The 282,764-nt window shown below is 29.1% G+C and overlaps 1 protein-coding gene and 1 long non-coding RNA gene across 9 annotated transcripts in view; both read left to right on the top strand.

Moving 5' to 3' along the window:
* The first annotated feature begins 42,033 nt into the window (after positions 1 to 42,033).
* LOC127287967 (uncharacterized) lies at positions 42,034 to 182,503 on the top strand. 8 transcript variants are annotated; one of them, XM_051315132.1, is made up of 6 exons: positions 42,034 to 42,633; positions 48,450 to 48,584; positions 127,562 to 127,660; positions 140,935 to 141,000; positions 156,940 to 157,321; positions 179,467 to 182,503. In XM_051315132.1, the coding sequence occupies exons 5-6, from the start codon at positions 157,277 to 157,279 to the stop codon at positions 180,517 to 180,519; spliced, it is 1,098 nt and encodes a 365-aa protein (XP_051171089.1). In that variant the 5' UTR covers positions 42,034 to 42,633; positions 48,450 to 48,584; positions 127,562 to 127,660; positions 140,935 to 141,000; positions 156,940 to 157,276; the 3' UTR covers positions 180,520 to 182,503. The 8 variants fall into 8 exon arrangements, with proteins under 8 accessions (XP_051171089.1, XP_051171090.1, XP_051171088.1 ...); XM_051315133.1 differs by lacking the exon at positions 140,935 to 141,000 and adding an exon at positions 60,727 to 60,808; XM_051315137.1 differs by lacking the exon at positions 140,935 to 141,000 and adding an exon at positions 60,727 to 60,808 and having other exon boundaries at positions 42,631 to 42,775.
* An 88,121-nt stretch (positions 182,504 to 270,624) lies between these two features.
* The window catches only part of LOC127287969 (uncharacterized), a 50,091-nt gene continuing 37,951 nt past the window's right edge, over positions 270,625 to 282,764 (top strand). Inside the window, exon 1 of the long non-coding RNA XR_007843971.1 lies at positions 270,625 to 270,755. This is a non-coding gene — a long non-coding RNA (uncharacterized LOC127287969). The remainder of the gene's footprint in view (positions 270,756 to 282,764) is intronic.

Raw genomic sequence — 282,764 nt, 5'->3', positions numbered from 1 at the left:
TAAAAAAATAAAAAAATTGCAAAAAATTGCAAAAAATTTTTTTGGCAAAAAATCGCGCAAAAAAAAATTTGGCATTTTTTTTTGAATAGACATGTATGTAAGGCATGTGATTTCAAATTTTGAAGGAAAACTGTAAATAATTTCAAAAAGAAAACGAAAAAGTTGTTTTTGGTGTCGGTCGGTGTCGGTCGTTTTAGAACTTAATATAATAAGAAAGATATGTATGAGGGAAATTGAATATCGCCATAACTTTGTGAAAAAAATTTTTTTTTAGCTGAGATTTAAAATAGTGACGTATTTTCTGTGTTATTATCGTAAAAAAATAAAAAAATTGCAAAAAATTGCAAAAAATTTTTTTGGCAAAAAATCGCGCAAAAAAAAATTTGGCATTTTTTTTTGAATAGACATGTATGTAAGGCATGTGATTTCAAATTTTGAAGGAAAACTGTAAATAATTTCAAAAAGAAAACGAAAAAGTTGTTTTTGGTGTCGGTCGGTGTCGGTCGTTTTAGAACTTAATATAATAAGAAAGATATGTATGAGGGAAATTGAATATCGCCATAACTTTGTGAAAAAAATTTTTTTTTAGCTGAGATTTAAAATAGTGACGTATTTTCTGTGTTATTATCGTAAAAAAATAAAAAAATTGCAAAAAATTGCAAAAAATTTTTTTGGCAAAAAATCGCGCAAAAAAAAATTTGGCATTTTTTTTTGAATAGACATGTATGTAAGGCATGTGATTTCAAATTTTGAAGGAAAACTGTAAATAATTTCAAAAAGAAAACGAAAAAGTTGTTTTTGGTGTCGGTCGGTGTCGGTCGTTTTAGAACTTAATATAATAAGAAAGATATGTATGAGGGAAATTGAATATCGCCATAACTTTGTGAAAAAAATTTTTTTTTAGCTGAGATTTAAAATAGTGACGTATTTTCTGTGTTATTATCGTAAAAAAATAAAAAAATTGCAAAAAATTGCAAAAAATTTTTTTGGCAAAAAATCGCGCAAAAAAAAATTTGGCATTTTTTTTTGAATAGACATGTATGTAAGGCATGTGATTTCAAATTTTGAAGGAAAACTGTAAATAATTTCAAAAAGAAAACGAAAAAGTTGTTTTTGGTGTCGGTCGGTGTCGGTCGTTTTAGAACTTAATATAATAAGAAAGATATGTATGAGGGAAATTGAATATCGCCATAACTTTGTGAAAAAAATTTTTTTTTAGCTGAGATTTAAAATAGTGACGTATTTTCTGTGTTATTATCGTAAAAAAATAAAAAAATTGCAAAAAATTGCAAAAAATTTTTTTGGCAAAAAATCGCGCAAAAAAAAATTTGGCATTTTTTTTTGAATAGACATGTATGTAAGGCATGTGATTTCAAATTTTGAAGGAAAACTGTAAATAATTTCAAAAAGAAAACGAAAAAGTTGTTTTTGGTGTCGGTCGGTGTCGGTCGTTTTAGAACTTAATATAATAAGAAAGATATGTATGAGGGAAATTGAATATCGCCATAACTTTGTGAAAAAAATTTTTTTTTAGCTGAGATTTAAAATAGTGACGTATTTTCTGTGTTATTATCGTAAAAAAATAAAAAAATTGCAAAAAATTGCAAAAAATTTTTTTGGCAAAAAATCGCGCAAAAAAAAATTTGGCATTTTTTTTTGAATAGACATGTATGTAAGGCATGTGATTTCAAATTTTGAAGGAAAACTGTAAATAATTTCAAAAAGAAAACGAAAAAGTTGTTTTTGGTGTCGGTCGGTGTCGGTCGTTTTAGAACTTAATATAATAAGAAAGATATGTATGAGGGAAATTGAATATCGCCATAACTTTGTGAAAAAAATTTTTTTTTAGCTGAGATTTAAAATAGTGACGTATTTTCTGTGTTATTATCGTAAAAAAATAAAAAAATTGCAAAAAATTGCAAAAAATTTTTTTGGCAAAAAATCGCGCAAAAAAAAATTTGGCATTTTTTTTTGAATAGACATGTATGTAAGGCATGTGATTTCAAATTTTGAAGGAAAACTGTAAATAATTTCAAAAAGAAAACGAAAAAGTTGTTTTTGGTGTCGGTCGGTGTCGGTCGTTTTAGAACTTAATATAATAAGAAAGATATGTATGAGGGAAATTGAATATCGCCATAACTTTGTGAAAAAAATTTTTTTTTAGCTGAGATTTAAAATAGTGACGTATTTTCTGTGTTATTATCGTAAAAAAATAAAAAAATTGCAAAAAATTGCAAAAAATTTTTTTGGCAAAAAATCGCGCAAAAAAAAATTTGGCATTTTTTTTTGAATAGACATGTATGTAAGGCATGTGATTTCAAATTTTGAAGGAAAACTGTAAATAATTTCAAAAAGAAAACGAAAAAGTTGTTTTTGGTGTCGGTCGGTGTCGGTCGTTTTAGAACTTAATATAATAAGAAAGATATGTATGAGGGAAATTGAATATCGCCATAACTTTGTGAAAAAAATTTTTTTTTAGCTGAGATTTAAAATAGTGACGTATTTTCTGTGTTATTATCGTAAAAAAATAAAAAAATTGCAAAAAATTGCAAAAAATTTTTTTGGCAAAAAATCGCGCAAAAAAAAATTTGGCATTTTTTTTTGAATAGACATGTATGTAAGGCATGTGATTTCAAATTTTGAAGGAAAACTGTAAATAATTTCAAAAAGAAAACGAAAAAGTTGTTTTTGGTGTCGGTCGGTGTCGGTCGTTTTAGAACTTAATATAATAAGAAAGATATGTATGAGGGAAATTGAATATCGCCATAACTTTGTGAAAAAAATTTTTTTTTAGCTGAGATTTAAAATAGTGACGTATTTTCTGTGTTATTATCGTAAAAAAATAAAAAAATTGCAAAAAATTGCAAAAAATTTTTTTGGCAAAAAATCGCGCAAAAAAAAATTTGGCATTTTTTTTTGAATAGACATGTATGTAAGGCATGTGATTTCAAATTTTGAAGGAAAACTGTAAATAATTTCAAAAAGAAAACGAAAAAGTTGTTTTTGGTGTCGGTCGGTGTCGGTCGTTTTAGAACTTAATATAATAAGAAAGATATGTATGAGGGAAATTGAATATCGCCATAACTTTGTGAAAAAAATTTTTTTTTAGCTGAGATTTAAAATAGTGACGTATTTTCTGTGTTATTATCGTAAAAAAATAAAAAAATTGCAAAAAATTGCAAAAAATTTTTTTGGCAAAAAATCGCGCAAAAAAAAATTTGGCATTTTTTTTTGAATAGACATGTATGTAAGGCATGTGATTTCAAATTTTGAAGGAAAACTGTAAATAATTTCAAAAAGAAAACGAAAAAGTTGTTTTTGGTGTCGGTCGGTGTCGGTCGTTTTAGAACTTAATATAATAAGAAAGATATGTATGAGGGAAATTGAATATCGCCATAACTTTGTGAAAAAAATTTTTTTTTAGCTGAGATTTAAAATAGTGACGTATTTTCTGTGTTATTATCGTAAAAAAATAAAAAAATTGCAAAAAATTGCAAAAAATTTTTTTGGCAAAAAATCGCGCAAAAAAAAATTTGGCATTTTTTTTTGAATAGACATGTATGTAAGGCATGTGATTTCAAATTTTGAAGGAAAACTGTAAATAATTTCAAAAAGAAAACGAAAAAGTTGTTTTTGGTGTCGGTCGGTGTCGGTCGTTTTAGAACTTAATATAATAAGAAAGATATGTATGAGGGAAATTGAATATCGCCATAACTTTGTGAAAAAAATTTTTTTTTAGCTGAGATTTAAAATAGTGACGTATTTTCTGTGTTATTATCGTAAAAAAATAAAAAAATTGCAAAAAATTGCAAAAAATTTTTTTGGCAAAAAATCGCGCAAAAAAAAATTTGGCATTTTTTTTTGAATAGACATGTATGTAAGGCATGTGATTTCAAATTTTGAAGGAAAACTGTAAATAATTTCAAAAAGAAAACGAAAAAGTTGTTTTTGGTGTCGGTCGGTGTCGGTCGTTTTAGAACTTAATATAATAAGAAAGATATGTATGAGGGAAATTGAATATCGCCATAACTTTGTGAAAAAAATTTTTTTTTAGCTGAGATTTAAAATAGTGACGTATTTTCTGTGTTATTATCGTAAAAAAATAAAAAAATTGCAAAAAATTGCAAAAAATTTTTTTGGCAAAAAATCGCGCAAAAAAAAATTTGGCATTTTTTTTTGAATAGACATGTATGTAAGGCATGTGATTTCAAATTTTGAAGGAAAACTGTAAATAATTTCAAAAAGAAAACGAAAAAGTTGTTTTTGGTGTCGGTCGGTGTCGGTCGTTTTAGAACTTAATATAATAAGAAAGATATGTATGAGGGAAATTGAATATCGCCATAACTTTGTGAAAAAAATTTTTTTTTAGCTGAGATTTAAAATAGTGACGTATTTTCTGTGTTATTATCGTAAAAAAATAAAAAAATTGCAAAAAATTGCAAAAAATTTTTTTGGCAAAAAATCGCGCAAAAAAAAATTTGGCATTTTTTTTTGAATAGACATGTATGTAAGGCATGTGATTTCAAATTTTGAAGGAAAACTGTAAATAATTTCAAAAAGAAAACGAAAAAGTTGTTTTTGGTGTCGGTCGGTGTCGGTCGTTTTAGAACTTAATATAATAAGAAAGATATGTATGAGGGAAATTGAATATCGCCATAACTTTGTGAAAAAAATTTTTTTTTAGCTGAGATTTAAAATAGTGACGTATTTTCTGTGTTATTATCGTAAAAAAATAAAAAAATTGCAAAAAATTGCAAAAAATTTTTTGGCAAAAAATCGCGCAAAAAAAAATTTGGCATTTTTTTTTGAATAGACATGTATGTAAGGCATGTGATTTCAAATTTTGAAGGAAAACTGTAAATAATTTCAAAAAGAAAACGAAAAAGTTGTTTTTGGTGTCGGTCGGTGTCGGTCGTTTTAGAACTTAATATAATAAGAAAGATATGTATGAGGGAAATTGAATATCGCCATAACTTTGTGAAAAAAATTTTTTTTTAGCTGAGATTTAAAATAGTGACGTATTTTCTGTGTTATTATCGTAAAAAAATAAAAAAATTGCAAAAAATTGCAAAAAATTTTTTTGGCAAAAAATCGCGCAAAAAAAAATTTGGCATTTTTTTTTGAATAGACATGTATGTAAGGCATGTGATTTCAAATTTTGAAGGAAAACTGTAAATAATTTCAAAAAGAAAACGAAAAAGTTGTTTTTGGTGTCGGTCGGTGTCGGTCGTTTTAGAACTTAATATAATAAGAAAGATATGTATGAGGGAAATTGAATATCGCCATAACTTTGTGAAAAAAATTTTTTTTTAGCTGAGATTTAAAATAGTGACGTATTTTCTGTGTTATTATCGTAAAAAAATAAAAAAATTGCAAAAAATTGCAAAAAATTTTTTTGGCAAAAAATCGCGCAAAAAAAAATTTGGCATTTTTTTTTGAATAGACATGTATGTAAGGCATGTGATTTCAAATTTTGAAGGAAAACTGTAAATAATTTCAAAAAGAAAACGAAAAAGTTGTTTTTGGTGTCGGTCGGTGTCGGTCGTTTTAGAACTTAATATAATAAGAAAGATATGTATGAGGGAAATTGAATATCGCCATAACTTTGTGAAAAAAATTTTTTTTTAGCTGAGATTTAAAATAGTGACGTATTTTCTGTGTTATTATCGTAAAAAAATAAAAAAATTGCAAAAAATTGCAAAAAATTTTTTTGGCAAAAAATCGCGCAAAAAAAAATTTGGCATTTTTTTTTGAATAGACATGTATGTAAGGCATGTGATTTCAAATTTTGAAGGAAAACTGTAAATAATTTCAAAAAGAAAACGAAAAAGTTGTTTTTGGTGTCGGTCGGTGTCGGTCGTTTTAGAACTTAATATAATAAGAAAGATATGTATGAGGGAAATTGAATATCGCCATAACTTTGTGAAAAAAATTTTTTTTTAGCTGAGATTTAAAATAGTGACGTATTTTCTGTGTTATTATCGTAAAAAAATAAAAAAATTGCAAAAAATTGCAAAAAATTTTTTTGGCAAAAAATCGCGCAAAAAAAAATTTGGCATTTTTTTTTGAATAGACATGTATGTAAGGCATGTGATTTCAAATTTTGAAGGAAAACTGTAAATAATTTCAAAAAGAAAACGAAAAAGTTGTTTTTGGTGTCGGTCGGTGTCGGTCGTTTTAGAACTTAATATAATAAGAAAGATATGTATGAGGGAAATTGAATATCGCCATAACTTTGTGAAAAAAATTTTTTTTTAGCTGAGATTTAAAATAGTGACGTATTTTCTGTGTTATTATCGTAAAAAAATAAAAAAATTGCAAAAAATTGCAAAAAATTTTTTTGGCAAAAAATCGCGCAAAAAAAAATTTGGCATTTTTTTTTGAATAGACATGTATGTAAGGCATGTGATTTCAAATTTTGAAGGAAAACTGTAAATAATTTCAAAAAGAAAACGAAAAAGTTGTTTTTGGTGTCGGTCGGTGTCGGTCGTTTTAGAACTTAATATAATAAGAAAGATATGTATGAGGGAAATTGAATATCGCCATAACTTTGTGAAAAAAATTTTTTTTTAGCTGAGATTTAAAATAGTGACGTATTTTCTGTGTTATTATCGTAAAAAAATAAAAAAATTGCAAAAAATTGCAAAAAATTTTTTTGGCAAAAAATCGCGCAAAAAAAAATTTGGCATTTTTTTTTGAATAGACATGTATGTAAGGCATGTGATTTCAAATTTTGAAGGAAAACTGTAAATAATTTCAAAAAGAAAACGAAAAAGTTGTTTTTGGTGTCGGTCGGTGTCGGTCGTTTTAGAACTTAATATAATAAGAAAGATATGTATGAGGGAAATTGAATATCGCCATAACTTTGTGAAAAAAATTTTTTTTTAGCTGAGATTTAAAATAGTGACGTATTTTCTGTGTTATTATCGTAAAAAAATAAAAAAATTGCAAAAAATTGCAAAAAATTTTTTTGGCAAAAAATCGCGCAAAAAAAAATTTGGCATTTTTTTTTGAATAGACATGTATGTAAGGCATGTGATTTCAAATTTTGAAGGAAAACTGTAAATAATTTCAAAAAGAAAACGAAAAAGTTGTTTTTGGTGTCGGTCGGTGTCGGTCGTTTTAGAACTTAATATAATAAGAAAGATATGTATGAGGGAAATTGAATATCGCCATAACTTTGTGAAAAAAATTTTTTTTTAGCTGAGATTTAAAATAGTGACGTATTTTCTGTGTTATTATCGTAAAAAAATAAAAAAATTGCAAAAAATTGCAAAAAATTTTTTTGGCAAAAAATCGCGCAAAAAAAAATTTGGCATTTTTTTTTGAATAGACATGTATGTAAGGCATGTGATTTCAAATTTTGAAGGAAAACTGTAAATAATTTCAAAAAGAAAACGAAAAAGTTGTTTTTGGTGTCGGTCGGTGTCGGTCGTTTTAGAACTTAATATAATAAGAAAGATATGTATGAGGGAAATTGAATATCGCCATAACTTTGTGAAAAAAATTTTTTTTTAGCTGAGATTTAAAATAGTGACGTATTTTCTGTGTTATTATCGTAAAAAAATAAAAAAATTGCAAAAAATTGCAAAAAATTTTTTTGGCAAAAAATCGCGCAAAAAAAAATTTGGCATTTTTTTTTGAATAGACATGTATGTAAGGCATGTGATTTCAAATTTTGAAGGAAAACTGTAAATAATTTCAAAAAGAAAACGAAAAAGTTGTTTTTGGTGTCGGTCGGTGTCGGTCGTTTTAGAACTTAATATAATAAGAAAGATATGTATGAGGGAAATTGAATATCGCCATAACTTTGTGAAAAAAATTTTTTTTTAGCTGAGATTTAAAATAGTGACGTATTTTCTGTGTTATTATCGTAAAAAAATAAAAAAATTGCAAAAAATTGCAAAAAATTTTTTTGGCAAAAAATCGCGCAAAAAAAAATTTGGCATTTTTTTTTGAATAGACATGTATGTAAGGCATGTGATTTCAAATTTTGAAGGAAAACTGTAAATAATTTCAAAAAGAAAACGAAAAAGTTGTTTTTGGTGTCGGTCGGTGTCGGTCGTTTTAGAACTTAATATAATAAGAAAGATATGTATGAGGGAAATTGAATATCGCCATAACTTTGTGAAAAAAATTTTTTTTTAGCTGAGATTTAAAATAGTGACGTATTTTCTGTGTTATTATCGTAAAAAAATAAAAAAATTGCAAAAAATTGCAAAAAATTTTTTTGGCAAAAAATCGCGCAAAAAAAAATTTGGCATTTTTTTTTGAATAGACATGTATGTAAGGCATGTGATTTCAAATTTTGAAGGAAAACTGTAAATAATTTCAAAAAGAAAACGAAAAAGTTGTTTTTGGTGTCGGTCGGTGTCGGTCGTTTTAGAACTTAATATAATAAGAAAGATATGTATGAGGGAAATTGAATATCGCCATAACTTTGTGAAAAAAATTTTTTTTTAGCTGAGATTTAAAATAGTGACGTATTTTCTGTGTTATTATCGTAAAAAAATAAAAAAATTGCAAAAAATTGCAAAAAATTTTTTTGGCAAAAAATCGCGCAAAAAAAAATTTGGCATTTTTTTTTGAATAGACATGTATGTAAGGCATGTGATTTCAAATTTTGAAGGAAAACTGTAAATAATTTCAAAAAGAAAACGAAAAAGTTGTTTTTGGTGTCGGTCGGTGTCGGTCGTTTTAGAACTTAATATAATAAGAAAGATATGTATGAGGGAAATTGAATATCGCCATAACTTTGTGAAAAAAATTTTTTTTTAGCTGAGATTTAAAATAGTGACGTATTTTCTGTGTTATTATCGTAAAAAAATAAAAAAATTGCAAAAAATTGCAAAAAATTTTTTTGGCAAAAAATCGCGCAAAAAAAAATTTGGCATTTTTTTTTGAATAGACATGTATGTAAGGCATGTGATTTCAAATTTTGAAGGAAAACTGTAAATAATTTCAAAAAGAAAACGAAAAAGTTGTTTTTGGTGTCGGTCGGTGTCGGTCGTTTTAGAACTTAATATAATAAGAAAGATATGTATGAGGGAAATTGAATATCGCCATAACTTTGTGAAAAAAATTTTTTTTTAGCTGAGATTTAAAATAGTGACGTATTTTCTGTGTTATTATCGTAAAAAAATAAAAAAATTGCAAAAAATTGCAAAAAATTTTTTTGGCAAAAAATCGCGCAAAAAAAAATTTGGCATTTTTTTTTGAATAGACATGTATGTAAGGCATGTGATTTCAAATTTTGAAGGAAAACTGTAAATAATTTCAAAAAGAAAACGAAAAAGTTGTTTTTGGTGTCGGTCGGTGTCGGTCGTTTTAGAACTTAATATAATAAGAAAGATATCGTAAAAAAATAAAAAAATTGCAAAAAATTGCAAAAAATTTTTTTGGCAAAAAATCGCGCAAAAAAAAATTTGGCATTTTTTTTTGAATAGACATGTATGTAAGGCATGTGATTTCAAATTTTGAAGGAAAACTGTAAATAATTTCAAAAAGAAAACGAAAAAGTTGTTTTTGGTGTCGGTCGGTGTCGGTCGTTTTAGAACTTAATATAATAAGAAAGATATGTATGAGGGAAATTGAATATCGCCATAACTTTGTGAAAAAAATTTTTTTTTAGCTGAGATTTAAAATAGTGACGTATTTTCTGTGTTATTATCGTAAAAAAATAAAAAAATTGCAAAAAATTGCAAAAAATTTTTTTGGCAAAAAATCGCGCAAAAAAAAATTTGGCATTTTTTTTTGAATAGACATGTATGTAAGGCATGTGATTTCAAATTTTGAAGGAAAACTGTAAATAATTTCAAAAAGAAAACGAAAAAGTTGTTTTTGGTGTCGGTCGGTGTCGGTCGTTTTAGAACTTAATATAATAAGAAAGATATGTATGAGGGAAATTGAATATCGCCATAACTTTGTGAAAAAAATTTTTTTTTAGCTGAGATTTAAAATAGTGACGTATTTTCTGTGTTATTATCGTAAAAAAATAAAAAAATTGCAAAAAATTGCAAAAAAATTTTTTGGCAAAAAATCGCGCAAAAAAAAATTTGGCATTTTTTTTTGAATAGACATGTATGTAAGGCATGTGATTTCAAATTTTGAAGGAAAACTGTAAATAATTTCAAAAAGAAAACGAAAAAGTTGTTTTTGGTGTCGGTCGGTGTCGGTCGTTTTAGAACTTAATATAATAAGAAAGATATGTATGAGGGAAATTGAATATCGCCATAACTTTGTGAAAAAAATTTTTTTTTAGCTGAGATTTAAAATAGTGACGTATTTTCTGTGTTATTATCGTAAAAAAATAAAAAAATTGCAAAAAATTGCAAAAAATTTTTTTGGCAAAAAATCGCGCAAAAAAAAATTTGGCATTTTTTTTGAATAGACATGTATGTAAGGCATGTGATTTCAAATTTTGAAGGAAAACTGTAAATAATTTCAAAAAGAAAACGAAAAAGTTGTTTTTGGTGTCGGTCGGTGTCGGTCGTTTTAGAACTTAATATAATAAGAAAGATATGTATGAGGGAAATTGAATATCGCCATAACTTTGTGAAAAAAATTTTTTTTTAGCTGAGATTTAAAACAGTGACGTATTTTCTGTGTTATTATCGTAAAAAAATAAAAAAATTGCAAAAAATTGCAAAAAATTTTTTGGCAAAAAATCGCGCAAAAAAAAATTTGGCATTTTTTTTTGAATAGACATGTATGTAAGGCATGTGATTTCAAATTTTGAAGGAAAACTGTAAATAATTTCAAAAAGAAAACGAAAAAGTTGTTTTTGGTGTCGGTCGGTGTCGGTCGTTTTAGAACTTAATATAATAAGAAAGATATGTATGAGGGAAATTGAATATCGCCATAACTTTGTGAAAAAAATTTTTTTTTAGCTGAGATTTAAAATAGTGACGTATTTTCTGTGTTATTATCGTAAAAAAATAAAAAAATTGCAAAAAATTGCAAAAAATTTTTTTGGCAAAAAATCGCGCAAAAAAAAATTTGGCATTTTTTTTTGAATAGACATGTATGTAAGGCATGTGATTTCAAATTTTGAAGGAAAACTGTAAATAATTTCAAAAAGAAAACGAAAAAGTTGTTTTTGGTGTCGGTCGGTGTCGGTCGTTTTAGAACTTAATATAATAAGAAAGATATGTATGAGGGAAATTGAATATCGCCATAACTTTGTGAAAAAAATTTTTTTTTAGCTGAGATTTAAAATAGTGACGTATTTTCTGTGTTATTATCGTAAAAAAATAAAAAAATTGCAAAAAATTGCAAAAAAATTTTTTGGCAAAAAATCGCGCAAAAAAAAATTTGGCATTTTTTTTTGAATAGACATGTATGTAAGGCATGTGATTTCAAATTTTGAAGGAAAACTGTAAATAATTTCAAAAAGAAAACGAAAAAGTTGTTTTTGGTGTTGGTCGGTGTCGGTCGTTTTAGAACTTAATATAATAAGAAAGATATGTATGAGGGAAATTGAATATCGCCATAACTTTGTGAAAACAATTTTTTTTTAGCTGAGATTTAAAATAGTGACGTATTTTCTGTGTTATTATCGTAAAAAAATAAAAAAATTGCAAAAAATTGCAAAAAATTTTTTTGGCAAAAAATCGCGCAAAAAAAAATTTGGCATTTTTTTTTGAATAGACATGTATGTAAGGCATGTGATTTCAAATTTTGAAGGAAAACTGTAAATAATTTCAAAAAGAAAACGAAAAAGTTGTTTTTGGTGTCGGTCGGTGTCGGTCGTTTTAGAACTTAATATAATAAGAAAGATATGTATGAGGGAAATTGAATATCGCCATAACTTTGTGAAAAAAATTTTTTTTTAGCTGAGATTTAAAATAGTGACGTATTTTCTGTGTTATTATCGTAAAAAAATAAAAAAATTGCAAAAAATTGCAAAAAATTTTTTTGGCAAAAAATCGCGCAAAAAAAAATTTGGCATTTTTTTTTGAATAGACATGTATGTAAGGCATGTGATTTCAAATTTTGAAGGAAAACTGTAAATAATTTCAAAAAGAAAACGAAAAAGTTGTTTTTGGTGTCGGTCGGTGTCGGTCGTTTTAGAACTTAATATAATAAGAAAGATATGTATGAGGGAAATTGAATATCGCCATAACTTTGTGAAAAAAATTTTTTTTTAGCTGAGATTTAAAATAGTGACGTATTTTCTGTGTTATTATCGTAAAAAAATAAAAAAATTGCAAAAAATTGCAAAAAATTTTTTTGGCAAAAAATCGCGCAAAAAAAAATTTGGCATTTTTTTTTGAATAGACATGTATGTAAGGCATGTGATTTCAAATTTTGAAGGAAAACTGTAAATAATTTCAAAAAGAAAACGAAAAAGTTGTTTTTGGTGTCGGTCGGTGTCGGTCGTTTTAGAACTTAATATAATAAGAAAGATATGTATGAGGGAAATTGAATATCGCCATAACTTTGTGAAAAAAATTTTTTTTTAGCTGAGATTTAAAATAGTGACGTATTTTCTGTGTTATTATCGTAAAAAAATAAAAAAATTGCAAAAAATTGCAAAAAATTTTTTTGGCAAAAAATCGCGCAAAAAAAAATTTGGCATTTTTTTTTGAATAGACATGTATGTAAGGCATGTGATTTCAAATTTTGAAGGAAAACTGTAAATAATTTCAAAAAGAAAACGAAAAAGTTGTTTTTGGTGTCGGTCGGTGTCGGTCGTTTTAGAACTTAATATAATAAGAAAGATATGTATGAGGGAAATTGAATATCGCCATAACTTTGTGAAAAAAATTTTTTTTTAGCTGAGATTTAAAATAGTGACGTATTTTCTGTGTTATTATCGTAAAAAAATAAAAAAATTGCAAAAAATTGCAAAAAATTTTTTTGGCAAAAAATCGCGCAAAAAAAAATTTGGCATTTTTTTTTGAATAGACATGTATGTAAGGCATGTGATTTCAAATTTTGAAGGAAAACTGTAAATAATTTCAAAAAGAAAACGAAAAAGTTGTTTTTGGTGTCGGTCGGTGTCGGTCGTTTTAGAACTTAATATAATAAGAAAGATATGTATGAGGGAAATTGAATATCGCCATAACTTTGTGAAAAAAATTTTTTTTTAGCTGAGATTTAAAATAGTGACGTATTTTCTGTGTTATTATCGTAAAAAAATAAAAAAATTGCAAAAAATTGCAAAAAATTTTTTTGGCAAAAAATCGCGCAAAAAAAAATTTGGCATTTTTTTTTGAATAGACATGTATGTAAGGCATGTGATTTCAAATTTTGAAGGAAAACTGTAAATAATTTCAAAAAGAAAACGAAAAAGTTGTTTTTGGTGTCGGTCGGTGTCGGTCGTTTTAGAACTTAATATAATAAGAAAGATATGTATGAGGGAAATTGAATATCGCCATAACTTTGTGAAAAAAATTTTTTTTTAGCTGAGATTTAAAATAGTGACGTATTTTCTGTGTTATTATCGTAAAAAAATAAAAAAATTGCAAAAAATTGCAAAAAATTTTTTTGGCAAAAAATCGCGCAAAAAAAAATTTGGCATTTTTTTTTGAATAGACATGTATGTAAGGCATGTGATTTCAAATTTTGAAGGAAAACTGTAAATAATTTCAAAAAGAAAACGAAAAAGTTGTTTTTGGTGTCGGTCGGTGTCGGTCGTTTTAGAACTTAATATAATAAGAAAGATATGTATGAGGGAAATTGAATATCGCCATAACTTTGTGAAAAAAATTTTTTTTTAGCTGAGATTTAAAATAGTGACGTATTTTCTGTGTTATTATCGTAAAAAAATAAAAAAATTGCAAAAAATTGCAAAAAAATTTTTTGGCAAAAAATCGCGCAAAAAAAAATTTGGCATTTTTTTTTGAATAGACATGTATGTAAGGCATGTGATTTCAAATTTTGAAGGAAAACTGTAAATAATTTCAAAAAGAAAACGAAAAAGTTGTTTTTGGTGTCGGTCGGTGTCGGTCGTTTTAGAACTTAATATAATAAGAAAGATATGTATGAGGGAAATTGAATATCGCCATAACTTTGTGAAAAAAATTTTTTTTTAGCTGAGATTTAAAATAGTGACGTATTTTCTGTGTTATTATCGTAAAAAAATAAAAAAATTGCAAAAAATTGCAAAAAATTTTTTTGGCAAAAAATCGCGCAAAAAAAAATTTGGCATTTTTTTTTGAATAGACATGTATGTAAGGCATGTGATTTCAAATTTTGAAGGAAAACTGTAAATAATTTCAAAAAGAAAACGAAAAAGTTGTTTTTGGTGTCGGTCGGTGTCGGTCGTTTTAGAACTTAATATAATAAGAAAGATATGTATGAGGGAAATTGAATATCGCCATAACTTTGTGAAAAAAATTTTTTTTTAGCTGAGATTTAAAATAGTGACGTATTTTCTGTGTTATTATCGTAAAAAAATAAAAAAATTGCAAAAAATTGCAAAAAATTTTTTGGCAAAAAATCGCGCAAAAAAAAATTTGGCATTTTTTTTTGAATAGACATGTATGTAAGGCATGTGATTTCAAATTTTGAAGGAAAACTGTAAATAATTTCAAAAAGAAAACGAAAAAGTTGTTTTTGGTGTCGGTCGGTGTCGGTCGTTTTAGAACTTAATATAATAAGAAAGATATGTATGAGGGAAATTGAATATCGCCATAACTTTGTGAAAAAAATTTTTTTTTAGCTGAGATTTAAAATAGTGACGTATTTTCTGTGTTATTATCGTAAAAAAATAAAAAAATTGCAAAAAATTGCAAAAAATTTTTTGGCAAAAAATCGCGCAAAAAAAAATTTGGCATTTTTTTTTGAATAGACATGTATGTAAGGCATGTGATTTCAAATTTTGAAGGAAAACTGTAAATAATTTCAAAAAGAAAACGAAAAAGTTGTTTTTGGTGTCGGTCGGTGTCGGTCGTTTTAGAACTTAATATAATAAGAAAGATATGTATGAGGGAAATTGAATATCGCCATAACTTTGTGAAAAAAATTTTTTTTTAGCTGAGATTTAAAATAGTGACGTATTTTCTGTGTTATTATCGTAAAAAAATAAAAAAATTGCAAAAAATTGCAAAAAATTTTTTTGGCAAAAAATCGCGCAAAAAAAAATTTGGCATTTTTTTTTGAATAGACATGTATGTAAGGCATGTGATTTCAAATTTTGAAGGAAAACTGTAAATAATTTCAAAAAGAAAACGAAAAAGTTGTTTTTGGTGTCGGTCGGTGTCGGTCGTTTTAGAACTTAATATAATAAGAAAGATATGTATGAGGGAAATTGAATATCGCCATAACTTTGTGAAAAAAATTTTTTTTTAGCTGAGATTTAAAATAGTGACGTATTTTCTGTGTTATTATCGTAAAAAAATAAAAAAATTGCAAAAAATTGCAAAAAATTTTTTTGGCAAAAAATCGCGCAAAAAAAAATTTGGCATTTTTTTTTGAATAGACATGTATGTAAGGCATGTGATTTCAAATTTTGAAGGAAAACTGTAAATAATTTCAAAAAGAAAACGAAAAAGTTGTTTTTGGTGTCGGTCGGTGTCGGTCGTTTTAGAACTTAATATAATAAGAAAGATATGTATGAGGGAAATTGAATATCGCCATAACTTTGTGAAAAAAATTTTTTTTTAGCTGAGATTTAAAATAGTGACGTATTTTCTGTGTTATTATCGTAAAAAAATAAAAAAATTGCAAAAAATTGCAAAAAATTTTTTTGGCAAAAAATCGCGCAAAAAAAAATTTGGCATTTTTTTTTGAATAGACATGTATGTAAGGCATGTGATTTCAAATTTTGAAGGAAAACTGTAAATAATTTCAAAAAGAAAACGAAAAAGTTGTTTTTGGTGTCGGTCGGTGTCGGTCGTTTTAGAACTTAATATAATAAGAAAGATATGTATGAGGGAAATTGAATATCGCCATAACTTTGTGAAAAAAATTTTTTTTTAGCTGAGATTTAAAATAGTGACGTATTTTCTGTGTTATTATCGTAAAAAAATAAAAAAATTGCAAAAAATTGCAAAAAATTTTTTTGGCAAAAAATCGCGCAAAAAAAAATTTGGCATTTTTTTTTGAATAGACATGTATGTAAGGCATGTGATTTCAAATTTTGAAGGAAAACTGTAAATAATTTCAAAAAGAAAACGAAAAAGTTGTTTTTGGTGTCGGTCGGTGTCGGTCGTTTTAGAACTTAATATAATAAGAAAGATATGTATGAGGGAAATTGAATATCGCCATAACTTTGTGAAAAAAATTTTTTTTTAGCTGAGATTTAAAATAGTGACGTATTTTCTGTGTTATTATCGTAAAAAAATAAAAAAATTGCAAAAAATTGCAAAAAATTTTTTTGGCAAAAAATCGCGCAAAAAAAAATTTGGCATTTTTTTTTGAATAGACATGTATGTAAGGCATGTGATTTCAAATTTTGAAGGAAAACTGTAAATAATTTCAAAAAGAAAACGAAAAAGTTGTTTTTGGTGTCGGTCGGTGTCGGTCGTTTTAGAACTTAATATAATAAGAAAGATATGTATGAGGGAAATTGAATATCGCCATAACTTTGTGAAAAAAATTTTTTTTTAGCTGAGATTTAAAATAGTGACGTATTTTCTGTGTTATTATCGTAAAAAAATAAAAAAATTGCAAAAAATTGCAAAAAATTTTTTTGGCAAAAAATCGCGCAAAAAAAAATTTGGCATTTTTTTTTGAATAGACATGTATGTAAGGCATGTGATTTCAAATTTTGAAGGAAAACTGTAAATAATTTCAAAAAGAAAACGAAAAAGTTGTTTTTGGTGTCGGTCGGTGTCGGTCGTTTTAGAACTTAATATAATAAGAAAGATATGTATGAGGGAAATTGAATATCGCCATAACTTTGTGAAAAAAATTTTTTTTTAGCTGAGATTTAAAATAGTGACGTATTTTCTGTGTTATTATCGTAAAAAAATAAAAAAATTGCAAAAAATTGCAAAAAAATTTTTTGGCAAAAAATCGCGCAAAAAAAAATTTGGCATTTTTTTTTGAATAGACATGTATGTAAGGCATGTGATTTCAAATTTTGAAGGAAAACTGTAAATAATTTCAAAAAGAAAACGAAAAAGTTGTTTTTGGTGTCGGTCGGTGTCGGTCGTTTTAGAACTTAATATAATAAGAAAGATATGTATGAGGGAAATTGAATATCGCCATAACTTTGTGAAAAAAATTTTTTTTTAGCTGAGATTTAAAATAGTGACGTATTTTCTGTGTTATTATCGTAAAAAAATAAAAAAATTGCAAAAAATTGCAAAAAATTTTTTTGGCAAAAAATCGCGCAAAAAAAAATTTGGCATTTTTTTTTGAATAGACATGTATGTAAGGCATGTGATTTCAAATTTTGAAGGAAAACTGTAAATAATTTCAAAAAGAAAACGAAAAAGTTGTTTTTGGTGTCGGTCGGTGTCGGTCGTTTTAGAACTTAATATAATAAGAAAGATATGTATGAGGGAAATTGAATATCGCCATAACTTTGTGAAAAAAATTTTTTTTTAGCTGAGATTTAAAATAGTGACGTATTTTCTGTGTTATTATCGTAAAAAAATAAAAAAATTGCAAAAAATTGCAAAAAATTTTTTTGGCAAAAAATCGCGCAAAAAAAAATTTGGCATTTTTTTTTGAATAGACATGTATGTAAGGCATGTGATTTCAAATTTTGAAGGAAAACTGTAAATAATTTCAAAAAGAAAACGAAAAAGTTGTTTTTGGTGTCGGTCGGTGTCGGTCGTTTTAGAACTTAATATAATAAGAAAGATATGTATGAGGGAAATTGAATATCGCCATAACTTTGTGAAAAAAATTTTTTTTTAGCTGAGATTTAAAATAGTGACGTATTTTCTGTGTTATTATCGTAAAAAAATAAAAAAATTGCAAAAAATTGCAAAAAATTTTTTGGCAAAAAATCGCGCAAAAAAAAATTTGGCATTTTTTTTTGAATAGACATGTATGTAAGGCATGTGATTTCAAATTTTGAAGGAAAACTGTAAATAATTTCAAAAAGAAAACGAAAAAGTTGTTTTTGGTGTCGGTCGGTGTCGGTCGTTTTAGAACTTAATATAATAAGAAAGATATGTATGAGGGAAATTGAATATCGCCATAACTTTGTGAAAAAAATTTTTTTTTAGCTGAGATTTAAAATAGTGACGTATTTTCTGTGTTATTATCGTAAAAAAATAAAAAAATTGCAAAAAATTGCAAAAAATTTTTTTGGCAAAAAATCGCGCAAAAAAAAATTTGGCATTTTTTTTTGAATAGACATGTATGTAAGGCATGTGATTTCAAATTTTGAAGGAAAACTGTAAATAATTTCAAAAAGAAAACGAAAAAGTTGTTTTTGGTGTCGGTCGGTGTCGGTCGTTTTAGAACTTAATATAATAAGAAAGATATGTATGAGGGAAATTGAATATCGCCATAACTTTGTGAAAAAAATTTTTTTTTAGCTGAGATTTAAAATAGTGACGTATTTTCTGTGTTATTATCGTAAAAAAATAAAAAAATTGCAAAAAATTGCAAAAAATTTTTTTGGCAAAAAATCGCGCAAAAAAAAATTTGGCATTTTTTTTTGAATAGACATGTATGTAAGGCATGTGATTTCAAATTTTGAAGGAAAACTGTAAATAATTTCAAAAAGAAAACGAAAAAGTTGTTTTTGGTGTCGGTCGGTGTCGGTCGTTTTAGAACTTAATATAATAAGAAAGATATGTATGAGGGAAATTGAATATCGCCATAACTTTGTGAAAAAAATTTTTTTTTAGCTGAGATTTAAAATAGTGACGTATTTTCTGTGTTATTATCGTAAAAAAATAAAAAAATTGCAAAAAATTGCAAAAAATTTTTTTGGCAAAAAATCGCGCAAAAAAAAATTTGGCATTTTTTTTTGAATAGACATGTATGTAAGGCATGTGATTTCAAATTTTGAAGGAAAACTGTAAATAATTTCAAAAAGAAAACGAAAAAGTTGTTTTTGGTGTCGGTCGGTGTCGGTCGTTTTAGAACTTAATATAATAAGAAAGATATGTATGAGGGAAATTGAATATCGCCATAACTTTGTGAAAAAAATTTTTTTTTAGCTGAGATTTAAAATAGTGACGTATTTTCTGTGTTATTATCGTAAAAAAATAAAAAAATTGCAAAAAATTGCAAAAAATTTTTTTGGCAAAAAATCGCGCAAAAAAAAATTTGGCATTTTTTTTTGAATAGACATGTATGTAAGGCATGTGATTTCAAATTTTGAAGGAAAACTGTAAATAATTTCAAAAAGAAAACGAAAAAGTTGTTTTTGGTGTCGGTCGGTGTCGGTCGTTTTAGAACTTAATATAATAAGAAAGATATGTATGAGGGAAATTGAATATCGCCATAACTTTGTGAAAAAAATTTTTTTTTAGCTGAGATTTAAAATAGTGACGTATTTTCTGTGTTATTATCGTAAAAAAATAAAAAAATTGCAAAAAATTGCAAAAAATTTTTTTGGCAAAAAATCGCGCAAAAAAAAATTTGGCATTTTTTTTTGAATAGACATGTATGTAAGGCATGTGATTTCAAATTTTGAAGGAAAACTGTAAATAATTTCAAAAAGAAAACGAAAAAGTTGTTTTTGGTGTCGGTCGGTGTCGGTCGTTTTAGAACTTAATATAATAAGAAAGATATGTATGAGGGAAATTGAATATCGCCATAACTTTGTGAAAAAAATTTTTTTTTAGCTGAGATTTAAAATAGTGACGTATTTTCTGTGTTATTATCGTAAAAAAATAAAAAAATTGCAAAAAATTGCAAAAAATTTTTTTGGCAAAAAATCGCGCAAAAAAAAATTTGGCATTTTTTTTTGAATAGACATGTATGTAAGGCATGTGATTTCAAATTTTGAAGGAAAACTGTAAATAATTTCAAAAAGAAAACGAAAAAGTTGTTTTTGGTGTCGGTCGGTGTCGGTCGTTTTAGAACTTAATATAATAAGAAAGATATGTATGAGGGAAATTGAATATCGCCATAACTTTGTGAAAAAAATTTTTTTTTAGCTGAGATTTAAAATAGTGACGTATTTTCTGTGTTATTATCGTAAAAAAATAAAAAAATTGCAAAAAATTGCAAAAAATTTTTTTGGCAAAAAATCGCGCAAAAAAAAATTTGGCATTTTTTTTTGAATAGACATGTATGTAAGGCATGTGATTTCAAATTTTGAAGGAAAACTGTAAATAATTTCAAAAAGAAAACGAAAAAGTTGTTTTTGGTGTCGGTCGGTGTCGGTCGTTTTAGAACTTAATATAATAAGAAAGATATGTATGAGGGAAATTGAATATCGCCATAACTTTGTGAAAAAAATTTTTTTTTAGCTGAGATTTAAAATAGTGACGTATTTTCTGTGTTATTATCGTAAAAAAATAAAAAAATTGCAAAAAATTGCAAAAAATTTTTTTGGCAAAAAATCGCGCAAAAAAAAATTTGGCATTTTTTTTTGAATAGACATGTATGTAAGGCATGTGATTTCAAATTTTGAAGGAAAACTGTAAATAATTTCAAAAAGAAAACGAAAAAGTTGTTTTTGGTGTCGGTCGGTGTCGGTCGTTTTAGAACTTAATATAATAAGAAAGATATGTATGAGGGAAATTGAATATCGCCATAACTTTGTGAAAAAAATTTTTTTTTAGCTGAGATTTAAAATAGTGACGTATTTTCTGTGTTATTATCGTAAAAAAATAAAAAAATTGCAAAAAATTGCAAAAAATTTTTTTGGCAAAAAATCGCGCAAAAAAAAATTTGGCATTTTTTTTTGAATAGACATGTATGTAAGGCATGTGATTTCAAATTTTGAAGGAAAACTGTAAATAATTTCAAAAAGAAAACGAAAAAGTTGTTTTTGGTGTCGGTCGGTGTCGGTCGTTTTAGAACTTAATATAATAAGAAAGATATGTATGAGGGAAATTGAATATCGCCATAACTTTGTGAAAAAAATTTTTTTTTAGCTGAGATTTAAAATAGTGACGTATTTTCTGTGTTATTATCGTAAAAAAATAAAAAAATTGCAAAAAATTGCAAAAAATTTTTTTGGCAAAAAATCGCGCAAAAAAAAATTTGGCATTTTTTTTTGAATAGACATGTATGTAAGGCATGTGATTTCAAATTTTGAAGGAAAACTGTAAATAATTTCAAAAAGAAAACGAAAAAGTTGTTTTTGGTGTCGGTCGGTGTCGGTCGTTTTAGAACTTAATATAATAAGAAAGATATGTATGAGGGAAATTGAATATCGCCATAACTTTGTGAAAAAAATTTTTTTTTAGCTGAGATTTAAAATAGTGACGTATTTTCTGTGTTATTATCGTAAAAAAATAAAAAAATTGCAAAAAATTGCAAAAAATTTTTTTGGCAAAAAATCGCGCAAAAAAAAATTTGGCATTTTTTTTTGAATAGACATGTATGTAAGGCATGTGATTTCAAATTTTGAAGGAAAACTGTAAATAATTTCAAAAAGAAAACGAAAAAGTTGTTTTTGGTGTCGGTCGGTGTCGGTCGTTTTAGAACTTAATATAATAAGAAAGATATGTATGAGGGAAATTGAATATCGCCATAACTTTGTGAAAAAAATTTTTTTTTAGCTGAGATTTAAAATAGTGACGTATTTTCTGTGTTATTATCGTAAAAAAATAAAAAAATTGCAAAAAATTGCAAAAAATTTTTTTGGCAAAAAATCGCGCAAAAAAAAATTTGGCATTTTTTTTTGAATAGACATGTATGTAAGGCATGTGATTTCAAATTTTGAAGGAAAACTGTAAATAATTTCAAAAAGAAAACGAAAAAGTTGTTTTTGGTGTCGGTCGGTGTCGGTCGTTTTAGAACTTAATATAATAAGAAAGATATGTATGAGGGAAATTGAATATCGCCATAACTTTGTGAAAAAAATTTTTTTTTAGCTGAGATTTAAAATAGTGACGTATTTTCTGTGTTATTATCGTAAAAAAATAAAAAAATTGCAAAAAATTGCAAAAAATTTTTTTGGCAAAAAATCGCGCAAAAAAAAATTTGGCATTTTTTTTTGAATAGACATGTATGTAAGGCATGTGATTTCAAATTTTGAAGGAAAACTGTAAATAATTTCAAAAAGAAAACGAAAAAGTTGTTTTTGGTGTCGGTCGGTGTCGGTCGTTTTAGAACTTAATATAATAAGAAAGATATGTATGAGGGAAATTGAATATCGCCATAACTTTGTGAAAAAAATTTTTTTTTAGCTGAGATTTAAAATAGTGACGTATTTTCTGTGTTATTATCGTAAAAAAATAAAAAAATTGCAAAAAATTGCAAAAAATTTTTTTGGCAAAAAATCGCGCAAAAAAAAATTTGGCATTTTTTTTTGAATAGACATGTATGTAAGGCATGTGATTTCAAATTTTGAAGGAAAACTGTAAATAATTTCAAAAAGAAAACGAAAAAGTTGTTTTTGGTGTCGGTCGGTGTCGGTCGTTTTAGAACTTAATATAATAAGAAAGATATGTATGAGGGAAATTGAATATCGCCATAACTTTGTGAAAAAAATTTTTTTTTAGCTGAGATTTAAAATAGTGACGTATTTTCTGTGTTATTATCGTAAAAAAATAAAAAAATTGCAAAAAATTGCAAAAAATTTTTTTGGCAAAAAATCGCGCAAAAAAAAATTTGGCATTTTTTTTTGAATAGACATGTATGTAAGGCATGTGATTTCAAATTTTGAAGGAAAACTGTAAATAATTTCAAAAAGAAAACGAAAAAGTTGTTTTTGGTGTCGGTCGGTGTCGGTCGTTTTAGAACTTAATATAATAAGAAAGATATGTATGAGGGAAATTGAATATCGCCATAACTTTGTGAAAAAAATTTTTTTTTAGCTGAGATTTAAAATAGTGACGTATTTTCTGTGTTATTATCGTAAAAAAATAAAAAAATTGCAAAAAATTGCAAAAAATTTTTTTGGCAAAAAATCGCGCAAAAAAAAATTTGGCATTTTTTTTTGAATAGACATGTATGTAAGGCATGTGATTTCAAATTTTGAAGGAAAACTGTAAATAATTTCAAAAAGAAAACGAAAAAGTTGTTTTTGGTGTCGGTCGGTGTCGGTCGTTTTAGAACTTAATATAATAAGAAAGATATGTATGAGGGAAATTGAATATCGCCATAACTTTGTGAAAAAAATTTTTTTTTAGCTGAGATTTAAAATAGTGACGTATTTTCTGTGTTATTATCGTAAAAAAATAAAAAAATTGCAAAAAATTGCAAAAAATTTTTTTGGCAAAAAATCGCGCAAAAAAAAATTTGGCATTTTTTTTTGAATAGACATGTATGTAAGGCATGTGATTTCAAATTTTGAAGGAAAACTGTAAATAATTTCAAAAAGAAAACGAAAAAGTTGTTTTTGGTGTCGGTCGGTGTCGGTCGTTTTAGAACTTAATATAATAAGAAAGATTTTTTTGAATAGACATGTATGTAAGGCATGTGATTTCAAATTTTGAAGGAAAACTGTAAATAATTTCAAAAAGAAAACGAAAAAGTTGTTTTTGGTGTCGGTCGGTGTCGGTCGTTTTAGAACTTAATATAATAAGAAAGATTATAATTGTTTGAGTGTTGTTAATATTTCAGTCAAGATGTGGATGTGTTGCTTGAATCGTTTTACTTATGTAATTTTTTTTTTAAATCCAGTTTAATTGTGAATGAAAAATTACATTTTTTAAAGCATTACTGTATTTAGTGCATTATATTTTCATATAATAATTTTTCTTGATAATTGGAAATTTTTTTAATTACATAAAGTAAACGTGTTTACTACATTAAATCTTATTATTAAGTGAATTTCGAAATATTTAAAAGAATTAATTTGACTAGTTTTTTAAAAGTCCTATTGATAAATAATTATCAAGTTGTACTGGATAATAACTTGATGAAAAAAGCGTGACATGACATTGGAGTTTTTAGCGAGCTGGCTAGTAAAATAACTAGACAAATTCAAGCACGACTGGCCAGTTCTTTTATTATAGGTCACTGCAAACTTCAAATGTCCACCTGACCCAAGTTTGCATGGTAAGCTGACAGAAAGATTGCAGCGTAAGGTTACTGCAAGATTACACAATATAATTTTCGCAAGATTGCTCAGTAAGCTTGCACGGTAAGTTTGTATCAAATAAGCTTTAAACCTTAAATGTTTCGTCAAATTTATATAATCTTGTTATATAAATTTCATTACATAAATTAGAAAAAACATTTTTTTAAAAAATTTTTTTAGGTTTAAAGAAAGTTTATTTGTCAACCTTGCTATAAGCTTATCGTGCAAGCTTACTGAGCACTCTTCCGAGAATCTTAATGTGCAATCTTGCAGCAACCTTACTTTGCAATCTTTCGTTCAAATTACAGGCAAGCTTGGGTCAGGTGAGACAATTGAAGTTTGCAGTAAGCTGCAAGCTGTGATAATTTTCTATAAAAAGAAAATTAAATCTGAATAAAGGGCTTCAAATTTATACAATTTTACGTATTTTTACGCGTAGATTATAAAAAATAGGAAGCACAATTGGCATTGACGATCATAACGTTGTCAAAAAAACATAATTTTCGATAAAAAATGTAATTTTCCCCACACGGAAAGAAATCTTGTTAGAATATTTAATATTTTGACACTCATATTTAGTATATTAAGTTACAATTGCGGAAGATTTTGCAGATTTTGGGGTGTTTATTGATTTCATTACTATTTTTTAAGAATGCCTAAAATAAAAATAATAAAGTTTAATATATTTAGAAAAAAAAATTAGAATAGTTTTTGCGAAATTCATAATTGTATTATAAAAACTCCAAACGTTAAATTCTAATACGCCCTACTGTAACAAGTATTAGAATAAAATATTTCATTTTCTGTATTTAGAATTTCGTTAACTGGTATAATCATTTTACATTTTGATATAGTCGATAAGAAAGTGGATTGGTGTTAAATCCTTATATTTACATATAATACTAATAGAAACTTTTTCTTTCAAAAAATGATAGAAAAATATCAAAAATCACCCAAGTTTGACGAAGTTAAGCGAGTGAGTCCGACCGGGTTTGACCGATCACTAACGAGCAGTCACGAAAAAAAAATGTCAATTTTTTTCTTTAAGCCTTGCTGGACATCCTGATTTTAAAATAATTTTTAATACTGCAATATGAATTAAAAATAATTTTAATTAATATTTAATAGGTAATAAAATACTTTATTTGTTTGCTCATAATTTTTATATAATTTTTATTTCTGCAATATAGACTAGAAAAAGTCTTGATAAATAATTGTTTTTGATTATTCTATATTTCTTCTTCTAAATATAATTATAGATTCTTTGTTATAAGTTTGCTTCTATAATTTAATTAAATGATTTTATGATAAAAATTGTTCTTTGAAAGGTAATAAAGTATTTTATTATTTCTTAATAAATAATTATTTTTATTTTTAAATATTTAACAATGTAATATTAAGTTTCTCACAAGTGCAGAAAAATCTGTCTATTTAGTATATAAAGAAGTTCAGAATTTCTCATTTCAGCGTGAATTATGTATCTATATGCGTTGCGTTATTCTGCGTTTATGTATGCGTATTGTAGTTAAGATTTGAATTAAAAAATAATAATTTCAGTTTTCGTAAAATGTTTCCAGTTAAATGAATTCTTAAAATTACACCAACTTTTATTATCAAACCAGAATGTTACGCAATTGAAAAACAAAAATATCAAAATTTCTATTCAGATTTATTAAATATTATAACAAGATTTCTTTCCGTGCATAAAACGAAGAAAATTAAATCTGAAAAAAGAGCTTCCAATTTATACATTTTTAAGTATTTTAACGTATGGATTCCAAAAAAACGAGCTCGATTGCAGTTGATAATCATAATGTTATCGAGAAAAAATTAATAATTTTAGAAAAAATATGTATTTTTCCACCAAATTCGAAAAAAAATTTATGTGAAAAAAGGCTTCAAATTTAAACATTTTTACGTGTAGATTGCAAAAAATAGCAAACGCAATTAAGGTCCCTCCTTTCTGTAATCAGGCAATTGTTTTTTGGTAACTAAAGTTTTTAAAGTGAAAATAATATATATATATATACATATATATATATTATATAATGTAATAACTTTTGTAAAAAAATAAATTTTCTAAAATTTGTCAAATAGATAATTTTAGATTTAAAATTGTAATTGTAGTATTATCCCTCTATTTAGGCAACCAGTCGCGTAAATTCCATTTTCTATGACAAGCTGTCAATTTTTATCACGAAAATAATATTGGCGCCAGAAAAAACATCGTATCCTACCAATTAAATTTTTTTTAAATTCCTTATTTGATATAGTTTTTTTGTAAAAAGCCTTTTTGAGATAGTGTCTAGATCTTTGGGATATACTTCCGAAGTAGGGGTACCTCCGATTTTAATAAAACTTGGTATACTAACGTATTTTGGTGCGCTGATTACGAAAATGATAGTGAAAATTGGCGCAAATTTGATTATCATGGTAAAAACCATAAAAAACACCATAAAATAATGGTTTTTTACGATTATCTCGTAAAAAACAAAAAATTTCGAAAAAAGTTTTAGACAAAAGTTGTAGATCTCAAAAAAACACACATTTTATGTTTTATGCATTTTTTACCAAAAGTCATTATTTTTCGAGAAAAATCCAAAAAACGAAAAACACCATGATAATGAAAACATATACAGCAGTCATGGTTAGACATATTATTTGACTCGTATATAGTATGGGGTACCTTCGATCTTAATGAAACTTGATATACTAACGTATTTTGGTACGCTGATTACGAAAATGATAGTAAAAATTGGCGCAAATTTGATTATCATGGTAAAAACCATAAAAAACACCATAAAATCATGGTTTTTTACGATTATCTCGTAAAAAACAAAAAATTTCGAAAAAAGTTTTAGACAAAAGTTGTAGATATCAAAAAAACACACATTTCATGTTTTATGCATTTTTTACCAAAAGTCATTATTTTTCGAGAAAAATGGTCCGAAAGTAATTTGCGGAAATTGTGGGGTGGAGTCTACAGCAGCGGTAAATGCAAAATATTAAACACGGCCTTCGGCCGCGTAAGGTACTGCTCGCTTCTCTTTTTAAGAAATCTTGGCGAGAGGGGGTGGATGTGTCCGAAAGTAATTTGCGGAAATTGTGGGGTGGAGTCCACAGCAGCGGTAAACGCAAAATAGTAAACACGGCCTTCGGCCGCGTAAGGTACTGCTCGCTTTTCTTTTTAAAAAAAACCTTGGCGAGAGGGGGTGGATATGGCCGAAAGTATTTTGCGGAATTCGTTAGATTCTGACTAATGGTGAATATGATACTGTATACGAGTCAAATAATATGTCTAACCATGACTGCTGTATATGTTTTCATTATCATGGTGTTTTTCGTTTTTTGGATTTTTCTCGAAAAATAATGACTTTTGGTAAAAAATGCATAAAACATAAAATGTGTGTTTTTTTGAGATCTACAACTTTTGTCTAAAACTTTTTTCGAAATTTTTTGTTTTTTACGAGATAATCGTAAAAAACCATTATTTTATGGTGTTTTTTATGGTTTTTACCATGATAATCAAATTTGCGCCAATTTTCACTATCATTTTCGTAATCAGCGCACCAAAATACGTTAGTATACCAAGTTTTATTAAAATCGGAGGTACCCCTACTTCGGAAGTACACCCGATCTTTGTTTTAAATTTTTAAAGTAAAAATTTTCAGAAAAAAAGAGAAAGTCTTTATTAATTTTTTTTTTACAAAATCCAGACACATTAGCAAAAAAGAGCTCTTTTTCAAAAATCTATACTAAATAAATATTTTGTTGAAAAAAGTTTGACAAGATTCAGTGTTTTTACAAACGTCAATATTATTTCCGCTATAAAAATTAACAACTTGCCCTTGGAAATAGACAAACACTAAAAGTTGCCTATTGAAAGGGATATAATAAATTCTTTTAAAAGCAAAAACTGTCGATGTGATATTATCTTTTACTATCTTATAATGTAATTTTTTAATACAAAAAAGTATAAACTGTTAAAACATTTAAAATTTTTTTTTAAATAATTAAGAATAATATATAAATTTAAAAAATTATTATTAATATAAATTAAACATTTTTCTATTAATGTGTTAGAACTGGTATTTTTAAAAATGTTTATTTACAAAAATATTTTTGTTTATATTATAAAATTTTGATACACGATAAACATTAAAAAAGAAAATATTACATTCATCATTTTTGATGCTTAAAAATTCATTACTGTATTGCAGTATTATCCCTTTCTATAGACAACCTGTCATGATACTGCCATTTTTTACGAAAAGCTGTCAACTTTTATCGCGGAAATAATATTGACGCTCCTACAAATATTTTATGAAGCTAAACAAATTTTTTCTTAAATATCGTTAGTTGCTATTTTTTTTAAAGAGCATTTTTCCCACAAAAGTTTTATAGACTTCTTTTTATTGAAAATATCTCATTTTCATAATAAATTTTTTTCAACATCTCCTCTGTCGCCATCTACGTTCTTCCTTAGAAAACTCGTTTAGAACAAGATTCTCGACTAAAATTCTCACGTGGCAATACGTCCCTCAAGATAATCGTGAGACATGTGACGGCCATTTTCTGTAGCGTGTCAGTTTTAATATCAGAATTAATTTTCTTGCTCGTCGAAACATCGAATCCTGACAAACAAATATATATTGAAATCCTTATTCCCTATATTTTTTTGGTAAAGACCCCTTTTCCCAGGTGCCAATTACGGTCGCCCGCCAGAGAGACAAGAGTCGGCCACCTTAGTTGGGCCGATTATGGTAAATATTGTCACCCAAAGGTGGCCCGACTATGACTGCCAACGTCGGCAGCCCTAGTTGGGCCAACCATGGTTCCCATAGTTGGGCCGACTGTGGGGGATAATGGTCGGCATGACTTGGGCAGCCACAGTTGGGCCGACCATCTGGCACAACGGTCGGCAGCTACACTTGGGCCAACCTTGGTCGCCCTAGTTGGGCCGACTATGGAGAACAATGGCCGGCATGACTAGGGCACCCACCCACAGTTGGGTCGACTATGGGGCCATAGTCTCCTCATCACTTCGCTTTCTCGCACTGGTACCGCGTTAGCATAACTTCGGTGCGGGCGCTGTCTAGGAATTCTATCCTTTTGTGTAGTCGGAAACTTACTTTTTTTTTTCTTTTTTTAAATTATCTTCTTAAACAGTATTTTCAACTTGTTTTCTATAGTCTTTAAAATTTATTGCTTATTTTTAGTTTCCAAGGTTTTATTTTTTACTTCTTATTTGTCTATACTCCTCTTCTTTATTTGATATAATAGAACGGATTACTTTATACGCGCTTTCCCAGCCTTTCTCATTTGACAATAAAAATTTCATCATATTTACTTCATTAAAATCATTTTGTGTTTCTCTAAAAAATTTATTTCGATAGTCTGACCACCTTGGGCATTTAAAAAGTGTGTGTTCTACGTTGTCTCGTTGGCCACAGTAATAACATAAACCAGTGTCATGCCTTCTTCTGACGTAAAGATAGTGCATAAAGCAGCCGTGTCCTGAAAGCGCCTGGGTGAGATAGTAATCTACTTCGCCATATTTTCTATTTCTCCAAGTTTCTATAACTGGGATGAGTTTCCATTAATTTTTAAAAAATTTTATTTCAACTTTAAAAATCATTTTGTAAAGGCCACAATCTTTTACAAAAAATAAAATATTTAAAAATTAATTTTTCATTAATTAATACATTTTTAATTATAATAAATAATTTTTGAATAATAATTTTGATTTAAATGTTTAAAAAATAGAATTTTTGTGTTCACTTTAATTTCTTATTTTAATATATTGAAGTTATTTTCCTAATTATTTTTAAAACGCTTTTTCTTGTCATTAACAATACTAATATAATTGTTTATTAATAAATAAAAAATTTTAAAATTAATTTTCGCAAATTTGTGAATTTTTAATTAATAGATAATATTTAAAAAAATAATTAATTTTATTATAACCTTTTCACATGACCTTCAATCATGGTTTTACAGCATTATTTCGATACACTTTTAATTTTTATATTCACCTGCAATGTGAATATTCAGAATATTCAACCCTACTGAAAATCCCTGTATAAGATCTTGTACAACTTCCTGTACAGGATCAGCAACTGAACTTGTACAAGTTCTGACCAGTTCCTGTACAGGAAAATGCATACGAATTTGGAACAAGTTCATGTGTGAGATCTTGTACAAGATCTGGTGCAAGATCTTGTACAAGAAAGATACTTGTACAAGAAAATGTACATGATCTTGTACAATTTTATGTATAAGTACTTGTACATGAACACGTTCATGTTCTTGCACATGAAATAGTTGTAAAATTTTTTTTTTAATAAAATTTGAGATTTTGATAATTTTTAACCACTAAGATTCGTAACTCATGCATGCTAAAAACTATTGCGCAGCTGTAAAGGTTAAAGTAAACTATTGCGCAGCCTTTGAAGTTTTTAATTTTTAGTAAAGAAAAACATGAATTAACATGTGCAAGAACATGGACGTGTTCATGTACAAGTACTTATACATGAAATTGTACATAAACATTTTCTTGTGCAAGCATCTTTCTTGTACAAGATCTTGCACCAGATCTTGTACAAGATCTCACACATGAACTTGTTCCAAATTCGTATGCATTTTCCTGTACAGGAACTGGTCAGAACTTGTACAAGTTCAGTTGCTGATCCTGTACAGGAAGTTGTACAAGATCTTATACAGGGATTTTCAGTAGGGAAATATCTCCGTGAAAAACATTTTCAAATGAGCCCGCCCTTTTAGGTCGATAAGTAGGATTACTTGTCTATCAGCAAGTTGTAGAGCCTGTGGAAGATTTTTTTTTTTCTGCCAGATATCTGTAGTGTAGTGGTTAGGGTCTTTAGCTAGCGCGCGGCGAACGTATGTTCAATCCCCAGCACCCCAAAATTTGTTTTGAAAATTTCTTGCTCAATCAAGCATGCAGTGCTTGATTCAATGTGAATCAAAGCATTAAAGCAGAGCAACAATGTTTGTATATTATTTATTTTATTTTTATTCCCAGATAGTAAATTTTTTTTATAGATAATAATAATAAAGATCTATCTATCTATCTATTATTAGTATTATTATTATTATTATTAATAATAATAATAATATTAATACTTCTTAAATATTATTTTTGTATTTTTTACAGATATTTCGGTCCAACATTTCCTGAAAATTTCATTTAAATTTTTACTCAATTTTCGCGACGAACATTTTCTGAAAATTTTATTGAAACTTTTACTCAATTTTTGTGACAAACATTTCCTAAAAATTTCATTTAAATTTTTACTCTTTTTTCGCGACGAACATTTCCTCAAAATTTCATTTAAATTTTTAGTCAACTTTTACGCCAAATATTTATTTTGGTGGGACATTTAAATCTTTATGCAATTTTCATTAAACTTTTCAATTTAATATTCCCAAGATTTCAAGGAAATCTTTACGAAATTTTTAGTAAAGATTGGCTGCTGTGGGGGTAATAAAATTAAAAATTTGAAGAAAAGAGGGGAAAGTGTATGAGAACCACTGCCAGCTTCTCCGTCCAGCACCCTTAAAGTTTTCGAAAAATTTTTTTTTTTTTAATATTAATTTTTAAACAATTTGTTTATAACTTTTAAACATGTTCTCCCTCATTTTAAAGCGCGAAAAAATCATGAATATTGTTTAAGTAATAATAAAGCGATGGTTAAATTTCTGAGATGGCATTATTTTTTGTTTTTGAGATATTAATTAATTAACTAACAAAAGTTAATAAAAAATAAAATATTTTACAAACAAATTTAGAGTAATTTTAAAAACATCCCAAGAAGCACGTAATATATCCTCAATATCAAGGTAATATTACACGTGAGATTCGTAATATAACGCTGTAATATTACAGTAATCTTACAGTGATCTTAAAATGTCCGCCTCAAGGTAATATTACCGGGAATATTACTGTAATATTAACGGTAATATTACAGTAATATTAACAGTAATATTACAGACTGATTTGAGTTATTCATAAAGCATAAAAAACGTAAATATATTATAAGTCAATTTGGCTTGTTGGTAAAACTCTGGACTCGTGTGCTTTGAGTTCGGGGTTCGATTCCCTGGATGGGTAGATTTTTTTCGTAAAGAAATGTTCCCATAATATTACTGTAATATTCTCTTGTAATATTACCTTAATATTACGGTATAATATTACTGCAATATTACTGTAATATTACCTTAATATTAGCGCGTAATATTACAGTAACATTACCGGTAATATTACCTTGAGGCGGACATTTTAAGATCACTGTAAGATTACTGTAATATTACAACGTTATATTACGAATCTTACATGTAATATTACCTTGATATTGAGGTTATATTACGTGCTTCTTGGGATCATTCCAATGCTTATTGAAATCCGCATCCAACGAGCCCTATATGAACTATTTTGGATAAACGGGTGTTAAATTAATAATTAATAATAAAAATTATTTAAATAATTAATAACATTTGAAGAAATGAAGATCAACCGTCAATTCATTTTTTATTTGGAAGATCATTTAATTCTGTGTCAAATAAAACCAGTGTAAATAGCATTTTTAACAATCCAAATTATTAACAGATGATTATTGAAAATCATGGAATTCCCGCCGAAAATGACATTAATTTAGAGGTTATGTTTGTTTCAAGACTCTAAATATAGCTGCAATTCCCCCTCTCCCTTCGTTGAGGGGAGGTGGTGGATTTCCCACCAAAGATGACCAGAATTTAGAGGTTATATTATTTTGGCGTGAACCGACCAAGAAACAAACATAGCCTCAGAAATTAGGTCAAATTTTGGCGGAAAATGAGCACAAAACGAACATGGCCTTAAATGCAGGTCAAATTTTGTCAGGAAATCTCCCTTACCCAAGTAACGTATAAGTAATAATTTTAAGTAGTAAATAAAAAATTAGACAAAGTTTGAACTAAAAAATTTTTTATGGAATGAGATACTTGAAGAAAATGTTTCAAAATTATTATTTATATTAAGAAACAGTCTTAAAACTTACAATTTTTAATATCTCCATTAACATTTCAGTAAGAATTTCTGAAACGTGCCACCTAAAACTGAAAAAATTTATTTTTTGTTGAAATGTTATTGTTATTAACAATTTAATATTTTTGACTCTTTTTTTAAAATAATTAATTTCAAAGAAATTTATTGATCGATTTTAGTGATCTAAACGGCATTCTTCTTGTCTTGAACCATAGTTTTATTGATATTTTTTTGGTGCAAAAAAAATTCTTTATTTATAAACAAATAATAAAAAACCATGAAAACAATCGAATTTCAAAATAAAAAGAATGTAGGTATTCTATTCTACAAAGTCTGTGGAAAAATTAATTTTATTATTAAATTATAATTTTCAAATTTTGTTTTAAAAAGAATGTTTCAAATTTGAGTTTACATATTATTATTATTATTATTATTATTAATTTTATTATTAGGTAAGAGCTCCCTAGCGGATTGGGTAAACCGAGATGTAACCGTATTGGGTTACGATTCGGTTACGTTTCGGTTACTTGTGAAAAATTGTCGTTAATCGACGAAATATGTTGTAAATAACTATTAGGAATGGTTAATAGACATTTAGGGGTCTCATTTATACAACAATAACAATAAATTAAGATATAATTACTCAATAATAACTGTTTTAAGTGTACAATGCATACAGTTGTTGAGTTACCATATATGTATATTACCATCAGCGGCAGCTGTGATACGCGCGTTAAACACTAGATGGCGTTGAACATTACTTTGTGAATGAATTTCTAAAACACTTAATATTATATTATAATATTTTAATATAAAAATTATATACAATAATTATTATTATTATATAGGATTAATTTTCTTAAAGTTCTTCGACTTTAAAGAGAAAATTCTCATCATGGCACTCGCGTTTCACGCTCGAATGTATGATGCGGAATTAGAAGTGTTTTTGAGTATTTGGATTTTTTATTATTTAAATATATGAAACATTTAAGCAAATGAATACATTTAAGGGGTTAGTATCTCATCTCCATTATTTTTTTCAAATAGTTTTTTTAATTAAACAATTTATTTTATTTACTTCGAACTTGTTATACATAAAAGTAAGGGTTATATATACTATTTCCAGTTGAAAAATCTTGTACAATATCATGTACATTTTCTTGTTCAAGTTCAAGTACTTGCACATTCGCGTGATCTTGTACAAGAGCAGAAAACGAACCTGTAAAAAGAATTGGAACAAAGTACATGAACCTGTACAGGTACATGCAAGTGTATTTGTTTGCGACTTTGTGACTTTTGTGTGTGCAAAATTGCAAATCAATTTGTTTCGATTTATAAAAGTTATTTTGTCAACAACATTTTATGTCTATATACGTACGTACATACATACATACATACATACAGACACACAGACAGACACTTTTGCCGGACAATTAAACCACTGTAACTTTTACAATTTTATTTTAATCAAAAAATTTTATTTAAAAAAATTGTTTTCTTTTTCCTCGACTATAATGCTGTGTAGTGAAAATTTTTTTTTTTTTTTAAATTAAATTTCAAAATTTTGAAAATCCCGCAGTTTTTGCATTTTTTGATGAAAATGGCTGGCTAACGAACTTAACCTGTATTTTGATACTAACTTTGTGTATGCAAAATTGCAAAACGATTTGTTTCGATTTACAAAAGTTATTGTGTCAACAACATTTTGTGTCTACATACGTACATACGTACATACATACATACAGACACACAGACAGACACTTTCGCCGGACCATGATTTTTCGACTCAGGGCACCTCAAAACGTAAAGATTTCATGGATATAGTAAAAGTCAATTTTCGACCAATTATAATACCTTCTCATGTGATGAGAATGTAATAGATCGATTTATTAAAACAACTTTTTTCATTTCTACAAATATAAAAAAAAATTTTTCTCAATAAAAATTTTTATTTTCTCAATGACATGAGAAAAATTAATTGTGACACAAAGAAATCTATTTTTCCCTAAAAAAATTTTTTTCTTAATAATAATTTTTTTTTCACAATAAAATGAAAAGATTAATTTTTACACAAGCAAATTTTTTCTTAATAAAAAATTTTATTTTTTCAATGAAATGAGAAAAAGTAATTGTGACACAAAAGAAACTTTTTTCCTCAATAAAATAAGAAATATTAATTTTGAAAAAAAAAAATTTTTTCTGAATAAAAAAATTTCTTTTCTCAATGAAAGGAGAAAGATTAATTTTGACAGAAAAAAAAATTTTTGTTCCTAATAAAATTTTGTTTTTATTTGTACAAATGAAAAAAGTTGTATTAATAAATCGATCTATTTTTTTAAAACTTATATTCACTTACACATTTGACACTCAAGTGTTTGATTTTAGAAATTCATTCACAAAGTAATGTTCAACGCCATCTAGTGTTTAACGCGCGTATCACAGCTGCCGCTGATGGTAATATACATATATGGTAACTCAACAACTGTATGCATTGTACACTTAAAACAGTTATTATTGAGTAATTATATCTTAATTTATTGTTATTGTTGTATAAATAAGACCCCTAAATGTCTATTAACCATTCCTAATAGTTATTTACAACATATTTCGTCGATTAACGACAATTTTTCACAAGTAACCGAAACGTAACCGAATCGTAACCCAATTCGGTTACAACTCGGTTTACCCAATCCGCCAGGGATAGTCCGTCAGAAATATCACGATTTGCAAGGGGTCTTTGGATTCGTCTGTAATTTTGTAAAATTGTAGTATGGATATAAGAAATAAAAGTCCCAAAGGATTTTTGAAAATTTTTAAAATTGTAAATGTTACGCCATATTGAAATTTTTGACAATGATTTTTTAAACATTAATATTTCTGAAACAATTAATTGGATCTCAATAAAATTTTAATGTTATTTTTCAAAAAAATATATCTTTTCGAAGTGTTATATAGTTGAAAAAAATTTTGAAAGACCCAAAAAAAGTCGAAAATTTTTTTTAATCGTTATTATACTTGAACGGGACCAATTTTTGAGTTTCTTGTAAAAAAGTAATATATTCCTTCTAATTTAACCTTTATTTTTACAACTAAAATTGGACTAAAATCATTATAAATATATGCACCAAAAAACAATACATTCAGCTAAAATGTTTATAAGTTTTTTTTGTACATAATAATAATATGTAAACTCAAATTTGAAACATTCTTTTTAAAACAACATTTGAAAATTATAATTTAATAATAAAATTAATTTTTCCACAGACTTTGTAGAATAGAATAGAACCAAAAAAATATCAATAAAACTATGATTCAAGACAAGAAGAGTGCAGTTTAGTGCACTAAAATCGATCAATAAATTTCTTTGAAATTAATTTTTTTTAAAAAAAGGGTCAAAAATATTAAATTGTTAATAACAAAAAATTTTTTTTTACAAAATCGTTTTAGGGGGTGATTGTGCATATAAAACATTATAAGAAAAATAACATTTCAACGAAAAATAAATTTTTTCAGTTTTAGGTGCCACGTTTCAGAAATTCATACTCATTTACATTTCTTCTCTCTTCTTTAAATAATTATATTTGTAAAATAAATTATATAGAATTTAAAATAAAATATGAAATAATATTTTATTGATACCTATATATTTAAAAAAACATAAATTTTTAATTAATTTAAACAAATTTTATTTATCACATTTAAAAACAATTTATATGATTTTTTATTTTAGGTGAAATGTCAAATTGGTTTGTAACCCGTGCAGAAATTTCCCTACTTAGTTCTATTTTAAGTAAGGCTCTCTCATGGCCCTTGCCAGTTTTTCCACAAGTCTGGCGTTTCCCAGATTAAACGAGAGTTACTTGGTTATGCTATGTTTGCAATAATAGCTAGAAAACTACATATCAAGGCAGTGGAATGGCCCTTGTCAGTTTTTCCACAAGTCTGGCATTCCCTAAAGTAACTCGGTCTTGCTATGGCCCTGGCGGATTCGATTTGCGTAATGTCTACTTAACTAAGTGGACTTTAGGTAGACATTAGGTAAACATGTAAAAAAACGTATAAAAAAGCTATTAATCGACTTATTATGATAAAAAAAAGTTGATAAAAGGGTAAATGAATGTTTATAGAGTAAATTCGTACAAAATTTGTAATTAATAAAGCATTAAATAATTAATAATGAATGGAAAGGTGCGCGAGGTACCTGATCAGTTCAGCTGCACGGAGAGAAAAAACGAGCCTTTACAGCATGGACCTATGTATGCTCTCTTCGTACGCGCCTCTATCGTCCATCTTCGGTACCATCTCTTGCTATAGTAGCTCGGCTCCTTACTATTTTAGTACGGGCAAGTGAAAATATAGTATAAGGTCGTACCGAAGATGGACGGTAGAGGCGCGTACGAAGAGAGCATATATAGGTCCATGCTGTAAAGGCTCGTTTTTTCTCTCCGTGTGTACAATTATTTTCGTGCTATTTTCATGAAAAGAATATAAATTAACGGCAAAAACAATTGATATTTATAAAAAAGTGTAAAATTGATTTAATTTGAGTGTTTGCAATACGAATTATTAAATAATAATTAAGGTTTTATCAAATGTGAATAGTGTTGTGAAAACCTGTGAAAACTAATGAGTTACTACATTACCGATCGCATATGATAATAAAAAGTTCTCGATGAGTGTAACAAAAAAGCTGCAATTTAACCAAGTACATAATTTCCGAGATTGCCAGAGATGGCGCCACCAGTTTTTACAATACAGTGCGAGCATGTTTTCTTCCAAGCTTTTGCTTTGAAAGAAAATAAAAAGTGAATTTTAAAATGCAGAATAAAGTTATACAAATAATTATTGATTTCATAATTGTTTCTCGTCCAAAATTACGGACATGATTGCAGATTTTTTGTTACACTCATCGAGAACTTTTTATTATCATATGCGATCGGTAATGTAGTAACTCATTAGTTTTCACAGGTTTTCACAACACTATTCACATTTGATAAAAAATTAATTATTATTTAATAATTCGTATTGCAAACACTCAAATTAAATCAATTTTACACTTTTTTATAAATATCAATTGTTTTTGCCGTTAATTTATATTCTTTTTATGAAAATAGCACGAAAATAATTGTACAGCTGAACTGATCAGGTACCTCGCGCACATTTCCATTCATTATTAATTATTTAATGCTTTATTAATTACAAATTTTGTACGAATTTACTCTATAAACATTCATTTACCCTTTTATCAACTTTTTTTTATCATAATAAGTCGATTAATAGCTTTTCTATACGTTTTTTTACATGTTTACCTAATGTCTACCTAAAGTCCACTTAGTCAAGTAGACATTACGTAAATCGAATCCGCCAGGGGGTTTTATGACATAACCTCAAAGTAAAAAGTAATTTTTAACACTAAATAAAACTACAGTAGGACTCCTATTATCCGAGCTAATGTGGACCGGACCTACCTCGGATAAGGCGAAAACTCGGATAATCCGAATTGTTATTACAATTTAACATTATTATTGTTTAAACAATTATTATTTATTACAAACGGGAAAATAATATTGTGTATATTTCATAATAATTTAAACAATTTGAATTTATTAAAAATAAACTCATATTTATAAAAAACTAAAATTAAATATAACTCGGATGAAGTAGACTAGACTCAGATAATACAGAATTTCCTACTGGGACACAACCTCGGATAAAGCGAGCTCGGATAAACGGGGTTTTTGCTGTAAGTGATTTTTTGTTTACAGAAACTAAAATTTATTTGTCTTTTTTTACTATATTATCTATATTTTAGATAATAAGAAAACTTATGTTCCTAAGTTTTAATAAAATAAAAAAAAATGAAAATATTGACTTATATGTGAAATAAATTAATTAACTTTAAAAATAAATTATAATTTATATATAATTATTGTTTCTTTATTGTTCTGCTCCTTAAGTCTTCATTTTCCTCAGTCGCAACTTATCAAATCAATATTTTTTATAAGAATTACACACATAATCTCTATACAGAATTGCACAAAATTTTTGTTAGAATTTCGCAACTGTACACTGAAAAAAATTTAACCGAAATCCTCAACTACCTTTAGTTAACTGACTTGAAAGTAGTAAAAAAAACTACTTTTTTGGTTATTTTAACTATGTGCATGTAGTCAATTTAACTATTTTTTATGGAGTTAAGAATTAGTAGTTAATTATACTTAACAAAAGTATAGTTAAATCGACTTCAAAAATTAGAACAATTACAAAATCTCCTTGACCCAACTAAATTCTTAGTTCTTTTAACTATATACTTTTTAATAGTCCTTACAACTTTTTAAATTCAGTTAAAGACCTATTGAACTATGCAGGGTAGTTAGAAAGTTGTCAAATCTATTAGTTTTTTTATTGAGTGTATTTTTTACTGATTTTTTTGTAATTTTAAAATAATTGCTGGTAGATACACTGAAAAAAATTAGTCGAGAAATTCAACTACCGTTATAGTTAGTTGACTGAAAAATAGTAAATTTCTTTTGGAAAACGTTTTATTGACCTCTCAAATAAGTTCGACTAGATATTAATTAATCTATCATAAATTCTATATTATATCCACCAGGAACAATATCGTCGACTAGTTTTCGTTATAGTAGCAGCAGTTATTTTAAAATCACAAAAAAATCAGCAAAAAATAAAGTTGTGGAATTTTATTGAAAATTTTGTGCAAATTTGTATGGAATTCTTCCAAAAAAATTCGCAAAATTACGAAAGGAATACTTTCAAAATTTTGCGGAATTCCCTATAGAATTTTTGCGGAATTCCGTATAGAATTTCCGTGGAGTGATTTCCGTAGAATCGTTTCACCTGGGAGTTTCCCAGCGAGCGTTAAATATTTTTCAAAATTTATGTAAGCGATTGCGTTAAATAATAATAGGTAGGGGTAAAATATAAGGACACCAATAATAAATAATGTGTTAATTGTATAATTGATTTCATATTTAATTTTTTTAGTGTTGGTGTTACTACCTATTTGAAGTTGGGTCGACTTTGGGATCTTTATTTGTCGGACAGGAATTGTGCATTCTTCTGATTGTATCAGTATATAAGTTTTGTTGTTTACTAATTCAAGCAATTACTTTTTACAACTGATTACACAGGAAAAATAAGTATTGTTTCAAACCCGAAAAGAAGCTAGTTTCAATATGGGACACAAACTAGACCGATATAGTTTCTAACTCGCTCATGGAATAAGTCTTACTTTAAGCCTACTGTAGAGGCTAACAATAAGCTGCCTTTCGAAATAGAAAGTAGCCACAAGCTCGAACCTGGGCTTAAATCAAACCACTGCCGCAGTAGGTCGCAGAGACCTATTTTACCAAACGGTGTTTATTTCCTTGATATTGAAAATTTACTTTAAATTGAAATAGCATTGCGTAATTGTTTAATTAATATGTTGTTTGTGTCCAAATAATGTTTCATAAGGGAAAATTTTTTCAAAAAATCATTCTAAATACCAGAATTTTAATGCTCATATGTGACATTTAGGTTAACTACTCTAAATGTCGAATTATATGCATTTTTACAATGTAAATTGATTTAAACTTGAATTTATATGAAAAAAATTATTTTGCTTTATTAATAAAAATCTTATTTTTTACACAAGAACATGTATAAATTGAGTAAAATATTTCACAAATTAATACTTATTGCAATCCTGAAGGTACCAATAATTGAAAGTTGACGTAATTTCGCATCCAACGAGCCCTATATAAACTATTTTGGATTAGGGGATTTTTTATAAAAAATTGCAATGTTAGCCAATTGTTTATTAACAATCCACTAATCCCCTTTTTTAAGAAAAATTTTTTTTTTAACTTTTTCTATAAGTTTGGTCTTTTTTTATTTATTTATGTATTTTTTAAAAGTTAAAAATGTGTATTTTCATGACAAACAAAAAAATGGGGTGTCCTTTTTTGTTATTTTCGAGATATTAATTAATTAATTAATGTTAATAAAAAATGAAATATTTCACAAATAAATAAAACTGATTAAAATAATACGACATTTTTAATTTTATCATATAAATGTTCTTTACATCGACTAAAGAAGCAAATTTTTAAAAATATAAGTATACGCATTTGTTTGAAATAAAATTTTTCCCTGCGTACGTATTGTAGCGCTATCTACCTTTTGACATTGTAATAAAATTACGTAAATTTACGTTCATTCAAAGAAATTTATCAAGTCTGCTGTTGAAAAGAAATTAAATTTCGATTTTTTATTTTTCAAAATCAGTAATAATAAAAATAATATTAATAACTAGCTTAATAATCCTTAATAATAATCATATTCAATATGATAGTTACTATATTTTTAATATGATGATCGAATGTAAAACTTTCCAGAAGTAAAATCCAGGACACAAAAGTTCCTACACAATTTTATACTACATACTTATATTTTTTTATTTTTGAAGAAGTTAAAAAAGGACAAATAATTCAATTATTTAAAAAAAATTTGATATAATCGAGAAGAAATTTAAAAAATTTGTGTTATATTATTATATAAATTTTATTATATTACTTCTTTTTATTAAATTTTTTATACTTTTATTTTTTTCATATCACACAATGAAAATTTACCTTCTTAAAAAGCGATTTTTGAGGAAAATGAGTTACAGGTTTCAAATTATACAAATATTGTTGTGCATAAATAGATTTTTAAAAAGTTATATTAATAACTCTTAGTTTAAAAGTAGAATATAACATATGAAATGTTTAGAATACAAAAGCCCCAGCTAGTACGGGTACCATTTTGTTCAAATTACGGTCCTGTATGCTGTTTTCATCCTGCTTTCCACTATCATGCCAGAGAGTGCAGGTGGACCGAGAGGTTACGAAAATATCCGAACGTCGGTTAGTAGAAAACCGAACTGAACTGAACGTCGCGGCACGACGGTTCTTCGTAAAGACTGTTGTCGAACTATACTCAGTAATGCTCTGTATGGTGAGCTAGTCTGTAGCAACTGTATATATTTATATATACTCGGAATTTTTAGACAAATTTTTTTAGTGCGAATCGTTTTCTTTGGTTCATGTAATGCGGAGTGTGTAATGAAGTGTATTGTGTTTGAAATAAATTGAGAAGAAGGGCAAAAAATACGCTCCTCCTCTTTTCTCCACCAACAAAAATCAACACGAACCTGTTTACCAATCAGGCGGATTTCTATTACACTTCGAGGACCTTGTTTCCTAACAATCAGTAACGACTAATCTTTAGCTCTGGAAATCTGATTATCCAAGATGCTGTTACTGGAGAAATAATAGTGGAATATTCCTCAGGTGAATTTAACATTTGGATTACTACACATGATTTTGGAAACCCAAAAATTGTACTGACACTTGTGACCTAAAGTAGTTGATTAGAAAAGTGTTTTCCCAAAAAGGGTAAAGTAAAGAAAAATTTCTTATACAGAATTGTGAAAGTGTTAGACTCTCGCGTCTTGTTCAGTTTCATCAAACAGCCAGTGACGGTACGTGACAAAAAATTCCATCCTGAAAATTTAAAAAATTCTCAATATATCCTCTCTACTTGCAATTTTGCTTTGTTCATGATGTGAAGTATTTAAAACTTTACTATTATAACAGAAAAATTGCAACTTAAAACTTCCTAAGGTAAAGTCGCACTTACAAGTCTAATATTGTTTCCTCCTAAGGAAAATGAGAGAAATTTTAATTTTTTAAGCGATATTTTTGTATCATTCATTAAATGTTGTTCATGTGAAATTGGTGGCATGTTTGGAATGACAGATTTGACGCGTGGTAACCTCGTGTTCGGTAGTTTGAATTCGAAGCAATCCCGCGTTTCCTTGGCCTGTGTTAGGTGTTGGAGGGGTTAGTGAGGTGCGGTACAGAGAGGAGCGTTGTAATGTTAGTGAGAGGGCAAGAACGCAACCGAGGGGTAACGGGAATGAGTCGTCGCTTGATTGTGTCAGAATGTTGGTAAGGGGCCAGAGGGGTGCGACGGACGAATAAGTAGAATAGAGGCAACCTCTCTTCTTTTACTTGGCCAGTTGGAGAGGAAACCTAGCGTCTGACGTAGTGGGAATAGGGTAGGGGTTTTTCATAAACGGAGTGGGGCTTTGATTATGACCAACTGTCAAGGGGGCAGCGTTACCATAGTTACCACGACGACAACAAGCTGCTGAGGGGATGTTTTGTAGAAAGACTATCCTTTTTTACAGTTTTTCTTCCCCTCAAACCCGCTATTTTTCTCCATCTCTCTCTCCACATTTATATATATATATATTCTATTTTATATTTATCCCTCTCCGGAATCAAAAAAATGTTTAATATTAAATTTACCTTGTCCTTAGAATTAATTTTTGTATTTAGAATTATTGCTGATGAATCGACCAATACGAAATTTTCAAGCAATCAATAAAAACTGCTACTCATATTTTCTATATAAATATTTTTTAACTCTGATTTTATTTATATTTTTTATTGAATAAAAAGTTCGTTTTATGTAGAAAAAAAAATTAATTAAACTTTTTGACATGTTCTTTCTTACACGAAACGAAGTAGAAAATTGGGCAAAAAATGAAACAATAGAAAGGTTAAAATTAGATAAATGTAATTCTACGGTTAACAATTGAACATCATTAGTTTTATTCTATTTTATGAAATATTTTAATTATTTTGTACTAGAAATTAAATCGTAGTATATAGACTGCATTATTTCACGTATCTTTTCGATTGTTAAGGCGCTTTTTAAAATATTTCATAGAATTCTAAAGTTACATTATGAAATTACGAAAATATTAAAATTTATTTGGAACTTTAAACGAAAGTTTCAAAATTTCTATATTAAAAATAAAAAACATTTTGTTCTGAAAAATAAACCAGAAACAACTTTTGTTATAATCAAACTTCTGTTCTCATATTTACCGAAAACAAAATATCTAGTAAATGATATTTCCCAAACAGCAAGGTATATCACCTGAATATCACCGTGGAATATTTTTATGATCTTCTAGGAAAATCAAAATGTCCGCATCATGGGAATATTCTACGATTATATCCAATTTTTTTTAATGAAAAAATCATTTAAATGATGAAAATGATTTAATCATGAAAATGTGTTATCAAGGGGGGAATTTACTCGTTAAAAACGTGTACACTTGACTACCGGTATTACACCTCTTATTACTAAGTATTACACGTTATTCCAGAATATTACACGTTATTACAGAGTTTTTTGCGTTATTATAGCACCGTAATAACGCATTATTACACGGTATTACACAAGTATTACAAGAAGAGTGTACACTTGATTACCTGAGTAAATTCCCCTCGGTTATAAATTATTATTTGAACACATTTCCATGATTTCAACAAATTAAAAAAAAATTCAATGTAATCGTAGAATATTTCCATGAGGTGGACATTTTGATTTTTCTAGAAGATCATGGGAATAGTCCTCGGTGATATTTAGGAAATATACCGTGTTTCTTGGGTTTATGATTAAATTTGTCAAATCACACATTTCCCCAAAATTTTTTTGCATTCTAAGGGACACATAAAGATGCGAAAACAACAATAAAATCTTTGGTTCAGCATTTAGAATCGAAATGTTGTATTTTTTTCGATTTTTTCGAACTTTAGGGATCAAAAAATCGGGGTTGCGTATCATCAAATTCGCTCACAATTTTTTTACAATCCAAAGGATATATAAAGATGTGAAAACAACAATAAAATTTTTGGTCCCGCATTTAGATTTGAAATAATATAATATTTTCTATTTTTTTCGATTTTTAAATTTTATGGGGATGTTTGGGATGTAATTTGTGTAATTTTTTTTTCTAAACTTTATTTTTGGTAGTTTTTCATTAGTTTGTACCTATTTTAAGGACTTTTATATAATTATTAAAAAAATCCACTAAATATATCAACACAGTAAAAACCCGGATTCAAAACGATCCAGCCAGCAGGATCATTTTGATCCGTAGCAAAAATGAGTCAAGTAGGTGGCGCCACGTTCTATGTCGTTTAGCATTGGAAAATTTTTTTTTTGGGGGGTATTTTTTAAAATCCTTGTCTCCATTTTGAGATATTAATGGGATAAATAAGCTTACCAAATTTTACCTAAATCCATTAAAACCTGTTAAAGTTATCGTGTTAACAAAAAAGGATCCACACATACATACATTTACTATACCTATAGTAGAATGTTTCGGTTCAAGAATAATATTCAAAAATTCATTTCCTAAACATCCACTTATTAGTGCTCTCCACTGCAAAATGGATATTAAACCAAATTTTTTAAATATTTTTTCTTCTTTTAGAAAAAACTACTATCATAACTTTAAATAAATTAAATAATTTTATATTTATTTGAATAAAAAATTTAAAAATTTTAGTTAACTTCCCAGGCGAGAAAAACCAATGCTGACGATGGATTGAGGCTTGATTTTAAATTTAACGCCCAGCGTAGATAACCCAGACTGGAAGCATCCTGTATACCACTGTCGATCAAAATTGGTTCAAGATTGATTACCAATGCTCATCTCATGCTCGATTCAAGACTAGTTGAATCCTCATGAGCAAAGCCTGGAAATCCATTCTAGATTCAATCTTGAATCAACTGTCGACTTAATATTCGCAGCTTAATTCAATATTAATTATTATTTTGTATAAAAATATAATTATATTGAGTTATTAATTATATACCTACTTTCAATACAAATTTTTAAATAATATATTTTTTACAATTTTTGCTAATTACAATTTAATATATTTTATAATTATTAATTAATATATTGCTGTTAATTTCAATAAAAGTATTCTTTATTTTTTTTATAAATTTTTGAAATTTATTTTTAATCGAAGCAAAAACTTCGTCACGAATTTATCAACTTATTATGTTTATTTATTTTTATTGTATATATATATATATATATATATATATATAAGTTATTAATTAAATAAAAATAAAAGTTTATAAATTCGTGACAAAGTTTTTTTGTTCCATTAGTAAAAAAAATTTAAACATCTATAATAATGCAAAGAATACATTTATTTAAATTAACAGCAATATATAAATTAAAATAATTTTATAATTATATTAAAAATATATAAGTTATTTATTGATAAAAACATTTTAAATTTAGCATAAAGGCCAGCGTGGCCCCGTGGTCAGCGTAGTAGGTTTGCGAGCGTTAGCGTTAGGTCGTGGGTTCGGTGTCAAGTGCGAGCGAGATTTTTCAAATTAGATTAGGTATTATTTCGACAGGTGTTGTTAATTAATCTTAAGTGATGAAACAAAAATAGTAAAAGAACTTCGGATTAAATTAATTAAAAAATATTAATTTTTTTTTGAATTCCTAATAATAATTAAAGGAGTATTAAAAGAGTATGTATTATGACTTAAGATTCCAATACAACACAGAAAAAACTTAATCTCAAATTGAGTACAAAATTTATACTCAATTTGATACGCATCAAAAATGAGACAGGCAGATGGCGCCACGTTCTATGTCATTTAACATGAACTCATTTTGAGATGCAACAAATATGAATCCAACGTTTTTCTGTGAACTTATCTCCTTATTATTAATAAATTAAAATCATATTTTTAATGAATACTAATGTTGCTTTAATTTTATCTATAAATATAATAATACGTAATATTAATAGGATTATTATTATTACTATTATCATTAAGAATTATTGAACGCGAGAATAGTAAGTAACAGTGGGAGCAGTCTTGACCGAGCCTGAATCAGAATTCGGCAAGATTGATTCAGTCTTGGACGCCAATGCTCAACCGACTCAATGTTTAGATCGGTGTTACATTCTAGACTGGAGCAGCCTTACTTCCGCTGTCTCACGAAGGCTCAGTCAATATTGACCAATGCTCAACCAATCTTTATAAAGCCTCAACTCATCGTCACTTTGCGCCTGGGTTGGTTACTTAAAAAAAATGAATTTTTTTTACTGTTGGTTTCTCTCTTAATTTGAATCAGTGAAAATTCACTGGTGAAATATCTAGAAGTCGGTTACTGAATCATTTAGTGAAATTTTCACTGAAAATCATATATCAGTCATATATCACTGATTTCCAGTGAAAATTTTACTAAATGAATCAGTCAATCTGTTTTACCCATTACCGATAATACGGATTGACTGATTCATTTAGTGAAATTTTCACTGGAAATCAGTGATATATGACTGATTTTAAGTGAAAATTTCACTAAATGATTCAGTAACCGACTTCTAGCTATTTCACCAGTGAAATTTCACTGATTCAAATTAAGAGAGTTATTATTGTCAGTCACTGATGCGCCAATGATAAAAACCAATTATTGTAATGTCGTGATCATCGCAACATTTCTGAAAGCTTATGCCATTAGTGGTTGACAATATTGCACAATCAGTGACTCCCAATATTGGCCCATTAAAATACCAATCGTTTATTTCCCACTAAGATATTTAAAAACATTGTTAATTATTATCGGATATTGTAGTTAAGAACCTAAGGAAAAGAAGTAATAACTAAACTTTTATTTAACACTACTCAAGTGTTTTTGGGGTCGACAATTACGAACATGATATCAGTTATTAAAAATTTTAAATGACGGATCTAATATGGCAGACGAAAAAATTAAAAATCTCCAAAAACCCTCGGGTAAGTAGTGTTAAATAAAAGTTTACTTTAGTATTAATCTATTTTTTCATCAAAATAGAGTTTCTGAATATATACGACTTAACCCAGGACACCATCACTATATATATATATATGTTTTCCCCCATCATCCCCCTACTCTTTTGATATGAAGGAATGAAGGTAAACCGGTTTGCAAGTCGCAGAGAATGAGTAGTTTACAAATATTTAATAATTTATTTTTTCATTGATTCAAATACAGTAATTTAATAAATTATGTATGTAATATTTATCTAGTTATAAAATTAATAAAAATCTATAAAAACTTATATTACGTTATACATACTAGAACCCCATTCGATAATACTTCTTGGGAGCTAATAAAGCCAAAAACGTTCAGGGCCGTATGAAACATCTCGACACTGAAACAATATTTATTGAAAATTTGATTAAAATTTGAAGCGAGTTTACGAGTAGATTGTAATTACATTTTACTTCCCTTGTAAACAAAAATTTTAGCTAATTGTGAAAATCTAACCTCTATTGAAAATCTTTGTACAAGATCTTGTACTAAAAACTGTACTTGATCGTTCAATTCACCTTTATATTTTAATTAAGGCAACCGAGTAATAAATTAAATTATTTATTTAGGTACATTAAATAACGTTTTGTTTAATATTTTAGGTAAATTGTCTGGATATACACTAACTCTGCACTCTGTTCTTTGGCGCTATTCTTCATTCCTTCAGCCAGTCCAAATTTTATTCTGGCTCAACCAGTTAAACCCTCCAAGATGCAATAGTAGTGAGAAATGTATTGGTGAGTCCTGTATTATTTTTAATAAAATAATTTTTAAAACGCATTCGTTGTATGTACTGAATATATTTTTTTAATGTCCAGAGAACTTTTTAAATTGCTTATTTAATTAATTTATTAAGTGTTTACATATTTTTTATTATTAATTTACATTGTATATAAAATTATTGACAAATACTGTAAATAAAACAAGAATTAAAAATCTCTAAAGCCAGGGAGATTGAACCATGGATTATAATTGTGTTTGTTAAAAATGTAGTTATTTTTATTGAGGGGTTACGCCACCCTCACTGAGAAAAATATGCTATTGAATCAATGAAATATTAGTTTATTAAAATATATTTCTTAAAGCGTGTTCAAACAGTAGCGTATATACATTGATAATTAGCGCACGGAGAAACTTTGAGTATTACTGTTTCTTAAACTCACTATGTATTTTTAGTAAATTGACTAATAAAGTGGGGAAAAACTGCAACGATATCAATTTTTCTTAGTCTGACCACTGAAATTTGGCATTTGATCGAAAATTAAATTTCACGAATAAACATTTCGTCGAATGTCAATTCAAGCAGTCACCCATCCAAGTACTAACCTCGTCCAACGTTGCTTAACTTCCGTGATCTGATGAGAACTTGTTCCTTCGCCTTGGTGTTTCCGCTGTCTTGTCTTGATTAATAACTTTGTCGTATAAGTATTGTATCGCACCTAACCTCACTTTTAATGACACGAAGTAACACAAATACACTTCAACTTTACAAAAAAAGAAAAAACAAAAATAGTGTTCATTTGAAACCGATTCTCAATAATTAAAAGAATTATAAACTTGGATAAGAGATGTACATGACATGATATATTTTTTTGGGGGGTTTCATAGACAAGCTCACATGTGCTCAGGAGAGTACTGTATGTTTTAAGCGCCCCTAACTTCATAAAAACAGTATTTTCGATGTATAATCTAACCGGATTGTGAAATTTTAAACACAGAAAAAGAAAAATAACCTAAAATAAAGCCTCATTAATATTATTTATGATTCAATTAAAAGTTAATTTATAATTGTTGCGATTAAGTCGGGGTTTCATCTAACCCTTTTTAGTTACGACACTGTCCACGTCGAATTTTTCTTAACTTGACTACTAAATATTCAAAAAAAGAAGTCATATATTATTAAAGAGACTTCTATTAAATAAGAAATTTCGTCTTTTTCCCGTTTTTTCCCCACTTTAGTAGTCAATTTACTAAAAATACATAGTGAGTTTAAGAAGAAGTGATACACAAAGTTTCTCCGTGCGCATATAAACTATTTCATCAGTGTAAATACGCTGTTTGAATCAGCTGCATACTTATAGCTGTAAATTAGCGACGTTTCGCTGATTCAAATTTAGAGAGTAGTAGCATTTACTTTTAATAAAGCAGTTCAAAAAGATAAAAGTTAATAATTAGCAACAATTATAGATTATAAAACCATATATATTTTAACAGGGTGCCAATTTTTTTTATTTCGTACCTGAACCTATCACACTAAAAAATGGGATTTCATAATAAGTCTTTTCATTTAATGTTAAATATTTGATATATTTTATTATTATTAGTTTATTATTGTTTATTTGAAAATTGAAAAAAATTTATTTTAAAACTTTGCTTTTACGTTTGTTTTATTCACATGAAAAAATCTGTTATTCTACAAATTCCAATATAATTTATATTCTATTTAGTTATTTATTACAGTATAAAATAAATTACTATTTCTTCTGCTAAATAATTTTTAACTTTATTTTTATTCTGTTTTTTTAAATAAATTAATATTTTTTCATATTTTTTTTTATTTTAAATTAAAAACTTGAATGCAATTTTTAATTTCTAAACCATAATTAATTGACCGCAATATATATTATTCTATTACGAGTCAAGAATATAATTATAAAAGTAAAATAAATCATTTATTCACTTTACAAGCCTTTCTCACAAGTTGTGAATTTTTCTGCCACTTGATATATAAGGACAGTTCAAATCATTCCGTTCAATGTAACTGCGAGCGAAATTAGTATTGCGTTGTATGTGTGTTAGGTTAGGTTAGGTTATATGTAAGCGTATTATATGTATTGTGCGTATTATAAGGTGTGTGAGTGTAAAAGCGGTAATGTGTATGTACTGCAGAAATTCGTGCTAAGTATGAAAATCAACCATCGACAATTAAAAATAATTTTTTGACAGTTTTCATAGTGTAGATAATACAGGAATCAATGCTAGAACCAACTGTCGATAAGTAAGAATGATTTTTTGTCCGTATCCCCCCACCAATAATATTTTACCTGACACATTCACATTTAAGGGGTTAAACCACTCTAGAATTTTCAAAAAATCAAAAAAATTTTTTTTGCTTTAAAAGGCGCCTAAGTTAGGCCTAAGTTAGGCCTTTTTTTGACGCTCTAGAGTGGTTTAACCCCTTAAAGTTCACATTTTACCCAACTCTTGACTGAAATTTAAGCTTTAAAAGGTGAAACTCTGCAATGTGTTGAATACGTTCTCCCTCATTTGTAGACTACATTTTATTCAAATGTGGTTTGATAATTAACTCACAGTTTTATATTCTTTTCAAAGTGTTGCTGAAATTTTATGAAGTTTATTTTAAAAATTCATCAATTTTATTTTCACCTATTGAAAATTTATTTTGAACTACAGTTGGTGAAACTTTGTTCAAAAGCGCATGTGTAGCCATTTTACCCAACTTTTTGAGTAAACTTTATACAAAACATTTTCTCAATGTATAAGCGATTAGACGCTGGCCAGACGGGCTACTCAGACGGTCTGACCTAGCGCTGGACAGATGACCAGCATTTTCTATTGAATTTAATTGATTTAACTTATAAGAACAATTCGTTATATTTCTGAACTTGAAAAAATTGCGCCTACAATACAAATTAGTATTATCCACAATTCTTATTAAGTCAGTACACTTGCACGTCTACCATAAAATTTCAAGAATTAAATTAAAATTTACCACCCACGGGGATCGAACGCACAACCCTATACCTAAGCTAAGACCTAAACTAATTTTTTTTTTTAATTAATTTTATAAACAGCAAATATACATATAAAAGAAATAACGTAATAAGTTGAATAAAGAACGTTGTATAATCATTAATTAATAATTTCAATTTATCGAAACGGGTCAGAATGACCACTCGCCGAATTCTACATTTAACATACATACAGTACAATAGCGAATTATGAAAAAAAATTTAATTATATTAATTAAATTCCACATATTACATCTCTCAATTTATTCCCAAAAAGCACACAAGGTGAAAAAAGCGTAATTGAATTTATTTATAAATACAAACTGAGGCAGATAAATTTAATGACATTATTAATTAAAAATTTTTTTTTAAATTAAGATGCCTTATCGATAGAATAATCCTTATACCCTGCAGATCAAAATGAGAAACATGAAACGATGCCCTAGACAGTGAAAAATCATTTACCTATCGGCTTGGTAATGATTCTCAGAATCCGTGCCATACGCCCATAGTTTCACATTTTTTATTCTTTTTGTGTATCATCGACTTGAGGATATTCGCAAAGTTATAATAATGAATCTGTATACGATAAGACCTAAACTAACGCTTTAACGACCGCGGCTAAATCGACTGGAATTTTTTTTCTCAAATTGTCTATATGAACTGCAATTGTAAAAATTTTAATTTATGTTATTAATTTTACTTAATTTAACTATTTAATAATAGTTATACTCTTTTCACTATTAAAAAAGTTAGAAGGTTTATTCTATTATTATTATTATTATATTTTTAATAATATTGTATTTGAATTGTTTAATATAAAATTTTCATTTTTAAAAAAGTAAATAAAATGTAAGCTTAAATTAAACGAAAAAAATTTGAAAAATCCGATTAATCTCAATTATGTTGTCATATCAACAAATAAAAAATTTTAGTTATCTATTACTTCTGGCCAGCACCAGAGCTGTGTCTGGCTAGACCTTCCAGACCAGCATCGCTAGACACAGTCTATAAAATTCCAAATTAAAAAATTTTAATTTTAAACCATCATCGTTAGACATTGTCTAGAAATTACAAAATAAAAATTTTAGTTATCTAGACCTTCTGTCCAGCACCAGATCTGGGTCTAGCTAGACCTTCCAGAACAGCATCGCTAGACATAGTCTAGAAATTACAAAATAAAAATTTTTTGTTATCTATTACTTCTGCCCATTACTTCTGCCCAGCACCAGACCTGGGTCTGGCTAGACCTTCCATACCAGCATCGCTAGACACAGTCTAGAAATTACAAAATAAAATTTTTTAGTTATCTAGACTTCCTGTCTAGCATCAGATATGGGTCTGTCTAGACTTTCCAGACTAGCTACGCTATTCAGGGTCTAACTAGTGTCTGAGTAGCACCAGAAGTGGGCCAAGCTAGATCTTCCAGACTAGCGATGCTAGACGCTTTCTATATTAGGCCAGGCTTGACTCAAGGCGTTTCAGAACATTTTTCTATACGGTATTTGAAGTGAAGAAGCCATGCTATTTGTACAGACTGGGGATCAAACCCGGGTTTGCCGGACGCTAGCGCAAGAGCCTAACCACTATGATACACAACCATTTGTAAAAAGAAAAAAAAATATCTTCCTTATACGATGTAGGCAAAATTTTCTTGTGTTTAAGCGATCTTATTGTCTGACGCAAATGGCGGATTAATTTAAAAAGTTTTTCATCGAAATTTTTGAATTATAGTTTTCAGCATTAACATAATACGACTTGCACCCCCTATCCCAAACTTTATAAGCAAGAATTATCATATTACAGAATTTCATTTTTTATAATTTATTTTTTTCGAATATTGTTAGAAGGTTATTGTATTTTATAATAATGTTGATTTGTTTTAATTATGAATTGAAGAAAAAACTATTTAAGATAAATACATTTTACTACCCGTGTTGAAAAAGCCACGATCTTGCCCTCAAGAGTTCGGGGCCCATGAGGGCTGATCCATATGGCGAATCCATGAGGGGCAACGTAGGGGCCCCGCATGGATCGCCCTCATGATCGATTAGCAAAATTTTCTAAGTCCAAAAATCAAATATTTTTTTATCACCAAAAAATTAATGTTTATAATGATTCAGAACAACGAAAAACGCGTTTTAAATAAAAATATATTTACACTTTTTTGAAAATAACACTCACACTTATGGCGAATCCATGAGGGGCAACGTAGGGGCCCCGCATGGATCGCCCTCATGATCGATTAGCAAAATTTTCTAAGTCCAAAAATCAAATATTTTTTTATCACCAAAAAATTAATGTTTATAATGATTCAGAACAACGAAAAACGCGTTTTAAATAAAAATATATTTACACTTTTTTGAAAATTTACCTGAGATGATTCATGATAATAATCATAAAGCATATAATTAATTATATTTTATAAATTGCATTTGATTGGAAAATATAATTTAATATCTTAACTTTAACTAAATGATGTTAAGCACTTTTCTTTGTTAGGTATTTTTTAAGTTTAAATAGCATCAAGAAGTTAGCATTCATTTTAAAGTAGCGTGCGTAGCGTAGTTGGTAAAGCGTTAGACTCATAGTCCGTAGGTCGTAGGTTCGATTCCCCCCATGCGTTAGATTTATTTATTTCTCAGGTTTGCGTTTAATCATTAATTCTATGTATGAATTAATTGAAAAATGAAAATATCCGTTAATAGTATGCATAAATTACATATTTTTTAATTAATTAATTTATTATTACTTTTAATTATATCCGACAGTTAATTAATTAGAACGTTAATTAATAAATTCAATTTGAGTAAGAATTTAATTTAAAATTGAATAATTATTAAATAAATATGTTATTTATTCATAACTTAAGCTTATTTATTATTAATTAACTTTTATTATTAATATTATTGATTAAAAAACATTATGGCAAACTTGAGGGCAAGATGAGGGCAAACGTGAGGGCACATAAGGGCGCCCTCATCGATGAGCATGTCGTTTCCATGAGGGGCCCCTATGGATCATCCATATGCGCCCCTCATGGCATGAGGGCGATCCATAAGGGCCCCCACTGGGGGCCCACATCACTTTTCCACACGGGTAGCTAAATAATAATTAATAATTTTCACTTTGCTGAATGCTAAAATTGTAGAAGTTTAAATTTTTGAAATGTTTATTAATAATATTTTCGAAGGTACAGTAAAATGGAACGAAGAATTTTTTTTATTGATGGAATTTTTTAGTATGGATTTTTATTTACATACTTCTTTATTTATTAGAATTGTAATATATTATTTTATTTTATTATTTTATTGAATTTACAATTAATATTTTGTAATTTTTGTTCCATTTATTTATCGGTGGTTAAATTTTTCATAATATTTAATAATTATTATACGCAAATTTGATTACTTTTAATTTCTATAATACTAAATTTTTATTTATCTAAATTAATTTTATGATTGAATTCGAATTGAATTTGAATTTTTTCATAATTTTTAAAATCGTATCGACTTAAGGTTTTTTTGACATCTCAAATTTATCCATACAAAGTGTTTTAATATTATTTATAATGTACCTTTATTATTTATTTATTCAGAAATAATAAATAAAGTTTCTTCACCCTTAAAAAGCGGACAAGGTACCCGGGTACCTCTATACATTTCATGCAAATAAATGTAGAAATTTCTATTAAAAAATTATGAAAAATTACATTAAATAATTTTTATTAATTTTTATAGTAATGCACATAATTTTCTTTTCTAAAATATATGTAATTTAGTTACTATAGTTAAATAGTAATATTCATAAGAAATCCTCAGTTTTTAACTTAAAAATTACCATAAAAATGAAGTTTGAATAGAATTAATTTGTATTAAAAATGTATTTTGAATAATAAAAAATAAATTTCTTACATTTTTATATTTGATTTCATAAATAAACTGCCTAAATATGTACCTGTTTTGCAATCTAACAAATAGTATATAAACGGAACTAAAAATGATAATTTTTTATTAGCAAAAAGAAAATCTTATTTTAAGATGAGTCTTAAAATCAGCGCTAGTAGTTATAATGGAAATTGCATTGCGTAAATTCAGCAAAGCTGCCTTAAAAATGTTGCCTCTTAAAATAAGACCTATTTTCGGCCTTAAAATAAGACTTCTTTTTAATGTGTATTCATATTATGTGATTACTACTATCATTGAAACGTCCACTACACTTAAAATTAATTGAACTGCATTAAACATTTGAAAATTTGTAACGCTCGCGGGAATCGAACTCGCAACCTAACGCACCAAAGTCTAACACGCTAACCACTACACTATACGCGGATATGGGAAACTCAACACAAAAATGTTTTAATAAGCTGCATTTGAGGAACATTTCAGCCGTTAATGCGCCATTACTGGGCCAAGATTCGTTCCAACTTTGGAAAAAATAACTTTTCAAAATAAATTCAACATTTCAGCCGTCAATGAGCCAATAATGACCCAGTAATGGGACAGAGTTCGACCCAATTATGGCAAATTGGAGTAACTGAGACACATTGCCAATATTGGCCCAGGAATGGGACAGAGTTCGGCCCAATAATGTCAAATTAGAGTAACCGAGAATTGGTGCCAATATTGGCCCAATAATGGGACGAATTGATCGCCAGTACTGGTTAAGTAACGTTTGCCATACTTCGGCAGACATTACTGGGCCAATGTTGGGCCGTATTGTCAGTCTTGGCATTTCGCACATGGGCATAGGTACCCGGGTACCTCGTCCGCCCTTAGAAGGTATTTTTTTCCTCAGTCCAATAAAGGTTAATAGTTTAAAATTTTAATATTTATCTATTTTTTTTACTTTATTTATTATGTAAGATAAATTTACTTTTAATGAATTATGATATTACTTAATGTTCATTTTTCATCATTTTTATAAGCGACAATTTTTTTAAACATAAACTAATGTAGTTATGAATACATGTTTAATTGAAATCTAAGAATACAGAATTTTCATATTACAAAATTTTCTCTGTAGGTAAGAAAATTTTTCGTTTGAGCTTCCTCTCTGTTCTGTACATATACGAGAATTAAGATAAATGAAAATTTAGTAATACACGGAGAAACTTTGTGTATCACTTTTTGTTAAACTCATATGTATTTTTAGTAAATTGACTACTAAAGTGGGGAAAAAACGAAAAAAAGACGAAATTTCTTATTTAATAGAAGTCTCTTTAACAATATATGACTTCTTTTTTTCAATATTTAGTAGTCAAGTTAAGAAAAATTCGAAGTAGACAGTGTCCTAACTAAAAAGGGTTAGATGAAGCCCCGACTTAATCGCAACAATTATTAATTAACTTTTAATTGAATCATAAATAATATTAATGAGGCTTTACTTTAGGTTATTTTTCTTTTTCTGTGTTTAAAATTTCACAATCCGGTTAGATTATACATCGAAAATACTGTTTTTATGAAGTTAGGGGCGCTTAAAACATACAGTACTCTCCTGAGCACATGTGAGCTTGTTTATGAAACCCCCCCAAAAAAATATATCATGTCATGTACATCTCTTATCCAAGTTTATAATTCTTTTAATTATTGAGAATCGGTTTCAAATGAACACTATTTTTGTTTTTTCTTTTTTTGTAAAGTTGAAGTGTATTTGTGTTACTTCGTGTCATTAAAAGTGAGGTTAGGTGCGATACAATACTTATACGACAAAGTTATTAATCAAGACAAGACAGCGGAAACACCAAGGCGAAGACGATATGTTTTTTCGTGAAATTTAATTTTCGATCAAATGCTAAATTTTAGTAGTCAGACTAAGAATAGTTATTTATGTGGCAAGGGCGCAATAAGCAGGGGAATCGAGACTCGTGTGAGTGACAATCACGCGAGTCTCGATTCCCCTATTTGCGCCTATGTTCCATACATAATTTTTTATAACATTTTGCGTCAAAAACTCGACTAAATTGCTGTGATGGAAGGGGAAAGTGTACGTAAAAGTACGATTTCCCCTCCTTTTAAGCACTAGTGCGTAAAAGACGGCGATTTAGTCGAGTTTTGGACGCAAGGTGTTATAAAAAAATTAATATCGTTACAGTTTTTCCCCACTTTAGTAGTAAATTTACTAAAAATACATAGTGAGTTTAAGAAAAAGTAATACTCAAAGTTTCTCCGTGTATAGAAATTAAATGTAATAAAATTTGCGTATAATAATTATTAAATATTATAAAAAATTTAACCATCGATAAATAAAGGGAACAAAAATTACAAAATATTAATTGTAAATTCAATACAAATTAATTTAAAAAAAATTAATTATAGAAAGATATCGAAGAATAAAAATGTTAATAATTACATAAAATAATATATTAGAATTCTAATAAATAAAGAAGTATGTAAATAAAAATCCATACTAAAAACATTCCATCAATAAAAAAATTCTTCATTCCATTTTACTGTACCTTCGAGAATATTATTAATAAACATTTCAAAAATTTAAACTTCTACAATTTTAGCATTCAGCAAAGTGAAAATTATTAATTATTATTTAGCTAGTAAAATGTACTTATCTTAAATAGTTTTTTCTTCAATTCATAATTAAAACAAATCAATCAATCATCATCAAATTATAAAAAATGAAATTCTGTAATATGATAATTCTTGCTTATAAAGTTTGGGATAGGGGGTGCAAGTCCATAATACTCAAAAAAAATCATCAAAATAATATTGTAAGACATTATTAAAAAGTAGACTCAAAAAAAGTTTATTATTAAAATTAATTGAATTATTAATCTAATTTACATTAAAATAAATCGTAGAAATGTTTACCTTAATCTTACTGTAAGTTTACATTGAGGCCAAAATCAACACACATTTTGACAACTTTTTGCGGGGAACGGTTATGACTTAGTAATTTTTTTTAAGGGGATGTTCCACTGGTTTTGATGTTTTTTTTCAAAGATTTTTTTTTTATAGTAAAAAAAATATTTGTTACTTAAAATTTTTTTATCTCAAAATACATGTCTTAAGATAATCGAAAATTATTATTATTTTTTTTTCGAAATGGCGTCTTATAAAAAGGCTGCCAAAAGTGGTCCTCTCTAAAAGTGGTTCACACTTTTTCTCTGGAACGGTTAATCTAAAATGAAAAAAGTAAATAGTTTCTTAATCTGTACCATTTTGGCTATCGTGTTGACTAGAATCAGAATTTTTTATTAAAAAATAACCGAAGGACAGACTTTTGAATTTTTTTATCATAATTTTGCAACTTAAATTGTTTATAACTTTTTTAAATATTAATGAATTTTCAAAATCCTAGTCCACACGAAAACTACACATTCAAGGAACATGCTGTCCAAAAATCAAGTTAATTGGTTAAGTATTGTTAAAATGAGAGTGTGAACCAGTTGAAAATATGTGGTTTCGAGAAAAACGCGTTTAAAGTTTTTATATCAAAATTTTGGATAATATTTTTCAAGTTGACAAAAACTCAATGAATTCACTTGAATTTTGTTACTCGGGGGTTTTTGGGGTCGCTGATCACGAATTTAATGTTACTTTTTAAAAATTTTAAATAGCGGATCCAATATGGTGGACGAGTTTTACAAAAATTTATCGGATTTACTTTAAACTCGTCACTCGGGTGTTTTTGGGGTCGCTGATTATGAATTTAATGTTACTTTTTAGAAATTCAAAATGGCGGATCCAATATGGCGGACGAGTTTTACAAAAATTCATCGGATTTACTTGAAAGTCGTCAATTGGGGGTTTTTGGGGTCGCTGATCACGAATTTAATGTTACTTTTTAAAAATTGTCTAATTCATCTGAAACATGGTATTTAGGAGTTTTTATGGTCACTGATTAGGAATTTGAAGTCATATTATCAAGATTTATGAAAATAAAAATGGAGGATCGACTATGGTGAAAGAATTCTTGAAAAATGGCTTCAGATTCGTAATCAGCGACCCCAGAAACCCCTAGATACCATGATTCAGATAAATTCGACAATTTTTAAAAACATTTGTCCGCCATTTTGAATTATTTAAATCTGTCTTCAGATTCGTAATCAGCGACCCCAAAAACCCCCGAGTAACAAGTTGGGCCAGTTTGCCCATTCTTGAATTTTTTTAATTTATCCGCCATATTGGAACTGCCATTTTGAATTTTGAAAATCTAATGTCAAATTCTTATTTAACGACCCTAAAAACCCCCAAATAAAAATTTTCCACCGTAATTGGTAACTTTAAACTTTTTTTAAAAACATTTTAACGTCATATTGGATCCGCCATTTTGTAATTTCATAGTCGCGGCAGCTTATTTTAAAAAGAAATTCTTCATGATAGTTTTGCAAAAAGATGCATTAAAATCGGTTAACATTTGCCGCTTCGATAGAATTTCAAAACAAAAATTGCACTTTTATTCTACTGTACCTCGCTTCGCATGAAGGGGGTAGCGTTTTCGCTGTCATAAGTACTCTTAAGGGCGAGTTTTGTGCATTAGACTATTTTTACCGTATTCTTAGGTATGTATACTATAACCAAAAATGAAAAAAAAAAATTTTTGATTTTTAAAAAAAAACCAGTGGAACCTCCCCTTAAATGAAGGTACATCTTTGAACTTTTAAAACATATATTTCATTTTCAAAAAAATTCGAAATGTCGACCAATATGGCGCATCTAGTAAATAATGTTTTTTTAAATAGGGAAAACGGTGGGCATTTTACACTGCGAAATTTTGAGTCTAAAACAACTCAAAAAATTTTAGAAAGGTGACATCCTAAAGAATAGGTTATACTTTACTAAATACAGTGGAACTTCTGAAGGTGAGAATGGAAAAGACTTGGTTCTCACCTTCAGAATTCGTCCTTCATGCCGTTTGGCGGTCAAATATTGTAAACACTCAGGGCCGTACGTAGTATAGTATAGAGGAATATAAGGTGTCATTGGCATTTGTAGTACTTATGTACACAAAAATTGATAAATGTTGTATTTTGATTATAATTAATATTTATTTTCAATTATAATGAGTACCTACATACTCTAAAATTTTGACTGTTACATTCTTCATTTAGTTATTAAATTGCGACTACGGGGGATTATGGAACACTAAAATCAAACGCTCCTGTTTTCAGAGTGCTGCTGTCCGTCCCGCCTATCCACTTAACCTCCCGTCTCGTTCTCACCTTCAGAGAACTCACCTTCGGCAGCTCCAGTGTATGTAATAATTTGTAAAAAATTTGTATTATAATATATAGTTTAATATAATTATATTTTATTATATTTGAATAATAATTCTAACCTCACAGTTAGCTTACAATATTAACTTACCATTATACCTTACCGCGTAAGTTTATCACAATCTTACCGAGTAAGCTAAATACAACCTTTACATGTAACATTACTATAACCTTAACATGTAACATTACTATAACCTGTACATGTAACCTTCCTATCAGGACGGATCTTTAAAGTCCACCGTAAGTTTATTACTGGCTTACGATGTAACCTTAAAATCCATAAAATTAATAATGCCATAACCTTACAGCAATATGTTGTGCTGTGAGGGTAATAACTGTTCGGCGTACAAAACAAATTTTGCAAAAACATTGGATGTATCAATGATTCTGTGACTATTTTGAAAATGTATAAAATGGGGAGTTATGCATCAGCGTTAGTGCGGAATTGTGCATCACATCATATTTAACAGTTTTTAATTCTAGTACGCACTCTCTATTTTTATTTCGCATTATTTATAAAAAATTCGAGTGCTTTATGCAATTTAAATATTGTTCTTTAGTGAGATAAGACTTTTTACATCTGTATTACCAGCAAATGAAACTATTTACCTAGTCTACTTCAAGTATTTTTAAAATAATTTAATTTTATCTAAGTGATCTGTAATTAATCTTTTATTATCTTATCTATTATTTTATTTTATGTAAATTATCTTAATTTTTCACATTTTCTAATTTAAATAAAGAATATTCTAAAAAAATCAAACAAGAGCGAGTTGTACTTGCTCTAAAACCGAGGGTTCCATACACCAATAAAAACTCGATAATTTGTTAGGGAGGACTAAAGGGCTTTTATTCTGCATTTAAAAAAAATTCTTTCTTTCCTTATTAACTTATAACCGTAACCTCCAATCAAGTCCGCTATATTTTTCCTATAATCTACACGTAAAAATACACATGTATACTAATTTGTATTTTCTCAGGTCTAAATTTGTAGTATTAGTATTTGGTGCTCCGAGGTTATGTGGGGATGGCCGTTCTTGTTCTGGTAGACCCACTAAAAACCACACCCTTTGGCTGGACTAATCCTCACACTACGGAACTGTTGTCAAGCTTTAAACTTCGTAGGTGAAGGTCCCTGGGATCTCGCTATCGCGACTCTTGCCGTTGCCGATCTTACTGGCCTATTTGGCTTCGGTTCTTGCGAGAGTCTTCTTGGCTTCCTCGAGGGCTGACCTAAAAACTCTACATGCTCCACTTCCAGCGACGTGGTTGAGAGGATCCTTGTCTCCAGTTTGGCAGCCTCTTCTTGGTCGGTGACAACAACTGCGAGCTTCATCCCTCGCTTGTTGGGTCCTAAGACGGTCACCTTCCTGCTTCCTGGCTTTCCGAGCTCTCGTTCCAGCGCTTTCTGGACTTCTGCTTCATGGGTAAGGAAATCCAGGTCGCGGATCTCGAGTGTAACCTTCCGATCCATCGTCTGCACCTTACCCATACTGACAACAGCCTTGATCACGTTGGCGGTAAAAGCTACCTTGTCCGAGTCACCTTCGACCTTGATCAAGAGGGCTCTCTTTTTAGTGGGCCTTGCCACCAAACCTCTCGTGTGGCTAATGTGAGGATTAACTTCCTTGCGGAGCTTTCCCAACACATCAGCATACGTCTTACCTGATGCGACTAGGACGACCTCTGTTGATCCTCTCGAATCCTTCGTCTAGTTAGACTGCTTCGGCTTCGGTGCTTCCGTCACCTTGACATCCTTCCTCAATGGAGGTGCTTCCTCCTTTTTCTTTTTTACTTCGTCTTTTGTCTCTTCCGGACTGATCGTACATTGTTTCTTCTTTTGCGCCTCTAGGACCGCGCTTTGAATACGTTTCTCATGAATACGCTCTCTTCTGTAGGTCCGGTTCTCCCTGTTGCAAGGTCCATTTACAAGGTCCTGAAAAACCTTTAATCCATCCTTGATCGTTCTATTAACGGTCTTCTGGATGTCGCAAGATTTCACCATCTTGACGACCTCCTCTTCGATCTTCAGAAGGAACTTAGATTCTTCCTTCCTCAAACTGACGCATATTTCGCGTTCCTCGTTTATGGCCTCGTTGTCTAGGTCAGACAGTACAAACTTCTTCCGCTGCTGCCACCAGAAACACTTGAAGTACTTCCTCTTCTACTTCCAAGTCTTTCCAAACGAACCTGGGAAACCTTAAGAAACTGGGTGCCTCCATGGTCCATCCTCTTTGTGGCATTAAATGCGTCAGCACCCAAGGTATCCAATATTGCAGCACTGTTGTTACTTGATTTCGACGCTGGGAAGTCAACTTGCTCACCTCCAACAGCGCCGGCACTGGGGTATCCCTCCCCTGCACCGTAAACCTCCTTATTCAATTTTTTATTTTCCATATATATTTAGCAGGTAAAAATTTATGAAAATCCATTCTGCTTTTACAATATATATGGGGTAAACTTCTTGTAGCGTACTAAGTGAAAAAAAAGTTGATCGGATCGGGCTGTAACTTGCACATAGTGCAAGAGACCTATGGGTGAGTACTTTAACCACGAAGTATTGTTAGGTTTTTTCAAAAACTGTAGGAGGAGGAGGATATTGGATTTTTTTGAAAAATTTAAGCAGAGAATTTTTGAAGACATAACTTTTAAACAGAAAAATGAAAAAAAATTGACCTATAAATTTGACACTTTTTTGAGAATTAAACATTTTTTTTACTTTTTTTAATCGTAATTCTGACGTTACCAAATCAAAGTTGACATAATTCCGCATCCAACAAGCTCTATATGAAGTACTTTGGATTAGTGGATTGTTAATGAACATTTGGCTAACATTGCAATTGTTTATAAAAAATCCCCTAATCCAAAATAGTTCATATAGGTCTTGTTGGATGCGGAATTACGTCAGTTTTCAATTGGTAGATTCAGAATTGCAATTACTTTATTTATTTGTGAAATATTTTATTTTATATTAACATTACAATTACAATTTAAATAGTAAATATCATTTACAGTACAATTTCGGTAAGTGTCGGGTGGTCGGGACCACAACATTTGATAAGTGTCGGATTGCCCCTTGAGTAGTGGTGGGGTGGCAGACAGTGTCGTATTATGGTGTCTTCCAATGCTTATTAATGTATAATGTATAATTCTTCTCGGATATGAAAGATTAAATAATAATTTAATATATAATTAGATTAAAATTCAATTTTTTGATGAGCACGCAAAAAGTAGGAGAAAGGCACCCGACACTTGCCAAGATTATAGGCGTGGAAGAAATCCGACACTTATCAAACCCAACACTTACCGAAATTGTACTGTATTTTGTGTTAAGATGATCACGACATAACGAATGTGTCCCTGACAGTTTAGACCCCTGATTTTTCACGATACAGCGTATGTGTCGCTGTCAGTGAAGGGGATAACATAACCTCAATTGTCAACATTTATTACATTGTTTTCTTTGGTTGATTTCTATGTATTATTTACTTAAAGAACGTAAAATCCTGTAATATACACTGCAGTAATTTGTTTACGTATATTTTAATTTGCTAAAATACATCCGGCATGATAAACAAATATACACACTAACGCAGGACCGCATGTCGTGACACGAAAATTGCATGTGTTAGTGAACAGAAGTGTCGACCCCCGTGAACTTAGCACCTTTTTTCAAAGATATTCAATTTTTCTATAGAGTTCTCCATTCCTTAACCACAGTTCTACAGTTCTGTTACTGTACTTTCAATAGTTTCGTCAATTAAATAAGAAAAAATCGAAAGAACGAAAATCAGGTGCTAAGTTCACACAGCACCTTTTATATCGCTAAAAAGAGTTCTGACACGATAAAAAAACTTCTCAATAAATAGTTCTATAGATCTATAAAAAAAAATTTTTTCAAAATTTTTTTTTTTCAAAAAATTTTTAAAATTCAGATTCAGTATTTTTAAATTAATAATTTTTATCATCAAACATCCGTACATGCACTTATTACAAAAATCTATAAATTACCAAAAACTACTAAAAAATGCTAATCAACGTACGAAAAAATTTTCTCATTTTAAAATTTAACAAAGTTCCAAAAGTTCTGACCAGACTTCTGATAGCACTTTAAAGAGTTCTTTAACTTTTTCTATTGCCATTTTTTAAAAAACTCAAAATCAGAAAAGTTACAGCTTATCAAAGTTCCAAAAGTTCTGATCAGAGTTCTGATAGCACTTTAAAGAGTTCTTTAACTTTTTCTACTGCCATTTTTTAAAAAAATCAAAAAAGTTACAGCTTATCAAAGTCCACTAAAAATTTTTTGATTTTAAAATTTATCACAGATCCAACAGTTCTTACCAGAGTTCTGATAGCACTTTTAAAAGTTAGTTATCTTTTTCTACTGCAATTTCTTGAAAAACTCAAAATCAAAAAAGTTGCAGCTTATCAAAATCCGCTAAAATCTTTTGTGATATTAAAATTCATCAAAGTTTCAACAGTTCTGACCAGAGTTCTGATATCACTTTTAAGAGTTCTTTACCTTTTTCTACTGCAATTTTTTTGAAAAACTCAAAATCAAAAAAGTTACAGCTTATCAAAGTTCACTAAAAATTTTTTCATTTTATTTCTCTTTACACAACTTTTTATTTAAAAGAATTCTAATTTAACCAAATTTTAATTTTGGAGAATGTTAATTATGCAATATTTTTAAAAGTTTAAGAGATAAGATATTTAAAAAAAATATGTGAGGCTATTTGTTCCTTTCCTACTTCCATGTAAGTGTATAAAATATTCAAAATTTTGAACAATCCAGTTGTAGAGCTAAGACGTATATGTCATATTTTAAGTGAATTATTGTATATTACTTGCTTCAGAACACGCGCTTGTACGAATAACAGTTGTGTAACTAGTTCCTAATAGTATATACTATATAGTGTAAAAAATAAAAAAAATTTACATTTTGAAATAGTAAAATTACATTTTAAAATTTATGTAATTTTACTATTTTCAGTGAGATATTTATACACTTTTTAATTTTAGGAATACAATCGAACTTGTAACTTTACAATTTTCGTAGTGGTAAGAGAACAAAACGTTGTAATAGTACAAGATTAAATTGCTTTTGTGTGAGTTTCCAAGTAGGTAAAAAAATGGACCCTCTTTGAAAGCGACAAAAGTACTCTATAATGTACAAGTACACAAAATTGTGATGTTATATTTTTTTGTGCAAATTTACATTTTTAAAAATAAATAAACGCACTCAAAATAGTAAATTTAAAAAACTCTGTAGTTTTTCAACTTTGAAAATGAAACAAATATAATTTTTCTCACTTTTGTATATAAAAGTAAATATACCTCATTTGTCACTTTAAAAGTAATAGTTATGATAATACTTAGGTGTTGTGAATTACTTTTCGTTTTATAATAATATTATTAATATAATATACATATGTGACCCAATATAAAACGCAATGTAACCTAAAATTTTTTGCTCAATATATTCCTTTTTATTCATATCTCGTTATACACATATTAATATACTATTATATATTGTGACTAAAATAATAATAATTTCTATCAAATAAATGTTTATATAAATTTGATTATTTGTATCACATATTTTTCATTGCAATGAAGAAAAATAATAATCTTATAATATAAAAATAAATTTCAATTAAAATATGTTTAATACGGCTGCACACAAAAAAATAGCATTGGTAAAAATGACTGAAAATGAGTATGATTAAAAAAAGCAGTTAAAAGTACCATATTCAGTTGTTGGTACTAAATTTTATTAGTCAATTTCACCTGGTTAAAATTACTAATATTTGTAGTTGAAATAAATGTCATGTGATTTTAAATGGCTTTACAACATTTTAATAGTTAAAACTACTGTTAAAAATTGTTATTCTTAGGATTTGTGTAGATGAAAGAAACATTTCTTATTATTTGCAGAAAAAATTTGATTTACTGTTTTCATGTAGTTAAAATAAGTGTTGATAATAGTTATTTTTATGGTTTATGAAGTTAAAGAAACCATTTCTTCCTAGATGCAGTAAAACCATTAGACTTACTGTTTTATGTAATTAACATAAGTATTAAAAATAGTTATTTTTATTTGTGTAGTTGAAAGAATATCCTCAAATATCATGCAAGCCATCTTAGCGTGCGTGCGTGGTTAGATGGTTAAGTATTCGGCTTGCGAATGTTAGGGTCGTGCGTTCAATCCCCAGCGTTTAGGGATTTTTCTCTGCATACGAAAAAAAAGTAGAATTTTTACCTCAAAATCGGTATAAAAATTACCTGCAACAAATTTTATCCTAGTTGAGGGTGCCACCGTCTATGTGAATTAGCATTGGTGAAAATTACCCGCAACAAAATTTACCCAGCGTTTTTTCTGTGTGTTAGGTATACAAAAATTAAATATTATAAGTCATACATAAACGAAAGTAGTAGGGGAGAGGGTAAAAAATGGATCTCAATACTAATATTAATAATAATTTTACTACTTTGAATAGTTTTTTTTTACTAAATTTTACAGTTGATTTTACCGTTTTTACATAGTTGTCTCAACTACTTTTTGTTAATAGGTGCCTCCTGGAACTAGGAGAAATAGTTAAAATTTAGTAAAATTTACCATGCATTTTTTTAAGTGTATGTATAATCTTTAAAATTACCATGTGATGTACTTTTACACAACGAGATGTAAATTTATAAATTCTAAAAATAAAATTCCCCATTCTAGATGCTGTTATACTGTTTTATGTACTTATGCCACATTCACAGTAGGTAACATTTTTGACCTACGTATGTAGAAAGTGGTAATATTACAAGAAACATTTTTTACAGTGTAGCCCTGGCGGATTTGATTTACCTAAGTTCGACCCAGCTGGGGCATCTTACTTTTTAAGGCAAAAAAACTACACTTTTTATTTAGGTGGTGGGACTAAATAGTGTCAAAATAAAAAATTTAATTTTTTCTCCATTTTTTATTTTTGACCACACGAATAAAATTCTTTTTTTCTGTAAAGGAGAGGAGTTTAAATCTTAATTTTTATTGGAAAAAATCTTCATTTTTTATTGAGAAGATGGAACTAAATATTGTAAAAACTAAAATAAATTTTTTTCTTTTATGGTTAATCAAATAAATTTAATTAATGACATTAAGATAATAATGTGATAGTTGTAATTAACAATTTGAATTTTCCCGCCAGAAGATCATGCGCATTTATATTCACGCACTTTTACCGTGTGTGTTGGGTATAATCGAGGGGGAATTTACTAGTTAAAAACGTGTACACTTGACTACCGGTATTACACCTCATATTACCCTTATTACTAAGTTATTACACGTTATTACAGAGTATTACACATTATTACAGAGATATTACAGATTTTTTTGCGTTATTACAGCACCGTAATAACGCATTATTACACGGTATTACACGTTATCACACAAGTATTACAGGAAGAGTGTACACTTGACTACCTGAGTAAATTCCCCCTCGGGTATAATAGAGTTTTTATTACTTTTAAGAAAACTGTTATTTTTTTAATTAAATTGCAATTATTATGAACTGTGCTCGTTAAATAATAAAATAATTTAATAAAATTTGCAATTTCAATTAAATATAAATAATTTTTTACACAGTTTACACTAATTTCTTGAAAATATGGTGAAAACTGACGAGTTAAAATCTACAGATACGTACCACTTGCACATATCAAGTGATTATTTATCTCTTTAATAATTAAAATTCTTGAAAAAATTAACTCTATAAATGTTCATTTACCCTCCCAATACTTATTTTTAAAAATTTTTATCAATTAAAAGCATATTTTGATAATTAACCAAATTCGACTTAGATTCTCCCCAGCTGGGTCGAACTTAGGTAAATCAAATCCGCCAGGGAGGTTAGAAACCAGTGTCATACACAAACTACGATCGTATTAAAACTGATGATAATTATTAGCTTAATAATCGTTAGGTGTAATTTCTAATCCCTATTCAATATTTTCCCATTCAGGGGTGTTAATGACACACAGACATAATTAGGCAGGCATATAAACAATCAATTTAACTATAGGTATAAATGTATGCAAAATAGAATTCCGATATAATCCCTCTTAAGATGCCGATCATTATATTGCGAATGCTGAATGGCACGCGGCGTGGTCTCTCAGCACTTATTGAAAAGATGAATCACCTCGGCGCACGTGAGCAGTGATCTGTATACGACTGTTGTTGTGGCTTATGTAGAAACGAATAAACGAGTCAACAAGGGCGACACCACACACAACGTACAGAGTTGACCATGAATGAAACCTATTTATTTACGAGTAACAACAGGTGACAATCGCAATGTTTACATTCTCCATCAACATAAACCGGCTGACAATAGGAGTAGGGTGACTGAGGAAAGACAATAAATATAAAGTAGGCGAAAAGAAGAAGACAGACAGAAACCACAATAAGTCTACAATTTGAACCAGTTCATCGCTCTGTCTGATATGTATGCGGAAATAAACTGTGTATCAAAATTTTTCTTTTTTATTACATTGATTTTAAAAAATGTCAAAATAGAAACATAAATTTATCCAATTATTAACCTAAAATTTTGTATTGTAAAAATTTAAAAAAATAATAATAATAATAATAATAATAATAATATACATATATATATATATATATATATATACGTGAGATTTATAGTCGAGGTTTAAAATTCTAGTAAATATATTTTTACCTTATTCTTTATGAAAAAAAAGAGACACCTATTTTTTTTTTTTTTTTTTTTATGGTCAAATTTTTGAGTTACGAATTTTCAAAATTTTGTTCAGTCAAAAGCAGACCTATTTTCAATTAAGAATAGCTCAAAAACTATTGTATTTAGAAAAATTTTGTAAAGACATAAAAAATTTATTTTTTCTTCGACTTTTTAAAAATGTTAACAAAAAAAAATCTAATTTTTTATAAACAAATTAATGTTTTTTACATTTGGGCCCGATTTTTTTTTCGTATACCTACCTGGAAGTGTTAAGAAGACTTTAGAATAGGTTTCAGAGTGGGCCTGATAAGTTTAATAAGTTTAAATAAATATTTAAACTCGGATTGCAAGCTTAATGCGCGCGCGGTGCTTTGTGAGTCTATCTAGTTTGAAAAGAATTTTTCTTTAAGAGGCATTTTATATTTTTTTAACTTGTTACATCTGTTTATTACAAAACGGATTTGTTAAAACTTTAAATATAAACATATTTAAACATTTCAATTGTTTATACGATTAATTAAATAGTTAGATTAATGAATTTTTGTTTTATTCAATTTTTACATACCACAATATTCGAAAAGAATTGTTTTTCAAATATTGTCACAAAAACACATATAATAATAATCACAAAAAGTAAAAAAAAGTTATAATTATTTTTAAAATATAATAGGTATTTTAAAAAAACATTTTGAATCTACAGTATAGAACGGTTAATCGGATAAATGATAAAATAAACGAATTTTTGATTTATAAAGTAATTATTTCAGTATTTATTTTTAATTATTTGATACTATAAATTGACGTAATTTCGTATTTTACATTCCTCAGAAATATTGTCGTTCTACGTATTTGAGGATTTTGAAAAAATGTTTATATGAATCATTTTAATTATTTTTAAACAGAAAATTTATTTATATTGACTTTAAGAGTTTTAATTTTGTATAAGTCTGTTTTATATAAATAAATACTTAAATCATTACTTTATAAATCGAAAATTCGTTTATTTTATCATTTATCCGATTAACCGTTCTATACTGTAGATTCAAAATGTTTTTTTAAAATACCTATTATATTTTAAAAATAATTATAACTTTTTTTTACTTTTTGTGATTATTATTATATGTGTTTTTGTGACAATATTTGAAAAACAATTCTTTTCGAATATTGTGGTATGTAAAAATTGAATAAAACAAAAATTCATTAATCTAACTATTTAATTAATCGTATAAACAATTGAAATGTTTAAATATGTTTATATTTAAAGTTTTAACAAATCCGTTTTGTAATAAACAGATGTAACAAGTTAAAAAAATATAAAATGCCTCTTAAAGAAAAATTCTTTTCAAACTAGATAGACTCACAAAGCACCGCGCGCGCATTAAGCTTGCAATCCGAGTTTAAATATTTATTTAAACTTATTAAACTTATCAGGCCCACTCTGAAACCTATTCTAAAGTCTTCTTAACACTTCCAGGTAGGTATACGAAAAAAAAATCGGGCCCAAATGTAAAAAACATTAATTTGTTTATAAAAAACTAATATTTTTTTATAAAAATTCAAAATTTTTTTGTTTGTTTAAATTATTTAAAAGTCGTGAAAAAACTAAACTTTTTTTCTCTTAGCAAAATTTTTCTAAAGTTGATAGTTTTAAAGATACATGTGATTGAAAATAAGTCTACTTTTGAAAATCTAAAATTTCAAAAATTCATAGTGAGAAAATGTTTTTGGCCGAATTAAAAATTTGATTGTAAATTTGACGTGGAATCGCCCATATATATATAAGAGAACTTTTTAAGTTGTCTGAATGATTTATTTAAGTTCTAGAATTAGTTTAAAATTTAAAGTTGAGCTTTTATAAAATGTATCAACTCTTAAGTTGGCTTGATTAATTTTGTTCATATTTTTTTAGAAATAATAATAATAATTAATAATAATAATTCTACCTAAATAATAGATAGAAAAAAACATTTTAAATGTTGTGTATAAAACTTTTATTTCATATTTTAAGTCAAAACGACACTTTAAATTGTTTCTAATAATCTTATTTTGTTGGTTTTATTTTCTGATGGAGTCTTGTTTTCCAAAACAGAATAAAAAATGATAAATAGTTGAAAACTAACAAATAGCGGATGATTATTTTATTTTTTTGGATTTAGACATGTGTGTTTGGTTTAAAATTCTCTGGATATTTTAAATTTAAATAATATAATACATATATATTCTGTTTCAGGAGAGATCGATATTTTTCAGGACAAATTTGGGCCCTTTACGCGCAGAAAACTATAAAAGGAGGCGTATATTATTTTCTGTTTCAGCAAATAAGCTTTCTCTTTCAATTTCTTTTAAATTTGATTGATTTTTGTCACAGGAAAAACAACACATGTTACAATCCTATTCATATCATTGGTTGTATTTTTTAGAAAAAAAATCTAGAAAACGCCTTTTTCATTTAAAAATACACCTTTTTACAACAAGATGCGCAGAAAAATATCGATTTCTCCTGGAACAGAGTATAGATATATTTTTTTACTGTAAGGCTACTGCATGCTTATTTGAATGTCTTGTAACGTTGCATCGTTAGTCTACAGTAGACTTAAGGGGGGTTTCTTATGAAAAAATCGATTTTATTTTTTTTGCATAAATTTATTCCTTAAGGTATCACATCGGTAAAACCGTTTTCTATAGATTTTCTTGAAAATTTTACCATATGTTCTTATTATCATTCTTGACAAATTTGCAAAATATGAAGAATTTTCGCCGTACGAAACCAGAGATATTAGCAATCAAAGTTGCTTATTTTGCATGGGAGACGGGACTAATGTATGGGGGAGAATTACATTTTCATAAATATCATCAGAAGTTTTCTATAAATTTTTTTCAAAAACTAATGTTGAATTCACGAATAAATTTGGAACTAAAATATACAAAGAAATTTATAATTTACCGTGCCGTTTATTTGTAATTATAAATTAAAAATTCTATTTCATGACGTCATTTGCAATATATAGCACACCCGCCACTGCTAGTGCTAGCGTGGGGTATACGTGTACGAGTGTATTTGTAGAAGTAGGTACAGTATGGGCTGAGAGTATAGGGAGTTGAGGGCGAAAGTATAGTGCGGGAAGTAGTAATGCGAGCTACAAACTTTTGACTCCGATTAGTGCCGATGTGATACCTTAATATATCAAAAATGCCCTTCTCAAAATTTTAAGTTGATCCGAGTGATAGTTTTCGAGATAGATCAGTTATAGTGGGTGGCGCAATCACTGTAACGTATAGCGCAAGAAGACTAGAACCAGGAGGTGAAACTTCCACGCTTTACCGCAGTGAGTAGTGGCATGGTAAGCGTGCACACGGTGGGCGTGTCGTTTAAGTTCGTGCACTGCTAATAGAACGAATTTACGAATTCTGCGCATACTATCCATGTAGGTTTTGAAGGGGAAATTTCGTAGCAAGCAGCTGCAAATGTTTGCGTCTGCTTGGTTAGGTAAATTATATAATAATAAAATGCTTGGTCTGTCCTTCTGTCCTAACTTGAAGTTGGCCTTTTCTGATTTCACGTGTTTTTTTGAATAGTAATCTTATGACGTGTCAAATTTTGACAATTCTTTTTCTTATTTTTGCCAAAGTTGTATAATTGTGTTTCCAAATTTCGGAATAAGTTTCTTTAAAATTCCAAATTCGAAAATTCAATTCACGAAGCTGAAGTACACAACGTTTACCAACGAAATTCTTTTTAAAGTTGTATATTGATTCAAAAATTGTACAAAAAATGTATGATGAGAAAAAAGATGCGCTAGGAAATTTCGTATAAGATAGTAATTTGAAAAACATTTATTTTTAAAAATTAATTTTTAAGGTACCAGGTGCCAACGAATACCTATTAAATATTAATTATAAAAACACAGGCCTCGAATCAACTTAAAGACACAAAAAAGTCGTTTTAGTCGATTTATATTCCAAAAAAAAGTGGATTTGTTTTTTATTTTAACAAAAATATTTTACAGATTTTTAAATAAAATTTTTTTTTTTTTTAATAATAATCCTTTTCGAAGGGTTAAAATTGAAATTTTTAGAAATAATTAAATTTCAAAGATATTGTTAATTTTCAAACAATTATTAAATTTTCCAGAACTGAAAATAATTTATCAAACAATTTTTGGAAAACATTTTTTAAATTTAATTGAATTTTCAAAGATTTAAAATTGAGATTTTTGAAATTAATTGAAACTTTAAGTGTTTTGTAATTGAAATTTTAGATGATTTCACTAAAAATTTATTAGAAAATGCGGACAAAATACAATAATTTGAAAAATGGTTTCAGATAGTTGAATTTTCAAAGAATATTATTAAAATAGTTAAAAATAATTGAATTTCCTTAGAGTTATAATTGAAATTATTAAATTTCAAAAAAAAAAAAATTTCGATGTAAAATTTTAGAAATAATTAAATTTTAGATGCTTTTAAATTCAAATTATTGAAAATTCAATTAATTTTGAATTCCAATTTTTGAGAATAATGAAATTATATTTGATTTTAAATTGAAAATTTTTGGGAAATAATTGAATTTTAATTGAAATTTTGGAGAATAATTTAATTGAAGTTCATTTTTGATTGAAAATTTGGATAATTAATTTTGAATAGAAATTTTAGAAAATAATTGAACTTTATTTCATTTTAAATTGAAAACTTGGTAAATAATTAAATTTTAATTGAAATTTTGGATAATAATTTAATTTAAGTTCATTTTTGATTGAAAATTTGGTTAATTAATTTTGAATAGAAATTTTAGAAAATAATTGAATTTTATTTCATTTTAAATTGAAAACTTGGTAAATAATTAAATTTTAAATTGAAAATTTTGTATAATTATTGGATTTTTAATTGATTTTGAATTAAAATTTTGGGTAATAATTGAATTTTAGTTTATTTTGAATTGAAATTTTTAAAAAATAATTAAATTTTATTGTGATATTTTTTTTTAAAAATTATAAACAATTGTTAAATTTCATAAAAATTTTAATTGAAAAATAATTTTGATATAATTGAATTTGTGATGTATTTCATTAAAATTATTAAAATTAATTAATGTAGTGAAGAATCATTTTAGTTTAAAATTTGTTAAATAATTTAATTGAAGAAGATATGATGAAGATCTACATTTTATACTAGAAAAATGTATTTTATTTACATTTTTTTCAAATGTTAAAAAAAATGTCGCATTTTATTAAAAGAAGTCGATAAAAGTCTTATTTTTGAAAAAAGTCAGAAAAAGTCGTATAATCCGAGGCTTGTAAACATATAATTTTCATTATTATCATTTAATATGTAATAATATTCTAATAAATTAAATTATTATTGATAATATTAATCTTTAATTTCTTTATAACAAACAATTAAACACTCAATTTGGCGCGCTTGCGCGCGTTTAATTTTGCTAGTTACATATAATTAATTAAATATAATCGCATCAAAAAATTTATGGGTAAACCATTTGCCATAACCGCATAAACAGAAACTTAAAAACAGCGTCTGCTACATTTCAAATATCAGTGTCAAGAAAGTATGCGCAGAACACTGAAATTCGTCTGAATAGCAATGCACGAACGATAAGCCACGCCTTCTAGTGTCTTGTTTGTCACGCCGCATCTTTACAACGGAGTTTCCCCTCCTGGTTCTAGTCTTCTTGGTATAGCGCTATCGTGGCTTTCAACGTTTTTTCTCAAAATTATGTTTTTTTTACGGTATACACGCTTCAGAAAAAACGAAAAAAGATATTGCCTTAAATCTTTTTGCATATTGTTTGGCACACGTTTCCGCAGTTACTGAACTAGGATGAACTGAATCAGTAACTTCGCCTCCTCCCCCCGCTAGATTTAAGTACGAAAAAACGTCGTTTTGAATTTTTGATTCAAAAGCCCGCCATTATTTTATTTTATGGTTTTCAGTAAACCCCCTAGTATAGAAAGTCACCACATATGTCGAGGGGGAATTTACTCAGGTAGTCAAGTGTACACTTTTCCTGTAATACTTGTGTAATATCGTGTAATACCGTGTAATAATGCGTTATTACGGTACTGTAATAACGCAAAAAAGTCTGTAATATCTTTGTAATAATGTGTAATACTCTGTAATAACGTGTAATACTTAGTAATAAGGGTAATATGAGGTGTATTACTGGTAGTCAAGTGTACACGTTTTTAACTAGTAAATTCCCCCTCGACATATGTATATTTTAAGAATCTTTTTGATTTTTTAATTTCCACTTATTCGAAATGGCGAAAATCGTGTCTACCGCAAAACGCTTTTCTTTTTTGGAGTTAACTTCACCACACTATAACAAACGTTTAATTCAATAATTTAAATGTAAGCAAATTTTTTTTGTTATAAAAATACTTTAATTTTAATACACTGAAAAATTTCCTAACCCCCGTATACCAGGAATTGACTAATTTGCCTGGTCACGAGAGGAACCCACTCACAGAAAAAACTTGGACTCATTTTTGTTGCAACTCATTTTCTTTTGGGTATCGAAATGAGTATGGGACAAACTTCATGTTATTCAAAATGATATTGGCTGGAATTTCAGATTTCTAAGTTGGCATCATAAGCAGAGTAATTTTGTATTTCAATTATTGTTTCTAATATTTCAACAACACCAGAAAGATTATTTTGACCAGTACGAATATTTAGAAGTTTTTAAATAAAAATTATTTATTATTATTTACGTAGATAATAATTAATTTCATAAGTTTTTAAATTTACCGCTATTATTTAAGTTGGCAGTACCGTTCCTGTTGTCAAAACACATGTTTTCATTTTTCTAACCTAAAAACATATTTCCTTTATTATTTTATTACGCGATTACAAGCAATTTTTAATCAAATATATTAAGTCTAGCGTGTTATTTACTTCTTTGTAATTATTATATTTCATGTTTTTGTGCAAAATTATTCGTTATTTCACAATATTTTTCCATTTTTCTTTTTCTCAAAATGAAACTTGCCTGTTTCATTTTGATACTTTTACCTTAGAACTCGAAATGAAACAACCAGTTTCATTTTTGTTGCGAATCAAATTGAGTATAGAATCTATACTCAATTTGAATTCAGGTTTTTTCTGTGCTAGGCAATCTTGGTCAAAGTTGATTTCGACAATTAGTCGGAATGACTAGGGAAGCTTATCAGAATAACCAGGTATCTTAGTTACATTGGCTAGAATCACTTTGACTAATTAAACTTGAGCAAAATAGACTATAGATACATGCGATATTAACCAAACACCTTAGTTAATATAACTACTAAACAAGGGGTCAATTCTACTAAAATCGACTTTGACAATAATAACCAGGCTTCATAACTGAATTTACTAGGATGCTTGGTTACGCTGACTAGATTTAAAGTTGCTATGGTTAATAGTCATTAATGCGAAGCAAATTTTTTTCAGTGTATGTAAAAAGATTTAGACCGATATTTTAAAAAATAAAAAAAAATATTGCAAAAAAACTTGTGTGTGTATATATGTGTAAACTCCTTTTTTGTGAACACACTAACTTTAACAGGTTTTAATGGATTTGGGTAAAATTTGGTAGGCTTATTTATTACATTAATATCTCAAAATGGACGATAGGATTTTAAAAAATACCAAAAAAAAAAAAATTTATCGTCTTTTTTCCAAAAATTTTTTTGAATCGAAAAAATTTTTAAAGAGCAAAACTTAAGGAGATATATAATAAAATCGTATTCCTCACGTCAAGACAAATCGATTGGTATATATAAAGTAATTTCCTGAAAATTTCATTTAAATTTTTACTTAATTTTCGCGACGAACATTTCCTGAAAATTTCATTTAAATTTTTAGTCAACTTTTACGCCAAACATTTATTTTAGTGGGACATTTAAATCTTTATGCAATTTTTATTAAACTTTGCAATTAAATATCCCCAAGATTTCAAGGAAATCTTTACGAAATTTTTAGTAATGTTTGGCTGTTGTGAGGGGTATTATATGTATTGTGCGTATTATAAGGTGTGTGAGTGTAAAAGCGGTAATGTGTATGTGTAAAAATGTGTATGTACTGCAGAAATTCGTGCTAAGTATGAAAATCAACCATCGACAATTAAAAATAATTTTTTTTGACAATTTTCATAGTGTAGATAATACAGGAATTAATGCTAGAACCAACTGTCGATAAGTAAGAATGATTTTCTGCCCGTATCCCCCCACCAATAATATTTTACCTGACTCATTTACATTTAAAGTTCACATTTTACCCAACTCTTGACTGAAATTTAAGCTTTAAAAGGTGAAACTCTGCAATGTGTTGAATACGTTCTCCCACATATTTAGACTACATTTTATTCAAATGTAGTTTGATAATTAACTCACAGTTTTATATTCTTTTCAAAGTGTTGCTGAAATTTTATGAAGTTTTTTTTTTTAAAAATTCATCAATTTTATTTTCACCTACTAAAAATTTATTTCGAACTACAGTTGGTGAAACTTTGTTCAAAAGCGCATGTGTAGCCATTTTACCCAACTTTTTGAGTAAACTTTATACAAAACATTTTCTCAGTGTATTAAAATATATTTTATCTTGTAATTTTGTATAGAGAACGATATATGGGATGAAGTAGTTAAGGTTTATTAAATAACATTGGCCTCATAGAAAACAAGTTGTAAATTCAAATGTTCATTACATGAACAATTTGCTTCCTCTTTACGATCAGCAAAAAAAATTTTTTTATAATCTATAATTGTTGCTAATTATTAACTTTTATCTTTTTGAACTGCTTTATTAAAAGTAAATGCTACTAGTAAACTTATTTACAAATTTTTAAAAAGTTTTATATACAATGTTTAAGTAAAAAATATTTACGGGTGCCTAGAATTTCACATTCAGTCCTGGCAGAGGTTGCTTGGTGGGGACATACGTTTTACTCAACTTTTGAACGAACTGTCGCACTCGCAGATGAATAAGTACTCAAGGAAAGCATAAAGTACTAGCAAAAGTAAATCAGTTTATGATCAAATGCATTCTATAGTTTAGTCTAACATTTGTTTTAATCTTTACACTACTGTTTGAACATACTTTAAGAAATATATTTTAATAAACATACAAGAGAATTTTAAATATTTGAAAAATGCCCATGTGTAGACATTTTTCCCAACTTTTGACTATACTTTAAATATATCGTTTTCTCAATGTACAATTATCCTCAATTTATTTTTATGTTTTCTTTTGATTACATTAACCTTACAGCCAGTTGACAGTACTTTTACAGTAACCTTTACAGTAACCTTTAGGCTGCTCGCACAAGAAAAGACGGAGCAGTGTACAGGATGTGTTTCAAATGAGTTAGAAAAGGAAAGAGCGATATTCCTGTCTTTTTCTAACTCATTTGAAACACATCCTGTACACTGCTCCGTCTTTTCTTGTGCGAGCAGCCTAACAGTAACCTTTACAGTAACTCTTACAGTAACCTTTACAGTATCCTTTACAGTATCTCTTACAGTAACCTTTACACTAACCTTTACAGTAACCTTTACACTAACCTTTACAGTAACCTTTACAGTAACCTTTACAGTAACCTTTACAGTAACCTTTACAGTAACCTTTACAGTAACCTTTACAGTAACCTTTACAGTAACCTTTACAGTAACCTTTACAGTAATCTTTACAGTAACCTTTACAGTAACCTTTACAGTAACCTTTACAGTAACCTTTACAGTAACCTTTACAGTAACCTTTACAGTAACCTTTACAGTAACCTTTACAGTAACCTTTACAGTAACCTTTACAGTAACCTTTACAGTAACCTTTACAGTAACCTTTACAGTAACCTTTACAGTAACCTTTACAGTAACCTTTACAGTAACCTTTACAGTAACCTTTACAGTAACCTTTACAGTAACCTTTACAGTAACCTTTACAGTAACCTTTACAGTAACCTTTACAGTAACTCTTACAGTAACCTCTACAGTAACCTTTAAAGTAATCTCACCGTGTAAGCTTACGTAAGTCGAAAATTTTAAGTTTATGCCTTAAGTTTACTTAAAAGTGTAGTTATATCTGGCCACGTGCTTCTGATTTTCTTTAAATTTTTAACTCTTTCGAACAGTCCGCTCAACTGGCGCTCTAGGGTAGTGATCATTATTTAAACAAATTTTATACACTTGATAATTATTAATTTTTTGCACAATGAGTACATACAAAGATGCTATTGGCCACAAATTTTGCAGTTTATTGATCTCTCCATATAATAATAGAAGAATATAACCTACACCGAGAGAAATTCCTGGTTTATACAATCAGACTTTTGTGGTGAAATTTTTCTTTGACCATACATGTATGTTATACTAACAAAAAAATTAGTTGTATTTTGTGTACTTAGTAATTACATTTCATGCAAACATTCTTTTCTGGTCTTATATTATTCAATATAATCGATATAAGTTTAACCGGGTTCTAAAATAGGTCTTTCTATGAGTTAGTAGGTCTAATGATAACTGAAATGTGACTTTGGAAATTAACTGTGCTTACAGGAGGTACAACAAGGACTAAGTGAGTCTTAAGTAGATGCTAAATTTCGACTTGGTTCATTTCTAAAGTATATATATAATACGAATATACTCTTTTTAAAACCAACATATAATATAATTAATTATAATTAATTATATTATAATTTTGGTTTTAAAAAGAGTATATTCGTGTTATAATTATAATTTTATTATAATTAATTATATTATAATTTTGGTTTTAAAAAGAGTATATTCGTGTTATAATTATAATTTTATTATAATTAATTATATTATAATTTTGGTTTTAAAAAGAGTATATTCGTGTTATATAGACTTTAGAAATCGAAAAATCAGCACAGATTTATTGCAATAAACGTTTCGGTCTCAATGTTATTCTTATATTTACAAAAAATTCTAACTTCGGTTATTTATTGTTGAATAAAAATGTCAAGAAAATAATACAATTTCGAGCTGATGTTTTTGGAATGTATATCTATTGCATCCATTGATTCTATATACTATACTAATATTTTCTCCCAGTAAAAATGAAAAAAACAATTTTTTTACATCTTTACATTCAAAAATAGTAAAACAATTTATGACTTTTATTTATAAATTTTGTATACTTTTTAGACTTTGAAGTTTAATACTTTCGCAAGAGAAAGAACTTTTCCATTTTTCATTAATTAGGAGAGGAATCGCCCTATTTGCTGCGTTAACATTATTTTTCTATTTTTATTGAACATTTACCATGGTAACCATCAGTTATCTCTTATTTCATACATTCTATTATTTCTTTGAATAACTAAATAATTATTTTGTGAACCAAGTGATGGAATTGATATTTTAGGAATATATTAGAGGCTTTAGGGTCAGACATAAAAAGAAATGCTTTTCTTTAAAAAAATATGATTAAAATATTTATTCTATATTAATAATACAACCTATTTAATATTTCCATACCTCTAAAGGATTGTTTAAAAACTGAGTTATTCTATTCATCAAAATCAGTCTAAGATATTAGTACATAACCTTAAATTTAACTACATATGTATTTATACATAAGAAATTGGTAAATAATTATCGCAAGTATAATATTTAATACTAAATTACTACTATATTAATAATAAAAATTATAACCGAATTTTAAAATAATTGCGATAGTGCATAATGAATTGAAACAATTGTTTTTAATTAATGACACCTACAAACTTTAATTTGAAGTGTAGACTTAAAAATTTGTAGGTAAAAGTGAATACAGTATCCAAATCAGGACTGTAAAGTCTAGGTATGACGATATACGTAAGCGCATAAAAACCTCTCTGCGCAAGCGCCAGTATGGACGAGAATACTTGGCAGGCAACGACAGCAACACTAATGCAATACTCTCCCTTCTTCTCTTTCTCTCTCATCCTCGTTCTCCCTTCCTCACGCTCTTTCTCTTCCTCGCTCTCCCTCTCTGACGCTCTCTTCCATCCTCCCTCGCTTCTCCTCTCTCTTCTACCAACACTCGAATGCGCAATGGTTCCGAACGTGGTTTCATGTATAACCAAGTAAAGCCTCAGCAGTGAATTTCGTGTTTTTAATACTATGTTCTTTCCTCTTGTATTTTAATATTATATCAAGAAAATTAAAATTTATTTATTTAAAAATGTATTATTTTGCTTTAATATAATTAACTTTAATTTCTATTTTTAAATATTTGCAATTCCTTTTATTTTTTCTTTGATAATAATTATTAAAATCTTTTTTGAATAATAATAAATTTCTTTATTACATTATTGAAGGTCCCGATGTATTAAAGGGACGTTATCTTCTTTAAAAAAAGTCTTGTTCGTCTCTTTACTTTTTTTTAATTTTTTCAAAGTTCAGAAAATTAATATTTCAAAAATATTTAGACTACTTCTGAATTTATAATAATACCCGAACTATTTTACATACACAATTAATACGATATGGCAGAATTATGGTTCATATACATTTAAAATCATCTTTCACTATAAAGAAATAAATTATAATTATTATTTATTTTTATTTTCAATATTCATTTAATTAGTATAATAATTAATATCTAAGGCGTTATACACAGCCTTGGTGCTATCTCATACTTCTAAGAGTGCCGTGGAGTCTCGACTCAGGTGCGAAACTCCGAAAGAACAACAGCGCGGTATTCTATTCCAAGTGTATATACCAATTTTTATGCCGACTTTCTGACGACGTTGTGTTAGTACTAAAAATTGCTTGGACATGCTGCAGCAGTATTCTACTAATATTGTTCTTTTCCGTTTGCTAATTTGTTTAAGAGCTTAGTGAGGTTAGGTGTCCCTCGCTTCCGACGAAGTCCTAAAAATTTTTATTTAAACAATTTTTTTCAAAAATAAAATTCAAAATATGATTTCTCACAATATTTATATATACATATTATATTTTGAAAAAAATTGGGGATATTTTCAAGAAGTAGAAAACATCAAACATTAAAAACGTTAAATTTTAAATTCATTTCAAAAACTTAAAACATGGTAAATCTATTTCTGAATTATTATTTTTTTAAATCTAAAAGGTCATAAATAAAATATAAAAGAATGTCTCTAGTAATATAAATAAACATTACCCTCACAGCACCGGATATTTAAGGATATCCCTAGGACATCCTGGGGATATCCATTGCCTTGCGGCGGTTTGGATATCCCTGGGATATCCCAGGGATGTCCCAGGATATCCTCAGGATGTCCGAGGGATATCCAAACCGCCACAAGCAAATGGATATCCCCAGGATGTCCCAGGGATATCCTTAAATATCCGGTGCTGTGGGGGTACTAAATCTGATACCCTTAGATTTAATATCAAATAGAGCGCCATGTTTAATTAGTAAAAAAAATTTAGTGTAATTTAAAAAATCACTCATACATCCCGTCGCTTTTCAATACACGTAACTCATTCTAAAAGCAGAAGCAGCTTCCAGTATATGTTCATATGCTAGTGATGGTTGATTATGGTATGTGTGTGTATAGAGGTTAGCGTAGGTTGGATGGTGACGCGGCATGAAACTAAACGTATATAGAAATGGAACAGGGGACCAGCATAGAGCAAGCAGGATAGGAAAAAGGGGGTGGGTTAAGAAATGAGAAAGAAGGAGAGAGATAGAGCGAGAGAGAGAGAATTCTGAATTAGGACGGCTAAGGGAGGAATGAAATGAAAGGGGTTGGAACGGGTGGGGTGGTCTGTGCAAGATCGGGGATGGCGTCCGTTCAATAGCAAACGCACGTGGCCAAGCTTCCCAAAGCTGCCACGGTGGCGCCAATGTTTTCTGATAATTTATTGTTGAAGCTATCCCCCACCATATAATTGTGAAATTTCCAACATCGTCGCGCGCACACAACTAACATACTTAAAGGACACTGACATGATGCTCCCTTCGTTTTTCATGAAGAGCATACTGTAAGAGAAACATTGCTAAAATCATATAAAGTTTTTTGCAAAAATAAAGAATAAAATAATAAAGGAAAATTTAAATTAAAACTTGTTTACACTGAACATTAATACTGACTGAAGCAGTCATATCTCATGTCAGCTCCGACTTTAGAATTTTCAGTCACCTATAAGCTTTCTTTATTAATTTTTTTATTTCATTATTTTCCTTTTCTGCATGACTCAATATCTATGGAAATATTGGAATACAGACACAATTCAGCTCCTTACAATTTTTTGCGTTGATCAATATGTTTAAATTAAATAATAGGAATGTTACATTTACAAAGATTTTAAATATTTTTTATAAAATATTTAATCAGGCATTTAAATAAACCCAACATCTGTTAATTTCATTAAGTTTGTGAGTATTATCCATAATTGACGTGATTTTTGTTTCTAATTTATCTAAAACTAATTAAGAACATATCTTAATTTATTATAAGCATGATTGTTTAATTTAATTATATATATATAAAATATATATTGTATAGTTGTTAAAACTGTACAAACCTAAAAAACGTACGAGCCTAATATCTTTGGAACATAAGTATTTATGTACATTTTTTAAAGAAGTTAAAGTTATTTTATGGAAAATAATCATTACTTGTATTGTTAACCTCACATATTATATTTCTTAATATTTTCGAGCTTTTTCTTTTCTAATCAGTTGCTGCAATCATATTAATAATAAACTGTAAACGAAAATTGTAATAAATTAGAAAGAAGAGACATTTTGAAAAACCCCACTGCCCCGCATAGCGGCTTTGCCCCATTCTCCCCTACATATTTTAATGTTTTTGTTTATTGTCGTTTAAGGCAGATAACATAAGTCAACATGAAATTTGTCTTTTAATTTAAGGTATTGCTTATGGTAACTTTATTGACATATATGAGAAAGAAAATTTTTTGACATCAAAAAGTTTGCTTTTGTAGCGAGGAGAATGCTTTTATGATATTTTAAAAATTTACGATTTTAAATAGTTTTCTTTAGAAAAAATAAAACAACTTTTTCTTGACTACAACTGTGATATTCGCTGACAAAACTATGAAATGCTATATTGTAACCATTATTGCAATTCTCCCTCGGCAAAATATTTTTTATTTTTAATAAAAATATTAACATTTTATGTAATACAAAAAGGAAACTCTAAAATAAACATAGTTAGAACAGTGTCAAATTTCAACTATTTTATAACAATATCGAATAGGTATCAATGGCAACGCTAAAAAAAATAAAAAAGGAATTAGTTATACAATTATCATATTACACAGCCCCACAAAAAAAAAAGTGTCATGTACTTTTGACCGGAATACCCTAACCCTATGTATTTTGACGCGCTGAACACGAATCCGAAGTCCGTTTTGCTCCATCACGTCAGGATTTTTTTCTAACCTCAAAAAACATGTCGGATTTTGAGAAGTAGGCGATTTTTTTAAAAATTGATGTATTAACTTCAAACTTGGTATATGGGGGTTTTTTGTGTCGCTGATTACGAATCTGAAGTTAGATTTTCAAAATCCAAAATGGCGAATCCAATATGGCGGACGAATTTTGAAAAAATTTTAAGATTTACTTCAAACTTGGTATCTAGGGGTTTTTTGGGTCGCCGATTACGAATCTGATGTCAGATTTGCGAAATTTGATATGTCTGATTCAATATCAAGGAATTATTTTTAAAAAATTGTCAGATTATTATGAAATTTGGTATCTACAGGTTTTCTAAGTTGCTGACAAGTAACACTAGGGAAGTGCCATACGCCGATTTTTCTGAAACTTGGCAGTTTTGTAGTTTTTTGAAAACAATTTGACACGTATGTTTTGTTTTTCCCCAAAAGCTGATTTATGGGGGGGGGGAAATACCCCTTGAATTTTTTTTGGTAGGGGGATATTATTTTACGAAATTTTTTAAAAATTAATGTGCAATAGTGTATCTGGGGGTTTTTTGGGTAACTGATTACGAATCTGATGTCAGATTTCAAAAATTCAAAATGGCATATCCAACATGGACTTCTATCGGCCACATTAGATACGCCATTATCAATTTTTGAAAACTGACATCAGATTCGTAATCAGCGACCCAAAAAACCCCTAGATACCAAGTTTGAAGTAAATCTTAAAATTTTTTCAAAATTCGTCCGCCATATTGGATCCGCCATTTTGGATTTTGAAAATCTAACTTCAGTTTCGTAATCAGCAACATATTTTTTGAGGTTAGAAAAAAATCCTGACGTGATGGAGCAAAACGGACTTCGGATTCGTGTTTAGCGCGTCAAAATACATAGGGTTAGGGTATTCCGGTCAAAAGTACATGACACTTTTTTTTTTGTGGGGCTGTGTTATTTATTATTGGAGACCTTATATATACCTATTATTATTTAATGCAATCGCTTAGATACATTTAAGAAAATATTTAACTCTCGCTGGGATCGAATCCCCTAACCTAACGATGCGCAGACTAATACGCTATTCTAACATTGAAATATAAATACAAAATTGATTTAATAAGTTGCGACTGAGGAAAATTAAGACTTGAGGAGCAGAACAATAAAGAAACAGTAATTATATATAAATTATAACTTATTTTTAATGTTAAATAATTTATTTAACACATAAATTAACGTTTTTTATTTTTTGTATTACTTACTGTATTACTTATATGAAGAAGAAATAATAAAACTACACGGAGAGAAATATATGGTAAGAACATTATGATTTTAAGATGGTAAAAAGTGGATGTTATCCGGTACCATCATTATGCTACTCGGTACTATATGTTACAAAAAGTATGGTTATGTTACCCACTAAAATCTAGATGTTACTCCGTACAATCTGGATAGTAACTGATAGAATCTCAATAGCTGTCCGTATATGTAAGATCAAATATGGTACCTGGTACTATCTAGATAGTACCCCGTATCATCTATTTATCTCCGTGTAGGTGATATATAAAAATTTTAGAGTTTTTGAAATTTAACTAATACATATTTAAGTAAAGTCAACTATTAATTAATTCCATAGAAAATAGTTAAGGTACTCACTTATGAATACTTAAAATTTTTAATCTCAGTTACAAATATATTCCAGAACTAATCTGCAACAGAATTTTAGAACAGCTACATAACATTATTCACACACAGTTCTAGAACAACGTTGGCACGTCCGATAGAGACTATTTGTAACGATTAGCTTACAGAAATGTTACATAACATTGTTACAGAACTGTCAAGTTCGCATAATGTAGAACGGTTCGGTAACTACTTTGTCACAATGTTCTAAAATTCTTTTACAACGAGGTTATATAACAGATTCATAATCAGCTTGTAACAAACGTTCTATAAAATGTGTTCTTACTGTTATAGAACATTTATAGAACGTGTTTGCTGTGTATGGATCCCAACCGCAATATCTACTTCAAGTTGCACAGTAGAAACTAGACCGAGCCAATAAGAAGACTAGATTCTATCCCCCTCTATGCAACGCGAAGTAGATATTGCGGTTAATGGAGCGTCTCCAATAGGAACCTAAGGCTGGTTCCACAATGGGCTCGACGCAAGGCAAACGCAGCGTTGAAGCGACGCATCCCAATGCTAATCAAATGGGGATGCGTCGCGTCAACGCTGCATTTGCCTTGCGTCGAGCCCATTGTGGAACCAACCTTAAAGAAACCTTGGCGGAGGGTGAGGGTCGGATATGGCCTTAAGTATTTTGCGAACAAAGTTGAGTGGAATCATTAGCACCAGTTCAGGTAACATGATGACGCGGCCTTCGACCGCGTAAGGTACTGTTCTGGGATATAGTTCCGAATAGCACATACCTCCGATTTCAATAAAACTTAGTATCCCTACGTAATTTGGTGCGCTGATTACGAAAATCATAGTGAAAATTGGCGGAAATTTAATTATCATGGTGAAAACCATAAAAAACACCATAAAATCATGGTTTTTTTCGATTATCTCGTAAAAAACAAAAAACTTCGAAAAAAGTTTTAGACGAAAGTTGTAGATCTCTAAAAAACACACATTTCATGTTTTATGCATTTTTTACCAAAAGTCATTATTTTTCGAGAAAAACGCAAAATAGTAAACACGGCCTTCGGCCGCGTAAGGTACTGCTCGCTTCTCTTTTTAAGAAATCTTGGCGAGAGGGGGTGGATGTGTCCGAAAGTAATTTGCAGAAATTGTGGGGTGGAGTCTACAGCAGCGGTAAACGCAAAATAGTAAACACGGCCTTCGGCCGCGTAAGGTACTGCTCGCTTTTCTTTTTAAAAAAACCTTGGCGAGAGGGGGTGGATATGGCCGAAAGTATTTTGCGGAATTCGTTGGATCCTGAGTAATGGTGAATATGATAATTTCTGCAAATTACTTTCGGACACATCCACCCCCTCTCGCCAAGATTTCTTAAAAAGAGAAGCGAGCAGTACCTTACGCGGCCGAAGGCCGTGTTTACTATTTTGCGTTTTTCTCGAAAAATAATGACTTTTGGTAAAAAATGCATAAAACATGAAATGTGTGTTTTTTAGAGATCTACAACTTTCGTCTAAAACTTTTTTCGAAGTTTTTTGTTTTTTACGAGATAATCGAAAAAAACCATGATTTTATGGTGTTTTTTATGGTTTTTACCATGATAATTAAATTTCCGCCAATTTTCACTATGATTTTCGTAATCAGCGCACCAAATTACGTAGGGATACCAAGTTTTATCGAAATCAGAGGTATGTGCTATTCGGAACTGCACCCCTGTTCTGTTCATATTTTAAAGAAACCTTGGCGGGGGGGGGGGGTGTCAGATATGGCCGAAAGTATTCTACGGACAAATTTGGGTGGGATCCAAAGCAGCAGTTCACGCAACACGATGTACGCGGCCTTAAGCTGCGACAAGTTCTACTCTGCGTTTTAAAGAAACTTTGGCGGGGGGATCACATAGAATGACTGTGATTGGTATATTATGTATTAGTTTTCATGGTTTTTTTTGGATTTTTCTCGAAAAATTATCACTTTTTGTAAAAAATGTATAGGAGATAAAATGTGTTTTTTTAGACCTCCAACTTTTGTATAAAACATTAGTACACCAAGTTTTATTAAAATCAGAGGTACCCCTACTTCGGAAGTACACCCAAAAAGGTTCGTGAATCATTAAGAGACTAGTTTGTCACTTTGAGTATGTATGTAGTCGGTTTCCCAATTCCACTTCGGATTTGTTAAGTTAGCGATACTATTTTATTAATTTGTACTATAAATATGGTTAATACTCATTTTTTAAATAAAAACAATTTTGTAGCAAAATTACATAACAAAGTTATGTCACACTATAGCAACTTTTATCTTTATTTTCGTTAAATAAACACGTTTTTGTTATTAAAACGTCACAAAACTTTACAAAACTCTTTGATCATAAACGTACGTTGCGTACTTCAGCATCGTCATATATTATAAGGGGAAGTTACCGTTTTCGATGGTGAAAAATGCATAAACTTTGGGAATTTTTTTTTCATATAAGAAAATAGTTCTGGAACTGGGTTTTTTTATTTGTCTATAAAAATACATAAAAAAAAATTTTTTTAAAAAGGAAAACGATAAGGCCCCTAAATTTATTCTAATTTAATAATTTTCAAACTTTTTTTTGAATCAGATGACTTGGCTGATCTGGAGGAGGTACCGCGCAAAGTAAAACATGGCGCGCAAGGCCTTACATAATGGAAGCTACAGCCGCTATTTTGAATTATTATTTTAAGAAAAATATGAATTTTTTTTATTTATTTATAGACAAATAAAATAAAAAAAACCCAGTTCTAGAACTATTTTCTTATATGAAAAATAAATTCCCAAAGTTTATGCATTTTTCACCATCGAGAACGGTAACCTCCCCTTAATTAATTTAATTAATAATTTAAATAATAATTTAATTATTCTTGTTCCATTCCTTTACTTTTTAAATAATTGCCATTGTAACGGTAAATGTTTTCATACTATTTTCATACTAGTTCTCAATTTCTCCATAGTGGTACTCTGCGAAAGCATTTTTGGCTCTAAAGGATAGGTTCTACAATAAATGCTAAAGCCAAGTGTAAGTCCAAGTCCTAGTGCCAATCTCATAAGTGCAAAAGAGATAGGTAGTTTATCTATCTCTCTTGCACTCATAGGATTTGCATTTGGACTTGTACTTACACTTGCTTTTTGCACATATTGTAGAACCTCCTGAAAGAAAATCCAAGTAGTGGAACCACTTTTATTTTTTACTTCTCATTATACTACTCTGTGAATTAAATATAAGTTTGTAGGTTAGGGATGTTCTTTTACTTTAATCTTTTACTGCTGCGGTAAATATTAAAATGTAAAATGAGCTTAGTAAACAAACAAACCTAACCTCAAAATTTATATTTAATATCGAATTCAGAAAATCTACACCAATGCAATTTAATCAAATATATAACAAAGTTAATTATTATCAACAAATATTTTATTTTTATTATATGTCAACAACCGTTTTCCATGTTTAAAAAAAAAGTGTAAAATTGATAAAAGTGGAAACAAATTTTTTTACCCATAAGGATAACATTGTGTAAACTTTGTAAAGGAATTTATCTGTCTCCGATGGCTCAGACGATTAAGGCGAAGAGTTTCAACCTAACGTATCACGGGTTCGATCCCAGGTCCGGGAAGATTTTTTCATTCTTGATTTCTGTATAAGCGTGTAGAAAAAAAACAAAAAAAAGTTAAAATTTAAATAAGGTAATACTTAATGTGTTAAACGTAGAAAAAAAACTTAGAAAATATTCTGAAGGAAATATATGTAAGTCCTAAAGACGTCTAAAAGACATTTAGAAAGACGTCCCGGTGGCCACTGGGAAATTGTTGAAGAATAATTTATTTTTTAACATTTATATTTATTCTACATTTTCATATAACTTTAAAATACAGCAATTATTAAAACACGTTTAAAATAAATTCCTTTACTTATTATTAATTTTTACCAAAGTTAATTTTAAAAACTCAGTTTAATATTCGAAGTGGTGGCTCTAATAGACGATCGATTTTTAAAAATTTGATCAAATCCGTTTGAATTTATTACCTGAGGTTACCAGCAACCCTGATAATATCATATTCAATGCTGGATTCTCAAAATTCAAACTAATGGATTCAATATGGCGGATAAAAATTTTAAAAATTGTTCAGATTCGCTTGAAACACGTCACTCTGGGTTACTTATTACCAATTAAATGTCATATTTGTATTCAGCGACCTAGAATAAGCCTTGGTGCAGGGGTTGAGACAGCAGACACACCAGTTTTCCCTATCTCAAGAGTAACCTATGTCAGAGAAACTGACCAGCGCCCTATATGAAGGTGACGCTATTCCCGTCTAAGTTTTCCCAGAAAGTACTTTATTTTGTAAAAAAATTTAATTTTTAAAAAATGATAATTCAACTATTAAAATTTTTTAATTATTTATTTATTTAGAACGAAGTTAATACATTTTAACGTATTGAAAAGCAATTATCTCTAGTAAATATTCTATTGGAGATTTAAGACGGGAATTCTGGTCTAATCCCTGTAAAAATTAATTATTTAATAACACAGTTTTCCTAAAAGTATCAAATTGAGACCAAAAATTGCATCAAATCTTTGCAACGTTTTGATGCACATAAGTTATATCAAAAAGAGATCGTTTTGTGTATCATTTTTAGAAATGATACACGAAACGGTCTCATTTTTTGATGCAAAAAATTTAATCAATTTATATCAATCATGGCCGAATTGAATCGACTCAAAATTAAACGAATTTTTTTCAGATATTTTGGTAATAGTACAATTGCGGAGACCATTTCACTATTTAATTTGAAAATGAAAATAACAGAAAATCAAAGACAATGTGCAATTCGATAATTAAAAAGTGACAGCTTATAAACATAACCTGAAATGCATGAGAAAAAATTTGTCGATAAAATCAATATAGCCGAGCTTTTTAGAAGGTAGATGGCAGTTTTGCTTTTTATAAAAACGATTCAGAAAAAATTTAAAGAAAGAAAATAGATGAGTGCTGCCATCTACCTTCTAAAAAGCTCGGCTATATTGATTTTATCGACAAATTTTTTCTCATGCATTTTAGGTTATGTTTATAAGCTGTCACTTTTTAATTATCGAAATGCACATTATCTTTGATTTTCTGTTATTTTCATTTTCAAATTAAATAGTGAAATGGTCTCCGCAATTGTACTATTACCAAAATATCTGAAAAAAATTCGTTTAATTTTGAGTCGATTCAATTCGGCCATGATTGATATAAATTGATTAAATTTTTTGCATCAAAAAATGAGACCGTTTCGTGTATCATTTCTAAAAATGATACACAAAACGATCTCTTTTTGATATAACTTATGTGCATCAAAACGTTGCAATAGAAAAAGATACAACCAAGTTTACTGTGAACTTTTTTACAAACGGAATCTTAAAAACTTAATTTATTAAAAAAATTTAAACAGGGAAAACTTTTGAGGCCTTGATCAGAGCCCTATTTGAAAAGTAGTGAATTTTTTTCCGGCCGTGTAGCGGCCGGGAATTCTGGTCAGGACCCACTATAAAAAAATATTAAAACACTAGTATAAAGGATCCCTTTTATTGATAATAACTTTTTTATAAAAAGTAGGGGAGAGTCCCATGTTATGCAGCAGCCCCGGTTGTGCAGCACTTGTTATTTTGTTCATGTTTCATATCTATTGATATAAAACTTATGTCAACTTTTTGTCACGTTATAAGAATGTTTATGAGCAAACACCGATCCGCCAAATATTATTTAACTGATTTTTATACATGTTTATCAAGCAAAACTAATGTGCTTGAAAAATATGTACAACATGTAGAAACTCAACTTTAGTCCTCTACTTCATGATGCAAAAGGCATTTTTGTAAAATAATTAAATCGAAAAAATTATGAGGTCATTTGCAAAATTGTCCCAGACCCGGTTATGCAGTACTTTCTTTTTCCGGTTATGCAGCACCCCCAAAAATATGTTTTATGTAGTTTTATAATCAAATATCGACTTTAATTTTATATTTAAGTAATTTAAAAAGCATCTGATTGAATTTTACAGATATTAAACTAATAATCAAATTATTAAAATAACGTCAGTATAGAGAATTTCATGTCCAATTTTATGTGCCTTTAAAGCTTTATATAGACTAAACCCTTATAAAATATAATATATACATAAATATTTATAAAATTTGTAAATGTTAAAGACTTTTATAATAATTAAATAATATAAAAATTTACTTTCATATTTGTATTTCTTCATATTTTTACATTTTTAAGTAATTTTTGGAAGTGTTGCACAACCGGTGTCAAATTCTATTTGGTCCGAAAACACTACCTTTTAAAATTCTTTCATAATTCTTCTGTTTTAAAATAAAAAAATCCAGTTTCTTAAGCAAAAGTTATTCATTTACGCTAGCTTTAAAACAGAACCTCAGCAATCAAAATTGGATGCTCCAATTAAAAGTTATGGATAAAAAACGAAACCTACTGTACTACCGGGGACATTCCCCAAATCTTATAAAACTTAGTTTATTTACAATTTCTTCAAACATTTCTTCAAACAGTATCAAGTGATTTTGATCATTTTTTAAAAAATTATCCCGCCTTATTGGATATGCTATTTTGGATTTCAAAAAGTATTTCATTTGAAAGTTGGAAAAGTTATAAATTGAAAATTAATAAATTGCTGTCAATTAAACTTAAACAGATTGGCCTATTTTTTGGTTCTTTTCGCTACAAATGTATGTCGTAGCTATTTTGTGAAATTCTGCATTTCATGAAATGCCTAGACGTTTCATGAAGTACAGCCACATTGTGAAAGAAATATTTACTTCACAATGAGTACAAAATTTTTGGACATTTCATGAAATGCTAAAGCCAATTATGCACTTTGTGAATCGAAACGAAATTTCACAATAAGTCCAAATATAAAATGCATTTCATGAAATGTCCAAGTCATTTTAGTAAACCAAACATTTTTTACTTATTTTTACAAGACACACTATTATGACATTTGCACAATATACTCTACATTTGGTATATCGTCACTTTTTTGAATCAAATGTGATTTACTGCCAATAGTCAGAATGTCGTATTTACTTAGATGATAATCACGTCTAGTTTTCGATTTACGGTAACACAATGAGAAATAAAAAACTAAGAAAAATAAAATACATAATAAATAATATTTTATATGAAAACTATTTAAAAAGTCAATAAATAAATTAATGATAAATTTTATTTTCATTTAATTTTAATTTTGTTCACTGTTATATTTTTAACAATGTGTTCATTGGAAATGAAAACAAAAATTATTTATGTACGTAATAACAACTTATTGAAAAGTAAATGGCAATAATATTTACAACTGTAATTCCTTAATTTGAAATTTTTTGATTTATTATAATTGTTTTAATTATACTAAATTAATTCCTTTGATTTATATTTAAATGCTGGTTTTATGATTACTTACGTTTTATTCTTTGCTGACACTATTTGACTAATCAGGTTATTTACTTCGGCACGAGTATAAGGTTTTTTTTGGTTTTTGCAGGTAATGTTCTTCTAATTTTTCGAGAAAATCGCTCTCATTAAGAGGGGAAACTCGTGTAAAAGCACGTTTTTTCAGGAATTTTTGTTTAAAAACTGGTAAAGTTTATTGAATTAAAGTAAAGCATACCTTAAAGTACATAATATAAGCTTTATAAAAAAAACTTTTTATTAAAAAATATTACAAAATGGCGGCTTTACGGGCGTTTGAAGTTGCATCTTTAATTTTGCGCTGTGCAGCCTACAGGTCACAAAAGTTACAACTAAAATTAAAAATCAAAATTTTTACCGTTAAAATACGCAAGTACGCATGACGAAAAGAAAACTAAAAAAATTTTTTTTTGAAAATTTGGGACGTTTTTGAAAAAAATCACTTTTTTTTCTTATAAACAATGTTCAAAAACAATTGTTAAAAAAATTTTCTTTTAAAAAAAGGAGCTCGTCATGCAATAGCCAGTAAGATAAAGAAGATTTGTGGTAAGTTTGATTAAAATCGCTTAAAAATTGGCTGAGTTACATTGCACGGCGCGCGAAAAAACGCGTTTCGAGAAAACCGCGTATAAAGTTTTCGATACATAAAAGTAGTGTTTAACTATTGCCTTGAAAAGTTATGTATTCGAAAACAACTATTGCACTAAGACAAAGATTTACTATCACTTGCTTATGGTGCTTTCTAATGACAATTAATAAAATTATATTGACAAGAAACCGAAAGAATAGTGGAATCTCGTGCTCATAGTTAACTGCATTTGGTTGCATCTGAAGTGCTAAACTTATGCTTACTAAAGACATTCATACATCTAATTATAGATTAGTAATGTAGAATCATAATCTACAGATAGTAAACTTATTTTTAAAGCAAAAAAAAAAAATTGTAAAAAAATTTTGTTTTACACGAGTTTCCCCCCTTAACTACCGCGCGCGACATAAATCCGTTTTCCATCTTTTTCAATTATTAAATATAATAACAGTCTTCCTTTGTCAAATGTACTAATAACGACACTACATTAATAGACAGATATTGATGACTAATGAATGACTAATTGATTTTAATTAGAGAATAGACTTACCGTGGAAATAATAATATGAAATTAACTGTTAAGACGATTTCTTCATTATCGGCATTGAACGACATGGACATTTCATGAAATGCATTTTATATTTGGACTTATTGTGAAATTTCATTTCGATTCACAAAGTGCATAATTGGCTTTAGCATTTCATGAAATGTCCAAAAATTTTGTACTCATTGTGAAGTAAATATTTCTTTCACAATGTGGCTGCACTTCATGAAACGTCTAGGCATTTCATGAAATGCAGAATTTCACAAAATAGCTACGTCATGTATATATCTGCTACATTTCTGTACTAAAATTTAATCGATCTTAGTAATATTTTACCAAAATATTCGATATTTTAAGATTTTCTTCTAATCAAATCTCTGTTTCATATAGTTATAAACAAAAAATTGTAATAGATCTAAAGCCATATATAGTAAATATAGAGATAAGACTAAAGTAAAATCAGTTTAATTTTTTTGCAAGAAAAAGTGTAAAGGAAAGAGGGTGTTTTGTTTTTATTATTGTATACATATATAAAATTTAGATACACGGTCAATTAAATGCTATTTCAACTTTTCTCCTACTCTTACACACGTTGTCCTTTCTCTCTTCCTTATTTCCCCTTCTTCATTTCTCTAACATCTGTGGAATTTTCAAGGCATATAGTTGTAGTAGTATGTGAGCAAATGCATGCTCGTATCACATCCTTCCAAACCAGTTTTACATGGACGCAGTAACTGATACCTTCTTGCCCTTCTCAAGATTTAACAGGGTCGGATTTTACTGAGGAATAAAAAAAGTTTCTTTTCTAATTTTATATTTATCTTTAATTATCAATATTATTACATCACCGGCAAGAATTGAGCGACTTCTGCTTTTTCGATGACTATGAAACGGCTGAAATCTTAAAAAAATAAAACTAAAAACTAATAAAATTAGTAAATAAATTTCTAAAAACTAAAGAAATGGCACCTTGACAAGGAGAGTACGTTAATTTTTCCATTATATATCTAAGTAAAACATAATTTTCAATGTTTTTACTATTTTCTTTACTTTTCTAGCAAAAATAATATTTTTTAACATTCTTGGGCTCATTGGAATGGTATTTTGTTATACAGTTCAAATTATTTAAAACAATTTATATACACGTTCTTCCTTTGCCTATATGCAAGCTGTGAAACTGACGGAAAGAAGTCAAAAAATTATGATTAATATTTAAATGTAAAAAAATAATCAGTAAAATGTGTAAATCTTAATTCACTTAGATTAATCAAAGAAGTTTAAGATTATTTATTTACTTGATTTTTAAACATTATATTTTGTTGTTGAATTTTAATTTTTTGATTTTTTTTACCCAACTTTCACGGATTACATACATTAAGAAAGAATGTGCACTTGATTTTTTAAAGTTATATAAATCGTATAACAAAATACAAACGTATTCTCTTTGTCAAGGTGCAAATTCTCTCAAAAATGTATTAGTTTTTAGAAAATAAAAAGGAACACATTTTAGTTTTAGTTTTTTAAGATTTAAGGATTCTCCCTGGCAATATAAGGAAATGACACAGACTTACCAAATTTTGACAGTTTGTTCATTAGATTGATTTAGGAAGTTATGATTTTTTCAGAATTTTTTACCACGTAGTTTTTTAGAAAAAAAATAAAATATATGACCAATTTAACATGGGCTCTTAGAGGAACGTGTATAAACCATAGAAAAAAAATTGTGATGGAAATGACACAAAAATCTGAAAGTTGGTATACAAGAAGAAAATATGATAAATTTGTTAACTGCACAATATAAAGAAAGTTTACTAAATAGTTTTTGAGTAAATAAATAATAAAGTTTGATTTTTTGTCATAATAATAATAGTAAGTGTAGAACACATGAAAACGTGGCAACGTCGCAACACGTGTTTGGCATGTTTGCGCAGCAACTCGCCGCGAATTTCAAATGCAAATATACAAGTCGACAAATTGATATTTATACTGAGATATTTTTTTTATATTATTTTTAGAAAATAATGGATTAAACTGCAATTTTAATAGAATATTGTATGTTATGTTTAATTTGAAAGTTTATATAAATTTAATTCTGATTAATTATTGGAAAACAAAAAGAGTGATAAAAATACACGTACATAACCTCAAATTATAATTAAATATTTTTGTCAAAATAAAATATAGTTCAAAACTACTACAATCACAGTTTTATTTAATTGGATATTTGTTTACTAATTCTCATGCAAATTGAAATAAAGTATAATAAATAAACTATTTATATGCTTCTATAAGGTTAAAGAAAATTCCATTTTATTTTCAAATTTTGAGGTGAACGATTTATATTACAAATTTCTTATAAGTAAATAATCTTATTTTCATTTTCATTTTAAGTGTTTTATGGAAGTTCAAGAATTATATAATAACATATAACAAAAAATTTGAGGTTAGCTGTTAGATCAGGTGTAGGCTCAATCTGTGTTACATATATACATATATACATACAAAGACCAGTTTTACCAACCTTACATAAACTACGCGACGAGAATGCGACGTTGCCCTGATTTCAAGCACTTTTTAAAAAATTTAATTAAATAGAATTTATAATATTTTAGTAACGAGGAAAGCTTATTATTAATTTACACATCTTTTTCTAAACAATTCTCCTATCAATAAGGACAAGAACCTTACTTATCAAATAAAAATTTATTTTTTCTAAGATTGCAAACTTGTGAGCCTTCACACGGGAAGAATAGAAACTATCCCCTTACTCTGCACCACCCCCTGGAGAATCCTTAAGCTGTTTCATAGTCATCAAAAAAACAGAGGTCGCACAATTCCTATCGGTAGTGTAGTTGGATCCTTTATAGGCAGATTGAATTGTAGTTTTTAAATATATAATTTTTTTCGGAAATTAATTTAATATACATACATGCTTTCTTTATATGCATTTAGAGGAAGATAAGTTTTACTTATTTGCTCGTACAAAGAATTGAGATATTAACATTTAAGGTTTATGTTTAACCATAACATTTGTAAAAGTATGGGTAAACAAAAACAACTAGCAATCATAGAAAAACCGTTATCTTCCATTATGTATTATTTTATCAATTCCACTAAAAGCACTTGCATTTGTAAAAAAAATTGTTAAAGTTATAAGAAAGATATGCATATTGAACAAAATGTATAGTAAATAAACCGGATTTGAAAAACTATTTCCAGAGCAGTCTGTCGCTCTGAGAGAGGACGATTGTTTAACAGAGGAACGGAGAGATGACAGCGCGCGCAAAATTTGAAAGTGCATTGCAATTTTATGTTGTCAAAAGTGTTGTAGATGAAAAATGTACAGTGTAATCTATAAATTATAATCATCAATTTTGTTATTATTGTCATAATTGTGTGTGTGATACAAATGTATACTGTTGACCTTGAGTTTGCAATATTCTTTGAAAAAATATCTATTACAAATCTAATTGGGAATTTTTTGTTTTTTTCTTATTTCTCTTTTTTTAATATTAAAGGATAAACACGAGTATAATTTCAAACAGTACTAATATAGTCGGTCTCTTATAAATTTCGTGGTTAATAAATAAGAATTTGTTGTCATAATTACTTTCGTTTAAGGGGCCGTCCATAAATTACATAAGGCATTTTTCTTAAATTTTTACCCACGTCTATAAGACTCCGAAAGTTTTTGACCCACCCATCTCCCTATCTTACGTAACTTTTTCCTCCTCCTACTATAGAATTTATTTCTAAAATTTCAAAAATTTATTTAATTAAATATTTGGTTTAAAATATTAATAATTAATAATAAAAAAGTAATAAGGTAGAAGTATTATTTGTGTCCACTTGAAGAGATTTGTCTTTTATTAAAAAATAAATACATTAACGTATACATTTAATTATAATTTCTTTTTTATTAAGTCTAATATATATTATTAATTTGATTACGATAATCAAAAGTATTTTTAAACTTTGTTTACTATTTTAAAAAAATTAAATTACATCAGAAGTCTTGTTTCACCACAGCACCATTTGTGGCCACTTTTTGTTCCACTTTTGGTCAAGAGCTTTGTTTAAATATTTAAATGAGACGCATGATTTTGCTCCAAAATCCATTACATCGAATTGTCAAAGCATCGAGTTTCATTACATCGACTCTTCAAAGCATAGACTTTTTAATACATCATCTTATCAAAACATTGACTTGCCAAAGCATCGACACGTCAGAACCTCGATTTGTCAAAACATCGCCTTTCAAATTCACCGATATTAGAAAACGTCTCCTAACCTAAACATCAACCTTCCAATGCATTATCATACCAAAACAGTGAATTGACATAACATTAACTTTCTAATTCACTGGTTTTCCAAAACGTCGATTTTTCGTCGATGTAATCAAACTCGATACTTTGACAATTCGATGTAATGGATTTTGGGGCAAAATCATGCGTCTCATTTAAAGTTATTATTTCAAAATTAATATTTTTATAAATATTATTTATATATATATTTATTTTATTCATATATATTTTATATATATATATATATATATATATATTTATCCTCTATATATAATATAAAGGAGATGAATTACACTGAGAAAAATGTTTAGTATCATCTACCAAAGTTTGGTTCTCTCGCTACCAAATTTTTTATTTGATACAGATCCTTATTAAAAAAAAACCCTACACAAGATCTTATACAAGAAAATGTACATGTTCAGCAGCTAAACTTGTACCTGTCCTAGTGAGAACATGTACAAGATCTTCTACAATTTCGGCACCAGAATTTGGAACAAGTTCTTGTACGAGAACTTGTACAAGATCATGCACAAGATCTTGTACAAGTAAATATATTTAATATTTGTATACAAGAAAATGTACATGTTCTTGTACATATTTTTGTGCAGGTTCATGTACAAGTACTTACACATGAAACCGTTCATGCTCTTGTACAAGTTCATAAAAAAATTTTTTTTTTAAATTTGAGATTTTAATAATTTAGAATCATTAAAACTCTTTACTTATGCATGCTAAAAATTATTGCGCAGCTGTAAAGTCCTAAGAAAACTACTGCGCAGACTTTAAAGTTTTTAATTTTTACTAAACGAAGACATAAATGAACCTGTACAAGAACATGTACATTTTCTTGTGTACAAATATTAAATATATTTACTTGTACAAGATCTTGTACAAGATCTTGTACAAGTTCTCGTACGAGAACTTGTTCCAAATTCTGGTTCCGAAATTGTACAAGATCTTGTACATGTTCTCGCCAGAACATGTACATTTTCTTGTACAAGATCTTGTACTAGGATTTTCAATAGATAGGGATGCGACTAGACCGTTCTGTTGGCAGAACTAAATTTGGTTGTTGAATCGTTTTGTTTGGTCTACTAAATTTTTTGTTTTGCACAACTAAATTATTGTTTTTAAGCAATCAAAAAATTTTGTTAAATGAAATTTTTTTTTGTTTTCTCAACCAAATTATTTTTTGGCTCTCCCTTTTCGCTTTATATAATCTTAAATTAATCTTAAAATAATTAAATTAATATAATCTTAAATAAAATAAATAAATAAAATAAACACTTAAATTAATTTCTATCGCGGAAAAACCTAACACTGCTGGATCTTGAACCCTCAGACTATACGCAACGCAAGTCGAGAACGCTGATCACTACTCTACGAATCCTACTAACAATTTGAGATTAAATCATTTTCACAAAGTATAAAAGCTGGAAAAAAACTTTCGTTCTTTTAACAAGTTTTATCCTCTCAATTGATTTGTTTTTAAATATTCTCCAAATTGTACACAATACTTTTAAAAATGCATAAATATTTTTTAATAAATCAGGCAAAAGAGGCAGGTTTTTCAAAATATTTCAATTTCAAAATGTTAATAACTCTGGACAAAATAACAGTAGGATATTCGTTAATAGATCAATAACTTTGGATAGAATACCAGTAGAATTTTCGCTAACATCTCAAAAGATGCGTCTTAAAAACTCTACAAAATTAAAGAAAAATAATTGGTATCCTATCATTTTTTTAAAGTTATGGGCAAAAAACAATTTTTCAAAAAGTTTTAAGTGAAAAAAAATAATAGTTAATCTTTATTAATATTTCTCAAAGTACTCTCATTATTTGTCCGCCAGTCAGACCTACAATATTTTAAAAAAATTTACCCCATTAGCTCTTAAAGTATTCGAGGTATTTAAGAAAATGTAGCGTATATAATACACTCACACACACACGGAACGACATTTTTAAAAAAAGGGATTTTTGGATACCTGAGGTGGAAAAACCTAAAGATACATCAAAAAATAGGAAAAGAACTATGCGCAATTGCGCCTACATCTAGGGTTTCGTGGCGCTTTAAATTTTAATTAAAAAAAAAATAAATCAAAAATAAATAATTTAAAAATAAATAATAAAATTTATTTTATAAATTTTATGTACTATTAACTATAGGGACATGTCAACTATATGGACATGTCAACTATTGGGACATGTCAACTATTGGTACATGTCAATTACTGAGACAGGTCAACTACTGGGACATGTCAATTATAGGGGCATGTTAACTAATGGGACATGTAATGTCCATTCATGTAATGTCCATTCGGGAAAATGTCCATTCAGTAAATAGAGATTTGGGATCTGTGGGGCCCCAAAATTTGAATTTGGGATCTGTGGGGCCCAAAAATTCGAATTTGGGATCTCTGGTGCCCACAAAATTCAAATTTGGGATCTGTGGTGCCCCAAAAGTTTAATTTGGGATCTGTGGGGCCCCAAAATTTGAATTTGGGATCTGTGGTGCCCCAAAATTTTAATTTGGGATCTGTGGGGCCCCAAAATTTGAATTTGGGATCTGTGCCCTAAAATTTGATTTTGGGAGCTGTGGTGCCCCAAAATATACTACGGACAGACGGACGCTAAAGTGAAACTATAAGGCTTTCGGCCATGGGCCACGAAACCCTAAAAATCAAGTTCGAAAATTTTGGGTATTACATTGCTACCTCCATGAGGGACTATACACTGCAATGAGAAGAGAAACATTGTCATGCGAAAGTGAGAAACTTTTCTCATCGATGAGTGAGTGAAATCAAGGTTTCCAACCTAGAAGACGTGTTGGTAAAGTAGGTATTGAATAGTTTCTTCAGAAAAAATTCAATACCTACCTTACCATCACGTCTTCTAGGTTGGAAACCTTGATTTCACTCACTCATCGATGAGAAAAGTTTCTCACTTTCGCATGACAATGTTTCTCTTCTCACTGCGGTGTATAGTCACTCCATGAGGAAGCAGTACATACAATTTGTTTTTTCAGTGTACCCTAAATTTTATTATACACAATTAATTTCTTATATTATATTTAACATTAAAATAAAAAAGGAGGAGGGCGCAAAAATGTATTTTGCCCGGATAGAAAATGTACCTCGGTCCGCCCCTGTAAATGAACATATTTTCCGTGTACCTGTTAATTTCTTTATCAGATTGCTCGACATGCATTACACAAACATTTTTAAAAAAAATATGTGAAAAACTTTAACACTGAAACTTCAGGACGCGAACGAGGTATGGTTAATGTTGACATCCCGTGATGTGAATGAAAAGCGACGCCATATTTACGAGAACAGCGCGTGCGCAATTCAGCATGCTAGCGACTTAGTACTGGGAACCAAACTATTTAGTTCGTAAACATGAAAGCGTCAAATATATTTTTTGGTAGAGCCATCTAAATTTCCCGATTGGTTGCCACTTTCTATTCTGTTGTGACAACCATATTTTAGTAACGTCAACTAAAAAAGCTTAACTAAATTACTTTCTTATTACGAAATTATTTTCCTCAGTGTATAAAAATATTATTGTTATTAATTTTAAATAATAATTATTTATAATTAAAATAACAATTAATTAATTATTTATATAACAATAAATACGAAAAAATGGTTTAATACACAAAAGTGTTTTCATATAGCTTTAAATTGAGAAAAATTTTGATGAATGTTTTACCCAAGTAATTAATATATAAATTTAAAAACATTAAATCACCTTTTGAATCTACCATTTTGAATTTTTAAAATTAAACATTAGATTTGTTTTTAGGGATCACAAAAACCTCTGAATAGCAAGTTTCAGGTAAATCCTGTAAATTTGTCAAAAATCTTTGTCATATTATATCTTAAATTTTGGATATTTATGGATTTAATTGATTTCTAAAGATAATAGAATGTTCTCTTATGTTAGTGTGTTTAGATTGATTCTGGTCAGAATGAGTTGTCAGTCACAGATTGAGAGTATGGAAGAGAAAGACTTATGTTATCATAATGCTATATCACAAACTGTTTCTATACATATAGACGTATCCGTAAAATAAATATCTAATTACCACTTGGCAGGCATGATGTCGGTATAATTTTTACTGTTCGAAGTTCTCAGGATTTAAATCAAATTTGTATCGCATTTTACTTAGAATATTAAGAGCCATTTATAGCAAAGGAAGAAAAAATAAAATCAATGTTTTTAGATATCTTTTTTTCATCCTATAAATAGATAATTAAAAATTTTTTAAAGTCGAACTTTGCACGCCTTGTACTTCACGCCTGGTGATCGACAAAGGCGTCCATTGCTGTATCCTCGCGCAGATACCTTGAGTATTCTACTTTTGTATCATCATGTTTTTTTTACTACTTTTGAAAATAAATTTATAACCCGACGATATATTAATTCCGTAAGAAATATAATTTTCCCCAAATCTGGAACAAATTTAAAAAAGGAATTTAACCAACGTATGTCATTATAATTTTAAAATTCTGTCTGTCTATCAAAATTAAAATTTTTTCACTACACACTCTAATCGCGGTACAAAACAATTGATCGAAGACCCTTTTTCATCTTTCGAAGAAAGATGGAATCGTAGAAAATGAATCATCCTGTAAGCAGCCAGCACTGGGTTTTGGTGGGAGAGTTAACGGAGAGAAAGAGAATGTTTTAGACAGAGAAGGATGTATTATTCGAGCATGGGGCGTTACCATGACAACCCCTACCGTTTCTACCTCTCACTCGACATCTAGAAAAAGACAGTATGATAAAATGAAAGGGACAAAGGAAAAAAGAGAGAGGAAATAAAGACAGTGAGATGAAAACAATAGATATGAGAGAGAGATATACATAGTTATCGATGTAGGTAGAGAGGATAGCTACAGAGAAAGAAGAAACTACACTAGAGAGAGATGGAATGAAACGTGGGCCAAGAGTGAATCGCCAGTGTAATCAACCCGCTGATCGTTTGTGAGGATAGAACCATCCCAAAGTCAGAAGACACATGCAGTAGTATTTTTTACTATTTTGAAAAAGATAGGGAGGAAAGAAAAAACAGATGGACAGAAAAAATTGCCTAATGCCTTTTTCAAATTCAAAAATATCAAATCACGTAAACCTCTTGACTATTATAGTACATCAATTTCTAATAATGAATAAGTTATTAAATGTTAAAATACAAAACACAGAATACAGTTTTACTAGGTATAACTTAGAAATCCAAATATTATTGATTTATTCACTGCACTACCACCAATTTCGGCTTCAACTGGGCGTCCAAACTTGAGCTGTGATTGGATTTATAGTTACAAGTTAATTCAACGCTTGGTATGGCGTAAATAGGGCTTTGGACCTTATAGACTCCAAGTAAAAACCTACTATGGGCATAATACTGGGATAAAACTGGCCTTTATTTTTACTTTACGTCAGTAATAATCTACAGTAGAGCCGCCAACGTGCACGTTTGCCTGAAATTGCCCACTCCCCGAAACTGGAACGTGCACGGTGCTTAAGTCACACCTACTTTCCAAATTTCACTGCCGCGTCTCTGTGCGTATTTTGTGTGGAACTATATCTATATGCACATTGCGGAAAACAATTTTTCTTCTTAAAGATAAACAAATATATTTTATTATTTAAGATTCGGATTGTAAGAATTTTTATGTTTTTTTAAATGAGATTTTTTTCGTCTTCTTTTTAAAAAAAATTGCGAATTTTTTAACTTATTTTACAAAATATTAAAATAAAAATTAATTAATTTATTAAATGAAAAGAAAAATACCTAAAAATTTTTGTAATATAAAGTGTCTCACCAACACAACAAGTCTACAAGGTACTTTTTTTGAGATATCAGAGTGGTTTCCAATTTATTTTTGTGTCCTGAACACGATCCCGGGTTACAAAATTGCCTATCACGTCAGGATTTTGAGTAAAGTGGGGGTAAAGTCTCCAAAATCCGTGTTTTTGAGAGTTTTCAGTATTTTTTTTCTCCTTAACCTGACGTGCTAGAGACTTCTATCTAGACTTAAATTAAAGTTTAAAACGTACATTTTAAGACCCATATGCGCATAATAAAAAAAACTTTGAAATTTTGATAAAATGGGGGTAATGACCCCAAAAATCTTTTTAAGTGACTTGAACCTAATTTTTTTCAAAATTTCAATGTTTTTTATCTTGCGCATATCTATGTGTCTTAAAAAAACTGAAAACCCTCAAAAACACGGGTTTTGAAGACTTTACCCCCAATTTACTCAAAATCCAGACGTGATACGCAATTTTGGAACACGGAATAATCGCGGCGATCATCGATTGCGTCCTGTAAGGGGAAGTTTCATACCCCCACTCTACCTGCCGGGCCATAAACACGGAGCTCGAGGGACGCATGCACCGCGGGGGGCCTGAGCGGTGTTCTCGGGCCTAATGACATTTTCTATTTATGGCCCTTAATGAGTTTTTCCAAAAAAAAATAAAATTTTTAAATATCAACAATTTTTAATTTTTTTTATCATATTCTTATTCCTCAGAATTTCACGATTACGAGCATATGTTGTTTGAATTAAAAATGTCAATATTTAAAAATTTTATAATTTTCATTGAATTCACTTAAAGTCATGTGACCGTTATGTGTGTAATGTTAATTTGTCCGTTACTTTTCTCTTAAAATGCTAAATGGATTCAGCTGAAATTTTTTAGGGGAATTTAAAACATGATAAAGAATGGTTGTGAAAAGTGCGAAAATGTTGATATGTTGTTAAATAAATATAATGAAAGGCATAAAAATTGTTAGAAAATCCGATACTTTTAACCCTACATTTTCTAACTATTTTGAAGTATTTTATAATAATTATTTTACAATATATCAATATTTTTGCACTTGAAAATATTTTTACAAAATTTGAAAATGCTTTTATAAAATTTGATATTTCTTTTTCTTTCCGTGCACCTAACTTTAAGAGTGAAAATTATAAGATTTTTAAACATTGACATTTTTAATTCAAACAACATATGCTCGTAATCGTAAAATTCTGAGGAATAAGAATATGTTAAAAAAAATTAAAAATTTTATTTTTTTTTGGAACAACTCATTAAGGGCCATAAATAGAAAATGTCATTAGGCCCGAGAACGCCGCTCAGGCCCCCCGCGGTGCATGCGTCCCTCGAGCTCCGTGTTTATGGCCCGGCAGGTAGAGTGGGGGTATGTAACTTCCCCTTACAGGACGCAATCGATGACTGCCCCGGAATCGTGTTCAGGACACAAAAATAAATTGGAAACCACTCTGATATCTCAAAAAAATTCCTTGTAGCCTTGTTGTGTATTGATGAGACAAACAGACAGAGAGCGCTTATGAAAATTGCACTGAATTTAATCATAAATGTTCGAAATGTAGTCAGAACAAGAAAGAAATACTTTAATTCCTTTAAATTAAAAATTTTGATAAAGCGAAAAATTGATTTTAAAGTATTGGGCCTCCCGTACGCCTATGGCCATCTCTCCCGTACATTCCGGGAGAGATGGCCAAACGCGTTTTTTAAGAAATTAATATTCATTTTAAAGATTGTTTGCATTTAAAAAATTTCTCATTTCTATTATTTTTTGTAAGTTAAATGTTCAATGTTTAATTAGCAATAAAAGTTAATACATAAATCACTTTCCTTTTATTTTTACAGACCTTTACAAAAACTATATGGCCAACTCCCCCGGACTTACCCTATATCAAAGTCTCGGTCTCGTCTTGTCTCGAGCCGAACAATAGACAAAATAATTGATTCCTTTTAAACTATAGAATATTTATTTAACCTTTATGGGACTGAGGAAAAAAACACCTTCTATGGGCGGACGAGGTACCCGGGTACTTACGTTTAATTATTGAAGATTTTCTATCAAAATTTGCAGATCCATTAACTTTAAGTGTAGTGGACGTTTCAATGAAAGTAGTAATCACATAATATAAATGACCGAAAATAGATCTTATTTTAAGAGGCAACATTTTTAAGGCAGCTTTGCTGAATTTACGCAATGCAATTTCCATTAATACTACTAGCGCTGATTTTAAGATTCATCTTAGAATAAGATTTTTTTCTAATAAAACATTATCATTATTAGTTGATTATTAAAAAACTGTCCATTACGTATTAAGTATTGTGTATATATTCACAATTTCATTGATCTTTCATTAAATAGTATCCGAGTATATACCATTTTCTAGATTGCAAAACAGGTACATATCTAGGCAGATTTCTTTATGAAATCAAATGTAAAAATGTAAGAAATTGATTTTTTATTATTTAAAATACATTTTTAATAGAAATTAATTCTGTTCAAACTTAATTTTTATGGCAATTGTTAAGTTAAAAACTGACGATTTCTTATGAATATTATTATTTAACTATAGTAACTAAATTACATATTTTATAAAAAAAATTATGCGCATTACTATAAAAATTAATAAAAATTGTTGAATATAATTTTTCATAATTTTTTAATAGAAATTTCCACATTTATCTGCGTAAAAAGTATAGAAGTACCCGGGTGCCTTGTCCGCCTTTTAAGGGTGAAGAAACTTTATTTATTATTTCTGAATAAATAAATAAAAAAAGTACATTATAAATAATGTTAAAGCACTTTGTATGGATAAATTTAAGATGTCAAAAAACCTTAGGTCGATACGATTTTAAAAATTATGAAAAAAATTAATTTGAAAATACATAAGGTACCCGGGTACCTTGTCAGTCTCATAAAGGTTAAATTTAAATACTTACATAAATTAAAAAGAAGACAATAGTAATCATTTATAACATAAAAAAGACAGGCTATAGGAGAGTCTTTGTAAATATTATAATGTATTGCAATTTTAGCGCGCTGTTGAAAAAAATTTAGAAATTAGAGATAAAATAAATTTTTTAAAGAATTGATTGGAAAACAAAAGATTCACAGATCGTTCTCTATTTATATTAAATTATGTTTAACAATACAAAAATTATGATTAAAATTAAAAATATTGTATTATAAAAAAATATTTTTACAAAATTATGTAAGAAAATCCATTCAGCCGAAACTCTCGACGAGAATTCGAGACTTTTACTAGTCTCGTCTTGGTTTAGTCTCGAATTTTTTTGTTTTGTCTCGTCTCGTGAGTAGCCCTAGAGTTTGAAAAAATTTAAAAAAACTTAGTTTTTAAGATTACTTTTTATATAAAGTTATTATCAGTGAAAGGAATCCTTTATACTACTGTTTTAACTTTTTTTTATAGGGTGTTTCACTAGAATTCCTGGCCTAGATTTAAAATAGAGCTCTGATCAAGGCTTCGATCATTTTCCCTGTTTAAAATTTTGTTAATAAAGTAAGTTCTTAATTTTACCGTTTGTAAAATAGTAATTAATAATTAAAAAATTTCACATTCGTGTTTTAATCATTTTTTTATTATAGGAGCTTGACCAGAATTAGTGTCTGAAGTCTAAAATTGGGTGTTTACTGTAGAGATACTTATAAATGACATGAAATGTTATTCTTGAATACACTTTAGATATATAAAATTTGTTTATTTTATCAGAAAATGTTGCCCTGTTAAATCAGCTGATTTCCTAACCTTAAAGAAGGTATTAAAATTTCGTCGGAAAGTAAAAATGGATAAAAAAAGAGCTTAAAAGAAATAGAATAAAATAGAACAAGAAGGGAGTAGATTTTATTTTTTTTTATCATAAGTTAGTCAAAGTGATAATATTTATAAAATTACATATTTCAATACGTTAAAAGAAATAGATAAACATTTAAAATTTTTGATAGTTAAATTGGAATTTTTAAAAATTAAAAATTATTTTACAAAATAGGGTATTTTCAAAGAAAACTGCCCTAATCAGTTTTCCCTAAGTAGGGCATTAATCGGGAACAGCGTCACCGCCATATCGGGCGCTGGACAGTTTCTCTGACATGGGTTACACTTCAGATAGGGAAAACTGGTGTGGACCCCATCTCCATCCCTGCACTTCAGGGTCGCTGAATACGAATATGACATTAAATTGGTAATTAGTAACCCTGAGTGACGTGTTTCAAGCGAATCTGAACAATTTTTAAAATTTTTATCCGCTATATTGAATCCGTTAGTTTGAATTTTGAGAATCCAGCATTGGATATGATATTATCAGAGGGTTCCTGATAACCTCAGGTAATAAATTCAAACGGATTTGATCAAATTTTTAAAAATCGATCGTCTATTAGAGCCACCACTTTGAATATTAAACTGAGTTTTTAAAATTAACTTTGGTAAAAATTAATAATAAGTAAAGGAATTTATTTTATAGATCGCTTTGACTGTAATAAACAATTTAACCTGTAAACCTAATTTATGAAATGAGAAAAAATCTAAAGATTTATTTTAAATTTATAGTGTCAATGAATGTGATGCTGTATAAAAATCATTAAATAAATTTGACCTTTTCTTGTTATATCTTATTTTTTGTATTTGTAGTGACACTACGACATGCTTATTAAACAATATTATTTAATTTTGCGTTTCGTTTTAACACTATGTGTGACACTTTATTTTCTTTATTATAATAAAGATCTTATTTTCCATAAATATTTTTCGCATTAATTTTATTGTCAAAATATATGAGTGTATTTAATAATTTAAAAAATATATTGTATTTAAATTTAACACAAAATATAACGTATAAAATTACAATTATTTATTTATTATTATTTGCATCATCCAAAGATGTGTTTACTATAAGATTTATATCTCACTTATGCTACATCAGCAATGTCAATTCGAAAACTATATGCCTCTGCTTAATTATTTTAAATTAACTAATAAATTAATTAATTTAATTTATATTATGATTAAATAATTAATTAATCTTCTCAATTAAATGCGGCAATTGGTTTATTATCTGGCTGTGCTAACAAGTAGGTTATATTTACCATATAATAAACATATTTTTTTGAATGCGAATAATATATTAAATAAATAATTGACGTTATAAATATTTTGTTTATACATACCTATTTTTATTAGTACTACATAAGCTTACCAAAATTTTGTTAGCAAGATTAACTAAGTAAATGTTTTGTAAGCTACAATATGTATTAATTGTTGGTACTAAATAATAAGTTCCCTTTACTAATAAATTGATAACGACAACTATCTACACAGGAAAAAAAATGTCTTACTCCGAGCATAGTCTAATTTTTAATTTTGATTAGAATGTAGTTGATAACTAATATCAATCACAAATAATGGTTTAAAAATAAGCCGTTAAGGTCTTAATGAAAAACGAGATATTAATATGACAAATATTTAGTTCTATTAGATTCGAAACAAGCCTTTGTGGTCTTGGACTCAATACAAAATTTTATTCGCTAGAAATGAGACGTTAAAAGTCCTCAATCAAGCCCTTGAGGTCTAGATACTATTGAGTTGTAACTAGACGGACTCTCTAAATTTGAATCAGCTAAAATCCGCTGATTGGCAGCGAATAGTCGCTGATTGAAAAAGCTATAAGTATGCAGCTGTGAATCAGCGACTAACAACTATTTCAATCAGCGGAATACTCCATTTTAAAATAAATTTATCTTCCGACGAAAATGACCGACGTTCGCCGATTCGTGTTTCGCTATTTTATTAGCTGTATCCCCTGATTTGCAGTGAAAACTTTATTCGCTGATTCAAACAGTGAAATTTTAGCTAATTCAAATTTAGAGAGTACAACGAAAGTGCCCGAGTGCAAAGTGTGATGGACGCCTTTCCAAAAATGTGACGCATAGTTAATCGGAACTAAAAGAATTAATTCAAAAGACTCACATCTTCATTCCTGTATAAAAAAATTAAAAACTATGTTTATAAAACATTTTCATATCATGAATTGTTTGTGTCCTATAAATTCAGCTTTAATTGTTATGAGTGTGAAAATAATGTTATATATACAAAATAATTTTATTACAATTTTCTCACAAATATAAAAATATATAAATTACCCAGATAGCACGGAAACTTGCAGCAAGCTTGCGGCAATCTTACCATGAAAGCTTGTCTGAGCTAGCGAAATGTCCCAACTCGACCAACTATCAGAGAATAAATAAATCTTGCTCTTAACCCTCGACTGTTTTTATGAGTTGAAAAACAGTTGAACAACGGCGGGCTTTTTCAAAATGCTTTTAAATAGAAATTTTGTGTTTTCTATTTTATTTGTTAATTAATCAATGTTTTTTTAAATATTTTTAATTTATTTTTTGGTATTATTTTGTATATAATAAAATATTATAATAAAAATATAATAAATAATTAATAATAAATAAAATAAAAAAACCAAAAATATAAAATTCAAAAATTAATTACAAAAAAAAATTAAAAATATTTAAAAAAATATAAAAAATTAATTTAATTAGTTAAAAATTATGGTATATTGAAAAAATAACGGCAATTAATACTAGAAATTAAAATGATAAATAAAGTAAGTATATAATAAGATATATAAATATTATTATTAAATTAACAAATATTTAATACATTTAAAAAAATTTATTTATCTTTTCAATAAGTATTTTGATATTTTAAATAAATTTCATAAAATATAACAATAATAACATTGATTAATTAACAAATAAAATAGAAAACACAAAATTTCTATTTAAAAGCATTTTGAAAAAGCCCGCCGTTGTTCAACTGTTTTTCAACTCATAAAAACAGTCGAGGGTTAAGAGCAAGATTTATTTATTCTCTGATAGTTGGTCGAGTAGGTTCTCGGTTAGGGTCTTTGGTTAGTGTCTGTCGAACCCGGGTTCAATTCCCAGTCCCCTCAAATTTGTTTCGAAAATTTTCTCGTTAAGTTTCCAAATGAAAATAAACAGGACATAATTAAATAATAAACGGCACAAGGATTTTCAAATTTAGAATACAAATAAATTTTTTTTAAATTTAAAATGTATATTTTAAAAATTGCAGCAAGCTTGCAGCAACCTTTCCAGAAGCTTGTTGAAATTCTCCTGCAACCTTACGTAGCAAGCTTACAGCAATCTTTCACGGCAAGCTTGCCGCAATCATTCTTAGTATGCTTGCAGCAATCTTGTAACAATCTTTCATGGCAAGATTGCAGCAACCTTTCCTGGAAAGCTTACAGCATTTCGCTAGCTCAGATAAGCTTGCCGCAAGCTTGCTGCAAGTTTCCGTGCTATCTGGGTATATACTCTCTAAATTTGAATCAGCGAAATCTCGCTGATTCTCAGCTATAAGTATACCACTGATTCCAATCAACGTATATGCTCTGATAAATTAGTGAAAATTCACTGATTTTTCAGCGTATATACCCTAATTGGTAATAGCGGTATACTCATCGCTGATTCAAATTTAGAGAGTACAAAAATAAATTGGTCTCTTTATGTTTTATATATATATATATAAAGTATGATTTATATCAATAAAATGTTGTTTGATGTTTCAAAACTTGTGTAAAATTTCAATAATATAGTGTTGACAGGTTTCATAAAAGTTTAGGTTATGTTAGCTAATTTTTATACGGCGCAGTGGCTTGATTTAAGCCTAGGTTCGGGCTTGTGGCTACTTTCTATTTGAAAAGGCAGCTTATTGTTAGCCCCTACAATAGGCTTAAAGTAAGACTTATGCTATGAGCGAGTTAGAAACTATATTCGGTCTAGTTTGTGTCCCATATTGAAACTAGCTTCTTTTCGGGTTTGCAACAAAAGTTATTTATTCCTGTGTAACTTTCTACTATTATAAATGGTATCCCTGATTATCGAATTAGCAACAGTATAGTTTACTAACCAAAATGGCATTCGTAACTACTTTGTTCTCTCAGTGTTCACTACGTATTTTGTGAAAAAAAAATGCGGTTGGAAATTTCAGGATGAAACACTGTCTATAGATAAAACGCCTATACCTACTCTCTAAATCTGAATTAGTAGTTTTCTACTCATGAAAAAGTGCGTATTCGTTTACCAATTGAATTAGTAACACTTTTGACTAATTTTTATTAAAAAACTACTAATTGCTAGTAGAAAACTACTAATTCATGGAGTAAATCGGCTTACTAATTTGAAATAGTAAAACATACGACTTACTAATGAATTAGTAGTTTCCAACTAGTAATTAGTAGTTTTTTACTAAAAATTAGTCAAAACTGTTACTAATTCAATTGGTAAGCGAATACGCACTCTTTCATTAGTAGAAAATTATTAATTCAGATTTAGAGAGTATAATCTACCCTCTAAATCTAAATAAGTAAAATTTTCACTTTTTCCATGTTTGAATTTATTTTTCACTTATTAAAAAATGAAATTTATTTATAAGGTATTCTCTGAAAAGAAGTCACCTAAAATAATTTTGTTGTCAGTGAAATATCATTTTGAAGTGCAACAAAAAAGAGCCAGGTTGGTGGCGCCACTGTCTATGTCGTTCAGCATTGGCTCATTTTGAGTTGAAACAAAAATGAGACTAGGTTTTTTCTGTGATGTTAAAGTAGGGGAGACCAGGGCTGAAAGTGACGATTTTGAGAAAACTAACTAAAATGCTAGTAAAATGAGAACTTTTTGTTTTAATCTATAGTCTATCTATTGTAAAATTTAATGTAGTTTTAAAATCCATTATTATGGTTATCAGAGACTTCAATTTTTTGCAGCATAATTTTCAAATGGCAATAACTTTTACCAGGATCAATGAATTTGAATTTCTAATTTCATAAGTTCTTTACTATCTAAATTTTATTTTGGGACAGCAAAGTGTGTACGAGCTACAAATGAATATGTAATGCAGAGCATTTCACTGATTGTGAATTGCGTCTAATTTTCACCTGTGTTTTTTAATTATTTTTCTTCTTTAATTTGTGATCAAAAGATAAAAAAAGAATTGAAAAATAGTAATAATTTCTTTGATTTAGTTTATGAAATAAGGAACATTTTAGGGTAGTTTTAAAAAAATTTAATAGAGGACAGAAGTGTAAAAATTAAAAAAAAGTTTTTCGTTCCTTTTTTTTGGGAAAACTACATTTTTGAAAAAAATCAATTATTTTATACGAATACGTGAACGATAACGATATACTATCTTACTTACGTACTGTTGGATACCACATAGGTAATATTTTAAATTTTCAGCATGGTCAACAGTTGTGAAATTTTCATTTTTCCATATGTGAACTTATTTTCATTAATCAATAAGTGGAATCTACTTATATATATAAATGAAATGTAATTTTTTCTAAGCCACCTACAATACAAAATTTTAAATATTTTATGTTAGAACTTTGTTTAAAAATGGAATAAGTTTAATTGTAAAATTATAAAAAATTGTTCTAAAAGGGATTTATTCCTCTCATTTTCCTTGATATTTTAAAAAAAAGGTAGAACTCCCCTATCCCTAGTAGAAATTTGTCATGGCACCACTAGAATATAGTACAATATTATTTTTCTGTTTGAGTATATTATAATAATATAATAATAATAATATTAATAATATTATATTATATTATATTAGAAAATAATAAAAATAATATGCACAAATTCATAATATTATTAGGTACAGTGAAACACGTCAAGCATTTATTCTAATATCACTGATCAGAACGGCCGAGTTCCGTTAAGTGTGTGTTTCTTTTGTTCCCGCCCAGCAGACCCACTTGGAAAAATTCCCCGTAAAGTGCCCCCTGAAGGTTCTATCAGAATTCCGCCGGAGTTCCGATTAATTTTTTCAAAATTTTTAGAGTCCTAATTCCGTCAGAATTCCGTAGGAACTCCGTCGGAATCCCATCGGAAATTCTTTGGAACCCCGATGGAATTCCGACGGAATTACGTTGGAAGTTCCGGCGGAATTCTGATAGAACCTCCAAGGGGCACTTTCCGGGGAATCTTTCCAAGTGGGGACCCGTGTTCGCTCCCCGGTACCCCAAGATTTTTTCGTTGAAACTGCGAGAAGTGTTTTAAGGTTTATGTTATGACATTCATATTAATATAATAATTAAAATTGTTTCAGTGTTGTTAATAGTTCAGTCAAGTTGCTGTGTTGCTTTAATCGTTTTACTTATGTAATTTTTTTTTAAATACAGTTTAATTGTGAATGAAAAATTACATTTTTATAACGAATTACTATATTTAGTGCTTTATATTTTCGTATAAAAATTTTTGTTGATAATTGGAATTTTTTTTAATTACATAAAATAAACGTGTTTACTACATTAAATCTTATTATTAAATGAATTTCGAAATATTTAAAAGAATTAATTTGATTAGTTTTTCAAAAGTCTTATTGATAAATAATTATCAAGTTGTGCTGGATAATAACTTGATGAAAAAAGCGTGACATGACATTCGAGTTTTTAGCGAGCTGGCTAGTAAAGTAACTAGACAAATTCAAGCACGACTGGACAGTTCTTTTATTATAGCTAAGACAAATTTCTACTAGGGATTGAAAATTCCTACAAAGTTTTCCACGTGTGATCCTTTAAAACGAATCTATTAGGAATCCTCATAAGATCCTTCGTAAGATCTTACGTGGGATGCGTTTAAGGAAGCTCCTAGACAACACGACATTACTGTACGAATTTGATTCAGGCAATGTTACATGAAACTATATAGTTTTCCCTACATAGAAAACTATATAGTTTCCTGTAATGCTGACTCTACATTGGCTGCGCAAACGTGTACGTGAACGTGAACGTTTACGCAGCCAATGTAGAGTCAGCATAACATTGCCTTAAACAAATTCGTACAGTAATGTCGTATCTTGTCTGGAAGCTTCCTTAAACGCATCCCACGTAAGATATACGAAGGATCTTATGAGGATTTACTACTTTGTAGGAATTTTCAATAGGGTCAATCCGATTAATAGAATTAAAGTGCAGTAAACATAAATATACATATAATATAATACATATAATATACTACCTTCGGCAGGTCTCGACTTCTAGTAGCGTGTGACCGATAGTATTTTCGTATAAAAATTGACTGCAACAAATTTGATCCCAGTTGGGGGCACGACCGTCTATGTGAATTAGCATTAGTTAAAATTATCCGCAACAAAATTTATCCAGCGTTCTTTCTAAAAATCAATGTCAATGAAAACTTATATCTTCCGTAAACTTAAACTCTGATTTATAAACTTAATTTTACAAAATTAAATTTTTTATTAAATTTAAACATTTCAATGATACTGTTTCCAAGTTGCACCACGTAGCAATTATCCCAGCAAACACGCATACGTAATGGTTATATATTTGTTATATAACAAGATGTAACACGTTCTGTCACAAGCTTGTAACATGTTACAAGCAGGTTACGATAAATATCAGCTCTGATCTCTGTAACAGATATGTAACAAATACATAACACTGTTACTAGTGATTTATAACAGATATGTAACGATTATATAAATCAATTACAAATTTTTTAAATCCAGTAACAACATCTTATATAACACATATGTAACAAATGTAGAACTTTGTTACAAAAAAATACAGTTAAAATTAATATAATTAATTAAGAGAGTGTCATATTTTGTCTTAATTTGATGTTGATAATGTTAATAAAATAAAAAAAATTAGTAATCCTAACACATTCTCGAAATGTTTTAACCGGCTGACTCCCGGGATTCGAGCTCTGGACCATCACTAGTATACCTACACTGCTGGGCTCAATTATTAATTGTGGAAAAATTAATTTTTTAATTATTTATTATTAAACTTGGACCTAGTTAATAATAGGGCAAAATTGATTGGACCAAGGTAGGACCTGTTTTCATTTCCTACACGCACGGAGAAAAATGGGATTCTGCTGAAAACCATTTTTGGATTGTTGTCAGCAGTTTTGTTGATATTAAAGTTGGAAATGTTGATATTACAATTCGGATTGTTGTTAATACAAATGTATCTTGTTTTGACAACAATACGAATTTGCTGTTAACAGTTTTTTTCAATTTACAATTCCGTACAGTTCCAGAAGGAAACTCTCTGTCGATTGCTGATGGAACAATCTGGATTTGTTCTGCTGACAAAGTTTATAGTTCCGTGTCCCGTGGTCATCTTGAATTCTCGCAAGTTGTTCGCGTCGTTTACTTCTAACACATGTTGGCACATGTGAAATTCTTATTTTTATTATTATTTTTTAAAGTGTTATTAAATAATGGCAATGATAAATTTATTGCAAAAGTGGGGAATGGATGACGAGACCATTTCTTCTTTTCTCGGTAAGTGATACACGTTATAGTTGCAGTTACTGTTGAACATAACCTCACTTCATCGTATATACGATGAAGTTGGTTTTTATATAATATAATGTAATAAATTATATTATTTTAAGTGTAATTAATAATATTATAATATAATGTAATTTTTAGACTTAATTTATAAAATTTCTAGACAATTCAATGGATTTACTCTTCAGCACGTAGATGCTGAAACAATTAAAATTTTGATACCCCGTCTTTGGCAGAGGATACGATTTGAACAACAGTGGAAAGAGTGGGTATGTAAAAATTTCCTTTACTACATATTAAAAAGATAAGCAAAACATTATAGTTTTTTTTAATTTTCGAGATATAATATAATTTTAAGTATGAAAAAGTATGAAAAATTACAATTTTTTAAATAATTAGTTAATTTTTTTTTAATGTCTACAATTATATTATATAAACAAATTTTATTTAATTTTAAATATATATACAAATAATTATTATTTAACAAATTTAAAAAACTGTTATTCCAATTTAAACGATAAATTTAAAAAAATTTATATAAATTGAAAATCATCGTCAGTCGTCATTTTTAATTAATCATAAGTGATGTATTTTTTTCATCCCGAATTCTAGTAATTTTTTCTTTTTTTTGAAATAAACAAATGTCAATTTTTTTACGTCAAATGAGAGAAAACAACTGTTTTTTCACATAAAAAGATTTCAATTGCAGAACAAAAGAAATCTTTCTTTATTATTAAAACTTTTTTCGTTTTATCAATAAACTACTAACCTTTTTTTATTCAAAAGATTCTTTTTATATTAAAATTAATTCTGTTGTTTAGAAAAATTGTATGAAAATTACAATTGTTTACTCATTTTTAAGAAAAAATATAAAATGTTTATTAATTATTATTTATCAACAAATTTCAACTGAAAATAATTTTCTGGTTTCAGGTCAAAGAATTTAATTTAGGATCATATGTCACAGATTTTAATGCCAATGAAACTATAAACCTGCCATCAATTATTTTAGAAAGGGAAGAAACTCAAATTGTATTAGGTGAATTGTCGGGTGCTGATCCATCGTCAAACATTATGCAGGGAACAATTGCCAAAAATGTCGAAATTATTGTAAAAGATGACGGGCTGAAATGTTCTGAAACTGAGCAATCAGAATTTAATCCACTAAAGAAAATCAAGCTATATGTAAGTAGTACAAATGTAATTAATATAGTGAATCAAATCTCATTTTTCGTCTAATTTAAATAAATAATAAATATGAATTTTGAAAATATCTATAATTTACATGCAAATACAAAAAAAGATCATTGCTGAATCTTTTTATTTTGCCATAGGTTTATTGCTAATTTCTCCATTCTGTCAGAAATTCAAATTGGTGCAAGTGATTCTCTTGTATCTTGTTTAAGTGAATTAAATAATCAAATGACAGAGTCTTTGAAAACATTTTTTCCTGACCTCAGTTCTGTATTTGTTCCTCATTGGATTAATTACAAGGGATCTCATTTCGATAATTGTGGTACCGTAATAGTAGACATTGATGACTATTTTGGTTGGCCTCTTTTTGGTGAGATAAAAAATATTTTTATCTCAAACAAAACTGTCGTAATCTTATGTCGCTTATTTGAAACAATTGGATTTAAACAACATTTTGAAGTAAACCGAAGGGAAAAAGAAGTCTTTTACAATATAACAGATTTATCTGACCCACTTCCTCTAAATTTTTTATGTTCACCAAAACGAGGTCTTTTTATTATATTGCGATATCAACCTTGATGCAACTACATTCATTAAGAAGAAATTTTTCAAAAGCTGACAAATACACTTTTTACAAAATTAAATATTAGAAAAAATTAAATAGAAATTAAAAATATTTCTTTACCAAAGAATTTTCAATTTTCAAAATATTTGGGCTTAAACTAAATAATTCATAATTTTTATTTTTTTATTACAAAAATTTCTTCTCAATTTATAGTTTATTATAATATGCGTGATATTAACTAAAAATTTTGTACTAAATACATTATTGTAAAACAAAATTTTAAATAAATTTTATATCAATTTATAAATTAATTTAATTATTTTTCCAAAATTATTTCTTAATTTAACAGTAATTCAATTGATCAAAGTTTCGTTAATATACAACAAATTGTATTGCCGATTTAGCAATCTAGTTTTGTTATTTCAACTATTCTCTAACAATTTTCTTTGTTCATCGAAAAATTCGAATAGTTTTAATAACAATCCCATTTTAACAATTTTTTTTGTCCCAAAAACAAATAGAACTGCTGGTTCTATATATTGACAATCCGGAATTGTTGTGTGGACTTAATTTTTAGTAGACATAACAATTCTTTTTTCTCCGTGCGGGCATCTACACTGAGAAAAATGTTTAGTCAGAGCAACCAAAATTTGATTGGGCCAACAAAAAAATTTTGTTGGTATTTAAGCAACCAAACTATTTGTTTGAGTCAACCAAAAAATTTGGTTGAGTGTTTTTTGTTGGCTTAACAAAAATGTTTGGTTAGCTCAACCAATTTTTTTTTGTTAGGTCAACCTTATTTCTTTTTATCTTTTTTATTTCTTTCATTATTTATTTATTATCAATTAAACATTGAATTTATATTTATCCAATAGAAATATTTGTAGACTTTGAAAAATCTCATCTTCGCCTGGGATCGAACTTCTGTTTTAAAACTGAAGATCGGGAGCTCTTGACTCCTAGACCCATCTTTGTGAGAGATTTAATCTAACTGTTCTCTTAAGCTATGAACTGAGAGCGAATCAAATTATTTGGTTGTCGCAACCAAATTTTGGTAGGGACAACAAACGATTGTTTGGTTTTTTAGACCAAACTATTTTGTTGTTTTAACCAAATTATTTTGTTGTCGTAACCGAATTTTGGTTGGAATTTAAAAATGTTCAACCAAATAATTTTGTTGGCCTAACCAAATGTTTGGTTAAGATAACTCTGCGACTTTGTTTTAGCCAACCAAAATTTGGTTACAAGAACCAAAATTGCCTAATCAAACAATTTTGTTGCAAACACTAAATTTTTTTTCTCAGTGTGATACCAGTCACAAGGGTAAAAGGCTCAAAGGAGGGTAAAAACGTAAACAAATTACCAAAATTACGTTTGTGCAGGCGCGAAAGAGTTTGTGTTGTATTAGAGTAAGAGAGAGTGACGTCACGTGAAGTGCTTTCTATCTCTGTCGCATGGAGTGAACCGAGAGTGTGTGAGATGACGTCACCTGGTGGTTCCGACATCCGTAACATAACCGATTCGCTGAGAGTGACTCCAGGTATCGGTGTAGGTGGGCCGTAAACGCTTTGCGGCTCTTTACGTAATGTAAAACGCTCGATAAGAGTGACTCCCCGTACGTTTACGTTAGTGAGGCGGCACCTGGTGGTCACGTCACGTGATGACGACGTTAAGAAGCGTAGCTTTCCGTATTTACGGATTGCTTGGCGAATATTGCTGGAGGGTTTACCCGTAGCCTAACGACTCACTAAGAGAGACTCCCCGTATCGTTAGGCAGGTATGCGCGTTCTCTGGGCTCGTACCGTAATCCGACTCGTAAAGAGTGACTCCCCGTATCGGATAGGTAGGCCAGAGACTCTGCACATAACAGCGGTTCCACATGTATGCGAAGTCGTATAGTCGTTGCGAGCCCCGTATCCCCACTGCGCCATCTACTCAATACACTCCCCTTCTGACGTCACGGAGGGGAGTGCATTGAGTAGATGGCGCAGTGGGGATACGGGGCTCGCAACGACTATTGGGATCTGAAATACTGCGATACGCCAACTGGTGAGAGCCTTGTTGTGGTGGCCATGTTTTCATTCCGTGTTTCTCTAACATATACAAAAGAAAGAGATAAAAAACCAAGATGGTTGTCACAAGAAGGCTCAGGGGTGGGTCAGTTTCGCGTGATTTCTGATCCCAATACGACTTCGCATACATGTGGAACCACTGTAACATAAACGCTCGTTAAGAGAGACTCCCCGTACGTTCACGTCAGTGAGAGTGTAAGAGAGGGGTGGGGCCTGAAAATAGAAATTTATTAGTGCGCCTACGGTATTAGGGTGAAAGAAAAATAGAAAAGTTCAGTTGAACGAACCTTTATTTAAAAGTGCGCAAGAGACCTACACGCCGCTAGGCGGCAAATCTCTGCTGGCTGGTGCTTTAACACTCAGATCTTATATACACTTAGCAAGTCATCTTGACTGCGAGTGAAATAGTAACTATATATTTACTACAGAACAGCGCTCGTAGCGTTAAACAATACGAACTAAATTGAAAACTTATAAGTAATATACACACATACACACACACATATAGGTATATATATGGGGCATTCTATTTTAAAATTATACCCCTAGTAAACAATTGACAATATAAGACATTTTTTAAATAATTATTTCTCCCATTTAAGTAAATCAAATTACTTTTGCAATGAGTGGTTTCGAAAGAGAAATTTCTAAACTTTACAATTGTAAAAAAAATTTTTCAAAAAAACATTTAAATAGTATAAAAAATTTAGTTTGAAGGTTAAACTTGTAAATATCTCAAAACACGTTGTCTCCGATTTTGACAAAATCTATGTCAAAAGAAAGCTTAAATATTCTATTTTTTATTTCCGTAAAGTTTATAATGGACATTTTCGAGAATTTCCAGAAACTAATTAAAATTCTCATAAGTTTCAGAGGTTAAAAAGGATTGAAATTTGTATGAATGGAGAACCATTTCTTTAAGAGCGGATTTTGTTTTTTAAATTTAATTTCCATTAACCTTACATTATTACATCACTTGACATTAGAGAAAAAAAATATTGTAAACAATAAATATATTGATCTTTAGCTATTTGCTATTAAAAATTTTTCAAATTTAAAAAAATTATTAAGATTAAAATTGAAGTTTTAAAATTTATTTATTTAAAAATTTCGTTAAAACAAATGCCGCTGTATTTGAACAGAGGTTCTCTATTCATGCAAATTTCAACCCTTTTTAACCTTTGAAACAAAATATTGCGGATATATGTACATGGGTGATTCACGATTCGCCGCCAACTCATCCCCGTGTACCTGCTCAGCGGCAAATTTTCGTCCCCGTATGTTCCCCCACTACCGGCCGTACTGTACTCCTCCGTTCAGTCTGACTGCATGTGTTTTCCACTTCCCCCTTCTCCTGCACAATGAATTTTTTATTTAATTTTTAATTTAATTTTCTTAGATTTCGAATTGAAATTTTTAATAATAATTTAATTTGGATATACTTCCGAAGTAGGGGTACCTCCGATTTTAATAAAACTTGGTATACTAACGTATTTTGGTGCGCTGATTACGAAAATGATAGTGAAAATTGGCGCAAATTTGATTATCATGGTAAAAACCATAAAAAACACCATAAAATAATGGTTTTTTACGATTATCTCGTAAAAAACAAAAAATTTCGAAAAAAGTTTTAGACAAAAGTTGTAGATCTCAAAAAAACACACATTTTATGTTTTATGCATTTTTTACCAAAAGTCATTATTTTTCGAGAAAAATCCAAAAACGAAAAACACCATGATAATGAAAACATATACAGCAGTCATGGTTAGACATATTATTTGACTCGTATATAGTATGGGGTACCTTCGATCTTAATGAAACTTGATATACTAACGTATTTTGGTACGCTGATTACGAAAATGATAGTGAAAATTGCCGCAAATTTGATTATCATGGTAAAAACCATAAAAAACACCATAAAATCATGGTTTTTTACGATTATCTCGTAAAAAACAAAAAATTTCGAAAAAAGTTTTAGACAAAAGTTGTAGATCTCAAAAAAACACACATTTCATGTTTTATGCATTTTTTACCAAAAGTCATTATTTTTCGAGAAAAATGGTCCGAAAGTAATTTGCGGAAATTGTGGGGTGGAGTCTACAGCAGCGGTAAATGCAAAATATTAAACACGGCCTTCGGCCGCGTAAGGTACTGCTCGCTTCTCTTTTTAAGAAATCTTGGCGAGAGGGGGTGGATGTGTCCGAAAGTAATTTGCGGAAATTGTGGGGTGGAGTCCACAGCAGCGGTAAACGCAAAATAGTAAACACGGCCTTCGGCCGCGTAAGGTACTGCTCGCTTTTCTTTTTAAAAAAAACCTTGGCGAGAGGGGGTGGATATGGCCGAAAGTATTTTGCGGAATTCGTTAGATCCTGACTAATGGTGAATATGATACTGTATACGAGACAAATAATATGTCTAACCATGACTGCTGTATATGTTTTCATTATCATGGTGTTTTTCGTTTTTTGGATTTTCTCGAAAAATAATGACTTTTGGTAAAAAATGCATAAAACATAAAATGTGTGTTTTTTTGAGATCTACAACTTTTGTCCAAAACTTTTTTCGAAATTTTTTGTTTTTTACGAGATAATCGTAAAAAACCATTATTTTATGGGGTTTTTTATGGTTTTTACCATGATAATCAAATTTGCGCCAATTTTCACTATCATTTTCGTAATCAGCGCACCAAAATACGTTAGTATACCAAGTTTCATTAAGATCGGAGGTACCCCTACTTCGGAAGTACACCCTTTAATTTTAGTTGATTGAAAATTTTGATAATAATTAATTTTGACTCGAAATTTTGAAAAATAATTGAATTTTAGTTGATTTTGAATTGAAATTTTGGGTAACAATTGAATTTTATTTGATTTTAAATTAAAAATTTTTGAAAATAATTGAATTTTCTTTGATTTTGAATTGAAATTTTGGATAACAATTAAATTTTAATTGATTTTTAATTGAAATTTTGGGTAATAATTAAATTTTAGTTTATTTTGAATTGGAATTTTTGAAAATAATTCAATTTTATTGCGATATTTTTTTAAAATTATAAACAATTGTTAAATTTTATAAAAATTTTATTTCAAAAATAATTTTGAAATAATTGAATTTGTGATGTATTTTATTAAAATTATTAAAAATAATTAATTTAGTGAAGAATCATTTTAGTTCAAAATTTGTTAAATAATTGAATTGAAGAAGATCTGAAGAAGATCTTCATTTTGTACTAAAAAAATGTATTTTATTAAAATTTTTTTTTTTAATGTAAAAAAAAGTCGAAAAAGTTGCCATCTGACTGAACGGAGGGGTACAGAACGGCCGGTAGTGGGGGAACATACGGGGACGAAAATTTATTAATACATATTAAATAAATTTAATGTTAACAATAATTCATTGTTGTCTGTCTTAAGTTTCTATTTTTTCTTGTTATATTTTTGAAATTCCTTAGCAGTTTCTCGTATTACGCGTATTAACAATTATATTAAAAATTTATTATTTAATGAAATCTAATCTTAATATTCAATTATTTTTTTAAAATTCTTTCCTTTGCCTACTCTCTTAATTTGAATCACTGAAATTTCACTGGTGAAATAGCTAGAAGTCGGTTACTGAATCATTTAGTGAAATTTTCACTGAAAATCAGTCATATATCACTGATTTCCAGTAAAAATTTTACTAAATGAATCAGTCATATGGAAAACAAAGTTTTCATTATTAAACATAGTAAAAATATTCATATAATTCGTATCATAAAAAATTATATAAATTAATTTAATTTATTAACTAAATAAATAAAAACACAACCCCCTTTACCCTCCTTATCAATGAGGATTTATTTCTATTCTATTAATATAATTTTCACAAAATTTAATAGTTTTTATTTTTATTCAAAATAAAAATCTTTGTTAAAAACCTTAAAGAAATAATTTTTTTAAATAAGAGAACGTTTTACAAATATATTAATTTCACAAATTTTTTAAGCTGAAAAATTAATTTTTCAATTCTTTTAAATTTACTACAGGTATCAATGGTTTTTTCTTAAGTAATAATTAAATAATTATTTATTATTTTGAACTAATAAACAATAAAAAATAACGAAGTTTTTTTTTAATTTAGACCAGAATTTGTTGGACATTTTGGGACCACAGTATTAACTTTTTCTCTAACAGTGAAGGGGTTAAGTGGAAAAACTAGTGTAAATGCACGTTTTTCAAGACTTTTTTGACAAATAAGTAGTAAAGTTTATTGAATTGAAATAAAGTATACCTTAAAGTGTATGATATAAGCATATGTATAATAATTTTTCAAATAAAAAATATTGCAAAATGTCGGCGTTACAGATGTTTAAAGTTGGATCTTTGTTTTTGCGCCGTGCAGCCTACAGGTCTCAAATCTCAACTAAAATCAAAAAATAAAATTTTTATCGTTAAAAGACTCAAATACGCTTTGCAAGACGAAGAGAAAATTAAAAAAAATTTTTTTTGTAAATTTGGGACCATTTTGAAAAAAATCAATTTTTTTTATAAACAATCTACAAAAAAATTGTACATATGGTGTTTGCTAATGACAATTAATAAAATTGTATTGTCAAGAATTGAGAGAAAGGTAAGTAAAATTAAGTTAAAATGTGACTTAGTGACACTAAAAATAAAAACACAATTACAAAAAAGTTAGCAGCAATTTAAAAAAAATTGAATAATTTGAAATGTTTCGATTTTTTGAATTTTTCGAAAAAGTCACATATCTTTTGTTCGAATTAAATTTTTCAAATCTGTACGTTTATAAACCTAACTTGGGTTAATACCTAATAGAGTGCCAAATTTCATGCAAATCGATTAAGCCATTTGTATGGTTTGTATTTTAACGATAAAAATTTTATTTTTTGATTTTGGTTGAAATTTGAGACCTGTTGGCTGCACGGCGCAAAAACAAAGATCCAACTTTAAACATCTGTAACGTCGACATTTTGCAATATTTTTTATTTGAAAAATTATTATACATAGCTTATATCATACACTTTAAGGTATACTTTATTTCAATTCAATAAACTTTCCTACTTTTTTGCAAAAAAATCTTGAAAAAACGTGCATTTATACTACGAGTTTTTCCCTTTAAGGGATTGCACCACTTTGACCCGACCAAAAAAATACGCTTTTTTAACAATTTTTATTGAAGAATAGAATTTTTTTTAAGACAATTAAAATACAGTAGGATATTATACTACTCTTGAACTACAAACAAAATTTATTATTTTTCAAAAATGTCGGTCTGACAGATGACATGGTGGAGTGCTTCAAAAATGTATCGCCGTGCGGTAGACACTATAACTCGGTCCAGATTTGAGCTAGATCAAAATAAAAAATAGCATTAGTTTCTGCAGCTCAAAGTCTATCAAAATACGTATCCGTTTTAAAAAAATGCATTTTTCGCAAAATGGCATCGGTTTGAAGGAAAAAGTGCTTATTTTTGCCTAAATTTTCTTTACTTAAAGTTGTCTAGAAAATTTAAAAATTAATATTTTAAAAAATCCGTACGTATTTCGCTAGATAATTATATCACAAACAAAATAAAAAAAACTAAGAGGATCGATTGAAATTTGTGGCAGCTAGAGTGGCCACCGATTTTTCAAATGTAGTTTTAAGAAAAACGCGTTTAAAGTTTTCTGAACAGTTTGGTCGTGATTAACAATGATTAAATTAAAAATTACCTCTAATCAGCTGCACCGGGTTCATATAGCATATCATTTCTATGCCTATAAGGTGTACTTTAATCAAAAAAAATTTTTCTGATTTTTTTAAAATTTCAAAGTGGTGTAACCCCTTAAACTGTTTACACCTTAAATTAAACCCATGTATTTTGCACTGTTTTTTGTCTAACTTGACTGGAACTGGAATAAATCTTTATTAGGCATATAAGAATCTGTTAAAAGAGTTTAGACGACAATTTGGTTATAAGGAAATCAATTTAATAAATTATTCTTATATATTCTAGGTTCCTGTGTAACGTTATTCAAAAGGAATAAGAGTGTCTGATATATGTTGATCTCTGTATGCTGTGGCCACTGAATCTTTCTGAAGCTTCTCTTACTTTGTAAGTATTAATAAAGAAAAATTTATTTCTTTTATTGCTTCCTCGTGGAGGAAGCTATGTAGTCCTTTCGTTTATAAACTTTTTAAAAATGGTGAAAACAAATTTTCCTCTATATAGAAACATGTTATATGACATCCTGATCAATTGTCCGGATGTATGTATGTGTGTGTGTATGTGTGTGTGGATAGTTTTTGTGAACACGATATCTTTAACAGATTTTAATGGATTTGGGTAAAATTTGATAGGCTTATTTAACACATTAATCTCTCAAAAATGACGAGAGGATTTTTAAAAATACCCCAAAAAAAAAATTTTATCGTCTTTTTTCCAAAAATTTTTTTGTAATTGAAAAAATTTTTAAATCGAAAAATTTAAGGTAATATATAATAAAATCGTCTTCTTTATGTCAAGATGAATCGATTGATATATATAAAGTATAGATTTGATTGAAATTTAAAGAATTAATGAAAGTTAAAAAATCAAAAATTCTCATTTTAGCTAAAAAATGATGTGTTTATTTAAATTCATGTTTATATATGAAATAATTTTATTCCCTGCATTGAAACGAATTGGTTGGTATATATAAAGTATAGATTTGATTTAAAATTTGAGAATTAATAAAAATTGAAAAATCGAAAATTCATATTTTAGCTAAAAAATGTTGTGTTTTTTTAAAATTCAAGTTCATGAATAAAATAATTGTATTCCTTGCATTAAAACGAATCGATTCGTATATATAAAGTTTATGTTACACTCAAAATTAATTAAAATTTTCTTTATTTTTCAAAAAATTTAATTAATTTAAAACATTTTTAACTCGAAATTTTTTAAATCAATCAATTGAATTAGACAAATTCATTGCTTCCTTCACGAGGAAGCGAATTTTTTGCTTCACAAAATGAGGAAGCATAATGTTTATGAAATAAACATAAAGGACCCCCTCCTTGTTTATTGTATATAATTCTACTTCTAATTAACACATTTAGTATAGATTCTATATAGAATCTATATTATATATTTAAAAAAAATAAAAGTTAAAAACCTGGGCTCATTTTAGCAACCTCTTAGCAATGTCAGCTAACTTTTCATATGTGTTGCAGTGAAGTGTGCGAAAAATAAAGACGTATTATGCGAGTCAGTGCTATATGCTCAACAAAGAAGTTTTTTAAATTGAAAATCATTATTTTTATACTAGAAAGTGCTTGTAAAATATATAAATGTTGCTATTATTCAGACTTTTCAAGACAATTTAAAAATATAAATTTGTTTCAATTTTAAAAATTTATTTCAAAAATTTTTGAAAATGTTTTTGGTTCAACTTTGGTGGCTTCATTCAGTGAGAAAATTATTTTTAACTCCCGGAGCACACACCTCTTTTTTCAAGCAAGAAGCCCAATTTGGTTCTGTGAAACCCCAATAAGTAGGTTTCAAAGTTTTATTATTTCTAAAGTATTCATTCCTTTAACTTAATAGTACATTATGCACCAAGTACCGAAAGAAGCTGTTTTCTGACAAGTGCAAAATTTGCTGCTCCAAGCAAAGCGAGGGCAGCAATTTGCACGAAGTCGGAAAATGTTCTTTCGTACGTGGTGAACACAGTACTTTGTGTAACACCAATTTAGAGAAAATGCTTTTTATTAATTGAATAACAAGCTACAATTAATGTTTATATTTATAATAAAAAAATATTTATTAAATTCATAAAATATGTAATAATTTCAATATAATTAGTTTTATACACAAATTCAACTGACAATAGCGTGCAAAAGTCAAAGTTCTACAAAAATAAAGTCATAACGCTCGACACCGTTTGCGAACATACTCACAGTAAAAACCCGGGCTCCAAATGATCCAGCTGACACCTTTAGACAAAAAGTCGCATTACGCAAAGTCGATTCGTTCGCTCAGAAAGGCAAAAGATTCACCCAAAAGTGACAGTGAACGACTTGCTTTTATTTAACGTGACAGTTCTATGCTGTGAGCAACCCTGTCCACTAACGTTTTTTCAGTGTAGGGGAAACCGGGGTTACTTGACACACTTTTTACTCTTTGATGTGTAACTTACTCATTTTGGCTTTTTTTAAAAAGTTATTGTATGGAAAACTTGTTGCAATATCTCAGCTTTAATTTGAAGAAAAGAAAGTTGCAATATATTTAATACTTTTCTTTTTATACTACTTTATTTGAAGTTGTGCAAAGTGCGCCAAGCAACCCCGGCCTGGGGTTATCGGGCGCACTATCCGGGGTTGCGTGGCGCATGAGTGAAATTAATTAAATTGTATGATTTAAAGTTTAAACACTACAAGATTACAAAATAAGTCTTATTATTATTAAAATTATCAATATATATATATATTTTTTGATAATTATGCTGTGAATATTTAAAAACCTATTATTCGATTAAATTTTTGAAAAGGATTGTTACTAGTGCTTATTAATGTGTAAATTTCATATAATCAACTTCATTTAATCATTTTATTAATATTTAACGAAATTTTCAGATAACCGCCGCCTAACCCCGAATGTACATTTGATATATTTACTAATTTTTTATAAAAATTGTTAATATAAATCAAAAATTTTTTTCTTGTTTCTTAATAACAAATGTTATTAAGAATAACTCAAAACTCAATATTTGAGCTCTTCTAAAATTCATCTTTTAAAGAGATATCACAAAAAAATGAAGAGGTTAAAAAATTACTTTGGAGTGCTAAAATCAGTTATTTTAATCTATACTCCACAATAATAAATGAATATTAACTAAATTTTGTACAAACTTACAGTTCATCAAGTACTTTAACTTGAATGAAGAGAAAAATTAATTTAACTTAACACTTTTGAATAAACTCAAGTGCGCGAAGCAACCCCTGTGCCAAACAGCCCCGGTCTCCATAGCTACTAGAAGAATATGCAGTTTTTAGAAAATCAATTTTTTTGAAAAAAGATGTGGTACTAACCCGTTAATTACAGAAAATCAAAGCCAAAATTAAAAAACTTAAAAAAACAAAATTTTTTAACCTATAAGAACTATTTTAATAGTGGGGGAGAGTGACAAACAGTGGGACAGTTTAAACAGTAGGACAATTTATTTATCTGAAAAACTACTTAAAGAAACTCAAACAAAATATAAATGAAAACCATGATTATGACAACACACTATCTTCAAAAATTTTAGCCAAACCGAAAAATGAAATTTTGCTTGATTTTGAAAATACTGGTTTTCTGACTTTTCAAAAACAGTAGGGAGTTGCGACTTACCGTTGAAAATTGAAGAAAAAGACATATTTTTTAGAATATTCTTTATCTAAATTATGAAATGTGAAAAAGTAAGATAACTTACATAAAAAAAGTAATAGATAAGATAGTAAAAGATTAATTTTAGATAATTTAGGTAAAATTAAATTATTTTAAAAATAATTAAATTGAACTAGGTAATTAATTTCATTTACAGTGAATACAGAATTAAAAAGTCTCATTTTACTAAAGTAAATTTTTTTTACTATTATTTAAATTGCATAAAACATTTTAATTATTCATAAATAATGCGAAATAAAAATAAAGAGTGCGTATTAGAATTAAAAACTGTTAAATATGGTGTGAGACACAACTCCCCATTTTCTACATTTTCAAAATAGTCATATAATTAATACATCGAATGTTTATGCGAATTTTTTTTGTACGTCAAAAAGTTTTTAATGACAGATAATTTTTATGCATTAAATTAATAACAGTGGAACTTGGTACAAACTTACTCACGGAAAGCTGTACATAAAGTGCCACTTTTTTTAAAAGTGTGTAAAAAATTTCATATGTATTTTGACCTATGTGTTATTTTTGTGTTAGATTTCCAAAAAAAATTTTGTAACTCTAGTTTTTTCAAGTTTTTTTTGTGAAAAAAGTTGTTTGAAATATTATAGAAAGTTGAAATTTTTTTTCATTATCTTAAAAAAGAAATTAATAAAATTTTATGTAATTGGAATTTTAGCGAATTTTCCAATCAGAATTTCCTAGGAATCTTTACACATGGGGTTTTACAGAATATTTCACACTTATACAAAATTTGCTGAACAAAAATTAATTCAGTAGATTTTACAGAACTATCACGGAGTAGCGGATACAGCTCTTTACGAAACTGAGTGTTGTAAAATGTCACGAAATATTCAGGATAAACTCCAGAAATATTCAGTATAAAAAACGAAATTTCTGTAGTTTATCCGAAAATATCCATCACATTTTACAAAACTCAGTTTCGTAAAGAGCTGTATCCTCTACTCCGTCACAGTTTTGTAAAATATACTGAATTAATTTTTTCCCTATAGGGAATTTTCTATACAGGAAATTTTTTTATGCATGACCTAACGGTTTATCTTGTGATCAAACGGTATATATACATATATGAATTAAAAAAATGTATTAATTTTGATTTTTTACATAAAATTAAAGAATAATCAATACCTAACATTTAATTAGAGGTTTTCAATATAAATGTGTTTAATAACTTTTCTAAAGTTTTTGTTCTCGATTTTGTGCGTCGATCCATAAGAACAAACTTGTCAATTACAATTTTTTATTTCTACATAGATGGATTGCAAAATTTTGGAAAAGCGAAAACTAATATAATTGTTTATTTAAATATTATAGGTTTAGTGCAATTTTCGACTCAGTATAAAGTTGTGTTCAGGCATTCGTTTTGAGCTGCGTTGTTTGTAAAACGCAGTTTCTCTATTATCCTGGAACCTGTTTTCCTTCACAAGTCTGTACTTTTATAGGAAAGAGAGGGAGAGAGGCGCAATAGTGGGGAGAGAGGTAAACGTGAAAGGGAGAGAAGTTAACAGGAACAGAAACAACCATACATTGAAGTTTCTTTTCTTTTTCTTTTATAGCCAATGCTATATTGCTACCGCTACTTTCAACCTAGCGCGCTAGCGCCTCATGTCAAACTAGAAAGTTGTCGCAGTCAACTCTGAAGAAACAGTACGGTTTTACATCTTAAGAAACCTTTCAAATTTTCACTAGGAATTCAAGTTTTAAGCTTTCTTAAAAATAACTTAAAAATAACTTTAAAAAATTGTATATTATATTTTTACATTATATTTATACACAAAGATTTCTTTATTTGTTATTTTGTATATTTTACTTTAGAAAGAAAAGTCATCGAGTAATATTTTTTTTCTATTAAATAATTTTTAGGCACCACAATTAATTTATTTTGTAATAATAGATCCCTATTTTTTACAAGAAGAAAGTACCTAGAGGTATTTGGTACCTTTATGGCAACGAGTTTTCAACTGGTGAATGGAATGTACCACATTGAAAGTGGTTGAACATCGTTGTACAGATTCAAGAGAGGCAAAATCGCCAGAGAGCGTGGGTATCAGCACGGAACCGAGTCTACAATACATCGACATTCGACGCTCTGTTGCCACATTTCGAGGCCTTCTGTTATTCGCTGCCCCCCCCTCTCTTTCTTTCTCATTTCTTTTACAATTATTTTTAAATGAGTAGCAACGTTACAAATTTTAATTTTTACGGAAAAACTATCGCTTAAAGAGACATTTTTTTATTATTGAAGCTAGATTGTTTTCAAAAATCAAAAATTCTCATTGTTCAGTTATGAATGTATAATATTATACCAAAAATAATTATGCATTATTATTAATGCATAGTAGCAAAATGAAATGAAGATAAAATTATCATATTTAATATATTAAATTAATTAATTAATAGATTAAATTATTTAAAAATAAAAAAAGTACGTTCAGATCAGGCAGTAACTTGCACATACAGTACAATTTCGGTAAGGGTCGGGTTTGATAAGTGTTGGATCTCGATATGTGTCGGATTTTTTCCACGCCTATAATCTTGGCAAGTGTCGGGTGCCTTTCTCCTACTTTTTGCGTGCGCATCAAAAACCAGCGCCGTATAAAAACGTTTTAAATATGTACGTTAATAAAATGAAAATAATATTTTTAATTATGAATTTGAAGTGGACAAATTGAATTTTAATCTAATTATATATTAAATTATTATTTAATCTTTTATATCCGAGAAGAATTATACATTAATAAGCATTGGAAGACACCATGATACGACACTTTTTGCCACCCCACCACTACTCAAGGGGCAATCCGACACTTATCAAATGTTGTGGTCCCGACCACCCGACACTTATCGAAATTGTACTGTAGTTCAGTCCTATTAGTGAGTACTTTAACCACGAAATATTGTTAAGTTTAATCTAAAACATCATAGAGTTTCGTTGCTTCTAATCATCCTTTTTGGCGGAAAATACGGAGAGAGATGAGGGAAGGAGGAAGAACTTGATGCTCTATTCAGAGTCTTGAAACAAACATAACCTCAAAATTTAGGTCACTTTTGGCGGGAAATACGGAGAGAGGGGAAGGGAGGGGGGGGAGGACATGCGGCCATATTCAGATTCTTGAAACGAACATAACCTTAAAATTTAGTTCATTTTTTGCGTGGGTGGGGAGAGGAGGGAGAAGGGGGGAATATTTTTATAATATAGAGTGATATATATATATATATATTTATTTATAAATTATAAATGATTTACAAATTAATTATTAATTAATTTAATTTTTAAATTAAACTTTAAATTGTTTTGTAGTAAAGTTAGCTTTAACAATTATGTCAAATATATAATTAATTGAGGTTTATATTTACAGTCTATTTATTTTACATTAGTTTAAAGAACCTAATTTTGGTTAATTATATATTAATTCTAGTTTTTGAAAATTGTTATACAATATAAAATTCATACTAAAATTATTGAATAAAATAAATATTAAAAATATTATGTATTAAAAAAATAGAATGATAAAAATATAACAAACTTTTTTTAGGCAAAATATTAAATTATTCATAAATTTACATTCAATAAAATATTTAAAATATACCTGTAACATCAGTTCGTATTTAAAAAATGTTCATTACCGCGTAAGAATTTTTGAATTTTCATTTAAGCTAGTAACACTTCAAGAATGCATTTACAATCCGAAAGTTCCATGCGAGTTTAGTGTTGTGGTTAGGGTACGTGATTTCGGTACGTAAATATTCGATTATAAGCGAACCCTCAAGCGATAGGATTTTTCAAATGTGTACATAATAAAAAATATCAATAAGTGTGTTTAATAATGTGTAAAGTGAACTATTGATAAATTCTCATTAAGATGTATCTTTTGCAATTAATTAATATTTTTTTATTCATATTTTTTGAAAATATCATTTAAATAATGTTTGATCCAAGATGGTTGTCAGCCAGTAAAATGCCAGCACCCAGCCGGTTGAATTATAGTACCCAGCCCGTTTCAAATCTGTAGAACGAAAATCCTCAGTCGGAGCAATGCCAGTTCCCAGACGGTTGCATTCTAAATACATCGACTCCTTACTCCCGGTTCCCGGGCGGTAGGAATGCCTGTACCGAGCCGGTTGCCAGCGCGCTCCTGGCCAAGTCACTTTTCGGTATAATGCCCGTTCGAGTCCGGTTGGCAAGCGGTTCCCAGCCAGTACAGTCATTCCGACGTCGGTACGGGCTGGGATCCGCGCCGGTTGAAAATTTCCGCCTGGGATGGTACACTTAATGTATATAGGGGAGACCAGGGCTGAAAGTGCCGGGGGTAAATTGTGCTGGTAGGAATATCTCAAGAACAAAATTTTTTTTTGAAAAGTGGAAGTGAGAGAAGTATTGTTTTACTTATGCGCATCTTTGACAACTATTTTTATTTTGTTTGCTTCACGGAATAATTAGCTGTCAGTAATTTGATGCTATGGCGTCACTTACGTGCAAGTTTTCATGTTTACACTTTTTGGTCTATTTTTTGCATTTTTAGAGATATCGATACGTATTTTTTTTTAAATGATCCAAATATATCGAGGGATTTAATAGTGTATTGATCTTAAAATTTAATTTATCTAGTTTTTTAATATTTGATAAAAAGTGAGCGTCGACGCAACGAGGTTAATTTATTGTGCCTTTCGCTTGGGGGTCAATTGGTTCAACTATTATATATCTATTACAAATTTTTTTTCAAGTTTTTTCATCCCTTAATACAGTAATATACTTAAGGAAACTTTTTTCTTAAAACTTTCTTAGAAACTATGCTGTCCCCATTTACCCCAAATTTTATGAAATTTTCTAAATTTTGGGGTAAATGGGGACAGTCAGTTTAATGCGTTTAAAGCTTATCTAAATTTTTTTCTGCTGCATAAAATTAATTCTGGGAACGTAAATAACAACTTAAAAAAATATAAACCCGCAAATATTACTTTTTAAAGGGAGAAACTTACGTAATTTGTGAAAAATAGCGACTTTGTCCCCATTTACCCAACTGACCCTAATTGTTGAAATTTAAAATAATTTAATAAACAAAATTATTTTTGAATCAATAAAATTAAGGAACAATCAAAATATAAAAAATTCTTATTCTTAAATATTTTTTATTGTTTTAACAAAAGTAGTAATAATAGTAAATCATAGATTGGCAATAATTATTTTATTTCTTACGCGTAAAATCATTTGCGTCAATTGAAACAACTAAAAAATCTGAGCGGCACAACTCTCCACAGCGCGGAGCGCGATGTGCCGCGTCGCCTTACTGCACAAAATCATTTTTTACAAAAAAACTGTTCAAAATTATTAAAAAATAATAATGGATTAAAAAACTACATTAAATTTTAAAATAGATAGACTATAGATTTTATTTTTATTAGAGTTTATTTTATAGATTTATTTTGTTAGGAACATTTTTTGACATTTTGCGTTTTTTACGAGATAATCGCAAAAAACCATGATTTTATGGTGTTTTTACCATGATAATCACATTTGCGCCAATTTTCATTATCATTTTCTTAATCAGGGCATAAAAATTAGTTAGTATACCTAGTTTCATTAAGATCGGAGGTGAGACGCTTTCGGAACTATATCTTTACATTTCCAAATAAAAATTAATTTTATTAATACAAATAAATTTTTTTTATTTTGTAAATACTTTGGTATATATTTTGGGAAATGATAAATAACTGTTATATGTATATTTATTAACATATCAATACCTTTTTTTAAAAAATAAGCTTGCTAAATACACACATTGATTAAATTATTTAATACGTTATCTAAAATAATTAATTGAAAATAAATATTAAATTTTTAATTTGCCCAATGATAAATCAAACATAAATTCGAAATCAATTTTACGGTAAAATAATTATCAAAATAACAACAAAAATGTGTATTAAATTGCGATAATTTCTTACGTTACTTTAATATTAATATAGCTTTAATTTAATATTCATTAGTTCCTTAAATGCTTCCAAGTATGTTTTCTACAAAGAAACATAAGTACACATACACTTCACGTAAGTCAAATATCAATTACTTTAAAGTTGAATAAAATATGTAAATTTGCCTAAAGTTAAAAAAAATTACAAAGTTATAAAAAAATCAACATTTTTTAATCATATAAAAATATTTACTTGTTTCAATACATTGAAAAGAAAAAAAATTTTCAGTTTAAAAATATTAAAATATTTATTAATTAATAAATTTATTTATGCTTCAATAACTCTGACAATCTTAGTCAATTTTTAGGGTTCGGTACTCGGTTCGGAACCCTATTAATATCGGTTTTTTTGAAATCGTGTACCCCCCCCCCTAGCGGCCACATAAATTTATCTGGAGGGCTGAAAATTAGTACACATATGTATTTTCGCGTGTAGATTACAGGAAAATTATAGCGAACTTGATTGGAATTGATTAACATAGCGTTGTCAAGGAAAAACCATGAATTTTTACGAAAAATGCCTAAAAATGACTATGTACCCCCCCCCCCCTAGCGGCCACATCTTTTGACATAAAGAGCTCAAATTTGACACACTTACGTATTTTTACGTGAAAATTACAGGAAAATTATAGCGAACTTGATTCGGATCAATTTACATAGCATTGTCAAGGAAAAATCAAAAATTTCGAAAAAAATAATTTATTCTCCCTAGCGCACACAATATTCAACCCAGACAGATCATATTTAGTATACAAATGTATTTTTACGGGAAAAATACAGGGGAAAAAAAGCGGTCACGATTAGAGTTGATGATTAACTTTTTATCAAGTTTTTCAAGAAAAAATGACAATTTTAGGAAAAAAATGTATTTTTCCACCAAAAACGAACAAAATTTTATTTAAAGGAAATTAAATTTATATATTTTAACGTATTTTTACGTGTAGATTACAAAAAAAATATAGCGAGCATGATTAGAGTTGATTATCATAGCGTTGTCAAGGAAAAACCATGAATTTTTACGAAAAATACCTAAAAATGAGTATGTACCCCCCCCCCCCCTAGCGGCCACATCTTTTGACATAAAGAGCTCAAATTTGACACACTTACGTATTTTTACGTGAAAATTACAGGAAAATTATAGCGAACTTGATTCAGATTAATTTACATAGCGTTGTCAAGGAAAAATCAAAAATTTCGAAAAAAATGATTTATTCTCCCTAGCGCACACAATATTCAATCCAGACTGTTCATACTTGCTGTAAAACTCAATTTTTGCGTGAAAAATACAGGGAAAAAATGTAAGCGCGATTGGAGTTGATGATCAATTTTTATCAAATTTTTGAAGAAAAATGATAAATTTCAGAAAAAAATGTATTTTTCCGCAAAAAACGAAAAAAGTTTTTCTACAGTGATTCAAATTTATATATTTTGACGTATTTTTACGTGTAGATTACAAAAAAATATAGCGAGGATGATTGGAGTTGATTTTTCTGGAATTAATAAACAAATTTTATTTTTTAGATAACTTTCGATTTTTCCTTGACAAGCAGCTACTAGCCTTATATCAATATCTTAAGTTTTATCTCTTTTTGACTTAGAAAGATAAAATTTAATATTCAATATATTTTTAAAATGTAAATACAATAAATATATTGCGAGTTGAAATAAAATTATGTTTCTTATATTTTTTTAGTAAAATATTTTTTAAAAAATAAAATCGGACAAGTGCGAGTTACACTCGCACTGAAATCGAGGGTTCCGTACTAGAAGCGAACTTATTTGGTATAAAAACAAATGTTTAAAAAATATGTGTTGTATGACAACTAATATAAGTGATACGAAAAGGAACAATTTTCTTGAATTTTACAAAATTGTTCCTTTTTGTATCACTTATATTAGTTGTCATACAACACATATTTTTTAAACATTTGTTTTTATACCAAATAAGTTCGCTTCGAGTACGGAACCCTCGATTTCAGTGCGAGTGTAACTCGCACTTGTCCGATTTTTATTAATGATTTCTCAATGGGTACATCTTTTAACTATTTACTATATTTATAAAATATCAACAAATAAATAATTATTATTAACTTATTTGTAAAAAATAATTTCCTTTACTTACCAATATTAGTCTATTTTTATTATCCAGCATAAAAATATACCTAAATTCAGGTTATGTTTTTCAAAACAATATGTCAGCTAACAGATCAAAACAGATATTTCTTGACATGCGTACGTTGATGGTATCTGTTTTTTTGCCACCTATGGGCTAGCTGAGTACTTGTCAAATTTTCTCGGTATAAAAATTATTTGTAGCTCAAAACAAATATCACGATGAGAAAATAATTTTTTTTCAAATTTTCTCTGTAAAAAAATTATTTGTAGCCAAAAAAAATATCACGATGAGAAAACAAATTTTTTATCAAATTTTCTCTGTAAAAAAATAATTTGTAGCCAAAAAAATATCACGATGAGAAAACAAATTTTTTGTCAAATTTTCTCTGTAAAAAAATTAATTAAGGGGAGATTACGTTGATTTTTTTTAAAAAAATCGGAATTATTCTTTTTTTTATTTTTGGTCAGTATAACTATTTAAGATCACAGAAAAATTAGTCTAAAGTATTTCTAAGATCTAGAACTGATATAAATTGAGTAGCAACATGCAACAACTCACCGAGCGCGCGAACGCACGCGTTTATACTGATCGGGTAGCATAGTAAATGCCCCAGAGGCACTCACTGCTACTTGACTGTCATAAGATTAATTGAAAATGATCTTTTAGAAGCGAAAGAAGGATCTATGTATGCGAAGTCGGTATCGCCGATTGTTTAATTTCTGCTTAAAAAACTTTAAACGCGTTTTTCTCAAAACTGCATATTTTTAACTTTGTTACACTCTCATTTTAAAACTATTCAATCAGTTAACTTCAAATTTGGACAGTATGTTCCTTGCATGTGTAGTTTTCGTGTAAATTTCACCGAAATTGATACACCGAAATTAGTATTATTAGTTTTTTTTTATTAGTAGTATTAGTTTTAATTTCTCATATTTGTTTAAATAATCAATTTTTATAAAGTTAAATTTTTTTTTAACATCTAAATAACATAAGCTTTTAGTTTAATAAGTCTTCAATTCAATTTATACAATATAAATGTCGAATTTTCTATTTCAAAGGTATTTTTACTCGAACTGCGCCGTAATTAGTGCATTTACCCTATTGGCTTCCAATAGTGGACCACGTTTTATTAAATTTTGGGATGGTATTGTCATTATTAGGTCTCCAATATTGTTTTTTCATTGTCTGCCAAGACATATAACGAATATTCGAATGTTTGGTTAATAATTGGCTACTAAGATTGGACCATTGTTGATAACCAATGATTGGCTTCCAATACTGTCCCAATCTTTGTAGGCAATTAATAACCAAGCTTTTGAGAATCCGTTTTTCTGTCTTGGTAGCCAATGATGAAACAATATTGGCTACCAATGATTGGTAACGGCGTGATCATCCCAAGATTTTATCAATCGTAGTCCAATATTGGGTGCCATCATTGCACCAATATTGGAACGACTGGCTCACAATGTTGGTCCATTTTATTTCCCATTGGGAATAGAGCGATCTCATGCGCATCCTTAACTACATTTGGTAGCATTGGAAGTGCTACACTTATGTACACTATAGACATTTATATTTCGAATTATCGATTAATAATGTACGATCATATTCTACAGATAATAAACTAATTTTTAAAGCAAGAAAAAAATTGTAAAAAAATTTTTTTTACACGAGTTTACCCCCTTAATACTACTTTTTAAATTTAGTTGAGGATATTTTGTACTGGGCAGAGTAGTTAAAAAGTAGTCAAATTTACTAGTTTTTTAGTGTATTAATTCATATTCATTAAATTTATATTTATGAAACTGTTGTACTATTAATATATATATATATATATATATATATATTTATTGTTTCAGGTCAGATGCAAAAGAAGAAATATCAAAACTTGATAATTCTGACACTTCTTTTTTTTAAAAAAACATGTAAGTTATAAATCGTGGTCATGACTAGAAGTTTTTTTTAAATGAATTAAAAGATTTTTTAAAGTAATACACTGAAAGTTAACTATTATTATAAAATAATATAAGTTTATTTATACTTTATTATTAAAGCTTATTTAGAAAGTTTTCGTTTAAAGATGAAACTTATCGATTACTTTTGAATGATCTTAATGATAAATAATTTTAGAACATATATACTGGTAAAAAAAAGCTTTAAGGGATGCTTTAAAATTTTTTGATTAATTTTGGAGGACACTACGCCATATCAATGTAGTAAGTCGCAACTTTGAAACTATAAAACCATAGTTAGCTTCCCCTTGCTTTGAAAATAGTCTTCTAAATTAGTATACCTCTTTTGCACTCTTACAAAACTACTATAATACTATGGAGTCTTAGTTGCTTCTAAGAGCATAATGGATCATGTTCTTAGAGTATATAGTTGAGTTTAAGAAGAAGGGAATAGAGGAAAGGACTTAGCGATTGCCAGCGCTGCCAGCAGCGAATACAATTTTACTTTAGACTTCGAACGACGCGTCAACATCCAAGTTAAAAATAACAGTTCAGTCTGTGAACTAGTCGACATCGTCGTCGTTGTGGTTCTTCTTTGCAACCTATAATCTCGTCGACAATGAATATAAATAATTTAATTGATTTATGATATGTTGCATACACTTGACGTAAAATAATAATTTTTTCACCAATTCATTTCGAAGATAATGATGAGGCCTAAATTAAAAAAAAAGAATTGATTGTATTTAATTAAAAATTTTTATGTATTTGTATAAATTTCTAAAACATTTTTAATGTATTTGATGGACTATGTTACACCTCAGATAATACAATATTTTGTTTTGAACAACAAATTTACAGCAGTTAGAAAATTCCTCACCACATGGGAGAATTTGCTTTGTAATTTAAGTGCAATTTACTTGCCAGTCTTTAAAGTTTAATAACATTTTACTTACAGTATTTTTCAATGTCAGTTGTAACTGCGCAATAATTTTTAAAGATAATGATAAAAGTTCTAAAACAATTAAAAACATTTTTGGGCTTAAGTGATTTTAAAAAAATAGAATTAATTTTATATACAAAGGACTTATAAATATAAATTCCCGGTTTTTTTTATTTTTTATCCAATTTCTATTTATCACAATATTATCAGAATGTCTATATAGCGAACCTGGAATTCGGGCAAACCCCGGAAATTTCGTTCAACCGGGAAAAAACCAGAAAAAATCCAGGGGATATTTTTTCATGTCCTGGATTTTTTCATAAAAAATAAAATACTTTTTTCGGGATTTTTGACATTCGATAATTTAGATTTCGGGAAACTGGACATTCAGGAAAAAGATATTCTGGAATTTTGACGTACAGGGAATTGGATTTCGGGAATTTGACAAAATTGGGTGGAAAAACTGACAAGGCGCTGATCAGTTTTCCTTAAGTAGGACATTAATCTGGAACAGCGTCACGAACATATAAGGGGCTGGTCGGTTTCTCTGACATAGGCCACACTAGAGATAGGAAAAATTCCAAATAATTAATAACAATGAGTGTAAATTATGAATAAATAGCATATTTGTAGAGTATTTTGAATTCTTTCTATTTTGAATTGAATGGTAACCTACACGAAAATTATTAATTCATGCAGTACTGATGGGTAAAGCCAAAATATAATATGTATATAATACCTTAATTAGAAAATATAGAAAAATGTAATAATAATTTGAAATTTCCAAATTTTAATAGAATACATTCATAGAACTTAAAATAAACGCAAATGTATGAAATAAATACATCTGACGCATGAGGGGAATCGAACGTATGATTTCTAACGCTTTACCACTACGTTATTATCGTTCGCTAGATTATAAGATATTTTTTTAATTGAATTTATAAATTAAACTAATAATTATTACTTACATAAAAAATGAATAAATATCGAAATGTAAAAAAAAAATTTGTTTAACCCATGCGTGTCTGAGCTGGGACCCTCCGACCCAGTCAATTTGCTTTTTCATCTACTTCTATTTAAGAAAATATTTTTTCAAAATCGTTATCAAATTGGATAAGCTGATGCTATAACGTACATTTAAAAAAGGAAAAGAATTTTCTTTTCTTTTCTTCTCTTTCTAATACATTATTTTATAGCTCTTATTTACTAGGTACTAGGTAACTAGCTGAGCTGGGTCCCTCGGACCCAGACAACTTTTTTTTCACGTACTTCAACCTATTCGCTTGAAAATCGTTACTTGGGGGTTTTCGAGGTTGCTGATTATGAATCCGGTGTCCGTTTTTCAAAATTCAAAATGGCGGATCCAATGTGGCCGACAACTTTTGAAAAAACTTAACGTATTCATCTGAAAATAGTTACTCGGGGGTTTTCTGGGTCGCTCATTGCGAATCCGGTGTCCATTTTTCAAAATGCAATATATCTGATCCAATATGGCACAAGAATTTTAAAAAATTGTTCTGTATCGCTTGAAAATCCTTACTCGGGGGTTTGTGGGGTCGCTGGTTACAAATCTGATGTTACTTTTTTAAAATTCAAAATGGCGGAACCAATATGGCGGATAAATATTTTTTTAAATTTGACGGTCTTGCTTAAAACTCGTTATTCAGAAGTTTTCAAGTTCGCTGATTACGAATCTGATACTAGTAAATTATATTGCCCACACAGCACAATATCCTGTTGTAAGCTTACCTTGAGTTTAAACCTAAGATTCGTTAGCTTACAGCGTAAACTTCAGGTGAGGATAAGGACAAGCTGCAAATCTCCTCTTTACCGTAAGCTGTAGTGTTAGATTGTAGTCAGCTTACAGTTAAGCTTACTATAACCTTACTGTAAGCTTCCCGTAAAGTTTCTGTAAACTTTGTGTAAGCTTACATTATTATTAATAAATGTTAATAAATTAATTAAACAATTATTTATGCGCAGTAGTTTATTATAGCTTTTACGGCTGCGCAGTAGATTTTAATCAACTATTCCCGTTAGAGTTGTATATCCTACATCACAATATATATCATCTGGTGTGAAAAAAAGTTAAATATTAATAAATAATATTAATAATATTAATTAACAATAGTGTAAGCTTAAAGGAAGTTTACATGAGGCTTACAGTAATCTTACATGGAAGCTTACACAGAAAAAAACTGAACTCAGAAGGAGCCGTATAGACGGCTCATTTTGATGTGCAACAAAAATAAACCAGGTTGTTGGCGCCACTGTCTATGTCGTTTAGCATTGGCCTTAACTTCACATGAAGTTTACGCTGTAAGCTAATGAATCTTTACAGGAAAAAATAAGTTTTGTTTCAAACCCGAAAAGAAGCTAGTTTCAATATGGGACACAAACTAGACTGATATAGTTTCTAACTCGCTCATAGAATAAGTCTTACTTATTATTACTTTTTAGGCCTATTGTGGGGGCTAACAATAAGCTGCCTTTTGAAATAGAAAGTAGCCACAAGCCCGAACCTACGCTTAAATCAAGCCACTGTGCGGTATAAAAATTAGCTAACATAACCTAAACTTTTATGAAACCTGTCAACCCATATTATTGAAATTTTACACAAGTTTTGAAACATCAAACAACATCTTATTGATATAAATCATACTTTATATCCTTAATAAGAAATCTCTAAAGAGTAACGTAACGCCTATCCCATTGGTCGATTGTCGCCGTGGCGTCTATTCCATTGGTCGAATTCTTATTTGTCATCTTCGTCTCGCAAGAGCGTAAAACAGACACGATCTGACCGCGTACAGATTTACCGACACACAGAAATAAAAGTGGTGTGTGCGTCAGTTATCTTTGTCAAGCAACGACATTCAACTGACAGAACTTATATTTGATCGAATTTTCATATGCTCGATTTTTTGTTAAATAGAATAGCCATTTAGACGAATTCTTATTAGACAGAATTTTAATATAAAGAATTTACTTTTATCCGAAGTTTCATTTTTTAGAATTATTATTTCACAGAATTTCTCTTTCATCGTTTTTTCACATTATAAAATTATTACTTAACCAAATATTCATTTAACAGAATTTCCATTTCATCGATTTTTTATGTGTCAGAATTTTCATCTTTTTGAATGTTCATTAAACAGAATATTCATTTAAACGAATTTTTATTAGGTAGAATTTTAATAGGAAGAATTTACTTTTAGCGGATGTTTTATTTCTTAGAATTTAGTCGAAATTTTATTTAAAGAATTTCTATTTGATCGAATTTGCATTTGTCCGAATTTTTATTAACTCGAATTTCTATTAAACAGAATATTTATTTAGACGAATGTTTGTAAGACAGAATTTCCATTTCACCGAATTTTTATTTGTTCGAATTCTTATATTTGAACGTATTGTCATTTGAAAAAATTCTTAAAACGTCGAATTTGCATTTGACCGAATTTGCAAATGTCCGAATAAGCATCCGGCAAAAACGATTCAACCATTTGCAAATTCGACGTTTTAAGAATTTATTCAAATGACAATACGTTCAAATAAGAATTCGAACAAATAAAAATTCGGTGAAATGGAAATTCTGTCTTACAAACATTCGTCTAAATAAATATTCTGTTTAATAGAAATTCGAGTTAATAAAAATTCGGACAAATGCAAATTCGATCAAATAGAAATTCTTTAAATAAAATTTCGACTAAATAAAAGTTCTGCAATGCTAAAAATTGATTAAATTAAAATTCTGCTAAATTATAATTCTAAGAAATAAAACTTCCGCTAAAAGTAAATTCTTTCTATTAAAATTGTACCTAATAAAAATTCATTTAAATGAATATTCTGTTTAATGAACATTCTAAAAAATGAAAATTCTGACACATAAAAATTCGATCAAATGGAAATTCTGTTAAATGAATATTTGGTTAAGTAACAATTCTGTAATGTGAAAAAACGATGAAATAGAAATTCTGTGAAATAATAATTATAAAAAATGAAACTCAGGATAAAAGTAAATTCTTTATATTAAAATTCTGTCTAATAAGAATTTGTCTAAATAGCTATTCTGTTTAACAAAAAATCGAGTATTATGAAAATTGTGAGAAATAAAAATGCGATCAAATAGAAGTTCTGTCAATTGAATGTTCGGTTATATAAAAATTCTGTCATATAGAAAATCGGATGAACAGAAATTCTGTAAAATAATAATTCGGTCAAGTAAAAATTCGGTTAAAAGAAAATTCTATCTAATGTAATTCTAACAAATGGGAATTCTAACAAATTAATTTTAGAACTTATTCATGCGCCCCAGTTAAACAAATTAAAGTAAACAAATTTTTTTTAATAGGAATGCTATTGTTATGGCGGCCTAAAAAGTGATAAATAAAAGATAGAAGTATAACTGTTGAAAGTTGCAATAAAAGAATAAATGTTTTCAAAATAATTAAAATTATTGCGAGTAGGTATTATTTATGCCAGATTGAATCAAAATGAATCATGAAAGTTTTGAATATATTTTCGAATTGATTGAAGGTTCAAGAAGAAGTAATTCGTAAAAGCATTCAAAATTGGAAAATTTTTTTTCATTAAATATGGTTTAAAGAATGTTTTCAATGATTTAAAATATTTTAGACAACTTTGAATGTTTTTACGAATTATTTCTTCTTGGACCTTTAATCAATTCGACAAACTATTTAAAACTGTCATGTTTCATTTTGATGTAATCTGCCATAATGAATATTTGCAATAAATTGAAATATTTTATCGGACATTTATTCTTTTATTAAAATTTTTATAGTTCTACTTTTCTACGCCATAATAAAAGCATTCTAATTAAAAAAAATTGTTTGTGATTTTAATTTTTTATTTATTACTTTTTGGTTCATAAAGAAAAGTTGCTTAGGTTTGATGGTTTTCAAAATGTGTATATTTAGGTAAATATTTTTTTAGCAAATATTCTACTTCATAAACAAAGATCTTAAGAGATTCCATGAAATATTTAAAAAATTCTATAAAGTTTCTAAAAGGTGAAATATAATTTCTAAATATTTCTTTAGGTTTCTAAAAAGTTTCATCAAGTTTCTAAAAGGATCTATGAAGATTTCAGAAGATTTCTTGAAATTTTTAGTTGCTTTCCTGAATTTTCTAGATATTTTCATGAAGTTTTAAAAATTTTGATGAAGATTTCCTAGATTTTTCCATTATGTTTCCAAAAAGTTCTACGAAGTTTATACATAGAAAGTTCCATAAAGATTCTAAAAGGTTATTCATTCAGTTTCTTCAAAAGTTCTACGAACTTTATAGGTATAAAGTTCTATGAAATTTCAAGAAAGTACCATTAAGTTCCTAGAAGGTTTTATGAAGTTTCTGAAAAGTTCCATGAAGTTTTTAGGAAGTTTCATGAAAACTCTGAAAAGTTCTATGAACAGAAAGTTCCATGAAGTTTCTAGAAATTTCCGTGAATATTTTAGAAGTTTTCATGAAGTTACTATAAAGTTCCATGCACATTGTAGAAGGTTTTATGAAATTACTAAAAGGCTTCATAAAACGTTCTAGAAAGTTTCATAAAGACTCTCTACAAGGTTTCATGAATGAAAAGTTCCATGAATTGTCTAGAAAGTTCTGTAAAGATTCTAGAAGGTTTCATTAAGTTTCTATGAAGTTCCATGAAGGCAATAAAAAGTTTCATTAAATTTTTTTTTAAATTCCACGACGTTTCTAGAAAATTCCACAAAAATTCTAGAAGGCTTCATGAAGTTTCTACGAAGTTTCATTAAGTTCCTAGAAAGTTCCATGAAGTTCTTAGAAAGTTTCATGAAAACTCTGAAAAGTTCTATGAACAGAAAGTTCCATGAAGTTTCTAGAAAATTCCAATGAAAACCCTAAAAAGTTTTATGAGGTTTCTAGAAGGTTCCATAAAGTATATAGATAATTCCATGAAGATAGTACAAGGTATTGTGAATATAATGTTCCACAAAGTTTCTCAAAAATTTCAAGAAATTTCTAGAAAATTCTACGGAATTTCTATAAGTTTTTATAAATTTACTAGAACGTTCTATGAAGATTCTAAAAGTCTTCATTAAGTTTCTAGACAGTTTCATTAAGTTTCAAGATGGTTCTATGTCCTTTCTAGAAAATGACAAACCAATTTCATATAAAAGCATTCTAATAAAATGTCGACTTTTAAGAGTGTTGACATCATAAATTCCGGTCAAATAAATTATTATCGACAAAAGATTGAACTTTTGATTAATTTTCAATCATAACACATTTTGACATTTGCAATATGAATATTCTTTACTTATTTCTGGTCAAGCACGAAATACCAACTTAAAAGGCGCGCGCTTGCGCGCGCAGTCTACGTCTAGTATATATATATATAAAACAAACAATTCATGATATGAAAATGTTTTATAAACATAGTTTTTAAATTTTTTATACAGGAATGAAGATGTGAGTCTTTTGAATTAATTCTTTTAGTTCCGATTAACTATAGACGCGTTACATTTTTGGAAAGGCGTCCATGACACTTTTAAGTTATGTTTAAACTCAAGGAAAGCCATATTGGATCCGCTATTTTGAATTTTGAAAAACGGATACTGGATTGTTCATCAGCGACCATAAAAACTCCCGAGTAACGGTTTTCAAGCAAATATGTTTAATTTTTGAAAATTCGTCCGCTATATTGGATCCGCCATTTTGAATTTTCCAAATCTGACGTCTGATTTGTAATCAGCGACCCCAAAAACCTAAGAATACCCAGTAATACTTAAATTAAATTAATTATTTTTTTTGTACTGTACACTCAAATTCGCTCTGTCGAAAAAGGTGTCACGACACGACTTTTTGAAGGCTATTTATGTACCCTAGAGTATCAAAAGATTAAATATTTTTTGCAATTATATTTGCAAAGTTTTACAATTATAATTTAGAATTGAAATATTCAATATTCTGCTATTAAATCTTGTTTTTATGGAATTGAAGCAGCTGGGTCCCTCGGACCGAGCTCAGGCACATGAGGGTTAAATAATATGTTATAAACTAATTTAAAAAAATATTATTATTATATTATTATAATAAATTAAAATAAAGTAATTAAAAAGTTAATAAATTTAGTTAAAAATTTATATTTAAATCAAGTAAATTTTGCAAATTAATTTTTATTTACTTTTTAATTTCTTAATTTCATTCTAATTACTTTATAATAAAGACTTAGCTAAACATTGGCTAAGCAAATGGCTCATTGTCAGTACTGTACTGCCCTATTGAAAATCCCCTCGTGGGATCCTATATATGTTCCCATATCGGTTCCTCTATAATAACCCTTATGAAATCCTAGGTCCCACATGGGTATCCACATGGGATATGATTTTATGTAGGCATTTATAATTTTGTTTCTTCATTGAAACCTATGTGAATTCTTACATTATTTCCTATAATTTTTCTGGCATATTATTTTTGTCAATTCCCTACGTCAATTTTTGCAAAAATAATTATATTGATATAAATGAACAAATAAAAAGTACTTTTTGCTTCCTCGTGGAGAAAGCTTTCTGGTCCTTTCGTTTATAAAAAATTTTCAAAGTGGTGGAAACAAATTTTTCTCTATATAGCAACATGTTATATAATATCCTGATCAATTGTCCGGATGTATGTATGTGTGTGTGGATTCCTTTTTTGTTTATACGATAACTTTAACAGGTTTTAATGGATTTAGATAAAATTTAGTAGGCTTATTTATCATATTAATATCTCAAAATTGACCAAAGGATTTTAAAAAATAACCAAAAAAAAAATGTTAACGTCTTTTTTCTAAAAATTTTTTTTAATTGAAAACATTTTTAAATAGCAAAATTTAAGGTGATATATAATAATAAAATCGCCTTCCTTACGTCAAGACAAATCGATTGGTATATATAAAGTATAGTTTTGATTTAAATTTACACAATTAATGAAAATTAAAAAATCTATAATTCACATTTTGGCTATAAAATTTTGTGATTATTTAAATTTAAGTTTATTTATGAAATAATTGTATTCCTTGAATTAAAACGAATCGATTTGGTATATATAAAGTATACATTTGAGTTAAATTTAATAAATTAATAAAAGTTAAAAAATCAAAAATTCACATTTTAGCTGAAAAATTTTGTATTTATTTAAATTCAAGTTTAAATATAAAATAATTGTGTTCCTTGCATTGAAACAAATCGATTGGCATATATAAAGTATACATTTAAGTAAAATTTAAAAAAGTAATAAAAGTTAAAAAATCAAAAATTCACATTTTGGCTATAAAATATTGAGTTTTAATTCAATTTTAATCATTTAAATCACCTAAATGAGTTGAAGAAATTTATTGCTTTCTCTGCGAGAAAGCAAATTTTTTGCTTCACACATACATAAGGAAGTAAAATGTTCATTTTGAAACAAGTAGGGGTTCTTTATGTTCATAAAGGACCCTTTACTTGTTTCTTATGAGTCGAATGAATATTGCAATAAAATCAAAGTAGTTTTTTATTATTAGACACTTAAAGTACTCCTACAGATTTGTGATTTGTAAAATTGTGTTCTAGTAGTTCACACGTAATTTGTTATAAAGAAATTATTAATTACAGCAATACCATAATTATATTGATCCACTGAAAAATCTTGTTTCGAGAAAAACGCGTTTAAAGTTTTGGGAAAAGTTACCACATGGGAGTTTTTGTTACTGCAAAGAAAGGATTCATATTTGTTGCATCTTAAAATGAATTCATGTTAAATGACATAGAACGTGGCGCCATCTGCCTTTCTCATTTTTGATGCGTATCAAATTGAGTAAAAAATTTGTACTCAATTTGAGATTTTTTAGTTGACTTAAACTTATAGTTTGGTTGCTTAAATACCAACAAAATTTTTTTTGTCTCAACCAAATTTTGGTTGCTCTAACTAAACATTTTTCTCATTGTACCTTAACCTTAATGCAATTTATGTTGTGCTATATGGAAAGAACACTGTTACTATTAGCTCATGAGCCATGGAGTAGTATAAGGAGACCGAACGACCATGTTAAATCCTCGTTAAAAGTGGACCACTTTTAAGTACCCGATAAACCTCATAGGAAAACACGGAATGAAACAATAGCGCCATTGGTTGTGTCAAACTCAGCCGGTGAGTCAGCCATTGTGAAAGTTTTGAAAGATAAGGAGGGAGTTATGTTTTTGTTTTTGGGTTATGTTCAACGTACTTCCGATTTTTACCACTGTTTATATACTTTCCACAAGAGCGCTTGTGTTCCATTCCGTATTTTCCATGAGACTTAGAGGGAACCAAAAAGTGGTCCACTTACTGTGTACCCAGCAAACACTGTTATATATCTGTTCTAGAACTGTTACAAATTTCTTGAGAACATGTTCTGTAACTGGTTAAGAACGTGTGAGTCACTGGTTACGCAAAACGTCGTACTCAGCAGGTATGTTCAGATATGTAACAAATCTAGAACGCGGTTACAAAGTCATTTGTAACAGTTCTAGAACTGTGTTGTAACAACTATGAAAAGAGGAATGTAACCAGTAAGGAACAGAGTTCTGTATTTGTTACGTAACTAAATTACGTAACAGGGATAAAAAAATATTATATATGTGTTACGTAAAAGTATCACAGTGTAGGAACAAAAATCTATATTTGTGACATAACATTGTTTCAGTATGAATATGTATCATAGTTCTTTAAATGAGAAGAACAGTAACACAGAAAATTGAAAGGTATTAAAATAAGCTGCAACGCTTCTTATTTTAATCCATTTTTACTTATTTTAATACCAAAGTGGATTAAAATAAGAAACATTTGATTAAAATAAGAAGTGTTGCAGCTTATTTTAATACCTTTTAGTTTTCTGTGAATGTAACAACGATCAAGTGTTGTTATACATGTTGTCCCGAAATTTCCAAGACATTTGGGTATTTTGTAACGATCTTATTTTTGAGAAAAAGAAACTTAAATGAAAGATTGTTCAACAAAATCAAATTGCATATTTTAACATATTTTGCTATTCTGAACAAATTTTTAATTTTTTTGTCAAAAAGGCTATTATTACGCGATATCCAGACATCCCTAAAATTTTAGGACACCCTGTACTATTGTGGTGCATAATAAAGTTGTTATTAAGTTATTTAATTTATATTTAACACATTCTTATGTCATTAAAAAATTAAATGTAAATGTTTATATCGAGTTAATTTGCTTTGACATACTGCTTTTTTCTTACAAATGTATGCACAAATGCTTTATGCTTGTTAATATAATAGAATTTTATTACTATTGTTACTCACAAAGTTAATATTCAAATAACTATATATCAAATACACAAAACATGTCTTATTATGAAATTAATAATTTTTTTTATTACAAATTTACATCAGGGCGAAATATATATGTGACACGGACAGTTAAAAGGGACTTACGATCCGAAAAAAAGATTTCGAGAAAAACGACTTTGAAGTTTAGCAAGTTGGTTTTGATGCTTGTGAACGTTTTAATGAATTGAAACTTGTTACTCGGAGGTTTTGGGGGTCGCTGATGACGATTATGATGTTATTTTTTGAAAATTCAAAATGGCGGATTCAATATGGCGGATGACTTTTTTAAAAATTGATCAGATTCGCTTGAAATTCGTCACTCGGGGATTTTCGGGGTCGCTGATTACGAATATGGTGTTAGTTTTTAAAAATTTAAAATGGCGGATCCAATATGGCTGAAGACTTTTTTAAAAATTGATCTGATTCGCTTGAAATTCGTTACTCGGGGGTTTTTGGGGTCAGTGATTACGAATATGATGTTAGTTTTTAAAAATTCAAAATGGCGGATCCAATATGGCGGATGACTTTTTTAAAAATTGATCGGATTTGCTTGAAAATCGTTACTCAGGGGTTTTTGGGGCCGCTGATTACAAATATGATGTTAGTTTTTAAAAATTTTAAATGGCGGATCCAATATGGAGGACAACATTTAAAATTTGTTCGAATTTGTGTAAAACTCAAAAATTTCGTTGGATCCGCCATTTTGAACTTTTAAAAACTAACATCGGATTCGTAATCAGCGACCCCAAAAACCCCCGAGTAACGAATTTCAAGCGAATCAGATCAATTTTTAAAAACGTCATCCGCCATATTGGATCCGCCATTTTGAACTTTTAAAAACTAACATCGTATTCGTAATCAGCGGGCCCAAAAACCCCCGAGTAACGAATTTCAAGCGAATCCGATCAATTTTTAAAAAAGCCATCCGCCATACTGAATCCGCCATTTTGAATTTTCAAAAACTAACAGCGGATTCGTAATCAGCGACCCCGAAAACCCCTGAGTAACGAGTTTCAAGCGAATTTGACTAATTTTAGAAAAGTTTGTCAAATTTGATTTTGTTGTACTTTTTTTTGTCAAAGTACCTAACTTTGATGTGAAATTGTTAAAAAACTAATGCAGCTAGAAAGTTGCGGTTTAATGCGTTGGAAAGAGCGGCTTATTTACTATAAGAATCAATAAAAAAATGAAAATCGATTTTTTCGGACCGTAGGTCTCTTTTAACTGTCTGTGTCACATATATTTACAAGTATAAAATATGCATCACACATTCAACATCAAATTAATTATTTACGTGCAGAAGTGGAATAACAATGAAGCTATCATTTTGATTAATTTTGAGTCACTTTCTTTTAATGGCATTAACATGAATTATTTGGTTCGAAGAAAGTGTTTCAGAATTTTTAATGTAAATTAATAGAAAAAGAAAAAAGCTAAGATAAGCAACTACTATCTTGGATATAAAACCACATATACGGCACTGTCAAATTTAAACTGTTCAAATTTAACTTTATATTTAAGACAAAGGACAGCTACATAACATTGTTCCGACACAGTTCTAGAACTACGTTGGAACATCACTTGCAGATTATTTGTGACTAACGTGTTACAGAAATGTTACGTAACATTGTTACAGAATTGTTCCGAATTGTAGTAACAAATGTCTTCCAGAACTTAACAGCAACAGAATTTCAGAACAGCTACATAACATTGTTCTGGCACAGTTCTAGAACTACGTTAGAACGTCAGTTACAGGTCACTTGTGACTATTGTGTTATAGAACTGTGACGTAACATAGTTACAGAATTGTTCCATTTTGTAATAACAAATGTTTTCTAGAACTTAACTGCAACAAAATTTCAGAACAGATACATAACATTCTTCTAGCACAGTTCTAGAACTACCTTGGAACGTCAGTTACAGATCATTTGTGACTTTCGTGTTATAGACATGTTACATAACATTGTTATAGAACTGTGACGTTATCATAATATAGAACAGTTCTGTCACTCTTTTGTAACAACTGTTCTGTAAAACTGTGACATCACTGTTATAGAACATTTATAGAACGTGTTTGCTGGGTACGTTGTTCGGTCCATGGCATGAGCAGTCCATTCATATATAGCATAGATATAACCTAGCGTAAATTGCAAGAAATCCATGCTGATTTATAATGGATTTCGAGCAAATTGTGTATAAGCCATGCAATATTAGTATAAGCCTTTGTGATATTAGCAAACGAAGCTCTTGAGAAAAGCGCACGAGTAATTCTTGTGAGCTAATAGGTACAGATTTCTCTCTGTGTGGTATTTCGAAATATTTTAATAATTTTATATAAATCAATGAAGAATTTAATTTTTATTTAAAAAGAACTATGTAATTACTTAAATTCTATTATTTGTACGTCTAACACAGGTCTACAAGGTATTTTTTTTGAGATATCAAAGTGGTTCCCAATGTAATTTTGTATCTTGAACACGATCCCTAGTTCCAAAGTTGCGTATCGCGTCAGGATTTTGAGTAAAGTGGGGGTAAAGTCTCCAAAAACCGTGTTTTTTAGGGTTTTCAGTATTTGTTTTCTCCTTAAGGGGAAAGTCAAAAAATGTGTAAATTTCAGAAATTTTTTTCTCAAACGCATTGAAATAAATTAATACGAGTGTTTGTGGATGTTTTCTTATATATTTAAACCTTCGAAATATAATTTTTTTATTGAAAAAAATAAAATTTAATAATAAAATAAACGTCATATACTCGCTGCTAAAATTTTCCCATTGCATCCAATCTAGGTTCAACAATTCTTATCAAAAACAAAAAAACAAAATTTTTTCTTCTATCGTACACAAGTGCCTTCTGCATAAATAAATTTTTTTTTTAATGTCGAATTTAACATTTTGGTTTAAGAAAAAGTAAGTTTTTTTTGTCGAAAATTAAAATTTTTTTTCTAAATCGTGTAAAATTTTTAATTTTCACTTTTTATCGAAATCTTTTAATTCATATAGAAGGTTATAATGTACGATCAAAGAAAAAATTTTGTTTTTTTGTTTTTAATAAGAATTGTGGAACCGAGATTGGACGCAATGGGGAAATTTCAGCAGCGAGGCGTTATATATATGACATTTATTTTATTATTAAATTAAATTTTTTTTCATGAAAAAATTATATTTCAAAAACTTAAATATATAAGAAAACATTCACAAAATCTCGCATCAATTTATTTCAATGTGTTTGAGAAAAAAAATTCCTGAAATTTACTTATTTTTTGACCTTTTATATAATTATGTAGGCACCCCCCTTAACTTGACGTGATAGAAACTTCTATATAGGCTTAAATTAAAGCTTATATCTTGCACTTTAAGATTCATATGCGCAAAATAAAAAAAAATTAGGTACAAGTCACCCAAGAAGATTATTATGGTCATTATCTCCATTTTTCAAAAAAAAAGTCTCTAGCACGTCAGGTTAAGGAGAAAGAAAATACTGAAAACCCTCAAACATACATTTTTGGTGGTTTTAACCCCAATTTTTTTCCATTTTTTTTGTCTTGCATATATGGGACTTAAAGTGTAACATATAAGCTTTAATTTAAGCCTATATAGAAGTGTCTAACACGTTGGGTTAAAGAGAGAAAAAATTAAACCGTCAAAAACACAATTTTTGGAGACTTTATCCCCTCTTTACTCAAAATCCTGAGGTGATACGCAACTTTGAAATCCGGGATCGTGTTCAGCACACAAAAATACATTGGAAACCACTCTGATAACTAAAAAAAGAAGTCTTATTTTGTAGATCTGTGTAATTAATTAATAATAATAATTAAAATTGTTTTAAAGAAACCGAAAGTTAACCGAACTGGGTTAACTTTCAGAATATCCAATCCCCAGGGGAGTTGATACTCTGTGTGTATTTTCACTTAAAAATTTTAAAACATAATCTATAATTTTTTTCTATTTAGGTCCGTTTCTAGAAAATCAATTTTCAAAAAAATCTAAAGACTATATCCCAGATAGCACCGAATTTTGCAGGAAGTTAACTACCATAAGTTTAGAAGTTAACACTGTTAACTTCTCAGAAGTTTTAAATGTCCTCAGAGTTTAAGTTAACACTGTTAATTTGCTGGAATTTATAAAGCTAAATTTGCCGAAAGTTTTTTTAGTAAGTTTGCGTAAATTTTGAAAGAAGTTTTTTCTGATAAATTCAAAATTAAAAAAAAAATTCTTTTTCAAGATGTATGTATTTTTAGTACATCCATAGCTTGTCGTTATAGGTAAATGTGATTAAAAAGTATTGCGCAGCCCTAGTTGCCATAGAAAACATCTGCGCATGAAAATAGATTTTTAAGTTTACCATAAAAATTTTGTGTAAAATTACAAAGCAAAACTTTTAGCAAATTTACTTTTCTAACTTTTAACAAGTTGACAGTCTTAACTTAAACTCTGAGGACATTTAAAACTTCTGGTAAGTTAACGGGAAGTTAACAACGTTAACTTCCAAACTTATCGCCATTAACTTCCTGTTAACTTTCTGTAAAGTTCGGTGCTATCTGGGATATGAGAGCATTGGTTTTTTAGTTTTATTGAAAAGCTTGTAATATTTGTAAAATAAATATTTATTTATTGTTTCCAGTCATAAAAGAAGCCGTGCAACACCTATGCACTAATCGTCACTAGATGGAGAATTTTATACAACTTTAAAGCAATTTTGAAAAAAAATATAAGAGCAATTCTATCCAAGTCTAAAACTGGTTCCACACATACTGTATGATGATGTTAAGAGCGATAACAAAGGAGACTTCTCTCTTTTTACTTGCCTACGTACTTTGGTGTGCTAAAATCTTCATTAAAAGAAATAATCATATACAACAGGCATAATTATGAATAATACTGCCCGACCGTGTAACTAGGAATCAAACATACGATATTGATCATTCAACCATTATATATTGAAGTTCCACAAAAACTGTATGATTGGAACAAAAGTTAAATTGCTGTTAAAGGATTGTGCATGGGTAAGATTACAAATATTGCATTTTTATTGTAAACCCCTGCTGTAAATTTCCATACCCGTGCAGAAATTGTCCCATTTTGCCGTATTTAAGGTAGGGCTTTAATCAGAGCCTCACCACTTTCCCTGTTTGAAGAAAATACAAATGTAAAATATAAAGTTTTTAGGATTCCTTTTTATAAAAAAGTTATTATCAATTAAAGGAATCCTTTATACTACTGTTTTAATAGTTTTTATATTTTTGGGGTTTCAACAGAATTCCCGGACGATACCCCAAATAGGATATATTCACTATCTCTAAATTTGAATCAGTGGAATTTCACTGGTGAACCAGTTATAAGTATACCACTGGTTTCATTCAGTGAAAATTTCACTGGAAACCAGTGTGTTTTCACTGATTGACAGTGAAAACTTCACTGATTGAATCAGTAGACTCTGTCGATAAAACAGATTTCACTAATTCAATGTCAATCAGTGGTATACTTATAACTGGTTCACCAGTGAAATTCCACTGATTCAAATTTAGAAAGAAAGATTTAATACTAAAACCATCGAAGATTCTGCATACCTAGAACTACCACCGGTACATTTTGTCCCATTATTCATTTATGTTTTTTTATTAACATTTACTAGTTAGAAAAATAAAATGATACATGATTTTCATAGGTTTTTTCACGTAGATTACGAATCCGAAGTCGGAAATACTCCAGCATTTTAATTTTTCACTAAAAAATATAGGTTTGAGTGATAAAAAACAGCGTTTTTTATGTTAACTTTAAAACAATATAGAAAATTATCCCGAAAAGTTGCAAACTTCCGGTAGGCCTTAAAATAATAATATAAACCTTCAACAATAAATTATGTGTATGAAAAACCCAAAACTTTAAATGAGATTTTGCCAAAAACGGATTTTTTTATAAGCGCGTTTCACCAGCAGTTTCGTACACTAATCGTCCGCTGCGATGCTTCCCATGTTGATTTGAATCAAAAACGCTTGTCTTGTAAATATTAATATAGGCAATTACAATACAAAAAAAGCATAATTTCACATATATTATCATTGTTTATACTTTCTATTAACTGTATAAAATGATTATTTTTCAATTTTGTAATAATAATTGTTTTTAACAATATTAATAACCATGGTACAAAATGTCCCGTCGGTAGTTCTAGGTATGCCGGTTCAAATCTCAGGTTCTAATAATTATAAAATTCTGAAATTTGGTATACTGATTAAACTCAACAAAAAAATAAAAGTCAGACAATTTCAGCCCTCTAGCTAGTCATTAACGAAAGATAAACAAGAAAAATCGTGTGCCGCGGGACAAAATGTACCGTCGGTAGTTCTAGTGTTAAAATAGGGCTCTGATCAGGACTTCGATAATTTTTCTTGTTTACAAAAATTCAAATAAAGTAAGTTCTTAATTTTACCGTTTTTAAAAAAGTTATTAATAATAATTAAAATATTTCATATATACATGTTTTACTACATTTTTTTACACAGGTCTACTTTTTTTTTAGATATTGGATTGGTTTCCAATGTAATTTTATGTGCTAAATACGATCTCGGGTTCCAAAATTGCGTATCACGTCAGAATTTTGAGTAAAGTGGGGGTAAAGACCCTAAAAACCATTTTTTTGACGGTTTTCAGTTTTTTTTCTCCTTAACCCGATCCGAAGATTTCAAAAACATGCCATCTCAGATGTCAAATTTTTGTTGATTGTTTTAGGTTGGTAACACTTTCTTGAGAATGTTATATTATAGTTAACAAAATTTTATTCTTGAAATCAATATTAAAAATTAAGAAAAGTATAATTATTAATAATAAAATTATTAAAGGTTCTACCGACTTAACCATCAATATTCAACAAAATATTAATTATTTTGACTCATCAATTTTTCGTTTACAGTGTTACCAACCTAAAACAATCAACAAAAATTTGACATCTGAAATGGCATGTTTTTGAAATCTTCACTGGAATGGCAGGTTTCCCTAATATTTTTTAGATTGTCATGTTCCTCAACATTCGCCTGAATTGGCGTGTTTCTGCCCTCAATCGAAGATATAGGCTTAAAGCTTAAATCGTTTACTTTAAGACTCATATACGCAAGATAAAAAAAATTTTTAATTTTGAAAAAAATAGGGGTAAAGACCCAAAAACCGTGTTTTTAAGGTTAGGGTTTTCAGTATTTTTTTCTCCTTAGCCTGACGTACTAAAGACTTCTAGATAGGCATAAATTAAATTTTAAATCCATTCCATTGGTTTTTTTAAAAATATTTTCAATAAATTAATGTAAAATGACGTATAACTTTACACATAATTTTAAAAAATTGTTAAATTCATCAAATTGATGTATTTTTGAGGTTAATTAATTAATAATAATAAAAATTATATTTAATTTCAATAGTGTTGTGAAATACAATAGAAACTGAATTACCGACCACATGTGATAATAAAAATTTCCCTTTCACGGTAAGTAAAGTTATAGTTATGCATAAATACTTACATGTCACTATAGTCACCTTGAATATGCTTTTGCTGGAATATAGATTTTGAATTGAATATGACATCCCAGATAGCACGGAAACTTGCAGCAAGTTTGCGGCAAGTTCATCGCGCAAGCTTGCTGCAAGCTTGTCTGAGCTAGCGAAATGTCCCACCCAGGGCAAGCTTGCCGTGAAAGCTTTCCAGGAAAGGTTGCTGCAATCTTGCCATGAAAGATTACTACAAGATTGCTGCAAGCATACTAAAAATGATTGCGGCAAGCTTGCCGTGAAAGATTGCTGTAAGCTTGCTACGTAAAGTTGCAGGAGAATTTCAACAAGCTTCTGGAAAGCAATTTTTAAAAAATACATTTTAAATTAAAAAAAAATTTATTTGTTTTTTTTAAATTTGAAAATCCTTGTGACGTTTATTATTATTAATTATGTCCTGTTTATTTTTATTTGGAAACTTAACGAGAAAATTTTCGAAACAAATTTGAGGGGACTGGGAATTGAACCCGGGTTCGACAGACACTAACCAAAGACCCTAACCAAGAACCTACTCGACCAACTATCAGAGAATAAAAAAATCTTGCTCTTAACCCTCGTTTTTCAACTGTTTTTGAACTCATAAAAACAGTCGAGGGTTAAGAGCAAGATTTTTTTATTCTCTCATAGTTGGTCGAGTAGGTTCTCGGTTAGGGTCTTTGGTTAGTGTCTGTCGAACCCGGGTTCAATTCCCAGTCCTCTCAAATTTGTTTCGAAAATTTTCTCGTTAAGTTTCCAAATGAAAATAAACAGGACATAATTAATAATAATAAACGTCACAAGGATTTTCAAATTTAAAAAAAAAATAAATAAATTTTTTTTAAATTTAAAATGTATTTTTTAAAAATTGCAGCAGGCTTGCAGCAACCTTTCCAGAAGCTTGTTGAAATTCTCCTGCAACTTTAAGTAGCAAGCTTACAGCAATCTTTCACGGCAAGCTTGCCGCAATCATTCTTAGTATGCTTGCAGCAATCTTGTAGCAATCTTTCATGGCAAGATTGCAGCAACCTTTCCTGGAAAGCTTACAGCAAGCTTTCACGGCAAGCTTGCCCTGGGTGGGACATTTCGCTAGCTCAGACAAGCTTGCAGCAAGCTTGCGCGGCAAGGTTGACAAGCTTGCACGGTGAACTTGCCGCAAGCTTGCTGCAAGTTTCCGTGCTATCTGGGATGATGATCGTTATTTTAAGTTGATGCCAGGACGCGACTATATATTATAAATTAGGTAAAATTCCTGTAGTGAACTAAGTGAAAAAAAAGTTGATCGGATCGGGCTGTAATTTGCACATAGTTTAGCCCTAGGAATGAGTTATTTAACCACGTATTTATGCATAACTATAACTTTACTTACCGTGGAAGAGAAATTTTTATTATCACATGTGGTTAGTAATTCAGTTTCTATAGTATTTCACAATACTATTGAAATTAAATATAATTTTTATTATTATTAATTAATTAACCTCAAAAATACATTAATTTGATGAATTTAACAATTTTTTAAATTTATGTGTAAAGTTATACGTCATTTTACATTAATTTATTGGAAATATTAAAAAAAACCAATGGAATGTAAGCATGACAAGTTACTTTGCACAATTTATATTATTATTTAATGCTATTTAATGCTTTATTTAACGCAATTATTACTAGAATTGAGTCTCTGCATATTTATTTACCTTTTGCAACACAAATTTTTTCATATTTTGTCATTTTAACCTTTTTTTGCAAACTACCAAGTTTCTACCCAATATCCACTCCATGTCTACTTTATAAAGTGGACGTTGAGTGATTTTATTCTGCCAGGGTTTCAAGTAAATACTGTGGAAATTTTTACGAAATTTTAGTTTCGATATAGATGGTGCTGCCATTCTAGGACCTACCCATAAGATTATAAGATCTTACCATCTATTTCTCTCCGTGCACCCTTAAAAATCATAAACGATTTAATCTAGTAAAACGGCCAGACACGGGTATTTTTTTCTTAGTTCTCGTTTCCGAAAATGTTTGGTTTTTTTGTGGGTCAAAAAAAGTTGAATTTTGTCGAGCGGTGTAATACAAGACTCGAAAAAGTGACGCAACGCTATCTTTTTTCAGTCTATTAAATTTTCTCACTATGCAGTGTGTTTTGCCGGTGAAAATTATTTTTTAAAAATAGTTCTTTGTTTCTTTTCGACTTAAAACTAATGGAATATTATTTTTAACACCCTAAGGGACCATTTAAGCAAAAGAATTCGATTTTTTAAAAGTGTTTGGGTTATGTTACGTCTTAAAGACACCAACAAACTTTTTGGGTAAAAAAATATAAAAATAATTTTTTTGACAGTTTTCATAGTGTAGATAATACAGGAATCAATGCTAGAACCAACTGTCGATAAGTAAGAATGATTTTTTGCCCGTATCCCCCCGCCAATAATATTTTACCTGACTCATTCACATTTAAAGTTCACATTTTACCCAACTCTTGACTGAAATTTAAGCTTTAAAAGGTGAAACTCTGCACTGTGTTGAGTACGATCTCCTACATTTTTAGACTACATTTTATTCAGATGTGGTATGATAATAAACTCGCAGTTTTATATTCTTTTCAAAGTGTTGCTGAAATTTTATGAAGATTATTTTAAAAATTCATCAATTTTATTTTCACCTACTAAATATTTATTTTGAACTACAGTTGGTGAAACTTTGTTCAAAAGCGCATGTGTAGCCATTTTACCCAACTTTTTGAGTAAACTTTATAGAAAACATTTTCTCAGTGTAGTTCTCTGGTTTATAATTACGTCTTATAGTATATGATGTTTATTTTTTTATTTTTTAAATTAATCCACTTTTTATTATTAAAAATCTCTTATTGTTAGTACATAAGCTTTCGCCCAACGACGTCGGGCCTCTTCAGATGAGAATAAACTACAAAAAATATAAAAAATGAGGTTCTCTTTTCTATAAGTAATTTTTCTGTTAAGAATACAAAATAATAAAAAATTATGAACTTCATTTGAAAGTTAAAACCTTTTGTAGAAAAAATGTTAGAGTTTTTTTAGAAAATGAAAGAACAAAAGGGCATGTATTTTATAAACATAACCTCAAACTCACCAAAGTGGATTATTTCCTTCTCGTAATATGTGAAATCAAAAATTAAATATTATAATGAAAGCGCATTTTTGGCGCGAAGATAATTTTATTAAAAAAGAGTAAAAATTCACGTTGCCACATAAAAATCGCATGTTGACGGCGGAACATAATCAAAAACCTCGTGATGTTTGTTTGATATGTAGCAACTACTGATTTCATAAGATGGAGAATCGAATTTTTACCAATATAGGTTGATAAAGTAGAATATTATTATATCATTAAATTTAAAGGCATTTAAATTACGTCTTATACTTGGCATATCGAATTAATTTTTAAGTAGATTTTATTATCTTTCCTAAAAGTTTCTTCCATAAAATGAAATAATAATCTCCCCTATATAATATAGAGGAGAGGGCCCAAATATGGACATAGACATATACAGTAAATAAGGTATCTTTCGGCTATAAAGAAAAAATTTTAATTTTCAAACATTTTTTAAAGAATTTTTTCATATTGTTGTAAATTTCGATTTGAGAAAAGTAGCCCCAAGATGGATACCTTCATAGAATGCGGGTAAAAATGAAAATTAAACATCATGTAATTTAATTAAATTTATTTAATCTAATTTATTTTATCTAATTTATTTAATTAAAGATTACTTATTCTGATAATTAATTAAAACAAATTAACAATAAATCCGACTTTAAGCTGAATTGTCTGAATCCATCTTAGGACCATCTTAGGATAATACCATTTTTAACTATATTTTTTAAACATTTGTTTTTATACTAAATAAGTTCGCTTCGTTTACGGAACCCTCGTTTTCAGTGCGAGTGTAACTCGCATTTGTCCGATTTTATTTTCAATTAAAATTAACATTTTCTTTAAAAAAAATATGAAAAGAATATCGAATTAAAAAGAATAGAATAGGAGGAAGAGAAAAAAATTAGAAAAAATTAAATAGAACAGAGAAACGCATAAAAAACTTATGGAAAAAGTTCACTTTTTTCAAAAAATTTTCTTTTTCGAAAAAAAATTAATTAAAACAACTTCTTATGTTTGTTAAATTATTTCTATAATCTACACATAAAAATACGTGAAAATGAATAAATTTGAAGCTCGGACCCAGACAACTTTTTTTTCCATGTACTTCAACATATTCGCTTGAAAATCGTTACTCGAGGGTTTTCAGGGTCGCTGGTGCAAAATATTACAATTATAATTTAGAATTAAAATATTCAATATCCTGCTATTAAATCTTGTTTTTTATGGAACTTAAGCAGCTGGGTCCCTCGGACCCAGCTCTGGCACGCACGTCAAAAAATGAACTCAGGCACCTGAGGGTTAAAGTTGTCTAGAAAATTTAAATATTAATATTTCAAAAAATCCGTACGTATTTCGTTAGATATTATATCTCAAACAAAATAAAAAAAAATAAGAGGATCGATTGAAATTTGTGGCAGCTAGAGTGCCCACCGATTTTTCAAATATAGTTTTGAGAAAAACGCGTTGAAAGTTTTCTTAAGTTTGGTCGTGATTAACAATGATTCAATTAAAAATTACCTGTAATTAGCTACGTTGGGTCCGTATAGCATATCATTTCTATGCCTATAAGGTGTACTTTAAGCAAAAAAAAAATTTTTTCTGATTTTTTTACAATTTCAAAGTGGTTCCTCGGGGGTTTTTGGGGTCGCTGATGAAGAATCCGGTGTCCGTTTTTCAAAATTCATAATGGCGGTTCTAATATGGCGGAAGAATTTAAAAAAATCGTTCGGTATTGTTTGAAAATCGTTACTCGGGGGTTTTCGGGGTCGCTGATTTCGAATCTGATGTAAGTTTTTTAAAATTTTAAATGTCGGATCCAATATGGCGGACGGGAAAATTAAAAATCAATATAATTTACTAATATCAGATTCGTAATCAGCGACCTTGAAAACTTCTGAAAAACGAGTTTTAAGCAAAACCGTCAAATTTAAAAAAATATATATCCGCCATATTGGTTCCGCCATTTTGAATTTTGAAAAAGTAACTTCAGATTTGTAACCAGGGACCCTAAAAACCCCTGAGTAACGATTTTTAAGCGATACCGAACGATTTTTTAAAAATTTTTGTGCCATATTGGATCGGATATTTTGAATGTTGAATTTTGAAAAATGAACATTGGATTCGTAATCAGCTACCCAGAAAACCCCCGAGTAATTATTTTCAGATGAATACGTTAAGTTTTTTCAAAAGTTGTCGGCCATATTGGTTTAGATTTTTTGTTCCAGGGGGTACCAGTTTTAAAAAAACTTTTTCGAGAAAAACGAGTTTAAACTTTATGTTCACATCGTTTTTGCGTACATGTAGGTATATATTCGTGTATAACTTTTTTATAAATCCGAATTTTCTTCATAATATATTACACGCGTATTTTTGACATTATAAGGATTTAAAAAATGTTAAAAAAAATCGAAAAAATTTTTTTTCAAACGCAAGTACGCCTTAAATAAAACACGGTACCCTGGAACTAATCTCAATCCTCAACATTCTCCCTTTCAAAAATTCTTGTTGCAACTTGTTCGGGGTACCTCACTGAATATTTTCCAACAAGAAAAATCAAAATCCGTCGGGCGCTTTTTTTTAATTTCAATTTTTGTGATTTTAGCGCCAAATTAAAAAAAACAGGTTTTTATAATTATTTAAAGTAAAATTCAACTTCACATGGTCAAATTTTGTTCAAGAAATTATACAAAATCATAATTCCGGTAGAAATTTTTCTGTAGAATCGAAATCTGACATTGGCTTTCGAATTTAAAGCAGAGGAATCCCAGAAAATCCGGAAAACTGTAAATATTCTGAAAACAATCTCACCGTAGCGTCGTTTTTTCCAAATTGTCTGTCAAATTTTATAAAAATATATGATGTAGTGTTCTTGACATGTTGTCTTAGAAGATATACTCTTAGGAGACCCGGTGTTCGAAAAAGGGAAAAACTAATAGAAGAATCTTCACAGATTATTTAAAGGTAAAATATTGTTATATCCACTTACTCCGTGTTTGGATGTTTGTGTTTGCCAACATTACCTGAAAAGGTGAAAGCAAGTAACACAAACATCATAAACCCGGGTAAGAAACATTTGGAGAGGCCTAAACCTTGTCTCGTTTCGAGCGGTGACGCAGACTGGGGAAAACCCAAAACAGTCCGGCGTCCTTATTTCTAATTCTTTTTCTCATGAATTTTCTTATAATAACATTCTTATAATATTATTTTTATACTTTTAATCCATTGTAACAACCACTTTTTCAAACGAACTATTAATTAATATTCCATTAATGTTAAATAATGTCAATATTGATTAATATTCTATTAATATTAATTAATATTGGTTTATAAATATTATTGATTATATTAATTAATGTAGAAAGTACTTGTAATTCTTATATTTTTGTTCCATTACTATAATTTTTATAATTAAGAATTTAATTAGATATGTTTGTACCGGGGAACGATACACGCCATTTGTTTGGGCATCGGGGTCGGTGTCCGGAGCGTCTTGCGACATGTCCTTCACGATGCACGGCTCCCGTTCGACTGACTCTCGCTCTCGCTTCCCCCACCGTACCGCGCAGGCGCGGCCGGGCGGACCACAACGCGCCGATTGGCTTCCCGCCTGTGGGAAGGGGAAACTCGCGCTCTCCGCTCGAACAGAGCCTGTAAATACCGCCCGTTTCTCTGACTCGCTCTCAGAACTCTCCGGATCTTCGAGGTGACAAGACGTCTCCGCTCTGGTCACTCGCCTCTCGTCTACAAGTGGACACCGCCAGCCAAGCCAGTGCCCGTGCCGTCCCCTCAGGGAGAAAATCAGAATAAAGGGATTCACACCAAATTGCAGAAGCTGTTTCGTTCATTTACCCACAATCTGCCCTTTTCAGGGCAACCCTTTTACGTATGAATCATAACAGTCCTTCTCAGGACTATCAACCTACTACGCTGAACGGACCGCTGGAAGAAGATAGAGGACACGCCACCCGGACACCGCCTGCGGCTCATCATCATCGTGTACTCTCCCTGTAGAAGGTGCTGGTGACGACTACCTAAGGCCCACCCAGGGACCTTCCGAGTCTGACCCAGTTTCCCTCAGGTTGGGACACCCGGACCATCGACCATCGTGGTGCTAGTAAGGCGACTTAAGGCCCATAAGCGAGACATTCTGCGCCCGCCTAGTTTCCTCGAGGTGGATGGCCAAGAACCGTCGTCAAAGGGTCCGCCAACGCCGGGCGCGCGAAGCTGCTCGTCAGGAAGTTAACCTCCACGAAGCCGTCACCCAGGAACGCGGCGATACCTCGCCCACCGACCACCTAGTTACTGCTACAACCCCTTACGGACGTTGTGCTCCTCTCCCGGTCGGTTATGTACCTATCCACAAGGTGCAGAGGTTGCGCCGCCGTCTTCGTGCTAAATATAGTTTAGCACGACGTACTCTGTTCCCTATTGAGGACAACCGAAAACGCGCCACCATCTTGACGCTGGATCTGGACCTAGCCGTCGTAACCCCGAATTCGGTCGCGAACGACACCTCCGTGTCTACCCGACGACCTCTGGGCGAGGTAGTGTTATATCGGACTCACCCGTCCGTACGACAGCACGACAGTTGGGTCAAGGCTTGCCAAACTCTAGTGTCTACCGCCGTCTCGACTATCACCCTCTCCCAGGACATGGAGGATCGATGCCCCAATCTATATTTTTACGCCTGTGTGTGATAGTCTCACCTCTCGGGTGGATCGAGTAACTCGAGAGCGACTCTATCGCACTCACGCTCATCTCCCGACCCACTCTCTCCCCCACTTACAACAATCGGTCCTTTTCAGGACCACCAAATTTTTGCATAAGAAATTACAATTCTTCTACATTACTAAATATTCCCCTTTGACCCAGTCACCATCCACGCACACAGTGTCCGGTATCAATATGAACCTTTTAAAAATAAGGATTTATTTGATTGTATAACACTAATTGTTAAGAACATTTCACATTTTTTAAATAAATAATTTTTATATTATATTTCTAATCATTTATTTAATAAACCTCTTCCCAACTTAGTTAATTTAACTAAGTTAAATTGAGGAAATTAGAATAGGGAACAATTATAAGTTCACATTAGTTAAAATTAATATTTATTTAAAATATGACATAACATTTGAATATGGAATTAAAATCTTAATCATTTAAAAATTAACAATATCAGAATATTCTTCTGGCATCCAATTAAATTAGTTTTCTATTCAATGTTGAAATAGTTCTTCAAACTAATAGTAAAACGTTTTGACGTGTGACAACAAGCATGAAGTTAACAGAAAAACAATTTTTAATTCGTTTCTAGTCTGTTTTTTTCCTAAGAAAATTACGCCTGCGCCAATTAATCTTGGCTTTTTCACAGAGAACAATTTGTATATATTTCGAAAACCAACGCAGCAATTTTGTGGAATTTACCACTGCGGTTTGTAGATGGCGTAAGGAATTCTGTGTTTAATACAGAAAAAAAATTTCGACACAGAAAACTTGAAAAAAAACGACAGTGAGATTGCTTTTAGAATATTTACAGTTTTCCGGATTTTTTTGGATTTCTCTGCTTTAAATTCGAAAGCCAATGTCAGATTTCGATTCTACAGAGAAATTGCTACCGGAATTATGATTTTGTATCATTTCTTGAATAAAATTTGACCATGTGAAGTTGAATTTTATTTTAAATAATTATAAAAACCAGTTTTTTTAATTTGGCGCTAAAATCACAAAAATTGAAATTAAAAAAAAAGCGCCCGACGGATTTTGATTTTTCTTGTTGGAAAATATTCAGTGAGGTACCCCGAACAAGTTGCAATAAGAATTTTTGAAAGGGAGAATCTTGAGGGTTGAGATTGGTTCCAGGGTACCGTGAAAAGTAGATGAAAAAGCAAATTGTCTCAGGCACGCAAGGTTAAAATAAGGGTGTAAAAATAAAATAAATAAAAAATAGATAAAATAAATAAATAGAGTACGAAATAACATAAAAAATATATAATGATCGGCAATTTATTCCATTTATTTTTGTTCAGGCTGTTTTAATACTTGGGATTCGTAGCGAAAAAATGACGAATGTTCAAATGGATCATATTAAGGATCAGGGTAGTTTACTTCAAGTTGAAGTACCAAAAACTAAAATACTACAACCACGATATATATATATATATATATATATATATGACATATGTTACGGTAAAAGTGCGAAGTCCGGTAAATGTGCACATTTACCAAGCTACACTGAGAAAAATGTTTAGTCAGAGCAACCAAAATTTTGTTGGTATTTAAGCAACCAAACTATTTGTTTGAGTCAACTAAAAAATTTGGTTGAGTGTTTTTTGTTGGCATAACAAAAATGTTTGGTTAGCCCAACCAAATTTTTTTTTTTAAGTCAACAAAAATGTTTGGTTGATCAAACAGACAGTTTTTTTTGTAAAATTAAAAATTTTATTCTACCTTATCTCTTTTCTTTTTATCTTTTTTATTTATTTCGTTATTTATTTATCAATTTAACATTGAATTTATATTTATTCAATTGAAATATTTGTGGACTTTGAAAAATCTCATCTCCACCTGGGATCGAACCTCTGTTTTAAAACTGAAGGTCGGGAGCTCTGACCACTGGACTACCCATCCTCGTGAGAGATTTAAACTAACTGTTCTCTTAAGTTATGAGCTGAGAGCGAATCAAATTATTTGGTTGTTGCAACCAAATTTTGGTTAGGACAACAAACGATCATTTGGTTTTTTAGACCAAACTATTTTGTTGTGTCAACCAAATTATTTTGTTGTCGTAACCAAATTTTGGTTGGAATTTAAAAATGTTTAACCAAATAATTTTGTTGGCCTAACCAAATGTTTGGTTGAGATAACTCTACGACTTTGTTTCAGCCAACCAAAATTTGGTTACATGCAAGAACCAAAATTCCCTAACCAAACAATTTTGTTGCAAAGACTAAATTTTTTTTCTCAGTGTAGTTGGTAAAAGTGAGAAATTTCGGATTCAATTTAAAAAATTCTTACATTTACTAAGCAGATTGGTGATTGTGCACATTTACCAGCGTAAGTTGGTAAATGTAGAGTGTTTTTTTGTTTTCATTTCAATTAGACAGTAATCACATTTCTATAAAGGAAACTGAATATTTATTGTGATATTAACCTCAGTATTTCATTCAGTTTCCTTTCGACAGTTAAATTGCGAGTACATTTTAATTTTTGTAAGTGAAAATGAGTGAAATTATTACAAATTGTGAAATGAAAAAAAAATTTTATGAACTTGCTTCGAAAATTATAGAAAAAAATAGTAATAATGTTTATTTATCAGAAGAAGAATACATTAAAGTCTTATAAGAATTGTGTGATGCAAAAATGAAAATAAAAAATAAAACAAGTACTGATTTTCGAAGTTTGCGTCGATATGACCTGATTACTATAAGGAATGAAGAGAAATTAATATTTTTGACGTGATTCATACTGCCCACGAAAATGTTGGCGACGGTGGACGAAATAAAAGAATGAAAGAAGTGAATGAGAAATACGTTAATCTTACAGTAGAGATGATAATGCTTTACTTAAGTGTGTGTGAACCGTGTCAAAAAAAATCAAAAACCAAAAGGAGAGAATTAGTTGTGAAACCGCAGCTTTCTACGGAATTCAATTCGATATGCCAAGTTGATCTAATTGACCTTCAGACCCAAGCAGATGGTGATTTTAAGTACATTTTAAATTACCAGGACCACCTCACGAAATTCGTCATATTATACGTGCTTTAAAATCGAAAACTGCCGTAGAAGTTGCCATCTCATGGACATTTTTACAATTTTTGGTGCTCCATCGATCCTTCACAGTGACAACGGCAGAGAATTCGTGAATAAAGTTATTGTCGAGTTAGCGAACCTTTGGGATGGAATAAAATTAGTTCACGGCAAACCACGTCATTCCCAAAGTCAGGGTTCTGTGGTGCGGGCAAATCAGGACGTGCAACATATTCTTGCCACTTTGATGGAAACAAAGAAGAAGAAAAATTGGTCTCAAGAATTGAAATTTGTCCAAATGATGAAAAATCGCTCCTATCACAGCGGAATACAACAAACTCCATTTGAAGCATTATGTGGGTCAAAAATGAAGTTAGGATTAAAGTCGTCGAACTTTCCTGATGAGGTAATCCAGAATCTTCAGTCCGAAGAAGAAATTGAAGTTCTTATTAATGAAGCTACGTTTTGCAAGTAGTTGACGAAGCAAATGGTAATAGTAACAATATTATATCAATAACAGCAAAGAAAGTATTAATCTTTTTAATATGCCCAGCACTTGTCTTACCTCCTTCCGTGGTAACATCTGCTTGAACTAAAACAAACACTCCACATTTACCAATCTGCTTGGTAAATGTGAGAATTTTTTAAATTGAATCCGAAATTTCTCACTTTTTCCAACTAGCTTGGTAAATATGCACATTCACCAACTTCTCACTTTTACCGTAACATATGTGACAGTCCCCGAGAGAAGGGACCTTAGCTCACCAAAACGAATTTCACAGGGCAAGCGTTTGAAGAAGAAGCAGAAACGCGGAACTCGAAGAGTGGGGCGGAACTTCTGAAAAGTCCCCCCACCACACTAACACAACGTTGTGTTTCTGTATACGTGAGCTTCGTCTACTTCGTGTATCTTCGGGTCTCACGTACGCGAAGCTCACGTACGCGAGAGTATAGTTGTGTAAGTAAAGTAGTGGGGCTGATTTCTTGAGTGCCACAATCCGCCTCGAAATGCGCTTGACATACCCATCTTCAAAATGTTATTGTGTCAAAAGCAATTATCCTAATCAGTTTTTGACTTTTGCATGTGAAAAAGCAATTCAAAATCTATCATTTACCATATAAAACTCAATATTGACCTCTGGTGAGCTAAGGTCCCTTCTCTCGGGGACTGTCACATATATATATCTATCTATATTACAAAAAGATATCACCGTCAACCCCTTCGACGCCGCTGTTTCAAGACTCTGAATATAGCCGCAAGTCAATAGAAGGGGGGGGGGTAGAAGAGAAGGTAGGGGAGGGGGGACTTGCGGCTATATGCAGAGTCTTGAAACGATTTTAATCTCTAAATTTAGGGTGGGGGGAGGGAAAAAGTAGGGGTAGAGGGGAGGGGGGAATTTCGACACTACGCTGGAATTCGCTGTACTCGCCCTCCATGCAATTCACGTACCGTTCAGAATTTGTCTCGAAAATTTTAGAGTGGGGGTTGGCGCGCAAAGCGCGCAGGGGGCGTAGCTCTCTAGTATAATATATATATATATATATTTTACCATTTATACAAAATGAAAAAAAATCTGTAAATTAAACCTATCTGTTTAATAAATTAACATTAGACATATTGGATTAAGCATGGTAATATTAATTGTGAATAGAAAAAAATAATAATAGAGAAATTTATATTTCAATGTGAAAAACTGCAACAGCTGACTTTAAAAGTTTTCAATGAATTGATTTAATATTTTACATAAAACTTTCTTCTATAGTGATAAACAAATGTCTCACTGAAAGTTTTCTGAACTACAAAGTTCCCCCCGCAGACATTTTGTCGATGAAAGTAAGAAAACGTTATTATCAACTGGTCTCAATTTTTATTAAAAAAAATTTAAACAATTAAGGTTTTTTTAATTTTTTATTATTTTGTCGCCTTCAGTAGACCCTAATATATGTACATATCAAATTTGAATCGAATTCATTAATAATTGTCGGAGATATGATGATTTATGCTTTAAAACTTAATTAAATTTCTCAGTTTTTTGTCTCTAGAAACTAAACTATTCGTTTTATTAAAAAATTTAAAACAGAAAAAAGATGCGCCTTTTAATTTCCTATAATGTAATATTTTTCAAAATTTTGAATTTCAATTTTTTCATTTTTTCGAACGTTTAACTGGCTCTACACGGAGAAAAAAAGGAGAACCGCTTGATTTGGCAGTTATGAGCTGTTCTCATTCGTCAGGGAGCAGCAGTTTCGCCGCGAAAGGAGAACTGTTAATCTTTTGAGGAGTAACCGTTCACCTTTTGTCGTTTCACCTTCAGGAAAGCTAACCCGCTTTCCTCAAAAAGCGTACTCGTTCACCCTTCGAGAAGCGAACGACTCACTTTCCAAGCGGTCAAACAGCTAACATAATATCCAGCTCCTCATATTATTTTGATTAAATTTATATTTAATAAAAAGTTTTTAAATTTGAACAGCAGAAATTTATTTATATTTTAATAAGAGCATAAACTATATATTTTAACTTGCATCCGTAAACTCCACGCCTATGACCTTCAACGTAAATTTAAGGTTATGTTGTCCTTTGACCTATGACCTTTAAAATTTTAAAGGGAGGGTCATATTTTGACCTCTGATAATAATTTTGAGGTTATGTCTGTCTCTACTCCATCAAAACCTTTAGCTTTTGATATGTCCTTGAGTTTTAAGGTTATCTTCGTTTTAATCTATGATTCTGTCGTTTGACCTTGAGTATTGATGTTATGTTAATTTTTAACCTATGATTTTGATATAGATAGTCAAAATTCTCGCCTAGTGTACATTTGAGACAAATTCTGAACGATAAGCGAGTTTGAATGCTGTGCGAGTTGAATGGTAGGCGAGTACTGTGAGCTCCCGCGTAGCGTCGAATTTCTCGCCTAGCGTTCATTCTTAAATCAGCGGCGGCGATATCTTTTTATAATATAGTAATGGTATATATATATATATATATATAATATTTTATAAGTGTTTAACATTATATAAAGCTTTAAAGGCACATAAAATTGGTCATGAAATTCTCTATATTGACGTTATTTTAATAATTTAATTATTACTTTAATATCCGTAACATTCAATCAGATATATACTAGTAAATTTTTTTTCAAATTTGTTACTTCGCACTTATATTTATCCCATATAAGAAATCTCTAAACCATAAACTCTCGATCTATAGTAACGCCTATCCCATTGGTTGATTGTCGCCGTGGCGTCTATTCCATTGGTCGAATTCTTATTTGTCATCTTCGTCTCGCAAGAGCGTAAAACGGACACGATCTGTCCGCGTACAGATTTACCGACACACAGAAATAAAAGTGGTGTGTGCGTCAGTTATCTTTGTCAAGCAACGTTTTCAGTCAGTAAATGAATGAAAGCAATATATACGGTCGAATTTTCTTAAAATTTATTTTTCCAAAGAATCTTCAAGGATTGTTTCTCAGAATAAAAAAATGTTACTTTGTAGTATAAATAATTAATGAAAATTTTGAAGTTTGATTAATTTTTTATGTACAAAAATGAACATTATGTTTATTAAATTTTCTGTCATGAAGAACGTGTTGAATAATATTTTTTCTCTCATAATTTTTTTTATTTAGAAGGAAGGATAAATATTTTGTTTGTAATAATTATTTTAAAATTAAATGTACCGATTGTAATGATTAATTTTAATTATAGAAAATGAAGGTTCACTTTTAATATTTCAAGAAAATTCACATAAGTCAAATCTTCTGCAACCTTGCCTGATTGGTTATAGAATGTCAACTAATTAGATAATATTAACCGAATAAAAGGTTCACTATAAATAGAATGTCAGTTAAACGGGGCACATGAATAAGTTCTAAAATTAATTTTTTTGAATTTCCATTTGTTAGAATAAATTATTTAGATAGATTTTAAATAGATTAGATAGAATTTTCTTTTAACCGAATTTTTATTTGACCGAATTATTATTTCACAGAATTTATATTCATCCGATTTTCTATATTACAGAATTCTTATATAACCGAACATTCAACTGACAGAACTTATATTTGATCGAATTTTCATATGCTCGATTTTTTGTTAAATAGAATAGCCATTTAGACGAATTGTTATTAGACAGAATTTTAATATAAAGAATTTACTTTTATCCGAAGTTTAATTTTTTAGAATTATTATTTCACAGAATTTCTATTTCATCGTTTTTTCACAGTATAGAATTATTACTTAACCAAATATTCATTTAACAGAACTTCCATTTCATCGAATTTTTATGTGTCAGAATTTTCATCTTTTTGAATGTTCATTAAACAGAATATTCATTTAAACGAATTTTTATTAGGTAGAATTTTAATAGGAAGAATTTACTTTTAGCGGAAGTTTCATTTCTTAGAATTATAATTTAGCAGAATTTTAATTTAATCGATTTTTAGCATTGCAGAACTTTTATTTAGTCGAAATTTTATTTAAAGAATTTCTATTTGATCGAATTTGCATTTGTCCGAATTTTTATTAACTCGAATTTCCATTAAACAGAACACCTACTTATTTAGACGAATTTTTGTAAGACATAATTTCAATTTCACCGAATTTTCATTTGTTCGAATTCTTATTTGAACGAATTGTCATTTGAAAGAATTCTTAAAACGTCGAATTTGCATTTGACCGAATTTGCAAATGGTTGAATCGTTTCTGCCGGATGCTTATTCGGACATTTGCAAATTCGACGTTTTAAGAATTTTTTCAAATGACAATACGTTCAAATAAGAATTCGAACAAATAAAAATTCTGTGAAATGGAAATTCTGTCTTACAAACATTCGTCTAAATAAATATTCTGTTTAATAGAAATTCGAGTTAATAAAAATTCGGACAAATGCAAATTCGATCAAATAGAAATTCTTTAAATAAAATTTCGACTAAATAAAAGTTCTGCAATGCTAAAAATCGATTAAATTAAAATTCTGCTAAATTATAATTCTAAGAAATGAAACTTCCGCTAAAAGTAAATTCTTCCTATTAAAATTCTACCTAATAAAAATTCATTTAAATGAATATTCTGTTTAATGAACATTCGAAAAGATGAAAATTCTGACACATAAAAATTCGATCAAATGGAAATTCTGTTAAATGAATATTTGGTTAAGTAATAATTCTATACTGTGAAGAAACGATGAAATAGAAATTCTGTGAAATAATAATTCTAAAAAATTAAACTTCGGATAAAAGTAAATTCTTTATATTAAAATTCTGTCTAATTAGAAGTCGTCTAAATGGCTATTCTATTTATCAAAAAATCGAGCATATGAAAATTCTGAGAAATGAAAATTCGATCAAATAGAAGTTCTGTCAATTGAATGTTCGGTTATATAAAAATTCTGTCATATAGAAAATCGGATGAACAGAAATTCTGTAAAATAATAATTCGGTCAAGTAAAAATTCGATTAAAAGAAAATTCTATCTAATGTAATTCTAACAAATGGGAATTCTAACAAATTAATTTTAGAACTTATTCATGCGCCCCAGTTAAACAAATTAAAGTAAACAAATTTTTTTTAATAGGAATGCTATTATTATGGGGGCCTAAAAAGTGATAAATAAAAGATAGAAGTATAACTGTTGAAAGTTGCAATAAAAGAATAAATGTTTGCCAAAATAATTAAAATTATTGCGAGTAGGTATTATTTATGCCAGATTGAATCAAAATGAATCATGACAGTTTTGAATATATTTTCGAATTGATTAAAGGTAATTCGTAAAAGCATTCAAAATTGGAATAATTTTTTCATTAAATATGGTTTAAAGAATGTTTTCAATGATTTAAAATATTTTAGACAACTTTGAATGTTTTTACGAATTACTTCTTCTTGGACCTTTAATCAATTCGACAAACTATTTAAAACTGTCATGTTTCAATTTGATTTAATCTGCCATAATGAATATTTGCAATAAATTAAAATATTTTATCGAACATTTATTCTTTTATTAAAATTTTTATAGTTCTACTTTTCTACGCCATAAAAACGCATTCTAATTAAAAAAAATTGTTTGTGATTTTAATTTTTTATTTATTACTTTTTGGTTCATAAAGAAAAGTTGTTTAGATTTGTTGGTTTTCAAAATGTGTATATTTAGGTAAATATTTTTTTAGCAAATATTCTACTTCATAAACAAAGATCTTAGGAGATTCCATGAAATATTTAGAAAATTCTATAAAGTTTCTAAAAGGTGAAATATAATTTCTAAATATTTCTTTAGGTTTCTAGAAAGTTTCATCAAGTTTCTAAAAGGATCTATGAAGATTTCAGAAGATTTCTTGAATTTTTTAGATGCTTTCCTGAATTTTCTAGATATTTTCATGAAGTTTTAAAAATTTTGATGAAGATTTCCTAGATTTTTCCATTATGTTTCCAAAAAGTTCTACGAAGTTTATACATAGAAAGTTCCATAAAGATTCTAAAAGGTTATTCATTCAGTTTCTTCAAAAGTTCTACGAACTTTCTAGGTATAAGGTTCTATGAAGTTTCAAGAAAGTACCATTACGTTCCTAGAAGGTTTTATGAAGTTTCTGAAAAGTTCCATGAAGTTTTTAGGAAGTTTCTAAAAAAGAGTAAAAAAATTAAAATGTTTATTAAAATTAGACTTCAGAAGGTTTCAGGAATGGGAGTTCCAAGAGGTTTTTAGAAGGTTCCATGAAGTTTCTAGAATGTTCCGTGAATATTTTAGAAGTTTTCATGAAGTTACTATAAAGATCCATGCACATTGTGAAAGGTTTTATGAAATTTCTAAAAGGCTTCATAAAACGTTCTAGAAAGTTTCATAAAGACTCTAAAAGGTTTCATGAATGAAAAGTTCCATGAATTGTCTAGAAAGTTCTGTAAAAATTCTAGAAGGTTTCATTAAGTTTCTTTGAAGTTCCATGAAGACATTAAAAAGTTTCATTAAGTTTCTTTTTTAAATTCTACGACGTTTCTAGAAAATTCCACAAAAATTCTAGAAGGCTTCATGAAGTTTCTACGAAGTTTCATTAAGTTTCTAGAAAGTTTTATGAAAACTCTAAAAAGTTTCATTAAGTTTCTTGAAAATTCTAGAAAGTTTCTAGAAAGTTCAGTTAAGTTTTAAGAAAGTTTCATAAAGACTCTATATGGTTTCATGAATAGAAAGTTCCATAAAGATTCTAGATTATTTCATTAAGTTCCTAGAAAGTTCCATGAAGTTCTTAGAAAGTTCCATTTAGTTTCTAGAAACTTCCATGAAAACCCTAAAAAGTTTTATAAAGGTTTCTAGAAGGTTCCATAAAGTATCTAGATAATTCCATGAAGATAGTACAAGGTATTGTGAATATAATGTTCCACAAAGTTTTTCAAAAGTTTCAAGAAATTTCTAGAAAATTCTACGGAATTTCTATAAGTTTTTATAAATTTACTAGAACGTTCTATGAAGATTCTAAAAGTTTTCATTAAGTTTCTAGACAGTTTCATTAAGTTACTAGATGGTTCTATGTCCTTTCTCGAAAATGACAAATCAATTTCATATAAAAGCATTCTAATAAAATGTCGACTTTTAAGAGTGTTGACTTAATAAATTCCGGTCAAATAAATTATTATCGACAAAAGATTGAACTTTTGACTAATTTTCAATCATAACACATTTTGACATTTGCAATATGAATATTCTTTACTTATTTCTGGTCAAGTACGAAATATCAACTTAAAAGGCGCGCGCAGTCTACGTCTAGTAACACTTAAAACTAAGAATGAAAAATCTCGCACGCATGGGGGATCGAACCCGCCGCGCTGACTTGAAGTAGTTCAACCTTATGCGAAAGTTTTGATTTCGAAGACCGTATTATCTATTGATCACGAAAATAAAATGACTTCATTCTAGAATTTTTTTACCTTACAAAAATTTATAATTATTTCAAAGATTTTATGAAATAAAACTGTATATCAATTTCAGTTGAATGTTATTAATAAATTATTTTTACCGCAAATAATTATATTAAAACAAAAAAAATGATTTATGAATTACGTAATTTAAAATAATTTTAAAATAAGGACGACTGTAAAATATAAATGGTAAAATAGTTTGAAAATTTAATTTAAGAATCCACAAAATATATCGAATTATGAAGAACTGTCTAGTACTAAAGTATGTGATAATAAATTTGAGATATTCTACTTTTAACAACAAAAATGGAAACACAAAGAATTAACTAATTGTCGTTTATTATTAATTAAATAAACAGTATTAATAAAAAATCATCGTTTTCTACCTATTAGAACAATTTTAAGACTGTTTTATTAAATGTTTTTTTTTACCAGCGACATAGTACTGATTCGGTGTGTATGACAGTCTACTGCCAGTACTGGTTTAAATATTTTTTTACCTCCGAGATAGTACTAATTCGGTATATAAGTCAGTACACTGCCTGTACTGAAAGTCAATACCGACGACCAGTATTGGGTCAGTACCATGCTGGTGTTTAATTTTGGCGAGCTACGGACATTTCTACTTGGTAATATATACTTTTTTTAAAACTTTAATCTTCGTAAAATTTTTGAAAAACCCTTTCCATGCATGGGGCCCCCACCAACAATTCCTGGGGCTCCTTATTCGGTAAATGCGGCCCTGCATTGTATATATTTTTTAAAAAATTGTTTAAAAATAGTAAAGTTATTCTTAATACAATAATGAAATGAATAATATATGTATTAAATATTTCTCTATTTTATATGTTGCAGAGTTGTGCAATGATGGGTTTGCAAGCCACGTCAGGAAAACGTAAATTGGAAACAGGTGTGGTTTGTATGGAATTTGATATGGATGTCGGTGAGAATCCTTCAAAATTTAGTAGAGTTGATGGTAGCTGGTGGGCAATGGATGAAAATTACACGTCACAATTAAATCAAACGACAACAACAACGTCGCCCTCTTCGTATTATGAAATGGATTCACCATTGTCGTGTTTACAAACTGGACTTTGTCCGTCGACAACTCCAACAACACCTCCAGCTCAATTACATCATTCTCAGCATTACTATCAACGAGGTCTTGGAAATAATGGTTACAATCAACTATCAAGGCCAACAATACAATGGGCACAGCCCCACAATTATGAGCCTCCAATGATAAGGCGAGAAGAAAATGGTAAAAGTTATTTGGAGCTTGGCTCTAGTTATCGTGCAAACGACAGATGTTGTGAAGGTTCAAGGTCAAGTTGGTGCCGAAGAGGACGGACATGTTATAGACAAAGAAGACTAGCTGTTCTCAATATTTCAATGTGCAAATTAGCGAGATATCGTCAATTCCCAGATCCAAGTTTACATCGATCAGTACTCATTTGCAATACATTAAGGCATTTAGAAAAAGAAATGGAGAGGGATCGTAGTCCACCTCCAATGGAACCTGTTATTTCAACGACACCAATTGCTCAACTGCAAACATCTGAGCAAGGAAGGCTTACGCCATTTCCCATACCTCCAATTTCTTCTACAGAAACAGATGCCGATTCAGGTATTGGTGACAGTGAGGATAGTCGATCGATCAATTGGGGAAGTGTTTTATCTCTCTCAAGTCAATCACCATTAGATCCACTCAATAATAATGAGCTTCTAGATGTTGATATAGGTCCCGATTTGGAATTGGATTTAATTCCAGGTTGGAAACTCACACCACTATCGGCGGATGACATTCTCAGGAATACTAACGCCCAAGAACACCATGTGATTTCTAATGTTTCGATAGGCAGCACCACGAGTAGTAATTATGAATCGCTTATGTGCGTAGGATCATAGCCTTCGATACTTACTTTATTAAGTGGTCATTGATTTCTATCCTCCTGACGCATAAAAAGAAAAAAAAGATTTTTAGTGCTAACGACGACCGTCCGCTGCTTCGGTTTACGTATCAATGCAGAGCAGCTGCCTAATAACATCACTAAATATTTAACATTACATTCTAATCTATCTGAAATGATGGGCTAAAAAATATTTCAGAATGTTTGTACAATGATCGGTGGTGTTATTAGGGAAAAGTTATCTGCTAATAAAATATGACTATTGTTATGGTAACTTAAAAAAAACATTTATGATACGAATTATTACTTATATGATGCACAGTTTTGGGGAAATGGTGCTATTACGTACGACCTGATGCTCTTTTTTTAGGCCTATCAGTAACAAGTGAAAAATCAGTATTTTATAATAAAGTCATAAATAATTGACGGTTTTTTTAAATCAAAACTTGTCACTTATTTTACAAAATTAAACGAATAACTTAAACAGAAACCTACTAATACTATTTTACCAATATTTAAACAAATATAAAGTTTTAAGTTTAGACAACTTTTATTTAAAGGTGGGCAGTGATTTTTTGTGGACCTTGTAAAAAGATGAGCATATTGTAAATATACATCTTAATATACAACTAACAAAATTAAAATTTTAATTCTATTCGTAACTAACTCTATTCTTAACTCTTCTTAACTATTCTTAACTCTTTTATATGTAGACGTAAAATATTTTTTTCCTTTTGGAGTAAGCTTTAAATTGGGTTAGTCCACTGACTTTCGTCTAATAGTGGTTGCAACCAAATTTAAAAAAAATCTAGTTTTAATATATGTGAAACTCGATGATTCCCTAAGTTCATTACCCAGTAAAAAATAAAAGATGCAAGAAAAGTGGATTCCGGTTACAAGCTCAATATCTGGTAAACGAATCCCTGAGAATCTTGGATACAAGCACTTTTCCGTATCCAAAATGCTCATAAGTTTGTAAACGCACTGAAACGAACGACTTTTGTAGGGCTTTTAATCAAGAAAAAGAAGTAAATGAATGCAGAAACGTTGGGAAATTAAATTAGAAGCAAAAATAAATAATTATGTATTAAAGAAACGTACACTTAAACAAAAAACAATTATTCTTACTAATTCTAACTTCTGCATTAAAAACATTGTGAAAGCAGTGTTTTGTTGGCGATTTTACCTTGTTATTCGGAAAATATGGTTTTCTATCTTACCGACATTGGATATTAATTTAACGCGGTTTTTTTTGATTTTCTAATTTCAAAAGCAATTCAAAATAATCAAAATGTTATTAAACATAATTAAGTGCTTATTTTTAATTTCCTTTACCACTTTTTATTAAATAATTTTGGATTTCTATTGAAATTGAAAATTCGACAAAACCTGCGTTAAATTAATATCCAATGTCGGTAAGGTAGAAAACCATATTTTCCCAATAACAAGGTAAAATTACCAAGAAAACACTGTTTTCCCAATGTTTTCAATGCAGGGGTTAGAATTAGTAAGAATAATTGTTTTATGTTTAAATGTATGTTTCTTTAATAAAGAATCATTTATTTTTGCTACTAATTTCATTTCCCATCGTTTCTGGATCCATTTAATTGCTTTTTCTTGATTAAAAGCTTTACAAAAGTCGTCCGTTTCAGTGCGTTTACAAGCTTTACATCATTTCGGATACCGAAAACTGCTCGTATCCGAGATTCTCACGGATTCGTTTACCAGCTATTGATCTTGTAACCGGAATCCGCTGTTCTTGCATCTTTTATTTTTTACTGGGTAACCATAATATTATGGTAAAAATTTTATTCCCTTTAAAAATATTAAATATCAAAAGTAGGAGGTTCACAATGTGATTTTGTAACCTTAAATTTTTCAATTTTTTTAAAAACGCTATTATTAAAAAACTATTAAAAATTAGATGTTGGAACTCACCAAAAACATAAATCACTTTATTCTGCACAGAGGAACGAAAGAATTATTGCAAAAATTTATTATTTTTGGATGATATACGATTTTTAAAAAAATTTTATTTAAATATTCTCGAGATTTTTATTTACTTATAACTTTTTTGTCGGTGCTCCGATAAAATTGAGGTTTTGCACAAAGATTTTTTATAATATTCTTTACCTTCTATTAAAATCTTACGAAGGTGTTTTGCTTCGTTTTGGAGATATTAATTTTCAAAATTTTTTATTTAAAAAGGTTAATTAAAAGACTTGAAGTTAACTGACCAATTTCAAATCGCTACATTTTAATATATTTTTATAAAAAATGAAGCAGTTTGAATTTGGTCAGTTAACTTCAAGTCTTTTAATTAACCTTTTTAAATAAAAATTTTTGAAAATTAATATCTCCAAAACGAAGCAAAACACCTTCGTAGGATTTTAATAGAAGGTAAAGAATATTATAAAAAATCTTTGTGCAAAACCTCAATTTTATCGGAGCACCGACAAAAAAGTTATAAGTAAATAAAAATCTCGAGAATATTTAAATAAAATTTTTTTTAAAATCGTATATCATCCAAAAATAATAAATTTTTGCAATAATTCTTTCGTTCCTCTGTGCAGAATAAAGTGATTTATGTTTTTGGTGAGTTCCAACATCTAATTTTTAATAGTTTTTTAATAATAGCGTTTTTAAAAAAATTGAAAAATTTAAGGTTACAAAATCACATTGTGAACCTCCTACTTTTGATATTTAATATTTTTAAAGGGAATAAAATTTTTACCATAATATTATGGTTAATGAACTCAGGGAATCATCGAGTTTCACTTATATTAAAACTAGATTTTTTAAAAATTTGGTTGCAACCACTATTAGACGAAAGTCAGTGGACTAACCCAATTATAAAATGAAAATCAGTCAGAAAAGCAGGGGCATACCCTAATGAAAATTCATACATATGCTCTCATATGGTTTCCCATATAGGAACTCATGTAGGAAACCTTATGGTATCCCATATAAAATCGTATATGTATTTGGAACAGGAATTTGAATTAGGAAAAACGTAGGAATTAACATATTATAAATCCACATTGGATTTTAAAATCCTGCTATATCGAAATATATATACAGCTCAGAGTTAATAAAATTCACATATAGTAATTTACCTGGGATTTTAAAAAGGTTCATGAATCCCATCCCGCACAGCACAGTATATTACATCGAGTTTACAGAAAGCTTACATGTAAATTTGTAAGGTAACATCGTAAACTGTCAGTAGACTTACTGTTAACTTAAAATGTCTCCGTAACTGCAAGCATACATGTGGTAAGCTTACCCTGTTAGCTAACTGTAAGAGGTTATCTTGTAAGTTTGCTGTAAGGGCAGCTGTGAGTTTAGGTAATATGAAAATCTATTGAGTATAATTATATTATAAACTTGGTTAATAAATAATGAAATAATTGGTAAAGTAGTTTATAGGCATAGGGTTGCAACCCTATGCCTGTTGATAGGGTTGATAGGGTTTTTTAAATAAAATTTACTGCGGAGCCGTAGGTGCCATGGAAAACTATTGCGTATAAATATTAATAAAATTTATTTCTTAATAACATTGTAGGCTTACAGTAACCTTACAGTAAGCTTACAAAGTAATCTCTTACAATTAGGTTACAGGGTAAGCTTACTGTAAACTTATCTTGTAAACTTACCACGGCCTTAACATGTAACCTTCCCATGTAAGCTTACTAGGACCTTACCATGTAAGCTTACCACGACCATACATGTATGCTTACACTGAAGCGGACATTTCAAGTTAATAGTAAGATTACTGACAGTTTACATTGTTACCTTACAATTCTTACATGTAAGCTTTCTGTATATATATATATATATATATATATATATATTATTTGATAATATTTATGTTTTTTCCTATTTAAATTTCTGACTCAAATACGTATACGATTTTGTATGGTATTCCATATGGCTTCCTGATATAGGAACCCATATGGGAACCTATGTAGGGATTTCAAGTAGGGTAGAGCATAATTTAAAGAGTTTCGAGTCAGCTACATAAATTTTAATTGCAAACTGTTGCTGTGGTAACACAAATTAATATCAGTATTACTATGGTGGACGAAATATAATGCACGAAGACAGACAGACAGTTTATAAAAATTTTATTTTAAAGCAATAAATTATAACTTTGTTTATTACTAACTCTATATGATTAAATCATGTTTAATTTTGAATCTCCTAAAACCAGGAAATCTAGCTTCTAAATAATGAAGTATCGAGTTAAAGATCAAAAAAGAATAAAAACAAGTAATTAAAGAAAAATAGTCAATCGCAAGTGGAGGTGATTCTTCAAAAATTAGGCGAATTGGCCAAATTTTGCTAAATAATTTTGTTTAAAACTATAAATATAATAGGATTCCCAAACTCTATAGGCAAAGAAAAAATTTATTAGAACTATTAAACTAGTATTCATTTTTTCTTTTTTCTAATAATCTTTTTCTTCTGTGAGATTAATTGTCTAATATCAAAAGGATAGAAGAATAATAAAAAGGATAAAAATATACAAATCGAAAAAAGTATCATAGTATCAAAAGTGCATAGAGCTCGGCTTTTTATAATAATAATCTTAAATATTAAATTTGGCTAGTTTATCACCTAATTTTGGAAACAAAGAACCTAGTTCTGTATCATTTATCATTCAAAGATTGTCCTTTAGAAGCTTCTGCTTGTCGTTCCAAGAGCGAAGTACTAAATTTATTATCATTAATCTTCAAAATCTTTAAGCCTTCCTTAATTGTCGTGTCTTCAAGAACGTTCTTATTGACTTGAGATTCAAGATCATAAATGTCACTATTACCAATTTTTTGTACAAGATTCTTCAGTCCAGTAATCGTTTCAGAGAATGAACCTGTTTTAAAGTTGGCGATTGGATCTTTTTCGACCTGAAATTGTTGATAATAATGGGAAGCAAGGCAAAGATTTGGATATTTTTCTTTTATGTCTCTCGGGACTCCAGGTTCCATAAAACTTAGGTATGACCAATAATTACCACAGTTTTTTTTGAGATTGTTCAGGTCAACAGAAAAAAGAGCAGGTTCTCGAATAATTGTTAAATCTCGGTGTGCCACAGTCTTGATGGGACTTAACAAAAAATCAGAAATAAATTTATATGTAGTAATACCAGCATAGTTTAAGAGACTGTGGGTTGTTTTTATCTCAGGTTTATCATATGACTCTCGCAAAAAGTAATAGAATCTGTTAATTAATTTTGGAAAGAGGTTTTAAAATTTGTTTTGACTCCTTTAGGAATTGACACAAAAACATAAACATAAGGGTGACTCTAATTTGAGCTTCTGTAAATTAAGGCGTATACGAGAGAATTTTAACGTTCATATCCTCGGTAGACAGACCACTTGTTTCCTCTTTATATGTTGAAAGTATGACAGAACTTAACTTGTCATCCTTTGTACAATTAACCTTTTCTACAATAATAGCTTAATCAGGGTTTCGAAGCCTAAGAATAAATAGCCTGAAAACTCTAGATATACACAAAAAAGAGATAACCAAACTCTTAGAGTCCACGGTTAAATCGTTATATTTCTTATACACAATGTCCGAGAATAAATTTCAAGTAGATCTGTATAATGATCTGGAATAAAGAATTTGGTATCAACTGCCTTGGGTTGTAATCTAGGAAGACCAATCTCTTTTTTGAACAAACTATTTTTTGTTGATAAGATCTTTAAAGTTAAGGGATCAACATAAGTCTCATCTTTGATATCTATGAGAATCTAAGAACAAACTAATGTGATTGGTTCACTTTTTAGGAATACAGGATTTAATGGCAATTCATTCAATTTGAACATTTTGTTAAACGAGTAAAATAATAAAGTTAAAGGAAATTTTAGTTATAGTTCCTAGGAACTTTACTTTAAAGCAATACAATTTGAAGTTTTCTTTTATATTAGAGCAACAAATATTTTACTATAACGTAATTCCGTATCCAACGAGACCTATATGGACTATTCTGGATTAAAGGATTCTTTTATAAAAAATTGCCAAGTTAGCCAATTGAGACACCTATTTAGACACCTATTTACCATCTTAACTACAATATTAAAATTCAAAAACAAAATTACCATCCTCACTTAATTAATTAATGTTAATAAAAAATTAAATATTTTATAAACGAATAAAGGTATCGTAATTCTGACGTTACTTAATAAAAGTTGACATAATTCCGCATCCAATGAGCCCTATATAAAGTACATTGGATTAGTAAACTGTTCATAAACAATTGGCTAACATGGCAATTGTTTATAAAAAATCCTTTAATCCAAAATAGTCCATATAGGGCTCGTTGGATGCGGAATTACGTCAGCTTTCAATTGGTACCTTCAGGATTGCAATAACTATTTATTTGTGAAATATTTCATTTTTTATTAACATTAATTAATTAATTAATTAATATCTAGATTATAACAAAAAAAGACATCTTAATATTTTTTGTGGTGAAAATATACATTTTTAGCTTTCAAAAAAAAAAATAAATAAAAAGGACCGAACTTAAAAAAAAAGTCAAAAAAAGTTTGATTTAAAAAAAAGTCAAAATTTGAATTTTTTGAAAAAATTTTTGCACCGTTCGAAAGAGCAGAAAAAAACTTTTCGAAAACATATAGGACAAATTTTTTTTCTTTTTTCTGTTTAAAAGTTACAAGTCTTCAAAAATTCAACCCCCTCCTTCTCCAACAGTTTTCGAAAAAACCTAACAATACTTCGTTGTTAAAGTACTCACCCTTAGGGCTAAACTATGTGCAAGTTACAGCCCGATCCGATCAACTTTTTGTTTACTTAGTACGCTACAGGAATTTTACACCATATATATATGGCTTATTTCATTTAAATTGTCATATTCAGCTTCCAGAAAAGATGAGTTGGAAAATTTTGATTTTAAGGTTGCAACTAATTTTTTTATACAGTTTAACATGTTAAATTAACAAAATAAATAGTGGTCACAAAATTAAAGTCATATATTTCTTATGGCAGACGGTTTTTTTGGCAGAAATCGTCATATCTTATAAAAATTTTTTTCTGTCAATTTTTGATAAAATAATAATACTAAATATAATTTGATTTGACTGGTGATAAATATACTGAAGTTTTTGGGGTTGCTGAATCCGAATTTGAAGTCAGATTTAAAATATTCAAAATGGCCGATCCAAAATGGCGACCATGAAAATTTAGAAGTTGATTCGATTCGCTTGAAACTCGTTACTTAGGGGTTTTTGGGTTGCTAATTACAAATATGACGTCAGATTTTCAAAATTTAAAATGGTGGATCCAATATGGCGACCCAATATGGCGGATAATTTCAAGACTGATGCGATTCGGTCGAAATTTGTTTCTCGAGGGTTTTCGGGGTCGCTGAATTCGAATTTGATGACAGATGAACCCAAAAATCTTAAATACGATGAAATAAAATTTTTTTGAAAGCTCTGTTTGGAACCTTATTAGGCCTATAAGTGATTTTTAACTGGACTGTGAAGGGGTTAAAAATTATAAAGGCAAAATGCGAAATTTATGTTTTTAAACATTATGAACATAAAACAAATAAACATCTATTCATTTCGCCGAATGAATTAAAATAAAAATTTTTTGCGGGTGGGTTATAACCCCATTTTATGGAAAAAATTAAGGGGGAGGGTTGCGTGTACGGGTCATGTAGTACAAGATTTGTGCTATAATTTAAAACATTTTTGAAGTTTTTACCACGTCAGGTTTAAAAGAAAAATCATATTAAACACCCATAAAAACATGTTTCTTGGTGGTTTTTACCCCCACTTTTTTCAAAATCCTGACATGTTAGGCAATTTGAAGATTCGTAATCGTGTTCAGCGCCCAAAAATATTATATATTTATATTATATTATATCATTATAAAATGAAAACGGTTATACTTATATCGATGGGGTTGGTCTCATTCGAAAGAGAATCCAAAAATACATTAAATTCCATACCGATATAAAATTCAAAATATTTTCTAACCATTTTCAAGGCGTTACACTGTTGACAGAAATTCAATTAAGAAAGTGTTTCGGCTTTTTCTGCCTCCATTACAAACGAGCAGATTTATACTTATATCGTTTTCGTTTTTTTCACACACTTCGTTGTTGTGTTCTGTTGCTTATGCAATGGTAAAGAAATTTTTTTGCTCATAAGGTAATTTAAATAGCAGGTAAAAGTAGAAAATTCTGCCGGCAAAACGTAAAAGTATAAAAGTGAGGGACACGTAATTTTCATTTTCTGGAAATTGTATTGGCGATTCAAACAGCTACACTAGCGCCACAGTTGAACTAATTTAGGCGTGACTCGCTCTGTAGCACTCCATGTGTTTTAAATTATTTTTTTTTATTTAACGCTTAAAAATAATTTTACAAACGCAATAAAAATATCAGAATAATTAAATAATTTGAAATAAACTGTCAAAACAGAGACTGCTTTAGAGCGAGTCACGCCTAAATTAGTTCAACTGTGGCGCTAGTGTAGCTGTTTGAATCGCCAATAAAATAAAGTTGAATTACCAACACTTGATTTTTCTTAAATATAGAACTAATACTTCACGAAACATTTTTTTAATCTGGTTTAAACACTATATTTTCGACATTTCATTCATTTGAACATTGAAAATGTCTCCGGGGACGCATTACACTTATGACATTTTGCCTGCTTTTTGTTCTGCCAATATTATGAAAATCACTTTTATATCCTTGTAAGTAGAAAAATTATTGAAAATTATTGCTTTTTACTAAATAAACAAATTAATTTCAACTAACGTTATATCAAATAATTTTTTTGGCAAGGGACATGAATATGACAATTTAAATGAAATGAGACATATATATATATATATATAAATAAAAATATATAAATATATATATGGGACATTTTATTTCAGACCATAGCACTAGCAAAAGACGATCACTCGCAGTGCACTTTAGAAATATAATTTACTTTATTAAAAATACTCTGAATATAAAATGCAATTAATGCTTTTAGAAGAAAATTTTTTATGCTTAAAAACTGTACTAACCTTTAATTTAAAAAAAAAATTTTGTATGGTGTATTTTGTATTTAAACACTTCAAATCCAAATATCTCGAAATATGTCGACTTTAATTTTGATAAAAATTATTATATATAAAGAAAGCTTAGATTCTCTGGTTTTTACCACCTAAATATTATAATTTATAATTTACGTCAAATTTATTACTATTATTTACGATATGCAGTGAATTTTCTTTCATGTTATTTTAAAATTTTTGGGAGTTTTCTTTAAATATTTTGCTCTGTTAATGTTTTAAATTCTTATCATCTGCCCTTATTTTTTATTTATAATTACAATACTCAAATGATACGTTTTTGTTTTCTTGTTTTTCCATAAATTTTCGGGTGATAAACAAAATACATAATTTTTATTAAAATAATATAATAAATTGTTTATATCTTGCATAGAGATGGCTACATGTCACTGATCTCCTGCGATTTAAAATATCGCTTGTGAATATCGACATCCCTATGCAATAAAATTTTAGACAATTTTCTACTTAATAAAATATTAAATGTTAAAATGTTACTGATGGGTTTTTCGAAAAAGACCAATTTTATTTAACTCCCCCCTACCCCCCTCTCTCTCTCTCTCTCTCTCTCTCTCTCTCTATATATATATATATATATATATATATATATATATATATATATATATATATATATATATATATATGTGTGTGTGTGTGTGTGACATTCATGGAGTTTTTTATTACTTTTCGGAGTGCTTAATTTTTTTGTGGTATTAATGCTTGAAAAATAAAGAAAATTTTGATCTTTAAACCAATTCATTTGGTGAATCAGAAAAAAGTGATTTTTTTATTATTAATTTATTGTTTTATCTTTTAAATAAACAATTATTTTTACTTAAAAAGTCATTATTTTGGACCTTTATATTAATAAATATTATAAAAAAATGTTTCATTTAATTTGGTAAGGTTACTCGGAAAAGTGATAAAAAAACTCATGGAATGACATATACATCAATAAGAAGACGACTTACTTTGTTTATTATATGGCACAATATTTCGCAATAAGTTTATTATGAAAAATTTGTAGGTTTTCTGCTAAGTTTTATTCTGAAAAACTTTTTTATTTTAAGTAAGTCGCTTAATAATAACAGGGAAACAAAAATAAAGAAAAATTGGTGCTGAGAAAATATTTTCTCTACATTTTTTTATGTACTAAAAACGAATCTGTAAACGAAAAATTCACATCAGCTTTGGTTAAATTTAAGAACAAATTTTTATAAACATTCTATGTCAAACTTACCATCAAAATGTTGTGCTATTTGAATGATAATTGTATCTGAATCTTAGTAGATTATTCTCAAAGTTGGAAAACTAAATATTTCTTAAATGTAACTGAAAATATGTTAAAATAATTGTATTATAATTATTGTTATTATTAACAGTTACCTACATTACAAAAAAAGATTAATTAATTTGGCAGAAATAGTTCCTGGATTATGGTAGATTACAAAAATTGTTAATTTTATTCTTTCATGGTTTTTTTATATCTTAGGAGATTTATATTTTTTATTAACTCTTTTTATTCTTGTTTTTTTGTACTTTATTTTGAAAAAATGTAAAATTAGTAATATTGGTTCTAAAGTAAATTACAGCGCCTTTTAGAGTTTCAAAAAGATTTATAATATATTTTTTTTCTTTCGACTCTTTACTGAAGAATTGTTTGTCACGCTTCGGTACTAATGAATTAAGAATAAAAGGTAACATTTTTTTTAATTGTTCTCATGGAAATGTCCATTAACTAATGTCTAAGGTACTGCTAAGTTTCTGGATATGTAAAAACAACAACCGTCGCAATTTGAAAATGATCATATGGGCAGATTTTTAGATAATTTGCATTAAATATTCTTATTCCGCGTTTTTCTCACTCTGGATGCAATTTCATTCTAAATAACAATCATCAAAGTGAGTCATTTTAGTTAACCCCAGTTAAACAAAACTTTTATAGGATCCTTTGAGATTCTATTTATTTTTTGCACTATAATGAGATTAAATGGATATTATACGCGATCGTTTGAATAAATATTGTAAAAATCTTAGGCTTAATAAAAATTTGATTTTAAACGAAGAATGTATGTAAATGGATTTTTTTAATTGAGTAAGACAAAACTTATGCAATAATTTCAAATTTATTGCAAAGCTTAGAGTGCTTTGAATTTTTTGAATTTTGAAATTCGTACTGCATTTTAAAACATTTTTTTATTTTAGACTACTTCTTTAATATGCAAACAATTTAAACTAAAAATTGTTTAAAAAACACTTTTTTCTGTGGGAAAAATTTGATGCACTCTAATGTATATAAATTATGTTAAAACTCTTAGTCTTGCAATACTTTCGAATGAACTTGACTGATTACTTAAAAAACAACTTAAAAGATTGAATGTAAATAATTTTACCATAAGTAGATTACCTTTTATCGACACACGGTCATTCACATAACACTGAATAAAAAAAATCCGAAATATTTATAGCGCTTGCGCAAAGTTCTCAATTGTACAGTTCTACGTTTTTAAAATACACAAAAATGAAACAATTACACACGGATTAAGTACTTGATGTAAATAGATATAATAAGTAAAAATAATTGTAATTCATACAAGAAGAAATATATGAACAAAATGGATGTTTTATATACTTATTGTTTTATCATTTTAATAACGTTGATACGTATAAGCAAAATGTAAATTTTAAGGACGCAATGAAATATATGTCTGTAAAAAAATTGGAAGACGTGCATTAAGTTAGCCCAGTGAGGATAGATAATAATCTTTGTTTTTTTAAACGTCCCTATAAATGACCATTATAATTGTTATTCTTTATAATTATATATTTCTTAATACATTTCTTCAATTAATTAATAATTTTCTTATTTCGTTAGAAAAAATAAAAAAGAGCAATTAAATAAATGAAGGAATACGATTAAAAAAGAATGACATGCTTGTACTTTAATTTTGTACGTGGCATTTCTTCTTGTAGTATGTATGAAGGTATGTGTTTCATGAATGTGTATTAGTCGTAAAAGAACCGTTGTTATTTTCTTCCAAGTATTAGCCACGCTTTTCAAAAGGTGGAGTATCCTAAGCGAGTGTTATGGTTGATGTCATTTGCGATTTAATGAGAAAAATCAAAAATTTCGTCCACTACCGCATATCCACCTACATCGCCTAATAATGGGAAGGTAATTAAACTAAAACCTCGATTTACTGGCTGCAAATTCAGTAAACATTATGCGTATATTTGCACGTGTCGAAATATAGGGGCTAGACAGTGAAGTTAGTAATGAATTCATATATCTAAAATATAATTAACATATTACATCCCAGTGGGCAAAAAACCATGTTCGTTCTAAAAACGTTTTAAGGACGTTTTTAGAACGTTTCATGTCCGCCAAATAATGTTCTGGAACATTTTAAGAACATGGATGTTCAAATAATGTTCCAGAACATTATTTGACAGATATGAAACGTTTTAAAAACGTTCTTAAAACATAGTTTTTTGCTCACTGGGCAAAATATATATTTTAAAGAAATGAAAAATTTAAATGATTATTCGTAAATTTTTTAATATTATCAATTACTTCATATAGCCCTGTTTTATTTTAGGTAATCATCTTCTAATGAGATTACAAAAATTTACACTGATTAGGCAACTAATGTAAAAAAAGTAAATCGAGGTTTTTGTATATTCTCAAGTAATTTAAGAAAACGTTTATATTAAACAGATGAAACCTTTCAAAGTGTCTTCCACTCAATTTTCATCCTACGATATATAAAATAATAAATTTTAACAATAAATTGTAAAGAAAAATACTTTCTAAAAGAAAAAATTTAAAATTAGTTGGTAGAAAATATGTAAAGTTTTAACTTGATAAATGGATTACAGAACACCTCGTTATTTTATTCAGAAAAAAATTTCAGAATTAATTTCAGAATAAGTGAAAAAATGTTTTACTTATTCTTTATGTGGGAGTGGCCATGACAACTGAATATGTAATTGAAATTGACATTTTTTATGTGGCTAAAGTTTTTTTTATTTTTTCGTACTCAATGAAAAAGACTTCCATGATTTTTATTACTATTTATTCAAAATTTTAGGTTTTCAGAATTTTTTTTTGTTTTTTCATAACTTTTTTAAAAATTTAACAATGTTACTGTTATTTTAAAAATTGTGTTTTTAAATAAATTTTTCGAAAATTTGGTGACAAAAATTAACAAATCATCAGGGGAGACTGAGGCTAAATGTTAAACTGTCAAAACCATTAAAATTCCGTATCTCTCAAACAGAAATAGTTATAGGGTCAAAATTCAGATTTTAGAAGGGTCTTTGGACGAGAAATCAACGTCTTTAGTTATGTGTCATTCAATTCATTTTTGTCGTATTTACAACGTAAAGTGTGTTGTGACCATAACGTTGTAAATTTTTACGACGACGAAAGTTTCAACTTTTGTGTACTTTTTTTGGATATATTCTTATTAAATGAAGTATTTTAACCAATTTGGGGTCGCTAAAAATTAATTTAAAACTATTTTCTAAATATGTTTAGTCAAATTTTGTGCAGCTGTTGTCCAAGCCAAAAACACACCGTGGGGCTAAATGTAAAAAAATTGGTGGGACTAAATTTTAAATGTAATTTTTTCACTCAATTTACATTTCTGATATGTTTTGGTTACCTTTCGAGTTTAATGTTTAGCAAATTGTATTTTTCACGCACTCTGAAGAATGAGACCTAAGGCCGTTATGGGTTTTATTGCCTAAAAAATCATTTCTCGAAAATATAACATTTAGCCCCGGTCTCCCATACTAGATAATTTGTTATTTACAGACATTAAAATCTTATTTTTAAATTTTTTGTAGGTTTTTCGTTTCAAAAACAGAGTATGAAATTGGAAATTTAATGCATTAAAAGACAAAAATTATTCATTTTTCTTTGAAAGTAATACTGGTTTTCAAAGAGTTAAAAAATTACAAAAAAACTTCAAAAAATTGTTTCCTGGCAACGGCACCAGGTTTAAAATTTGTGTAAAATAAAGATGTTTACTTTAAAATTTTTTCAAAAATAGGATAGAAACAATTTTTTAAAAGTATATTTTAATCTAGAAAAAATCTAGTAAGTAATTGTTGATAGATTTTTAAAAAATTCATTTTAAAACCAATAATTTCAAAAAATAAATATTAAAATTGATGCATTTTTCAAAAAGTCATAAACATTAAAAAAATGTATATTTCGTAAACGACTATTTAGCCGCTTACGAGAATAAAAAGATTGCGAGAGTGCGAAAAGAAGAAATTTTTTTAGCCAATTATTTTGATAATATGTTGAATTGTCACGACTTCTCCATATTATATATTAAAAAAAGAAAAAATTATAATGTAGCAAAACTAATTGTTGAAAGTATTGTGAATTGTAATATTAGTTTGAAAAATCAAGATCCCTATACGAAAAATGCACAAATGAGAGGTCTCATCTATTGTAAATTTAATCTTATAACGATGAATGAAAGAAGTGAGAGTTGATAGGCGAGTCAGATAAATCTAACTGCGCAAAATCATTGTCCAGTAACAGTCAGAAAATTTTGTAAATACTATAAATAGACTACAAAGTTAAATTTAAAAAGGATACGATATTCAGTTATAAAAGAATATATACACTACACCGTCTGAAATTAACAGTTTTTTCCTTTTATAAAATGTTTGTTTTCTATTTAACAGTAATATGCGTATTTGTAAAAAAAATAATTCAAAATTATATTGTTTTTTGTATGTATTTTAAATTTGCAAATTGCAGGGGCCATTCTTCTCAGGGTTTCATTATGTTTTAACCTGATATTTAAAGCTGTTAATTTACCATTTACAATTATATTATACTGATAATTTCTGACAGTAGTGTATAATATATATATAGTATATATATATATTGGTATATTATATATATTGGTTGGTAAGCTTTGGTAAGAGCTACAAGGTGGTTGAAATTTCTCAAACTTTTCTCAGTTGTCAATATAGTTTCCTTTTATTTATTTAAAAATTTTATAAAAAACAGCAAAATAAAAAATTTAAGGCAATTAATCATTTAAAGATCATGTGATATACTATACTCTCTACTTAAACACTAAATTGTCAGTTGACTTATTGTTAGTTTTAACCAAAGTTATTGAGTTTAAAAGAGCAATTGTACTCATTGTGTCAAAAAATGTTAGTCTAATTGCAAAAGAATTACAAAAGAATCTAATTAAAAAAGTCAATTTCCTTTACTTCGGTAAATTTTCTCTTTCCACGTGTAGAATAAAAATAAACATTCTTTTAAATTCCATTCGAAAAAAGAATAAAAAGAATAGATCTCAGATTCTCTCGCGACAAGTCAACTACTGGGTTTAGTTAAAAAACGGTCGATTACACTGGGTAACAAAAACTGCGACACTGCGATAATAACGAGATTCGAGATTCCCCTATTTGCGCCCATGCCCCATACATAATTTTTTATAACATTTTGCGTCAAAAACTTGACTAAATTGCTGTAATGGAAGGGGAAAGTGTGCGTAAAAGTATGATTTCCCCTCCTTTTAAACACTAGTGTTTAAAAGACAGCGATTTCATCGAGTTTTTGACGCAAGGTGTTATAAAAAATCTATTGTGAAATCTCATTAATTTTTTTACATATGATTTCATATGAACTCAAACATAGGCAATAATATGGAATTTTATGTAGATTCTTAAATAAAAATCTAAGATTTCACATGGATTTATATGAAGTAAACAATATTGGATTTCATCTTTTCAGTTAGAGTCTCAGCTCTTATATTATTTAAGACTAATCTCAAATGTGGGAGAAAAAATCCTCACCATCTGGCGGCGTAAGTGTGGAATTATGATGATCTAGATCTCTATTGAAATTTCCCATATAATTTCTTACATGAGATCCTATGTAGGAACCGATATGAAAACATGTAGAATCTTATGTAGAAACTCTATTCAAAACATATGACCGCCCTATTAAAAATCCCTGCACAAGATCTTGTACAAGAAAACGTGCATGTTTAGCAGTAGAACTTGTACCAGTTCTGGTGAGTGTTAAAGTATTTATACATTTTTAAATTAAAATAAAATATAAATAAAAATAAATTTTAAATATAGATAGTATTCACTTAAAAGTTACCATTAATCCTTTCTTAAAAAAAGCAGTGGTGCACTGAACTCGATAAATCTCGAAATAAAGAACTCGAAAAATATCGAAATAAGGAATGAGCATTGAGAATGTGAAATCTTAATAGAAAGGCGAAACGTATATCAAAATTAGAAATGTATAGGTGGAGCTGCAGTCGCTTCTTTCATAAATGAAAAATGAGCGCTATTATTTAAATTTATCAGCTTATTTGTTTCTGAACACATCAAAATTATTTAGATTAATTGATAGTTTTAAATCAACAGATTAAAATGAAAAATTACTCATTTCAATATAAGTTAATATATTGCGTTTTTGTTCATTTTTCATTAAAAAGATAATATTAAAATTATTATTACTCTTCCTATGACAAATGAATTACAAAATAACTCTAATAATTTAAATTTCTTAATTTTTCAAAATAGTAATTTCATTAAATAAAATTTTTAAAATATAAATAAATTGAAATATAAATTTTTCGTTAATTTTGGGTGTAAAGAATTATGAATATTAATTATTAAGTTTGATTTAACAATTGAATAAATAGCTCACAAAATTTCAAAATGAATAAATAGTCAGTTTTTTGTAAAAAAAATAGGAAAAATGAAACACTGTTCATTTTACAAGTTGAAAATGAAAAAACTTAAATTAAATTGAAAAATAAATTAATTTTATAGTTCAACAATTTATTTCTAACGTGAATTATTATTCAATTTAAAAATTGATTTAATTGAAGTTGGAGATCCATTTTTTTTAAATATAAAAATATTAAACAATTTTTCATGAATAGAAAATTTAATTGCAAATTAATTGCATAAAAATTGAATTGATTATTTAAAATTTATTGTATAATATATATTATTCAAATTGGAAATTATACTAGAAGGTAAATTATTATTTTCATTAATTAAAAAATTTGAAAATCAACTTAAATTCATTATTTTGAAATTAAGAATGGGAGCATGGAATCAACGTAATCGACCGCGAAGGGGTCGACGGAGGCGCTAGTTTTAAAAAAATATACTTTCTAAATCTGAATTAGTAATTTTCTACTAATGAAAGAGAGCGTATTCGTTTGCCAATTGAATTAGTAACAGTTTTGACTAATTTGTAGTAAAAAATTACTAATTGCTAGTAGAAAACTACTACTAATTCATGCAGTAAGTCGTATTTTTTACTATTTCAAATTAGTAAGCCGATTTACTCCATGAATTAGTAGTTTTTTAATACAAATTAGTCAAAACTGTTACTAATTCAATTGGTAAACGAATACGCACTCTTTCATTAGTAGAAAACTACTAATTCAGATTTAGATAGTAATTATGTATAAATTATTACATTTATTACTTATTATTTATTATATTTGATCCCTATGCATTTATAATATTATTGGTACACGGAAAAAAGTACAACTATATCTGAGAATTTTTTCGCCATAGTAGCTAAATATTTCGTCGAAAATGAACGAGCGATACTGGCATTATCGTTGTTTTAGCCAAAGTGAAAATCTTTGGTCAATATCTCTATATTGGTGAAAGTGTACTGCTAATTTATACTTTAGGTCACTTTATAATAAAGATTTTGAAAGTCCTCGTTTATACTATTCAAAATGTATAGCTAAAAACAAAATTCTGGTGAATAGTTATAAAGATTGGACTGAAAGCAAACAAAAAATGCGTGCAGTTTATAGAAAATGATATAAAATACAGAAAATAATAATTAAATTATTATATAATAACAAAATTCTAAATTTAAAAATTGTTAAATCATATCTTGTGTTTACAAAATTATAATCTACGGATTTTAAAATTTGAGGTTATGTTTTCAGTGAAATATTTGTTTTTTTAATATAAATAAAAATTATTTGATACAACAAATTTAATTTAATAGTTCAAGTAAAGTAAATTATTTATTAATACAAATAATTTATTATTTATTGCTAATACATTATTTTCTTAAAAATATTTCGAAGAAATAAATAATTGATTTAAACGAAAAAAATCAAATTTTTTTAAAGAAAAAAATAAATTATTTGAAAAAATTAGTGGGAACTAACTAATCTTAAATTATTGAATTTCTATTCAGCAAAGTTTTATAAAGTTGATTTCACATTAAAAAAAATTTTTATATCGATGAATTTTGATTGAATTGAAATTAGATTTAAAAGAATTTGTATCATACATTAATCACTTGCGGCCATCTTAATTTTTTCGATGCACTCCCCGGCTGAAAAAACTTGTACAAGAAAATGTATAAGTTCTTGTACATGTTCATTAATGAACTTGTACATTTTCTTGTACATGTTCAAGTAATGTTCTTAAACAAGTTCAGCATCCGGAATTGAGACATGTTCTTGTACCAGAACTTGTACAAGATCTTGGATAAGAAAATATACTTCTACAAGAAAATGTACATGTTCTTGTACATATTTTTTGTGCAGGTTTCATGTACAAGTACTTTTACATGAACACGTTTATGTTCTTGTACAAGAACATTTGTTTAAAAATGTTTTTGAAAAAAATTTGAAATTTTAATGAGTTATAATTATTAAGAATCTTCACTTATGCATGCTAAAAATTATTGCGCAGCTGTAAAGGCTTAAAAAAACTACTGCGCAGCCTTTAAAGTTTTTAATTTTTAATTTAAAAGACATAAGTGAACATGTACAAGAACATGTTCCACATCTGGTACAAGAAAATGTATATGAAACCTGCACAAAAAATATGTACAAGAATATATACATTTTCTTGTAAAAGTATATCTTCTTGTACAGGATCTTGTACAAGTTCTGGTACAAGAACATGTCTCAATTCCGGATGCTGAACTTGTTCAAGAACATTACTCGAACATGTACAAGAAAAGGTACAAGTTCATTAATGAACATGTACAAGAACTTGTACATTTTCTTGTACAAGTTTTTTCAGCCGGGTCACACACTGTACTGTAGGGATTTTGACTATCGCCAAATTACTGATGTTCGCATAATTAAACCGACTACATGTCTGGCTCTGTTGGGTGTATGTTTTGCTGCTTTATTTGAAAGACATGTTTGTTTCTGTTATTTAAAAATAGTAGATAATTTAATTTAAATAAAATAATCTTTGTATTCATTCCTTCATTCATTCACATTTTCTTAGTAAGATGGTCGATGACCTTTTAAATACTGTCCTGAAAGGTGAAGTTGTGTTGCCCACTTTACCAGCCCGGTTCGAACAATCACCATGTGGTTATATGTACTGAAGAATAAAAAGCAAGAAGAAAATTTTTGGTGCCAGCATCTTTGGGTTAAATCGATTTACAACACATCATGTAAGTTTATTAAATTGAACTAAAATTATAAAACTTTTGAATATTAACATTTATTATTATTGGAGAAATATATGCTCGTAATCGTGAACTTCTGAGGAAAACGAATATATCAAAATAAATTAAACAATGTTTATATTTAAAAATTTTATAATTTTTTTGAAAAACTCATTAAGCGTCATAAAATAATATTGTCATGAAGCCCGAGAACGCCACACAGGCTCATCGCTGTAATTGACTTACTTGAGGTCTGAGTCCGGGACAGGCCGATAGAGTGAAGGTATACCACTTCCCTTTACAGGACCCAATCCGTGATCGCTCGATTCGTCCAAACAGCTTTGGGTTAAGGAAAAATTTTTTATTATTGTATATGTAATATAGATGATAACCGTTCAATTCTCGTGAGTGGAAGTGGTGTATCCATACTTAACTTACCAACACCTATCCCCAGGGATGGGTAAATGTAACAAACTCGAGGTTTTCTACGTATGTTACATGGTTTGTTACAGAGGTAAAATACGTATGTTACCCCCCCCCACTACCGAAAAATGCATTGTGTAACAAATTTATGAAGCATCATACGTATGAAACATACGTTAACAAACCATGTAATATACGTGAAGTATGTTACCTACCCATCATTGTTTTAAGGGTTAAAGTTGTTTTATGGGTTAAATAATAGTTTGTAAGTTGAATATTGATTTGAATATTAATAAAAAGTGCAGAGGAAAATAAGTTAAATAATAATCATTATCGAAAATAATGTAATGTGGAAAAAGATTAAACAACGCTAATTCACGTTCATAAAAGACTATCATTGTTGCATTAGTTAGATGAATTATAGTTAATGAAATATTTTATAGGTGAAACACATGTAAGTAAATTTTTTTAAAGCAAGAAACTAAAATAAACGATTAGTTTTGAAAATTGGCTTTATCGGCAGTTTAAAAGTTCAAGAAGGATACCTTGTCGAACATAAAAGAGTATTTTATTTTAAGTAATAAAAATTTTAAAAATATTGAAAATGTAAATGAAATGTTAAATGATATGCATATGTATAAATGTCAAGAATTATTAAAAAATGATTCAAATTCTTTTTTCATTATGCAAAGTACTTTGTATTCACAAATGCTTGATTTAATTGTTCCAATTGGAGAAAGAGATAATTTTGAATAAAATAAGCCATGTTTGAAGCCATTCCGTTAATAATTTTCTGAGTTGTAGAGTGAGAAAGATGGAAAAAATATTATCAAATTTTCTAATTTTGGTCTCTTGACTTCAACATTTTCAAAAATCTAGAAAAATTTAGATAAAAATTTTTTAAAAACACAGAAATCTTCGCTAGAATTTCAGCATTAAAATAAATTTTAGAAAATTAAAAAATATTAATCCGTCATCGAATTATCATTAAAAATGTGAAGCCGTGTTGAGCCCGATCGATGCTTTGAAAATCAACTGTGACGACTCGATTCCGGCTTCGCGCGGGAGCAAGCGGGAGAGAAAGCAGGGTCGGATTTATGCGGGAACGATGAAATTTCGAGTTTCACGACGAATATATAAAGAAACTCGAAATTTCATCGTTCCCGCATAAATCCAACCCTGCTTTCTCTCCCGCGCGAAGCCGGAATCTAGTCGTCACAGTTGATTTTCAAAGCATCGATCGGGCGCAACACGGCTTCACATTTTTAATGATAATTCGATGACGGATAATTATTTTTTAATTTTCTAAAATTTATTTTAAAGCTGAAATTCTAGCGAAGATTTCTGTGTTTTTAAAAAAATTTTATCTAAATTTTTCTAGATTTTTAAAAATGTTGAAGTCAAGAGACCAAAATTATTAGAAAATTTGATAATATTTTTTCCATCTTTCTCACTCTACAACTCAGAAAATTATTAACGGAATGGCTTCAAACATGACTTATTTTATTCAAAATTTAATAAGCTTTCTAACCGTTTTTGAGTTTTTTTTGTATCTCCTTTTGTTGCAGATATATGATTGAAAAAGTGATAACATGTTTTTTCAGAGAGTTGCGTGTAATCGTCCTGATACTTCTGGACGGTACTGTACACCTAAAATATTCTTTTACTAAAAACATTTCACGTCCCAATGGGAAATTTTCCAATGCTTACTATGGAGTACAGCGATAATTATCGGTAGACGAACAATAATATATTGCTAAGATAGATACTGCCACACGGTAACGGTATTAAGGCCGTACAATAATGGTTGATAAGGTATTTGTTAAACTGCTATATATTATTTCTGCTAGAGTCATATTTAATATTTGTAAATTAACCATACGTATCAATCATTTAACTTTACCTTGAAAACAGCTTAGCATGTTGGTTAACGTCCGCCCAGCACTGCAAAACGAAGTAACTTAACTCTAGAAAGCACATCTGCGGTAATTTTTTGGCCATATTTTTGATCCTATCAAAAAAACTTTATCTTCTTCCTTATAAAAAAAGGAAAAAAATTATTTATAATAAAGTTATTTTGCGTTAAATATGGACATTCTAGCAACAAAACAATTTTGGGGTGGTTTTCTACCTCAGATGTGCTTCTACGTATGAACCAGCTATGTTTTGCTGTCTAGGGTTAATATAAGATGTATTGGTAGTCATTTTTAAGATATTTTGGTAGTAACTTTTTAGTTATTTAAAATATCTTAGTTTAAGATGTTAATAGTATCTTTGCTAAAGTGCTTCACATATTTTTGATGAAAAAATGTTTAAGGTTAACTATGGCCTCTTATGTAAGATGTTTAATGTATTTTATATTTTAGTAACTTCAAATTCTGTCGTATCTTAGAATTTACAAGCATCTATTTTCCAAACATCCCAATGGGAAACTGCCATGAGTAACTATTGGCGTATTAATTGCCCCAATGATGGGAGCCAATGAAAAAAACTATTGGCACCCAATAATGGACCATTATTGGCAAAGTCATGGGTTGTCCACGCCGATGCCAATGATTAGCAACCATCATTGGCAAACACTAATTAGCCAATATTAAAAATTTTAATAATAATTTAAAAAATCAATTATTTAAATAAATTTCTTTTTATTTTTATTATTTTTTAATAGTTATTATTATTTTATCTTTAATAATTAAATTAAAATAAAAAAATGGTCATCACAGTATTAGTGAAACCATTTTTTCCAAAAAAACTTTATCTCACATTTTCAATCACTGCTTATATACCAATCTAATGGCACCTCAACTGCGAGAAAGAGTGATGTTCGCCCTCCCTGTGGCCTTGAGCGAACTAAAGTCCTGAACGCTCGCCATCAGCGCAGCGCGGGAACATTGGGCTCGTTGAGCACCAGGTTTTGCGTTCTGCGGCCGATGGGATCGGTTCCCCGGGTGGAACGCTGTTAACCCCTTTGACAAAGTTACTCCACCTACACTTGAAATTTACACGCGCATGTAAGTCACACACACTACGGACCTCCGCGCACCCTTAGAGGGACAGTACATTGCGGAGGTCTTTCACACACATAAATCACACACTTACATGCTAGGGGAAGGAACCCAGATAAAAAATACAACTCAAAAAAAATGGAGAACAAAAAAATTGAAAAAAAAGTTACCCAGAAGGGGAATTCGGAAGCCCAATTGGCGGCGCTTTTCCAGGGTGCGAAAGCAGGCCCTGGAGTGTCGAGATCCAATAACTGCAGTGGCTCATCGGTTGCTGACTTGGCCGATGAGTCATTAAATGCATCAAGGCAGAAAAGAGAGGAAGAAAAGATGGAGACGGAGAGTGTAGAGCTCCCTGTCACCATCGTTGAAAACGAAAAAGAAATGGAGCACTTGTAGTTGCGGGCTGCTTCCCCGGAGGTCGAAGAATGGCGACCTATTCTTGGATTTCTGGAGAAGCAGTCCGAGGTTGTTGAGCACCTCGTCCAAGCACTGAAAACAGTGCGCGACGGGATGCTCAAGAACAACTCCAAAGAAGTCAAAAATTGTGCCAAGGAGGCTTACCTCAACAGTGGAAGTCTTCGAGGCATAATAAAAGATGCAAAGGAGGAGGGAGCGAGCTTCCTACGAAAGATGGAGGAGTCTGACTCCCTCTCTCAAAAGAGAAATCGGAGTCACCAAAGGATAAAGTCCCTGGCGACTCCGATCTCGGGAAAAGGAAAAAAACGAGATGCTTCGAAGACTCACACTGAGACAGGGGTATTGAAGAAAGGGAAAACAGGCGAGTTGGCCGTAAAGGAAAACCCGCCTGTTCTCAAAGTTCAAAAAAATAAAGATACTTCTTCCCAGGTCGATTCTGAGACCTGGAAAGAAGTCAAAAAGAAGAAGAAGAAAGAAAAAAGGACACCAGAAGAAGCCAGGGAGTCGTCAAGCATTAAAGCGGGACGACCCCCAGGTAAGAAGGGATGAAATCCTTATGGTTCTGAAGAAAGGGCAGGATCTCTCTGGTTTCAGAGGTGCCCTAGCCACCGCTCTCGAAGGAAAGGCGGAAGTGAAGGCGTTGGTCTCGGTGAGGTCGGTAGAAATACTAGACCTCGACGAGACCATCGTCGATGCAGAGGTGGTAGAGGCAGTCCAGGTAAAACTGGGCAAGCCAAACCTTGAGGTGCAATGCCAAGTCTTCACTCGGTATGGTCACAACAAGATGGCGATTCTGCGACTCCCGGAAACGGAAGCAGAATTCCTTCTTGCGACCGGAAGAGTGAAGATTGGCTGGGTCAACTGCAGAGTTAGTGCCAGGTTGGAAGTAGAGAGGTGCTATAGATGCCTCTGCTACGGCCACCTGGCCGGAGGATGCACTGGCCCCGACAGGAAAGCTGCTTGCTGTAGGTGTGGCAGTCCGGACCACCGGAAGACGGAATGCAAAGGCGAAGCCAAATGAATTACGTGTTCCGAAAGTGGAATAAAGGATTTGAAACACTTTCCAGGGAGCAGGGCTTGCCCAGTTTACTAGAAGTTGCTCCAGGACCTAAAGTCCCGAGCTAAAATTTCTCCAGGTTAACCTCAGGAAAGAAGAGTCGCGCAAGATCTCTTGATGCAGACTGCCAGAGAGAGAAGAGCTGACGTGCTGCTTTTCAGTGAGCAGTATAGGAAGCCGGGATTCTCTGTCTGGTTGGAGGATGCATCAAGAAGATCAGGTATACAGGTGTGTAACCCGGACATCGCCATTGGTGACTTCCTGGAGACAGATAAGGGGTTTGTTTGGGTAGAGGTGGCAGGTGTACGTGTATACAGCTGCTACTTCTTCCCAAACGATCCCTTTAAAAAATTCGATGCTGAGGTTCAAGCTCGTTTTCAAGCGTTAGAGCTTTCGGCGGTGATGTCCTCATTGCGGGAGACTTCAATAGTAAGTCGCCGGAATTGGGAGAGAGCCGCCTAGACAGGAGAGGAACCTTGGTAGCGAATATGGTCGCAGCGAACGATCTAGTGGGGATGAACCGGGGTCAGCAGTTCACGTTCAGGCGCGGGGTATCAGGGTCGATTATCGATTTGACAATCGCGTCGCCCCGCGTGGCTCGTAGAATAAGAGAGTGGAGCGTTCTGGGCGAGACGACCATGAGCGACCACCAGTACATTGAGTTTATAGTCTCTGAGAAAAATCTAGGAAGGAACAATGGACTGCAAGGTGGCAGCAAGAAGCCCTCCTGGAATCTCAGAAGACTAAATAGAGAGAGATTGTCGGAGTCTCTAGCCGAGTCCCGGTTTATCCATGAACTCGGTTGGACGACGAAGCCAAGTACTCTGGAAGAAAAAGTGCGTAAGGCGAGGCGAGTTATTATCGCGGCATGCAAGAACTCAATGACCCGACGGCAGAAAAAAAAAGCTAAGTAAGCTCTGTACTGGTGGAATGACGAGCTAGCCCGTCTAAGAAGAGAATGCCATGCAGCGAGGACGAAGTATACCCACTCTAAGGGAGACCTCCTGTTGCAAGAAGAGTGGCATAAAGCCAGGCAGATCTTCAAGCGGGCTATAAGGAGTAGCCAAAGAAAGTGTTGGACGGACCTGATCGGAGATGCGGAAAATGACCCATGGGGGTTGGCTTTTAGAGTAGTTTCTAAGAAACTAGTTTCGCGGCAAAAAACCCCCGGTCTGGACAATCCGATTTGGGTCCGAAAAAACATACGTGCTTTGTTCCCCCATGTGGAATCTGGCCCCCGAGAGGACTATACTCACTGTGTAGTACAGAGGGAAGAACTCTTCACACTTGAAGAGCTTAAAAAGGTGGCAATGGTGGTTCTTAAAGAAGTTATCGCTGTGTATCCGGAGCTACTTCTCGACGTCTTTAATACATGTCTGAAGTGTGGAAGGTTTTTCAGTGACTGGAAAACACAGAAGTTGGTCCTCCTTAGGAAGGGGGATAAACCTCTAGATAAAGTCTCATCGTTTAGACCAATTTGTTTATTGGATACGATGGGTAAACTTCTACAGGGAATGATTCTGGAGAGACTACAAAGAATCCTGGTAGGCGAAAGTAGCTTATCCGAAAACCAGTTTGGCTTTAGGAAGGACCGGTCAACGGTAGACGCGATTTTAGCGGTTGTTGAAAAGGCAAATAAAGTCAAATCAGGGAAGAAGAAGGGATTTTGCGCACTTGTAGCCATAGACATACGAAACGCGTTCAATTCCGCGAGATGGGATATTAGTATCGAGGCGATGAAACGTAAAGGGGTGCCAACCTATCTGTTGCGAATGATAGATGACTATCTTAGCGATAGATGGGTTGTGTACGAGAGCGATGCATGTCATATCAAAGAAGAGATGACATGCGGAGCTCCCCAAGAATCGAAAGTAGGTCCAACCATATCGAACGTCATGTATGACGGTTTCCTGAGGTTGGACTTATTGGAAGATACGTTTCTAACCGGGTTCGCGGATGACGTGCTTTTAGTGTGCTGTGCGGACGAGATAAATATTTTACAGATAAAACTCGATGATAGTCTGCGACGAATAGGGTTTTGGTTAGACCGACATGCCTTGAAAATGGCTATCGAGAAAACCGAGGCTCTGCTCGTCACAGACCGGAGAGACTTCCGATTTCCGCGGTTGGAAATTGGAGGATCTGTAGTTTCATGGGGGACAAAACTGAAGTACCTAGGAGTGACGTTGGACAAACGTATGAGTTTCGGCCAACATATTAACATCTCGTCACTCCAAGCCACCGAATGCATGGGAAACCTTTCGAGGATGATGCCCAATATCGGTGGCCCCAGGGAAAAGAAACGTAGACTAGTGGCAACTGTGGATCAATCAAAGCAGCTTTATGCTGCCCCTGTTTGGGTTTCGGCCCTAAAGTTCCACAGCATCTCTGACCGGCTCCTCGCGGTCCAGAGAGACCCGGCACGGAGAATTGTGTCAGCCTTTAGAACGGTGTCTACTTGCGCTGTTCTGGTACTCGCTGGATTACCGCCAATGGATTTATTGGCGATGGAAAGGAAGGAGGTCTTCCATCTTAACAAAGATCTGGCGGGTACTTCAGAGCATAGCGATAGACTCAAAGCGATAATACGTAGAGAGTCCAGAAGTAGACTCGTTCAGAAATGGCAGGAGAGATGGGATGGGGAGTCTAAAGGTAGGTGGACCTACCGCCTGATTCCCCTCCTCGCCACATGGTTAGATAGGAAACACCGTGAAGTTGGCCACTACCTTACACAAGCGTTGTCAGGTCATGGTTGTTTCGGACAGTATTTTTATCGATTTAAAATAGAAGCAGAAGCGAGATGGGTGCACGCGCGGGACCGGGGAGACCTTAACTTTCTCTCCTTTTTCTGGCGCTGGCACTCAGTTAAGGATCTAGGACCGAGAGCAACGGTAAGGAGACTTCCACTGGCGATGTATAAAGCTAAATAGCAGTTCCGCCAGTGAAGTTAAAGTCTCAAAAAGGATGTGGTTTTTAGTGGGTCGACCAGAACAAGAGCGGTCATCCCCATATAACCTGAGAGTACGGGCTCCAGGTATCTGACTTGGAAGTAGGCCTCCAGGGTTCATTGGCAAACACTAATTAGCCAATATTAAAAATTTTAATAATAATTTAAAAAATCAATTATTTAAATAAATTTTTTTTTATTTTTATTATTTTTTAATAGTTATTATTATTATTATTTTATTTTTAATAATTAAATTAAAATAAAAAAATGGTCATAACAGTATTAGTGAAACCGTTTCTTCCAAAAAAACTTTGTCTCACATCCCAATAAATTGGAAAAATTTTATTTTATTAGATATTTTATTTTATTTTAAATATGACAAATAATTAATTTAATAAATAATTATTAATAACATAATATCATATTTAATAATTAGTTAATTAATTTGAGGCGCATGATTAAACCCCAAATTTGTTTTTTCGAATTTTTATTTTCTCGAAAATCGTTTTATCTAAAAGGAATTGACTATAATTTTTTAAATTCGAATCGTGAGATTATATTATACAAATACTTTCGAATTATTATTTGACAGAATTTTTTAACTTCGAAAGAAATTTTTTATAATTTTCAATTTACCTAATAATCATTTCTCATAATTATTATTGTAGAGAATTAGTATTTTTCATAATTTTTATTTTTTCAATTAAAAGTTTATACTATTTTTGATTCCAAATATAGTTAAAATGATGAGTAGTACAGTCCCCGTCTCCTGAAACAGGAGGGGTGTATTAGTTGTACAACTTATTGGATTTTATAGAGAGAGAAAGAAAATAAATTGCAATTTATATAATAATTCCCCCATCTATAGCTTCACGATAGCCTACTATTCCTGTATCTAATGATATCAAATCTGCGTACTTTTTATGACCATTATGATTTTAGAAACTATTTGTCCAGTTTCCGTTATGCAACAAAATGTTTTATGAACTTGACTTTAGATTAATTATTCTTGACTAGAATGTTTTATATGAGATAATCTGAGTCTGTTTATGTAAACTACTTTGGGTTTTTTATTTACATTGATTTTTATATTTCCTTTACTTAAAATTTCTAAAACTTCATGTGGTCCTGTATACTGGTCACCTAATTTATTTGGTTTTGGACCTTGCAAAAGAAATACGCTATCACCGACCTTAAAATTTTGCGGATTGCACTTACGATCATAATAATTTTTTTATTTTTCTTTAGATTCAATTAAATTTTTTCGAGCTAAACACTGGATTTCATGTAATTTAGTTACGAAATTTTTTAAATAACCATCATAGGTTCTCAATTGTTCTTCAGGTAATAGAGGTTGCCTTGAGGGTAATCTAGCCAATCGACCAAAAACTAATTCATACGGTGTGCATTTAGTTCCTTCATGAACTATTGTATTGTATGAAAAAGTTGCTAATTCTACCCAATCGTCCCATTGTGAATTTTTGTTGATAATTTGTTTTAAATATTCAGCCAATACATGGTGTGATCTTTCCAAAAATCCGTTTGATTGTGGGTGAAATGCTGTTGTTTTGAATTGTCGTATACGAAATCTTTTAGCTACTCGTTTTAAAAGATTGCTTAGAAAATCACGTCCATGATCGGTTAAAACACTTTTTGGAGCACCATAAATGCAAATGGATTTTTTAATAAATGCATCTGCAATGGTACTTGCTTGATGATTTGGAAGTGGAATAGCAAAAGAATATTTAGTCAAATTATATTGAAAAATTTCTCTGAACATTACAACAATTTCTTCACAATTATCATGATTTATAACCATTGTTCTTGCAATGCTTATTGAACGTAGATTTAATTTCTCTGCTAGAATTCTAAAAGATTAAATTGATGATTTCTCATTTTTATTTATTTCAGTTAGACTAACATTGGACTCTTTGATTATAGGTAATTCAATGTGATAAAATTTTCCCTTTTTAAATTCTTTAGCTTGTCCGATTTCAAGATTTTTAAATTGGAGTAGTTCTATCTGTTTAAATAAACTTTTTGAACCATTATCCTGTGGAATGCATGTTGTTGATAAGAAATATTCATAATCATCCTTTCTCATTCTTAATTGATCTTTACATTCTATTATACAGGATGGGGTATTAGCAAGTGGGGGTTCGGGTGGTGGGCGTTTATCATCTTCCATAACCTGAATTTCAGGATCAATATCTTCGTGGTCATTTATTTCTTCAATATTTTCATTTTTATTAATTTGATCATTAATTTCTTCCTCGTAATTTTCAGAACTTTCATTACTTTCATCACTAAAATTATCATTATCTTCGAAAAAATTTGTTGGTCTTTGCACAATATCTTTTTGCATTAAATATTGTGGATCTGAATCATCACTATCTTCATTTTCACCTATATTATCAAATAATTGTTTTTTTGGTCTACCTCTTTTCTTTTTGATTAATTCACTTGGCTGATTTTCAGAATTTTTACATGGTCGTCCTGGTTTTTTAAGTTTTTTTTAGTTTTTTGATTTTGTTCAATAATATAATCTGCATCAAATTCTTGATTACAATTTTCCTCGTCTTTTTGTATTTCATTTTGAATTTAATTATTTTCTTGTAACCCATCTTCTTTACTCAATTCCTCATCATTTATCATTGAGTCTGAATAATAATTTTGATTTCGAATTTTTCTTAAATGATTTTGACTTCGTAAGTTTCGTACTTTACTCCTACTTCCTGGATTTAGTACATCCTCCTGAATTTCAATAGATTCTTTATTCATTAAATTTTTCCCTAAATTTTGTGATTTTGTTTTTAATGATCCCTGTTTCCCCAATTTTCTCGATTTAATTTTAATATTTTTCTTTTTTAAGTAGAAATTTTACCTTCCATTTTCCTTGAACCCGAACTAGTAACTTCCTTATTTAATTTCTTTGATTTACTCCTTGTCATTACAGCGTTAAATCGATTTTCTTCATATTTTCTAGCTTTTAAATTTTTCACAAAGATCTCGAATATTGTCTGAATTCATAAAAATAAGAGTAATTAAATCTTCAACGAGGTTTAATTCTGAATTTAATTTTACAGTATTCACCCTACTTATACCATTATTAGTTTTTCCCTCGATTATTTCACAATTTATTTCTTCATTGCATCTTAAATCATAATCTTCATGTTTGTCTTTGATATTAGTATTAGTACAATTATTACCTTTGTTACCATCTTCATCATTATTTTTTTTATAATCATAACCATGAGTATCGTCATCATCATCTTCCTCTTCTCCTTTTATTTCGCTTGAATTTTTAAACCATATTAAAGGTTTACGATCAGTGAGAATTTAAAATTTTCTACCGTAAAGAAAATGTCTAAAATGCAAAACGCAGTATACAATTGCAAGGGCTTCTTTATTGTAAGTATCATATTTTATTTCATGTTCATTTAGGGATATAGATGTATAAGCGATTGATTTATTTTATCCAATTTCTCCTTGAGACAAAATTCCACCTATAGCAAATCCTGAAGCATCTGTAGTTAAAATAAAAGGTTGATCAAAATCAGGTCGTTGCAGCAATGGTTCTTGACACAATAATTCTTTTAATACTGCAAAAGATTCAGTTACCATATAGTATAGTTACCATATATGTATATTACCATCAGCGGCAGCTGTGATACGCGCGTTAAACACTAGATGGCGTTGAAGATTACTTTGTGAATGAATTTCTAAAATTAAACTTTAGAGTGTCAAATGTGTAAGTGAATATAAGTTTTAAAAAAATAGATCGATTTATTAAAACAACTTTTTTCATTTCTACAAATATAAAAAAAAATTTTCTCAATAAATTTTTATTTCTCAATGACATGAGAAAAATTAATTGTGACACAAAGAAATCTATTTTTCCCTAAAAAAATTTTTTTCTTAATAATAATTTTTTTTTATCAATAAAATGAAAAGATTAATTTTTACACAAACAAATTTTTTTCTTAATAAAAAGTTTTATTTTTTCAATGAAATGAGAAGAAGTAATTGTGACACAAATGAAACTTTTTTCCTCAATAAAATAAGAAATATTAATTTTAAAAAAAAAAATTTTCTAAATAAAAAAATTTCATTTTTGAAAAAGTGTGTTATTTCGTGCACTTGAGGCGGTCGCAAAGTAAGTGATTCCCGCCCAGAGATGGGGTGAGCGGGCGCAAAGTACATTCGCGCCCGCTGACGTCATAGAAGCGGGCGCAAAATACATTCGCGCCCGCACCATTAAAAAATGTATTGTTTTCATTTTTTGTGACATATTAAACATACGTAATATACGTAAACAACTACATGTAATTTACCTTAAGTATATTATCTTCCTAACCCTGATGGAACATTGAAACAAGCGGACTTGCATGCACTCAATAATACACATTCCATGCAGACAGGACAAAAAATGTTGTTCGCAGCACGGGCGCAAAAGGTGATAGTGTTACGTCTCAAATAGAGAAATAACTAAAGAAATAATATTTTATTTTATTTGTGGCCGCTCGGTGATTCAGTGAATTCCTGTTTCATTTACAGAGCAGAAGGCTCTGAGCTAAGGGTACAGGAAAGAAAGAGAATAGTGATTTTTAATGACAAAGTTACAAATTTATTTAGACAAACATTTAGAGTTATAAAATTGATCTTTGAGAGAGAGTATCCTGAAGCAACCATTCTTGAAATAAGGGGAAATCAGCATTCCACTTGAAAATTTAGATGTAAGATGTATGAAAAAGGACCACTGCTGTGTCTCTGATTATGACAGGAACTTCTGGTACCAGATATAGTTTAAGAGCTCACAGGAAGGTTGACGGGCCTTGGTGATGACCACAGGTCCGGAGTTCAGTTGATTGAATCAGCTCTTCTTGACGTAGAAATTTTTAACACTTGACACAGAGATTCTTCTAAGTCGAACTTGAGTATGAAATCGAGCAGAGTAACAACGCTTGTACTAGATTTCGTATGTGAACTGGTACCGTGTATGATGAAAAGTTCTGAACTGGTAGATGTTACACGTATGAAGATGATTTGAGAACTGGCGGTATCGGTGGTAATTTCTGAACTGGAAGACGTCGACTGGTACCAAGAATGAAGTTGATGTTAAACGTATGAAGATAATTTAAGAACTGATTTCTCCATAAAAATGTAGTCCTTTTATATTGAATATTCATAAGAGAATATATCTATATATTTTTCACCCTAATTTTTCATAAGAGAATATATCTATATATTTTTCACCCCTTTTTTTTAGAAGCCGATGTCGAATCCTTCGATATAAGAGAATAGTGCTATATATTTTCACCCTTTTTTTTAGAAGCCAAAGTTGAGTTCTTCTATACTGAATATTCGTAAAACAGTAGTGCTATATATTTTTCACCCTAATTTGGAAGTCGATGTTGAGTCCTTCTCTCTCAGTTAAACGTTAAAGAAGAGGGTTCTTCTAATGTGATGATACCACAGGTGTTCGTTACATGGGGGGAATTAAAAGATTTCTCGCTTTTATTTTATGTTTTAGAAATACAGTATATAGACATAGGAAGATACAAAACGCAAGGGTCATTTATACATTAAGTCGCGCGATAATGGGGCGGGAGTTTACATAAGAGAAAGGCATTTAAATGCGTAACAAAGGCACGGGTGTTTGTCGCAGAGACATACAATTCGGTATTGATTAAAAGAATTCTTATAATTATGAATGTAAAAGTTACGGTTACGTGACACCTCCCCCCTTTAAAATTCGGAAATTAGAAATGAAGTTGAATAATTTACGAATTCAGTTTTAAGAAGAGTTAAGTTATTTCAGGGAAATGTCACTTACAATTTTGATTATATTAAGTAAAGTTTTTAGACATCAATGTTTAAAAGACCTAAGAGAAAATACGTCATACACATAATATAGTTTCACACCTTATTCACACCAAGTTAAGATACAAGTTTATATATATTGAAAAATACATACGAATATTATTGTTAATGATTTCAAAGATTTTCACACATATCCCGTACTATCATTTTTGAGTTAATAGTCATACATGATTTAAAAATGATTTAATCATAGAGATTGGGATCTTATGTATAGAAGCATATACAAATTTGAAATACTTTCGTAAAAGCTCACAGAATTAGTAGAAGTAGTATATAAAAAGGAATTTTAATTATATTTATAAAGACACTCATACCATGTATTATACAAGATTTTAAGGATGCATTATTATTATTTGCTCTTTACACATTGGTTAATTTAGAATAAGATATAAGTTTTCAATAAATAGTGCATACAGATAGATTACATTCTGATGATGACAGAGTTCAATTATTTTTTTTTTCATACATAATTTATACTTTTGAAATGTTATATTATTCTGTTAAAGATTTTCATCCACATATATTTACGAAAAGGAGGAAGGCAGAAAAAAAAAATTTTTCTAACATTTTCCTTTCTGAACGCAGGTATAGTTTTTGAAACAGATTTATATAAGCTTATACATCCCTCCCTCCTTTAAGAGAAAAACGAGAAGCATTCGAAGTTTTGACATGAATAGAATTTACAACATTGATTTAAAGAATTTTGGCTTTAATATTAATTAATTGGATAATTTTCGTTCATCATTTTTTTTTAATTGTAACAATTTCTTGCTATATGATATTTTTCGAAACATTGCTCACAAGATAAGCTGCATTTGCTTAATTAAAATTTTCTTTTTTACTCTAAATGTCGATATATTACAATCATATTGTTTACACACTCATTGTGACATTAGTTGCAATCTTTCTTTTTATCTTTATCAATAGAATTCGTTTTTTTTTAATTTTTGATTTCAATATAATCATTCCATGTTCTAAATGACATATTGCTATTTTTTAATTCCTCGACTCCGGTAATAAATATATTGGTTTAGAAAACTAAATTCGATTGATAAAGTCTTCATAACACGAATTGGAAAATTTACTTATTTTTACCATGCCCGTTCATATTACCTATAGGAATATAAGATTCTATCAGGTAACGTTGTTCTCATTTTCAAGACTACATGTTTCTCTTCGTTTTTTTTTTTTTTTAAATAAATAATTTTTGAAATCGATGACATTTTTCAATTAGGCTTATAGTTTACGAGATATTGACGATTTTATCTGGCATTTTTTTAATATAAATTTTCGAATATTTTGAATTTGGAAAAAAAAAAATTTCAATCTCGATTTACATGTTTTAGATCTCAAAATTTCGTGTCACATTGTGGTAATCAAATTTCGGTATTGATACGAACTACAAGAAAATGAAGTTTAAAAATTTTAAAAATTGATTTTTTTTTTTTGAATATTTGAATTTAGGAAAAAAAAACAAAATATTAATATGAAACTTTCTTATACGAAATATTTAAAAGAAAAAAAAAAGTAAATTTTATAATGTAAAAATAGATCCTGGAAGAAAAATAGCAAATATTAATATAATGAATGTCCATAATATATTTTAATCACCTGAAACAGAAATATCTCTATATTATTATCAATTATTTAATGTCTCTTTTTTATTATATCTAAAAATTAAAATGTATGCTTAAGAAAATACTCCAGTTGTTCAATATAAAATTCGAGTCATCTGTATTTATTACAGATAATTATATATTTTTTTATAATATTTATTTATTTTGTTACTGACAATGCCTTTTTTTATTCGTATTTTAATGCTTAAGAATATGCAAAACTGGATTATTTACTTTAATAAAAAGTTAATTGTATTAATGGAGAATTATAATTATAAGAGCAAACAATAATATAACAAAAGCAAATTGTTTTGTTTATGTGTATTTAGTGAATATATTGAAGGATGTGTATTAAGATTTGAATTCATTCACTATTCTTGTTATATTTTATAGAATTGTTTAAATTAATTTTGGTTAGCATGATGAATATGAGATAAGCGAAGTCTGTTAATGTGTACAATTTTTGGTGATTTATTTATTTTAATTTTTGTGTTTCCTTTACTCAATATTTCTAACACTTCATGTGGTCCTGTATATTGATTACCTAACTTTTTCGGTTTTGGACCTTGTAATAAAAATACGCTATCTCCGATTTTAAAATTTTGAGGGTTAGCTTTGCGATCATAGTAAGTTTTTGATTTTTCTTTAGATTCGATTAAATTTTTCTGCGCGAGTGATTGAATATCATGTAGTTTTGTAACTAGTTTTACTAAATAGTCATCATAGGTTTCGAGTTTTTCTTCTTCTAAAAGTGGTAGACTTGAAGGTAATCTTGGTAATCTACCGAAAACTAACTCATAGGGTGTACATTAAGTACCTTCATGGACGCTTGTATTATAAGAAAACATAGCTAATTCTAATAAATCATCCCATTGAGTATTTTTATTGATGAATTGTTTAAGATATTCTGCTAATACATGATGCGATCTTTCTAATGAACCATTTGATTGAGGGTGAAAAGAAGTAGTTTTAAATTGTCGAATACGAAATCGTTTTGCTAATCGCTTCATAAGATTGCTCAAAAAATTTGTACCTTGGTCTGTTAAAACGCCTTTTGGAGAGCCAAAAGTACAAATGAATTTCTTTACAAAAGCATCCGCAATTGTACTAGCCTGCTGATTTGGTAAAGGTACTGCTACAGAATATTTTGTTAAGCAGTCTTGTATAGTTAAAATGCATTCATTTCCAGATTCTGTTGCTGGCAAAGGTCCTACTATATCCATAGAAATTTTTTCGAACGCGGTTCCTGGTGTATCAGTAATTACCATTGGGTTTTTAGTTTTTACTCGAACTAACTTTTTCAACTGACATTGTAAACAAGCTTGAATATATTTTTGAATGTCTAATTTCATATTTTCCCAAAAATATTTTTGCCGAATTCTATTATAAGTTTTCGTAACTCCCTTGTGACCGCCTATAGCAGAGGAATGTGCTTCTTCAATCAAAATTTGTCTTTGTTCAGTTGTTGCATATTGAACATAACCTTTACAAATTATAACTTTAGTACAAGAATCTTGAAAAGTTTCTTTAAGAATTAATTCGATATCTTGCCAATTTACGTGATTGATGACTGTTGTTTTTGCAATACTAACTGATTTTAACTTTAATTTTTCTGTTAAATTTTTAAATGATTCAATTGTTAATTTGATATTATTTGTTATTTGAGTAAGACTTTCACTTGATTCTGTAGTAATTGGTAAAGCAATGTGTAAAAAATTTCCTTTTTTAATTTCTTTAGCTTCATTAATTAACAAATTTTTGAATTGAGGAAGTTCATTTTGTTTATTTAGACTTCGAGAACCATTATCTAAAGGGACACCTGTTGTAGATAAAAAGTACGCATAATTATCTTTCCGCATTCTTAACTGGTCTTTACATTCCACTACATTAGTACATAAGGGTCCATCAATTGATTTTTCTAATTCACCCACGTTTTGTTCGTTTAGAAAAGGGTCGAGGGGGAACTCAGGAGGGGGCTCAGCAGGAGGGCGTTGACATTCATGCTCATTATTGATTTTTCTTTGAGTTTGTTTTGAATTTGAAATTTCATTAGGAAAATATATTTCCTCTAAATCGTCGGAATCACTATCGTATTCTTCTTCTATATATTCTTTACTTTTCGATTTCGCACTATCTTCAATAATTTCTTCATGAGGAAAATCTTCAACACTATCATCACTTGAACTTATATATTCTTCCGCACTAAAAGGTTGATAAAATTGATTTTGTTTAATATATTCTGGATCTGAATTTTCTTCTGAATCTTTACTTTCGCACTGATTATCTTCACTAATTTTACGCGTTTTTTGTTTAGAAATTGATCCTTTAGGCCTACCTCTTTTTCTTTTGATGAAATTTTCATCCTCATCAGTCATTAAATCTTCATTATAATTTATTTTTTGCAAATTTTCGCGATTTCTAAGATTTCGAACGGATTTTTGAATAATTTCTTGATTTCGCGGACTTTGAATAGATTTTGTATTTTTCACATTTTTCGAATTTCGCACATTGATTTCACTTCGCCTTGATTTAATTTCGTCAATTTTATTACTAGAATTAGATTTCTTTGATTTAGAATTTTTTATTTCTTCACTTGAATTTTGCACTTTTTCACTTGATTTTTGACACGAACGTTGCACTTTTTCTTTTAAATTCTTGGAACTAGTAGCTTCTTCTCTTAATTTCTTTGATTTTCTTCTAGTCATCACTGCAATACATTTATCACTTTCAAGATTTATCGGATAGTCTTCATTATTAATTTTTTCACAAAGATTTTTAACTTTTTTATTTTTCGTACTCTCATATATCAAACTTATTATTTTTTTAACAAGATTTAATTCATTATTCGCAGATACACTTTCAACATTTATTTTGTCAGTAAATTCTTTATTACAATAAACACCATCATCTTCGATTTCATCTGAATTTTCGTTTTCTTCATTGTCGTCTTCTTCTTCGTCATATTCTTCTTTTTCTTCTTCTTCGTATTCTGGGATGCAGCGATCAAATTTTTTCACATAAGTTACTGGATTTCGGGATAATGCATCCGCATTAACATTCATTTTTCCTGCCTTGTATAACATCTCGAAATCGTATTCTGCTAATTTTAATTTCCATCTTGTTACGCGAGAACAAGGATCGCTTGATTTTTGAAACCATAATAATGGTTTATGATCGGTAACAATTTTAAATCTCCTACCATAGAGAAAATGTCTAAAATGTAAAACACAATATACAATCGCGAGGGCCTCTTTATTATAAGTGTCGTATTTTACTTCATGTTCGTTTAAAGATCTTGACGCATAAGCAATGGGCTTATCTTTACCAATTTCGCCTTGTGATAATATGCCGCCAATAGCATAACCGGATGCATCAGTTGTAAGTATAAAAGGTTTTTCAAAATCTGGTCTTTGTAGGAGTGGTTCTTCGCAAAGTTCATTTTTTAAAATTTCGAAAGCTACTTGTTGTTTATCTGTCCATTGAAAAGTTACGTCCTTTTTCAAAAGTTGTGTTAAAGGTCCTGATTTTTTAGAAAAATTATTAATGAATCTTCGATAATAACCGGCAAGACCTAAGAATTGTTTTATATTTTTTACGTTTTTGGGAACTGGAAAATTTTTAACAGCAATTATTTTTTTCGGATCAGGTCGGACTCCATTTTTATCGATTATGTGTCCAAGATAAACTACTTCGGGTCTGAGAAATTCGCATTTATCTGGTTGCAATTTTAAATTTGCGTTACACAGTCGAGACATAAAATTATCAAATTTTTCTTGATGTTCTTCAAGAGTATTTGCAAAAATTACTACATCATCAAGGTATACAAATAAATCTGTACCAATAAGACCGGATAGACAACAATTCATTAATCTTTGAAAACAACTTGGCGCGTTCTTTAAACCGAAAGGCATACGGTCAAATTCATAATGACCATATGGGGTTGAAAAGGCTGTTTTGTGAGAATCTTTTGGGCTCATTTTAATTTGATGAAAACCGGAAGCTAAATCAAACACAGAGAAGTATTGCGCATTTCCAAGGGTCTCGAGCACTTCGTTTATATTCGGTAGCGGAAAAAAGTCGGTTATTGTTTTTTCATTTAACTTGCGAAAGTCTAATACCATTCGCCATTTTTTATTTCCATGACTGTCATTTTTTTTAGGCACAATCCATACCGGTGTATTATATGGGGATTGAGAAGGTTTGATTATTTTATTTTTTAAAAGTTCACTTGTTTGTCTTAAAAGTTCTTCTTTATGCACTGGGGGAAATCTGTATTGTCGCGTGAATACTGGTTCGTCGTCTTTAGTAGGGATGTTATGTTGGAGAACATTGGTAGCTGTTAAATATTCACCTGGTAAATGAAATCTTTCAGAATATTCCACGATTAATGCTTCTACATGTTTTAATTCATCTGGTTTTAAATGATCTAAACGAAGTGAATCTAATATTTTTTCAATTCTTTCTTTACCCGTAATATTATAAAATCCAAATTGCTTATCGCACAAGGTTTCTGAATATACAAAATTGTCAAATAATTTTTCCGCGGTGTTATTTTCAATATTTATTTTATTATTTTTAATTTGATTTGTGTCAGAGGAGTTATTAAAAACTTCGTCATATTCTTGTAAAATTACTTTCGGAATTTGTATTTTTACTGAATTTGATAGTGTATTTGCTGCTTTTACGTATGCTTTACCATTATTATTTGTGACTATAGCGTTTCCTATGTAAACTCCAGGTTCAGTATTTAAAAGTGGAACATATCCTTCTTTTAAATTAGAATTTTCAACAAATAAAAATATGTCAGATATTGATCGAGGTGGGAGAGTAATAAAATTTCTTGATGCGAAATAGAACATTTTTCCTTTGACTTCTAAACATTTTTCAGCATAATTAATTTTGACATTATTATCTGTAAAATATTCTGATCCTAAAACTCCATCTTCTTCTATGGGAACTTCATTAGGTATTATGTTAAAAGTTGTTGGATAACCAAAGATATTTAATTTTGTTTGACCTAGTGTGTGTACAGGGTGTTCATTAATACCTGTAAGTTGTATTTTTTTAAATTTATTTAAAGTCATTGTGGAATCAAGCATTTTTTCTTTTAAAAGATTTAATCCTGCTCCTGTATCAATCATTAAATGAAGTGGTTTAGAAATTGTATTAACATAAATAGATGGTATCATATTTCCTTTAGTACAATTGATTTGAATGGTTTCTAAATGTTCAGATATTTGCTTTTTAGGCACGCTTTTTCTGTTAGCACCTGTCCCATCGTACCCGATATGGGAAGGTATTATTCGTTTCCCTGGTTCATTAAAGTGGATGATCGATACTGTTGACCTTGATTATAATTATTATATTCTCTTTTTCTGCAATTTTTAATAACATGCCCACGATTTTTGCAATATTTACAAGTAACATTAAAAAATCTGTTTTGTTGATTAGTACGGAAATCATTTTTATTTGGAAATTGTGAGTTTGTTCTATTATGTAAATTTTGGGGAAAACCCGAGAATCGTAATTGTAAAGGGGAATGCTTTTGTTCACTAAACGAGGGGGACATCCCTCTTCTTAGATAATAGACAGGTGGTCTCTGCTTCATGCGGAATACGGAGCGCTGGTACCTATGCTGTGCTGAGTATTGATTTTTTTCTGACCTACGACAAGTGCGTGAAGTATGTCCTTCTACATTACAATTTTGACATACTATTATATCTGCACTAGCAAATGTAATTTTTGCATTATTTGGCCTACAAGAATTTTCTTTTCTAAGCTCTACAACCGCATTTAATTTTCGTTCTGCCTCTAATGCTTTGTTTGTTGTTTCTTTTAAAGTTATGCAATCTGGAATTCGAATTTCTAATTCTGGACGTAGCCCTCGACGAAAACAAGATATTATATCTACTTCTAAAGTTTCTAAGATTGTTTTGGATAATTTACCGTCTTTACTCGATAATCTGTATGAGTCAAAAATCTGATCCGATAATTCTTTTACTCGATTCGCATACGATATGACACTTTCACTTTCCTTCATAAAAATATTTCCTAACTCTCCTTGCAATTGATAGATACTTTTATTTGGTAAATATATCTTCTTTAAATGAGCTTCTAACTCCAAAATTGTTTTAAAAATATTTCCCGATATTGATTTTCTAACTTCTCCTATTAACTTTCCACGAATTAATTTTACTAAATTTTCCTCCACTTGGGGTGAATCTGGCAACATTAATTTTGCTTCATGGCAACCTTCTATAAATGAAACTACTGGAATATTTTTTCCATCGAACACAGGCACTAATTCTAACGCGTCGCGAAGAGATACTTGTTGATTATTAGGTAACGACATAACTAAGCTTTTTATTTCACTTTTGTATCACTTTCACTTAGAATTTTGATTTGTGTTTATGAGTGTACATAAAAAAATTAATAAAGAAATTTCTAGATTTGTTGGTTCAAGGATATTTTTCTCTCTCATTTATATATTTGAAATTATTTAAGGAAAAATGATTTTTTTTTTTTTAATTTCTCTTTTTTTTTTATCACAACAAATGATGCACCAAAAATTATACTGTTAATGCATCGATTTTTATATTATTAGTTTAAATTCTCTTTTTTGTTCACAACGGACAATACACCAAAAATTATATTTTTAGTGCATAGTTTTTAAATTTATATTCTCTTTCTTGTTCACAAAGGACGATACACCAAAAATTATATTTTTAGTGCATAGATTTTAAATTTATATTCTCTTTCCTGTTCACAACGGCCGATGCACCAAAAATTATACTTCCTCTGTTTCGTCTCAAATAGAGAAATAACTAAAGAAATAATATTTTATTTTATTTGTGGCCGCTCGGTGATTCAGTGAATTCCTGTTTCATTTACAGAGCAGAAGGCTCTGAGCTAAGGGTACAGGAAAGAAAGAGAATAGTGATTTTTAATGACAAAGTTACAAATTTATTTAGACAAACATTTAGAGTTATAAAATTGATCTTTGAGAGAGAGTATCCTGAAGCAACCATTCTTGAAATAAGGGGAAATCAGCATTCCACTTGAAAATTTAGATGTAAGATGTATGAAAAAGGACCACTGCTGTGTTCTAATTATGACAGGAACTTCTGGTACCAGATATAGTTTAAGAGCTCACAGGAAGGTTGACGGGCCTTGGCGATGACCACAGGTCCGGAGTTCAGTTGATTGAATCAGCTCTTCTTGACGTAGAAATTTTTAACACTTGACACAGAGATTCTTCTAAGTCGAACTTGAGTATGAAATCGAGCAGAGTAACAACGCTTGTACTAGATTTCGTATGTGAACTGGTACCGTGTATGATGAAAAGTTCTGAACTGGTAGATGTTACACGTATGAAGATGATTTGAGAACTGGCGGTATCGGTGGTAATTTCTGAACTGGAAGACGTCGACTGGTACCAAGAATGAAGTTGATGTTAAACGTATGAAGATAATTTAAGAACTGATTTCTCCATAAAAATGTAGTCCTTTTATATTGAATATTCATAAGAGAATATATCTATATATTTTTCACCCTAATTTTTCATAAGAGAATATATCTATATATTTTTCACCCTTTTTTTAGAAGCCGATGTCGAATCCTTCTATATAAGAGAATAGTGCTATATATTTTTCACCCTTTTTTAGAAGCCAAAGTTGAGTCCTTCTATACTGAATATTCGTAAAACAGTAGTGCTATATATTTTTCACCCTAATTTTGGAAGCCGATGTTGAGTCCTTCTCTCTCAGTTAAACGTTAAAGAAGAGGGTTCTTCTAATGTGATGATACCACAGGTGTTCGTTACATGGGGGGAATTAAAAGATTTCTCGCTTTTATTTCTATGTTTTAGAAATACAGTATATAGACATAGGAAGATACAAAACGCAAGGGTCATTTATACATTAAGTCGCGCGATAATGGGGCGGGAGTTTACATAAGAGAAAGGCATTTAAATGCGTAACAAAGGCACGGGTGTTTGTCGCAGAGACATACAATTCGGTATTGATTAAAAGAATTCTTATAATTATGAATGTAAAAGTTACGGTGACGTGACAATAGTGTCTCAGGCGAGATTATGCAGAAACCTCGGCGACCCTTGGTTTCTCTAATCTCGCCTTCGCCACAATCACCTATTTTGCGCCCTTGATACGAAAATAACTATTCTCAATAAAAGGAGAAAGATTAATTTTTACAGAAAAAAAATTTTTTGTTCCTAATAAATTTTTTTTTATTTGTACAAATGAAAAAAGTTGTTTTAATAAATCGATCTATTTCTTTAAAACTTATATTCACTTACACATTTGATACTCAAATACTTGTTTGATTTTAGAAATTCATTCACAAAGTAATCTTCAACGCCATCTAGTGTTTAACGCGCGTATCACAGCTGTCGCTGATGGTAATATACATATATGGTAACTCAACAACTGTATGCATTGTACACTTAAAACACTTATTATTGAGTAATTATATCTTAATTTATTGTTATTATTGTATAAATAAGACCTCTAAATGTCTATTAACCATTCTTATAGTTATTTACAACATATTTCGTCGATTAACGACAATTTTTCACAAGTAACCGAAACGTAACCGAATCGTAACCCAATTCGGTTACAACTCGGTTTACCCAATCCGCCAGGGAGTGTTTATTAAATATTTTGGATGTAATATAAGAACTTCTACATCAATGGTTTATATTGAAAGTTGATCCTCTGAGTTTTTTCACTCCAAAAATCACAGACATAAACTAAACTGTTTTTCTTTTTAAGTCTCTTTCGTTAAAGAGCGATACATTTGTATTGATATAAATTTTTATACATTTATTTCTAAGTTGTCGTTAGATTCCTTTTCTATATATATGCGCATTGTTAAATAAATTTATTATTTCAAATTTTAATTGAAATTGAAAACAAAAAAAAATTATGATATATATTTAAATAATTAATTTGATCTCATTTTATTTTCCGCAAAATATATAAAAAAGTTTTTTTGTATTCAATTTTTTATTTTTGAATAATTTGTATATAATTTAGATTATTGAATCCGCATAACTGGTAATTGTAATATTATGAATGTTAACTTTAGTGTAAACCAAATTTTGAACATTGAAAATGTTTGTTAACATTTAAATCAACAAACCTTATAAAGAAGATGTTAGTAGAAATAAGTGCGTAAGTGGCAACATAAAAGAGATACAGATTTTAGTGTGAGTAAAAAATTTTAGTGTCACTATAAACACAAATTGTGTTTATTTATTTATTTTTTAAATAGGGTAAGTCCACGTCAGAAATATCAGAATCTGCAAGTGTTTCTTCGATTTTAATGATACTTGGTAAAATTATAGCTTTATATAAGAGCAATGTGTAAGTAAAAGGAATTTTTAAAATATCTAAAATTGTAGGAGTTTTATCACTTTTAATTTTGATACTGCATTTTTTTCTTTCCTTTATATCTCGGTCAATTTTCAACAGATTTTGATGAATCAAAAACGATTTTTTTCAGAAAATTACGTATTTTCAGAAAATTTTAAAATAAAAATAAAATTTTGTAATATTGTATTATCTTATGTGTAATATTAATATTAAAGTTTTCATAAATTTTGTTTGCATTTAGGTGCACAGGTATATAAATATTACAAAAAATAAAAACTTTGTTTCAAATCTATTAATAAAATATAGATTTGCTTGAATTTTCACTTGTTTTAGTCAAGTAATTTAAAAATAAAAACATTATTACGCGAAAGTTTCTAGTTTGTAACAATAATATTATAAAACAAATGAAAGTAGAAACACAAATCTGGAACCTAGTTTTCTTGAGATGTGGATATTTAAAGAACGATATCACGAGATCTAAAAAAGTCTCCAGGATGAATTTTTTTTAAATTAAAGATAAAATAAAAAGGAATATTATTAAAAAATTAAAAAAAAGAGGTCGAAATTGAAAAAAAATCTAAAAGAAATTTTGTTTTTTACTTTTTTCTATTTAAATAACAAAATTTTATTTTTATTTTAAAATTTTCTAAAAATACGTAATTTTCTGAAAAAAAATCGTTTTTGATTCATCAAAATCGGTTGAAAATTGACCGAGATATAAAGGAAAGAAAAAAATGCAGTATCAAAATTAAAAGTGATAGGATAACTCCTACAATTTTAGATATTTTAAAAATTCCTTTTAGGTCGGTTCCACAATAGATTTTAGAAGAGCGATAATGCGACGATTGAACGTCGATGCTGTAACAGTGACAGACACTGTTGATCAGTGCCGCATTAACCACTGTGTCACCCCGGTGTAACTTTTATAGTCACAGGGCCGGAACAAATTTAATGTCGCCCTGTACTTAATTTGAAATAATAAAATTCAAATCAGTAAAAATCTCATTTAATGAAATTAAATGATAATATATTAATTGATAATTGCAAGAGGTTGAAAGGGAACGAATTGACTTAAAAATATATATTTAATAAAATATAGGAATAGAAATAAGTTACATAAGAAATAATATTAAGGAAACAATTGTAATTTATTGTCTTTTATTGATAAATTACGATGATGAAAATTATAATTTAATTAAAGATGATTAATAATAATTAACAATAATTAAAGGTAATTAGCGTAAATTGGTAAAATTGAGAATTTTACATGTATATATATAAACATATATGCGTTAAACTTAGGAATTAAAAATAAGAATAATTAATAATTAAATTAAATTAGTAAGTACTCAGAAAGGGTTTTTTGCAGTTTTCCTTTTCTCTAGAAAATTGTTCTAGGCAAATGCGAGTACTGATAAGCAACGCTGCAAAATTGAGTCTCGATAATAGAATTAGAATAATTAATAATAATCTAAATAAATGGCGGGAAAAATTTGAATATTTGAATATTTAAATAATCAAATAATAAATAAAATAATATTAAATTAATGAAGATTTTTTCTGACTCAATTTAAACTGGAATATTACAGAAACATTTCATAAGTAATTGCAATATTTTGTAATAAAAGAATGGAAAATTTGGTAGTAATCGATTTAAGAGATAAAACAAAATGCGTAGAAAGAAAAAAATAAACAAGCTAAAAAATTATGAAATGAGACGTAAAATGACAGATTGTGGAATAAACACTTATATTTTTAATAAATAAAACTCGATGAACTTCAACCCTTACTATGGGGAATAAATGATCCTCTCTACCACTCTTAGTGGGAGTTAAACTTTAATATTCATCCGCTCCTTGGCGGGAAACACATCCGCTCTGCGGGAAAAACAAATTAAGACTCCTCGAATAATAATTTGGTGGCAACGATCACACCCATTTGGTATATAATTTTAGGTGGTGGGAGGGTTGATTTTGCAATCAACACCTCGTTGTTTCCATGCAAGTTTTAGCAAAACTTGCATTTTAATCGTGGCGTGATCGGTTCGTGGCGTGATTATACCTTTATTATCGGTGTACTTTATATGTTTCCTCATTTTCCCAGAATAATGTGGCAACCCTTTGCAGTGTAAGTCCCACAACTTGCGAAATCGACTGTTAATTTAGTTTGAATTATTTCGCAATATGAAGTTCAATGATCTGAATTCGTTTGCGAAACAATTTTAATTTGGAAATTAAATAAAACAATAAAAAAAATGAAATTATAAATATTAATTGAATTATTTAGAAGTATTATTTAAATATTCTAGTTCCCGAAAATTAATAGGTGAATGTGTTTGTGTTGTTCATGTTGTAGGTGTATAAGTATTATAATATAATAACAATATAATATAAAAATATAAACATAAATATTATTTCTAATGAATAATATTTAGCAAAAAAAAATTAAAAAATTACGGAAATCCGTCCGTAACATTCGAGTATTCTGAAAGTGGAACTTAGAGTGATTCGAAAATTAAAACTATCATTAATTTTCGAGTAAAACATTAAATAGAAAAGAGAAATGTGAAAGAGACACTAAACATTAAAAACTCAACCAATAAGACAAATAAATTATTGAAGTGTTGATTTAATTAAATCAATTAATCATAGTTAATATTGTTAATTATCGAGACTTAATTATTCAATTTAACTTGAATAAATATTAATATATACATTGCTAGTGTTTTATTAATTTAATTAACCTTTATAAAAAAGTGAAATAAATAATAAAATTACAAACAAGTAAATCCTTTCTAGGATTTTAAGTGATTTCAAGAACTCAATTAAATCAAAAATTTTTTAATTATCATTATAACTTAAATTCAAATTCAATTTGGCGGAATTCAACTTGTCCAAATTTAAAAAGGGAGAACGAGATTAAAACTTTCCAAGTGAAATAATCGCTGAGTGTTACAGAAAGAATTTTTGGTGTCAGAAGTGGGATGCAAATCAGCTTGTTTGGTAAAAGAAGAATAATTCACATAATTTTTAAAAAAAGAAGAATCAGAAGACAGCAAATTTCAACTTATAGAATAATACATTTCGAAGAAGGAAAAAGAATCATACTTCGAAGAATCATTATTTAAAAAAAAAAGGGGGGAAGACAAACAAGGAAGAAGACAGCGGATAGGTGCAAGAATCGGGGATTCCCTGCTTTTTACAGAATAAACTAATACTGGCGGGGATATTCAAAAAGAAGAATGTGAAGTGCATAAAAAAAAAATTATAAATAATAAATAATATTTTTAATAATAACAAATATACAACAACAATTATCTTGTGATAAAGCAGATTTATGGATATAAAAAATTAATCAGCATTAAAGGGTAAGTCAATTCAATTCCTTATTTTTTTTTTAAAAAAAAAAGAAAAAAAAACTTCTTGCAATTCTAAAATTATTTAAATATTAAAAATGTATCAAGGTGACATAACAAAAACTCCGCAGGGTGATATAAGTGAATTGAATGTTAAAAATATGGGTCCTTCAATAGGGTCATGGGAAGTTGATGACGACGCAATTTCGTTATCAAATACATCTGAGGGAGACAAGGGAATTCAAAAAGATAACACAGATTTAATTTTAATGGAAAATAAAAACGAAGAGGTTTATTTTACTCTCAAGGAGGCCCTTGAGTTTTTGCCGAAGGAATTCGATGGTCAAAATATCTCTATCGAAAAATTTATCAAAAATTGTAAATTGGCAGACGAATCGGTTGATCCCAAGTATCGTAATAATTTATTTCGTGTGATAAAAAGTGGGATAGTGGGAGCAGCCGAAACGTCATTATTTAATCAAAAATTAAATAATTTAAATGATTTGTTAAAATGTTTGAAAAATACATTTGGAGAATATAAAAGATTAGGGCAATTAAATTCAATGCTTGCAACCATAGCTCAAAGAGAAGACGAAACAGTACAAGAATTTGGTAATAGAATCGGTGAAATCACAAATCAGATAATTGAAGTAACAAAAGAAACTAAAAATGAAGATAAGATCATCGCATTGATAGAGGCAACTCAAGATGCCGCTGCAGAAAATTTTATTATAGGTTTAAGAAAAGAAATAGCCTTGAGAGTGAGATTAGAAAAACCTAAAGATTTTATTGAAGCATTAAAAATAGCTAGAAAGGCAGAATGGGAAATAAAATTTGAGGAATCTTTAGTTAGGATTAAGAAAGATGATTCTAATTGCGAAAATAGAGCAGCATTTTCTAAACCTAATTATAGACCTAACAGAGAAAGTCCAAAAATTAGATTAATGGGAAGAAAAAGAACATTTCAAAAAAAAGGGGAAAACTTTAAGAATAATCAATCAAAGAAACCTTTAATTAAACAAGAAAAAATAAATCAGGTAAACATAAAAGAAGAAGAAGAAGTTAATGAAACTGAAATTAAGGACGGAAGGCCAGAATTTATATGTTATGGGTGTGGAAAACCGGGCCACATGAAAAGAAATTGTCAAAATAGAAAATCTAATGAAAAAAGAGATAAAGTTTGTTTTGCATGTGGGGAAGAGGGACGCATAAGACCTAATTGTCCTCAATTTAAGCAAGGAAATATTGAATGTACTAAATGTGGAATGAAAAATAATCACATAACAGAAAATTGCAGGGGAACTTGTACATATTGTAAAAGGGGGGGTCATACAAAAGAAATATGTTATGAACGTTTAAAATTAATAAATAAAGGACAACAGGAAAAACGAGAAAATACAAAAAACTAAAGTTGGACTCAACATGGGGGTATGGTGATGAGTCAAAAGGTAAAGTAATACCCGAAAAAAGAATCGTGTTAATGTATGAATATAAAAAAATTGAAAGTTCACCAGAAATCGAAATTAGTTACGAAAATTTTAATAACAATAAAGTAAAAATGGTAGTAGATACAGGAGCGGAAATAAATTTAATAAAATCTAAATGTGTAAAATCGAATGTTTTTATAAATTATGCTAATAAGCAAAAAATATTTGGAATAAATAAAGAAGGAATATTTACAGTTGGGGAAATTCAGGTGGATCTTGATGGGGATGTACAATCCTATCAACTTGTGCCTGATGATTTTCCAATCAAGCAGGATGGTATTTTAGGAATGCCATTTTTAAAGAATTCAACGATAGATTTAAAGAAAAAATTATTAATTCATAAACTAGGCGAATTTCCTATTATTACTTGAAATAAAGGAAAATTACTGAAAATAAAAGCTCGAACAAAACAGTTAGTTGAAATACCGATAATAAACGAAGAAAACTTAGATACTGGATATTTACCCTTATTACCAACAGGGCCTGGAGTTTATTTAGGTGAAGTATTAGTAACTATCAAAAACGAAATTGCAAAAACTTTTTGTATAAATACAACAAGTAAAGATATAGAATTAATAATACCACCAACAAAAATTTTTGATTTTGAAGAATTAAAGACAAATCAAAAATTTAAAGACCAGTCAAGGTGTTTAAATTTAAGAATAGAAAATGAAAAGGAAAGATTTGAAAAATTAAAAGAGATACTTAAACTTGAACATTTAAATGATTCAGAAAAACAAGAATTAATCCCTACGTTGAGAAAATATTGTCATCAATTTCATCTTCCGGGTGATAGTTTGGGTTTTACAAAAGTAATACAACATACAATAGAAACAATTGATGAAGTACCAGTAAATAGTAAATATCCTAGGTACCCTGAAGTACATAAACAAGAAATTAAAAAACAGACTGAGGATCTGCTTAAAAATAAATCAATCTCTCCATCTAAAGCACCTTATAATTCTCCTGTATGGATTGTACCTAAAAAGGAGGATGATCAGGGCAATAAAAAATGGCGAATGGTGATAGATTATAGAAAATTAAATGAAAAAACAATAAATGATGTATATCCATTACCTTTCATTAGTGAAATTTTGGATCAAATTGGGGGTGCAAAATTCTTTACAATATTAGATTTGGCACAAGGATTTCATCAAGTAGAGGTAGTTCCAAAAGATCGACATAAAACAGCATTTTCAACACCATTTGGACATTACGAATTTAATAGAATGCCTTTTGGATTAAAAAATAGTCAATCAACCTTTCAAAGAATGATGGATAGGGTTTTATCGGGGCTACAGGGAATAGAATTGTTTGTTTATATGGATGATATAGTAATTTATGCAAAATCACTTAAAGAACATAAAGAAAAACTTGAAAAATTATTAAGAAGATTAAAAAACGCAGGATTAGTTTTACAGCCTGATAAATGTAATTTTTTGAGAAAAGAAATTGGGTATTTAGGACATATAATATCTGAAAATGGGGTAAAACCCGATCCAAAAAAGGTTGATGCTGTTCAAAATTTTCCACGACCAAAAACTCAAAAAAATATTAAGCAGTTCCTTGGTTTGGCTGGATACTATAGACGATTTATTCCTAATTTTTCTAAAATTGCAAAACCAATGACAAATTTATTAAGAAAAAATGTAAATTAAAAATGCTCAATTAAAAAGGATATTGTGTACACAACCAATACTACAATATCCTGATTTTTCAAAACCTTTTATTGTGACGACCGATGCTTCTGATTTCGCAATAGGGTCAGTATTAAGCCAGGGTGAAATTGGAAAGGACTTGCCCATTGCTTATGCATCAAGAACTATGGGTGGAGCAGAATTACGCTATAGTACAACTGAAAAAGAACTATTAGCTATAATTTTTGCAATAAAACAATTTCGACCTTATATTTTTGGAAAAAGATTTATCATAGTTACTGATCATCGGGCATTAGTTTGGTTAAATCAGTTAAAAGATCCTACTATAAATTCAAGATTAGCAAGATGGAAAATAAAATTACAAGATTATGATTGTGAAATCATACATAGACCGGGGAGGGTTAATTCCAATGCGGACGCTCTTTCTCGCAATCCAATATTCAAAAAATTAGAATTCAACTTAACAGGGGAATTTAATGAAAAATTGAATAATCAAGAAAAAAGGGTTGACAATACTTATGATAATGAAAATTTAATAGAAAAGGTATTTATGACTTACGTAGAAAAAGAAATTAAAAGTGAGACAATAAATAAAGAAGGGAAAATAGAAATTAAAACTAATGACTTAAATGAATATAGAAAGAATAAAGACAATATTGACGAAACTACGACTAATTTGACATGGACAAGTAATTCAGAGGGGTATAACCCTTTAAGTCACACATTTTTCTTTTTACTAAATTGGTTTGAAAATTGTTACTCGGGGGTTTTCGGGGTCGCTGATTACGAATCTGACATTAGTTTTTAAAAATTCAAAATGGCGGATCCAATATGGCGGACTTGGAGTTAAAAATTAACTGAATTCGCTTGAAAATTGTTACTCGGGGGTTTTCGGGGTCGCTGAATACGAATCTGATGTCAGTTTTCAAAAATTTAAAATGGCGGATCCAATATGGCGGACATAAAAATTAAAAATTAACTGAATTTCCTTGAAAATCGATACTCGGGGGTTTTCGGGGTCGCTGAATACGAATCTGATGTCAGTTTTCAAAAATTCAAAATGGCAGATCCAATATGGCGGACATGAAAACTAAAAATTGACTGAATTTTTTTGAAAATCGATACTCGGGGGTTTTTGGGGTCGCTGAATACGAATCTGATGTCAGTTTTCAAAAATTCAAAATGGCGGATCCAATATGGCGGACATAAAAATTAAAAATTGGCTGAATTTCTTTGAAAATTGTTACTCGGGGGTTTTCGGGGACGCTGAATACGAATCTGAATAAATACGCTGAATACGTCAATAAAACAAATGACGATCGTCGCAAAAAAAAGTCAGTGAAACAAATGACGATCGTCAACAATCTTTATGATAGTAAAAAAAGGTATACATTGGATTCAATTACAAAAACATAAATGCTAACAATTTTGTAAATAACAATACTGCTGAGTGTAAAAAACGTTTATTTTTACAGGTTACTAATCCAAGGGTTGTCAGGTACATGATTTAAAGATAAGCATCTATTATTTCTATTTAAACATTTAAAATTCTGAAATTCTATTTTTATTTTTTTATTCAGCGACCCTGAAAACCCCCGAGTAACGATTTTCAAGCGAATTCAGTCAATTTTCAACTTCATGTCCACCATATTAAATCCGCCATTTTGAATTTTTTAAAACTGACATCAGATTCATATTCAGCGACCCTGAAAAACCCCCGGTACCGATTTTCAAGCGAATTCAGTAAATTTTCAACTTCATGTCCGCCATATTGGATCCGCCATTTTGATTTTTTAAAAACTGACATGAGATTCGTAATCAGCGACCCCGAAAACCCCCGAGTAACGAGTTTTAAGCGAATGCGTTGAATTTTATTTTTTCGTCCGCCATATTGGATCTGCCATTTTGAAATTTAAAAAACTGATATCGAATTCGTATTTAGCGACCCCGAAAACCCCCGAGTAACGATTTTCAAGAGAATTCAGTTAATTTTTAACTTTTATGTCCGCCATATTGGATCGGCCATTTTGAATTTTTAAAAACTAATGTCAGATTCGTAATCAGCGACCCCGAAAACCCCTGAGTAAAGATTTTCAAGCGAATTCATATGAAATATAATTGTAATATAGTGAAAAACCAAAGGTGGGTCGCTGAGCGACCCACTGTGACGCAAAGGGATAACATTAAAATTCAAAATTATAATAACAACAATTCTAATGTCTCAGTTGGTGCTGTTGAGGACTTAGTACTACCCTCGTCAGGATCATTGGGGACAAAAGGAATAGAAAAACAAGCTTTAGAACAAAAATTAGAATTTAAAATAATAAATACCCCTTTGAAAGAATCAGTAACACCTAAAATAAGAGGTGCTGATTGTGAAGAAAAGAAAATATTAGTAGAAAAATCTGACAATAGCAATGACGATAAAAAAACGTTATCGGGGGGCATGAACTGTCAGGAGAATAAAATTATTGACAGATCATGTGCTCTTCAGGAGTCAGATAAATCTGCTGATGAATTAAAACTAGATCTGATTGGAGCTGATAAATCCTTTCAGAATCTAGGAGATAATAAATATGACCACATACTTAACGTGACGAAAAAGACGGAAAAACTGACAGAGTTAAGAAAGAGAAAATTTTATGAAGAGAACTATGAAAATTCAGATAGTGATTTAGAAAGTGAAGTGAAATTAAAAGGTGTGATTAAATCAAGGGAAAGAGAGAAAGAAGCGTATGTATTGGTAATCCCCGATGAAATATTTCAAATTTCAAAAGAAAAATTATGGATGAGAGAAGATAATTTAATAAATTTTTTGTCTTGTGATTATGTGATTCATACGCCACAGGCAAAGGAATTACAAGAGGTTGGTTTGTTAGATTTAGAAAAATTACCTATAGAAGTAGGTCAAGTATTAAGTTCAGGAGGTAAAAATAATAGAGTATTTAATTTATTTATAAAAGAAAAATTTAATAGTAAATTTTATTTGCGAAATTTACCCTGGAATATAATAGAAAGAATTTTTAAAATGAATTTTGAAAAGGAAAATTATAAAATTACCGTCTGTACTGGGGAAATTGAAATTCCAAAGGAAGAAATTCGAAAAACAATTATTGAAGAATGTCATGATAGTGTAGTGGGGGGACATAAAGGGGAAACAAAAACATTAGAAAGAATTAGGGAAAACTATTATTGGATAAATATGCGAAAAGATATTCAGGATTATATTAAAACATGCGAATCCTGTCAAAAGAAAAAATTAGTTCGAGTAAAAACACGACAACCTATGAAAATTACAGATACTCCTAAAAGAGTGTTTGAAAAAATTCAAATGGATATAGTGGGACCATCACCCGAAACAGAATCAGGAAGTAAATATATCCTTACATGGCAAGATTGTCTCAGTAAATATTCAGGTGCAATCCCATTATCAAAAGCAGATGCAGCATCAATAGCAGTTGCATTTGTTGATAATTTCATTTGTTTATTTGGTTGTCCAGAAGCCATTCATACTGATCAGGGTTCTCAATTTATGAGTGAACTCATGAAATCAATAGCTCGATTATTTAAAATTAAACAATTCAAATCAACCGCATATCATCCACAATCATTAGGAGCTTTAGAAAGAAGCCATCATACTTTCATTGAATATTTGAGACATTATTGTGAAAAGACAAATTGGGATTGTTGGTTGCAATCAGCAATATTTTCCTTTAATACCTCTTTACATGAATCTACAGGGATAACACCTCATGAAATGGTATTTGGGAAAAAGGCGCGAATTCCATCAGAATTTGCCAAAAATCAATTTTCAATAACTTATGATTTTTATGTGAATGAATCATTGAAACAAATAGCCGAAACAGAATCAATGGTAATTACCAGATTGCTGGCTGCAAAACAACGGTGCAAAAAATATTACGATATGAAAATAAATGAAAAGAATTTTGAAAAGGGAGAATATATTTATCTAACAAACGAAAAAAGAGAAAATAAATTTGAAGATCACTACACAGGTCCTTTTAAAATTACAAGAGTTATAAACGAATATAATATCGAGATTCAAATTAATTCAGGTGAAAAAAAAATTGTACACGTGAATCGCGTAAAACATGCATTTATAAGATTATAAGAAAAAAGGGGATTTTATTATTAAAAAGAGAAAAATAAGGGAAAGTTAGTAAAAAAAAAAAATTTTTGTTGAGACGATCCAAAAAAAAATTTTTTTTAAAAAAAAGAGGATGGTCTATTTCTGTTTAGACGATCTCCTATAGGAAATGGTCTTAATATATATATGTATTTTGAATCCCACGGAGGAAGATTTGATCCTATGACGAATGAGAATTTTAAAAAAGGTTGCTCCTTGAATGTGCGTCCGACAACCTAAAAAAAAAAATTTTTATAAAATTTTTGTATATAAAAAAAGGGGAAGGAAAAGGTTTCTTTCTATTTAATTTAAATATCATCGATACTATAATTAATGTCCTTTTTCGGTGGATGTCGTGGTGTCCTTCGAGAATGGATATCCTGATGTCCATAGATTTTTGGTGAATATCGTGGTGTCCTTTTAAAGAATGAATATCCTAATGTCCTTGAATTTTCTGATGGATGTTGTAAGGTCCTTTTGAGAATAAATATCCTGATATCCTTGAAATTTTGGTAGATGTTGTAATGTCTTGAATATAAATATCTTGATGTCCTTTTGAAGATGATTGAAATTATGATGAATGTCGTGATGTCCTCTGGAAAGTAAATACCCTAATATCCTTTGAAAATAAATAATGTCCTGAAGTCCTCTATTCTGAAAAAAGGGAGAATCAAATTGATTAATTAAAATCAAAAAAAGTTTTGATATTACTTTTTGATAATTTGAATTTTCCCACAAAAAAAAAAAAAAAAACCCTAGAAAAAAAAATTTACTAAAAAAAAATTAAAACGGAAGTAGATGGCAGCAAGGGATATAAAAAATTTAAGACGCAATACCTGTCAAAAGGAATGAAGAAAGAAGCATTTTTTAAATAAAAGGGTGAATAAAAAAAAAGTTGAAGGCGAAAGGTGATTTTTTCCTAAAAAAAAAAAAAAAAAACAACGCGTCACGATGGAGGTACTAAGTGCTGTCTTAGAACCGAATTATGTGAGAAAGAATTTTTTTTTTAATATAAAAAAAAAAAAATTTTTTTTTTAATAATATAATTAAATAAATAAGAAAAGAGAATATATATGTATATATAGAAAAATATATATGTATTTTCTCATTTCAGATCCCCGATCTTATTGAGGTCGAAGACCAAAAAGAAAAGATAAAAAATCTTTTATTGCCGGCGAAAGGGGTCTCCAGATTCTGGGAAAATTTTCAAGAATATTATCATCTGGAGATCCCCTTTTTTCAGCAGTGTCGGGGAGGGATAGTAGTCTGTGCATTATGTGCACAGACGAAAAATGCCCTCCTCGAGGAAGAATTTTACCAAAATTCAATAGTCAAGGAATATACGGGGGAAAGTTTGGGGGCGTTTCGCCTCCCAAACTTTGAACTTGTATATTGGCATAAGATGAAGGCTGATAATAAATTTGAGATGAGGATTTTTGAGTGCGGATCATGTAAAAAGAAAATAGTGTCACAGTTTTTAGATTCAGAGAGATGTGCAAGATGCAGATCTCTCTATATAAACAACTGGAAATCGTTCCGTACACAGCAAATTCATATCAATTATATAAAATTTGAAATTTAAATTTAAAAAAAGGGGGGTTATTTTTTTTATTTTTTGGACTATGGAATGATGTAATGATAACATTTTATATTTAAAAAAAAATTTTTATATTTTCTTTTTATTGAGACAATTCCAATATCCAATAATTAATTTCCTAAATTTGTCCTTTTTAAATAAAAAAAAGGGGGGGAGGAGATATATATATATAAGAAAAGGAGAAACAAAAAAAAATTAATTAAAAGGGAATTTTAATACTCACCAAATTTTACTTCGCTACAACCCAAATTGATAAAATTGAGATTTTTTCTTTTAACCTAAAAAAATGACTTTATTTAAAAAAAAGGGGAAATATGTTATTAATAGAATATAAATAATATAATAATCATTTTTATTTATACTTACAATTTAAATAATCAGCAAAAAATATATATAATTTTTATTTATATATCAGCAACAATGAAAACCTAAAAGGAAAAACAAAAAAAAATAATAATAAACAAAAATAATACTTACAATAAAATGATTATTGGATGACTGTTGAAAAGGGTGATATTATTAAAAGAATCTTTTCAATAATTGAATTCCATAACAGCCCACTATGTATTAATCCACCTTTGCAATTACCTAAAAAAAAGGGGGAAGAAAAAGGGAATTATTTAATGAAATTAATATATTTAATCATTATCTATTAATTGTGACAATTTTCTAAATAAATGAAAATTAAATAAAAAAAAAAAGAAAAAAAAATCGAACATATTTAATTTAAGACATTTGAATTTTCGCGGGTTTTAGGTTAGGAAATCTATAACAATGTAAAAAAAATCGGACAAGTGCGAGTTACACTCGCACTGAAATCGAGGGTTCCGTACTCGAAGCGAACTTATTTGGTATAAAAACAAATGTTTAAAAAATATGTGTTGTATGACAACTAATATAAGTGATACAAAAAGGAACAATTTTCTTGAATTTTACAAAATTGTTCCTTTTTGTATCACTTATATTAGTTGTCATACAACACATATTTTTTAAACATTTGTTTTTATACCAAATAAGTTCGCTTCGAGTACGGAACCCTCGATTTCAGTGCGAGTGTAACTCGCACTTGTCCGATTTTATTTTTTAAAAAATATTTTACTAAAAAAATATAAGAAACATAATTTTATTTCAACTCGCAATATTTTTATTGTATTTACATTTTAAAAATATATTGAATATTAAATTTTATCTTTCTAAGTCAAAAAGAGATAAAACTTAAGATATTGATATAAGGCTAGTAGCTGCTTGTCAAGGAAAAATCGAAAGTTATCTAAAAAATAAAATTTGTTTATTAATTCCAGAAAAATCAACTCCAATCATCCTCGCTATATTTTTTTTGTAATCTACACGTAAAAATACGTCAAAATATATAAATTTGAATCACTGTAGAAAAACTTTTTTCGTTTTTTGCGGAAAAATACATTTTTTTCTGAAATTTATCATTTTTCTTCAAAAATTTGATAAAAATTGATCATCAACTCCAATCGCGCTTACATTTTTTCCCTGTATTTTTCACGCAAAAATTGAGTTTTACAGCAAGTATGAACAGTCTGGATTGAATATTGTGTGCGCTAGGGAGAATAAATCATTTTTTTCGAAATTTTTGATTTTTCCTTGAAAACGCTATGTAAATTAATCCGAATCAAGTTCGCTATAATTTTCCTGTAATTTTCACGTAAAAATACGTAAGTGTGTCAAATTTGAGCTCTTTATGTCAAAAGATGTGGCCGCTAGGGGGGGGGTACATACTCATTTTTAGGTATTTTTCGTAAAAATTCATGGTTTTTCCTTGACAACGCTATGATAATCAACTCCAATCATGCTCGCTATATTTTTCTTGTAATCTACACGTAAAAATACGTTAAAATATATAAATTTAATTTCCTTTAAATAAAATTTTGTTCGTTTTTGGTGGAAAAATACATTTTTTTCCTAAAATTGTCATTTTTTCTTGAAAAACTTGATAAAAAGTTAATCATCAACTCTAATCGTGACCGCTTTTTTTCCCCTGTATTTTTCCCGTAAAAATACATTTGTATACTAAATATGATCTGTCTGGGTTGAATATTGTGTGCGCTAGGGAGAATAAATTATTTTTTTCGAAATTTTTGATTTTTCCTTGACAACGCTATGTAAATTGATCCGAATCAAGTTCGCTATAATTTTCCTGTAATTTTCACGTAAAAATACGTAAGTGTGTCAAATTTGAGCTCTTTATGTCAAAAGATGTGGCCGCTAGGGGGGGGGGGGGTACATAGTCATTTTTCGTAAAAATTCATGGTTTTTCCTTGACAACGCTATGTTAATCAATTCCAATCAAGTTCGCTATAATTTTCCTATAATCTACACGCGAAAATACATATGTGTACTAATTTTCAGCCCTCCAGATAAATTTATGTGGCCGCTAGGGGGGGGGGTACACGATTTCAAAAAAACCGATATTAATAGGGTTCCGAACCGAGTACGGAACCCTAAAAAAGGAAATTCACAATAATAGTAATTACTAACCTAAATAAAATTAATTATTGAATCTATTTAATGAAAAAATAGAATGAATTAAGCAATAAAAGAAAAATAATTGAAAAAGGAAAATTTTAAAAGCATAGCAGACGACAAGAAAAATGTAAACAAAGGGAGCGCTGTCAAATATCGCGAAATTCAAATTGATTTAAACAATAAACATATTTTATAAAAAGGAGGAATTGTATGTTATTACAAAATTAATAAAAAAGAAAAAGGGGAGTAATTCAATTAGTTTATATAGGGTAAACAAAAAAAAAGGAGGAGAATTATCTATTAACAAAATTAACAGTATTATTGAACAATAACAATTATTTTTGAAATTAATTGATATAATGGTAAAGCAGATTCAATTTATCAAAAATTAATCTTCTCCTTTGATAATAATGTAATTTGATTTATGTTATTCTTTACTGTATAAACTTATACTGAACTTTAACCATTATAGCGCCTACCTAGATTTAGTTAATATTTTATATTTTGTATTGTTACTTACGTAACTATTAGAATTTAGGAGTACTTTTGTACGAAAGGGCATGTCCCGTTAATAAATGAAAATTGAAATTGAAATTGAAAATAAATTAAATAAATAACACACAATTCTAGTACTCACATGAAAATAATTAGAATAATCCTCATTAATGTATACAAAGGAACACTACACATATTCATTTTCACTTAATCACTGTCACAATAATTATTTAATTTGAAAAATTTGATCATATGATCAAATTTTTATATATGGATGGAAGTGTAACAGTGACAGACACTGTTGATCAGTGCCGCATTAACCACTGTGTCACCCCGGTGTAACTTTTATAGTCACAGGGCCGGAACAAATTTAATGTCGCCCTGTACTTAATTTGAAATAATAAAATTCAAATCAGTAAAAATCTCATTTAATGAAATTAAATGATAATATATTAATTGATAATTGCAAGAGGTTGAAAGGGAACGAATTGACTAAAAAATATATATTTAATAAAATATAGGAATAGAAATAAGTTACATAAGAAATAATATTAAGGAAACAATTGTAATTTATTGTCTTTTATTGATAAATTACGATGATGAAAATTATAATTTAATTAAAGATGATTAATAATAATTAACAATAATTAAAGGTAATTAGCGTAAATTGGTAAAATTGAGAATTTTACATGTATATATATAAACATATATGCGTTAAACTTAGGAATTAAAAATAAGAATAATTAATAATTAAATTAAATTAGTAAGTACTCAGAAAGGGTTTTTTGCAGTTTTCCTTTTCTCTAGAAAATTGTTCTAGGCAAATGCGAGTACTGATAAGCAACGCTGCAAAATTGAGTCTCGATAATAGAATTAGAATAATTAATAATAATCTAAATAAATGGCGGGAAAAATTTGAATATTTGAATATTTAAATAATCAAATAATAAATAAAATAATATTAAATTAATGAAGATTTTTCCTGACTCAAATTAAACTGGAATATTACAGAAACATTTCATAAGTAATTGCAATATTTTGTAATAAAAGAATGGAAAATTTGGTAGTAATCGATTTAAGAGATAAAACAAAATGCGTAGAAAGAAGAAATAAACAAGCTAAAAAATTATGAAATGAGACGTAAAATGACAGTTAATTTGATAAAAAATAGGGAGAAAATCTATTTTTAAAAATAGATTTAGAGAAAATGCGAATATTAAATGCGTAAAAAGTGCAGGTGTTCACCATAAAAGACGAGAGAAATTACGCGACAAATGTATTGATTTTCGTGTAAACAAGTCTCATGATTGGTGAGGGCGGAACTGAAAGGGTAAAAAGTAAGAATATCATTGGAAAATAGAATAGAAGAAAGGGAAAAAGGGACTCTTGACATAAGTGGGAAATGTCTTTATAAGCAAAAATCAAGAGGTAGGGACCAGATTTTTTTTGGCGAGATAATTTTCAATTTGCGTAATTAATCCCTTAAGAATTTTCTTAAAAATTCTGAAAGTGGAACTTAGTGTGATTCGAAAAATAAAACTATCATTGTTTTTCGAGTATTCTGAAAGTGGAACTTAGAGTGATTCGAAAATTAAAACTATCATTAATTTTCGAGTAAAACATTAAATAAAAAAGAGAAATGTGAAAGAGACACTAAACATTAAAAACTCAACCAATAAGACAAATAAATTATTGAAGTGTTGATTTAATTAAATCAATTAATCATAGTTAATATTGTTAATTATCGAGACTTAATTATTCAATTTAACTTGAATAAATATTAATATATACATTGCTAGTGTTTTATTAATTTAATTAACCTTTATAAAAAAGTGAAATAAATAATAAAATTACAAAGAAGTAAATCCTTTCTAGGATTTTAAGTGATTTCAAGAACTCAATTAAATCAAAAATTTTTTAATTATCATTATAACTTAAATTCAAATTCAATTTGGCGGAATTCAACTTGTCCAAATTTAAAAAGGGAGAACGAGATTAAAACTTTCCAAGTGAAATAATCGCTGAGTGTTACAGAAAGAAAAGATAGTTGCGCGCTATTACCAACTACTGAAAATAAAATGTCAAATTTTTGTCCAGTTTAGTGTTTACAATAACATAACCCCTAAATTAATTTTCAGCACGTGCGGATCGCGTTTGATCTCTGTCGATTCTCGATTGCGTTAAACAATTTAATTGTCAATTAAATTGTATAAAATGGTCATTTGTGAATTAATCCTCGTATTAACTTTACAGTGGATGAACACTTTGCAAATTTTTTTGCGTTTAAAACGAAAGAATAGGTCATTTAGACGTTGATGGGTAAAAGGCCACATTCGGGAAAATGTTCGTCGACAACTTGTTGCTTACCAAAATCTTTTTTTACGCTTCATGCAAGAAGACCATGAAGAGTTTGTAAAAATGACAAGAATGACGCCGGAAGATTTTGAGCTATTACATGACATCGTTGGTCCTCGACTAATTGTAAGGAAAGTTAGCCGAAGGCAACCATTGCCTACAAGGCTGAGATTAGCAATTGTTGTAAAGTAAGTATCATTATGTTTTACTAAATTTTAATCATGATTTTATAATTTTTTTCTCAACTGTCATAACTCAAAAATTTTAAGAAAGATAATGCATATTAATTGTTTTAAATAATTTGATGTTCATAAGAAAATAACATTTCAATTAGTAATTTTTCGGTTGTAAAAAAAAAAATTTTCTTATCTTCTTTCCTAAATTTTATTTGTTTACTTATTTATATTTAGAAAAATAGTTATAATTAAGAAGCAAAGAAAAATAACGTTATTAAGAATTTAAAATATTCAAATAAATTAAAAATCAAAATGTATATTTTTATAATTTTTATTTCTTAAAATATTTAAGAATTTTTAAAATCGATAGCAGTCTATACAAGAGTTGTATTGTACAGAGTAAAAAGATTGGAATTATAAAAAAATTATTTAAAATCATTGTCGATTAAAATTATTGCCAAATAAATTAATTTTTAAGCGAACTAATAGTATAACAAAAACATTGAAATGTTTTTTAGAGATAACATTTTTTACGACATTTTGTAGAAACATTAATAATATTATATGAAGAATTGAAAAAAGTGTAATTTTTAACAAATATAAAAATCTTTTATTCCTTAGAATAAAAATCCATACAATAATTTATTATTTAGAATCATGACAAAGTTTACTGTGAATTATGTTACAAATTATGAAAGAAGTTTTAAATTTAATTTTTTAACTATTTCGAATATTATATTTAAAAAAATTAATTACCAATTAATTCTTTTTAATTACTGATAGTATATCATAATTTTAAATATTCAATATAGTATTAAAAAATAAATTGTTACAGGTTATTAAAGATCTATTAGGTTTTCAATTATAATAATGTGTTTAATATTTCGAAAGCATTATTTTTTAGGGTAGGAAAAAAAATTATTTTCACTTTTGTTATTACAGCTTTTTAGCTCATGGCGACAGTGTCAGAACGACACAAAATATGTTTCGAGTTGGTCGCTCAACCATTTATGCTATGGTTAAGGAAGTTTGTGAGGTCATTTACTCAGAAATGGGACCATGGTTCTTCAGGGCTAAAACAGCTCAGGAATGGAGAATCATCGCTGGAGGATTCCGTGGAAGGTGGAATCTACCGAATTGCGTTGGAGCCTTAGATGGCAAAGAAATTGCAATCACTAATATGCCACATTCTGGCAGTCTATTCTTCAATTACAAGAAATTTCATAGCATAAAGCTCCTCGCAATTTGCGATTCTTTTCTCCGATTTACTTGGGCAGACGTTGGGGACTACGGTAAGTTGCTGGACACCATGAAATATTAATAAATTGATTATAATATTTTTAACTATTTTTTACACACATTTATATCTTTTAAAGGTTCTCAAAGCGATTTGTCGAGCTGGTTAAACTCGGATTTTTATCAGGGCTTAAGAAATAACTTGGTAAATTTACCTCCAATGACTCCTTTGCCTCGGTCGAGAACAGTATTTCCACATTTTTTAATTGGAGATGTGATTTTCACACAACGTGAAAGCTTTCTCATGACTCCTGTTACGCAAGTACGTAACATATATTTTTTTTTTTAAATTTTTAGTCCTAAAATGAAATTCAAAATTAATTAATTCCATTCATTTTATTTTTATAATATTTATAATTATAAAGGCACCAAAAACTGCTGTAAAATTAGTACGTCAGCAGCTGATTATCGCGCGAAAATGAACTCGGGCCTCGACAGTAAATTATTTTTTTTCTGCTTGAAAATATAATTCCAGCAACCTAAAATTATTTTATTATGATTTCAATGATTTTCAGGAAATGCTCAACATATATTTTAATTATAATTTATATCATTTTCTCCTCTCTCAATTGTATGTATGTATTATTATTATTATTATTTTTGTTGCTATTTGTGTGTAGATAAATATATTCTGCTAGTATTATTATTGTTATAAATAAGTACCTAATTAAAAAAAAAAAAAAAAAAAAAAATTAAAGTATTCGAAATTAAAATAATGTCTTCGCATCGACGGGTGGGGGCCACCGCTGAACGCGGTCAGTGGAAGCTCCCCGCGCATCCCTCGGCATTGCGCGAGTGAGAAAGAAGATATGCTATACATAGGAATCTTTCTCTCTCTGATACATTATTGATGCGTTCTCTCTCAACCGCATAGTGTTCTCGCTTGTATTCACTATAGAGCGTGCGTCTCTTTTCACCTAACAGCCGTTCTAAGAGAAAAGGAGATACATTGTACCAGCGAATCTTTTTCTCTTAGACTAACGTTCTCAAGATAAAAATATGGAAGCTAATGATTACAAATAACGACAATAAGTGTTTTACTCATGTACTATTATTGCTTGCGGGTCTTAAATGAGTATAGATAGGCGTAGAAACCACATTAGAAATTGGACTTCTCACGAATTATGGGAAATGATATTTAGAACAAATCTACGCGATGAGCTTTTTCCATGAACGTAATTCTTCAGTTTCCGATCCTTTCTTACTTCACCCCTTTTTATTACGTATTCTGGGCGTAACAATCTTACATGCCCACGACAACACAACATCAAAGTTGTAATTGTCGCAAATGAAAAAGGGATAAAAATACCCAAAATCAAAACATTTTCCAACAAGGAAAATTCATAATATAAATCCAAAAAAAAAAAAAAAAATATATAATAAAAGAAAAAAAAACAAGTCTTTCAATAATAATTTATGCTTGATTTTTATTAAGTGACTATTATTATATTTGGCTATAACTGTTAACAGAAAACGAAAACTCAGCATTATTGGCATAGTAACAGGCCCAGAGCTCACGCCTTGTTCACGTGTTAAAAACCCTTAGTCCACAAAATTTTCCCACCTGAAGTCTCTAAACGTTTATATAAAAGTGCATCGCGGAAATCAATTAATTGCTGTACAACTCTCATTCGCGAGTCAGCTCTGAAATTCTTCAGAGGCGTAAAAACGATTTTGAGACGCCGGGACTAAGCCCGTCCGTGAGTCGGATTTCCAATTTTTACAATCCACTACATAAATAGTGATTAAAATTGGACGGACGTAAAGTTAAAATGAATACTTCACGCCGACGAAGTCCAACGGAAGTCGTCTTTAATAAAAATCCAATAATTTGAATAAAATCAAATTATTGAATTTTTGTCTTTTTGACCGGCCAGTCCGCACGTGTGGTGCCTGCGCTGTTTAAATTCGGTGGACCCGTAAGTGCATTCTTGTGCGCTACCAAATGACATTTTCGCGCTTTGATAAGTGTGTGTATTTTTTTTCGCCCGTCGGAAAGCAGCTCGAAGCCTCGCCCTCGTTAGCTTGCGATGGTATAATAAGCAGTAGAGTAAGTTTTTAAACATGTATCGTTCCATCTTCTTATCTTATTGTATTATTTCAACATTTTAAAGTCGAGATTTCTTTTATAAAATAAATGTATAAAAGGGTCTTAATTGTTTTATTGTGTCTTATCCCTTAAAATTCAATTCCGAATAACGTAACTTGGCAGTTTTCTTCTAAAAAAGGATACACGATCCCATAAAATTAAACGAAATTTTTAATTTCGGCAGCTTGGTGCCTCCAGGACATAAGGAATAATTAATTTTTATAATTAATATTTTTTCGGTTCGTAACAAGCTGATGGTGGCAGCGGTGGGATTTTTCCTTACGTTGCTGTCAGCTACGTTATCGGAACAATTGATTTTCATCAATTGTCACTTTAGAGTTTTTCAAAAAATTTAATTTTGACAAAATTTCACATCTACTTTTAATTTAACATTCTTATACTTATACCTTACTAACATTTCAAAACTAAAAATCAATCATTCTAATTTATTGAGTGATTGATTTTCTTTTCCTTGTATTGAAAGAAAAGTACATAATGACTTTGTCTTAAAAATAAATTCTGGATTATGGCTCTCCAACTTATGTTGTTGATGATGACGCAATCCTAATTTATGATTTTGGCTCTCCGACCTTGGTCGTTGATGATGACATTATCTGAGACATTGGTTCCGAAAATTCTTTCAATTAAAAGAAAAGAATAGTTAAAAACTTTAATCAACTAATTTCAAACTTCTTTTTGAGAATTGTGTAAGAGAGGATTTTTCCGAGGAAAAACCTTTCAATTTCTAATGCATTCAAAAAGTACATGACGACCTGTTTGAATTGCGAAGAATTGTGATTTTGGCTCTCCGACCTTGGTCGTTGATGATGACTCATTCACAATTTTGATTTTGGCTCTCCGACTATGTCGTTGATGATGACTAATCGAAATTCATAACAGTAACTCTGGAAATTTGTTTCTTTTCGAAATAAGAAAAAAATCCTCATCGAGAAAAACAGAAAGAAGTGATATTTCTTTAACTGCCTAATATTTTTCTCCATTCTTTATACTTTACTTTGAGAATTCAAAAGAAAAAATTTTCAAAAGGAAAATTTTCAATTTCCTAATGTATTCAAAGATTTAAGTGACAACCTGTTTGAATTGCGAAAAATTGTGAATTTGGCTCTCTGACCTTGGTCATTGATGATGACTCATTCCCAATTTTTGATTCTGGCTCTCCGACTATGTCGTTGATGATGACTAATCAAAATTCATAACAGCGAATCCTAAAAATTTGTTTCATTTTGAAATAAGAAAAAAAATTCTCATTGCAAAAGAAAGAAACCTATTTTTCTTCTATACTTAACATGTCTTTAATAGAAATTTTTCTTTTATTTACTTTCGTGTTATTTATCGTCACCTTTTCGCTCTCTCTAATTACGGAATTATCAGGAATCTTATTTCAACTTTTCTGTTTAAGGGCCACTTTACTCTGTTAAAGAAGTAATTGAAAACTATTGATTTTTATTTCTTTTTTTTTTGCTATGAATCATTCAAATTATGCCACATAAAATTAGGCCTCGTGGCGGTCGCTCAAAAAAACGAATTAATTCACGCAATAAAAATATTCAAAACAAATTGGAAAATTCAGATACGAAAATAGAGACTACCCCCGTTAAAAACGAAATTGTTAAGGAAAATCAAGTTTCGGTAAAATCAGAGTATAAATTTCATCCCTTAAATAGACGACCAAAACCAGAATCACAAATTAAATTAGATTATTTTGTGACATATAACCCAAAACATCCACTTCACCACGGAGGCATTGTTAACCGACGAGAATTACAGAGACTCTCACTCACACTTGTTGGATCAGCTGACGTGCTTACTCATACGACTGAACAAGACCTTAGAGTTCGAAGAATAGAAACGGTCAGTTTCTCGTTTAAAAGACTGAACGGAAGAATAATTTTATTATAACCAAATTTTTTTTTTGTCATGTCTAAATTACTATGACTATTCGAGTACAATATAACAGTGCACAAACTGTGAAAGTACATTCAGAACATCTCTGTAATAGTTTAGAAATCCCTATCGATAACGATACTAAACTTAATTATATTTGTGAGACACAACTTAAGACAGACTGCGCGATTCTTGGCTTCCCGTCGGGAGATTGCATAAATGACGAATATGCAGAAATCTTAGGCATTGTTTTTCTACCAGTAAATGGAATCGAGATCTGTTTTTGTGTAGTGGACTCTTTCTTCTCGCAAGATTGTCACATTACAACGGGAATAATTGGCAGACAAAGCGCCATTGAATTGGGATTACTATCATTCCAAAATTTATAAATACTGTTTGAAATTTTCTTTTAAAAATAATTTTTACTTAAGGTTTTCCCTTTAAGAGAGTTGTAGCAAAACGAAGTTTTGTAATCATTAAATTAATTATAAAACTAGTTACTCTACATCGCTGTTGCCGGTACGACACCGCGAGATCGGAAATTCCTATGCTGCATTTGAATAATTTTCCGAAAGGAAAAGTGAGATAGGAAGAAAATCAAATTCTCTTTCGCATCTCGTAATATTCAAAAGCGCTGGTTTCAGTACGATCTCCCCGTGAGGAAAGCTTCTTGCTGAGTTGTTACACTGCGAAAATTCTCTAATACGGAAAAACTTAAAAGAAAATCTGAATCCTGAAAATTTCCTTAATATCCATGCAGAAAAAGCCGTTACAAAACGAAGTTTTAGAATCATTAGATTGATTATAAAACCAGTTACTCTCCATCGCTGTTGCCAGTACGACACCGCGAGATCGGAAATTCCTATGCTGCATTTGAATAATTTTCCGAAAAGAAAAGCGAGATAGGAAGAAAATCAAAATCTCTTTCGCATCTCGTAATATTCAAAAGCGCTGGTTTCAGTACGATCTCCCCGTGAGGAAAGCTTCTTGCTGAGTTGATATAAATGTAACGCATTGCTGACGTTGAATTAATGAAAATCAGTGAAAAGAAAGGAAAATTTTCAATAATGAATACTTTAAAATGTCCAGTATAAACGGATTTTTGCCCAATAAAAATCCTAGAGGAAAAAGAGCAGGAAAAAGGTGGGGAAAAATTGCGGGAAAAAGGAGTACACCCACAATTACAGAAAAACAATCAGCGACAAGAGTTCCGAGTTCGGAAATTTATTATAACCTTACCGAACCGATATTAAAAATCAGACCCATTAATAAAGTAAAACCTTTGTCCCCGGTTGTCCTCCCCATAGCAGGTCCAAATAACCCCCAAGTTCCCCCTCCACAAGCTCGAGTAATTGACCTTGAGAGAGAGGAGGAATTGGCTCGTCGTAGAATAGAACTCTTACAACAACACTTAGACGATAATTCAAACGACTCTGACGAGACTACGGCATATGACAGTGACGTAATGATTTTGGATTGAAAATAATTAATAATTTTTCTAAAATGGTTTCACCTATTCTGACTGACAAAACACTCAAAGATTTAACACCTATGCCGACGTCGCCTTGTAACATCCCCTTAGTACTGGTTTTTAAGAAAGCGAATAACCGATTCTACGTCGACTATGCTCAATTAAACAAAAATTTAAAATCAAGTACCATCAATAGCGACACAAACAAAATCAGCCAACGCGACAGATTATAATTTTCCGCATGCTCAATTTCCTTGAAGCAAGTTTGCAGGAATATTCCGCGGTGGCGTAAGAAAAAAAAAAAAGAGAAAATAAGAGAGATAGTTTGTTCCCCTCTCGAAAAGAAGAGACTGCCAAGTTTGCGTATAAAAAAACAAAAAAGGGGCACATAAGTATATGTGTATGTGTTCGTGGGCATATATATATGTATATATATATATAATATATACATGTATATATATATATATAATATGTACATGTATATTTAAACACGCATATCATCACCCCTTGTAACAAATCAATTTTTTTTATTCCTTTTTGTCAATTAAGACCCTTTTGGCAAAAATGCCGGACCATCCCGAAGACAACCCCGGCGCAAGGGGCGGGAATAATCACTCTTTATTAGAGACAGAACATGCCAACATAACACTTCGACAAATTAACCAGGACACTACGGCCGCCATGGCTTCTGTCCTCGAATGTATGACCCTACAACAGAGTACATACCACATCCCTTTTTTTGATGGAAAGAATCCACCCTTAAGAGAATTTCTACAAGATGTAGCAAATGGTGTCGTATTCACCACCGATGCCACAGAACCGGGTTTCCTTAAAGCAGTCCTTAGTAAGTTAAAGGGCGCAGCTAGGGAAAGTGTTAGAGATAAACATTTTAATAGAGTGGACGAGCTTGTCGCTCATTTGCATAAACGATTTGCATCTACAAAAAAATACCAATGGTATTTCGAAAATATAATGACAATAAGGATGAAACAAACCGAAACTGTGCGGGACTATAACGATAGGTTGCGCGGACTTCTAAGTGGTGCAAAACATGCCCTCGAAGCAAAGTACAATAGACGATTTCGCGAAGCCGATGTCCCCAACGCGCGTACTCGTGTGCTTCCTGAAAGTGAACTCCTGATACAACCGATTATAGATTGTGCCCTCGAATCTTTCATTCGCGGACTACCAGAAGAAATGTCAATTTTTGTTGACACTAGAAACCCCGTGGACTTAGAAGAGGCCTGCGAACATGCCCTTCGCGCAGAAGAGCGCCAAAAATATTCACATGACAGACAATAGAAAACCCAGTTTCGGTTCAATGAATAAATATTTTGAATTAAAATGAAAATGTAATACTTTTGCGGACTATTTTCTCATAATTAAAATTGCATTTTTCTAATTTTTATGTGCATCCTTATATTATCATATCATCATCATCGTAAATAATTTAAAAAAAAAAAAAAAAAAAAAAAAGGGTGGAAGATCGAAGAAAATATCTTTCAAACAGGAATTTTCCTCATTGTCAGTGGAAAAACTCGAGGAAAATTTCGAATTTTAAAAGAAAGCTTTATCGCTTATCTTTCCGAATTTTTTTTTACACTAGTTGCGCAGCTTTTAGTACAGAGCCCTAGTTATGGAACGTTACAATTGGCGCAATGTTTTAGGTGTAGAATCTGAAAAGTTTGTATCCAAAATTATTCCCCATTCGCCTTCATAATTTTGTACATCGGAAAATTTGCATGCAAGTTAGCAGGAATATTCCATGGTGGCGAAAATCATTTCTAAAATGAATTTTGTTTTTCTAAGGTAAAGAAAATAATTTTCTTTCTAAAATTTTTTCCTATTTTCTTTGTTTTCTAAATTCTGAAAGTTAAAGATCTTTTTAATAATTTTTATTCTGAAATAATTTTTCAAATTTTCCAATCTTTTCCAAAATTAAGAAAATCTAATACTCCGTTTTCTTTGTTTTCCCTTAAATTCAAAAGCGGATATAATATATAATATAATTTAATTTAATTCAATATGCTTTTATTTAAAGAGAAATGCAAGAATTTCTCACCTGGCTTTTATACATTAAAATAGAACATAAATTATATGTGCAAAATTGTCTCAGAGTGTCTTCTGTTATTTCCTTGCATATTAGGTTACGATCAGTGGCCTTGACTCATTAAATGCGAGTTTATGAAATCACGGTCAATGTCTTCGAAATTAGAGTCTTTCCGCATTCCTCAAGAGACGTCTTGTTGACAATGCTTTTGTGTATCTGAACTACCTTGTATTAATGATTAAACTCTTTATTTTCAAAATTAAAATTTATTTTTACCAATAAATTCTAACATTGTTACATTTAGTTTAGTAACTTTAACTAGGCTGATTTGGTTGTTTTAATCGAAAGGTTCGGTCAAAAATTATCCCATTATTTTATTCCATAAAATAACTTAGAATTAGAAATTAGAAAACTAATGAGTATTTGTAATTAGTTAATTTTAATAAACCTATTTATTAATGTATCTAATCTAATTTATCAATTAATAATCAATAAACAATTGTTTAATTTGTTTATTAGTAAATTAATTTCCTTTACTTAATTAAATTAATTTTACTTTATTTTTTTATGTTATTACTTTATTATTACTATTGTTTTAATTAATTAAATTAAATTAATAATTTTAATTAATTTATAATCTATTACTATTAATGTATATAATTACATATTAATTAGATTCTAATAATAATAGTATTAATTTATATATTTATTTATATTATTATTATATTATTAGAATTATAATTATAATTTACTATAATTCACTAATATTAGTAACGAATTATTTATAGGTTATTTGTAAAAAATTTATATTAACTAATCTCTACATTTTATTGTAATAATATTTGTTACTATAATATGCTATAGTAAAACATAATTTAAGATTTGAACTAAGATTTTTACTAAGTCTAAAAAAAAAAAAAAAAAAAAAAAAATCCCAATCGAACTTATTTGATTACAGCAACCAAACCATTTTATTTTTGCGTAATAATTCAAAAAAAAATAATTTTTAAATTTGAGCAAGAAAAACAGAGGAACTCTGAATAAAGATAATATTTTCATTCGAAATATTTTTCTCCTTGCTGCGCCCCTGCGTAAAGCATCGCACAGGGCGGCAGAATAAATGGAAAAATTATTTAAGATGTTTTATGCAGTTTGAATTTTAAATAATTCATTAAAAATAATGACATTTCTTTCGTTTCCTTTTTTTAAATTCTTATATAGAAATTTAAAATCTGTTAATACAAAATTTCTAAATTTTTCCCGTATAATTTTCCTCTTCAATTCAATACTTTTCATACGTAAAAAGTAGTATATATTTTACTCATTTTAAATGCATTGTGATTTATCATGCAGTTGGGACAATCGAGGATCAGTCACCCTGACGGTCATTTTGATAACTGGGCGACGTTTACGGGAAGGCAGGTAAAGGTTACGTGGTGTTGCATCATAATCATCCCCGCACAAAGTACCGTAAATACAAGTGTGCCTACAGGAGGATGAGTGACTCTAGGAAAAGACTGTCCTCTTTTTGTTTCCTTTTGTATGGTGGAAAGCAAAGTATAAAATGACTATTTTTCATAAAAACAAAACTGTTGTTTCAAAATTATTTTTGTTTCTCCGATAAATACCATGAATCATCCCTGTGAACTTGCAAACATGAAAGGGTTCTTTTGCTAACTAATTGTTTTCAGAATCTTTTATTTTCGTTTAATTTAATTTTATTGTTAAGAAGGATGGAATTTTTTTTTATATTGAGATTGTCCCACTTATTAAGAATTCTCAATCTTCCTATCCACTAAATTAAAACCTATATTTTAATTTCTTCTCCTTCGACTACCAACCTAACATAAATAAATGAATCAATAAATAAAGATATTTTCTTCAAAAAAAAAAAAAAAAAAAAAATAGAAATATCAAAATTCTTTAATACTCGTTTATTCAAACATTTTTTTTGTGTGAAATTTATTTTGTTAAGTAAGATTATAACTAAAAAAAAAAATTTTTATCTTCAAAATTTTATCGTATTCAATTGAATAAAATGGATCTTTTCGATTATTAAATTGTTTTATTTATTTATGTATTACTGTTTGAAAACAAAATTTTTATTTTCAATATTCCCGAACATGAGCAGGAATATTCCATGGTGGCGATACAAGGTTTGTAACGCTACCACCATGAAAATGAGATAATGGTTAAGCACCTAGCCATTGTCTCCAACCAAATTGAAATTAACATACCTTTGTTTTTAGATCACTGAGAGATGACCCCCAATTTCCTATGCTTTACCTTAGAACCAGGAGCTAATTCTCATGATGTCGGACTGAGGGTGCCACACTTAGGGTTAAGCCTGGCAGAATGTTTTCTGTCTTCAGAAAAGGGCTCGCTTGGCTCCAGGAAGTTGTTGGGTCAACATCATAATCTAAAATGCCACCAACTGCATTTTAGATCCTATACGATCCTATACGGTAATCGAGGTTAAACTGTCATCAAACCTAACCTCGACCAAAATCAAGGTCAGTCAACCGCAAATCGGCCTTGATTAGGCGAGCCTACAATCCTGCCACATCATAACGGCAAGAGTTACTTTGGACTCATGTTACAACGATGTCACCACTAGTAGAACTCTATCCAAAATTTCAACGTCAACCAACATCTGGATCTTCTGAAGACAACTGTCATCTCACCGATAAAATAAGGTTGAAGGGAGGAGTTAACTATCGTAGCCATGGCGTTCTTACCCAGCCAATTTGGTTAGCCGAGGGTCATTCTTATGGTCCATTTTTCTGAAGCCTGTAGTGGAATGTCATTCATACCACGATACGAGTTATCGAGCAACCAGAAATTTGTGCAACCGGTCCTAGTTATCAACAATTTTGGAATACCCTGCAATTGGACTTTAAGAGATATCAAAGTCATTAAACTGCTACATCTTGTCTTCCGTCAGAAAGCCATCATCAAATTTCAGAAATCGACAAGGACGATTGTGATATCCGAAATCGTTAACGTACCGCTCCATAGAAGATCCACGTCGGAAATTTGATGTCAACTTCCATCTACTAATAACTGCGATCGACACCGATGAGTTGTAACCTCATTACTCTCTCTTAACATTCGTTTGTCACCGCTGTCAAAAATTAATCCCATTTGAAAACCTCAGAAAATTAAATCAACATAATAGAGTATTGTTTGTACTAGCTCATAGGACTTGACAATGCTCCTCAAGCAGATCAACTTTAGTCATTCATGATCTCATTTATTTTACAAATAAAATGAGATTATAATCAGAATGTTACTTCCGATTTATATTATCGACTACTTACTAACACCGCCTATTTAATCTCAATTATTCTAGAGTGCGTTTTCCTTCTTTTATAGCCCCTCAATTTCGATTATTTTCTTAAACGTTATAATGTATGCGTATATGTGTATCGAATCGAATTGCATATGTGCAGGTGCACTCGCATGGTTAACATTCTGGTCACGGATGGTTCTTGACACAGGATGATTTGATCATTTTCTCTAAAATTTTGTTTAAAAAAAAAAAAAAAAAAAAAATTTTTTTTTAAAATTTTCCAAAACTTTAAAATAATAATAATAACTTTTAAATATACTTAGACAAATCTTTCAAAACAAGAATACTTAATAGTTCCAACTGGTTGTATAATGGTAAATATTTACAAAATATATTATTATTATAGAATCAATAGTAAATATAAAGATAATTATATGTCAAATATAACGATAATTATTTTATTTAATTTAACCCGATCATTATGAAGAATCAATGTATACATATGTAAACTGCGAAACATAATTTCTAAAATTCAAATTAAATGTTTGATATATAATATTCTTTTCTGCATTCTTGAAAAACATGAAATTTTCAGTCATACCCCAAGTTCATTTCCATTGCGACAAGTTTTCGGGGACGAAAACAGGAATTTCCACGGTGGTTTGTTACGCAAGTACGTAACATATATTTTTTTTTTTAAATTTTTAGTCCTAAAATGAAATTCAAAATTAATTAATTCCATTCATTTTATTTTTATAATATTTATAATTATAAAGGCACCAAAAACTGCTGTAAAATTAGTACGTCAGCAGCTGATTATCGCGCGAAAATGAACTCGGGCCTCGACAGTAAATTATTTTTTTTCTGCTTGAAAATATAATTCCAGCAACCTAAAATTATTTTATTATGATTTCAATGATTTTCAGGAAATGCTCAACATATATTTTAATTATAATTTATATCATTTTCTCCTCTCTCAATTGTATGTATGTATTATTATTATTATTATTTTTGTTGCTATTTGTGTGTAGATAAATATATTCTGCTAGTATTATTATTGTTATAAATAAGTACCTAATTAAAAAAAAAAAAAAAAAAAAAAATTAAAGTATTCGAAATTAAAATAATGTCTTCGCATCGACGGGTGGGGGCCACCGCTGAACGCGGTCAGTGGAAGCTCCCCGCGCATCCCTCGGCATTGCGCGAGTGAGAAAGAAGATATGCTATACATAGGAATCTTTCTCTCTCTGATACATTATTGATGCGTTCTCTCTCAACCGCATAGTGTTCTCGCTTGTATTCACTATAGAGCGTGCGTCTCTTTTCACCTAACAGCCGTTCTAAGAGAAAAGGAGATACATTGTACCAGCGAATCTTTTTCTCTTAGACTAACGTTCTCAAGATAAAAATATGGAAGCTAATGATTACAAATAACGACAATAAGTGTTTTACTCATGTACTATTATTGCTTGCGGGTCTTAAATGAGTATAGATAGGCGTAGAAACCACATTAGAAATTGGACTTCTCACGAATTATGGGAAATGATATTTAGAACAAATCTACGCGATGAGCTTTTTCCATGAACGTAATTCTTCAGTTTCCGATCCTTTCTTACTTCACCCCTTTTTATTACGTATTCTGGGCCTAACAATCTTACATGCCCACGACAACACAACATCAAAGTTGTAATTGTCGCAAATGAAAAAGGGATAAAAATACCCAAAATCAAAACATTTTCCAACAAGGAAAATTCATAATATAAATCCAAAAAAAAAAAAAAAAAAAATATAATAAAAGAAAAAAAAAACAAGTCTTTCAATAATAATTTATGCTTGATTTTTATTAAGTGACTATTATTATATTTGGCTATAACTGTTAACAGAAAACGAAAACTCAGCATTATTGGCATAGTAACAGGCCCAGAGCTCACGCCTTGTTCACGTGTTAAAAACCCTTAGTCCACAAAATTTTCCCACCTGAAGTCTCTAAACGTTCATATAAAAGTGCATCGCGGAAATCAATTAATTGCTGTACAACTCTCATTCGCGAGTCAGCTCTGAAATTCTTCAGAGGCGTAAAAACGATTTTGAGACGCCGGGACTAAGCCCGTCCGTGAGTCGGATTTCCAATTTTTACAATCCACTACATAGATAGTGATTTAAATTGGACGGACGTAAAATTAAAATGAATACTTCACGCCGACGAAGTCCAACGGAAGTCGTCTTTAATAAAAATCCAATAATTTGAATAAAATCAAATTATTGAATTTTTGTCTTTTTGACCGGCCAGTCCGCACGTGTGGTGCCTGCGCTGTTTAAATTCGGTGGACCCGTAAGTGCATTCTTGTGCGCTACCAAATGACATTTTCGCGCTTTGATAAGTGTGTGTATTTTTTTTCGCCCGTCGGAAAGCAGCTCGAAGCCTCGCCCTCGTTAGCTTGCGATGGTATAATAAGCAGTAGAGTAAGTTTTTAAACATGTATCGTTCCATCTTCTTATCTTATTGTATTATTTCAACATTTTAAAGTCGAGATTTCTTTTATAAAATAAATGTATAAAAGGGTCTTAATTGTTTTATTGTGTCTTATCCCTTAAAATTCAATTCCGAATAACGTAACTTGGCAGTTTTCTTCTAAAAAAGGATACACGATCCCATAAAATTAAACGAAATTTTTAATTTCGGCAGCTTGGTGCCTCCAGGACATAAGGAATAATTAATTTTTATAATTAATATTTTTTCGGTTCGTAACAACTCCAATTCCACGGCGGTTAATGCTTACTGATGAGCAGAGGCATTATAATTACAGGTTAGTTTTTAAATTAAATGGTTTAAAAAGTAGGGTTGATGTATTTATATTAACTTACAAGTTTGCTTTTAGAATATCACGAGCAAGACACACGATTGCAGCAGCGTTTGGTTTGCTGAGTGCCATATGGCAGATCTTGAACAAACCTTTACGATTTAAAGTGGAAACCTCGATGGTAATTGTGTTGGCAATTAGTTGCCTGCACAATTTTATCATAATCCGAAAAATGCGTCGGCAAGAGGAAATGCCAATTCCAAATTATCGAGATGGTAAGGAAATTTAATTAAATAAGATACAAAATTTTTTCATATATTTATATTTTATTTCATAGCAATATTTAATTAAAAAATATTTACACTTACACACAGCTTAGAAAAATACAATTAAAATATAGGAAATTTTGACATTGACGAAAAAATTTATATTTATAATCAACTCAAACAATTTATATTTATAAATAAATACAGATAATTTTATAAAATATTTGCCGAAACTATTAATTTAATACTATTAATTATCATTAATATAAAGTATCCAGGTTGGCGAGTTCACTGGGAAATAAGGAATATACCGGAATTTTTTTAATGAACTGAGAGAAACCAGAAGATTTATTAAATTTGTTAAAAAAAATTTTTATTTTTAATATTTCAATGATTTGTGGATAAAAATGTGACCGAGATTGAACTGGAAAATATTTTTTAAATTTAGATTCACATGAAGAGAATGATGATCAGCGTCGTGATAATGATGGTGATAATGACAACGAGGAGCAGGATAATATACCGCAAAATGTCCAGCATCAAATTAATTTGTTGGTGGCATATTTGAATTCAAATGCTGGCAGAATGCCGGAATAAACGTCGTAAAAGAATATTAATTTATTTAAATTATTTGTCATTAAAATCTAATAAAATTATTTTTAGCTCATTTTTATCACAATTCCCAGTTGAAAATTCCGACCTCGTTTACGACGTCGTATTCTAAGTAGTTTGCGACGTAGTAAACGACATAGTAAACGACGTAGAAAACGACATAGTAAACGACGTCGTAAATGAAAGCGGAATTTGGGATAGCAAACTACGTCGTTTACTACGTCGTTTACGATGTTGCAAAAATTATTTTAATATTATTTATTTAGTAATTCCAATATCCAATATTAAAAATTTTAATAATAATTTAAAAAATCAAAATATTAGTGAAACCATTTCTTCCAAAAAAGAATTTGTCTCAAATCCAATAAAGGAGAGACATCGGGCAGAAAAAAATTTCGACAAAAAAAAATTTTCGATCACTGCTTATATACCAATCTAATGGCACCTCAACTGCGAGAAACAGTTATGATGTTCGCCCTCCCTGTGGCGTTGAGCGAACTTAAGTCCATAGGCCTATAAGTCCAGAGCTGAGCCATCAGCGCAGCGCGGAAACATTTGAAAAATTTGATTTTATTAGATATTTTATTTTATTTTAAATATGACAAATAATTAACTTAATAAATAATTAATGTCATAAATAATTATTAATAACATAATGTCATACTTAATAATTCGTTAATTAATTATTTTTAACGAAAATTTGACAAAAAAAAAATTTGTTGGCCAAAAAAACTATTACCATTAAAAAATAATTTTTTTGTTAAATTTTCGTAGTAAAAAAAATTTTTTTAAGACAATTATTTGTGACCTAAAAAAATATCACGATGAGAATATAATTAACAAAAAAAATTACTCGTAGCACAGAAAAAATTTCACCATGAGAAAATAATTTTTTTAAAATTTTATTTGTAAAAAATTTATTGGTAGCTCAAAAAAAATATCACGATGAGAAAATAATTTTTTGTCAAATTTTCTCTGTAAATAAATTAATTAACTAAATAACGTACCGTAAAACGGGGTTATTTCGCTCATTGCAGGTAAATTCGCTCACCCACTTTTATGCTTTATTTCAGCTTTAAAATAAAGTTTAATACCTTTATTAGCAGGTAAAAATGTTAAATTTGTTAATTGAAATACTAAATTTTAGTTTTTAATCAAATTTAAAGCAAAAAAATGGGTGAGCGACTTTACCCGCACTGAGCGAAATAACCCTGTTTTACGGTAATTATTAGTTACTTAATTTTTTACTACGAAAATGTAACAAAAAAATATTTGTAGCACAAAAATAATATCAAGATGAGAATTTTAATTATTTTTAAATTTTCTCTGTAAAAAAAATATTTTGTGGCCTAAAAAAATTATCACGATAAGAAAATATCTTTTTTGTCAAATTTTCTCTCCAAAACAATTAATTCACTAAATACCGTAATAAATCGTTGTTTTTTTTACTACGAAAATTTACCAAAAATTTATTCGTAGCACAAAAGAATATCACAATGATAAAATAATAATTTTTTTTCAAATTTTCTTTGAAAAAAAAAATTCGTGTTTTTAAAAAAAATCACGATGAAAAATAATTTTGTTGTAAAAATTTCTCTGTAAAAAAATTTAACAAAAAAATTGTACGTAGCACAAAAAAATATTACGATGAGAAATTTACTTATTTTAAAATTTTCTCAGTAAAAAAATTATTTGTGGCCTAAATAAAATATCACGATGAGAAAATAATTTTTTTTGTCAAAATTTCTCTGTAAAAAAAATTAATTAAATAATTATATAATTATATAATAATAAAATGTTTGATCTGTCTTTCTGTCCTAACTTGAAGTTGGCCTTTTCTGATTTCACGTGTTTTTTTGAATAGTAATCTTATGACGTGTCAAATTTTGACAATTCTTTTTCTCATTTTTGCCAAAGTTGTATAATTGTATTTTCAAATTTCGGAATAAATTCCTTTAAAATTCCAAATTCGAAAATTCAATTCACGAAGCTGAAGTACACAACGTTTACCAACGAAATTTTTTTTAAAGTTGTATAATAATTTAAAAATTGTACATTGATTCAAAAATTGTATACAAATACAAAAAATTTATGATGAGAAAAAAGATGCGCCAGGAAATTTCGTACAAGATAGTAATTTGAAAAAAATTTATTTTTAAGGTACCAGGGGCCAACGATTACCTATTAAATATTAATTATAAAAACACAGGCCTCGAATCAACTTAAAGACACAAAACAGTCGTTTTAGTCGATTTATATTCCAAAAAAAAGTGGATTTGTTTTTCATTTTAACAAAAATATTTTACAGATTTTTAAATAAAATTTTTTTTTTAATAATAATCCTTTTCGAAGGGTTAAAGTTGAAATTTTTAGAAATAATTAAATTTCAAAAGATATTGTTAATTTTCAAACAATTATTAAATTTTACAGAACTAAAAATAATTTATCAAACAATTTTTGGAAAACATTTTTTAAATTTAATTGAATTTTCAAAGATTTAAAATTGAGAATTTTGAAATTAATTGAAACTTTAAGTGTTTTGTAATTAAAATTTTAGATGATTTCACTAAAAATTTATTAGAAAATGCGGACAAAATACAATAATTTGAAAATCATTTTTAATTGAAAAATGGTTTCACATAGTTGAATTTTCAAAGAATATTATTAAAATAGTTAAAAATAATTGAATTTCCTTAGAGTTATAATTGAAATTATTAAATTTCAAAAAAAAAAAATTTCGGTGGAAAATTTTAGAAATTTTAGATGCTTTTAAATTCAAATTATTGAAAATTCAATTAATTTTGAATTCAAATTTTTGAGAATAATGAAATTTTATTTGATTTTAAATTTGGAAAATAATTGAATTTCAGTTCATTTTGAATTGAAAATTTTGGGAAATAATTGAATTTTAATTGAAATTTTGGATAATAATAATTTAATTTAAGTTCATTTTTGATTGAAAATTTGGATAATTAATTTTGAATAGAAATTTTAGAAAATAATTGAATTTTATTTCATTTTAAATTGAAAACTTGGTAAATAATTAAATTTTAAATTGAAAATTTTGGATAATTATTGAATTTTAATTGATTTTGAATTAAAATTTCGGGTAATAATTGAATTTTAGTTTATTTTGAATTAAAATTTTTAAAAAATAATGCAATTTTATTGTGATATTTTTTTTTAAATTATAAACAATTGTTAAATTTTATAAAAATTTTAATTGCAAAATAATTTTGATATAATTGAATTAAAAATTTAATTTTAAAGTTAATTTATTTTAAAGCTGAAATAAAGCATAAAAGTGGGTGAGCGAATTTACCTGCAATGAGCGAAATAACCCCGTTTTACGGTACGTTATTTAGTTAATTAATTTATTTACAGAGAAAATTTGACAAAAAATTATTTTCTCATCGTGATATTTTTTTTGAGCTACCAATAAATTTTTTACAAATAAAATTTTAAAAAAATTATTTTCTCATGGTGAAATTTTTTCTGTGCTACGAGTAATTTTTTTTGTTAATTATATTCTCATCGTGATATTTTTTTAGGTCACAAATAATTGTCTTAAAAAAATTTTTTTTACTACGAAAATTTAACAAAAAAATTATTTTTTAATGGTAATAGTTTTTTTGGCCAACAAATTTTTTTTTTGTCAAATTTTCGTTAAAAATAATTAATTAACGAATTATTAAGTATGACATTATGTTATTAATAATTATTTATGACATTAATTATTTATTAAGTTAATTATTTGTCATATTTAAAATAAAATAAAATATCTAATAAAATCAAATTTTTCAAATGTTTCCGCGCTGCGCTGATGGCTCAGCTCTGGACTTATAGGCCTATGGACTTAAGTTCGCTCAACGCCACAGGGAGGGCGAACATCATAACTGTTTCTCGCAGTTGAGGTGCCATTAGATTGGTATATAAGCAGTGATCGAAAATTTTTTTTTGTCGAAATTTTTTTCTGCCCGATGTCTCTCCTTTATTGGATTTGAGACAAATTCTTTTTTGGAAGAAATGGTTTCACTAATATTTTGATTTTTTAAATTATTATTAAAATTTTTAATATTGGATATTGGAATTACTAAATAAATAATATTAAAATAATTTTTGCAACATCGTAAACGACGTAGTAAACGACGTAGTTTGCTATCCCAAATTCCGCTTTCATTTACGACGTCGTTTACTATGTCGTTTTCTACGTCGTTTACTACGTCGTTTATTACGTCGCAAACTACTTAGAATACGACGTCGTAAACGAGGTCGGAATTTTCAACTGGGAATCAATTTCCTTTTTTCTTATATTCTTTGCGATTTTACACTGTTTTTTTCTTTTTTCTTATTTAATTACTCGGTGTTGACAAAAAAAGTATACAAAACGTTAAAAAGTAGCGCTTAAAATGAAAATGTTAGCAATTATTATTTTTTTACAAAGAAATAAATATATTTCGTCCATATAAATGACAGAAAATTATTTATTTTGCAAGAAACCTGACAAATTTACTATTAAATTAAAAACAAAAATATTATAATATCATTACATAAAAATTAGTTTTTAAAAGTTAGATACAATCTATCCAATTCAATGATTTCGTCATCATTACCTAATTCTTTACCCGGCAAACGATAAGTGGCCAAATGTCTATGGAACGTAATATATAATTAAGTTAAAAAAATTTTAAATTATAAAAATTGATAAAAATACATGTTAATTCATAAACTTTTTCAACAAAATTTAACTTTTTGATAAAATCTAGAAGAAGACAATTAGGATAAGCAGAATTACAAAAATTATTTCGAAAAAAAGTATTTTAATACATTAATTACTTTATTTTTTATTATGCAGTTAATTTTTCAATAATAAGAATAATAATTTCTATATAATATAAATATACTAATATTACAGTAGATATTAAAATAAATTTTACAATATAAATGTTAATAAATTTTTCTTATATTTCTTATTATTTCTTTTAACTCACAAAAGTCAACATACTTGTTATGCAGTGGAACCCTTTCGAGAAAATTCATTGTTTCGTAGTGTTCAAATTCTGCAGATTCATCATTCTCCGGGGCTGCAGATCCTGATGGTATATAACGATTAATTTCTCTTTATTTGGTCATATACTTCAACTTTAGTCTGTCCCACCGTGTTCTTAAAATCTTCTCTAAAATATGGAGTAATATACATATGGGACGTTTCACGTCAACCGGCCCAAAGCTATGTCCAAAATTCTATGCAATAAAAATAAACATGTAATAGATGAAAATACTCGTAAACTCATCCCCTTTCAATTGCAAAGTGGCAGAATTAAAAATTCAAAATGGCGTCCTTACTATGTCAAGTGGAAGCGGCTAACTTCAGAAATAAGTAATTATGTTTATTAATTTCTTTTAAAAAATTATGCAAAAATTTTAGGTCACCACATATTTTAATGTTTTTGGGGTCACTGATTACGAATCTAAGGTCAGTTTTTCAAAATTCAAAATGGCGGATCCAATATGGCGGATTATTTTTTAAAAATTAATTGAATTTGCTTGAAACTTGCTACTCGGGGATTTTCGAGGTCGTTCATTACAAATCTGAAGTCAGTTTTTCAAAATTAAAAATAGCGGATCCAATATGGCGAACGAATTTTTTAAAAAATCATTGAATTTGCTTGAAACTTGTTACTTGGGGGTTTTCGAGGTCGCTGATTACGAATCTGAAGTCAGTTTTTCAAAATTCAGAATGGCGGATTTAATATGGCGGACGAATTTTTAAAAATTGATTGAATTTGCTTGAAACTTTTTACTTGGGAGTTTTGGAGGTCGCTGATTATGAATCTGCAGTCCTAGCGTTCTGAGATGCCTGAGGTCTTCCTCAAACACAACTTTTCCTTAATTTTTCTTTACTCCCTGCTATGATTTAGAAGGATATTAGGTACAATATTTGTAGATAAAATTATTCACCTTGTTGCGAGTCAAAGAAACTGTATAAATCGAAAGGAAGAAAACGAATAATCAAATAATGTGGCTGATTCAGTACATTTCATTATTAACTGATTAACTGAGTTTTAGTAACTTTTTAAATGCGGCTGTAATAATAATTTATTTTCATGAATGTTCATGTAAGTAGTAACAACATTTGAGCATCGTTAAAACATGGACGATATCTAAATTATAAAAGAGCTTATTCAGACTTCGTAAGATATGTTTTAGCGATTGTCATTTTTTTCACGATGTTCAAATGTTTTTATTAAACCCTCAGTGTGTCAACTGTAAAGGATCATGTGATGGCATAGGAGCCCTTTTAAAGAGAGAAGCCACTCGTGCTAGCTTGCAATCCTCACCAGACAAAGCCATTTTAAATGCAGAGACTCTTTACCAATGGGCTAAGCAAAATATCAAGACTTCACAGATTTTCTTTTACAACAAGCAACAACATATTAACAATATTAAAATATAATTACATTGGTTTGGATGTATTTTGTAAATTTAATTCAAACGGCCTTTTTTAAGGCCACCAAAAAATTATGGTTTAAAAATTAAAACAATCAGCCTTTTTCAAGGCTACCACATTCTTACAGTTCATAATTATAACAATCGGCCTTTTTAAAGGCCACAAAGAAATTATATTGGATTTGCCATTTTGAATTTTGAAAAACTGACTTCAGATTCGTAATCAGCGACCTCGGAAACCCCCGAGTAACAAGTTTCAATCAAATTCAATGAATTTAAAAAAAAAATCCGCCATATTGGATCCGCCATTTTTAATTTTGAAAAACTGACTTCAGATTCGTAATCAGCGACCACGAAAACCCCCGAGTAACAAGTTTCAAGCAAATTCAATTATTTTTAAAAAATAATCCGCCATATTGGATCCGCCATTTTGAATTTTGAAAAACTGACTTCAGATTCGTAATCAGCGACCTTGAAAGCATTAAAATATGTGGTGACCTAAAATTTATGCATAATTTTCTAAAAGAAATTAATAAATATATTTACTTATTTCTGAAGTTAGCCGCTTCCACTTGACATAGTAAGGACGCCATTTTGAATTTTCAATTCTGCCACTTTGCAATTGAAAGTGGATGAGTTTACGAGTATTTTCATGTATTACACCGTCCGACAAAATTTAACTTTTTTTTCACACACGAAAAAGTCAATGATTTTCAGAAACTAGTACCAAAAAAAAGATACCCGTGTCTGGACGTTTTGCTAGATCAGGTCATTTTTTACTGTTAGGGGTAAAAACAACCCTTAAATGAAAGGTGATAGGAAATCTTGTACAAATTAATAATTTTTTATCAAACCTGGTATCTCGGGGTTTTCCGGGTCGCTGATTACGAATTTGATGTCAGATTTTCAAAATTCAAAATGGCGGATCCAATATGGCGGTCGAAATTTATAAAAATTCACCAATTCATTTGAACGTTGTTATTTAGGGGTTTTTGGGGTCGCTGATTACGAATATGATGTCAGATTTTCAAAATTCAAAATGACGGATTCAATATGGCGGTCGAAATTTATAAAAGTTCATCGAATTCACTTGAAACTTGTTACTTGAAGGTTTTTGGGGTTGCTGATTACAAATTTGATGTCGGGTTTTCAAAATTCAAAATGGCGAATCCAATATGGTGGTCGAATCTTTAAATCGTAAAAATAAGCGTCTAAAATTTACACAAACGTAATACAAGAGTTGTTATGAAATATTTCTATTAATTTTATTTTATTGCATTATATTTGTTTAATAAATTTTGATTATAAGCTTTTTAATTTATTGATTCTAATAGAAACTTAGTTAATAAATATACAAATTTTCAGATTAAAAATCACTTAAAATAAAAATTTTAAAATGTTGGCTTGCAAATTTTAACAAAAAATTGATCGAACATTTAAATTTTCCAAATTATTTTTCAGATTTCTGATCTTCACCTTTATTAGATTTGGCTGTTTTATTATTCTTATCTGACATCATTTTCGTACTCAGAGACACCGTAAGCCCTTAGATACCAAGTTTTATAAAAAATTAACAATTTTTATAAATTTCAACCGTCATATTGAGTCTGCCATATTGAATTTTAAAAATGTACAATCAGATTCGTACTCAGCGACCCCAAAAACCCGAGACGACTGCTTTTCCCCGAAATGACAAAATGTCGAATGGACAAAACGTCGAATAGCAAAACGTCGAATGGACAAAATATCGAAAAGCCAAGACGTCGAACAGACAAAATGTCGAATAGCCAAAACTTCGAACAGACAAAATATAGAATTGCCAAAATGTCGAATTATCAAAATGTCGAATAGTCAAGAAGTCGAATGATTGAAACGTCGAATAGCTAAGACGTCGAACGGACAAAATGTCGAAAAGCCAAGACGTCGAACGGACAAAATGTCAAATAGCCAAAACATCGAACAGACAAAATATCGAATCGCCAAGACGTCGAACGGACAAAATGTCGAATAGCTAAAACGTCGAATAGCCAAAATGTCGAAAAGCCAAGACGTCGAAAAGTCAAAACTGCGAATGGACAAAATCTCGAAAAGTCAAGACGTCAAATGGTCAAAATGTCGAATAGACAAAATATCGAGACGTTAATTTGCTCTGAGTTTCCCTTCTATATAATGCACACGAGTTTGTTGTTGCGTTTAACACTCGATAGATATCGCTATAGTTGTATTGTTTTTAATGTTTTTTTTACATTTTTTTATAATAATAATAATAATAATAGTAGTAAAGTAATTATTATAGTATAATAATAATAATAAAAATTATTTGAAAGGAGAATAATTATTGTTTTTATCTTTACAAATACAAACTTTTAATTTTAAACAGTTAAACTCGTGTGCATTATATAGAAGGGAAACTCAGAGCAAAATAACGTCACGATATTTTGTCCATTCGACATTTTGACCATTTGACGTCTTGACTTTTCAACATTTTGTCCATTCGCAGTTTTGACTTTTCGACGTCTTGGCTTTTCGACATTTTGGCTATTCGACGTTTTGGCTATTCGACATTTTGTCCGTTCGACGTCTTGGCGATTCGATATTTTGTCCGTTCGATGTTTTGGCTATTTGACATTTTGTCCGTTCGACGTCTTGTCTATTCGACGTTTCAATCATTCGACTTCTTGACTATTTGACATTTTGATAATTCGACATTTTGGCAATTCTATATTTTGTCTGTTCGAAGTTTTGGCTTTTCGACATTTTGTCTGTTCGACGTCTTGGCTTTTCGACATTTTGACCTTTCGACGTTTTGACCTTTCGACGTTTTGACTATTCGACGTTTTGACTATGCGACGTCTTGATTTTTTGATATTTTGTCCATTCGACGTTTTGCTATTCAACGTTTTGTCCATTCGACATTTTGTCGTTTCGGGGAAAAGCAGTTTATCTTTGCGGGATAATTCCATAGCTTCTTGTCGAATGTTATTTTTTTCGATGATTTTTATTTCTGAAAAGCAGTCATCGACATGTATTGTCGTTACATTAATTTCGCCGTTTCTTTCAGTAATTTTGCCGTGACATGGCAATCTGTAGTTCGAGCATCGAAAATTAGCGTCTCCATTCTCTATCTCGTTTTTTATAAGTGTATCCGTCATATTCATATTTATATGAATTTTTAAATTTTCCAGACAACCTAATCATATCTGTAAAATAAATAAATAACCAAAAATAATATTTATTAAACAAAAAAAATTTGTTTATTTATTTTAAAAAACAAGAAAAAAATTGTTAAACAGAATTTAGAATGCAGGAAACTTATATAAATTTATGGGGTAATTTATATAAGCTTATAGGGTAGTTTATTACTTTGAATTTTTTTGAATTCAAAATAATTTTTTTCTGACATACTTTTTAGTTCTCTTTAAGGTCTATGAGGTGAAAAATGTCATAAATTTGAATTTGGATTTATAAAATTAAAAATATTGACGGAAATGCCAAGTGGCATAATAATTTCTTTCTGATATAGATTTTATTATAATTTTGTGTAATGCATTTAGAAAATTTCATGTTTTTTAATTTTTTGCCGGTGCATTGTAGTTTTGTGTTGTTTTATCGAGGTTATTTGTAAATTTTTCTTTTATTTTTTTTTATTTAATATTAATCAAGAATCTAACAATTTTAGAAATCGTTAGGTTTTGCGTTGAAAATTGCAATCTAATATTATTATTTATTTCTTATTAATTTCTAAATTTCAAGTTTCTTAATTACGAGATATAAATAAATTTTTACGTCTACTTTTTCAATAAGGATTTAAACAAATATAAAAATGTTATGGCTTACCGATTTTTAATAAAACCTAACCAATTTGTAAGAAATCGATATTATCGGTATCTTTAAAAAATGTACACAACGTACGAGAACTGCCACCTTGATTTTTCATCTTGCAACATCAAAATTTGACGTTTCTCACATTCGCGGTTTTCAATTGTTTAACAGGGTTGGCAATGGGTGTTTTCAGATAACTTTCTCGTCGGCTGGGTAATAGTTATTACGTAATTATACAACTTAGAAGACCTGATTTTTTTTATAAAGAGTTCCAGGGCTGCAAAAATTTTCCTATTCACATATATTATTTCAAATATTTAAAAATTAATTTTCTAATAGTTTTTAAAAATAATTTCACTGTAATCGATTTCATTTCAGGAAATGAAAATGCAAAGTTAAGGAAGGTGTCTCTAAAGTAGAGCGCAGCCCTATATCCCTTATAGAACTACTGTGCATAAAGTCAATTTTATAATATTATAAGCAAACTTAAAACAAATTGACTTAATAAACTTTCTACAAGTTTGCATTGCCAAATACCAAATACCTTTTTGGGTAAATTTTTTTTTACTATCGGAGGTTAGAAAGCACCCTGATATATGACCATTTGCGTCGTCAATAAAATAACGAAATGACAGATGAAAATCTACAATTTTAATATGGATAGAGATATTCTTTCTTTTGATTTTGATAGCCTATGGAACCAAGTAGACAAATAACCAATACTACATACACTATAAATTTTACAGAAATGGAAGAGTTTGATCAACTTTTAGAATCTCTAAGAAAACAATTCAAAGGTATATATTACTTTCGAAAATTATTAAGCTTTCAGTATTATTATTTTCTTTAGATTATGATATTTGCAGAACTAGGTATCTCTACTTTGTATCTTTTTCATCTTCTATCCCAAGCAGAAAAGTCGGTGGTGTGCCGATGCTTAGCTTACGACCGGCAAGACACCAGCCCGGTGGTAAAGTCGGATAAAAACCGGCACCGTGGTACCGGGCCGGATGTTCAATGACGACCGGCATTACACCGGCCCCGTGGTAAAATCGGACTATAACCGGTACCGGTCCACTTGATAAAAAGTAACCGGCAAAGCACCAGCCCGGTACCACATGTTAATACCGTTTTTAAACCGGAAACGGAGTTATGACGGCATCAAAGTAAGTACTGGCCCGGTACTGCTATGTAATACAGTTTTTATACCGGCAATTAAGTTCTGCCAGCTTAAAAATTAGTTTATTATTATTATTCTTTATTAAATAAGTTAATATAATAATAATAATAATACCGTTTTTATACCAGCAATTGAGTTCTGCCGGCTTAAAAATTAGTATAATTAGTACCGGCCCAGCACCTGCCTGGTACTACTTTCCAATAGCTTTTTTAAACCGGCATCGGATTTAAGCTGGCATCACAATTAGTGCCTACCCGACCCCACTTTAACAACAAATTTGTTTTATTTAAAATTTTTGAAACTTATTTTGATAATTCTAGAAATCAATTTAATAAATTAATCCTGGGTTTCGATCCCCAGCAGAGTTAGTCTAACATTTTTCCATAGTTTTAATTTTCCAAAAACAATTTAATAAATAATTTAACGATTCAAATTAATTTAATTTACTCTCTAAATCTGAATCAGAGTAATTTATATATTATTTAAAAAATATATTTATTAAATATTGAATATATATTTAATATATATTATTTTTTAAAAATACTCAATAACATTTAATTTTATTTGTTAGTTTAAAATAATTATCAGAATGTTAATTAATATTTTAATTAATAATTCTGTTAATTTTTTACTTTGTTAATAATAAAGGATTATGTGAAAGAGGAATATTCTTTTGAAAAAAGTGATTTAGGTTTCGCGCAATTTTTAAATGACTATGAGTAGAAACCACGTGACGTGACCTATACTTCCGTTTGTAGTTGCTTCCTGCCTGGCCTGACCTGCGTTAAATTCGTGCTGTGAAATACGTTTTGCATAGAAAAAAAGTTTTGTTCGTAATCCAAATAGTGTTTTCGTTTATTTATATTGCTACTGGAAAAAAATATACTTTGGAATAGAAGAAAGTTTATCGGATAAGTCTGATTTCTTGAAACAAAGGTAAGAAAGACATTTCTTTCTAGAATATTCTATGTAACATATAATTAGAGGTTATGTTAATGTACACGCCAAAACAATATATACTTACATATTCTGTGTTTTAAATAATTTACCTCTATTTCCATGATTATTTTTTTAACAATATTTAGTGTACTCACGAATCACACAATATTTAAATTTGTTTAAATAGTTAAAAATGTATTTTACAAAAAGAGATCGCACTTTCAATTTAAAGTTTACAATGAACTTTGTTTCCAAATTGTTTCTTACACAACTATCGTTTCCTAAATAATAAGAAATATTTTTAAAATATTGTTTAAATTCAATATTTTTATTATTATAAAATAATGAACATAAATGTATTATCGAACCATGTGATGTCAAAATGAATCTTGAACGTCGAGAAATAAAAATCCACGTATTGTTGATTATGAATGACATTAATGATGCAAATAACATAAATAATGTTTAAAAAAATATTATGCTTACAGAAAATATTTTTATCATTGTAAAATATTATATTTATATGTATTATTGAATCATCCAGAGTCAAAATATATCTTGAACGTCCAGCAATGAAAATTGACATATTGTAGGTTATGAATGAACAAGTTTTTTTTCTGGCTTGCACATCAAGTAAAATTACAGAAAATGTTTTTACAGTATAAGATTCTTGCATGATTCGTGTATATAAGAAGATTGCATAAAAATAAAATATTATAATAATTAGTAATATTCAATCAAAATTAAAAAAATAAAGGTTCAAATGTTATAAAACAAGAAAAATGCAAAACAATAAATTATTTTCATTTTTAATTAATTTAAGTAGGGGAGACTGGGGCAAACCGGCCATGTTAACAGTTGTAAGGCTATAGTAACTAAAGAAACTAATGAAAAACCTTTTATAATAGCTTGTTGGAAAAGTCATCTAATTGCGCAACTTTTTCCTAGAGACACATGTACCTTAAAATGTATTGTTTAGCTGCTGCATCAATTTTAAAAAAATTTGCAAACTGGCCGGTTTGCCCCACCCCTGAGGTAAACCGGCCAGTTTATTTTTTTTGTTTGTTTAGAGAATTAATTGTAAGGAAATCGTCACTAAATATAAAAAATCAATAAACAATCTTCCCAATAAGGAAAATAATAAGATAGGATTAAATTTGAATTAAAGAAACATCTTATTTATTATAAAACAAATATTTTCAACTATAATTGTTCTCGTTCACAAAGAAACTTCTGTCGGTGAGCTTTGTAAAACTTCGTAAATCTCCGTAAAGTGGACAAAGATTCACGAAACCGTGCACGAAGTTTTCTAGGCGATAGGTAATCTTTGTGAATTTCTGTTGCAAGGGAAACAGACATAGGCCGGTTTTCCTCACAGGCCCATTCTGACAATTAAGACCTGTATAAAAAAATGCTTAGTAAAATCATTAAATAATATACCGATAAATTTAACTGAGGCAGGCACCTTTTAAACCTAAAAAACAATTTTAATAAATATTACACGATTTTCTCACAAATTGCTTATGAACAGATCCGTAAAAATTTCTAGCGGAAGCGAAAAAACAAACTTTTGTTTATAAAATTGCATAAACACAATTAAAAAATGTCAAACTGAAGAAATAAGTTATTCTTAATGAAGTCTTTTTAAATTTATAATTGACATGTTTTAAAGTTTGGCCATTTCTGAGAAACTAACACCTGGCCGGTTTGACCCAGTCTTCCCTATATGTTTAATTGTTTTTTATATTCGCAGACTCAAATCGAATTCGCTACAATGTCAAGTTCGTATTATCGTTTAAAAAAATTTCGTGCTTTAAAGGATCTTGATTCTACTTGGCCTCCAAATTATTCGAAATTGGAAGAGGATCCTTCAAAAGTAAATAATGAATCGGAATTAATTGCTGAAAACATTACTCAGGCCAAAGAAGTTCAAAATTTTTCAGTAAATAATTTGGAAACTTTATCACTTGAAAATAATGAAGTTTCAAGTTGTGATCCTCCGGTTAATTCTTCTCCAGAAAAAATGGAAATAGACGAGGGAGATTTATCTTCTGATAATAATGATAGTTTTATTCCTGGCTTACTCAAGAAGAGCAATGAAGATGCAGTCAAATCTTCTCTCAGGGATAAATTACAGGTTTTAGTCGTACGACATATGTCACATGCTACACAAGCTTTGACATCAGAACTATTGACAATTTTAAAAGAAGAAGGATACGCTGATTTTCCCAAAAGTGCAGCGACATTGCTAAACAGCAATAAATATAAACACATAAAAATAACCCGCATGGAATCTAAAGGGCGAAAACAAAAAGGCTTTTTCTTTTATTTAGGAATTGAAGAAAATTTAAAACGAATAATTCCTCCTCTTATTTATACGAAACGTGTCATTAAACTCTTAAGTAATATTGATGGATTACCACTTTTTAATCGATCAGGTCAGCAATTGTGGCCTATTCGCATGTTGATTCACGATCCTGACTTCGAAGCAGTTCCTTTTTTAGTGGGAGCATTTTGTGGTAGATCAATACCACAGTTCGTAAAAAAAATTTTGATTAAATTCGTTAAAGAATTAATAAGACTTCTCAAAAAAGGATTTTTCATCAATGGAGTGCATTTTACTATTGAAATTATAGGATTCATCTGTGATACTCCTGCCCGAAATTTCATTAAGTGTTGTGCAGGTCATGGAGGGTTTTATTTCCTCTAAAGGAAATAAAAAAAAGGTTTATACTTGTTTACCCGCGTAGAAATGTTGGCCATGGGATAAAAAATATAAAGCATGGGCTGAGAAATATAAATGGTGGGAGAAGACATACAAACCATGGATTGAGTCATCAAAAATTTTTGCCCACTGTTACCCATTGTATGGGCTAATAAGCATTGGATTTGTCTAGTTCCCATTGTTCAACAATGGGATGACGGGGATTTGGTCGTATTTTATTGCTTGATCGTATATTTTAATATTTTCTGAGATACTTTCTTTAAATTTATTTCTGGTAAAACTTTATTTTAAATTTCTTTAAAGCGCCAATTAAAAAAATTTTTGAGATAGAATTTATTAATTTTTAATAATAATTTTTGAATTTATAATCACTTTTTTGTCTCGAAGTGATTGTTAATTTATCAATTTATTATTAAAAACGATAGAATAATAAAGTCATAATGGTTTATATAATTTATTTTTTATGCTTCTTTTAAATTTCGTTAAATATTGAATCTGATTAGATTATAATTTTACTCTAATTTAAAGTAAAAATTCACTTGCAAATTGTATCTAGTTTGTACCTAGTTTATTCTATATGACTTTTTTAAGGTCATCTGTAGAAAAATAAATAAATACATTAAATATATCTTAAACTACTTTATTTATTTTTAAACAATTAAACAATCAAAATAAGCAAAATACTAAAAATGTCTATTAACATATAGATGTGCACGTCTTTCAAAAGTTTCCTGATATTGTTGAATAAAATTCTGAGTCAAATTGAAATTGTAAGCAATTTAAAAATTAATTTCAATTATTTATTTTCAATTACGTTAACAGGCTCTGACAAATAAGTTGAAATGGTTTCATTTTCATTTACAATTTTAGTTAAAAAACAAACTTCTTTTAAAGCATTCAAACTTACAACATCGAATTCATTCGGAAGCAGATCAACTTTGTGAATGAAATTTAGTCCTATGCCTGGTATAACTGTCAACGGATAAGCGATGTTTGCTCTGTATTTTTTAATCAAGGCATAATAATCTGCAAGACATTGACAGTGCCTTTGACATTGACACTGTAGCACTTTTAAAAAGAGGTGAATCCTACCAAAGTGTATTTCATTATGTACAGCGTATTTTACGTAACTCGAATTTGTACGCTTTGCTCGTGTGTATATTTCCGACGTATACAAAATATCATCTTTGAATAATTTTTTAAAAATAATATGTTTTGAACCGTTAATTCCTTTATTTAAGAGAAGTGCTAGAATATCATTGTCAACTCGTAATTTAGAAAGTCCTCCTACAATGTGCACAGAATTCCCGATGGCTTGCAATTTCATCTGTGTTGTCGGAGATAGATACTTTTTACAGAACTGATATGTTTTGCTTCCTTCGTTGAGTAACTCTTTATGCAATGTAAATGTATTTATGTATAAGGAAGCTCCAAAATAAATCTGTAGTTGGGCACATTTACTACCATGGATTAAGTTTTTTAATTTCCCGTTTATATCTTCAAAAGCAAAGCACTGATAAATAAACAGAGGACCTAAATCTTTTACGATATCAACTAAATGAAGTAATGAATGTAGATTACAAGTCATGTTTTCTTCTCCGTAAAGGCCTGCAAACCTCGAGACGAATTCATGTAGCATTCTAGAAGCGTTTTGCAACATTCCTTCTGAAATGCTTGGCTGACAAAGCAAATAGATAGCGCCTACTAATAACTGAAAGTGCTCGAAATACTGCTGAGGAAGTATACCCTCTAAAATAGGTAATACCAATACTTTAATACTTCCAATACTTTAATTTTTTTTCTATTGAAAGGAGGCGTCTTTGAGTAAAATTTGGTGGAGTAAGATTTTTTATCGTTTTATCAACAACTGCTACCATTTCTGCAATAGAAAAATTTTTTCCTGCGAATTTCGAATTAAACCAACAGTTCATGAGAGATTTCATTATACCAATAAATACCATATGCATAGTATCTAATGATGTAGTAGTGATCCATTTATACACTAGCAAAGATATCATACATGGACCTTTTACCCCGAATTCAAAACTTTGAGCATGATCCAATGTCTCTGCTTCAGTTCGAAGTGTCATGTTCCTTATATATGGATAAACTTGACGTTTTCCTATTCTTGCCCCCTCTTGTTTACATTTGTGGCACCCGAACTTCCCATTATATTGTTTCATATTGAGGAAAAGAGCCTTTGCTGGAAGGTCGCAAGAACCACAAATGATTATTCCCTTGACATTCAAGTTTTCATTATTAGGTAATTGAAGATCAATTCCATTATGTATTTGATTCACTTCATCATAAAGAGGAAATAAGAATAAGTTGGGTTCAGGCTTTTCATCACCAAACCACATTCCGGCTAGTATAAGGTTTTCTTTTTTAAACCTCTCTTTATATGGAAGTTCATTTATAACTAAATATACAGGCCAGAATGCAAATTTAGAACATTTGAAACCTTGTACCCCGTCAGTATACCATGAAAAGGATATGTTGTTTCTATCGTAAAGAAATCCACCTGGTTGATTTAATTCTTTGTATATGTTTCCATCATATATATCCTCGATATTTTCCTCAACCAGTTTTTCGCGATTAAAACGATATTGTAATTTCTGATAAAAACCGGGTCTTAAATAAAGTGCTTGAAGTTGCGTAGTGATGGAAACTATTAAAAAGTAGTTTCTATTTTCTGAACACTGAGGACATTGCAAAAGTTCATTCTCAAGAGAATTAAGACATGTCGGGCAATAATAATGTTTAGTGACAAGGGAGTGTAAATTTTCAAAATACTGTTTAAAAGTGTACAGGCTAGATCGACAGAAATTTGGTTCAGGGCAGTGCAAGGAAATTAATTGCAAAATTGCGGCAAGAACTACACCTGATAATGAAAATCTCAAAACCAAGGCAAGTATGGATAATATGCTTTCTTCGATAGTTAAAGGAGCTCCTTCAAATAATGGAGTTTCTCTTATATCATTTTCATTTTCCTCATTATTTATATCAGATGCAATGCTTTCATTACCAGACGAAATACTATCATCATGAGAAGCTATACTGTCATCATCGGAATCAATATTGTCAGAAGAAGAATAATCGACATCAGAAACAATACTATCATCAGAAGAATCAGTAATATCAGAGTAAGTGCTATTACTATCAGAATCATCGTCAGAATTTATACTCGGAGTAGAGTCATCAATGACAGAGTTATTAATACTGCTAGCTGAAGATTCCACATTGGAATCAACACTCGTAGTAGAAGAAGAATCATCATTGTCTGAATCACTAGTCGAAGAGCTTTCTTCATTTTCTTCATTATCATAAAAGTTTGAACTGGCATCTTCATATTCTAAAATAATAAATTTAAATTTAGGATAATAAAAATACAGTAATTATTTTATTTACTGCACGATTACGATGAAAATTATTTATTGAAATTTTTGTTAAATTTAATTTTTATTTTAGAGATTTAAATTTACATTTTTTTTAATCAAATTTTCGAATAGCAATTTTTTTATTTCTCAAAATTTTCATTTTGCGACTTTTAAAATCATGATTTTTAAATTGAAGTCGAAATAGTTCTAAAGGATATTTATTTTAAAAAATAAAAATTTTGACACACAAGAATGTCATGCATTTTAAATTTTGTCAAATTGGATTGAGTTTTTTAAAAACAGAGGTAAGGATATTAGAATCTCCATTCTTAGAAAAATTAATTTTTGATTCCAAAAATTTAAAAAGTGAACCTAAATTTCAAACCTAACCTAATTTTTAAGTAAAATCGATATTCATTTACACTGAAGAGCATTATTTGATTCAAATGAATATGCGTTTATATATATTTGACTATTTCTAAAAAAAATATTTACGTATCTAATATGTAGTTTTTAATTAATGTAATTCAAAAATAATTATTTGAATTTAAATCCAGAAATGGCTGTTTTAATTACAATTACTTCTATTAAATTTTTTCAGTGTAGGGGCTGAAATGTTTTGTATGTTTTACCATTTTCCGTTAATTCACCATCATCATCATCATCAACAGTATGACTATTCGCACAATTTTCATCTTCATTAATTCCATTATTTATTTCATTGTTGATAGAAACATCAGTGTTTTCACTTCCATCACTTTCAACCTATTTATAAAAATTTAGATTTTTATCATTCAATCTCTCTATATCTAAAAAATATTTTATCGTTTTGTTCGATGGAAATAAACGCCCTGACCAAATATAGCACTATATGGAAATTAAGTAATTTTAAATTTACATGGTTATTTAATTACTTACAATTTTTTTTACATGTTTATAAATAAAAATTTTCATTAAAATAAAATAATGTAAAATATTCATAAAAAAAGCTATTTGAAAAATTTATTTTGACACTTACTGAATCTGAATTTTCAGAACTAAGCGAATCTTCTGCTAAACTTCTCGCAATCCTCAATTGAGTTCTTTTACTTAAGTTTTCAAAATCTTTATTTCGAGGCATTGTAAAATTATATTGAAAATATTTTTTATTTTTTATAAAAAAAACAAAAAATGTTTGGAAGTGTGTTTACGTTTGACAGTTGGTGTCATAAATAAATTAGAATTTTTTATAACTCAAATTACTGAAAAAGACTACTCATACTACAGACAGTAAATATTTACTCTATTAATTTTACTCTATTTAACAAAAAGTTTTTGAAACATTTTAAATAAGTTAATTTTTTGTGTAGGTTATTTTAAGATTTATAAAATCTAAAAAACTTTCTCATAAAACAGAAGTAGTAATAAAATAATAAAAATAACAATTTTATAAATTATACAGATTTGAGGGACAAAAATGTGTCCAAACAGCAAAATAAGGGAACGAATAATTCAAACCGAAAGGAAGCAAAAAAAATTTCAAATTCCGAAATTAAAAAAATTAATATAAAAGAACGTGAAATTGAAGGAAATGACGATAAATATACTCAAAAATCTGTAACATCAAATGTAGCAATAAAATCTGATGAAAGAAACTTTTCAAATAGAGGAAATGAGAATAAAAAATTATTTGGTGAAAAGGAGGCATTAAATAAAGGAGGTAAATACACTCCAATTTTTCTGTGAAACTCAAATACAATTTCATGATATCAAAGATTATATCTATTTTTAAATATTCCATGTAAAATACTTTGATGTTTTAGAATGTGAAGAGATTGAAAAGGATCTCGTTATTGCATCTGATCTAGAGGAATTACCAACTGTAACAAATGAGAGAGAAATAATAAATAAAAATAAAGTTACAGTTGAAGATGGTAAATTTACTTCCCGGTTTATTTTTAAATTTACAAAACATTTTCATTTTGCAGAAATAATAATAATCTTTCAAAATTCATGCAGATGCAGTTAAAATAAGTGACAACGAAAAACAGAATAAGGAAAATAAAAACGAAAACCAAAAAGAAGACGAGAAAATTGTTAATTCTAGAATTCGAAAAATTAATGCAACAGAAAATAATTTTATAATTGAAAGTAATGAAGATGCAAGAAAATTTATAAAATCAAATGAAATAAATAGTGGAATATCTGATGAAGAAAGCGTTTTGAACGGAGAAAATGAGAAAGAAAAATTAGTGAACAAAAAAGAAGCATTATTTGAAGGAGGTAAAACCACTTAAAACTTACTTTTAAAATCAATTAAATACAATTTTATAAAATAAAAAATCTTGAAAATGTTTTAAAAAATTCTTGGTGTAAAATATGCAGATTTTGCAGGAAGCAAAGAAACTGAAATGAATGACGTTATATCTGATATAGATTTGGTAACCGTAACAAAAGAGGAAGAAATAATTATGAGCAAAAACGAAATTACAGCTGAAAGTGGTAAATGTATTTAATCAAAATATATTAAAAAAATTTGATTTTAAAGAAAAGTAAAATTTTAATAATTTATAAATTAATCTATAACAGTTTTCTATATTTTAAAATTTTTCCTTTATTTATACATATTTTTTGTATTATTTTAAGCAATGGAGAATGAAAATGTGACAAATAATAAAACGAATATTGCAAATATTAAATTTGAAGATATTTTTACGGATGGTAAGAAAATATAAATATATTTTTTTATCTATCATAAAATTCATGAATTGAATTCATGAATAAATAAGTGTTTTTAGCAAAAATTATTCAAATTACAATAAGATCTTATTCTAATTATTTTAAAATTTTCAATGCATTAGTAACATCAGAAGTTGTGACTTTCTGCCAAAAATTAGCAATTTATGCTAAAAAAGCATTTGATGAAAAAAATCAATTGAAGCCATCCGTGAGTTAATTATTCTTTTATATAAGACTATTTAAAATAATATAATATTATATATTTAAAATTTTTTAATTATAAATGAAGGTTGAATTGGATTGAAATGTAATATTTTCACATCATTTATTACAAAATAATTATTTTATATAATAGGAATTATCCAATGACATAAAATCTCAATCGAAACAATGTCAATCGATGTCTAAATTAGTCGAGGATTCCAATATATGGATTAATCAGGACAAATTATTTTTAATGAAGAGATATAAGAAAGACCCACGAGAACTGACCCGTCAATTATTACTAGCGCTGATAGGGGTAGAAAAGTTAAAAACTATGACGGCTCTTGGAAAAAGAGGAAGTGATGCTGTTCCTGAAGACATAAGAGTTGCAGTTTATAGTAAGCGTAGCTTATCTTCCAATTTTGTATTTTGACTGAGAAGAGAAAAACATTTTCTTAACTCCATTTTTAGTAGAATTTTTTAATATATATATATATATATATATATATATATATATATGTCTAATGGCAGGTTCCACGACCAAATTTTTTTTTTCTTTTAAACGATGCTAATAGTGCCACATTAATAATCTATGCAACGATTATTGCAATAAAAATGTTTTTTAATATTAAAAAATTGATTCTTCTATATAAAGGTTCATTCCACGACCGAGAATCTACAATGATTTCCCCTCAAGCGCTTCCCCACCCTATAGCACTTGATACGCCCACCAGAAGTAACGACCAATAGTTAAAACAACCTTTTTATATAAAAACGGTCGTGGAACCTGGGAAGCGTAGAATTTCAGAAAAACTAGTTATATATTAAAATTTAACGTTTAAAGAATGTAAAATCAGTAAAGACAATTGTTAATTTCTTTTGTTTAAAACATTTATATATTCAAAATAAATTCCAGAAAATACGAAAACTAATCGTAGAGGAATTAATTGGTAGTGGAAAATACCACAATATATATCATCATTGAATACATTCTAAAAAGTATTAAATTATTTACGTATTTTATAAAAATAACTTTCCGACAATACAGAAAGTTCAAATATTTATAAAAAGCTCTTTAGTAGCTATTAAATTTCGTAATAACATGGAAGAAAAAATTGGTCGTGGAAAAACACTCGGTCGTGGAATCTGCCCCTATCGATATTTCATGATTAAAACATTTCAATAGGTGAAAAATAGTTTATGTATGTTTTAAACATTAATTTCAGACACACTGAAAGTTGCAATAGTTAATAAAAACACTTCAGTAGCTCTAAAGTAATGTTTATTTATGCAAAAAAATTTGGTCGTGGAAAAACAGTCGGTCGTGGAATCAGCCACTATCGATATTTCATGATTAAAACATTTCAATAGGTGAAAAAAAGTTTATGTATGTTTTAAACATTAATTTAAAAAACACTGAAACTTTGAATAGTTTAGAATAACACTTCAGTAGCTCTAAAGTAATATTTATAATGCCAAAAAAATTGGTCGTGGAAAAACAATCGGTCGCGGAATCTGCCACTATCGATATTTCATGATTAAAAGTTTTGAATAGGTGAAAAATAGTTTATGTATGTTTTAAACATTAATTTCAGACACAGTGAAAGTTTAAATAGTGTAGTAATAATAGTAGTAATGTTTATTAATGCAAAAAAATTGGTCGTGGAAAAACTGTCGGTCGTGGAATCAGCCACTATCGATATTTCATGATTAAAACATTTCAATAGGTGAAAAATAGTTTATGTATGTTTCAAACATTAATTTTAGACACACTTAAAGTTGCAATTGTTGAGAAAAACACTTCAGTAGCTCTAAAGTAATGTTATATCGTGCCAAAAAAAAGGTCGTGGAAAAACAATCGGTCGTGAAATCTGCCACTATCGATATTTCATGATTAAAACAATTCAATAGGTGAAAAATAGTTTATATATGTTTCAAACATTAATTTTAGACACACTGAAAGTTGCAATTGTTGAGAAAAACACTTCAGTAGCTCTAAAGTAATGTTATATCGTGCCAAAAAAAAGGTCGTGGAAAAACAATCGGTCGTGGAATCTGCCACTATCGATATTTCATGATTAAAACATTTCAATAGGTGAAAAATAGTTTATGTATGTTTTAAACATTAATTTCAAAAAAACTGAAAGTTTAAATAGTTCAGAATTACACTTCAGTAGCTCTAAAGTAATGTTATATCATGCCAAAAAAATAGGTCGTGGAAAAACAATCGGTCGTGGAATCTGCCACTATCGATATTTCATGATTAAAACATTTTAATAGGTGAAAAAAAGTTTATGTATGTTTTAAACATTAATTTCAAAAACACTGAAAGTTTGAGTAGTTTAGAATAACACTTCAGTAGCTCTAAAGTAATATTTATAATGCCAAAAAAATTGGTCGTGGAAAAACAATCGGTCGCGGAATCTGCCACTATCGATATTTCATGATTAAAACTTTTGAATAGGTGAAAAATAGTTTATGTATGTTTTAAACATTAATTTCAAAAACACAGATAGTTTAAATAGTGTAGTAATAATAGTAGTAATGTTTATTAATGCAAAAAAATTGGTCGTGGAAAAACTGTCGGTCGTGGAATCAGCCACTATCGATATTTCATGATTAAAAGTTTTCAATAGGTGAAAAATAGTTTATGTATGTTTCAAACATTAATTTTAGACACACTGAAAGTTGCAATAGTTGAGAAAAACACTTCAGTAGCTCTAAAGTAATGTTATATCATGCCAAAAAAATTGGACGTGGAAATAGACTCGGTCCTGGAATCTGCCACTATCGATATTTCATGATTAAAACATTTCAATAGGTGAAAAATAGTTTATGTATGTTTTAAACATTAATTTCGAAAACATCGAAAGTTTAAATAGTGTAGTAATATTAGTAGTAATGTTTATTAATGCAAAAAAATTGGTCGTGGAAAAACAGTCGGTCGTGGAATCAGCCACTATCTATATTTCATGATTAAAA

Source organism: Leptopilina boulardi, unplaced genomic scaffold, assembly GCF_019393585.1.
Source record: "Leptopilina boulardi isolate dan_hultmark-lab unplaced genomic scaffold, ZJU_Lbou_2.1 LbouV2_379, whole genome shotgun sequence".
NCBI lineage: Eukaryota > Metazoa > Arthropoda > Insecta > Hymenoptera > Figitidae > Leptopilina > Leptopilina boulardi.
This window is presented reverse-complemented; position numbering and strand designations above follow the sequence as displayed.

Excerpts from the sequence above, each read along its gene's own strand:
- LOC127287967 (XM_051315138.1), top strand. The coding sequence starts at position 157,277 with ATGATTGGAACAAAAGTTAAATTGCTGTTAAAGGATTGTGCATGG. Across the intron at positions 157,322-179,466 it reads TGTTAAAGGATTGTGCATGG|AGTTGTGCAATGATGGGTTT; the intron begins GTAAGATTACAA and ends TATATGTTGCAG.